This window comes from Phyllostomus discolor, chromosome 14 (genome assembly GCF_004126475.2).
Source record: "Phyllostomus discolor isolate MPI-MPIP mPhyDis1 chromosome 14, mPhyDis1.pri.v3, whole genome shotgun sequence".
Taxonomy (NCBI): domain Eukaryota; kingdom Metazoa; phylum Chordata; class Mammalia; order Chiroptera; family Phyllostomidae; genus Phyllostomus; species Phyllostomus discolor.
The window spans coordinates 16,016,902-16,303,672 of record NC_040916.2 but is presented as its reverse complement, the minus strand read 5'-3'; the positions used below and the strand labels follow the sequence as shown (position 1 = coordinate 16,303,672).

The 286,771-nt window shown below is 45.6% G+C and overlaps 4 protein-coding genes and 1 long non-coding RNA gene across 10 annotated transcripts; 3 read left to right on the top strand and 2 right to left on the bottom strand.

Annotated features, from left to right (window-relative positions):
• Positions 1–29,001: 29,001 nt before the first annotated feature.
• NPL (N-acetylneuraminate pyruvate lyase) lies at positions 29,002–59,711 on the top strand. Of its 4 annotated transcripts, none has more exons than XM_028530881.2 (12): positions 29,002–29,135; positions 32,241–32,326; positions 41,075–41,148; positions 42,738–42,825; positions 45,714–45,771; positions 47,157–47,232; positions 49,211–49,303; positions 50,072–50,220; positions 50,348–50,394; positions 51,829–51,913; positions 54,782–54,821; positions 58,465–59,711. In XM_028530881.2, the coding sequence occupies exons 2-12, from the start codon at positions 32,259–32,261 to the stop codon at positions 58,644–58,646; spliced, it is 960 nt and encodes a 319-aa protein (XP_028386682.1). In that variant the 5' UTR covers positions 29,002–29,135; positions 32,241–32,258; the 3' UTR covers positions 58,647–59,711. The 4 variants fall into 4 exon arrangements, with proteins under 4 accessions (XP_028386682.1, XP_035870915.1, XP_035870914.1 ...); XM_036015020.1 differs by lacking the exon at positions 29,002–29,135 and adding an exon at positions 30,179–30,726; XM_036015022.1 differs by lacking the exon at positions 51,829–51,913.
• A 7,435-nt stretch (positions 59,712–67,146) lies between these two features.
• Positions 67,147–109,878, top strand: DHX9 (DExH-box helicase 9). 3 transcript variants are annotated; one of them, XM_028530616.2, is made up of 28 exons: positions 67,147–67,311; positions 70,397–70,529; positions 71,150–71,290; positions 78,882–78,999; positions 80,192–80,304; positions 80,913–81,061; positions 83,237–83,283; positions 85,252–85,388; positions 85,713–85,802; positions 85,897–86,058; positions 86,181–86,258; positions 86,791–86,982; positions 90,849–90,990; positions 91,433–91,515; positions 92,657–92,813; positions 95,179–95,279; positions 96,760–96,973; positions 97,152–97,246; positions 97,547–97,620; positions 98,727–98,879; positions 100,928–101,088; positions 101,828–101,939; positions 102,535–102,696; positions 102,804–102,931; positions 104,305–104,534; positions 104,691–104,806; positions 105,428–105,628; positions 108,631–109,878. In XM_028530616.2, exons 2-28 carry the CDS (start codon positions 70,419–70,421, stop codon positions 109,004–109,006), a joined length of 3,843 nt encoding a protein of 1,280 aa, XP_028386417.1. In that variant the 5' UTR covers positions 67,147–67,311; positions 70,397–70,418; the 3' UTR covers positions 109,007–109,878. The 3 variants fall into 3 exon arrangements, with proteins under 3 accessions (XP_028386417.1, XP_035871413.1, XP_028386420.1); XM_036015520.1 differs by having other exon boundaries at positions 67,183–67,223; XM_028530619.2 differs by lacking the exon at positions 67,147–67,311 and adding an exon at positions 82,264–82,393.
• A 2,551-nt stretch (positions 109,879–112,429) lies between these two features.
• Positions 112,430–126,276, bottom strand: SHCBP1L (SHC binding and spindle associated 1 like). Its single transcript, XM_028531017.2, has 10 exons — positions 125,699–126,276; positions 124,088–124,237; positions 122,269–122,483; positions 121,206–121,292; positions 120,916–121,134; positions 117,297–117,402; positions 116,098–116,251; positions 114,689–114,939; positions 113,742–113,864; positions 112,430–112,720 (listed from the first exon to the last, which is right to left on the bottom strand). Exons 1-10 carry the CDS (start codon positions 126,098–126,100, stop codon positions 112,472–112,474), a joined length of 1,956 nt encoding a protein of 651 aa, XP_028386818.1. The 5' UTR covers positions 126,101–126,276; the 3' UTR covers positions 112,430–112,471.
• Positions 126,277–173,557: 47,281 nt separating this feature from the next.
• On the top strand, positions 173,558–285,454 carry LAMC1 (laminin subunit gamma 1). The gene is made up of 28 exons (XM_028530657.2): positions 173,558–174,401; positions 242,482–242,786; positions 247,377–247,507; positions 249,502–249,668; positions 252,391–252,579; positions 253,379–253,496; positions 253,879–253,977; positions 254,074–254,210; positions 254,817–254,939; positions 255,026–255,215; positions 255,527–255,639; positions 258,058–258,279; positions 258,389–258,577; positions 263,189–263,434; positions 263,982–264,135; positions 264,922–265,064; positions 266,039–266,217; positions 267,113–267,269; positions 270,755–270,960; positions 271,423–271,502; positions 273,056–273,193; positions 273,746–273,890; positions 275,125–275,274; positions 275,531–275,645; positions 276,988–277,187; positions 278,078–278,236; positions 280,529–280,628; positions 282,404–285,454. Exons 1-28 carry the CDS (start codon positions 173,990–173,992, stop codon positions 282,658–282,660), a joined length of 4,824 nt encoding a protein of 1,607 aa, XP_028386458.1. The 5' UTR covers positions 173,558–173,989; the 3' UTR covers positions 282,661–285,454.
• On the bottom strand, positions 188,189–209,939 carry LOC118498178. Its single transcript, XR_004900696.1, has 3 exons — positions 209,929–209,939; positions 196,028–196,031; positions 188,189–189,076 (listed from the first exon to the last, which is right to left on the bottom strand). It is a non-coding gene; the product is annotated as an uncharacterized LOC118498178 (long non-coding RNA).
• Positions 285,455–286,771: the final 1,317 nt, after the last annotated feature.

The window sequence follows — 286,771 nt, the reverse complement described above, 5'->3', positions numbered from 1 at the left end:
TCCTTAATATAAAATATGGAATCAAGAAATAAAGGGATAGATAAAGAAATCAAGACTCAATTGGATTAGCCGGAGTCAGTGAAACATTTATTGATGGAGACAGATGATGCAATCACTTAATAAGAGTAAACTAATAAAGGACCTTGAAACCCAGTGTGAGTCTGGGATTCAGGTCAGAGACGGATGGCGGGTCCAGGTAGGGGGCTGGGGCCGAAGGAAGAGGCTGTCACCTCACCTGGAGGGCCAAGGAGACCATTTCAGAAGCGCTTTGTGGGGCGAGAGGCTGAAGGTTAATGGTAAGGACACTGACAGATGTGGAAGCCAGAGAATTAAGGGGACATTCTCTCTCTTCCATGGAAGGGGCCATCTGCAGTTCCATCCTTGAACTTGATACGCATTTAACCTCTGGTCCTTCCTTGTCCCTGGTACACAGAACCACCCCGGATCATCTCCTGGATTCCCTTCGAGCTGACAGGGCTGCTGCCCGTGTGAAGATGGATTATGCCCCCGCACGGACGCTGGGAGAGGCTCAGCGTTCAGATGCACAGTGAAATCCGCTGGCTACAGTCAGCTGCCATTTTACTTCGCTTTCTGTTCTTTCTTTAGTGTCAGCCTGCTACTCCCCGCCTAAGGAAGAGAATCGGTGCTTCACAGGTGAGAGGAAAAGAGCCAGAAAGACGGCTTTGCAAGGACTTCTGCAGCCCAGCGAGACAGTTTCTCTTCTCCCTGATGCTGACGATGGCAGGCAAGCATGACCGGGCCACCCGACCTTGGGATGAAGCTGCTTGGGATGGCATAGTAGGCGTCGCAGTCACATCCGTACTCACGCACTTTCAGGAATTTGTAAGGAATTAACGTTTCTTTTTAAAGGAGAGAAAAGAACAAGTCAAATGGTTTCTTTCTTCTCCAAGGGATTTTATGTTTATAGGCTTTTTATTTGTGTCCGAGATTCTTCTGCCTGGGAGAAGGAGGCACTAAGGCTTTCTTTGTCATGTCCTTGTTTTCAGGAGAAAAACAAAAGCCTCCTTCCATCGGCCCAGAGGGAATCTCAGCGGCCCTGGTGCAGGTGCCTAGGCACTGAGGCTTCCTGTCCTTTTGGCCTTGACCTCTGCCTCCTAGGGCCTCCCTCCCAGGTACCCCGTCAGGGGGTAGCCAAGCACAGGCCACTCCCCCAGGAGCCCTGGCAGGCACCAGCAGTTACCTGACAACAGTGACAGCCGTGCTGACAGGAGACAAAACAGCTGTGGGGCCCAGAGATAGCAGCCCTTTCCAGAATCTACAAACAGCAAAGGGCAGGAAGGCAAACGGCCCTTTTTATCAATGGCTTTTCATCCCCATTCATACCGCTCTCCTGAATCCCCAACTCCCAATTTCTATCATCGCCTGGTAAAAATAGCCTCCCATCGGAGAGTTTAATAACAGACACAGACAGTTATATGGAGTAGCGTACTTGGGGAGACCCATTAAGCAGCCCCCTCCCCTCCAGGGCAGAATGCTCGGGAGTTAACCGACCCCAGCCTCCATCGGCGCACATGCTGTGTTCCAATCCCAGGGTGTTATTTTGACCACCTAATGATCCTTATATTTTGTGCACGGAGAAGAACTGACAAGCAATTATCTTATTTCACGTCGCTCTAGCCACAATTCCACAGTAAGTGCCCCTGGAGAGCCGGGTATAAGCATCCTAGCTAACAATGCCCAGCATTTACTGAACCCTTACTCTGTTCTAGGTGCTGCTCTGGTCACTGTACAGACACATGTAACTTCCAAAACAATTTTATGAGAGCAATAATATTATCATCTCCACTCCACTGATGAGAAAACTGAGGCTCAGATGGGCTAACTGTCAAAGGTCATACATCTGTTAAGAGCAGGGCCGGGATCTGAACTCCCTTCAGGAGGTGAACTCATGTTCTTAACCACCTGGTTACATGAAGATAAAAGGTGAGAGACCTTAGCAAATCCTAAGAGGGAGCCTGGGTGATAAGGCAGAAATGAAAATTATCCAACGGTAAGAGTCAGTGGATGAAAATTAATTATACCGAAGCCACCGACTAGAATATGCTAAGAAAAACTTAACTCCCGTTAAGGTGGGATTGTGTCATAATAGGGAGGCGGATCAGTCCCTTCCAGCAGAGTCCTGGAAATCCATGTAACTACCCACAGACCTGGGGGCATGTCAACGTCAACCTACCGGGCAGATGACCCTTGGACACCCTGTCATCCTCACCATTCTGATTCGAAAGGAAAAGCAGCATGGTCCTGTGAGTCCGCACAAACAGAACGACATGTGGAGTGAGATGACCGGGACTTAAGTCCTGGCTCGGCCGTCCGCTTTCTTTGTGACCTCAAAGAAGTCAGCTCCATAAACATCTATTGTCTCGATCTTGCACCAAGTACTGATTCAGGAGCTGAGGAAGTAAGAATCACCAGAATCGACCATGTTCTGACATGAGCTCGTGGGCCCATGGGACTGGGAAAATGGTGGACGGCTTCCCGCCTTCTCCTTACCTGGACAGGGAGGACTGACAGCAGCTCCTGTTGGGAGCATCACACTAGACGGTGACCGTGCAAAGCACTTATAGGCTCCGTAATGCATCGTGCAGAGTTAAAGGTGACTACTAGTGCTAAAAATGAGCTCTCAAAATAAGTCACAGATATTACCGTGCTTATTGCCCACGTGAACTGATCCCTGCCAACCTCACCAACTTTATCGTCTTCTAGCTCCCTGTCCCTCTTCGTAGGCAGACAGGCTAAAAATATTCCTGCCTTAGGGGCTTGCACTGCCTGCAATGTACTTACCCCAGTTACCTGGGTGGTTCATGCTTTCGTTTCATTCAGAGAAGTCTGCTGGGAAGATCCAGGGCGGGCCTCCCTATTCACCTGATCTAAAATAGAGAGCATGTGTGTGTGCGCAGGGCACATGCATGTACACACATGCACATAATACACATGTGGACAGACACACTCAGACACATACATACATACACACAAGTGCATGCATGCACACGCACACACACACACACACACACACACACATAAATCACTCTCTATTTCCTTATCCTGCTTAATTCTTCTTCAGGGTCCTACTCTTCCTAAAATTACATTTTTACATGCTTGCTCACATGTGTGACGCCACCCCCCGACCCAATGCAAGCCCAGTGAAGACAGGAACTTAGTCCTGTACAATGGTCTATTGTCAGTGCCCAGGACAATTCCTGACCCATAACACAGCCCCATACATATTGGAACATAACTCACATGCTATACAACTCACTTGCCTGAAGTGTAAAATTCAATGGTTTTTAGTGTATTCCTAGTTTGATGCGACCATCACCGCCATCCATGGTAGAGCATTTTCACGGCCTCACAAAGAAAACCCCTTTGCCATGAGCAGTCAACACTTCATTTCTCCACAAAGGTCCTCCCCGCCCCCAAGTCCTGCTAATCTACTTTCTGTTTCTGTAGCTTTGCCTGTTCCAGACGTTTCAAAGAAATAGAATCCTACAATGTGTGTTCTTTCGAATATTAAATTTTGATAAATGAGTGGAAAATGTTAAATCCAATTATTTTCCATACCTTCTGGACATGAGTAGCCCCACAGAGTTTCCTTGCACGAGCTCTGAGCAATCAAATATGTAATCTAGAAAATGAAGGGTTAGTCTGGCAAAAAATCTTACTTACTTATGGTACGCTGTTGTTTGGTTGGTTTTCAATAGTGACATTTTGACAGGAGTTGGATGAAAGCTTCTCTTTGCATTATCAACAGAAAAAAAAGAGAGAGAGTTGACAGCAAGTAAATACTTCAAATGAAATTCTGAGGGGCCTGCTTATTTACTTAGAAGACCAACTGTTTGCAAACACTCTGAGTTACAAATAATTTAATTCTAATCTAGGCAGAGGCCAGCGAGCCTGGTGTTCTGATATGCTGATTACAAATCATTCTCTATTCATTAAAGCATGACCCTGACCAGCCGAGTCTGGTAGACATAATTCCATGCATCCGTGGACTGGAATGTCATAAAATGGCCTTTTATTACTTATGAGCATTTCCTAATTGACTTCACCGACCCCAATGGCTTTCACCTTCAGTTGTTTCAAATCAGCAAGGTTTTAGTGCATCAGTAGGCTCTTCTCTAGCACGTATCAAGCGTTAAACTACTTCTCATATTTGATTCACAAAGAGCAGTGAACATGAGTATTTAAGTCAAACCATGAACGAGGCTCTTAGAATTGGAATTGCACTATTGGGTGTAACCTCTTGCCCAGTGCTGGAACCCCTGTGATGACTTCCCCAGCATGAACGCATCCCAGAGTTCAGGGCACATCGTTACTTAAAGCAGCCTCCACCATTCCAGGCAACTTTAATGCTAGCATATTGTTCTTTAGAGTAAACTCCCCAGGTATCCTAATTCAAAGAATTTTTCCCCATGTAAATGTCTCCCTGCATCTGCTCTCTTTTCGTCTGAGTTCTGGCCCCTAGGATAAAAAAAGGAAGCCTAGTTTTTCCTGCCCAGGGCAAATAAGTCCCTCAGCTATCTGGAGACAGCTCCCCCTGCCTCCCCCCACCCCCCGCCCAGGAATTCTTCTGTGAGCTGAACCACCACCCGCAAGCCATCCTACAAACTGGTCTGCAAACCCTGTCCCTACTGCACACCCACACTATTGCCACCCCCCCCACCCCTACCTTTCTGACTACCCACCATCAAAGCAGTTCACTGCCATCTCTCGGCACCAATCTGAAACACGGGCATTTAATTGTGAGCCTTCCCAATAAAAAAAGGAGGCTGTCCGAGCCTTCTGTCAATTGCTAAAATAACCTCTTAAATGCAAACACACGTATATGAATCGTTGAGAGTATACAGATGAATTCATCCATAGTTAGTGACTTCTGTGGGCTTTTCTCTTTCATTTGTGGGTCAAGGACAGCTTTGAGCTAAAAGGAGCAGATCCCATTTGAACAAAGGATGATATCCATTCAGGAGCTCTGACCTGCACGTCCTATCTTTAGACACATGTAATTTCAACTGGAGTTATCATGGACTGAGCCAAGAGAGCCAGAGCTATTTCAGCAGCTGTGAAAACAAAAGCAATAATACCAAGTTTCTTGTATCCATTTAATTTGGAGCTTTCCCAAGGAGCAAAAGTAAATTTCAGTGTGCTTCCCATTTAAAGATGCCACACGGAGCATGTCTTGTGATTTCACAAGCCCCTTCCCATGGCTGATCAGAGCTGTAAGATAAGGGGAAGAACTGACAGCCTATTTCTATCAGAGACACCATCTTAATGAGAATATTACAGTTCTGGGTCTAATCTGTCTATCCTACACATCCAAGGACAGTAACAAGTTCACTCAGGACTGAGCCAGTGTGGACGCCTGAGTCCCACCGACTGTGCCTACTCCTTCATTTTCAACCAGGGAAACATCCCTGGCACACGCGTGAAACAAGCAAGAAGCATCAAGCACTTCCCTCCCAAGAGACAGCAGCAGGCAGAACAGAAAGAAGGCAAGGAAGGTTAGTGCAAGCAGTATCCAGATCACGGCTCCACCATTTCTGATGAGTGACTTTGAGGACATTGCTTCCCCACCCTTAGTCTATTTCTTCATCTAAAAATGGGGCTCTGGCTGTCTACTTCCTGTTGTGAGCAGTCCTGTATGACAGTAGACATGAAGTGTAGTCAGCAGGCACATAGTAGGTGCTCATTAGCAGTGACTCATAAACAAATGACACATCAGAAATCTGCTTGGTGAATGCAGAACGACAACACGGGGCATAGGGTGTGTTGAAGGACTTTCTCTCGGGCTCTGAGGGGCGAGTGAATTGCCCACTTTCTGCTCTGTCTAGAGACAGGGGGCAGCCAGCTAGAACAGCCTGCATCCCTTCCTGAGCAACAATGAAGTCACAGCGACACTTCCCAAATGTTCTATTTTCAGGCTTTGTGGGGACAACACCCTTCCCTGACACCTGCCATCGCGGCACGGCCCTTTTGACATCAATGCTAGTTTCAGATCCCTGCTTTCACAGAAGGTTTTTCTTTCTTTATGATCCATAGGAAGGCACTTGAGCCCACAGGCAGACTATGCCTTCTGTCTAAGGCTGGATTGCTTCTGAAGGTTTTCCTTTCTTTCTTAAAATTCAGTCACAAAAGGTGACACTTTTTCCTTGGAGTATCTTATTCTTTCACCAGACTCATCTGTTTGAGGAGTCCTCTCCCCCTGTGGACTGATTCCTGTCCCCCAGCCCCAAATCCACCGTCATTAAATGAAAGTTCTCCGTTTTCGCATTCAACACAAATGCATTGAATGCCTTTTTGCTTATGAAACAGGCAAAGAAGAACACTATATAATCCATTTTTTAAATAATATATGGTCTTTGGCCCTGTTTTTTTTTAAGATTTTATTTATTTATTTTTAGAGAGGGAAGGGAGGGGGAAAGAGAGAGAGAGAGAAACGTCAATGTGCGGTTGCTGGGGGCCGTGGCCTGCAACCCAGACATGTGCCTTGACTGGGAATCGAACCTGCGACACCTTGGTTTGCAGCCCGCGCTTATAATCCATTTTGTTTAAGTCTAAGTTTATCCTCTCTAATTCTGGCCCAACTCTTCTACATCATTAACCCTACAGATGAGAAAACTGAGACCCAGAGAAATCCAACCCAACTAACGTCCCACAGAGACAAGTCCTCCAAGCCAGTACTCCCTCCGCTCCGTCCCCTCCTGCCATGACCTCGGGTCTGGGCTGAGCCACCTGCTCAGACATTCTTGAGGGATTACCTTGCTTCCTTGGCAAGCACAGGAGTTGGCACATCCATCAGGCGTTTTCTGGGATGGCCAGCGGTTCAAGGGCCTGGCGTGGAATATCAGCAGGTGGTTCCTCCCAGGACCGGCCTTTCCTGGCATGAGTAGATGCTCTTTCAGGAGCTGTTTGGTCTCAGGGGACAGTGACAGCTTTGTCTCCTCCCTCTTCTTTCCTCCTATTGTGCATTTACAGAAGGGGAACTGACTGTGACTAAATAAAGATGCTAAAGCTGGAACTGTGGGCCATCCAAGTTGGTGGCCGCTGAGTCACGAGGAGATTCTAAGCTGCCACTTGTCCTTCCATCAGGCTTGAGTGACTCAGTTGTTTAAATCTTGTGGCAAGACACCTGGAAGCTATTTACTCGCTCACGAAGGACCCAGTCACAGGGCAGAAATGTTATAATGATTTGCCACCACCCCATTACCCTGAGGGCCCGATTTCTGCAAACTCTGTGTGGGGCTGACTCAGTCACCCGTCACTGAGGCAACGTTCTTCTGCAACGGCTATTTATGTCGCAGCGCCGTCTGAAACACCTCTCAGATCCTCTTTGAAACGTTCAAGTCCCCAGGAGGCAGCCTGACCTGATGAGGACGTCACTGGCTGTGGGTCCGAGGACAGTGCATCTGAAGGTCAGCCAGCCTCCTCGGGGCCTTGGCTTCCAGCTCAGGTGATACCTCTCTCTTATCCTCAAACTTATGTCAGGACAAACTTCCTCGGAGTAAGACAGTCACAGGCCACGTCAGCTCTGGGACAGTCCACGGCCCACGGCAGCAGGAAGGAGGCAGAGAGACATCGGTAGCTGAACATTTGATAACGTTTCAGACTTGCCAATGGCCTGATGTGAACACTCGGTCAGGCCTACATGGCTTCTCTGTGCCTCAGTTTCCCCCACCAAAAATGAGGATATTTACCCCATGGGGAATGAGGTGGATGCATGATGAAATGAAGCTAACCCCATAACGGTGTGTAGTTGGACTAGCTGGACATCCAGGATGAAGCCAGCAGAGGGGCAAACCTGCGAGCCTGCCTACACCGGGAGGGAGTCCTCTGGCTGGCTCTCCCCGACCGTCTCCTTCAGAGGGTCTGAGGCCTCACCTGAAAGAGTGCCCACCAGCCCTGACTGGTGTGGCTCAGTTGGTTGCGCGTCATCTCACAAAGTGAAAGGTTGTCGGTTCAATTCCCGGTCTGGGCAGATGCCTAGGTTGCGGATTTAGTCCCCGAATGGGGTGCCTCGTAGCAGAAGCAACCAGTCGATGTTTCTCTCCTTCTTTTTCTCCCTCCATTCCCTCCTCTCTAAAAATAATAATAATAAATAAATATTTTTTTTAAATAAAAGAATGATCACCAAGAAGAAAACAAGCTGTCCTTGTGTCCTCCCTTCTCCCAGGCACACCAGGTGACAGTGGCTGATAAAACGCTTGTGGAGGCCTCCAAGCTGTATGAATAGAAAGTTTTCTTATATCGCAAAATGCTGGCAAATGGCTTGCCCGGAGGTCATTACACATCAGGCAGACAATAGAGGAAATCATTTCCTTTTCTTTCTTCCGATCTCTGGCTAAAAGTTCCTCAGTCATTTAGGGAGGATTGAATCCACTAGTGGACTGTCCCCATTCGAGGACTGCAGGGCTAAAGTTAGTACTGACCTGAACGCGACAACCACAAGGGGAAACAGACCACAGTTGCTAGCCGCCTGCCAGTTGCCACAGCCTTCCTTCCCCAGAGTTTGGGGGACACAGTTTTCCGCAAGGTCGCTCCTTGGAAATGCCTTCAAGCCAGAGAAGGCTCAGGAAAACCCCCCGCTGGCCCTCCTCCCACCTCTGATTTTCCCTGTCTTTCAAGGGACCTACCCCTCTTCACTGGTAGAGCACCTTGCTCTCAAAGGTTAGCCGTCATTGCCCCAGTTACGTGGTCGCCCCCAAGGACCTTTTTTTTAAACAACCCATTTTAAGGCTCTGAGGAAGACTGTTGCCAGGGGCTAAGGAAGAGATTTTCCCTTCAAACAGCTCTATAAAAGTAGCTTCCAATGGCAGCCTTCACATTAGTCCATTTGGAAGGCGACAACTGTATGGCCCAGAGAGGAAGGACCAAGAGAGCCAGCAGACACGTGGCGTGCGGATTAAGTGATAAGACAGAATTTTCACTCAAAGAAGGGGTCTCTCCAGGAGATGCACTGGTGCTTTCAATTATGTGAGTGTGTGTGATTGTAGTTTGGTGGTCGTGGTAACAAACCATAGAAACCCGTTCAAGCTACCTCAAGTAAACTGGGACTGTTAGCGGCTTCTAAGGGGCCCCGGGAAGTCCAGGGGACGGAGCCGCAGCAGGCCTGGGTCTCCTGCAGCAATGGGTGGGGCAGCAGGTTTGAATTTAAGGTGGTCTAGAGGCTGCAGGAGCAGAAGCTCAAGTGCCTTTTTATGTAGAAAATCACCTCGAACATGACTCATCTGTAGGCCACCCATCTGCTTCCTCCTCTGACAACAAGCAAATTCCTTCCAAGCTGCTTCATTAAAATTCTATTGAGGATCTTGGTGGCTTGGCTTACTTTATTTTAATGACTTTATTTTCTCACAGCAGTTTAAAGTTCACAGCGAAATGGAGAGGAAGGTACAGGGACTCCCCAGATGCCCTGAGCCCCCACATGTACATAGGCTCCCCCATTATCCACATCCCAGACCAGAGTGGGGTGTTTGTAACAAGTGATGAACCCATACCGACACGTCATTACTCAGAGCCCACAGTTTACAGTAGGGCTCCCTTGTGGTGTTGGACGATGGACAATGACATGCACTCGTCATACAGTATCCCACAGGGTATTTTCACTGCCCTGAAAAGTCTCCGCGCTCTGCCCAGTCATCTCTCCTCCCCAACCCCTGACCCCTGGTGATCACTGATCTCTTTATTATTTCCACGGTTTTTGCCCTTTCCAGAATGTCATACAGCAGGAATCATACACTATGTTACCTTTTCAGATTGAAATAATATGCAACTAAGTCTCCTCCATGTGTTTTCATGGCTCGATAGTTCAATTAGTTTTAGTACCAAAATAATACTCCATTTTCTGGATATACCACAGTTTATTTATCCACTCATCTACTGAAGGACATCTTACTTGCTTCCACGTCTTGGCAGTCATGAATGAAGCTGCTATAAATATCCATATGCAGGTTTTTGTGTGGACATAAGTTTTCAACTCCTTTGGATAAACACCAAGAAGCGAGATTGTGGGATCATATGGTAGGAGTATATTTAATTTTGTAAGAAATCACCAAAACGTTTTCCAGAGTGGCTGTGCCATTTTGCATTCCCACCAGCCGTGAGTTAGATTTCCTGTTGCGTCACCCCCACCAGCGCTTGGTCTTGTCAGTGCGTGGATTTGGGCTCTTTGAATAAGAATTTCATTGTTTTAATTTGCATTTCCCTAAGGACATATGATGTGGAGCATTTTTTTCATCGCTCTAGCATATGGGTTTAAAAGCACAAGATTCAGAGCCTGATTTTGAGAGGTGGATTGGAGACCCCTGGCTCTGCCTTTCCTCATTTGTGTGACCTTGGACAAGGAACTTGACCTCCTCAGGACTAAATTTCCTTGTCGATAAAGTAGAAATCACTCTACCTCCTCAGGCTGTGAAAGGATTGCATGAGACCATGAATGCAAAGGCAGTTCGCATATTGCCAGATAAAGTCATTATCATTACTATCATCCCCCACATCCTCATTTTTATTAGCATAACTCAGTCTTGAGAGGTTTAATGGCAGAACCTGGCTTCCGAGTCAGGCGGACTCCCTACCCAGTGATTTTCAAACCACCACTTAGTGAATCTATGTCGGGCTGTGTTTTCAATTTAGCTCAAGAAACATTCACCACTTATTTAATATTCCTGCCAAAATTACACATTCTGACTCTAATCATGAGGGAACAGCAGACAGAACCCAATTTGAGGGACATTCTAAAAAATAACTGGCCTAAATTCCTCAAAACTGTCAATGTCATGAAAATTCGAAGGAAGGCCAGAAAACCATTCCAGATGTATGAGTCTGAATTGGGTCCTGGACCGGGATGAAAGCGTTGCTGCAAAACACGCACACACACACACACACTCATGCTGGGAACTGTTGGCAAAATGTAAGATCTGTAATTAACAGCATGTCATTGTTAAATATTCTGAATGAATATTCTTCTTAGAAAATATACACTGAAGTATTTAGGGACAAAGGAGCATGATTTCTGAAATTTGTCCATGATTCAGAAAAAACATTATATAATATATATAAATCTATAACATATAAAAACATAAATATGTCAAATATGTGTTTGGCATAATTTCCAGGTAGTTCTCTACTTGGGACTCTCTTCTATGAAAGATCTATGATTTCTCATTGCCCTTTGTTGAGTAAGACCTAGCACAAAAACTGGAAATGTTTTGATATTCTCCTCCTCACACACCAGCGAGAACACAATAATTATTATATGTGCTACAAATGAACTTCCACAGGTTATGTGGAAGGCTTTACCATGGTTCCTATTAAGTTTTGTGTTTTAGTATATATGGAGAGAGAAGAAGGTAAAAAGAGAGGCAGAGATAAAGAGAAAACAACTCTGGCAAAATGCTAAAAGTACCCGTTACAAGTAAGGCACTATGTACGACAATGACACCTGGTATTTTATAGGACTTTCCAGTTTACGACACTTTCACACGACTTCCCATCTGACTTGATTCCACTGAATTCCCAGTGCAGTGCAGTGAAACCATATCTCACGGGGGTAGGGTGCAGAGCAGGGGTCTAAACTTTCTGCCAGGAAGGCAAAAATCATGAAGTTTTTTAAATGACCTTCCTGGCATACTCTTTCTCTTTATCGTGTTATCTTGTCATCATGAAGCACCCATAAACCAATACAGTCTCTATCTTACTTCCGAAAAGACAAAAAGGGAAGAGATAAGTCGATAATGGAGAGAGTTAACATTTATCCAACATACAGGGCTCTTCCCCAGTTGTCACAACAGATTTAAGAGGCAAGTACTATTATCATCACCCCGTCCTGGGTGAGGGGACTAAGACTCAGGGGCAGTGAAGCCACCTCTCAAAGCCGCAGCAAAGACAGGTCCAAACCCAGGGGGAGGAACACGTGTCCTCACCCCGGCTTCTCTGGTGCCCAGGCCTGTCCCTTTGGCCACTTGCAACGTAATGCAGCTCTCCTCGAGGTGAGTGGCTGCCAACGTTTTCTCCAGCCCCCAAAATAGTGTTTTCTAAGCTGGAAGAGACAACCACTGATTAAACCCAGCAGCCCTCATTAATCAGTTTCTTGAATGAAAACTAAAACAGCAGGTTTCAGCTCTTTTATTCTTAACTACCTTACTAGGAAAAAGAAGAGGGCAAGGGAAAGAAAGGAAATTAGCACCAGAACCCAAGATGCCACATTCAAATCCATCTTTCCTGCCCCCATGGCCAGCTATTCCTGGACTCCCCAGAGCCCTTCACCAGTCCCAGGACAGCAGAACTCCGCACCGCACTCCCGAACCCACGCAGGATCTCCAGGCCCTATAACTATTTATTCCTCCGCAGGGAGAGAATGCCACTGAATCGTGTCTCCCTAATGTGAACAATGAGTTTTCCCTCAACAGCAACTGGCTAAAATTCTCAGGTTAGAGTAACAGTGGATCTGCCACTGGAGCCCTTTCACCCGCTTACCTGCCCCCTTTGCACCTTTGGTCCAGGTGCTCCCGCTGCTCTTGGTTACAGCGCTAAGTTTCCGGCACTCCCCACCGCTACACAACTGCCCAGGGATTCATTCATCACTGACACCCAAGCCATCACTACTTAGCGTTGTAAAAAGAATTTTTGAATCTCTGGGAGTTATAACCTTTCCCCATCTTTATTTGCTGCTGACAAGTTCTGGAGAGCTGTAGGGATAGCAGGAAGATATCTGTCTTATGGGTTGACAAGCAGCTGGTGTGACCTTCTCAGCCAATATAACTGCGGGCTGACTTTAATCACAGTCTGTTGGTGTGGCTTCCAGGAAGACTACCTCGATGCAGCCTCCTATTCCTTGGCTGTGCTGGAGGCTCTAAGAAAAGCTTCCTGCATCTCACCATCTAAACCCTGGGAAGGAGGGAATTTATAACTAAATCCCGGCTACAACTGTATATTCTGGGGGCAGGGGAATACAGAGAACTCTTATTTCATTTGCGAAGGTCACTAGATAACACTTGGATCTTGTAAGTCCATGCATCTTAAAAAAAGAATTTTAAGCTAAAATCTGAGGACATGAAGATATCTGCAAATGTTAGCAAAATCTGTGCCAAATAAATGTTCCGTCTTGCTGAGTGTTGCTGATTCCTTCCAATAATGTTCATTGAGCATTTCCCCGTGTTCTAAGATGACCCTTGGATTACCAATGAGGTTAGTCATACCTTTGTATCCTGAGACTTATATCCACTATTTTCTTATACGAAAACATGCAAAAAGTTTATCACCTTCATGATTAGCTCTGACTCATTGCCATTACTATAATAATGTCACCCTCATTCACATGCATTCCTAATATGCTTTCCTGGGGCAGAAGGGTGGAGCATGTACAATATGCTGGTGTGGTCCCCAAGAACGCACCCCACCAGTGCGTACCAGCTGACATATGCTTCTGTGAGCAGAAGGCTGAGAACCAGCATCCCGCGCCTGCCTCATTCTGACTTGGTTACACTTTACGGTCTGCACCCCTAGCCATGCCCACTACAGCGCCTGGAACAGAAGGAGGTGACAGAACGCAGCAGATTCTGGACTAAGATGAAAATCTTAGCCTGGGATGAAAATCGGATGGCCCAGCTCTGTCAGCTACGTGATGTGCAGCACGTTTCCAAGTCCCTCCATTTTCTCATCTGGGATAATAATATTATTGCTTCATGAGATTATTATGAGGGTTGAATTCGATAATAATTTTAAGGTGCTTAGCACATTGCCCATCACTGGGCAAGCTCTGCTGACGTCACCTGTTACTACTCGCCCTTGTTACGGCAGGCACGTGGAAGGTGCTGGATGAGCAAATGAAAGACTTATCCTTGAGTGTTCTAAGAGCAGAAAATTACCCGAGAAATATGGAATTGGCCAGGTTATCTTCGTGTAGGTGCTTTTCTGGGCCAAATACTGCCACGCTTTGTCTTTGCTTCTAAAGCACATGCATTCAAATACTTGTCGCACACCCTGTGGTGGCGGTCAGGTTCTACATGGCGTACATTGTCCCACTTGGCCAGCAGTAGCCAGCATTGGCAAGAACTCCAGCCATGGTCAGGAATGTACTTTGTGGTTGTGCCAAAGGATTTTCTTCCAGGAATACTAACTGCCTTCTGTGGGAATCAGTCTTGCAAGTTTGGCCTCCAGTAGCATTAAAATAAATCAATTTCAAGAATAAGGGGAAATCAAGAAATCTGTATCCTTCTACCAGGGGTGTATTTAAAGTCACCTTCAGCCAACAACTCAGCAGGGTGACTAGCTGGACAATAGCCATGTAGAACAATCACAGTTTAAGAAAGGGTGCTGATAAATTCCTTTCCAAACATTCTCTAGAAAAACATCTGTGATAAAAGAGAATGAGGCATGTGTGATCAATGGCTGAATGTCACTTACCCACCCAAATTCAAGGCAAAACTCACAGGCATGTCATATTTTCCCACATCTTTGGGCCTTCGCCTATGCTGTTTGCTCAGCCTGGAATGTCCCCACCCGCCCTCTTAATCACAGCAGATCATAGTGGTATAGTGCAAAAGTTAGTGGCACGGGTTCAAATCCCAATTCTTCCTGTCCCCAGATAGATTACATTAGGCAAGTCATCTAACGACTCTGTGACTCAGGTTCCTAAGAAGATGATACCTTCACCAATTTGGTAAGGTTTGGGAAAAATTACAGAGGCTCATATTAGAATAGGGTAGGCAGTTCATGAAACAGGATGAGCCCTACATAATGAGCGTCATTATTGTCTTAAATCCCGGCTCCAGCTTTAGACCCTTGGGAAGGTTCTTTCATCCCCCTGGGCAGAGTTACAAACCTCCTCCTCCTCCCTGCCTGTAAGTCCCACATTCAGTTACAACCATCCCTGAGAATGTCAGCCATGCCCCAGTGCAGAAACATAAGGAATGCAAACACCATCGTTTTACCCCGAGAGCCTTTGGCCCTTACCACAGAGCCTCGAACATGATAGATGCCCCATAAATATTTGGTTAGCGTATGAATACATTAATTAAATGCTATTTAAGCTTTTCAAACTCCCCATCAGTCAGTATGTTTTCTTCCTTGCTTGAAAACACAGAGAGACTGCTGTTGCTATGGCTGCTTCTAAAGTCAAACGAGGTAAGCTTCTGAACCATCTCCGAGTTCGTGCAACAATCATTGGTATCATAAGAATTCGTTATTAGCACCATTCACAGCATGAATTAATGCCGTCCCCGGGCCGGCAGAATGACTCGGCCCAGCACATGTTATCTCTGGAGATGAGCTTCCAATTGTCCTCGGGCGGATTCTCAAGCACTGCACCGCTCCAGCATTGCGGGGACAGGGGACAAGTCACAGCTCCGAGTGGTTAGTCACAGGCCATCTGCAAGTGGAGAAGGGCCCTGGCAGGAATGCGATCTAAGGAGACACTAAAAATAAACAGCCCGTTGAGAGCCAAGAGAACTTCCCCTTATGAAAGTGAGAAGGGGGTGATGAGGCAAGCCGCTTCCTGGCAGTGAAGGGACAACATCCTGAGACGGGCTGTGGGAGGAGCCAGGGTCCAGGGGGGGTCTCTGGCTGCCTTGGGACTGCGTGGAGCAGCGGCGAAAGCATGAGCTTTGCAATCGAATGAATCAAATCTTAATTCTTCCATTTGATGAGTTAACTTTCTCCTCTTGAAAACGCAGAGACAAATAATGAAAACTAGAGTACCCTACACATGTAGGACGTGATTCAATATGCAGCTGGGAGAGGCCCCTCCTGGACTCACAGAAAGGGTCCCACCCTGAACAGAGGCCCCTCCATCCCCTTCACTCTAGGTTTCGAAGAGATGTCTCTGCCTCCTTCTCATTTACATGAGCAAGTTTTAAAGAAGTTCCCAGGACAATAGCCATGAAAGCTCTCTCGGGATAAAACTTTTATTAGAAATCTGCTTTCGTTTGGCCACCGTAGCTTGGAAATATATGAAACCCTACAGTGTGGTTCCTGGCCTGTGTGGACTTGTCTTACCTCAGAAGCAGACATTGAAGACACAAACTGACTGGTGAGCTTCGGGAGCTGGCTGCCTCCAGCTGGCGACAGCTGACGCTGCACATCACCTCCCGCCTCCATGTTCAGTAACCCTGGCAAACGACACATGCTATAAATTGGGATTTTTTCCCTCTCGCTCCAAAAGCTGGCTTACCAGAACACCACCGACTGAAAGCCACAGGGCGCAAGAGTCCCCCAACCATCACTCTCCATTCCAAATACTACCAAAAAGAAACCACACACATAAATACTGGATGAGGAACATTATGGAGATACTACACGATGAGGATAGAACAAAAGGAAACAGAACAACCCTGGTGTATCCACTGCACATTCCCACCACATGAGGTTCTGGCAATGAGGTGCCTTGGGGTTTTTTTAAACTGAGAGTCACTGTAATATGCCAGGGAATTTTGAATCAGCCTTATTTGGAGCCTCAAATGAATATATCCAAATGTCACATTACAGCTAGAATGGAAATGTCTCCATTGCACATCGAGGGTAACATAATAATGGAATAACCAACTCGTCAAAATAGGTGATGTGTCATTTATCCCAGTGAGCAAAGGTAGCGTTGCCTCTGTAGCCTTTTAATACGTAACGGTCAAATTAATGAACAGGCACTGTTTCCTCTTGCATGTTCCATCTATTCTCTTCACCTTTAAATGGATTGTTCTTTTTCTTCTGGAGCTCCAAACATGATGCTGTTCCCCCAGGCTGGTGCTTGTGATAGGACAGGAAGGTAATGCCTCGCCTGTAGAGGGCGCCCGGTAGCTCTCAGAGGCCTTTCTCACACACAGACTCAGTGAATACTTAGGCACACCCTCTGAAGTAAGGTGCACCCATTGTCAGACCAGGAAGAAGACGTCCACCATGATAATAAGAGCTGTGGACTCTGCACCCTATTGTCATTATGGCTACTGGATGTTGAACACTGACTGTCATAGCCATCAACACTGTTGCCACTAGAATAACTATTAAGCTGCCCTTGCTTCTTTGCATCACTCTTTATAGTCAGAAAGCTCAGGATAAGAGTTTAAATATTATGGCCATATATTAAGTCCTATGTCCAAATTCCCAGCAAACCAGTATCTAGTGTTTTCTCTGTGTCTGCTGTGGGATGAATATCCTCTACCTAGCAGGGCTTACAAAATGGTGGATGCCCCAAATATGAGGAAGTTCAAATTCTGTATAGTAGATATTATTATTATTACATTACTATTACTACTACTATTATTGTTGTTTTTATTGGCATCTATCCTATTCGTGGTAGCCTATCATTTGAATCTCCTTCCTGTTATAAGTCATCACGACTCCAACACAGGAGTCGGTATGCAAATTTCCAGCCTCCCTTGCAGCTAGGATTCGGGTACATGAATTAGTTCCTGCCAATCAGGGATGCCATCATAAGATTTGATTCAGAAATAAACAACAAGAGAAAAGAGACTGTGCATGGACCTTCCATCTTTGCATCTTTGATAACGAGGGGAGGCAAAGGTTTCTTGTTTTTTTGTGGTGGCACCAGCAGTGGTGGCTATTTTCCAGGGACTGCAATGGTTGTATTTCCGATGCAGAAGCAGCAGCCTTGGACAGCAGCAGTTTTCCATTAGATCCATCACTTGGTTTGGGGCAACATTCCCGTAAGCTTATTCCTCAACCCCAGTTTTCCAGTCCACTCAACAGCTCTGTGATTCACCCAGTATTTTTTATTAAATAAAACATTTTTCCATTTATTAAGAATCAGCTTCTGTTGCTCAGAAAACTCTGACTAATGTAAGAACTCTGACTGATACAATTATGTTTCCTGTTTCCCAGATGTGAAAACAGAGGTTTTAAGAGGCTAAGCTACGCAAGGTCACAAAGGTAGCGAATGACAGAGCAATGATTTGAACCCTCATAATCCAAAGTCCACACTGTAAACCAGAAATATCAAACCACAAAAACCACACAACTGATGAATCAAAGTGGTCCTTGTTTTTTTAAGTTAGAGTAAATTACTGAAATATTCAGTCTAACCCACAGTTCTGAGAAATTAAGTGTTCAAGCAGAAGCCATAACGCTAATCTTCTGATCTAATGGGCTTTCTGTGGTACTGGGCATCTTCATAATCCCATCACATTTTTCTTTACATATTTTGAGATGGATTTTTAAGTGCAATTGAGTTCAAGAATATTATACAAGAAGGAGATTACAATTGTTTTTGGCACCCCACGTTTCCTCCTGTATTCAATGTCCATCTTACAGAAATCAATTCTTTTGTAGTTCTTTCAGCTAGTCTATTTTTTAAATTGTTTACCAGCAAATGCCTTTATTTTTCCCTCATTCTTGAATGATATTGATTTCTAGGTTGAACATTATTTTTCATCAACACTTTCCCAGTATCTTTGTGGTGGATAAGAAGTTTGCTATTGATCTGCTTGTCCTTCTTTTGTGACTAAACCCTTTTTCCCCCTAGCAGTTTTTAATATTTTACCCAATATATCAGCCTGATGTGAGATTTGTTCTTTTTGATCTTGCTGGGGACATGCTCTGACTTTGATTCTTAGGACCCTCATCTTCCATCAGTGCCGGAAAACTCCCGTTCACAACCTCCTCTCACATGGCCTCACTTCAGTGGGATAAACCACTACTTGCCCTCCCATATCCATTTTTCTCTATTTCCTCGGAGAATAGAACTATCAATTTTTTTCAGGAACATAGCTAGAATCTCTCCCTGCCTCCCTAGTGGCTTTGTGGTATGACAAATGATACGTGTATCTCCTGGAAAGTGCTTTTAAAGAAAACAGGCACGCACACCCCTTTTCCCTTCCCTGCACATTCCTCACACCGCCACCTGGGCCTAAGACTCAGACCTGGGGGCCAGAGATAAGAGGCCAGTCGGGATCCTACAATAGAAGCCACAGACTGAAAATAACGGAGCCGCTCTGCCGGCTCTTGACACCTGGACTGTTGTAGGGGAGAGAAATAAATCTCTCTGTTGTTTAGACAAAATATGTGGGGGTCTTATCTTTTCAGCAACTTCTATTACATCGTAACAATTGGACCTCTGTCTCTCTACTCTCCCCCTGCCTGACACCTTCCTCAATGTGTGTGTGTGCATGTGTGTGCACGCACATGACCTTCTCGTTATCACCTTCATTTCTCCTCTTCGTGTGCATCGTTTTCTACCTCATTATTCTCTGTGCTGCACTTGAGGTGACCGTCTTCCACCTTTCTTCAAGGTCTCTTTGTCCTCCTCCCATCTAATGTACTATTTGGTACGTGCCCTTACAATTCTAATGTCAACAAGCCTACTTTTAATTGCTATTTGGTTTCTTCTTAAATAAAGCTGCTTTTTTTTAAGAATAAAATATTCTTTCATTGTATGCTTTCTTTTAGGTCTCAGACTTTTGAAAGTTACTTATTTCATGACATCTTCCAGATTTTTTTAAGTTAACTTAGTTCTCAGATTGCTAATTTTCCTGTTTATCTCCAGTTTCCCCTTCAGGATGACTCATTTCCTCATTTGGTTGGTAATTTTTCAGTAAGATTCCAGCAGAGCTGGTTATCCCAAGGGATACCTGTGTGCTTGAATTGTAGGCATACCCCCACTGGGCAGTTGGTTTGTTTCTGGTGAATTTCTGAGGGTTCAAAGGTCCCGGGCCAGGTTTTATGGCAGTTTCTCAGGTTGAGCTTTCTATATCCCATAGGCTGTATACATTCGAATCCTACGTGGACTCATGGCAGGTCGTGGGGGACACGTCTTTGCACCCACAGCCCCAGACCAGCTCCAAGCCTCCTTCCTGCTTCCTCACGACAGTTGTCCATGTTTTCTCCTGTCCCTGCTCATGGGTGAGGCACCCCTCCGGGGTTCCAAGGCTGATTGACAGAACTGGGTCGCAGTTAGGGCTAGATAAGATACAGGACACCCAGTTAAATTTGAGTTTTAGATATATTATTCACCGACATGACGCTTATCCATTCTTTATCTGTAGTTCCAATTTAACTGGGCCTCCTGGGTTTGTATGGGCCGATCTGACAGCCCTAGTCGCAGTGGCCTGAGGCCGCCTGTCCTACCTGGGCCTCAACGCCACGGCCCCCAGGTTCCAGCGCCTACGTGCAGGGTCAGCAGCAGCATCTAGTTATCACCCGGGCTCCCAGCTCCTTTTTCATGCTGCGCACTGGCCCATGTCCTATACTTTTTTCAATACCAGTTGTATATAAATAGTTCTAATTGCTGCCACATTTTGTCTAGGCTTTCTGTGTGACAGCAGTGGGAGGGAAGGCCTGTCCGTGACAGCTGCCTGCCAACTGTCAGAACTACTTCCACTGCTTTCCGTGTGCCCCCATCCTCCAGTGGAACGCGGCCCTGTGCTGAAGTCCGGGGGAGCGCGGGCAGCAAGGCTCCACCCCCCAGGTTACCTGGGAGACGAGAGAGCGCGTGGGGACAAGTCCGCAGCACTTGTGTTTCAGGGATGCTGCCCATCTCCGTGAAAGGAGGTTTTCTTTTTGGGGTTAGAAGGGTTGGCATTTCCAGAGAGGCAAACCTGCCCCGGTTTTAGCTAAGGTTTGACTCCCAAGGAACCTGATTATCCAAAGATTTTCTCTATATTTTGGGGGAGCATAGAAAAGGGAAAAAAAATCTGACTTTGCTGCACTTTATTTTCACTAGCCTGACTGAAAGATAAGAAGTTAGAGGGTGAGGTAAAAATAGAAAATTATTAACTAAAAAAAGTTCAGACACGTATATTGTAAGAGCTCTGATTAGTCAAAACGTAGAAAATGGAAGACATCTAGTCATAGGAGAACAATAATGTGCCTTTGTATTGGGATGTTTCCGTTTCAAAATAGATCTAAATAAAGTTCTCGGAATAGAAGAAGAGTATTTTGTTTTCGCTTTCGACATGGAAAATTCCGTGGGCCAAAAATTCCAAAACCATTTCCAGATATTTTCTGATTTTTTTTCCAATAATTCCATATCCTCCACATGGTTTCCAGGCAGGGCTGTTATTATTATTATTATTCATTATTCAGGCATGGATTTTCACATAATCTCCAAATGAAGTTTTACTTTCTGTTCTTGTATTCTCTGTGTTAAAGCTATTAATTTGTTCAGGACAGCATTTAAAATACAACACATTTTTTTAAACATTCTGTTTTGGTACATCTGTATATATATTTAAACATTCCAGAAGTCTTCAAAATTGATCCATGCCCTGGGTTTTTTTCTGCACCCTCTGATAGGTTCTGCCGCTAAAAAAAATTGATGATTTGTAAGCCTCAATGTGTGCACCCCTCCCAAACATCCCCTACCTTGATGTGAGTTCACAAAAATAAGGTGTGCATCCTGCTAAACAGGAATTATTCCCAATTCAAAGGAAATGGAGTAATGCTCCTGGTTCTTGCCCCTTGTCCCAGAACTTCTTTGTTGTGTGAAATCTCTGGCTCCAACCCACCTCCGCCTCCACCTCCACCTCCCAGGCCTGTAGGAACCTCTCTGAAATAGGTCTTCCCATTTATAGAAAGCTTACTGGATGACAAAGTATGACTACCAAACTTTGGAAACATATTAAATCAGAGAACCACACGGTTTTAACACATGTCTTATGAGACTTACTCACGGAGCCTGGAAAACATTTAGAAATTACACAAAAACATAAGTAAGTGGAAATGACATGTCTCTTCACCACTCAGATATATTTCTCTGCATAAAACATATTTTTTTTAAAAAATGGAACCATGTTCTTCAAGTTTTGGAATTGGCTTTCTTCATTTATCTCTGTACAGGGATCATTTCCTACCATGTCAAATATTTTTCTATGGTAGCATTTTAGTGATGCTTGATTCTATTTTATAAATATGTCTTATTTTGGCCCTGGCTGGTGTGGGTCAGTGGATTGAGCGGCAGCCTGTGAACTGAAAGGTCACCAGTTCAATTCCCAGTTAGGGCACATACCTGGGTTGGGGGCCTGGTCCTGGGTTGGGGGCATGCGAGAGGCAACCAACTGATGTTTTCCTCACACACAGATATTTCTCTCCCTCTCTTTCTCTCTTCCTCCCCCTCTCTCTGAAAATAAGCAAATAAAAGTTTAAAAATATGTGTTCATTTATTTCATCAGTCCTGTTTTGGGGGTTCTGTGATAATTATCCTTGTAGAAAAGCTATTCTTGCAGTCAGCCATGAGTACATCCTTGGGGTAAAGTCCCAGAAGCGACACTATGGTAGAATAATACATGCATATTCAAGATTCGGGGTACACATTACCTAACTACCTCGCCAAGCGTTTATCAGTCTCGTCAGTAGCATTTAACAGTACCTATCCCCTTGCTTCAAGAGATCTTGCATAAAGATAAGCTCTAGGTTTTCTGTCATACACAAGTACCCTTCCTCAGTGAAAAGGGCTTACAACGTGATTTCTGTAAACACTGAACTCTCCCAGCACGTGCACAACATCATTCCATTTCAAGGATGACTCTCAGGGTCTGTGGACACTTTCTGTACCACCATTCACAAAGAAAATCAGGTCCTTTCTCTATCCGGTTTTCGTGTTAAAGGAAGAATGCCACCTCTCAAAGAGTTCCTTCTGTTCTGCCCTCATGTCGACAGAGAAGAGGCACCGCAGTGCAGCACAGTGCCTTCTGCGGTCTGTTCCATATTCGGCTTCCCAGCAGGCACCGCGTCGCCACGGCAGCCTGACATGCTGAGAAGCCTTCCCCGAAGGCTGCAGCCCACACTCGCCCATCCCTGCGCTGAACTCCTATTATACTTATTGTCTGCACCACACAATTAGCACTTTATTATATACTGTCTTGTTCTCTAATTGTCTGTACCACACAATTTAGCACGTTATCACATTCTGTCAGATTCTGTAACTGTGTCATGTATTTTTGTCTTGTCTCTCCACCTAGATTACAGGATCTGGGGTGGCAGGGCCCCTGCCTGGTCCTGCTCCGGCATTCCCCACAGCACCAGACATGGCTCCAAGGAACAACAAAGTGCGTGTTCGACAAGCGCTGGCTGGTGTATTGGTTGGTGGGTGGGCTGGGAGACGGGTTGGTGGGTGGGCTGGGAGACGGGTTGGTGGATATTCTGCTGGGCTTCAAGGAGACTGCGCCATCTAGAACCTGGAGCAGAGAATAGATAAGGGGCTGGGAAATAGGAGAGTCGGCACCACGTCCCCCCAGCCTCTGTCCTTCCGCCCAGCCTGCCTCTGGCACGTCATCTCCGCCTGCATCACTCTGTGTGTGTCGCACCACTGAGCCAAAACATTTAGCCAGACAACACTGTTTTTTAGAATAGCATGGAAATCATGGTTTTCGCCTAAAGATTTTACATTATAACATCATCCACCTGGGCAGGCCCTGCCATCTAGAGTGAGGAGGCCACGCTTTGGATTTAAAGAGACTTCTTATGATCTCTGTGATCTTCAACACATTGTTTAACCAACGTCTGTCTGTCTGTCTGTCTGTCTGGCTCTGACATGAAACTCTCATTCCTCATCTCTGAAATTATTCCAATGACCATAATTCCTTGTGATAATGCCGCTGAGTGCCCATAAGCCTGCAGGAATATTCTTATTTTTTTCCAATTCTTATTTTCCCAATTCGGCAAATATCATGTCTTAAAGCAAGTGTTGAGCACTATTATTATCATAATACACATAATTAGTACCTCTGTTTGTCTCGCACTAGCTGCAGCGGCTCTGCCTCGGCTGTGATTCATGGGGTTACTTCTCAGAGAACAGAGTCAGGTAATGACACAATTTATCTTTCTTGGTTGAAGAGTTGTTTACTTCTAGTGGTCTATCCCATGATATCAGACTTACTTCTAGTAAATAAGAAGAGAAGAGATACCAGTTTCCTGCCTTAACATTTCCACACCCCGTCGTCACTTGGATCTCTGCTAGAAATACTTAGGTGAATCGAGCGTTGAGTTAGTTAACCATATTTCCCTGAATTTGGGATGGTACAAATAAAATGTTCTGTCCCTTGTCATCTGCTTGTTCCCCTTCTGATCAATATGTTTGGCCATACTGTCTTTGTTTTCGTGTTTCTGACCTTGTTTTTCCCATTGGCAGGTACACAACAAAATGTAGCTAGTTAATGAGTTGTTCAACACGTTATTCTCTCAAAACAAGACCAGTGCAAGCCTCTCCCAGAAGTTCCGCTCGGTCCCTGCATGTGGTCTACCCCTAAGGACCCGAGGGGCCTACATGGCTTTGAATGCCTACTTTGTAGGGCGGAGGTCACCCTTTAAGGATAGCTTCCCTCCCTGTGTGTGTGTGTGTGTGTGTGTGTGTGTTGCCTGAGTATCCCTTTAGCGAAGATGAGCGGTTTCCTTTTGTGCATCTAGGCTGAATGGCTGTTCAATGATTCTTTCAAAAGGTCTTACCAGGGTCTGCCAGGTAATAGGCAGGGATGGGGTGCTAGGGATACAAAGATGAAAAGCACAGTTAGGAGCTCAACTCTGGAGGAACCCACCGTCTAACGGGAAGCAGATGTGTCAACAGATCACTGCCACGTGGGACAGGTGTGAATGCAGTTGTGTGGCCAGGGTGCCAGCCTGAGCCAGCTGTGCCCACCACTAAGAGTGTGATCAAGCTAAGGGAGTGGATGAAGCAGGGAGAGCTGATGAGACTGGAGAAGAGTGACCCCGTGAAGCCAGTTTCACGGCAGCCTTGGTGTGGAAAGGATGATAGGCAAAGATAGCTCTGGGGCTGGGGGAGAGGAGGTGGAGAAAAAATGTCGGGTCCCTGCCTTAGCTCCCTAGACCCACACCTGAGCTTATAGAAGGAGAACCTGCAGGGAGGGAGGGAGGGGTCTCAGGGAGACACTGGACAGAGGTCACACTGCTTTGGCACCTGGATGGGGAAAAATATGGCAAAGTAGAAGAGAAGGGGCTTCTCTCCACGACTTGAGGCCCCAGAGAAAAACAACCTTGGCTGAGTGTGGGACAGCGGCTGAGATGAAACACTGCCCCCTAGTGGCTTCGTGAAAGGGAACACCAACAAGGAGCTCAAACTCGAACAGGAACGGATAGCAGGGGGGAAACATGGGTGGTACAACCATGCCTCCCTGAAAAAAAAAAAAAAAACCAGGGAGACTTGGAGAACAGGGCGGCTGTCTGCCAGGCGGGTGGAGGCACAAGCAGCGCAAGGTGAGTTAGCGCCGCTAACATAATGGCCATTCCCATAGTGCTGAGGCACAGACAAAACTCAGGGCAAGCCGCTTGCACAAACCCGAAGTTGTGTGAACACCCGAAAGCCCGCATTGTCTGGCCATAGATTAAGCACGCTCATGTCTATACCAGTTAGCAAAGGGAGTGAGGTCTGGTAGGTGGAGAGACCAGAGGCCCAAGGTGACAAAAGGAGATTCTGAGAGCAAGGTTGGGATTGGGGGCAGACACAAGAGGGATGGCGAGAGGGAGGGCAGCCAGGCTTTCCCCTCCCGGGGAGAAAAGCAGCTGAAAGCAGCTGACGCACAGCCCTGGTGGAAGCGTTTCCAGCGAGATGGAACTATAGAACATGGCCCCGAGGTTTCAAACAGACTGGAGTCAGATGACTAGGCAGAAATGCCCAGAACCGAATTCTAAAAATTCTAAAAATAAGGCTTGCCTCCAGAGCTGGACAAAATGAAATTCTATCTACCAGCACATGGTTACATAGAATTCAAATAGTCAAACACACAAACAAAAAAACCATTTCACACAGTACTAATGGGCACACTGAAAAACAAGTCCTTCCTGCCTTTAACCCCCTTTCCGGGGAAAAATGATTGAGAACTGCTGGCACAGTAGCCTGAATGTGTAAGTTGTTAGAACATTGAAGTAGCTCCCTGTAGGCTGGTAAACTGCCATTGCTTTGAGCTCTTGGAGTGCTGCCCCTCCCCCTGGAAGCTTCAGTGGATCATTAAAGAGTTAAAGCTTGTATTTCAGAGGATTTCCAGCATCCCTGCTTGCCAGCGCTAAACCAGCTGTTCACTATTCGGTTTTTCTTCTAGGAACTATCTATGCATATCAAGATACACCTCTACACAGGCCTCTTTTTTTTCCTTTTAATGCAAATGGAAGAATTGAATACTGTTATGTACTTAGCTTTTTTTTTTAACCTACTTGGTTCAGCTTTAAACGCATGGCCAAATATAGATCACACATTTTTTCTTTCAGGGCTCACAATCTGGCTACAGCTAAAACACCTAACCTGAGAAAGTGCTGGAATAATTTATGGGAGCTCTCCAATAGGCCCAGGAGAGCGTAGTCAATGGGATGGTGGAAATGACGCCGAAAGCTGGAATCTGAGTGAACGACTCCAGGACAGCAAGGACCGGATGGTTTGGGTGGAAGGAATAAGGAGAAACCAGACCAGCAAGTTCTCCCCAGGTGGCCCCCACAGAGTCAATCTGGGCTCCTGCCCCAGCTAACCTAAGGGGTAGGGAGGGGGAGGGGGACTCAACCTCCAGAAGCCCAGACTATTGGCACCCAGATTCAGCTGTAATCAAGAATCTAACCAGCCTTGGGTGGAAGAGAATTAAATTTCAAATTGCACTTACCTCATCAAATTCTTTCCAGGGAGTTTTCCCTTCACTCAGAAAAAGGAACATAACTAAAAATTCTTCATAGAAGAGAGAAATTATATTTCTCCCAATTGCCCCATTTTTACCTCAAATGCTAAAAGGAGGCAGAGTTATATTCATTGGGGAGAAAATGCTAAGTTAAATTTGAGCAAGATTTTTAAGTATTCTTTATACATCAAAAAGTTAAGACCACTGAGTATACTGTTTTACAAGCACATTTATCTTCAAAATCCAAAGAACCAATATTTGGGGAGGGGGACTTAATTTTCTACTTCTAATTTCTGTGTCTCTAAACATCACTTTTCCATTATTTTAATATTAAGAGACAGATTTTAAACGAATGTTAAAATCGAGGATGTCAACTGCACATATTTTGCAGGGAAGGAGAATAAGGAAATGGAATCAGGAAAATGTTATCTAGGTTTGGTTTGTTTTTTTCCTCTCATATTTCCAGAAACTTAACAGTTTGAAAAGTCATTGAAAGAGAAAGCAGTTTGTGCTGATAGACTGCCACCCAGTGGTGAGTTTTTTGCCATATTTGGAACACGAGCAGCACTGAGTTTGGATGCTTTTGGAGGACATGCTCCCTTCTCCTTGCCATCATCCCTGGGGAACCCTTGGTGCATCCTCACAGAAGAACAGGCTCGCTTATGCGCTTCCCCAGGACATAACGCTCCCGCAGGCACAGCCTCTACCCAGTGAGCCTCCTTCAAAAGGAAGTCTTGCCTCCGTAATGATTCTGATATCGTCACTGAGGCCCTGCCTAGCAAAATTAATGTTAACCTTCTCTTCTGTTTTCAGCCTAGGACACCTTCATAATTCTCCCTTTCTAGTAGTCACACGAGGCCTGAATTTTCCAATTAGTAGGAGATGACCAGTTAGGGTGTTTAACCCTAGTTGTTTAACCTAGTGTGTTGGCGCATGAGTCCAGGGGTACAATTCAGGAAGAGGGTCTCAAAGTCAGCCACGAGGCAACAATCTGCAGACTGCTCTCTAAGTCGCACTAGAGTCCTCTTCCCCCAGCACCTGTGTCCCCTGTGCTGACCCCGGTCCTCTTGGCCGCAAGGCTCCCTGCTACGGCATCGTCACCATCCGCTCTAGAGTCTACGTTCAGGCCACAGAGCCAGCACTGTGCTCTCCGTCATCAACAGATGTTGTGCACTGCGTGCTCGTTGGACCATCGGCGGAGTGCCTACCATGGAGCAGGCACTCTGTGTGTCCCTGGGAACCGAACAGACCCGTTACTGTCCTCGAGAAACTGGCAAACCAGTGGGCAGAACTGCCTCTGCGTCGCTGGGTTTCAAACTTGAGTTGTAGTGAAAACAAAAGACATGATGTGGAATATATATATATATATTTTTTTTAAAACCAAAAAAGACGGTAGTGTAGTGATTCCTGGGGGGAGAGGGTATGAAGGGACTAAATGGCAATGGAAAAATATAATAAAGAGAAAATAATTATTAATAGAGAGAGCTGAAGAGAGTACGTGTCTCCCACCTCCCCCTCTGGCCTTCAGGTGGGCCTGCAGGTGGGCCTACACTGTATTCTGCACTCAGGCAGACAAAGTCAGAGGTCAGGGTGCCAGCCTTGAGCACCTCCCCGTGGAGTCTGAGGTCAAGAAATAAGGCTGTTTCTGATCTGTAGAGTGGGATGATGCTTCTTCATCTATGAAATCTGAATTTAAAGTATACCCACCACATAGGATTGTTTCGTGAATTAATAAATTAATTACTGGTGCTTTGTGCAATGAAGGAACGCTTATTATGGATTTAATAGCACTTTGCAAACCAGAAAACCCTTTGGGGAATGTATTTTCTCTAAATGAAATAATAAGCCTCAGCCATTGCTTCATTTGGAAGACGGAGGTTACTGCATATCACTAGAGAAAGCAGAGGACCCGTTTATGGAGGGGGTTCTGATTTATTAGCACAGGACAATGACTTTAGAAAATAAACTTTTACTATTCCTGCAAGTGGAGGTGTTTGGGTTGAAAATACTTTTCCCTTTCAAAACTCTTTCAACTGTTCTCAAGAATAAGCCAGAAAATCTGTTGCACTTAGTACCTAATCTGCTTTCAATATCGGTTCCCCTCTCTTTTTAACAGGAGAGCGTAAGGGGTTGGGGCAGAAGCAGCCAGAAGTTCACAGCCCACGACCACGAAATACCTGCTGTTGCAGGGCCCGGGATGGAGGAGAGTCGAGACCCAGACCTAAAGATGCCCTGGAGAGGTCAGCCGGGAGCCTGTGGGCCCTCGCTGTAGACACCTGGTGGCCGCGCGCAGCTCTCGAGGAGCCGGCCCCGCGCGGGTGACCCCTCAGCCCACCTGAGTCAAGTCAGACCCAGGCAAGGGCCAGCTCCGCTCCTGGGGTGAGGGACGCGCCGCCCTGCGCGCTCGGCGGGAAGAGGCGCGGAACCACAGCGCCCAGGGTCGCTGGGCGTGGCGGCGCGTGGAGCGGGGCAGGGCGGCCCCTGCGGAGATACGGGGCGCGGCGGAGCCGACCCGCGGCACTGCGCGGAGCGGCGGCGACGGCCACGGCGAGGGAGGCCACCCCGGCGTCTCGGGTGAGCGTGGAGGGACGCGCGGGGACGCAAGGGTCACCGGGGGTTCGGGCAGAGGGGCGCAGGGGACGTAGGGGAGAAAGCGAGGAAAGGGGGAAGGCAGACAAACTGGGAACCTGGGAAACGGAGCCAGAGGAAGTGTGAAGGCGACACCCTCGGGCCTGGAGCAAGTGTCTGAGGGACAGACGGGGACAAAGGGAACCCTGGTTTCCTTCCTCGTCACGCGGCTGGGCTCTAAGAATCCTTTTGTCAAAATGACCAGAGAATTTAGCGATTAAATTTGATACAGTCTCTTCATTTTACGGGAAGCTGGTCGTATTTCTGCATTTGTTTTGTTTCGTGTCTCGCTTTCTGCTTCTTCCTTTCCAAGTATTTCTCTGTCAATTATTCTCCTTATCCAGTTGCATCCTTTTCCTCCCCCAGAGATTTTTTTTTTTAAACTTTGCCCTTCTCAGCGAATTTGAGTAAGGCCACCTGAATCCTTTGCACTAAGTGTTCTTGGCTGTGGGTTCAGGCATAAGACTTCAAGAGCAACACCCCCTCCCCAGTGTTTTCAGTCATATTCTAAATTCACCTTCAACCTTAGGCTGGAGAACATTCTAACCATTTGCTCTTGACACAAGCTCTAAAGACCTTCAAAGCAGAACATTACCAAGTGTATTTAAAACTCAAGTTGACAAAATATAGGTGTTTCCCCAGTTACAGCTGCTGTGATCTTTCACCCCATCTCTTCCTGTGAGAGTTTCACATTTCACGGAGTCAGCAAACGTTGCTCATTTATTTAGGGTGTTGACCTGTGCAAAGATACATTTTTTAATGCTTTTCCTGCCCCCCCCCAGATGGCTTACAGCCCAAACAAGTCGCCCAAACTACCCTGCTGTAAGGTTTTTAAATAAAAAGCCAGTGTTTGGCGAGGCTCTAAGGGGTACAAAATTATTTGCATCTTGGAGGATCGGGGGATATTCCCTAGCCTTTTAAAAGTTGGCTGGACTGAAGGAGCTGAAGTGAGAGACAATGGCATTCGGGGTTGGACACGCACAGGAGAAGGCGAGCAGGCCAGACGCGACAGGGTTGGCTGCTGCAGAGGTCTCTACAGAGACCAGACCAGGGAGTTTGGCATTTTCAGCTCATGGGAGCCAGGATGAGAAGTTATTGGCAAAGGAGAGGGCAGCAAGCCTGTGTCCCTGGACGATTAATCTCCAGACTGTGTAGACTGAAAGAAGATAAGAGAGGGGGAGTCAGGACAGTGATTCCCAACTCTCCTCCCACTCCCCCATGCTTCGGAAGTTGTAACTAATCAAACTATACTAAGTCGCTGGGCTTGATTTCTTTCAATCAAATAGATATATATCTGCCAGTCTGAGCTTCTGACCATCACAAGAATATCAGTGTCACTGACCTAGGCATGAAATAAATGCAGCTAAAAGCCCAAGAATATGGAAGTCTAGTGTGAACAGCCTAGTACTGTTTGATTGAGGAGCCTTTTCCTGCTGAACTCAGCTCTCGGGACTCTTATCACTTGAACCCTCTTCAGCCCCCAGAGGCCCCTTGGACCTGGGTCGTGCCCATTGGTGTAGATAAGAGGTAACAAAGGGTGAGTTAGGAGAGGGGCAGTCAGGGGAGAGGGAAGGAATGCAGGAAAGAAGATAACAGAATTGAAAGGACTTAGTCCCTGAACGGGAAGAGTAGCTGGGCTTGGGGAGGAGGTACCAGAGGAGCCGAGATGACAGGGAAGAGGGTGCTGGTCAGGGACTGAGGACAGCACTTGCTAATGCCCTACAGCCATCAGACACGACTTCAGGGAGGGGCTGGACTTGTGTTTACTCTGTGTCTGGCACTAGTGTTAATCACTTTTCCAGAATTAATTCATGTAATTCTCTCAACAACCCTAGGTAGTATGACTACTATTACCCTCATTTATAGAAAGGAAAATTAAAATATAGAGGGGTTAAATAACAGTCATCGTGAATTTTTAAATGTGCTAGTGTCCTCAAAAATATAATATACCCCTCTTGTTGATTACCAATAGACATCACTGTATTTGTTCTGAGCCAACCATCTTCTATATATATATAATCGTCATCAAATCCTATCTGATTATATTGTATGTTCTTCAGTTGTTAAACTTTGCATTTGTGGCTTAGGATTTTTATGTCTTGCAACTCAAAAAATAATAACATTTTCTATAACCAGGAAGTGGCAGAGCTGGGAGTTGAACCAGGCAGTCTGCCTGCAGAACCCAGGCGATTACCCAGGATGCCGTGTTGCTTTCTTTCCCTGTGTTGGGCAACTTTTTGGCTTTTCTATCCTGGTTATGGACAAGGAAACTGTCTAACAGATGGCGAGGCATCCTTTTCCCCAAATGAGTTATGTCAGATTGACTTCCCCCTTCTTTGGAAGTCATCATCCAGCTATGATCTGAACACTTCATTCAATCAACCAAAAATCCATCCATTTTTAATTGGACACAGGTGTCTGCAGAGAAATCGGTGAAGGAAAAGCAAAGGCAAATAAAATGCATTCCCTGTCCTGGGGAGCTTGATCTAGTTCAGGAGAAATGAATAAATAATTACAATATCGTTTATGTGGCATATTAGAACTAGGAAAACAGGACACAACCAGTCAGAATTAGCATCTGAGAGGATATTTAGTTAAATCTGAAGACAGCTGCAAAGATTACACGGAATCCTTAAAATGCTGGTTTTAAGTACATTTCTTGCCTAACAGACTGAAGGTACAGGAAGAGATAAGAAGGTCCCTTTTCTCCAGACCCTATTTCCGTGTAAGTAATGGTAATTCCCCATCTGAGTCCCCCGAGCTAGGTTCGTGTTCTTCCTTTGGTCTGCTGTTTTTTCACCTCTGCTCTTTGAGGCCTGGCGTTGCCCTCTCAGTGGTGTGTTGCCAGAACGCTGCTCTCCTGACTTGGAAAAATAGTCTCTCCTCCTTTAGCATTAGGCCCTAAAATTCAACGTGCTCGCTTGCTCTCCGTCTTTGCCTACTTGAAAGCATGTTTCACAGTTCAAAACGGTGAGCGGACTTCGCCCGGTAAGTTTTATCATTAATTGACCTTCCTTGAAGAAGAGAGGAATTCTGTTGTGTGTTTTCCAGACTTTTTTCAGCAGCACAATGGCCTCCCCGAAGAAGAAACTCCAAGGTCTGGTTGCAGCAACCATCACGCCGATGACTGAGCATGGGTAACTACCATTTGGGAATCTCAGAGGGGTCTGGTCTCACTCCACTGAAATGGGCTGACGTTCTCCGTATCCCAGTCACTTAAACTCCGCACTTCTGTGATGCGGGTGTCAAGTGGCCGCTTCCATCAGTCATCTGTTTGCACTGTCCCTGACCCCAGTCAGAGACAGGGAATCTCAAGTTCAAAAACAGTGCAGAGAGAGAAGAGCTCTAGCGGCTGGCCTTTTCCTAGGGTCTGCAGCTCCACAGTGCAGATTCTTCTGGGATTTTATCCCAGCCCTGGCTTTCCCAAAGAAGGCCAGTGGAGTCGGATGAGACTTTCATTTTTGCAGGGTTTGGTCTCAAGCCCTGGCCTGGCCACTCTAGATCCTGGCTCTAGGCCTCTGGGTGACTCCACCCTAGGCTGTTCAGAGACGGGATGAAAGGGGGGAAGCTACAAAAGAGACCCCGTTAGGCATGTTTACAGTCTCATTGCCACACTGGTTGAACGTTGGGGGACCTGCAGGAGTGGGAGGTGACAGCAGATGATGGCCAAGAAATCGTTGGCCAGACAAGTATTTCGCTTCCAAGTGAAAGTGTGGCAGTCCGTTCGCTTACACTGTCGGGTAATGGCCCTGTGCTACGTGCCCATGGATGACATATAGCTGTTTCCAGGATGCTGCCCTTTAGAAAGGAGACTCAGCCACCTCCTGGATCTACATGGTTTTGACCTTTTAGAGGAGTCAGTCTACCCAAACCACCAGAATTCTGGCTTCCTTATGCTTCTCTCCTCCTCCGTCAGATATGATGGCCACACCTACACCACAGATCGTGTGAGACTCTCCACAGAACAGTGCTTAGCACAGGGTCAGTGTGCGCTTAGGGACAAAAGTCGGAGCTGCTTTTGTGGCGTCAGATCGGGGTGAAAGGAAGAGGAGGAATTTAAGATATCTTTAAATAAGGCTTTTTTAAATTTTTGGTTTTCTGTTGCTGAATTGGTAAATATTAACCCTCCCCCTTTAAAATAGAAGAAATTTCTTATAGTGTTTACTGTTCTCATTCAAAGTTGTCCACATCACTGTTTTCCCATAGATCATTAGAGTTCAAGACTTCCAGGTTCTAAGATGCATGAAAAATACATCTTTGCTCGGTCTAAACGAAATTCTGACTGAGATGGCATTTAGATTCCTCACTGGTCAGTAGCAGTTTTTGTTGTTGTTTTTTTCTTCCTGTTGCTTCTCCTTTTCCACAAGTTCTAAGAAAGACTGAAGTCAGCTTTTTCCTCCTTGTGTCAGCCACTTGCTGGGCAGATAACAGAGGACATGTGATTGCGTGAGCAGGCAGAATTTACTTCCTGTTATGGAGTAAGATCCTGTTTGCGAACTCAAAACACTCCTTGTGGGTGATGCTGCGTAATCTTTTCAACCAGACCGCTCTTAGCCTAGAAGGGGCTATTTTTTTAAAGATTTATTTATTTATTTATTTTTAGAGAGAGAAAGAAAAACATCAATGTGCGGTTGCTGGGGGCCATGGCCTGCAACCCAGGTGTGCACCCTGACTGGGAATCGAACCTGCAACACTTTGGTTTGCAGGCTGGCACTCAGTCCACTGAGCTACACCAGCCAGGGCTAGAAGGGGCTTCTTAAAACAGTCTTAACTGGTTCATCTGGGACTCTCTGAGAGTTGCAGCGTGCCCTTCCTCTCTTTTCTGCTGTGTTCCTGGGACGCGAGGCCCCGTGTGTTCGAGATTATTAACCTCACTGCTTTGCTGGTTCCTTCTCTATTTCCCAAGGACCCCTGGCCCTCCTGCTTCCATTTCACTGTTTTCTCTTTTTTCATCAATTCAAATCAAAATAAGAATACATTTTCTGTAAGGGGCTTGTAAGCATTAAACTAGTACATTAGAAATGCATATAGCCCATGGTGGGCACATAAGATGTGCTGGGTCCCTTCTGTCCCACCGCCTGCTGCATCCAGACCATCCTGTATGGGTCGGAGCAGGCCTGGGGCACCCACCAGGAGCGGGTCAGCATTAACGTACTTGCCCACAAGGGGATCCGCACTTCGGACATGTTTGCAATAAACAGGACACAAAAAAAGGTCCCATGAAATGTCACACCTGGACATTCTGCCCGGTGGCCTGCCATCATGGGAGTTTTCCCAACCTGGCTCGGCCAGTGTTACCACGGACTCCGTGCTTTGGGATGGCTGAGCAAGAACTACTACCGTGCATCCTTTTTAGCTCATGATCCTAAGGAATCCTCATGAAGGAATCAACTCTCTCAATATAAGCTGATGTCCTCGAGTGGGGGATTGGCAGAGAGAAGCCCTGCGCAGCCTCCCCTCCTGCTACCACTCAGTTCCCCAAACCCGCATACCCCACCTTCCTCCGTGCCTTTCCACATTCTGTTCCTCTGCCTGTTTCCACCACCATCCTCTCCTGTCTCCACTGCACTTGAACACTTTTCTTCCGTCAAAAGCATCCATGGGGATTCTTCCTCATTTTCCCTGAGAAGAACGAGAGGATCAGCCCCCCTGTGGTCCTGCAGCACCCTGCACATACCTTTTCACGTCTATCAGAATTATTTGTGTCCAGTAAGTCTGACAATGACTGTTTGTCACATGCCAGTCTCTCCCAGCAGGCCTGAATGGCCTAACCTTATTCAATAGCTATCTCTCAAGTACCAGGACACACGCAAGGACTGAGCGTGTAACTTATTTATCTTTGTGTCTTCAGCATCTAGCACAGTGTGTGGTAAATTTTGTTATTTCATGAGCAAATATACTACAGGGATGAATAATGCTGATGGTCAAAAAGAAAAAAAAAGGAAGAAAGGAAGCTAACACTGATTGGCTAAGCAACGTGTCAGTCATCATGCTGGGTACACTCATGTATGTGTTCCAGTTTAGTCTTCACGAGAACTCTGTGACAGAGCTGTCACCCCTATTTTTGCAATGAATGAAACCAAGATTCCAAAGATCTTGCCCCTTCCCACATGGCTGCACAGGGAAGTCTTTCTCTATCCAGCCCAACCCTTTTCTGTGTCTGCACTGGAGTAAAAGACTTTTGCTTTCTCTCCTTAGTTGTTTCAAGAAGTGACTTTTTGCTTCAGGCAAGTACAGTCGTTAGAAGAGAAGTCTCTTTCAGATCGGCCACAATATCAAGAAAAAGCGTTGTGTTTTGTCCCTCAAATGCCCTCGACCTTACCGTGGGAATCTGCACCACGGTCTCCAGTAAAACAAAACCCGTTACCCCAGCTAGCAAAGGCCTGACCTGCTGGAGTTGGAGTTGGGCAGAGCGTTGTCGTTTTTGCTGAGTTTGGGAGACTTCACGACCCACATGCGCGGAACATGCTCTGGCTAGTTGGGGCAGACGTAATCACTGCTCACTCCTCTGCCGAAGGAGCCTCAAACTAACCAGGCATTGTGGGTGTTTTGCCAAAAGCACACATAATTTCCTTTTGATTTCAAATGCTGAAAGAGACAGGTGAAAGGCAAAAGAATTGGAATGCCAGGTTTCCTGATACGCATGCCAGATCATGCCAGTTATGCAAGCAGCCGTCCTATGGATTCTGTGCTCACAGAGAGAAAGTCTTTCCTGTGGACTGTGGGCCAGGAGAGGAAATAAACAGTAACAGAGATTTTTCTCTGAAAAGAGACTTCAGAAAAATTCTGTTATCCTTATACTCTATGGGGAGAGATACAGTCCATGTGCGGTTTCATAGTTCACCCACTCAGGGCCTCAGTTTGTGGTTAAAAATAATTTGATTGAAGGTCTCTCCTTTTACAGAGTTTGGAGGCAAACTAAACATCTAAGAATAGAGCACTAGCTACATTAATTATGGGCATTTATACACTGACATGCTGTGTCGCCAGTATAGTCACAGAATATCTGAGGAAGTGGGATAATAGTCAGTTTGGAATGATGTGAAAAACTATGGCAATAATGCATAACATGCCGATATTTATGGAGGAAAATACTTCACTGTGTAGTTGTGAATAGAAAAATGTCAAACTTACAAGAGTAATCATCTACAGGGAGACCTTGACAGGTTTTTTCCCCTTTCTTATTGTGTGTACTTTCCAAAATAAATTATATCGCTTCTGCAATATGACAAAAAGTTAAATGCTTTTATTTTTTTAAAGATTTTATTTACTTATTTTTAGAGAAGGGAAGTGTGGGAGAAAGAGAGGGAGAGAAACATCAGTGTGTGGCTGCCTCTTGTCGCCCCCTACTGGGGACCTGGCCCACAACCCAGGCATGTGCCCTAGACTGGGAATAGAACCAGCGACCCTTTGGTTTGCAGCCCATGCTCAATCCACTAAGCCACACCAGCCAGGGCTAAACGATCTTATTTAAAATATAATCATGGACCTAAGGCAAGACTCTGAACCCGGGGGAACTGGAATGAGGTGTTAAATTTGAGTTAAGAATGAAAATGACTATAGCGAGCATGGGGCTGGTTCTTAGCCTGCCTCCCCCAAGGCGGCCAATGGTGAGATGTACTCTTAGGGCTCTTGGAGGAAGAGAAGATACAGTAAAAAGGCAGTTCAGCTTTTTCAAGTGAACTGATTTTTTCAAGTGCTATCTCTCACTTCCATGAGGACCAACTCCCAAACAGCTGGTCAGAAGAAGAATAATTCAATTCCCATTGTTCCATTCTCACCAGTAACTTCCTGGTAACCGACACAGTGCCTGCAGCAATGAACGCAGAACCCAGATGCCCTGGGGAGGCAGAGTAGGTGGGAAAACAGGGAGGGGAGCAGAGACCCCAGGGAGACGGATCATCCCGTTACCACCCTGGCCTTGCTCTTTGGGTGCCTTTGTTGTGGAGGATACTGGCCAGCATATCCATCCCTCCTGCGGATGCTCGTCAAAACACGAGGAAAACATACACAGAGACAACCAGGTCCTGTGGGGAAATAGGGACAGAGCGGCCACTCTCTCTAGTGGAGACCGCCCCATTTCCATTCCCAAGCAGATTTTTATTGAGAATACAGACTTAGTTTGTGGATTCACAGTCTGGCAGAAAAGATCAAAAGAAGTAAGTGATTTTCAAAGGTGCAGACAGAACCCCCGCTGTGATCCTGAGCAGAGATTGGAGTTTTAATATTTGAAAGGATTAACAGGGCTCAAAGGGCTAGTTTTGGTTTCCTGTCTATGCCTTCAAATTCTAATCTAATAACATCCTCCAGCCAACAGATCTCACAGGATCTTGCATATTCTATGTCCCAGGCCTGATTACCCCAGGGGTCTGCCAACTCTGGTCTGGGCTGCACTGCCCCTGTTATTTCTGCAGACCTGAGTCAACAGAGGAGACAATGGCAGCCAGGAGACTTGGATTTCTCACATCTAAGAATAAGGACTCAGGCTTTGACAAAGCTGAGGGGGCAGGGGTTGATGTCCATCACCCCTTCATTTCCATAGCCCCGAGTCTCTTCCCAAAGGCCTCCTCGTGATCATGCCTGTCTTAGGCGATTCCCTCCGTGGGAAATCCTGCCCGTCATTGGCTAACTGATCAAGCTTAGGAGGTCAGGCACAGGACAGGCAGCGTTCATGCCAGGGAAATAAATTTTGTCTCCTTAGTGGCTCCTGGTCCGGAGGTCTTTCACTCAGCCTAAGTCACAGGGGGTTACAGCTTCCTGAGACCAGGCAGGGCAGTCCCCAACATTTGTCACAAATATGGTAACAGCCCCAGGTGATTTCACTCGGCTCACTTGTGACAGGGGCCACTGAACGCCTCTGCGAAGGGCTGAGACTTGTACCCGAGCTCAGGCGGGGATCCGACATCCCTGAGGTGACCCGGGGCTTCTGTGCCTCCGTGGGGGCAGCCACTGCACCTCGCGGCCAGCTGGTGCTGTGTGGAAGTGTAGGCCTGGCCTTGGTACATCTTCTGACTTTTCAAAGTAACTCATTTATTTTTAACATGAAAAGAAATTTTCACCTGGTGAAAAATCAACAGAATACATTTGGGGCCATCCTTTGTCAACCTCTGACCTTGCCAAGGGGATTTGGTAGTTCCAGAAGGCCAGGAAATCCCACCAGTAGCAGCACCCCTGCAGGCTAGACATGTTTTATAAAAAGCGGCAGAAGCAGCAAAGTTCTTGGAGGGACAGATAATGTATCACTCACGAACAACCCTAACCTGAGTGAAACTGTTGTAGCTTGTCAGTCATGAAGGCCTGGAGGAGTTGGGGTGGGGGGGGGATGGCGGGGACAAGTGTGGATGGAAACACTGCCCACTGAAGCCATAAAACAGTGTGGAGTCACCGAGGAAGAAGGGGGACCCCGGTTTCCCGTACTTGCCTGGCAGTGCAGCCCATTGCCTGGGAAGAGGAGGGCCCCAGGGCAGGGCAGAAAAGCAGCGGCCCCCAAAAATCCAGGAAGGAAGCGGGATCGAGGGGTTTCATCCTGTTTGTTACTCCAGGTCCACCTCCTCCCTGACGCCTCCTTCATCAGAATGATCAGTCCCTCTTCTGACCTCTACACACGACGTCATTTTCAACTCAGAGCCTTCACCATGTTTTCCTCAATACTTTAGTTATTTATATACAGGATCTCCTTCACTTGCTGAATGTAAGTGAAATTTAAAAGCATGGTGCAAGTGTGAGGATACGTTGCTTTTCGGGCAGATCATGGGTGTTTCGTTACTGTTGTACTTTCCCACATCACAGTGCCTGGTTTCCGTTGCTGAGGAGTAGACACCACAGTGATGGTTGAACATGTCACTGGAGCCAGGGACAGTGCCGAGCCCTTGTGTGGGCCTGGCCATTCGAGGCCCACCTGGCGGTGGGGGTCTCTGCTGAGTTCAGGAGTCCACTTCAGGGACATACACCGGCACCCGCACAGCCCAAGTCAGTTTCTCTCTTTAAGGATTTCTGAGAATGTAAACAAGCTCTCCAGCTTCCTTTCCCAAATGAGAAAGCGTTAGATTAAACTAAACCGAAAGAATGCACCGTGCCTACCAGGCCAGTACCAGCCAGAGCTCTACAAGCCTCTCCTTGGTGAAAATGACAGAGCCGCTGGCAGCATCTTTGAGTAAGTGGGCGGGGCTGGGGAGGGCTCCAGACCTCAGTGAAAGTGTACGGGAGCCACCTCCTTTGAATCTGTAACTCCAGCGCAGGCTCTTTCCGGGGGGGTTCTTTCCAGGTTTCGATCAGTGCTTCAGTGTGTGATTCAGAAGTCCCCTGGGTCGGCTGGAGCTGTTTCTTGGTTGTTTGCATGAGTAGGTGGACGTTGGTGGTCAAAGCCGACATTAGTGTCACACAAACAAAGCCCCTGCTGGTGGTTCCTGCATCTCAGAGCTTGTCCCAAGTGGGGATGGGGCTGAAGCAGCGAGGAGCAGGCGTACTATAAACATACGGCCCTAAGTGGTCAGAAATGTCTGAGCTTGTCAAGCCACCTCAGTGGGGGTCCTGAGGTGGATTGTTAGGCAGCGAATTGCCCCACCTTATCTCTAAGTTAGCGCAGCCTTCCTTCGCTCCTGTCATGCATTCAGGGAACCTCCCTCCTCAGCAAATCTGAGAGGCGAGGATTTGGCATTTAAGCTGGTAGAGGGAGGTGTCTGCTCCCCTGGAGGCCTTCCAACTGCACTGAAACACACCTGTTCCCTGTGGCAAGCTGTGGCTGGTTGTCATTGTCATGCTGTGGGCGGTGATTGCTTGTGTGTTCCTTGCTTTGGTCTCTATGGTTCCCATTCTTTTTGACAAATACCCTTTTATGTCTTTGTTTCCCGAAGGCATCGGATTTTTTGTGTTGTTTTTGTTTTTTAAGGAAGACAATAAGTAAATAAGAAAAGAGTGTTGATACGGTTAAAATTAAGTTAGGGTTCTCTGGCCCCACTGACAAAATGCAAATGGCAGCCAATGACTATTCTGTTCTGGTCAATGTAGCCACGGGTTCCGCAGCGTTTAGCACAGACTCGTGCCCTAGCTCCCCTTCGCGTTTTCACTCTCCGCCCCCCTCCTCTCCACCCATATTTTGATGGAGAATGGGTGATGTTTATACGGTTTATGTTTGAGTCAGTTTCTAGATTTTAAAATCGACATGATTTTCAGGAAAAGAGCCCTTCTTGCCTTGAGCATCGGGTCCTCACAAGGTCAGCGATCTGCAAAGTGCGTGCAGATGACATGGGGGTCCTGTCACAATGCAGATTCTGGCTGGGTGGGAACGTGTGGTGCCTGGGACTCTGCATTTCTAACAGGTTCCCCCCAGATACTGCAGTTCAGCAGACCGCGCTTCGAGAGGCCAAGTGACAGCAAAGTTTCTTCCGACTCTTAATCCTCTTTGATTTAAAACTAGCAAATGCAGGCGGATTGAGCCTTCATTCGTTGTCATAAATATGAAGTGCTAAAGTTCTTAAATTATTAAGGTTGAATTTTCCTATTTTTCAAAGCCGACATGGTTGCTCCTCACCAAGTGGTAGAGTTCTCATGTAAGCATCACTCTTCCCCAAAAGGACAAAAGAGGATTCAGTAACTTCTTTTTCTCTATTACTTGATTTTTAATAAGTAAATGCAAACCCTTTGTTGATGAATAGTGTTTTGCTCACATAAGTAAGGAACACATGGCTGAGCAGGGAAACCACCAGACCCAGAAGGGAAAAAAAAAACAATAATGAAAGGCTAAGAATTTCACTGACCAGGTGGATTTCAAAAAAAAATATTAACAACAGAGAACAGATTATAGACTTGGGGACTGATTGAATAATGTTCTTAAAAGAAGACTAAGTATACCTTTTTTTTTTCTATTTTTTTCCTGTGCCTTTTAGAGAAATCAACTTCTCAGTCATTGGTCAGTATGTGGATTATCTTGTGGAAAAGCAGGGAGTGAAGAATGTCTTTGGTAAGTCATCTGTATACATTTCTCTGCATAACTCCAGCTCAGTCTTTAGCCACTCTCACCTGGTGAATAGCCAGGACATCACCATGTCATCGTGTCAAAGGTTATGACTGAGTCTGGCGAAGCTATGTCACATTTGTGAATGTGCAGGCTCATCAGCTTCAGACCTGAAAAGCACCTCCAGAGACTATCTAATTTGGTGGGGTGACTTCAAGGCAGATAAGGTATTATTTTCACCCCCCTTTGAAGAAGAAAATTTATGGTTCAGATATGTTATTTGGGTTGCTCAAGGCTCTTCAGCCAAGAAGTGGTAGGGGAGCAGCAAAACCGAGGCTTCTCTCTTACACCAATGGGCTTTATTCTCTCTTCCCCCAGATTCTCATATTTTAAATGTAAAAAAGACTTTAAGGCAATCAGAGAACTGGCAGTCACCCTCGTTTACTCATAGACGGTGGGAACTTAGAAAATCAGACCATGGGCACTCTAAGCCTGACAGCCGTACTCCCCTGCAGCCAGGACACCCCTTGCATTGGGTCCTGGGCCCCAGCCCCTTGGACTGGTCAGCATTCTAAGCACACTGCACCTTGGCCCCGAGCTACCGCTCTACCAACAGGGTCCCCTTTGGAACTGGAGGCACCACTGGGTCATAATGAAAGCAGGTTAAAACATCTGTGAAGAGGTGGCCACGAGTCACAACCAAAACCCGTTAACAAAACCTCTCAGTGCCCGCCTACAGCTCCAAGCCATAGTGAGGAAGGTGGGCTCTTCCTCCGCCAAGGGCTCCAGGGAGCGCCTGAGGTGGCTCAAGTCCCCAGAAGAGTGATCAAGACACTCTTTCCCACTCCCCCTCGCCTCCCCGACCCCCCACCCTTCCCCCTGTGTCCCCACTGAGTGCCCAGGGTTTGGAGATAGGAAGTGCTGCCAAACGATTCAGGCCCAGGGATGTGTCCTGGGGCCATCTGCATCCTTTCTGAGACCCATTCGGGGAAGAGAAAGTCTTGGAATCACAGCGGTGTGGATTCAAGCTTGGATTAGTTAGTGATTCAGAAACTCCCACTTTCCTCTGTAAATAAGGAGAATTAGGTGTACTTTGCAGGGCTGTTGTGAGAAGTGAATATATGAGTGCTTGCTCCAAAAAGGACTAACATCCTGGTGCTTTCTTATAAGTTAATATTAAAAAAATAGGAGCAGTCCTAGAGTGCTCCCATGGCAAACCACAGGCAGAGGCCACAACCGCCTGGACAAGCCAGGACTGGATCATGTTGATTTTCCTGCCATTTGGGCCCAAATATCGAACTGGGTGGTATGTTGGAGATTTGCCTAAAACATGGGCAGTTATCTTTGTCTTTGCTCTCCATCCCTGATCACAGTGACCAGTCTGTAATTATAAGTCAAAATTAACCTGCCTGCTACTTTTGACAAGGTAAAGGTGGAAAACAGAAACACGACATTTTCCCTTCCCCCTCCCTGATTCTGTCCTCCGACTTGTCTGTCACTTCCCCTTGAGCAGGGATTTCTGACCCCACCTTCCCAGTGTTGGATGAGCGAAAGGTATTGGTTGGCCCCACTGACTGACCCTTTGTTTGGAACAGTGAATGGCACGACGGGAGAAGGACTGTCTCTGAGCATCTCAGAGCGCCGCCAGGTCGCAGAGGAGTGGGTGACAAAAGGAAGGAACAAGTGAGTGACTCCACCCGGATAAAAACACTCATCTGCAAGAGCTGTGTCTACAGAAGAGCGCCCTTCCTCTCCGTGCGGAAGGACAGCTGGGCTGCAAGACACGCCCGACTCTCAGAGATCCCGTCCGGACCTGGAGCCTGCCTCCCATCCATCCACCAATCAGTTCCCTTGGGTTACCTGGCCTTGGGCTGGAGGGATAAGAGGGAAGGTGCTGGTGACTGATCCGCTGGGCTCCTGGCTCTTCTGCTGAGAGATTCATGCTCCTTGCCTTCGCGGGACGGGTTCCTGATGCTTCTGTGAGCCCCGCTTCCTTACAAGTCTTCTGCATGCATGTGATCAGCACGCTATACGTGGGGCTTCCTCTTGTCTTGGTGAACTTCCTGCATCCTCTACACTTCAATGCGATTATATATTTTTGTTATAACTCTCAATTCATGTCATGGTAAAACAAATAGGAGAGTGTCAGCTCAATAAGCACATTCAGCTCACCAGGTTTTACTGTCTATTATGTCCTTGTGTGTTATGCACTGTGCCAGCCTTGGGAATATCAAACAGGATCTCAGCCCACAGGTTGCTTACCATGCAGTGGAGATGTCATACCATGAAAACTAACACTCTGATCTTTCTGATAAGCAGTATAAACAGGGATCAGAGAAGGGAGTGATTGGTGCTGGTGTAGGTGGAAGGAAGCAAAGATCAGAGGTAAATCCCGACTGAGCCTGGAGCAGAGGTTGGCAATGTGAAGCCCATGATCCTTAAATGGTCTCAGAGCCCCCTGAGCACTCTGAAATTACACGCCAGCTTTGAGTACAGGTTCATGTAAGTCTTTTCTGGTGACCCATCAGCTGCCAGCTAATTTGCAGGCAGATCCGGGGCCCAAAAACACTGAAGACCATAGGCAGAGTAAAAAAAGAGGAAGGCTAAGGATACATATTTTAAAAAGCACCAGAAACAAGGATACTGTTGTGGACAGAGACAGACAGGCCTCAGAAGCAAGGGTGGAGGTAGAGAGTGCGTCTTGTCACTGAATCCATTCAGTTTCTGAATCCGTTCATGGGTGGTCACATTGTCATTAAAAGTGGGACTAGAGAGACAGGCTGCTCGAATGGGGGGCCTCTGACCAGCTCTGTGAACTCACACAAGTCTTAACCACCCCGTGCTTCATCTGTAAAATGAGAATAATAACAGTCCCTGTCTCATAAGGTGGTGGCAAGGACTCGAACAGTGCCTGACACATGGTGCCAAGTATCACACAAGAATTTACTGGCATTATTTACAGTAGATGCTGTGTCCATTATGATGTTTATTTATCATAATGGTTAGATGCTGTAGAAGTCAGAAGGTGGAGGGCGGAGAAGGCCACTTGGACTGACACGGAGGAAGTGACCAATGACCTTGGAGAGAATGGAGCCAGAGGGGATTGTAGCAGAGGGAGGCTGCAGTGGCTGAGGAATGCAGGGGCCCATGGCTGTGGGGCAGGAGTGTAGCTTATTCTCAGAAAAAAAATTCTGGTGAAGGGAAGGAGAGATGGATCAGTAGATTAGAGAGGAGGGAAGACAGCTCTTTTTCTTTTCTTCAAGTGGGGAAGTCTTGAGCATGTTTCTGTGCTGTGAGGACTTCACTAAGGGAGGAGAGATTAAGGAGAATGGAGAACTGATGCCTTGGATGGAAGCTCTCAGCGGGGAAGGGAGGGGTCAAGTAAAACCAGTAGATGGGGTAGCTTTAGGAGACAGCCGAGAAGCTGCATGGAAAGCATAGGCGGCGACTCGGCTAAGTGCGGAGCAGGAACAGTGAGGGGGGCTGTGCATGAAAGCCACTTCACCTTTGGTGTCCAGGGAGTGAAGACATCTGCCCAGAACAAGGAGCTGGGGTGGAATTTAGATCTTAAGGAGAATAGTGAAGAGTTGGAGTAGCCACTGCAGGGAATTGGAAAAGCAAGTCAGTCAGGTTGACCAGAAGGCTTTTTGGAGCCTCCTTCTCCTGAAGCAGGAAGTTTGTGATAAAGCCATAGGGTAGTTTTCTCTAGCAGCAGCTCGCAGCCTGGTGGACGGGAGCAGGACATGGGTGGCTGTTTTAACTGGAGCCAAGAGAAAGGGATGAGGAGGTCCCACAACAAAGCTGCCGGTAAGAGCGAAGCACGTCGGTCAGCTTCTTCATGTCCTCTCCCAGCTAGGTTCCGTTTTATCTAAGACAGACAACTCAAGAATCAGTGCAGGACGCAACTGGGCCTCAATGGAAACCATCTCATGAGACGAGGTCTGTGTCATTCAGAGTCCCTCAACCTCGCTGGGACACCTGGATCCACAGCTGAGTCTGAGCAGTCCTACCCTGAGAAGACCAGTCTCACTGGGGCCTCTTCCATGGGGGCCACACAGAGCACCTCCAGCGATGAACACTGGGGTCTCGGAGAAAACCTCTGGTGGCCAAATTCTAGGGACTGACGAGATGGGGGAAAGCGTTTTCCAGTGAATTTGCTTCTCACGTGGCTAGTTCCTGGTTGTTCTCTTTGAGGAACCTCTTTATTCTTATCTCCTACATAAACACACACAAAAAATCTCATTTTTACACCTACCTTTATGCATGTTATCACCATCAAATACAGCACCTAAAACAATACTGTGTCCAAAAAAAGTACTCAAGCACTGATTAATCAGCCACTGGTTTCAAAAATTCTACTCCTCGACTGAACCTTAAGTGTTATTCTCTGGACATTTTTTTTAATCCCAAGTTAGGTTAATTATAAATAGACCACTGCAGAATTTGACAGTCATGAGACTGAGATTAGTCAGATATTACTTAACTGCTAAACCCAGCACACACCAAGACGCCACAGCCCCTCTGTGTTGTCATAAACTTCCAGTGATGCAGCGGTGCTTTCTCGTTTGCAGGTTGGATCAGGTGGTAATTCACGTAGGAGCCCTGAGCCTGAAGGAGTCACAGGAACTGGTATGTACGTAGGTCCGTCTGGGAGAGACCACTCGGGGACCTCCGTTTTTATGCCGAAGTTACGATCAATACAATTTTTGCTGCATATTGGATGCTGTGCTGGAGAATATTAGGTGTGGGAACTCACAGAGCTCCCCATCCAGAAACAGGCCCAGAGCCCCAAAGAGAATAGCCCAGGTGATAACCGTTGTAGCAGAGTTTTGAATAGAAAATGGAGGCACCCCTTTTCTCTGAGCAAAGTGAGGATGGGAATAGAGGTAGCGGAGTTTGCCGGGAAGCAGCACACTTTCAGCCACACGGTTTTCTCTGGGAAGTAAAAGGTCAGGCCACCTGCTGGGCCTAAAGGGGGTGGAAGGTGGGGTTCAGCCACGATGAGTGGTAAAAGTGGAGACTGGCTGAAACACAGAAGATTGCCCTCACTGAGGTTCATGGCAGCACTATGCACAATAGCCAAGAGGTGGAAGCAGCCCGCATGCGCATCTGAGGATGTGCATGTGCAAACGGGGCACATCCCTACAGTGGGGTATTATTCCATCTTCAAAAGGAAGGAAATCCATCCTGTCATGTGCCACGATATGGATGAGTCTCTTTGAAGGCAGTATGTTAAGGGAAACAAACCAGCTACATGAATAAGGACGGGCTGCTGTATTTGGTCTTTGTCCCTCTTTTGGCAAAGAGCCCCTAAAGCCCTTGGAATTTCCTGTGACAAGAGCAATAAAGGTGTCTCTTGTTAGATAAAGAGGTAACTTTTGTAAAGAACCTGAGGATGGGGGCGGTTGCCAGGACAACCGACCAGTGAATAGTGGATTACAGGGGCAGGGGCTGGGAGTTGAATTACCAATGGCCAGTTTTTTAATCAATCATGCCTATGAAATGATGCCTTCATAAAAATTCAAAAGAGGGGATGCCAGAGGGCTTCCAGGGTGGCAAACAGGTAGAGATTTGGGGAGAGTGGCCCACTTGCATTCCCCAGGGCATGGGAGCTCCACTCCCTTGCCCCATGCCTTGCCCTGTGCGCCTCCTCCTGGGTTATGTCCTTTTTGTAATAAACCGGTGTTCTAGTAAGTAAAATGTTTCTCTGAGTTCTGCAAGTCACTCTAGCAGGTTAATCAACCCACGAGGGGGTTGTTGGAACCTCTAATCTATAGCTGCTGAGTCAGAAACACAGGTAATAACCTTGGTTATTACCTGAACCGGGAGAGAAGGTTAGGGGATGGAGCCCTTAACCCGTGGGATCTGACCCTATGTCCAGGTAGATAGTGTCAGAGTTGATTTGAATTGTAGGACACCCAGCTAGTGTCAGGGAATTGCTTGTTGGCGTGAGAAAACCCACACACATCAGCACTGTGACCGGACCCCCAACAGTCCTCTTTCTTCTTTCAAAGGCCAAACACGCAGCAGAAATAGGAGCTGACGGCATCGCTGTCATTGCACCTTTCTTTCTCAAGCCGCGGAACAAAGGTAATTAGGCGGGTCTAGATGCTCCACTTCTCCTTGCCTTCATTCGCCATGGTTAGTTTAACCCATGGAAGTAGAGTTTGATGGACCGGAGGCGTGCCATTGCAGCGGTGCAGCAGTTCTCCACAATATTTGGCCTCCCCGGATCCGTAAAAGAAAAGACTTCATTAAAAGATTTCAACTCTTCTGTCAAGCAATCTGATGGGGTCATCCACCAAGCCCCGGGTCAAGCCGTAGGTGCCTGTGTTTGGGTCAGGTGTCCGGGCCTTGGTGTGCCATCTGTGCAGAGAGTTCAGAGTCACATGGAAGCATGGGACCATTTTTCTCAAAAAAGGAGGAATGTAAGTGCTGAGCATTTTTGAGACTACATGTACTGTGCGAGGTTGAGTGAGTGATGAATTTGAAAGGAGATTTCACAGAAACATCTATTGTCTTCCAAAATACCAAGGTATTGTTTTCTCCTCCTCTACCCTCTCTACAAAAACTATTTGTGGTTTCCAAGTACATGGAGTCTTTTTAATTCTTTTGATTAGCAAAAAAAAAAAAGAAACACAAATTTTCAAAGGATTAGAAACAGACAAGTGTTATTTTCATGCACGATTAAATAAATCCATAACTAAATGGATAATGGGTTGAAGGTATCAGGAAATAGCATCTATTATTGGTTGAGAGAAAATACTTGTTAAGACAGATGAGTAATTTAAGTACTGCTATTTGGGGACTTTAAAATGAACATTTGAATTTTTTTTCACATGGCTTTTTAAAATTCTACATGAATACTTTCTCCAAAAGACAGGGAAAAAGAACAAATTATACATAATAATTTTATCAGAAATATTTATCACAGACAGAATACATCATCACAGTGTTCAGGTGAAGAACGTAAGATTCTCTCTCCCACTCTCCAGCGGCATCAGAAAGCCTGCTGGATTTGTTATTCTCCACAGTAATGTTGCAATTAGAGCTCGCACTGGATGATGATGTAGAAAGTCCCCAGACCTCTGTAAACTAGAGTGAGCTCTCTTCTGATACACCTGGATTTCTCCCCAAAAGGAAAAAGTGCCAAACCCTGTTTGAATTATTGTGGGATGTTGACTCCTCTTGAGAGAGGCGTCTGTGTGAGAGAGAAACATCCATTGGTTGCCTTCTCCACACCCTAACCACAGACCAAACACACAGCCTAGGTATGCGTCCTGACTGGGAAATGAACCCACAGTCCTTTGGTGTATGGGACGATGCTCCAACCAGCTGAGCCACTTGGCCAGGGATATGTGACTGTCCTTGTAACTTCCCTCTTTGAGCAGATGTTGCTTATCCTTTTGTTGCAGAATTTTCTGTTACAGCTTTCTCTTTCTGGTCCTGATGCAAAGTCTGTGTTGTTCACTTTGCATTACTTAGCACTTAGCCCTTCTGGGGTAAGAAGACAGGAGTCCTACCTATGGGCTTCTTGGTTTTGTGAGAGTGTTTCATGAGCTTCTCTTAACAGGTGGGAAGGTTTATCCCAGTGTTTTAATAGTACTTTAAAATGGTAGGAAAAGTCCTGGCTGGTATAGCTCAGTGGATTGAGTGATGGCCTGCGAACCAAAGGGTCACTGGTTCGATTCCCAGTCAGGGCACATGCCTAGGTTGCAGGCCAGGTCCCCAGGAGGGGGTGTGCAAGAGGCAACCACACGTTGATGTTTCCCTCCTTCTCTTTCTCCCTCCATTTCCTTCTCCCTAAAAATAAATAAATGTTTCTTTAAATAAAATAAAATGGTAGGAAAGTGATAGTGTCTTTTGGCCTTTCTACAGAAAGGAAAATAAAACTTTGAATGAAGTGAGTTGCAAAGATATTGCAGCAAGCAGTCTCAGGGATGGCAAGAGGGGCCAAGAATTTTGGCTTCCACAAAGGATGGCTGTGTCTCATTAGACGGTTCGTCCACCAGGGAAAGCCAGTGTGTCACACGTGTTCACATCACGGCTTTGCCGGCTGTTCTTTCAGATGACCTCACTGAGTTCCTGAAGGAGGTGGCCGCCACTGCCCCAGGACTGCCCCTTTATTACTATCACATCCCCTCCTTGACGGGGGTAAAGAGTGAGTACTGCTTCTCTCCAGGTTCCTTTCTCCACCCCCTCCCACCTTACCCTATTGCACAAAGAAACCCCACTCACTCCTTCCTGCCCACCCCATGTCGTAAGAGTGTAGCATCATTGGCTAGATGGTTCCGACTGCTCCAAAGTAAGCCACTCTCATTGGCAATAAGTCAGCCCTTACAGTCATTGACACCAGCTGACAATGGAAGTGGAGCACGAAGGAGAGGTTGACACCAAGTCCCTTCTAGCAGACACCTTGCGTCTGTCACACACCCCACTCCCTCTCATGCAAGAAGACACAGCCGGAAAGCCCCCCTGGGACAGAACTGTGTCTCTCCACCTTGTACCCGACTGTAGTGTAAGTGCCTGGCACACAGCAAGGGTGTCTGATCTTTTCTTGCTTTTCTTCTAGCTCTTCTGTTACTACCATTCTACTTTTCCAGTAAGAAGATTCTCACAATAAAACGAAATATTTTAGATTACTTTTAAAACTCCATTCCTGTCTACCTTTCTTAAAAATAAAAATAGAAGTTGTCCTCTATAAATATTCATCAATAGTCTTCAGGGAGCGGGAGACTTGGGCTATCATTTGACAAGCATAACAGATAGGACCTGCCAGGTGAGGGCAAGCAGCCATGTCCAGCCTGCAGTCAATTCGGGCTGAGAACAGCTCCTGGGACCTCAGGGCAGAGGTGTGCGGCCATGTGGGATGCTGTTTGATGTTTCCTGGAGGTGGGCAGGTTAACGAGGCGCCCGTTGTTTTGAGCAGTTCGTGCCGAGGAGTTGTTGGATGGGATTCAGGAGAAGGTCCCCACCTTCCGAGGGCTGAAATTCAGTGACACGGATCTCTTAGACTTCGGGCAGTGCGTCGATCAGCACCGCCAGCGGCACTTTGCTCTCCTCTTTGGGGTGGATGAGGTAAGTCACCGCTGGGCACGTCCCGCGGGCCAGTTTGCCCCCAAAACCATTCCTGGAGCTGCTTATAGAGTCGCGTCTTCTCTCTCTTTTTCTCGAAAGTAAATATGCTTTGTCTGTTTCCAACCAGCAACTGCTGAGTGCTCTGGTGATGGGAGCAACGGGAGCGGTGGGCAGGTAAGCAGGACTCGCGTTTCCCGGTGGTCAGCAATGTGTGAATGTATAAAAGCCCCCCGCCCCCCCGACAAGCTGGGAGGGCCTGCATCATCCGTCATCACGGTGGGGCCATTTCTACCAAGGAAACCTGCATCAACTGGCCGTGGAAACTTTTTCCCCCTGGAAAGTGTGACTTTTCTGACTCTCGGGTTTTGGCCTTGATACTAGACATTTTAATTCTGTCGACATGATTTATAAGCAGGGTACATTTGGTTAGACTTCACGTCTTCTACATTTATAACCCTGTTCCTTTCCATCTAACTGAGGACATGGCTAAGACCTCTGGGATCTGGATGTGGTTTTCTGGAAGCCTTCAGACACCTGTGCACACACTGGGACTTCGGAGTGTTTCACACCTACAAGTGACTTTTCTCAGCTGCTATATTTCCATTTCCTTACTTTATTACCAGACAATAATACACACGTCACGTTCTTGGAACCCACTCCCAGGTCTATGTACGTGAAGAACATTCTATTATTGGTACAAGATAAGCCTATGTTTTCATACTAACTTACTTTACAAGAAGTTGTTAACAAAGGGGGAAACATCCTAGCTATAAATTTTTATAACCTATCTTTCTAGTTTCTCTGAGATTTTAGTGAGTAGTTTGAAGTATTTGTTTTTATCGCTAAAGGCAGAGCTTTTTTTTTAATGCACAAGAACATTTTATGAGATCAGATAACTTCCCTTTGTGTTGTTGACTTGTCACGAAGCACTACACAAAGTGATGGAAACTTTGAGATAACACCGTAGCCCTTCTTGAGCCCCACCTTCCTCGCAGTGCAATGGAGACGAGGCCTGCTTTGCAGGGCCTGGGGAGAATGAGGCACAATTTGTGTGAAGCACATCGAATATAATAGACGCTTAGTAAATGGCCTCTTATTTTATTATCATTATTATTTTCTGGAAACTGGTCTCTAGGTAATACCTAAATTCTGAATTTAGGTAATCCATTGGGATTTGCCCCTTGTACTGTGGGGCGCCCTCCACCCACTTCCTCAGCCTGAGGACTCCGGGACTCCCCTCAGACACTGCCTCTTCCCCACAGTTCTTATCTAGCACGGGTCTCTGTGCCCTGGGGCAGGGGTTGGCTGGTGGTTCCTTACTGAACACACCTCCTTCTTTCCTTTCTTCTTCTTTTTTCTCATTTGATCCTTCTCGCACTTTCCTTCACTTTCTTCATCACGTGAGTGTTCTCTGCCTCCTCTGGGCACTGCTCAGTGATGCTGGAAACCTCAGACCTGGAGACACCTGACCCTGCTGGTAGGTCAGAGCCAGAAAAGCAAGTTCTGGAGGATCGGTTATTTGCCCCTTGTGGGCCGCAGAGGGGTGTGGTGGTCCGGACCTTTCCCACCAGGTTGCTGACCCCTCAGCACGTGCTGTTTTCTTTCCAGCACCTACAACTACCTGGGGGAAAAGACAAACCAGATGTTGGAGGCTTTTGAACGGAAGGACCTCTCTTCGGCCCTGAATCACCAGGTTAACTTTTTTCCCCTCCACGTGCATCCCAGCCTTTGTGCTTTCCCGCCGGTGAATTCTCAGGCTCTCTCATCCTGCCATGCCCACCTTGTTAAGATTGCCCAGCTGTCTCTTTCTTTACTCGCCTCCTGTCTCTTGCTTTTTTCTTGTTTAAAATCAAACCTGTGCCTGTTGGCCGTGCCCCCTACACGTGTAACCAGGGCAGGCCCCATACGGGAATAACTCCTCTGTTCCTCCTGGAAATGATCTTCTTTTTACTCCGTGTTCAAAGTACTTTTGCAACTGTAAAATAGTAACAGTAGATTTCTGGAGGGATGACCACATGCCACCCCCTTGAGGATGTCACACCTGAGTCACCAGGAGCTGTGACGCTGGTGACCTACAGTAGGGAGACGTCATTCAGAGTCAGAGCAGGTTGGTCCTCTTCCCCATGAAAATGTGCTGAGAACAGAAGACATCCAGTAGGCAGGAAGCAGGAGCCGCTGGCTTTGAAGCCGGGAAGGAAAACCAGCAGGAACTCACTTGTGGCCCGGAGGAGCCTGGGGAAGCAGCGGCTGCTATGGCAGTTACAGGGAGGACGGCCTGGCTGTCCAGAGAGCAAAGGGCCTCACTGGACAGAGCTGGTCTCAGCCCCTGGGCAGGGTGTGTGCTTCAGGGAAGTGGATGGGGTGGAAAGAAGCAGAGTAGGCACAAGAGAAAGACTTCTGGAGGCCGTGGGGCACACGGAGTTTCAGGACAATGGAAGTGACCGCGAGGAGTATCCCAAGAAACTAAGTGGGAAGGAAAGACAGGAGCAAGACCAGAGCAGGTGACCTGCCCTGCACTCTGAGCCAGCTGAAATCTGCTTCCTACTTGGAGGTGAAACAGCTTATTTAAACATTTACCTTTGTTCAGCCCCAGACCAGGTAAAGCTGAGAGCAGGAACAGGATAGGGACTTAGGAAACTGTGCCAACTAAATTAAAAATTGGCATGGATTTGATTTCAATTATGACAAGAGGCGTGAATTGTGTGGACGCTGCCATCTCTTTGCATTCATGGTTTTCCTCTTCCTTAGTTTCCCAGAAAAAGTTATTTCTGAACGTTGCACCCTGTCCCAAGCGGAAAGACAGGGAGTGCGCAGGATGGAGGGAGCTGAGAAACAGCTGTGAGGTGGACCCTTAGTGGTTCCGTTCTTGGCTGATCCCACTGCCATCTGTTTTTTCCCCTTTGGTTGTGCTCAAATAAATCATCTCCTCAACGCAGTATTCATGAGGAAGTTAGTGTACCGCGTGCTCTGTTTCTGCTTGAAGAAGGCAAGGCAAGTAGGTCCCATTTACTCATGTACACACGTGCCAGGGGCTGGGCCGAGCGCAGCATTTCAGTAAAGCTGGTCTCTGCCCTACAGGAGTTTGCAGTCCAGCGAAGAGGCAGTCAGGTAACTAATTGGGGCGGACCTTCGTCATTCTCACAGGCTTGAATACCATTTGCTGTACTTACGTACGTGAAAAGACACATGTACAAAGATGTTCCTTATAGTATTATTTAGAGTTGCAAAAGATAGAAGCTGCCCAGATATCCATCTATAAGGAAATGGTTAAATGCATCATCTTTGAATCATACAATCAAATGATAGACAGCGCTTTGAAAGGATGAGCTAGGTTTATATGCACAGATCTGAAAAGATCTCTATGATATATCAAGTGGAAAAAAGCAGGAGAGTGCAGGCTTGTGAATGTGATGCACTATAGTTTGGGAGTGAGGGGGGAAAGATACATAAGTTTGTAAGCCTCTGGATATTAAAATTTTGTTCTGCTTTAAATTGTTATGACTACTATACATTTGACTAAAATGGCATAAAATTAAAATGTTATTGAAAATACATCTCTTAATGAGATGGATGGGAGTCCTTTTTTATGAATTAGTGCATGAAATCTAGGACGAGTACTACTTAACGCTAAGATGAGTTCAAGTTCAGCACCAACATTATTTCTGGTTTTTGTTGTAGAGAAAGAAGTGCTGTGAACCCCTGTCCATATAAATGACTAGATAAGAATGGAGGGGATTTTGCTCGAGCCGTGTCACTCAGTTCCTTTTGAGTCACATGCCAAACATCAGAAGGCCCGATCATTTCATGATTTTCAGCTGACAACCCAAGTAGCCAGGTTGAAAGCAAGAAACTGAAAACCTCTGATTTTTTTTTTTAAAGAAAACTCATTCTCCATCCATTGGAGCAATTTACTCTGTCACTTTCTTTGTCAATGCCAATGCCAGCATTTTGATTTTCCCCTTTATTTGACTCCCAGGGGTGTCCCAGGGCAGTGTTGTGGGAGGTATGTCCTTATTTTTTCAAAAAGGGAAGAAAGAGAAGGACTGTGGAAGGAGAGAGATACAAGGACAACCCACCACTCCCTTCTGTGTGAATTCTTATTCTGATCAGTTTTGGAAGTTAGCACTTGTAGAAGTTGAGTGATTAAAAGCTGATTCCCATAAATCTTCACCTTGGCCGTTTGCCCCGTAGGTATCTTGGAAAGTACCCCAGAGGCTAGGAAACAGCTGCACTGTCCGATGCGTTTACCCGCCTGAGCTTGATGGGCTAAAGGCTGTCTTCCCTCTCTTGCGTCTCTACTGCCTGCACAATCCTGTCATCGGAGCTTCTTTTCTGTGTGGGTCCACTTTGTAAAGCGTAACTGTATGACAAGACCCTGCTGTGCCCTGGATGGGTCTCCAGCCATCCTCACTGGGCTGATTTTCTTCACTCTGACAGGCTTTCCGAAAATTAAGGTGTGTGGACTTTTGGGTTTGGGACTCCTCTGACTTGACTTCTAAGTTCTTTAAATTGTTGTCATAGTCCAAGAATACTGACTATAGATTTGTTTGTTCCTTTCCAGTTCTGTATTCAGAGATTCATCAACTTTGTGGTCAAACTGGGTAAGTTTCCTGCCTGGTCTGCTGCTGGAGAATGTAAAGGAAATGGCCTTTCCCTGAGGGTTCAACGGGAACACCTTTTCACGCTCTGTTGCAAACAGAGTTATTTCCAATGCTAACCTTCAGGACTGACCTGATAAAATGGTTAAGTAAACCTAGTTGAAGGCACCCTTTCTCAAACCTCTCTCTGCCACTTTAGCACCCTGTTCGCCTCCGCAGCCCAGGCACGCACCGTTTTTTATTCCTTCTCTCCTGAGCCGTCAGCACTCCCCCCCTCCACTTGCCTCTTCTCATTAAAATTCTCCTACCACACTGCAGCTCATCTCCGCCTAAGTGCTGGGAGGAAGGCAGCCTGAATATAGATTTTACTAAATTGTGAATGACTGACAGCTCTCCCAAGAGTATTTGCAACTTCAAAAGAGTTTGTCAACACAACTAAGTTTAAATGGATTGAGGATTGGATAATAGGACAAATGTAAAATTTGAGGGAAATGTGGTGAAATTGAGGAGAGAAATATCTCCAGAGTCTCCTGTCTTATACTATGACACATAGCAAATGCTATCATTCACTCTACTTCGGCAAGTGATTGACCCTTCCTAAGAACTTGGGTTAAGTCCAGGAAATGTTTTGGGTTTATTCTTGGCAAACCTCCTACCTCCTATTCAGAGCCTTTTCTGGCTTATCCTGGCCACTGCTCCTGGGCCCAAAAGCACCTCGTATGTACTATGTCCCTGGTTCTCACAGGCTTCTCAGCTCACTCAGTCCTTCAAAGACAGTGTTTCCCATTTGCTTTTTTTTAAAAATCCTCACCCGACAATATGTTTTGATTGACGAGAGAGAGAGAGAGAGAGAGAGAGAGAAGGGGGGGAGAGAGAGAGAGAGAAACATGGATCAGTTGCCTCCCGTACATGCCCGTACATGCCCTGACTAGGGATCGAACCCGTAACCTGGTATGTGCCCTGACCGGGAATTGAAACCGCAACCTTTTGGTGTACTGGATGATACTCCAACCATCTGAGCCACCAGCCAGAGTCCATTTGCTTTTCTGCTTTCTTGATTTTTGTTGTATCTGTGTGCCACTAATACTATTATGACCTGTCATTATTCCCTTTCCCTAAGCAATAGTTTTTTTTTTTAGAGAGGGAAGGGAGGGAGAGAGACAGACAGACAGACAGACACAGACAGACATCAATGTGCGGTTGCTGGGGGTTATGGCCTGCAACCCAGGAATGTACCCTGGCTGGGAATTGAACCTGGGACACTTTGGTTCCCAGCCCGCGCTCAATCCACTGAGCTACGCCAGCCAGGGCTTCCTAAGCAATACTTTTTTCAGAACTATGGGTTTCGTAAGATAGTAACATGGTCCTAAAGTGCATTGAAGTAGATGTTGAACTATTTAATTTTTAAAAGAACTAAAAGTTTACCTGTATATATAATACTGTTTTGCATATCAACAATGATCTACAAAATATAGCTCTAAGGCATTAGCTGAAATGATTAACTTTTTCTGAAATATTTGCATTTTAAAAGAGGAATCTTGAAGATAGTTTTCATGCTGTAGAAGAACATATCTTAAAAAGCTCATTTCAGACTTTCTTGGGACTTGGAGCTGTCGTGGTTTAGTCAAAGAGAAACTTACCTCGAGAGACCCGCAGCCCTAGCATGAAGGCAGCTCCCTATCCCACCACTCACAGTGAGCCTGGGAGGGCCATTTTGCTCTCATCAAACCATATTCTCTATATTTAGTCATTCTAGTATTTTCCTTCCCAGTGCTAAATTGTTACTGTAACTAAGTTATCTTAGCAAAAGAAAGTTACTTCTTATACCATGGATCCAAAAGCAATAGACAGTTAAGAAAACATGTATCTTTTTCTCTATTCTGGATTATTTTTTGAGATCTACCTTCAAAATCACGGATTCTATCTTAAGCTATGTTTACTTTCACCGATTATTTTTTATTTCCAGTATTTCTCGCTGGCTGTTTTTTTCCCCCAAGTCTTCCTGTTCTTTCCTTATATGCCCTTCTCTTAGCCTATGGATTCTATTTCTTTTAGCTCTGTGAAGTCTCTTGCAGAATTCTGTATCCTCAGTTCGCAGGCTGTGCAATTTGCTAGTTGTGCGTTTGCTGACTTTTGTACAGCTTCTTTTTCCTTCTGTGCTCTGTAACTTTTAACTCTGAACTCATCTTCAGAGACTGTTGTTTCTTGGGGAGCCCATTGCCCTCCAGGTTGTGAGGGGTCCTGTCCAGTGGTTTTGTGTTTGACTGCCCTGGGGCACGTGGTGTCACCAGTTCTAACCAATCTATGTTATTTTCTCCCTCCCTTCCTCCCTCCTTCCTTCTCCCACCCTCCTTTCCTTCCTTCCTTCACTTTTTGTTGTTTACACCATTACAGATGCCCCATTCACCTTCCCTTTGCCCACAAATGCCCACCTCTCCCCCTCCGTCACACCCTCTCCCCTCTGGCCATCACCACACTGTTGCATGTCTCTGTGGGCTATGCATATACGTTCTTGAGCTAATCCTTTCACCTTCTTTCATCCAGTCCCTGTCAGTTTGTTCCATGTATCTGTCCCTCAGTTTCTTTTCTTTTTTTTCTTAAAGGCTAGGTTGAGTTTTTGTGTTTTTTTAATAAATAACTTTTTTAAGACTTTATTTATTTTTTTTTAGAGAGGGAAGGGAGGGAGGGGGGAGAGAGAGAGAGAGAGAGAGAGAGAGAAACATCAATGTGCGGTTGCTGGGGGTTATGGCCTGCAACCCAGGCATGTACCCTGGCTGGGAATCGAACCTGGGACACTTTGGTTCCCAGCTCACGCTCAACCCACTGAGCTACGCTAGCCAGGGCCTCGTCCCTCAGTTTCTATTTCATTCTTTCCTTAGTCTCGTTCTTACGCCAAGTGCATCATGCAAATACGGATCTGTCATTCATACATGGCACAGGCTTGGGATTTCTTTCACATGATCTTTTATCTTCCACAGCCCTGGCACAGGTCGAGGGCTATATGCCCCTATTCTTAAGCCAGTGGGCCAGATTTTATTTTCTTGCTTTTCATGGAAGGCTGGCTACCAGTTTGACACAAGGAGTCTGAGTCCAGCTCCTTGCTATGCACAGCCCCCAGGCTTGCTTTGCATTCCTGCCCCAGCTTTAGGACACAGGCCCTAGAACAGCCGCTTTGACTCATAAACTACCTTAAATAGCGCGTTCCTCAGGGACTTCGTAGGTACGCTTGAACGAAATTCTGTTCTAGTGATGAAGCCCTGTATCGTTTGATCCACAGCAGTGTACCCCTGGATCAGACTATTTTCATGGATCTTTTGGCTTCAGCTCCTCACTGCTCTGACCTCTTTATCCCTGATAACTTCCGTCCCTCCTTCTTGCTTTTGCAGTTGACTTTGAGGCTTACTTTGTTTTGCTGTGCAGCTTGTCAATTCGCTAAAAACATTTCTCCCAGCATTTCTATGTATTTGAAGCAGGAGGAAGGATTCCCTATGTCTTCTAAGTCTGCCACATGGACTAGATATATTCCCACTTTTCAGTCCACCTTATGCTGTCGTAATAGTCACTGTATGAATGTGATCTCTTCTTTGGGATGTGCGTGGTGGAGTGGACAGTCCCAGTCACATTGTCCTCACTTTTTTCTGTACAGGTTTTGGAGTGCCGCAGACCAAAGCCGTCATGACACTGGTGTCCGGGATTCCCATGGGCCCACCCCGGCTTCCGCTGCAGAGAGCCTCCAGGGAGTTTATAGAGAAGGCAGAAGCTAAACTGAAGAGTCTGGATTTTCTCTGTTTTCCTGGTTTAAAGAATGCAAACTTGGAAGCCAGCTAATGCCTGCCTATCCAGTCGGGGTGTGTACACTGCGATGTAATCCACCTTGAAGAGTGCATCCATTTCTCAAGGACTTTATAGATGAGTTTGAACTAAAGTCTTTCCTGCCAAATGAGATCGCACATCAGTCAACAAGTATTGAAGCACCTACTGTGATCTTTAAAAAGCTTTGTTTCCTGAAGGGGTGAAAACTGTAAACGGAGATGTGGGCCCTCAGTCATTCAACGTTACGCAAACTTTGTAAGGAGAAATGTCCACCCACGTGGATGAAAGGGAATCCAGAGGAAAATTGTGGTTAATTCCATTTGCCTTTGGTAGCTCCCATTCTGTTGATTTCTGGTTGTTCACCCTATTTTAAAGTTTTCTCATTTTAAACCACTGGAATGTACTTTCATTTTAATGAATATTCATTTGGAACCTAGGAAAACTCTGAGCTGTGGCATCTCCTCAGGCGTGCTAACTTTAATGCCAAATGACAACATGACTTAACGACACACAACTATTGTGTTAACACACCAGCTTACTGGGCTGCTCAGTCTAACTGTAGAACACCTGCTTTCAGATTAAAACCTGTGATGTCACAGGTCTCCCCCCAAACCCTGGGTTAGGTGAGGACTTGCTTCAGTTCCTCTACCTAAGGGGCCCATGAGAGTGGTTTTCACATAACAAAGGAGAGGCCTTCCAAAAAGATTCACGTCTCCGCTTGTTGCTGTATGAGAACTCCCAAAAGCTCAAAGTTTCAAAGAACCAAGGAGTTCTGCTCGGGCACCACAAACTTCCCCTCCCCTCACTGATAAGGAAGTGTCACCCCCCACGTCACCCTGAATTATTGGAAGTGAAGGCCATTGTCCCTTCTGCAGTGGGCCCAGGGGCTCCTGTTACTTCCCAGGCACACTTGCAGGGAGTCACTCTTCTTCAGCGATAGGAGATTTATCAATTTTATATTATGCATTAATTATATATTAATTTTCTGAAATCAGTTCTTGGAGAATTTTTAAGAGGGTTAGTGAGATCCTTTGAACACAAAGAGCAATACAATGATTACAATGACAAAAGTGATGAAACTGTAACCAGAAAAGACACCAGCATTGGGGCTGCCTATCACTACCAAATCCAATAAGTAGTGACAGCGATTGAATCTTTTATGGGCGCTTTACTCAGATGGCCGGAGATCTGAGAAGATGGCGAGTTCATACCCTAAAAAACCATCTTCCCCCTTCTTTCCTGGCCAGATCTTTTTATGAGGGGGGTGGGGAAGGGCAAACAATGTGTGGTGAGGGCTTTGAGATTCAGCAGTTGCAACATTCCTGTCCTGGGTCGTTAGCTGTCTCCAAGGGGGAGGGGTGGTCACCTGCTTCTTCTTGGTAAAGGTGTCTCCAAGCGGTAATCTCTAGCTAATGCCCCAGGAGGTCGGCTGCTTTTCCCAGGCACCAGGATGGGCCTTATCTGTAGTTTCTGAAACGAAAGCTTAACATACACATTACCTGCTAGATTTATGGCTATTTACCTTTAGCTAAAATTTCCCAAGTCTTAAGCCCCCTATCAAAATGAGCAGAGCTGAGTTTAGCACTCCAGCTTATCATCCAACTCCCCAGAAATGAATGAGTGTTATACAGCAGTAAGTTACCAGTCATGCCTCTAATCAAAAGTAAAATTTTGGGATATTATAAACTTGCGGTTATCTTTGAACTTAGTTTCCAGTGTCAAAACTAATGACACGGGAAATATTTTATTCAACACAACACTAAAGTCTTCTTTCCCTCTACCCAGCACCGAGTTTGTAACAGACACGTTTCCTTCCTGTGCTCCTCTTGTGAGTTTGTTTTCCTGTGGTTATGTTTGCTTTGAATTTGCTTTTGTTTTATTGTTGCTATTGTTCCCTTTTCACTGGAGCCGTAAGGCATGCATGGGGGTCTCCGCAGCCTCCTCACTCTGGGCACCCCCTAGCTCTGTTTCCTCTCTCCCGGCCCCCTGCAGCTTTCAGTAAGTGGAAGCAGAGACTCTCTTAAGGTAAGTGCTTAAATCAGGGTCCTCTTGCCTCTCTGGATTCATTTCTTCACTTCTTTTTTGTTTACTTTTAAGGCATTTTCTTTCTTGGTAGCACTGCAATTTTTTTATTTTTTGGTACTTTTTAGAGATAGGTTTATTTAGGGCATCTTCATCTTTTTTTCAAGCATTTGGAATTTTTCACTTAAATACCTCTTTTAAATACAGCGAGCTTATGTTTTGCTCTGTGTCTCCATCTGAGAGTCATTGTCCCTGAATAGGTTAGTATACCCCATTTACCTTTTTTGAAAGTTCTGAAATGGTTTGCTGAGGAAAACCATTCTGTTTTGTCCATGCAAATACAGTACATTCTGTACTAATATCTAACAGGAAATTACAAATACTGGCTATAGGAAACTAATTAACACTGAAAAAAGTAACATTCCGTAACCTTATAGAAATGTATTAGAGTCAGTGAAGGCTAATGATACAAAACAGGACACAGAATGCTCAAATATGCAAATGCAGGGGAAATAGAGCCCCACACGTTGATATGGCAACCGTAACAGCCCATGTGAATATGGTGTTTCAATGACCACATAAGTGAGAAGCCAACCAAACTAATATTAAACTAATTTCTATCGAATAAAGGCAGAGAAAACAAATATAATTGTAAAAGTAGAACAGAGCACGTTGCAAAGTCCAGTGAATTTGAGTAAATTTCTGTGCAGGTAGCCATAGGGCTTGTATAAATGTTTCAATAGAAACTAGTACAATGGATATAGAAAAATAATACTTGTAAATGACCTTCAATGTCTGCTCACTCATTTTTAAAAAAATGAACAGAATAATGCCTGGCATATCCTAGGCCCGGGAAGTGTTACTTCTTACTAGTTTTTGTAGCTCTCCAAGCAATTCAGGATGTGTTCTTTATACAACCGAGAAAAACCTTACATCACTGCCAAACCTCTAATAGCATATGCAAAATAACATACGCACAGCAAGCCATAAAAAAAGAATTCTAAAAGAAATTGGCATCAATGAATACCAATAATTTTAAAGGCATCAGATATGCCTTATTCATCCTCAAGATGTAAACAGCCATTTCTGCTGGCCCCATTATACACCGCATCTTGACATTCATTGCTCGAAGGTCATCAATCCTAAATAGGATTTAGGATTAACAGTGCCACTCTTCTTTTTTTAAGATTTTTATTTATTGATTTTTAGAGAGGGAAGGGAGGGAGAAAGAGAGAGAGAGAGAAACATCAATGTGCAGTTGCTGGGGGTCATGGCCTACAACCGAGGCATGTGCCCTGACTGGGAATCGAACCCGTGACACTTTGGTTCGCAGCCTGCGCTCAATCCACTGAGCTACGCCAGCCAGGGCAACAGTGCCACTCTTAATTCCACTTAAAACGTGATTTAACTTTTCTCTTGTTTTAATGAGTTACACTTCTGTGTCTAGCACCTTTCAGGTCCATCCTTATTTTCTCCAGCTGTATTTTTGCTGGGTTAGTGCGCACCCACAGTTCTGCTCAACGGCTTCTTTCTCTGGGCCTGGAGCATTAGGTTTGACCTTCACGGTAGGTCAGAACCTCCCTGGCTTTTGAGCCCTGCCTTCCTGTAGTAACACACATTGAAAACTAAATCTTAAAGGAATAATCCAAACTCTGCCTCTGATCAGCTCTGTGTTTTGTGTGTTATTTTGTTAACAAAATCATGTCTAATGGGTGAAGCATGCCCCCTTCCTGGGGTGTTCTGTGTTGGTACATTTTGTCCCTAAAGGGCAGCACATCACTTTGTGCACCAGGACACACGGATCGCTGGCCCCCTTATCTGTGTACCTGTTGCCATTCTTGCTCCTGATGGGGCCTCAGCCTCTCAATCACATGGGTGCAATGTGACAAGGTAATCTTCAGATGCTGGGGTTAATTAGGAAAAAAAGTTTTTAATACGGTTAATGCCAGGAACTGAAATTTACATATTTATTCTGTATAATTGCTTTATGATATAGGTAATATTTCACCAAATCTCATACGCTGTTTATTGTAAGACATTATTTTATATATACTTATGAGAAAGTAAAAAATACTGATAAAGGATGACATGTCTTCTCATTCCAGTGGATTCAAAGTGTTTTTTCATTTTTTTAAAGATTTTATTTATTTATTTTTTAGAGAGGGAAGGGAGGGAGAAAGAGAGAGAGAAACATCAATGTGCGGTTGCTGGGGGTCATGGCCTGAAACCCAGGCACGTACCCTGACTGGGAATCCAATCTGCGACACTTTGGTTCACAGCCTGCGCTCAATCCAATGAGCTACGCCAGCCAGGGCTACATGTTTTTTCAAACATGTGTTTTAGAAGTGATACAATATAGCATCTTCCCATTTTCAAAATGAAGTAACTATGGCAAAGAGAATGAAATATCTTAGTCAAGGTCACACATGGTTCTGTGTCGGGAACTGCCCTACCTGGTATCAGAAGCTGTAACCCCCACCATGGCTAAGGCTGAGTAAAGAGACCTTGGGACCCTAAGCCATTAAGGAGACAAAGCTTATCTCCCTGGCAGGGGCATTGCCTCTGCCCCCTTTTACTTCACCCTGCCTGGCTCCCAGTGCAGATGACTGGGTAGCCAATGACAGGTAAGATTCCTCAAGGGAGGGACAACCTAAGACAGGCATGGTCATGAAGGTGGCCTCAGGGAAGGACTTGGGGGGCTATAGAAAAAGGGGGTGATGGACTCTCGCCCCTCGGCTTTGACATAGCCTGAGTCCTCATTCTGTCTGCGAGAAGCCTCCTAATCTCTTGGCTGCTTACTTCCCCTGCCTGACTCCAGCCTGAAACAATGCCAGAGGGCGGTGCAGCCCTGGGCAGGAACAGGCAGTTCCCCAGGCGATCAGGCCTAGGAAAGGATGCATAAAATCCTGTGAAACCTGCTTTGCTAAGAATGCCCTCAATTTTCTGATAAGGGTCCAGGCATAAAATAAGTTTGTTTCCCAAAGTTTTATGGCCCTTTAGCTAACTGACCCTGACTTAGAATAAGCCTCATAGTTCTTTGAATGTTATCTATTGTTAGATCGTTACTGCCTGGAGCATAATGAATGAGGACCTTCCTTGATGTTCCCAGAAAGCAATAAAAGCCTGTCCAGGCAAGGATTGGGGTGCTCTCTCACTCAGAAAGTGGCCACGCTGTCCCTTTTTTCCACAGGACTTCTGCAGTCCATGTGATTTTGTTTGTTGCATCCACGGCACTGCGGACGCTGCTGGCTGGAGTCCGCATCAGTTCTGGCAGAACCAGAACATGAATCTTAACATGGTAACGACAGACTATTTCACACCAAAAATCTTAAATTCACATGTCCACTTTTTAAAAAGATTGTCTTTGTTTATTTTTAGAGAGAGGGGAAGGGAGGGAGAAAGAGAGGGAAAGAAACATCAGTGTGTGTCTGCCTCTCATACACCCCCCACCAGGGATCTGGCCAGCAACCCAGGCTGTGGCCCAACTGGGAACTGAACTGGTGATCCTTTGGTTCACAGGGTGGTACTCAGTCCACTAAGCCACAGCAGCCAGGGCCATATGTCCACTTTTAATAACACCTGGAGGCAGGAGACAGCATAGGTAGAACTCTGAGACTGCAATACTGTTGCTGGCCAGCATTTAGCACCCTGGTTGCCAGGAAACGCCTTTTACCAATTAGGTAGAATAAATACTAAACCGAGGCAGGGAGGAGGAAGGAGACAGGTCTCACATGCTAACTCAGCAGTACTGAGCCTGGTCTGATAATATTGTCAGGTGTTCCAACATCTCAAGAAACACTATATTAACAAGAAAGAAGGGAAGTCCTTGAAATTCTATGTAGCATTTCCACCATCTGGGAAAGAAAGCCTTGAAACTGCTTTCATCCCAAGACCTGAATGAGGGAGAGGGTCCCCAGTGCCCAAATAAGGAGCCCATAAAATAGCTTTGGTTAATTGCCTAACTCTGGTCACTATCTGTTTTACAAGGGAGTCCCTGATGCTCCCAGAAAGAGCCCATAAATAACTTTGGAAAGTCCCCCAATTGTAATTAACTGCCTCCTGTCATGAATTTGTTTTACAACAAGATGAACAAATGGGGTCTGGAGCAAGATAAGGATTCAGGCTAACAGACCCCCACACATACCTAAGTTTGGGTAGTCACATTTCCCCAGGAAAGCTGGCACCGCATTCACCCGTTCATCAGTATGTAACTTTTTTCCTCCTACCCCACCAACTAAATAAGTCCTCAGAACAAAGGGTAAATCCTCAAAACAAGTTAGGCTCTCTCTTAGGGGCTCGGGGTGCTCTTGGCTGTCGGCCATTGGGCCTCTGGCCCCCGGGCCTCAGGCTGCCCAGGGGCTCTCCACCCTGGTCTTCAGCCGCTCTTGCTTTTGTCGCCCTGCTTTGCCTTGAAACTTTGCCTTTCACCCCCTACCCTACCAGTCCTGTTCTCTTCCATTGGAACAGGCCACTAATAAACTGACTACATGCTACTAGATTTGCTGATATGTAATTCTTTACATGCATCAGCAGGAAGAGCCGGGTCTCTCCCGTCAACAACCTCTTAGCACTCCCATGTTATCCCTAAGATTCAATGACTAGGGACCTACTGATGTAGTGGAGAGTTGAGTTCAGTTCAGTGTGAAACGGCAAACAGTGTAACAAGGTTGTGTGGGAGCCAAGGCTGTCCTGTTGGTGGTTATTCGTATGACCTCAGGTCCAGGCCATGTGGGTTCAAGTCTCAGCTCCATCACTTCCTTACTAGCTACGTGACCTACACATTACTTAACTTTTTAGTCCTTCAGTTATTATCTCATCTATAACTTGAAAATTATAATGTCTGCCTTCTGGGATTATTGTGAGGATTACATGATGTAATACATATAAAAACAGCATCTTAAAACAACACCTGGCACATCATAAGCATAGTAAAGTGTTGGCTCTTATTAGTTCTTGTAGTTATCCACGCAATTCTATATATGTTCCTTACACAACAGAGAGAAACATTACATCAATGCTAAATATTTTAACTAATAGCTGGCAAAATAAAGTTGAAAATGATAGTAAACCTAAGGCAAGACCTGAAACAAAAATCTGCATTTATTATTACCAGAGCCAGACTATAGTGCCACCCTCATAGTTTTTTCTCAGGTTGGGAATTTTTGTCCCATTCTCTACCAGTAGAGGATAGGGAATGAAAAATATTCACATGCTCGTGAATGGCTCGTGTGTGACTATTCGAGATAGTGAATAACACAATCAGAGAGCCTTTTGCTAAGTGATTTCAAAGGAACAGTAGGTCAAAGAGGTATAGATGGAAAAGGGAGCATGTCTTGAAGCTTCATCTGCAAATGTTAAGGAATATCCTAGAAGGTGCTAAAATAATGCCAGTCACTGACACCCAATCCCCTGGAGATTGCAGGTCTCAGGTGCAAGGGCTAAATTAAGAACCAACTCAATAATAAAATTCTCCATAATCCTTGGAAGCTCAAGCTCCGCCTCTGAAAATTTTGTTTATACTTAATATGTTGCTGTGTTCATTATCTATCAAAATACTTGCAATCCATTTATGCTAGTTGGGTTTCTCTTATTGTAAATATCAGGCACTTGAAGGTGTAAACACCCTGAAAGGTTCAAAGAAACAAAAATTAATATCTTGCCTTTAATGATGCTACTCTTAATTGAAGAGAGCAAATACATGGAGAAAATAAAAGAATGAATACATGCTAAACTACTATTCCAATTGTAAGAGCAACCGAGTTTTAAAGGGAATGATCACTAAGAGTTAGAAGAGTTAAGAAAAATGTAATCAAAGAGGTGAAAAATAAGGATATATAGGTATGATGGGCCCAGATAAATGGATTAGTCTGGATTCTCTGGAACAACCCCAACTTGATATATTTTGTATTTCTGCCTTCATGGGAAAAACTAGAGTTAAAAATTTAACAGTGACTACTACAGTAGTTCAGAATACAAAATATTCCACAGAGTCTGAAGACAAAAGGATCTCCAGTGTAAACCAAAACAATCTTACAGGATATATGCATTCACTAATCTAGTTTTTGCTGGGCTCTTAGCAATGTGTCAGGCACTGCGGTGAGTTGCCTGAGCTAGCCAGGCCGGGTTATTGCCTTCACTGAGCTTATTCTTTTTACAGTGTCTGAATCTCTACAATTAATAACACTTACTGAACCCCTATTACCTGCCAAAAACTGGGCTAAGCGCCTTTCATAGGCCATCTCATTTGATCAAAACAAGCCTACAGAGTTAGCACCTAAGACTTCCAGTTCTGTCTTGGAAGGCCACCTCATCTACCAGAGGTCCCTACGACAACATCTCGCTGCATCAAAATGGTACAGGACCCCACCTCTCCCAGTACTGTAAGGCACTGGTGAGCTTGGGCCCGCCATGCGCGGCGGATCTCCATGACGACGGGAAGCTCCGGCCCCGCCCCTCCCTCTGGGCGCCCTCGGACCCAAACTCACTTTCTGCGCAGGCGTACGCTCACCGACCCCGCCCCCCTGCCGCCGCCGCAGGAGCCATTTCTCTGTCCCCTCCATGCAGGTTGTGGTGCGGGTGCCGTTTGTCTCGGAGAAAGGGAGGAACCGCGCACGGTCCTAAGAGGGCTGTGCTCCCGGGAACCAGGCAGCGGAAGCCGGTAGGGGAAAGACGTCCTCGCCACCCGTTGCGGCGGCGTGCGGCCCCGCCGCTCTGCAGCCGGCCTTTGTTGCGAAGCGCGGGCGGCCGGGGCGGGTGGGGGATGGGACGCGCCGCGGCGCCGGTTGCTGGGATTGCGGGCTGCGGGATGCTCGCCACGCCTGTGCAGTCCCGGGCCCGTGGGGCCCCCATCCTTTCGTCCCGCAGTTCCCAGTCCTGTTTCCAAAGCAGCCAAACCCCACTTCGTCCTCCGGCCTGCCCGGCGGGGCGTTGTCCCGCTCGGCGAAAGGGGATCCAGCCAGACGCCACACTTGCCTAGGGTCTCTCTTTCGTTGGTGCCGCAAATCCTGGGCGCAGAACTGCAGGCAGTGTGAATGGGGCTGTAAACAAGTTAGGCGCAGGCCTGCCCCTCACTCACCGAGGTGGCGGTCGGGGGCAGTAGGAAAACAAACGGCTGCTGATTTCGATAAAAATGAGAAATTGGAGAGTGTGAAGGGAGAGCTACATAAGGCGGGCAGGGAAGGCCTTTTGGAGCTGACAGAGTGGCTCATTACTCTGAAGACCGAGGAAAAGCAAGAGGTAGCAGGGAGTAGTTGGCGTTTAAGGGCAGAGATCGGAAAGGCCATGTGACTGCAGTGTGGTGAGAAGGATTTAAGAGAATGGATTTCGGGGCGGCCCGAGTGGAAACGGAATTGTTCAGGACGACATTGCAGTCTGGCAGGTGTGCAGTAGTGGTGGGAGAGGAGACGGACAGAAATGTGCAGACCTGTAAAGAATCTTTATGAGATTATTTGAGCCAAACTGGTGACAACGGCCAGGAAGCAAAATCTCAACGGACTGAGAAAATACTCTGGAGAGTGGCAGCTTTACAGCTTATTTTATGCTTTAGAGTCAGAGGAGGGGGTGTTGCATGAGATCCACTGCTGGTAGATGAAGGGGGCGGGAGAAAGCGAAGTGGAGAAATCTCTGGGCTTGGATAAAAAGTAAAACAGGGAAGCACAGATTTCGTGTACATGGGTGGGTACAGGGTAGTTGATCCTTAACATTTACGGCGTGTGGGGATGGGGGGTTCTGCAGTGGGTTGGGCCCTGAGGGGTCAGGAAAAGATTACTCTGGCATTCCAAAGGTATGTCATCTAGATGCAAAAAGGCATTCGACAGGCTCATTTAAGGTAAAGATGACTTTTGTCAAGGAAGCCACAGGCCTAGGACCTGACTACCTGCATGACTGCGTTAAGAATTTTTACATTCAGATCATCGTGCGAGGTTACTTCCTCTCTGAGTCTGTGGGGTCTGCCTTGCTGGCCTCCCCTGAGCTTGTCGGGTTTAGTGCGTGGCCACTTTTTCATCCAACAGAGATAACGTTTGGGAGGCAGAACTGTTTAGTAGATTAAGAGTCAGACTATCTGCCTTTCCCACTTAGGGCCTCTGTCTTCCAGGGTAAGTTATTGTCTCAGTTTATTGGCCAGTGAAAAGGGAGTGATGATCTTCAATATAGTGGTTTAAGGGTTAAGAACAATAATTCATGTAGGTGGTCTTCCAAGGATGCGGTCTGCCATGGAGTAAAGGCTCTGCAAGGGTAGCTGTGGAAGATCTCGAGGGAGTCAGTGACTCCCACTTAGTCGATCATATGAGTAACTTGGTGCATGATGGTGCCGTGTAGGGAAATGGGAACTCTGGAATTAGGGGTGGGGAGGGGGAACAAATCTGGAAAGGAAATTTAAAATTCTGTTTGAGCTGTCATGTTAGCATTCAAATGAGTACTTGAGTGCTGTAGTTTGATGAACTTTTTTGATTTTGTAGCTTAAAGATTTTGAAGTTTAGAAAGGACTAAATTTTGAATATATTTTTGGGCATCATTAATCTTGAATATTATGGAGTTAGATGAGACTGCATATGTAGGGAGGGAGAAAATTGATGGTGTAGTTCTACCTATTTTATGTTACTCATTCACCCTGAAGGCTTGTTTTTAAGTTAATTATTCAGAGGTGGAATAAATAGACATCCGCAGCTTTTCCATTAACAGGATGTCCTTGGGATTGTCTGTGGGTACAGAATGAACAGGTTTATACAAACAGGGCCCAGTTTGATGACATTAGATTTAGGTGTTAACAAAAGGCACCTAAACATTAACAGAAGACAAAGATTTGATGTTAGTTATGGGGTTTCTTCTCACAGCAAACTAAACTCATAGCATTAGGGGGTTCTAAATTTGGCCTCAGATACCTTGTTTACAGTTTAGACCCATGTCTTAGGCTTGTGAGTCTCTTGGTGTCCTATGACCCGGGGAGTAAAGGGGGAGTGGCAAGTATGTGTGGTATGTTCTACTTCGAGGAGACGAGTGTCCTCAGGCTGATAAATAGCAAGGCCTAGAGGAGCGATCTCAGGTGACAGATGACTGTTTTTAGTTCAGGTTCTGCATATTTAATGTATTTGGGCTTACAGTGTACAGCCCGCAACTCTGAGAAGGGTCTGCCGGAGACATAATAAGAATGAGAATAAACCTCTGGATACATACCCAAAATGACGGATGACCATTTCTTAGTATAGTAAGTAGTTTGAGTTTGAATATAAGCCCCACGGCAGGTGACTGGGGAAAGTTACTTAAGCTTTATATGTCCTAGTTTCTTCCACTGTGAAAAGATGGTGATGATGCCTACCGTATAATGTTATCTACCATTGTTGTGAGGATTGAATGAGTTAAAATACATGAGATGCCCATTGTACAAAAATAGGTCAGTGCATAGCCTCTTTTAAGGAAACAATAAAAGTCCCTTGTCACCCAAAGATAACAGTTGTGGGGGATATTTCTTTTCCAGTCTTGATTTATGCATGTAGACTTTTTTATTTTATATAGGCCAAATTATACATTTTTGTATCCCTCTTTTATTTATGTCATAGACTCTGATTATGTCATTAAAATTTCTTTATAAGCAATTTTAATTGCAATGTGATAAAATATCCTGTATTTAACCTAGATTTTCAGTAAATTCCAGTTTTGACATTTCCAGTGTTTGCTTGGTCATTTCCAGTGTTTGCTCTTATAAATAATGAAGTTTTTAACCTTTTTTTTTTTTTTTTTTTAAGGTCTGAAGAAGACGCCTGAATCATGGGGGACGTTAAAAATTTTCTGTATGCCTGGTGTGGCAAAAGGAAGATGACCCCAACCTACGAAATTAGAGCAGTGGGGAACAAAAACAGGCAGAAGTTCATGTGTGAGGTACTGAAGAACACAGTCTACACGATATGATCTTTGAGGTTTATTTTGGTGTTAAAAGAACATTATTTGCTATTTGGAAATGTTTGTGTGTTGCATGTTAGATAATGTTCTTTATTATGACTTGTTTGCAGTTTCATAGCTTTATAAATCATTTTCAAGTAAGCATTACTTTGAAAACAATTCGATAGGTAAATTCTTCTACTTCGAACATGCATCTTCAGCTTTCACGGACTAGCAGAAAGAATAGAAAAGTTAGATCACTGTTTGCAGTTTTGCTAACTCCTATAGAAAGTACAGTGATTCTCGATTGCTTGAGGTCTAAGTGTTTAAAATAAATATAAATAGGGAGCTTGTTCTTGGGTCTTATAAAATAATGTGGACCCTTATGTTACATGAGTAGAGGATATCTGAGCCACATAAGTTCATGTTCTTGTTTTGGATTAGCTTATTACTAGACAAAATGATTGCAGCCTTTTCATAAGGCAGACAGTCCTTGAATTCTCTTGGGTGTGTTATTTTCACAGTGTTTATGGAGTAATGCATCGTTGAATTATGATTTTTTTTTTAAGTCCCAGAATTACCCAGGCCCGTCTCTTAAATTGTTTTCTTGACTGTTGAAGGTTCGGGTGGAAGGATACAATTACATTGGCATGGGCAATTCCACCAATAAAAAAGATGCCCAGAGCAACGCTGCCAGAGACTTTGTTAACTATTTGGTTCGAATAAATGAAGTGAAGAGCGAAGAAGTCCCAGCTGTGGGGGTAAGTACTTATAGCCAAATACTTGAGGAAGTGAGTTCTGAGGTTATGCTAACCCAGTATATATGGAGACTTTGACAATTTTTCAGTGTTGTTTTCAAATATATGAATGTGTTCCTTGGTGTATACCTTGGCGTTGGGTTTCCTCAGAACACAGATGAGTTCCCAGGGATTGGATTTCGTTCTTATTATGCACCTGACTCGTGGGCTCAGGAAACTCGTTTACTCTGTATGTCTTACGGATTTATGTATTTCACTCATTCGTTAACTGACTTTTCAGAGCCTGTTGTGTTCTGCGTACTTCCAAAGATGACATGTTAAACAATATAAAAGTTGGTAACATTTTAAGACACAATATTGGGTCCCATTAACACTTTCTTATATAGCAGAGAGAAAATAGTATTTTATGCATTGAAATATCACTCCAGTGTTTTGGGTACCACAGTTATTTTAATCATATGTGTGAATATGCAACAAAGATCCTTTCTAGTACTGTTTTTAAGAAATAAACTTTATTTCTCATTTAATTAAAAAGAAAATCTGTATTTTTATAAAAACAGAAGAATGGTTGACATTAAAAAAGGTTCACATTACAATTTAAGTGGATCCCTTAGGTAACTTAAATGAAGGATTCCATTTATAAAACCTCTACAAAATTTTAGCAATTTATTTTCACTGATTTTTTTATATTCTGGCTTATAAAAATACATACTCTGTTTACTTCCATTGCCTTTGACTCAAGTTAAGAGACTTTCTAGTATATCATACCACTAGATACTTAGAGGATTCTTAATTACATTGGTTTGCCCATCTGTAAAATGAAGGGACTGGACAAAGTGATCCTGACATTGCTCCTGGCCCTGAAAAGAGTGTTGCACCTCTTTCAAACACCTGAAAATATTGGCCGTTGCTCCACATGTTATGACTTGTTCTGTATTTCTTACCCTCTTGCTCTCCTTCATCTTAGCAGTATAGGCCAGTGGCAGATTCTCTGAAATTTTCTTTTATATGAAAACATTTTTATTATCCCTTCTTTTTTGAATAATATATTCACTGTAGTAGGATTTTGGGGTGCCTGTTTTCATCTTTCAGCCCTTGAAAGATAATTTTTCATTGTCTTTTTACCTCCACTGTTTTCTGATGGGAAGTCAGCTATAGTCCGATTACTTCCCTCTCTATGTAATGTGTTGTTTTCTTTGGTCGCTTTCATTTTTTTCTTGGTTTCCATGGTTTGACTATACTGTGACTAGATACAGTTTTTTAATCACATCCTGGTCAAACTGTGGGGCTTGCTGAGATTCATGAATCTATACATTTGTGTCTTGCACCACAGCTAGGCAGCTGGCTATCATTTCTTCTGCCTCATTTTTTCTCTTTCCTGGGGCTTCTGTGTTCATATGTATGTTTAACCCAAGGGTCCCGAAGGCTGTCGTTGTCGTCGTCTCCCCCCCCCCCCCCCACTTCCTCTGTTTCTCAGATTGGATGATTTCAAATGATTATCTTTCAAAATGATCCACTGATTATTTTCTTTTGCCACCTCCAATTTGCTGTTAAGTCTGTCCAGGGAATTTTCTTTCAGATACTTTTTCATTTCTAGAATTTTTAGCTTTCTTGCGCCCCCTCCCCCCCCCATAACAATTCTTACCTTTTTCATTCATTGTAAGCATATGTTCGTAATATGAGTGCATTTCCTTTGTGTTATTGAGCACAGTGATGATAGCTGCCTTTAAATCCTTGGCTACTAATTCTGACATCTGAATCATCTCAGGTTTGGCTTTGTTCATTGCACTTTTTTCTCTTATGTCAAGTAACACCGTATTATATTCTGAGCATTGTGAATAATATGTTGTGGAGACTCTAAATAATGTTCCTCCAGAGTGCTGCTTTTGTTGTGTTGTCAAGCAGTGAAGTTGGTTGGACTCAGCCTGCAAACACCGCTGTTGAGTGACAGCTCCAGTCCTCGGCGTTCCGATCCTTCGCCGGGCAGCTTGGGGCCTGTCCTGTGTATGTGTAGTTGGAGAGTGAGCGAGTGCTTTGGGCAGGGTTCGTACACAGAACCTCTTCACTTCCACGCTTTCCTCCTCACTTACTAGCAGCCCTAGTTTCCCTGAACTCTTAACCATCTGATACTTCGGGCCGGAGAGACTGGGTGTTCTGTTGGAGTTGTAGCTGCTTCCCATGGTCTTCCCTCACACTAAAAGCCATAATAAACAGGTGTTATACTTTTGCTACACTTTTTTCTTGGTTTCTCTCATTTGAAGCCTCCTCTGGAGTCTGGTAGCTTTTATTCCCTTTTTAGTGCCTGCATATAGCTGCGGAGGTCCTTGGTAGTTTTTTCCATTGAGTTCCTGTTAATCTGCAGGATTACCAGGATCTGCAATCTACTACCGTCTTGTGTAGGAGCTTGCTCGGCCATACCCGAAACAAGACCCTATTGTCTTTTCCTTATTGACATCTAACAGGCTCAGATCTTTTCCATTGAATGCTCTGACTGTGCATTTCCTGTTTTCTTCCTCACCGGGGTATTCCAGCTGCACTGGCCTTCTTGCAGCTCCAGCACATATCTGTGTAAAATACAGAAATGTTTCCATCAGAAAGATTGAAAATAAAGACATGAATAAAGCTTTATCAGGCAAATGAAATACAAAAAGGAATGGCAATATTAATATCAGAGTAAACATCAGGGACGAAAGCAGAAAAGACAAACATCAGTTCATGGTGTATCAGCGCACCCAGCATTAGAAAGGCTAATGTTCATTGCTGGAGGAAAGTCCCAGAGGTCTAAATTCAAGATCCATTCGGAAGAACTCACTCATGGCCTTATTCACATTCATGGGAGCCTTCATAGGAGAAACCACATATGGGGAGAAAGCCGCTGCTCCCAGTTGTGGCGGGTGAGGAAGAGTCCCCACCCCTCCTAGGACAGGGTCTCTTTTTTTATAGGGTTAATGGTAGACCCATCCGGTGGGTAGTCGTGTGGACCATGAGAAAGACCACTGCATTCCCAAGTTACAGGCGACATTTCGGCATTTATTGTACTCCGAGCATTCGCACCCTCCTCCCTGTGGGCATGATGTTTATCTTTGGGCGTCGCGTGCTTTCTACATAGTCGGCCAAGCCTGAGGCTGCAGAGTTGTCTAACATTCTCAGATGCCTTCGCTGCTGAAGCCATGTTGCATCTCAGTGAGTTCCCCTACATGTATAATATATGTTGTTATGGCGGCTGGTGACACAGGCTGTGAAAGAATTTCCAAAGAGAAGAAAATACAGCAAGGAGAGTTTTATTTTTACTTTCCCAAGAGAGGGAAAGGGCAGGATGTGGAGAGATGTATCAGCCCTGAGGGGTAGGGGCTGTTAGTTTTTATTGTATCAAAAAAGAGGGGTTGTAGCTGGGTAGTCATGGCAAGTGGTTATGAATCAGGAGGTACAGGCTGATAGAACAGGCTTCAGTTTGTTTTGCTGTTGTCATTGGGTTCAGGGTCTGGGTGCTCCGGTCTGGTATGTCTGTTTGTGTAAGTTTTAAAACGCCTGCACGGCGGGGGATGCTTTTAGTAATCTTCCCAGTCCTGGGAACAACAAAACAGCTAATTCTGCCCGACAGACCTAAGGGAAGAGAGATGGCTAGCTAGCTTGGTGAAGAGGGCCTGGAAGGGGCCTTTGTGTCCTTTTATGGGTTGGGAAAACGGAAACGGTACCCTGAGGAAGTAGCAAACAGACCCCCCCAAACCCTACTAAACAGCTGGAAATGTTAACACTTGATTCTAAATGAAAATTTAAAATTATAATTACAGACTGTTTAGATAATAGCGTCTGTCAAAACTCCGGAGGTTAGAGAAGTAGTCATTTATTCAAAGAAACATTGAATGCTTTTATTATTGTACAGTACATAGGTTTTAAAATAAAGTAGTAAGTATTAGCTCAGAAAAATAGAACAGCTAAAATTGGAAGGAATTAATAAAGATGAAATCAAATTACTGAATTAAAAAGCAAAAAATAAAACATTTCAAAGTGCTCTTGGTAAAAGATAAATAAAAATAGCCCATCCTAGGTCAGATTTTTAAAAATTAAGTAAATACTGTTGATTCACAGTCCTTTATTAAAAAATCCACCTGGTTTAAGAATGCAGAATTTTTCATATTTTAGAAAAACGATACAGTGCACAATACCATATCTGATACGCCATCTCTAGTGTGTTTCTTACTACGTCATGTTAATGAGTTTATAAGAGAAAATACCCAGTGTTCAGTTTAATAGAAGTCTTTAAAAAAAAGCATTCCATAAAATTAAATGCACATACTAGAATACTTAGGAAACGGAGTAGAAAAATGCTTCCTGGACATGCCGAAAGGTACCATGTGAAACTGGTGGTGGCACCGCACTCAGACCGAGCCCTGGGGACTCGGACCGAGCCCTGGGGCAGCGCGGCTCCGGGCTCGTGAGGGCATGACAGCCGTGAGGAGGAGGGTGCAGAGACGCAGGGGAGCTTCGTGGCAGCAGTTTGCCTTTGTTGACTATAGGAAACTTGGGCTTGTATTTTATGTCTATTTTATATTCCTAGCAACTCATTTCTGGGGATATTTTACAAAAATATCGTTCCCAATGGAAAGGGGGAAATGCCGAAAGCTGCTTGCGTCATCTCAGACAGTTGGAGGTGCGCTGTCGCGGGGGTTTCTGTCGAGCGGAGACCTAAGGGTCTGTCGTCACCTCCACTGGTGTAACGCAGGGAAGAAAAAGAAAGAAAAGGGGTGTAATAGAGGAGAAAGAGAGTATAAACACTATAAATAATTTAATTGGAAAAATTTCCTACTCACTGTACGAGTAAAAATTAAGAGGACTTAAGGATATGTAGTTTGTAGGGTCTGTAAGAACAACGCAGCAGATTTTTATTGAAGGATAGTGTGAAGAACTCTTAAGAGCCTGGGATTTTGCCATACTTGTAAGCTAATAATTTAGCCTGCCACAATGTTGTAGATGCTGGCCAAAGACAAAAGACTTGTTAATCAGAGGCAGAAGTTGTCAGTACAGGCACATGGGTTCTCCCTCGTCCCCAAATCTCTTGGGAAACAAATCTGCCCGCCCTGGAGGAGGAGGTTATTCTATTTCCCACGATTGTTTGCTGTTGAGATGTCAAGGTGTCCGCAGAGAATGTCAGCAGACAGAAGACTTGAGTTGTAGAGCCCCATACCGTGTTTCTGGGTGGGAGTTTGCCTTATTTCGTAACATGTCAGTTCATAATAAGAAAGTCAGTTCTCCCTGAGTAAGTTGTATAAGTTTAACATATTTGATATATTAGGAAAGTTAATTAGGAAAAATAACTACTTAAGAATAGCCAAAAGAATTGGGAAAAAAAGTACTAGTCAATTCCATCACATGTGAGTAAAGATTATTTTAAGATTACAGTAACTAAGTTGACATACTAGCTCCAAATGTACATGATATATACGTTTATATATCGATATATATTTATAATATAAGCGTATAGTATCATATATAATATGTGATGATGTGTAATAATTGTAATGTGGAACAAGTCTGAGGGTAGGAAAGGCCATCTGGGGGAGAATGTAAAAGGCAGAAACGAGACTTGACTACTGAAAGAAGACAAGCAGAATACTCTTTTGGAAAGTAAGCAGTGTTAGTAAAGTTTCAGGGGAACTTGTAGGATAAAGAGTGAATATCACTGGAATGTTGAGTTCTTTGAAATTAATGTTAACATGAATATCCAGATAGAATGCTAGACAAGGCAAATGTAAATTAAAGTAATAGGTTGCTAGAACAAAACCCAAAATATTGGTAAAACTAACACTGGTAAAAGAAATGACGTGAATTCTGTAATTCTCAGAATTGGAGAGGATGTGGGGAAATAGATTCTCATATGTAGTACTGGGTAAGTATGGTATTCAGCAACCTTTTTGTAGAGCTCTGTGGTGATTTGTAAAAAGTTGATGCCTTTTAATGCAGGAATTTTACTTTTTTGAATTTTTCCTGAAAGAAATAAACCTAAGTACGAAGAGATTATGGCAGTGTTTTACGATTTCTTTAAGATGGGCAGTAGCTGAGTACCCATCAGCACGGTGTTGATCGAGTTATGTACGTGGTGTGCGTCGAGTCAGCTCTGGCTCAGGGCGACCCCGTGAGTGAGGGAGGTCCACAGTGTCCTGTCCTTAACGGCCCGTCCAGCTCCGGTGGATGCCTGCCTGTGGCTTCTCGTGCACAGGCAGTCTGTCTCATACTTCGTCTGCCTCTTTCCTGCTGCCCTCTGTCGTTCCCAGCGTCACTGTGTCACTGTCTTCCCCAGAGACCCTGCCTTCTCATGACGTGCGTGGAGTAAGACAGCTGCGGTTCTGTCCTTTGTGCTCCTAGCGATGTTTGAGGCTTAATTGCTCCAGGACCCACCTGCTCATATTCCTGGCAGTCCAGGGTTTCCATGGAGCTGTCCCTCTAACACCATATTTGAAATGAAGCAGGTCCATCATCATCTTCCGTCATTGTATTGTCGTCCCGTCCTGTCCCCGGCCCCCCCCCCCCCCCCCCCCCCGCCCCGCCATCACTCTCCAACTTCCCACATCCATACATAGTAACTGAGAATACGAGGGTGTGAGTGATCTTAGCCTTGGTCTCTAATGACGCAGCTTTGCTCTTGGTGACCTGTCCTCATTCTTCTGTTGCCCTCCCGGGTCTCAGCCTTCTCTTGATAGCTTGGCTGCGCTCTGCATTTGAACTGATGACTGAACTGAGGTGAGCCAAGTCTTGAGCAATAGCAGTGTCTTCATGGTCTGTGTCAATGATGTGTATTTCTTCTGTGGCCGTGAGCTTTGACTCCTTGATGCTCAGGTGCAGTCCTGCTTTGGCACTTCCATCAGAAGGCATTTCTAATCATTGCTACTTCTCTTCTGTAGAACACCTCCATAGAATGGAGTAGTAAGGCCTTAACATTCATGTAGATCAGTATTTAAAGAAGTAGAAAATTTATGTTAAATGTTTTGCCTTTGTCTTGAAACTTGATGTTTCTTCTCTGGAAATCTCTTCTCTCAGATCCTTTTTTGGTTGCCTCTTCACTTGGTTCGTATATCTTCTCAAAAGTTACCTATGAGTATGGCTTTCCCTCTTCACATTATTTAAATAGTGATCTCTCACAGTCCCCGTTTCTCTTTTCTGCTTTATGTTGCTCTGTAGTATTGTATCACCCTTGACGTCCTGGGTACGTGCTTACTGTGTAGCTCTGTAAGACTTGCTGTACACAGTTAGAATATAGCTCTTTGAATATAGCTCTGTAAGTACAGAACTTGCGTCTCTGCGTAGTTTTATCCTCAGTCCCTGGAACAATGTCTACCGTGTAGAAGGCTCTTAACAGATACTTACTGAATATTGAATGTATTTATAAAGACAGTGAGTGGAGAAAGTAAATTACTCATCCCACTTTTCATAGGAAAATTATGTTTGTATATACCCTATCTGTATATATAAAATTTCCAAATGGAGAATTACAAGTAATTTTTACTATTCTTCCCCTTTTCTCCTTGAAGTGAGACCATCATAGTTTTACAGTCATTGAAAACAATTGCTGGTACTGCATTGACTTTTTCATTTGCAGGTGGCACCCCCTCTGCCCCCACTCACCGACACACCTGACAGTGCAGCCAATACTGATGGAGGAGGTTTGCCAACCCCCATGGGAGGACCTCTTCCTCCACACCTGGCTCTCCAGGCAGGTAAGGGACTTGAATGTGTGCGCATGACTGAGAGTAAGTTATACACGATCTAGGTCATCATCTCTTTCTCACCTAGATAAAAAGAAGTAACTGTAGTAAACTCTTAATGTTGAGAGAGATCCCAACGGCTTCATAAGTTTGCAAATAACGCCGGCTCATTTATTTTCTCTTACAAGGTGTGATACAGCTTCATTCCTTGCTATCATTGGTATCTAATTTCTGATCTGTGGATAGATTTTGCACCAACTAGAACATTTGAGTAAAGGGTCTTATTTATTGCCCTTTCTTGTTTGTAACTCTTACCAAATACCAGTATATTATAGACTTGTTTGTTTACCCATGGATCCAGGCCATTGCTGGATTCTGTATACTACCCAAACTTGTATTGCCACGTTCACTGTTGGGTGGATGGACTAGGGTGTTCGGTCAAATTACTTAAGTCTCATATCTAGTATTTATGAAATGAGAGTAATGGTATTTACTTCTTAAGATTGTTATGAGGAGAAAAAAAATTTTTTTTAGGATTTTATTTATTTATTTTTAGAGAGGGAAGGGAGAGAGAAACATCAATGTGCAGTTGCTGGGGGTTATGGCCTGCAACCCAGGAATGTACCCTGGCTGGGAATTGAACCTGGGACACTTTGGTTCCCAGCCCACGCTCAATCCACTGAGCTACACCAGCCAGGGCTCTGGAGAAAAATTTTTAAAAAGCGTGTAATAAACTCAGTTAATGATCAGTATTAACTCTTTTTAGTTACTCTGCTTTTTCATCAGTATCCATCACTTTCTTATACCTTTTCAGCTTCTCATTTTCATTACCAGCACTAGCAGATAGCTTCCTTCCAGGGTCGTATTTAGCAAAGAGACAGTTTTATTATTTAACCAGTTTTTTTGTATGTAACAACTTAAAAAACAAAGCTACATTGATAATGTACGCTAGGTTATCAGTCACTTCCGATCATTACCGATATCTTTCCACTGCATACCTGCCTTGGAATCAGCATTTAGCCCGTGCTTCAGTAATGTAACACTTTTCAAGCAAGTCATGGAGATTTCAGGCCCATTTCCAAATGATTGAAACCTAGGATTTCTAATTATGGAGTGCCGAGATGTGAATTATGAATATTCTTTAAAATATTTAGGATCTTCCTGCAGTTTAATTCATCAAGAGAACATTTTTTTTCCTTAATAGAAAATAATTCTGGAGTTGGGGCCTCTGGCTATGGTGCTCCTGGGCCCACCTGGGATCGAGGAGCCAACTTGAAGGATTATTATATTAAAAAGGAAGAACAGGAAGTGCAAGCGGTAAGGCTGTCGTCATCCTGTGTTCCATCTCCAGGAGTGGGGTCTAGGGTTTAGTTCCCGGCGAGGTTCAACACACTCGCAATGTGAAATCAGATGTCTCTTTACAGTGGTTATTTGAGACGGCTTGATCACACGTGACACACACGTGAATCTAAGCTCCCTGTTAAATTGATCCCTAGAATTGCCTGTGAAATGAAAGTATTTTTCCTTAGTTGTAATGAAAGTTCTCATCTGCTTTGTAGGAAGTATAGGTACCTCAGTAAACCTCATTTTATGAGCCCATATTGTGAAAATGCCTTAATAAACAGCTCATTTTACCTACTTAATTTATTTAAAGTGGTAAACCAGCACAGAAAAGTTGTCAAAGTTTTCTTAGGAACAATTTAAATAACATGTTAACTGATAGGTAATGTATTTTTTAGCTAATAGGCCATCATATGCAAAGTTCTGGCACAATTTTGACTAGAAATAGAAGCTATTGAAAGTATCTTTTTAAAAAGAAGCTTTTACATTATAAAGGATGGCACAAAGATGTTTACGTTTCTGTACCTCAAATATTTATAACTAAAAAGTAGTGCAGCCAAATGTAATTTTCATTGATTCAACAGACTCTCGAATCAGAAGAAGTGGATTTAAATGCAGGGCTTCATGGAAACTGGACCTTGGAAAATGCTAAGGCTCGGCTGAACCAGTATTTCCAAAAAGAAAAGATCCAGGGAGAATATAAGTACACCCAAGTGGGCCCCGATCACAACAGGTTTGCTTGTTCACTCTTTCCCTTCCATAGTAAGGCAGGGTGGTTTGGGATGTGTATTGTTCTGTATTTGTACAGCTGTGTAAGAAAGTCTGCAAATTCTGCCGCCTGTATTGCTAGATTTTTTAAGGTTTTCTTTGAATCGGACAGGCAAAAATGATAGCCACAGGTGATGGTATCGGCCAGAGGTGGTGAGTTTCTTCACTGTGGTATTGTCAGGGGCAGTTGTAATGATTACTTCTCTGATGGGTCAAGTTAGACACTTAAGTTTTAGAGTCTTGGAGGTAGATTGCATTGCACTTGATCCAAATGTTCCTTCAGCTTTGAAGCTTGCCAGCCCTTAAGAGTTCTGTTGAAGTTTTAAGGGCTTCGTGTAAGGTGGAACAGCCTCGGTGTTTGTATGTGACTTAGCCTACTTCTAGTTTGTTAAACTTACAAAACTGAACGTTGAGGGAGGTTGTTGTAACAGTGACAGCATGTTTCTCAGCCTGCTTGCTGTTCTTCCTGAGAGCATTCCAGGGTGTAGTAGTTATTACTCCCAGGAAGGCTCATGGATTAGACTCTTGGGGGGCACTGTTCCTTTCTTTTATGAAATAAATTGTGCAAAATAAATTAAAAGTATTTTTCTTACAAATCAAAGCATTCTTTCTCCCTTGGATGCATCTGGCAACCCTAAATTATTACTAAAATAACACTTTGACGCTGTGGTCAAAGTGATGTTTAATGAGCAATGTTACCCCGCATCCCACTGTTTTGTTCAATCCTGAATTCTCAGATACTTAAGTCTAACGTCAGACTTGAAAACCCTCAGGGGTTGTAAAGGAAAGATGCATTTGTTACTGATTTTTCTTGAATATTTTGTCTTTATGAACTGATTTGGCTTAGCAGCACATGGGGACTTTCAGAATAGTTAAGATAACTTAAGTGTACCCTCTGCTGCTTGCAGTAAACATTTTATGATGTCACTGTCTTACTGACTTCTGATCCAAGGAATTGAAGAATTCAGGATATGAAGAGGAGGGAGGCAAAGACAGTCGGGGGAGCCGGGACAGCATTGCTCCTTGTATGCCCTTTGTTTAAAGGCATAGCAGACAGCAACACCAGAGGTCTGTGTTCATACACACATGTGCTGCTGCTTAGGCTGAACTAAGCAATCACATGGGAAACGATTGTAAACTGATTTCTGGTGTCGCTGTTCCCCCTAGGTGGAGGAGAATGAGATTGACTTTAAGCCTGGCTGAGAAACATACTGGCATCGGTGTCATTAATGAAAGGGTGGATGTTGTTCCCCTGAAAGTCAGTGGCCTTTGACCCCTGAAGCAACTGTGCCTGAAGGTCAGTTCACAAGACATATAGGAAGGAGTCTAACATTAATTTTTTTTCTTAACCCTCACTTAACCTTTTATTCACAGCACAATGTCAGGGTTAGAATGTGCCTGAGCAGTGGAAGGATCAGAAAGCATAAGTTTTCAAAGGGCAGTTTTTCCCTTGCTTAAATCCTAAGCCCCATTGCCTAGAATCTGCTAGCAATTTTAGCTATAATTTTCAAAGATACTGAGTTCTCCGTGACCTGATTTAGGTCAATGTAATACAAACAAGGTAAATTTTTTGTTGTCAAGGGCTGCTTCCAATGGCAGGCAGATACCAGGCCCCTGCGTCAGGAGCCACTGGTAGATGCAGTGTCCGTGTGTCCCTGCGTCGGGTGCCTGCGTGCGTGTGTTAGTTAGCTCAGTGTGACAGGCTGCAGTCACTAGTGGGGGGCCCGTGCAAAGGAGCCTTAAAGGAATCACAACTATGATTTATAGAGCTTTGGTCTTGTTTTATTTCTTGGCCCCAAACTAAGTGGAAAATTCCTTCTCATTGAATGTGTTCTAGCTCTTCAGAGTACAACCTTTGGAATAAGAGTAAGAGTAAGTAAATACAGAATCTAAAACCCTAACATTTTCTTTCCATGAAAAATTGGCTCATCATCTTTGATTATAGCAGTCTTGTGGCATGTTGTACATTATTTGAAGTTTACACACTTCATTTGTTCTAGGATTGAACAGAAGCAAATGTGTTACAGTGCTTTTTGCTGTGATTTGCTTAAGCAGTTGGAAAAAGCCTGCCTGATTTGGGAGTCTGGATTTAGTAATTTCTAACTGAAATTCCTAACCTTGTTTGTATATGTTGTTACAGGAGTTTTATTGCAGAAATGACCATTTATATCAAGCAGCTGGGCAGAAGTAAGTGTTGCTGATACGCTGAGTCTTGTGTACTGAAGTAATAATTAGAGTCTGGGGTTACGTATACATGGGTTTTATTAATTGAAAGAGTACATGGTATAAGGTGGCATCTAGGGTATTTTAGAATTTAGTAATTATGAGAATTAGAGGGCACAGTTTTCCAATTTGCAGGTGAAAAGAAAATGATCAGGCTGGTGCTATATTTCAAAGGGTAAAAGATGGTAAGTTACCTAGGAGTCTACCAGTGTTGAAGAACTTTAAAATAATTTTTTCTTTGTGTATACAAGTATTCTTCCAGTTTGCTTAGGTAAAACTAGCTAGGTGAAATTCAGAAAAGGAGTAAACCGGATGAGAGGATTGGGAGGCAGAGGTGTAGCGTACGTTAGTCACGGAGCCCAGAGGAAAAGGTGAGACGGTTACCCCGAGAGACGAAGACTGGGTTGGGGTTGTTCATAAAGGAAGTAAAAAGACAGATACAGTGCGTGTGTTCTTTTGTGCAGGGACAGTGAGTTTAAACAGGCAACGTGTGGTGCTTCGAGGGTAGGCCCCGTGTGCCTTGTTTGGTCATAACAGATTTTGTGATTTTGAATATCCCACCTCACATCGCTGGAATTCAATTTAACTTACCCACGAATTGAGAGAAATGGCCTAAGATTTTTTCCAGCTTAAGAATTCTGCAACTGACATTCATGTTTCCAATTTCATATATGAGAGACTCTCCTGATAGATTAAAACCTTTGAATAAGTCCTCAAGAGATGGTGTTGAAATTTTTACCCTAGACTTTAAAAATAAGTCCTTTGAGTGGATGGGACGTTAAGGGAGGAGGACAGAGGCCGTCTGGCGCCTGTCGGCCCATCCATCGGACCATCAGAATGAATTCTACTAAACTGGCTAATTAGGCAGGAAGGACCTGTTCCCCTTCTTTGCCATCACTCCTAAAGCTGAATGATACCGGAGAGGAAACCTTTCTGTTAGCGTTTTCTTTTTTGTTTGTTTGTTTTTTAAGATTTTATTTGTTTACCTTTAGAGAGGGAAGGGAGGGAGAGAGAGAGAAACATCAATGTGTGGTTGCTGGGGGTTATGGCCTGCAACCCAGGCATGTACCCTGTCTGGGAATCGAACCTGGGACACTTTGGTTCCCAGCCCGCGCTCAGTCCACTGAGCTACACCAGCCAGGAGTGTTTTCTTTAAGAATATGATTAATACTAGCTTCAGCCTGGTGTCAGGATCAGCAAACTGCAGCCCCGTGGCCAGAGACAGCCCACGCCCTGTTTCATTTGAGTTGTGTTGGGATGCAGTTCTACTCGTTTGTTTGCATCAGCGGATAGCGAGCTTCTGTAAAGGGCCAGATTGCAAGTGTTGTAAGCTTTCCAGGTTACATATATCACATACTTCGTCATATTTGTACAACTGTAAAAACATAAAAAGTATTCCTAGTTCTTGGGCCTGTGGTTTGTCACACCCTAATTGAGACTGAGTGTGGATGGTTCCATGCTTGAAAGGCAGGGTTGGGTGGTTGTGACGGAGATCACGTGGCCTGCCAAGCCTGGAGTACTTACTACCCAGCTCTTTACAGAAGGAGACTGCAAACCCCTGGTGTCCGTTTTTATTTTTATTTTTTGCTTTTTGACCCTTTGCTTTTACAAAGTAAACTGTTTTCTTCTCCCCTTTTAATGTCATGATATTAATAATGACAACTTTTATTGAAGTAGATTATTTGTTTTCATAGTGATTATTTGTATGTGTCTTAGTATCAGCCAGTAATCAAGATGATTGGTTATTTAATTGATGTTATGGAAATTGCTTTTGGTTAGCAGTTAGGATGAAAAAGAACTTAGAACCCATTATGTACTCTGTATTATAGGGTGGCTTTTGTGCCTAAGCCCCTACTTGCTTATGAGATAAGATGTTTGTTTACTTAGATGAGTTAGTCTTCTGTCTTAGGTAATCTTGACCTTAAATTACAGGGATTTTTGCACGGGAACATGGATCAAATAAGAAACTGGCAGCACAGTCCTGTGCCCTGTCACTTGTCAGACAGCTCTACCACCTTGGAGTGATTGAAGCTTCCTCCGGACTTACTAAGAAGAAAGAAGGGGAGACGGTGAGTCTTTGGACTTGGTAGCTCAGAGAGATACTGTAATACTCAGTTTAGCTGTTGTGTAGGATTTGGCTGAAGAAGTTTATTTTGTAGGAGCAGGAGTCTTACCTTAAGAGATGGGAATGGTCTAGTCATCTGTGCCTGGCGGGTGGCTGTGGTCACAGTGGGCAGTGATCATGAAGCAATTCTTCCACAGAAGCGAACTGACTCATTGTTGGCTCCGGGAATATTGTAGACCTGGTGCTCACTGCAGACTCTTACCCCTGCTCTGGCAGATGTAAATAGTGTGCGTGTGGCATGATTTTCATGGTCGTTCTTTTTCTGTAGGTGGAGCCCTACAAAGTTAACATCTCACAAGATTTGGAGCATCAGCTGCAAAACATCGTTCAAGAGCTTAATCTTGAGATCCTACCCGCAGTAAGCATGCAGTTACTTAGTTCACCTTTGTATAGAAACTCTCAGTCAGACAAGCAGCTGGTATTGGTTTTTTTGTTTTCTTATTTTTTAATAGCCTGATGATCCTGCCGTGCCCGTCTTACTTAGCGTCCGCAAATTGGCCCACTTCGAGCCATCTCAGAGGCAGAACCAAATGGGAGTGGTTCCCTGGTCACCTCCGCAGTCCAACTGGAACCCTTGGACTAGCAGCAACATTGACGAGGGGCCCCTGGCTTATGTGAGTGCACCGTCGTTCCTGAGACTAGACTCTCGCACTTACTTTTGTGTCTGTTTCATTAGGGGTTCAGGTTGAAGATGGCTTACCTGCTTTTGTTTGACTGCTGCCTTCCCGTATTACAGGCTACTCCAGAACAAATAAGCATGGACCTCAAGAATGAATTGATGTACCAGTTGGACCAGGATCATGATTTGCAGGCTGTAAGTCTATGTGCTGTAATAGGCAGACGGTGCTCAGAGCATCAGAACTGTGTAGGTGTGGGTGGAAGGGCAGGGAAGAATACATTTGCCCTTTGTAGGAAAGTAGACAAAGGTAGTTACCACACAGCTCATCTGAGTTAGCATCAAAGGGCAGCAGTGCGAGTTAAGGGTGTGGGATTCCTGGTTAATGTAAGTGGAGAGATTTGGGGTAATAATTCTGTTTGATGTTTTTCAAATAAAACAGCATTAAAATGTTAGGAGAAGCAGAATGTGGATGGAATGTTCGGGGAGAAAGCAGGAAAGTAAGGATGTGGACGAGGCCATTAGGTAGATTCCTCAGAAATTCAGTGAGAAGGGACAATTCTATTAGATAAATAAATACCCTCATTTGTGAAAAAGTGTATTTTGAGTACTAAGCCAGAGGAGAGGAGTTTTTATAGAGATGGCAATTTATTTATTTGTTTAGGCAACAGGACACTTGCTTCTAATGTACATGTCGGTAGAAACTTGAGGTGTAACTTTCCTAATACAGATCTTGCAGGAGAGAGAGTTGCTGCCTGTGAAGAAATTTGAAAATGAAATCCTGGAAGCAATCAGTCAAAATTCAGTTGTCATTATCCGAGGAGCTACTGGGTGTGGTAAAACCACACAGGTTCCCCAGTTTATTCTCGATGACTATATCCAGAATGACCGGGCAGCCGAGTGTAATATTGTCGTGACCCAGGTAAGTCGTCGGCCTGCTAACTGTGTGTCTCATGTGGTTAGTGTGGAGGTGGCGATACCTAGAGGCCAGACTGTTCCTAATTTTTTGACCAACTCCCCTTTGTAGCCGCCTAAGGTTCTGAAAGTGGTAGAGCATCAGGATTTTTAAACTTAAACAAAATGTAAAAAGAACTTAAGTCCTTTTGTGTATCCTTCAGTGATAAACTAAACCAAACCACGTAGGAGATTCTTTTGTCTGGGCTGAAGGGTGTCTTTGGGCCCAGAATCAAACAGAGTAATTTCTCAAGTTCATATCCAAGTCTTGGTCCTTTCTATCTTATCACTTAGTAATTTTCAGTGGAAACAGATAATGGTTGACTTTTACAGAGTGCTTCCTATCACATTTCTGTCATTTCAGGACCTAGTTGTCCCTCATGTAAAAATAAACCCAAAATGGAGCCAGACATGTTTTGTGATGTCTGGTGCCTTAGAAATCATTTTATTGCTGCTCTGTTCTGTTACCGTGTATTTAAATACCCAGATAAGCAACAGAGGTAGAGTTCTGGGACCTGCACCCCTTCAGTTAGACAACTCCAAGAGAAGAGAAGTTGTTGCAGTTCTGGACAAATGTCAAGAGGGGTCACCAGAGAGGTGGGCCCTCGAATACTGCAAAAGAACAGTTCGAGACAGGCCTTCAGTTGCCTGTGGTGTGGAGAGCCACCCAGGGTCTGACACGCAGGGAACTCGATGAGTCCTCAGTGAGTACTAGCTATTTCATTTAACGTGCACACAGATGAAGAGGTGTGGAGAGACTGAGGCTGGGCCCCAGGCATGAGGAGTCAGATTGTGCAGAGAAGGTGAATCAGCGGGTGTGTGCAGTGAGAATGGGAAGGAAAGCTCATGTCCTGGGGAGGGCAATTGAAGTGTTCTGTTGGAATGACTTCACGTTGTTTCTTGCTTTCATCACCGGTACTTTCTAACTAGTTTCACTTAAATCAGTGATTGTTATTTTTACTACATTGTCCAATTACAACATAAAGCTACAACAATAAGGGGTAGTATGATTGGGAGTAAAGAAAATTTATATTACATCTAAAGTCATTTGGATGAATTTAGAAAAATAATTTAACTTCTCTGCGCTTTTTTTATCAGAATAAAAAATATCTGTTCTGAGGCACAAATAAAATAGTATATGCAACCATGGTATTTATTGTTGCATTACACAGCTATTAATTGCGATTATTCCAGAGGTCTCCATGGCCTTGGCCCTTTATGTTTATTTGTAGAATATAGAATATTTCCGTACACTATATAGTAGTTAAGAGAGAAATAGGTAAGCTGTATGTAGAAAGGTAGTTCTGCAGATATAGATGATGTTTTACTGGTGAGCCTGGCCTTGGGTTTATGCGCTGTGGGACCGTGTGTCGACTTGTTGGAAGCGCCGAAGGTCAAGGGAAAGGGGTGATGTATTCAAGGAATGCGCAGACAGTCTGAGCTGTCATCCGGTACACAGTCTGGGAAGGGATGGAACACTCACTGGTAGCCATTTACACTAAGCAGTATGCTCCACAAAATGCTTATCTTGTGAATATTTGTAATGAGAATTAGAAGGTCATTTTTAGTTGCCTTTTTCTATAAAAGGAATATGTAGTCATTGGGGAAAACATTTAGAAGTAGAGTAGATTTTAAAGAAAGCAGAGTCCACTCAGAATCCCACCATCCAGAAGTAATCACTTTTCCTGTGTGCCCTAACCGTTTGAGACTGCGGTGTAGGTACACTCTGTGTCCTCATCTTAACCCGCCCCCCTGTGTGGGCCGACACGGTGCGTGCGGTATTAGAGGAGCCGCATAATTTTTAGCAATTCGTAATCTATTTTATGCATATGCTCTTATTTTATTCTTAAGTGATAGGGATTTTTTAAGCATGTTTTTAATATTTTGGTATTGTCTATGCTAGGGTGAATACTTGTATATGCATCTTTATACATTCGTTTGTTTCATTGGAATAAATTCCTAGACATTGAGTTGTCTCAGATGGTGGGCATGCTTTAATTCCATGTACTTAGCTGTATTCCCCTCAGGAAAAAGCACAGATTTCTAGTCGACTCAATTATGAGTGAAAAAAACACTTGTCTCTTTGGTATGCATTTAAACATTTTTTTTGTTTTAAAGTCAGGTCTGTGGAAACTAGAAGTTGGTAAGTCAGAGAAATATACACAACATGGGTAGGAGATGGCAGGGTCGTTGTTTCCTTGCTGTTTGAATAGTCACCTTGATGTTGGTGGATTCTCTCCATACTCCAGGGGATTTAACTGATGTGGCTCCTGAAGGTGGGTGTTTAAAAAGCACCTCTAATGTTAATTTGTAACACCCTCTGTCGTGGATGACTCTCTTGAGTCTTTTAAGGCAGCCGTGCTTGGGGTCACAGTGAAGAACTGAGATAGATAGTGCTCGGGGACGATGCCATCTCCTGCCCATATTCACCTAGAAGGCTGAACTCTGCCCCAAGGTGATAAAAGCAACCCTGAGTACCCAAGAGTATCAAATACCCTACTGGGTTTTAAGTTCTAGAGCCAGGTATTTAGTAGAAATGTTGAGTACTGTAGGAAAGACAGAAGTAGAAGAAGGGGATAATAGTAGTATTGAGCATTTATACCTGTTGTTTATAGAATGCAAAGGACTTCTTGAAAGGCTCAGAAGACTTTTTTATAACTTTCAGTGGAATATCTTCCACATTTCCTGACATGTGAACTCTTCCTGACAGCAGAACTCTTCTTGATGGACAAATACAGAGCTCAGTTTTTCATGTAATGCTTTTTATTCAGGGTCACTGAGGTACAGTAGTGGTCAGTAAAAGCTAGCGTAGTTTAGTAAGTCAAGGCACATGAATCAGACAGAATGTTGCTTAGAATATAAGCTCAGGAAAATTCAACACTCTGTTGAAAAAGGCATCTTTTAATCCTTTATCTTTGCCTAGGATAAATGTGGGCTGAGTGATTGTACACTTGAACCTGTATTTGTTACTAGCCCCATACCCTAATGGACTCTTGTATTAGGGATATAGAAGATAATCATGTTTTGTAATTAATTCAAAGTTCTAGTGAAGTTACTATGTGGGTTTTGGTTTTTTTTTTTTTTTTTTTTTTTTAGATTCTGTCAGCCTCTGATTTCCTAAGTAGTTACATCATAATCTGGGACATCTTCATATAGATACTTAACTAGATACAAAACTCAGGAAAAGTTTTCTTAAGCAAGAAACTCAAATATAAACTGTCATCAGGAACTCGGACAAAGTCAGATTCAAAGCAGCTTAGAAGCATTCAGTCTTTATAATCTGCATGCACCTCCATGCCCTTAGGGCATAGTACCCAGCAAGTGAATATTGCTTTGCATACTTAGAAGTTATGGAACACCTAGAAAAGTTTTCAGAAAAATCAGGGCCCAACACTTCAAACATTAACCCGTAGCAGCCCCCTTAGGATTCAGCGTGTGTAAATGTGTCTTTGCCGTGGTAGGCACTTACAAGGAAAGCCCCCCAAGAGCGCTCTCTCCCCTCCCTACTGGGAAACCACTCTGGATATCATAACAGTTGAGGCCAGTGGGGAAGTTGTTTTTTGTTTTTTAATCTTGGGATCACTTTATATGCAAAATGAAAAACAGCATTTTTAAATGTCTGCCATAGAATTATGTAGTCTTTTTTTTTTTTGTCCTGAAGTTTTTTAAAGACTTTAGAGCGTCCTAAAGATATCATTGCTGTTACTGTTGATTACTGAGCTTGCAGTGGGACACACTTACTCTAATAACTCAGTAACCCTGTAAGCAAGTATACTTGTAATTTCGTAGCTTTTAAGTCACTTTCTCTCTTTTTTTTTTTTTTTTTGGCCTCAGCCCAGGAGAATCAGTGCCGTGTCGGTGGCAGAGCGCGTGGCCTACGAGAGAGGAGAGGAGCCCGGGAAGAGCTGCGGCTACAGTGTGCGGTTTGAGTCTATACTGCCCCGCCCTCACGCCAGCATCATGTTTTGTACTGTAGGTCAGTGCTGTGTTTCATTTTGGTCTTCATTGGGGGGTTATATTGTGCTATTTTTTTTTTTTATGAAAACTCGGTAGTATCACAGAATGGCTGGAAATAATAAATCAAGGAGCCAGTCTCAGAATTCTTGTTTACGCAGAACTTCGGGAGCATGACACACCTGCTGGGCACAGTAGCTTAGAAAAAGTGAAATCAGCTTAGGCACTGCATTGCATCTCTGAATTCTCTTTTCGTTAAACACGTATCTCTCAGAGTACACCGTTACCTCTTAAGTAATTTTAAGTATGCAGATGATTATTTCTTTCTTAAAATGCTGTCGAGGTTATACTAGTTGATTGTTGTATTAGCAGAGTTGGTTGTCTAGAAGTTTGTCTCCACTTGTCTCCCTCCTTAATCAGTATGGAAACTCACCTTCAGTCGTGGCTCTGGTTTTCTTTCCAAGGTGTGCTCCTGAGAAAACTGGAGGCAGGCATCCGCGGGATCAGTCACGTGATTGTGGATGAGATACACGAACGAGATATCAATGTAAGTAACTGAGCCCCTGGCAAGGGCCCAGCACGGATATTCTGAATGAAAATAAGTCCAAATGGAACGTCTGCTTTCACTTTCTTTCTGAGCTGCTTGCATCTTCTATCAAAGCCACGGACTTAATAGTCACTAAGATGTTGGGCGTCTTTTTTGGTGAAGCCATTAAACCCTTTTATCTTTGTTAAACTCACAGCATCCTGGAAGTAAAGACCTCTTACTGCAAAGTAAATATAATTGCAGTGATCAGTGAGAGCTAGCATGCGCACACTTACCCATTGAAATGGGTGTGTGTGCAGCAGGAGACACGAATGTGAATGCTCACAATAGCAGATGCTCACAATAGTGGAATCCTGGAAACAACCTAGAAACCTGCAGTAGGTACCGCCACATACCTGCTGGTGAATCAGCGGGTGTGTTCACACATGGGGATGTCACACAGTCATTAGAGTAGCTGTAGAAGCGTGGATGAATCTCAGCAGTGCTGTAGTATGAGAGAAGGGGAATCCCCAAAGATCATGTAAAATATATACTCCCATAAAGTTCAGGAAAAGTAAACTTAAAAACGTATATAAGTATCTGTATAGATGAGATGAAAGCTGTGTGTACTAAAAGGAACACAAACAAAAGGTGTAGCGTGGTGGTTTTCTGCAGCTGGGGAGGTGGGGTGATGGGCTCAAGGTCTGCACAGCTAGAGAGGAGTTTTATCAGAGTTCGAGCTGATTTTTTATTAAATAATGAATGTCTTGGCCAATATGGTGTTTGAATGAACCAGCTAGGACCTTTTCATCGGTTTTAAGATTTGCTTTATATGTGATTAGTTAACTGATTTTTGGCTCATCGTTGGTTTTTCCGTTTTTCTAGTTGAAGTTTGTGTGCCTACAAATGTAAATTTTACTGAAAATTTTGAGATAAAGTCTTTGCTGGCATTTATGTCTTTTTCCTTTTCCTTATCCAAATAGCACTCATCTTTAATTCCCACAGGTATTAGCCTAGGACTATTATTTAAAATACCGTTACCACATTGCACTGTAACCCTGTATATTAGGCTTCTAAAAGTCACCTGAGAAACTGAAATCTTCTGGGTGCATCTTACTAGCAAGGACTTCCTAATGCAATTTTTTTGTTTGTGTTTGAACAGACAGACTTCCTTCTAGTAGTGCTGCGCGACGTGGTTCAGGCTTATCCTGAAGTTCGCATTGTTCTCATGTCTGCTACTATCGACACCACCATGTTCTGTGATTATTTCTTTAGTTGCCCCATCATTGAAGTTTATGGGAGGACTTTCCCAGTTCAAGGTAAATCATGTGGGGGTGGGTTGGGAGGGTATCTCTTGTGCTCTTCAGGAGCATAATTCATTAGTTTCTTAATTTTGGAGATGAAGAAAATGTCCTTTGTAGGTTAAAGGATGTTAAAATACAGGCCAAATTAGTATCAGATGTATCACAGCATCGTTGCGGTCTTTAGTCAAGCAGGGGTGGGGACAGTGTAAGGAGAGAACAAGTTTCATTCACTACATGCAGAGTTTGCGTAGCTAGTAAATGTCCTGCCCTTTGTAGCCAAACTTTTAAAGTTATTACAGTCGAGGGTAAATCAATATGATCTGTAAGTGGTTGTGGTAAATTCTGTTAAAAGTTGAAGCAACCAGGATCAAATTAAGACAATTTTTCTTAGAGCCAGAGCAGGCAGACTTTTGAAATGAGAGGAAGGTATTTCAAGGTCAAGTATTTCAATAGTTATATTCTGATGGTTATAATCAAATCTTTACTTTTAAAAGATTTTTGTTACCACTATTTTCTAGTAGCTTGGGTTAAAACAGTAAATTATGGCACGGTCTAATTGAGGGCATATAAGTAAGTTATAGAGTATGCCATATTGGTATGAAATGAATGAATATTTCAGGATGCTGATACAGGTAGCTCTGAAATAAATACCAGTGTAGGAACTTTCAGTCAAGATGGAGGCATAGGTAAACGTGGCTCACCTCCTCACACAACCACATCAGAATTGCAACTAAACTCTAGAACAGCCATCGCTCAGAACTGTCAGAAGTGGAGTTGAATGGAAGTCTGACAGCTACAGAATCAGATAAACCATGTCAATCCAGACTGGTGGGAGGGGCGGAGATGTGGAGTTGGCTGGTCCCACATACATATGTGGATAAAAATTCGGGAGGAATGTCTTGGGAGCGAGGAGTCCCAGCTCCCCACCAAGGCCCCCAGGCCAGGGGTCCAGTGCCAGGAAGACAAGTCTCCACAACTTCTGGTTGCAAAAACCAGCAGGGACTGAGTCAGTGGAACAAACTGCTAGATAAAAATGTGTGTGTTCCCAGCGCTTTCTGCTGAGCAGTCCTAGACATAACTACACCCCAGTAGCAAGGAACATGCCAACACCCAGATCTTATTTTCAATACCATCTTCCAGTTAAAGCATCAGACATCCATGGAGAAATTGCTGATTCTAAGATTAAGGCAGGGGCTATTCAGGATGAGCCTGGAGTGTTTTGTAGTGCCAGAAAGTAAGGAAGTGCTTGAAAAGAAAACACACAGCGATGGAGAAGAGGGACTTAGGAGCCAACGGGGGAGAGAGCTCCATGGCCAAGGCTGCAATAGTTTGAGCAAAAGAAAAGTAACAACATTAGCTTATAACTCTGTAAAATAACAGTCTTGAATCTATATGATAGCTAAATAAGTAAATGGATAATATAGACAAATCTCTCATACAGAATAATTCCAAAATACGTATGTAGATAGATACTCTCCCCTAAAAAAGTGGGCTTGCCTAGCTGGGCGGCTCAGCTGTAGCAGCATCCGGAAGACCGAAGGGTCTCTGTTCTGTTCCCAGTCCGGGCATGTGTGAGAGGCAACAGACAGATGTTTCTCTCATGGAGATGTTTCCCTCTCTCTCCCTCCTTTCCCTTCTCCAGTGTGCCCTCTGGTGGGTGTTTAAAAAAAAAAGTGAGGCTTAACTCCTTGTCCCTAGCGTGTGCTGTACTTCGTGACTTGTTTCCAAAGAGCAAAGTATGGAAAGGGGGAAGCAAGTGTAACTTGACAGTGGAGTAACTTGGCAAATGCTGTCTCGGGTGATCAAGTTTTTAACAACATCCGTAACAAGTCATGGTGACCATGTGCACCTCGGATATGTGACGGGACTGGCAGCTTGGGCTCTGGGGGCTTAGAGGGCAAGCAAATGTTTAGATGATGGGACACCTCTGGGCCTATCAGAGGACCTCAGGAACATGATTGGTCAGCAGATGTTCCAGCAGATTACCTGAGTGGAACTCATTTTACGTGCACACCCTTCTAGGGGAAGGATGGGCCGTGGCATATATTGTATTGTTATTCCTTTTTATGTGTAACTGCCACGCCGTGGGGAGTGTATAACCCGTGCATGTGCACAGCAGGCGTTCTCTGAGTGTTTGATTGGACTTTGTATGTAGAGGGTGCCCCGACTTGGCTTTGCACAACTCCCCTTTTGGTTGTTAGAGATGGGAACACTGAGTTAGATCAGGAAAGAGAGGCATTGACACTGGAATGTCTTGGTAGTTGGGAAGAACCCGGTTGGTGGGTATTAGGTAATTGTGAATTATGAATTAGAAAGTGAGTTTCAAGACTGCTCCATTCTGAAAGGTGGTAGTACTTACTGGACTGGGTTGTCCTTGCAGAGTACTTTCTGGAAGACTGCATTCAGATGACCCACTTTGTCCCTCCGCCGAAGGACAAGAAGAAGAAGGATAAGGATGATGACTGTGGTGAGGAGGACGATGTAAGTGAACCTCATGGAGGATTTTTTTTTTTTTTTTAAGATTTTTCATTTCTTTTTAGACGGGAAAGGAGGAAAAAAAACATCAAGGTGTGGTTGCCTCTCACACGCCCCCTACTGGGGACCTCTCCTGCAACCCAGATATGTGCCCTGACTGGGAATTGAACCAGCAACCCTTTGGTTCACAGGCCAGTGCTCAATCCACTGAGCCACACCAGCCAGGGTTCATGAAGAATTTTTAATGCGGGCACATTGTTGTTACATAGAAGAGAATGGATTTTAGTAAAAACATGCAGTAAGTTAGCATTATAGAAAACTTCTTAAAAAACTGACTATAATACCTATCTTTGAGTGGATAGTGTCACTCCAGAGAATTTCGTGTTCAGTGACAGGCTCTTTGCATAGCATGAGTTAAATAATCTCTGGCAAAAAGGTCAGAAGAAAAAGAAGAGAAACAGTAAGATGTTTAAGGGGCGTAGCACCTGGGTCACTGACCGGTGGAAAGGCAGAACTCGATGCCCCGCCCAGATTTGCTAAATCAGAACCTGGTTGTCACCAGCTGTCCCGGCCGTCTGTGCACGCAGTGCAGCCTAAGGAGCAGCAGCGTTAGCCTAGACAGGTGACAGCATTATCACATGGAGGAAGTCACGAACTAGGGAGTGATGAGGGACTTTCTTCATAGGAAGAAAATCGTATTGTTATAGCACTTATTTTATAGTGCTGTAGAGTTGGGTCAACAGTAAGATAAAAATTCATCTTGGAGCTCGTATTTGAACAGAATGAATAATGTAGGACAACCAGCAATGCAGAATTTAATAGCAAATAAACCTGGGATTGGATATTGTTAATCGAAGACCCAAGGATGTAAATGAATAGTAAATTAGAATGTTTATCAGGGGAAAAAAAGCCCAGTTGTAACAACTTTGTCATTACTGAATGCTTCGTTTCTCGTTGATTCTAAGGCAGACTTTTCACATTATTTCAGAAATAGATGAAAGTGATCAAGTCTCTGCCTGCAGTTCACTCATTTAAGAATTAAAGGACTTCCTGTGTGGTATGCAGTGAGCCTGGGAATCACACAGGAATGCATTTTGTGTGGGTAAACTTTATGATAAGTGATGCACACAGGATCATACTGATCAGCAAGGAAATTATTTTTGAAGAAAGAGGAGTTTACAGTCAGCCATAAGAGAAAAATACTCAGTAGAAGGAGCCATTAGAAGTTGAAGAATCAAATGTAAGAGTTTGTGCTTGAAATTTAGTCATGTCCTATGGGAAATACTGGTCAGTTAGATATATTCAGTATATCAACATGCAACGGTTCTCCATTTCTGGACATTAAATCTCTTCTGTATACCAGAAAGGACTAGTCAGCCGGAACGGAGGACACTAGGTGTCATTTGAATATTAGGACAAACGTAGGAAGGAGACTAACCTCATGAGCTGCAGCGCGCAGTCCCAGACCTTCCTCCCTCGTTTGCAGGCGAACTGCAACCTGATCTGTGGCGACGATTACGGCCCAGAAACGCGAATGAGCATGGCTCAGCTGAATGAGAAGGAAACGTCTTTCGAGCTCATCGAGGCCCTGCTGAAGTACATCGAGACCCTCAACGTCCCTGGAGCCGTGCTGGTCTTTCTGCCGGGCTGGAATTTGATTTACACTATGCAGAAGTACTTGGAAATGAATCCACACTTCGGTACGAGCCTTTGAATTCTCACATGTTTGAGAGAGAAAAGGAACATTTTTGCTTGTGTCTTAGCCAGTATGTGAAAACAAAATTTAGCATGTCCATTTTTAAATAACTATGCATAATGGAGAGCAGTTTTTGAACTCGGCTTCTGTTCTTAGGCCTTGACCTGTCCGTCTTGTTACAGGAAGCCAGAGGTATCAGATCCTGCCTCTGCATTCTCAGATCCCTCGGGAGGAGCAGCGCAAAGTGTTCGACCCGGTGCCGGTGGGGGTGACCAAGGTAAAGAACGGACGTTCTGGTTACGGCGTGTGTGTGGCGTGGGCACTGAACAGATGTCATTGGCCTGCAAAGGGCCATTAAAAAATTGCAGTCTGCCTAAACTGAGGGAAGAAAAAGATCTTCTCTCTGAGTTTAGTCAGTGGCTGAGTGATATTTTTTTGTTACCTACTCAGTGGCTGAGTGATATTTTTAAGACTTCTGTAATTCTCTTGTCATTTGTCACAAAAGTAAATAAGTCTTTTCAAGTACATAATGGGAAAATCCTGAAGTGTAATTTTTCTTACTGTTGTTGCTTCACAGGTGATTTTGTCCACGAATATCGCTGAGACAAGCATCACCATAAACGATGTTGTCTACGTCATTGACTCCTGCAAGTGAGCTCCCTAGGGACCTACCTGCCTGGGATCAATCTTAGAATGTTCCGTGTGGCATCTCCTGTCAGTTAACAGACACAGAAACACCTTATTTTTAAATTCCCGTGTTCTTACACCATCAAAGTTACTGTGTATTTGTAAATACTGGGTTATAGGCTAATTAATTCCTCTTGATACTGGTCATCACAAATCAGGGAAGTGACATAGCTTAATACTCTTAACTTCCGGCTGATTCCCACTGCTCTCATCTGTAGGTGTTTTTGCTCATTGCCGTTTCCAGGTGTTTCTTGACAACTTCCATACAGTAGGATGCTGTTTGGTGTGGCACATGACAGATGTCCTACCTATACTGTAGGACTCTCACTTCAGAGCTAACAGATTTCATATTTGGTGTGAGATGAGCCTGGGAAATACTCAGAGTGTCACTGTGTATAGATAAAGTGCTTATGTGGTAATCGATGCACAGGACAAAAAAGTCAAAGTTGGTTATCTGGCCAGCTGTGGCCCCTCTTCTCTGTATGGTCCTCAGCCAGCCTGGCAAGATTCGCCAATGCCCAGTTTTGGGAATGGCGATAGTGTGCAGCCCTTTCCTGCCCGTCCCAGTCAGCTCGCCCCAGCCACCTGCGTGTGACGGCGAAGGGCTCAGGGTTGCGGAGTGCTCCGGAAGATCGAGGGGGCCCCGCTTGCTGAGAAGGCCACATGAGAAGTGCCACGTATTCCATTCAGCATGTGCGCTTTAGGTCATAGTGACGATCATCTAATTGTCCACTTAATTTATGTGCCAGATCCTGTGTAACTGATTTACCTTTATTAATTTGCTTATTTATAAATAAAAAAACATACGAGGTAATAGCATTATACTCATTCAGATGAAGAAAAGGAGGCACAGAGCAAGTCACTTAGCCAGCTGTAGTACATGGGTGTTACATCGCCTCCTTACATTAGTGAGTTGACAGGAGAGTGCGGAGTCTAATTCTCGTTGGTGCTGTTCACAGACAGATAAGTAGGTGTGGCTTTCTGGAAGCCATCCCCCTGCTTAGTGGAATTACAATAGTTATATATCAGTAGTTCACGAGCCTTCGGATTAACCACTCTTTGTTCTGTAGGCAGAAGGTGAAGCTGTTCACTGCCCACAACAATATGACCAACTACGCTACAGTGTGGGCGTCCAAGACAAACCTGGAGCAGCGCAAAGGGCGGGCTGGCCGCGTGCGGCCGGGGTTCTGCTTTCACCTCTGTAGCCGAGCCCGTTTCGAGAGGTGAGGCCAGTTCTGGAATACTGATTGAGGTTCCTTTTAACCCTGTATACACCTCTCTTCTTTGCATGCCTGCTCCCCCTGCCCCATGACTTGGTGAACTCAGTGCCTAGATACCCCCGGTTAAGTATACTGGAGGAAACAGCTTGGGTAACAAGGTTGCAGTAAGAATGAAAACAAATCAGAATGTTGATGGTGGCATGTTTGATAGCCAGTTTACTGTTTACTAATAAGCTTTTAAATGGAGAATATATGGACATTATTGTGGCCTCCCTCACATCATGGGTTTATCACTTTGGGATTACTAATATTTATGGAATAGTCAACTTTCTGAAAAATGTTAATGTTTTGTATTTATAGAATTTTTTTTCACTGTTAGCACATCACCTGTCGCATGATCTTCCTCGTGTGCCTAGGAAATAGAGGCCATTATTTAGGTCAGGGAACTAAAGCTTTAGGAGGGTTAGCTGACTTCTCCAGGGCCGAAGTTCAATTCTGTTAATATCTTGTCCATCTCCATTTATACTGTGCAGCCCCTTGGGAAATGTTTGTGGATGGGGCCTCTTGGTTAAAAAAAAACTTGTATTTCTTATTATAGATTTAAGATATGTATTTAGTTGTATGTTTTTGGAGATCCATGGTATATATAAGCTGGTATATATTAGCTTTAACCAGTTGCCAGCAAAGGTGGAGTTTAGGGGTTTTGTGGGTGTATTATGGGACAGAAAAATTTAGTTGACCAGACGTACATGACACAGTGAAGAAAAACCAAGGAAGCTTTGACTTGTCTTGGTACTGGTATCATATGGCTCTCTGGTGATTGTCAGTGTGGGTTTATTTTAGCATCAGAATGCCTGCGACATTTGGAAGATACCTGGTTCTTTTGAAAGGTTAGATTTCCCTCAAACAAGTACATCTAACGTCTTAGAGCAAAGCAGCTATTAATTAGCAATGCATGAATAGCCTGCAACAAAGGATTTTGTCCTATGCTCTGTGGGGTGAGGAGTAAATGAGCCCTACGCATTGTGTTTGAAGCGGATCTAAGTCTTGCCAGTAGGGCCGGAATCACCTGTATTGGTTCCGTGGGCCTTCATCATGAGTAGTTCATAGGGAGTGCGCCTGGGTTAGAACTGTCCAGACCTGGTTTTCAGTTCTGTTTGTGCCTAGTGCATTGCATGAACTTAAACATTTACACTCTCTAGGCCTCTCATTTTATAAAATGAAATCAAGCTACTTAGCCATTCTGTATCCACTGTGGTTGTAAAAGAAAGGTGGTGTACTACCTAGCCCATAGGATTTATTTGAGAATTAAATGAGTTAAATGCTGAGAACAGTGCTTGGCACATAGTAAGCCCTAAGTGAATGTTAGCTGTTATTGTTGGCATTAATTTGTAATAATAACTTGTTGAAATGTAAAGGGTAAAATGACCTCTAAGATCCTTTCTGGTGGCACTGGCATTAACATGGAGTAGGGTCGGGAGGAAGCTGTGGGGAAATGGATTATCCCGCATCCCCACAAAAGGCCCATTTTGCCCCATGTTTGTTAGCAGGTGGGAGCTGAAGAAGCCATAGGTGGGGGTAGTAACATTAGGGGTTTGGCATACTCTCCTCCTCCAGCTGAAAATGCTCTCGACTTGTAAGTGGACATAATCCCCTGCTCTACCGGAGGAGAGGGCCTTGTCCAGAGAGAGTTTTTGCAGTAAATACAACACGTTCTCTGAGCTCTGGTCATGTGGCTCAGTTGGAGCGTCGTTCTGATTCAGTTCCCAGTCGGGGCACATTGCTAGGTTGTGGGTTCTGTCGCTGGTGCAGGAGGCAGCCAGCCGGTCAGTGTTTCTCTCTGACATCGATGTTTCTCTCTCCCTTCCTATTTCCTTAAAATCAATCAGTAAAAGATGAATGAGTGAGTGAGTGAATTATTCTTTGACATTTTCAAAAGCACAAGGGAAGGACAGCACCATATTCCTGGTTATCTCTCTGCAAAGAATTTATTAAACACCTACGTGTATATTTGAGGAAGAATGGTTATTTTATGCTTGGTTTTCTCTTAGACTTGAAACTCACATGACACCAGAGATGTTCCGAACACCATTACATGAAATTGCTTTGAGCATAAAACTTCTGCGTCTGGGAGGAATTGGCCAGTTCTTGGCCAAGGCAATTGAACCTCCGCCTCTGGATGCTGTGATTGAAGCAGAGCACACTCTGAGAGGTACCCACAAACCCAGGCCTACCTCGCACAGGGTGATTATGCCACCTGTCTTGTCCTGGCAAGTAACACTTAGCAAGGAGCCTAGAAGAAGTTATAGTCCATAGGGCTCTGATGCTAATGCTTCCGTGTTGTCTTATGAGCTTAGTGTGATCAGAATTATAAAACGAGCAACACAAGGTAAGAAAGAGCTAACGTCATTTTGGGAGGAATGGAGAAAAGGCAGGATGTCATCCCTTAGGCAGTATTTAACAGTGAGAACGTGAAGCACTCACGGCATAGCAGTTCATGCACATTTCCAAGGACGCTTGTTCTTCCTCTCCGCACTTGGGATGGGAGTGTAGTGTGGGGAAACGAGGGCGCTGGAGGCCGGGGATCTGAATTGGAGTTGCGAGTCCAGTACTCATCCTCTCTGTGAGCCTTAGACTTCGATGCCAGACTTGTGGCACATAGGTACTTATGCTGCTCCTAATGTTTATTACTGTGTTTATAGACTTCTCATGGGCTGTGTTCAGCTTTACAGACTGCAAGGCCAAATTCTGGTGTGTGTTCAGGAAGTTGGTTTTGTTCTATGTTTGAGTGAAGAAAATTGTTGGCTGTGGGCATGTGCTGACAGTCGGCTTGACAGATGAAGAAGACTTAAGTGCACCATCCTAACCTTAATCTGTAAAGAAACATTTCGTCTTTGCCTAGGTTCAAGGGGTGTTTGTTACCATTTCTGCTCACAAATATCTTCCCACAGAGCTTGACGCGTTGGATGCCAATGATGAGTTGACTCCTCTGGGAAGAATCCTGGCTAAACTACCCATCGAGCCTCGTTTTGGAAAAATGATGATAATGGGGTGTATTTTCTAGTAAGTGCTTTGCTTTATTGCTGACAGTTAAATGATGGGAGAGTTTCAGAGTCTTACTCCCCTCTTCATAAAAACATGGGCTCGGAAGAAAAAAGCCACACATTTGTAAGTGTGGAGGTGGCGCACTTCGGACACTGAACCACGTGTGCAGTGAGGAGGAGGACAGTCGCAGCAGGCGGACCCCGGACCCAGCCTGTGGTGGGAACGAGCCCGGGTTTCTCGGAGTTCGTCTCCTCTCAGGTGGTTGGTTGAGTAGTTGTCCTTGAGAGGGAAGTGTAGCATCAGGGAAACAAGTGTGTTTTATCAGAAAGGTTTGAAGATTAAGAGATTTTGTGAGTGGGGAAGAGAAAATAGGAAAGGAAAAATGTACACTACTTCGTCATAATTTATGGTAACTATGCACCCATTCATATCAGCGCTCACTACTTCTTCCCTTTCTGCCTCAGAGAGCAGTTGTCAAGTTCTTTGTCAAGCCAGTTTCAGTGCTAAAAAGCAGTGTCCTAGCCGGTAACGTGGCTGGCCCATGTTTGACGGTACTGCCTGAGCTGCTGGAGCCGGAACGCGAGTGAGACTGAATTTCCCTCCTCTGTTTCAGCGTGGGAGATGCCGTCTGCACCATCTCCGCCGCCACCTGCTTCCCGGAGCCTTTCATCAACGAAGGAAAGCGACTGGGCTACATCCATCGGAACTTCGCGGGAAGCAGGTTTTCTGATCACGTGGCCCTTTTATCAGTGTTCCAAGCTTGGGATGATGCTAGGTATGGGCTCGAAAGAGGGCGGTTGTGAGATTAGGTGAACCGTCTCAGTTTCTAATCTGTGTCTAGTGCTCCGGGCTTTGAAAATGACTTCATTCTGTTTACTGCAGAATGGGTGGCGAAGAAGCAGAGATACGCTTTTGTGAGCACAAAAGACTCAATATGGCTACGCTGAGAATGACCTGGGAAGCCAAAGTTCAGCTCAAAGAGATTCTAATCAATTCTGGATTTCCAGAAGGTAAGCCTCTTTTAGTCCGAAGGCGTTTCCGGAGGGACACTTATGCAGGACGCGGCTGACGGTGACAGTGCATTTATCTCGGCCTCGGACCTCGAACCTCGAACCTATGCTTTTTCCCTGTTCCCAGCTCTTTGTTCTCTGCACTGTGGTGGTAATCAGTTTTTCCCATTAGTTCATTCGTTTTAAAAAGGAAGCAAGAGGGTATGATGCTCAAATTTAATGTAGCTGATAGATGAGGATAGATGATTTAAAAATTGTGCTACTTTGGGAGGGTTTTTTCCATCTTTTATTTCATGAAGGGTACTGATCTAGCTTTCAGTACTCTGAGAATGAGTAGTTGGTTTAATAATCTCAAATAGTGGTTTATGAAGTGATGTATCATTCTGCCCATGTGTTTATTTTTAGATGTGAAGTAAACTTTACCAGGTTGCTTTTCAAGTGGCTTTAATTAGGGTTTTTAGTGTGTGGACAGGTAACAGAGGACTTTATGATACGTGATGTAAACACAGTAGTAGTCCCGTCGCTCACCTGTTGATAGGAGGTTGAACTGTTGTTCTATGTACTTTCTTGTCCAGCTAGAGTAATAGACAAGGTCGTTCCCTGAAACATTGAGAACTAGAACACATAACCAAATTAGAGCCCATTAGAAAGAAAGTAGGTGGGCACAATATAAAAGGATTATGATCTAAACTAAACAAAGTAGTTCCTCTCTGTTGTGTTTATTGAAATCAAAGGGAAGGGGAAGAGCTTTTGGTATAGGTTAGAATCTTCACAACAGCCCTGGAATGCAGCTATTATTACCCCATTTTATCAATAAGGAAAGTGACACAAGTTTCAATTACGTGTCCAAACTCACTCAATTAGGAGGTTTTAAGACTGGAGTTCAGATTTGTCTGGAGCAGACTGTCTCCACGCTGCGGACACCTCACCGTCAGAATTCCCAGGTAGTGACGAGGTGCTCGCAGCGCGGTCTGCGGGAAGTCCACCCCGTCCAGTGGGTTCCCCTTGGAGCTCGGCCTCCCCCACCCCCCCTTGTCTTCTCCAGAAGGAGCAGCCGTTTAAGAACATCGGAAGGAATACTTTGGCCTGGTCAGCCTAACTCTTCTTTTTTTAAAATAGTCACTCCAAGCTGATGTGATAGATGGCTTTACAAGGATATATTAGGCATTTTAATTTTCTTCTTGTGGAACTCGGCAGAATTTCTTCTTGAACTTAATCTGGGTGTAAGAGTTCTAGAAGAAAGGAAGTTAGGTTGTTTGAAAAAAGAGGGTGGAGGAGGAGCCGATTCTAATTCTCTTTAGTTTACATGCAACGTGGAGATCAGTCACGTATCTGACCCCCCCCCCCCCCCCCCCCCCCGTTCCGCCTCACAGAGTGCTTGCTGACGCAGGTGTTCAATAACACCGGGCCGGACAACAACCTGGACGTCGTCATCTCCCTGCTGGCCTTCGGCGTGTACCCCAACGTGTGCTACCACAAGGAGAAGCGGAAGATCCTCACCACGGAAGGGCGCAACGCCCTCATCCACAAGTCGTCGGTGAACTGTCCTTTCAGCAGCCAGGACATGAAGTACCCGTCTCCCTTCTTTGTTTTTGGTGAAAAGGTTCGTTTAGAAAAGCTTAGGTTGAAAGTGAAAGTTGTCTTTACTTATTAACGTGCAGTGAGAACATGAGCGCTAATCTTCAAAGCCGTTCGTTATTATATAGAGTTGATTGGCAGTTGGAATGTCAGTTCTTACCTCCTGACTCTCCACCTGCAGATTCGAACCCGGGCCATCTCTGCTAAAGGCATGACCCTAGTCACCCCCCTGCAGCTGCTTCTCTTCGCCTCCAAGAAAATCCAGTCCGATGGGCAGATCATGCTGGTGGATGACTGGTACGGACTTGCAGATGTGAACTCCAAAGTGAATTCTGAGAATTGGGATGTGATAAAATTTAGCTGCTGATCTAACTTAATTTGTAAATCAAACATGGCAAAATTTGGTGGCACAAATGAGGTGCCTTACCACTTTGTCATTCTCTTCATTCCTTTTTATTTCAGTAGTGTGGTTTCTACTCAGTAGTCAGTCTTATGTACTGCTTTCGTGTACTCTGTGTTTTGACTAGAGATTAGAGGTGAGTGTACAGATGCGCGTGGCAGAAATGGAGGAGAGCCTAATGAACAGCCAGCAGGCTCAGTCGTATTCTTGGGAACTTAGAAAACTCCCAGCAGTCTGAATGCCGAGTGCTAGGTATTGCTAACAGAATTTTGCTCGATAGACTGTGATTTACAACTTCAGCTGGCAGTGAATTTTGAGACGTTAGTGTAGATTATTCTTATTTATACCTGTGTTTGCCTGTCTCGGTGGGGGAGGGGGGCATTGTAGTAGTTGAAAGTATTGGTACTTGATAAGTAAGTAAAATGAATTCTGTCACTTTCTGTGTGTGAATTGAGAGATAACAGTCTTTTTCTATGTCTCTCCCCCAAAACCCCCTTTTTCATTTTTCTCCATTTTAGGATCAGGCTGCAAATATCTCATGAAGTTGCTGCCTGCATCACTGCCCTCCGCTCGGCCATGGAGGCCCTGGTTGTGGAGGTCACCAAAGAGCCCAGCATCATCAGCCAGCTGGACCCTGTGAACGAACGCATGTTGAACATGATCCGCCAGATCTCCAGGCCCTCGGCCGCTGGGATCAACCTCATGATCGGCAGTACACGGTGAGTATCACAGGCACTTGTCTTGGAACTAAGCGGAGGACAGTTTCTTAAACTGGCCTGAAGTTCCCACTGTTTGTTGATAGAGGCCTTGTACTTGATGATAAAATTCTAGGCATGCACTGAATATGGAATTTAGCTCTGATTAACACACTTAGAAAAGGGGTATTTACTTTTGTCTCTGTGTTAATAATCTCTGAGTCAGTGCATGTTGGAGATTGTAAGGGACCTTGAAGTGTGTACGGCACACTGGTCGGTTCCAGACCACTGTAGTGCAGCAAACCACGTGAATTTGGGGTTTCACAGTGCACGTAAACGTTATGCTTTCTCTATACTGTCATCTGTTCAGTGTGCGATAAATAGCGTCATGTCTAAACAAGCAATGTATGTACCTTAACTAAAAAGTGTATTGCTAAAAAGTGCTGTCATCTAGTCCTCCAGCGAGTCCTGGTCTTTATGCCGGCAGGGGTCTTCCTTGGATGTGGAACTCGCGGGATCTGCGAGCACCGTGAAACGGGGTGTGTGTGCCTCCTGCGTGAGGCCCCGGGTGGGCCCCTCGGCCAGAGAGCGGCAGGGCCCGAGCAGTGCTCTTTCCGCAGTGTGTTTGCCATCTGCAGAGAAAAGGTGGTGTGGACAGGTTAAATTGCTGCTTTTTCTGATGAAAAGCATCCAGATTTATTTTAGGGAAATAGAAGAATATGTATACCTTAAAGCAAAGACATATGAAATATTTTTTAATTCTTAAATGTTTCATTTGCTTTTTTTTTTCACCTTTTAAAGTTTTCTTTGCCCACAACTTTTTATTTGACAACAGCTGGTATTTTACATCAAAGAATAGTGTAGTGGACATTCATATAGTCTCTTAACTTAGATTCTCTGTCAGAATTTTGTGCCACTTGCTATTGTGTGTGTGTGTTACATACACACCTGCTGCTTCTTAATCATTCGTGATTAAGGTGTAGACGCTGTGGTGTTTTACATCCGTATGCTCCATACATGTACCTTTTAAGAACAAAGCTACAACACTGTAGTCACATCCCCTTTATGGATTCTGGTTTCCCATTTTGGCTATAACTGAGTTCATTTTTAAAATTTATTAAATCTGCCCAGCAGTGTGCTCAGTGCTTTCCTGATGTACCCGTGGAGTACAGAGACCACTGTTCTCCTTCACGTGAATAAGGAAACCAGGCGCAGGGAAGTAAAGGCCCGAGGTTCAAGGTCAGGCAGTGTGGCTCCCGGAACAGTGCGCTCATTTACGATGCCACACAGTTGACTCTGGACCGACATGGGCTGGAACCGAGTGGGTCCACTTACATGCGGACTCTTCAAAACAAATACATAGTTCTCCGTATCCCCGGGCTTCGTGTCCAAGGAAGGGTTCAGCCCAGCTGCGGGTGGGAAACAGTATTTCAGGTTTATGGTTGGGGATTGGCAGACGCAGGGGGCTGACGGTGTGCATTGTTCTGTGACATTCTATGTAAGGGGCTTAAGCATCTGTGGATTTGTGTATCTGGGGGAGAGGGGTCCTAAGACATATGCCCCCCCGATCCTGAGGGACAGCTCAGGTTTGTGGGGGTCAGCACCCCTCACTCCCACGTTGTTCAAGGGTCCAGTGGGCTGCCCAGCAGATCACATGAATAGAAGAATTATCAAGGAGACTCTTCAAAAACAAAACTGGAAAAGGGTGTCACGAGCAGACACCCTTAGGACAGGAGAGATTACTTTTGGCAGGAGGGGGATTGGCCAGGGGCCTCGCATAGAACCTGCCCTGTTGAGGACAGCAAATGGCAGAGCACAGGGAGGATGGGATACATGGAAGAACAAACTCAGGAAGTACGAATGTGATGCGCCCTGAGTTACCATTCGGAGGAGTGAAGTAGGAGACGTGAGTAGACCAGACAGCAGTGCAGGAGAATGAGTAGAGTCAGAAAGGGGGAGGGGGTGGCGGATGGAAGGCAGGGAGAGCGCAGTGAGGGAGCGATGACGGTCCCAGCCACGTCCTTGACTTGACCGGCCGCTGACTGGTCGTGCTGGTCTCTGAGCGGCGCGGGAGGAATGGCTGCTTAGGGTGGGGCCTGTTGATGGGGGTTGTTGGCAGAACATCTTGATTTCTGTAGTTTCCCATTACCCCTCGTTTTTTTTCTTTGCCACATCAAATAGATTTAAGCATAAACAGATTACCCAAAGACATTTTTAAAAAATAATTTCAGTAGCCCCTGGCTGGCGTAGCTCAGTGGATTGAGCGAGCGCAGGCTGCGAACCAAAGTGTCGCAGGTTCGATTCCCAGCCAGGGCACATGCCTGGGTTGCAGGCCATGACTCCCAGCAACCACACATTGATGTTTCTCTCTCCCTCCCCCTCTCTCTTCCCCCTTCTGTCTCTAAATAAATAATAAAATAAATAATTTCAGTTAATGTAGGAAAACATCTGGTGATAAAGATCAAATAATTTATTGTCAGCTCTAAGATATATTATTTCTCTCTTACAATGCTATATAATTGAGCTCTGGCTGGTGTGGCTCAGGGAATTGCATGCCAGCCTGCAAACCAGAAGGTCGCTGGGTTAATTCCCAGCTTGGGCTGTGGGCCAGGTTCCCAGTAGGGGGCGTAAGGGAGGCAACCACACGTTGATGTTTCTCTCCCTCTTTGTCCCTTCTTTCCCTTCTCTAAAAATAAATAACATCTCTTTATTTTAAAAGAGAATGCTATATATAGTTGAGCTGAGTGGAAGCGAACTATCTTAAAGTTGTAAGAATATACTGCCAGAATTGAAGGTCTTTGAGAATGAACCAGAAAGAACTTTAGAAAAACAGATGATTACAGTTGGTGCCTTCTCCTGTGTCTGTTTCCGAGTAGCAGATTTATTTCACTGCAGTTTATGTTTGTGCAGTTGGCTTTATTCCTTCATGTGTTACATTTCAAATGTGACTAAATGTTTTTATTTTGTGACTAGTTGAGGAGTGTTAAGGACACTTTGCTAAAGTAGCGGCTTTGTGCTCTTCTTAGGTACGGAGATGGCCCGCGTCCTCCCAAGATGGCCCGATACGACAATGGAGGCGGATATAGAAGGGGAGGCTCCAGTTACGGCGGTGGAGGCTACGGCACTGGCGGCTATGGCAGTGGGGGCTACGGCGGCGGCGGCGGCGGCTATGGTGGCGGAGGCTACAGAGGTGGCGGAGGCTACGGTGGTGGAGGCTACGGGGGCAGCGGCTATGGTGGCGGCTCCAACTTTCGGGGAGGCTATAGAGGAGGTTCCCGAGGTGGCTACAGAGGGGGTGCAGGAGGAGACTACAGAGGGTCCGGAGGGTTCCAGCAAGGAGGGGGCAGGGGGGGGTATGGGAGTGGCTACTTCGGGCAAGGAAGAGGCGGGGGTGGCTATTAAGCTTGGTTACATTGGTGCCCATGCGTAGGCAGTAGACGACAAATGCATGTGACCTGTTTTCCCAAGTTGTTTATTTGCTGTTAATAAGTAAACCCACTTCCCCCGTTCTGTGCTTCATTGTAGCTTAAGGAAACCAAGCATATAGATACATTAGTGATTTTGTTTATATTATGTAAAATATACTCTATTACTAAAGTACCACAGTTTGTATTTTTTTTTCTTTAAGGATTAAAGATTTGCCTTTGAAATTAACTTGATATTTTCTTGACTTTAGTTGAATACAATAGAAAATAAAGTATTAGCTGAACACTGGCAGTGTAATTATTGATCTTACACAGAATAATTTTACAGTGCCAGTGACACCTGTTAGTTTTTAAATGTCAGAGGAATAACGGTGCTGTTTGAAAAATGTCTTGCAAAAAATACTGGCCAGTAAGTATACCATTCATGTGGACCACTGCGTCTGAATGATAAGACTCTTGACCTGGGGCTGAACATTTTGGCTTTTCCCCAAACTTTGTCTTTGAAAAATGTAAGGCCAGCGTCAGCATTCTCTAAGTTTCCAATGCAAAAGTTAATTACAATTCGAATTAAAAATTAACCTACAAAACTCTTTAAGTTTATATTGAGGCAGAGAATGAAGGTAAGCTTCACCAGTGCATGAAGTTTATGTATTTGACATTTAACTCCACCTACATTAACGTGCATGTGTTTCAGCAGATACTTGTTAAGGCAGTTTATCTTAACAGGGATGTTTATATACTTATAACACTTGACAGTTTCCAATGGATTTTTACATATTTTTAGTAGAGATTACACAGGCTTTAGATCAAACAGAACCTGGGCTCATACAATAAAGCTGCTTTCTGACACTTGGGTGGCCTCGGGCAAGTTATTTTGCTTTCATGTCCTTTTCAAAGTCCTCTTCTCGGTCTGCATTTTCACGAGCTGACCTTCAGCAGTTGCCGTCAGTAAGCCGATGGGTCCAGATCTGTATTCCTGTGACTGAGATTTCCTTTCTGAGCATCGGACTGCTACTTACAGCAGTATAAACAGTACTTACTGAACATACATTTCTGCTTAAATGTCCACTGAAATTAAAAAAAAAACCCTCAGTACAGTTGACCCTTGAACAACACAGGTCAGGGGTGCTGACCCCTCAACGCAGTCAAAAATTCACAACTTTTCGTGTCCATCCATGGGGAATCGGTCATATGGACACCCCTCCCCTGCTGATACCACAAATCTGAAGGTGCCCAAGTCCCCTATACAAGATGGCCATAGGACACTGCATACACTCAGCCCTCTGCACCTGGAAATAACTGGTTTTGAGCCGCGGCTGGTTGAATCCGTGAACATGAAACCTAGGGGTACAGAGGGCTGACTGTTGGGGGGAAATCTACATGGAACTGTGCAGACGGGGTGCTCAAGGGTCCACCACCACCAAGCTGAAGGAAGCCCTCTCCATGCCCTCAACTCTGCTCCCTATTCAACTGTTCTGGTTTGGTTTTTTTTATTACGAGGGTTCCAGTTACTTAATGAACAAAGCCACGTACGTGTCACTTCATCTAGTTCTACTTCCAAAACACCTTTCAGTTGTGCTTTGATGAAGCATCTGCCTATATTCTGTTCTAGAAACCATTAGTTTGGGTGTACGATGATGCAACAGCAGCCTCCTAGCTGACCTCTGCCGCCTGCAGTCCTGTCTGCAGTGCATCCTCCACACTCGGCTGGAGGATACATTCCCACGCCAATCTAATATCCCCGCCTCGCCCTCCTGGCCTAAACCAGTGGCCCCTGTTGCCTCCGGGTGAGGGCTGAACACCTTCGCCTCCACTTCCTGCTGTCCGCTGCCACACTCACAGCCACGCTGAACCTAGGCCTCATCAGTGGAGTTCGCCTTCTCGGGCTCCTCGCACATGTTGTGAAAACATGTCTTAAGCTTTTGGGAATTGAGAGGCTTTTCTGAAAACGTGGAAGCTATGGACTCTGCCAAAAGGCATGTAACAACATTTTTTCATTAAAATTGCGGGTAGTATAGACTCATGGGACTTGAAACACCTAATCACTAAAAGTGTAATACCGAGTTTTCTCATTTACCACGTTAATACTCTGGAAAAATTAAGACACCTATCCTCAAGTTGACTGCTTTCTGGTCCTAAGATAACGTGCCTGCACACTGACTGGGGGGTGTCGGGGTGTCTCTTGCTCCTCTAATCACAGCAACAGAGAGGCAGATGGCCAGTGAGTGAGAAGTTTGCTAGCACAGGCTGCTGCTTTCTGCTCTCAAAGGTCCTGTCACCTGCCCCTGAAGCCAAGACGGGGGGGGGGGGGGGGGGGGGGGGGGGGGGGGGTGCGGAGGGAGAGGCCTGGAGAGGAAAGTCCCCGCTCCTACAGCTCCTACAGCTCATTAAATCACTATTGATGGTTCTTGTTAAGGCCTCCAGGGACAACCCCTGGAATGACTGTGTCACTCAAACTCAACACCGAAGGACAACTAGGCCTTTCTCAACTTGGCCTCAGGAGACAGTGGCAACACAGGGTCTCTTTTGCTGGGTTATGAAGTAAAAGGCAAGTTGAGGAAGGAAAAGTTGTGTTTATTTCCTTTTATATTCAAAGGTCAATATAAGTTGTGCTTTGTGGAAAAGACCTTCTTAGAAACACACTCCCTCTTTCAGAGGACACATGGCCATCCAATTTCAAGATTTTATTTCCTGCCTTATTTGCAGTCGGGTGTAGCCAGGTGATTGGACCCTAGCTGTGGAGAGGCGGGACGGTTGAAACAGTGTGTGTGTGACTTTAAGGGAAGGCTCTGTCCCTCCTGCCTCGCTGGAACTTAGACAATGACTTGAGCAACCAATGCCACGTCGGACCATGTGATTTTGAATGGAAACCACGCAATGGTAACAATAGAAGGAATTTGAATGTCTAGCGTGGAACACCTCCTCCTGCCAGCCCTAGACCAAGTAGCCACATGGAACATGCGCCAGCCCTATACTGACGCCTCTGGACTTCTTGAACACGAAGGAGAAATGCATCTTTATATTGCTCCCCTTTTTTGAATTTCCCTGTTTCCTGCCTTTGAACCTGAGCCTACGTTACACATCGTGCTCTCTTACCGTCTTCTTTCCATTCTCTGCATAGAACACCTAACGACTAAGAGTATTTGAAATGAGCGTCTAAAAGCACATTTGTTTTTGGAGTTAGTTATGATGGTGGTACATTGACTAAAAATACACTAATGACCACTGAGTTATATATTACACTTAAAAGGATGAGTTTTATTGAGTTACATTTCAAAACTTACTTAGAAAATCTTAAGGATCATTCAATGAGAAAGCCTTAAAATGTTTAAATATCTTTAATAAGTTTGCGATTTAATTGAAACTACCCTTTCCGTGAGGGGTGAGATTTAACAGGTGGCCGTCCCCCTGAAGTGTGAGCCTCTGACGCAAGCCCGGCGCTCTAACCCGTGACTACTCGGATGTCCCCCTTCGAGTTGGCCTCTATCTTGTTGTCGCTCATCTCCAGGTTCAGGCTGTGCATGACCCTGGACAGCACTGTCTCATCTTTTTTGTCTCCGGAGGCAGCGCCTTTGTTGAGGGCTTCTTCCACGACGAAGAACTGTTCCGCGGGCTGATTGATGCTCACGCCGTAGCCGCTGTTGCTGTGAATGTGGTTATTGGTCATCTTCAGTTTGGGCGCAGGAAGGACCTGTTGAAGCAAATGAGTTTTTCAGTTTCTACAAAAATATGAACTAATGAACATGTCATAAACTAGAACTTACTCTTGGGTTTACACATTTCCTTAAGACAAGAGAATCTCAGTTTTGAACAAGTTCTTTTCCTCACACTGGATTACTGTAATAGTAACTGCAAAAATGCTTAATGAGGAAACAGTAAATGAGGTTTTCAATGTATCAGTTATTGATAAACAATCTAGATGGGGTTATAGCAGTATCCCATGAAGCTAATTTTAATGTAACATGAGAAATAGTAAGATATTCAATGATTTCAGATAAAATGATAAACGTAATTTCAATTAATGATATGTAAACTAGATTTCTGTGGAGAAGCCTCATTCCATGAGTCTAGGGAGGGGCCTAGGAAGGTAGGAATTACAGCAGTGGACAGGAGTGGGAAGGAATTTCACTTACAAGTCATGCTGTCAGTGTTTTAATTGGCTCGTTATTTTACAAAGTTTGAAAGTAAGAAAATACTTCTTAGTATATTTATTCTCTTAATTTGCTTTATTTCACAAAATGTATTATATATCTGCTCAATGAAGAATCTAAAACATTTTTGTAAGAGCTAACTTACCCACTTTCTCATATTCAAATTTATCTGCTAAGGATTCAAGTTGAAATCATTAATTGTAAAACTAAACTTGTTTCCTATCAGCCATCATTTAAACCATATGATAATTATTTGTGCTATTTTCCAAAGCAATGATAACACTTAGACTACATTTTTTAAAAGATTTTATTTATTTACTTTTAAAGAGGGAATGGAGGGAGAAAGAGAGAGAGAGAAACATCAATGTGCAATTGCTGGGGGTGTGGCCTGCAACCCAGGCATGTGCCCTGGCTGGGAATCGAACCTGTGACACTTTGGTTCGCAGCCCGCGCTCAATCCACTGAGCTACGCCAGCCAGGCTGGCACTTAGACTAAATTTTTAAGACTAAAACTAATTATTTTAGTATGTAATAATTCCCTACGAAGAAACATGGGAATACCTTCATACTAACTCCACCTAAGGTGCTTTTTGAACCGTCACTGGTTCCGAGGGTGTTACAGTGGTGAATTTCATTCCTTTCCAGAACGGCCATACTCCCAGGATACAGTTCAACACCAGCACCCTGTCGATATAAAGCAGTAAAACTATCTGTAAAACACACCTCTAAAATTTTCTCTAGATTTCAAAGCAGTAATTCTATGTTAACAATGTAAACACACTTAAGTTACGTGAAAATACACAGTAGTGCAAGTGTATTGTACAGATGTTCTAAAAATGTGGAAAACTATTGTCTCTGTTAGGAAACTCTTGGGCCTAGAAAGGAGGCTGAAGTCATATGGTCCATTACATTGCTGTTGCACCCAAATGAAGTCTCCAGAAAGAGAGTCAAAAACTTCTTTAAGCAATTCTCAGTTATAAAAATTTGCTTATATGTACTCTAAATCCCTCACAATGCTGCTATAAAGTCTATTTACTCATTTTAGTGGAAAGGAAGAAAAGAATTATTCTATTACAGGTCCTCTCATTTTTCTGCTTTTAATCTTGTTTCTCATTCAATTTTCCAGCCCTTTAATAACCTCTGTGACTGTTACCCAAAGACTAGAACTGTTAGGGGCTGTCACAGCACCTGACAGTGGCGTCTGACAGCCTGCAAGTCCTGTTTCTTTACCATCAGGAAACTGATTCATGATCTGCCTTATAGCCTCTGATTCCTACACTCTTTTTTTAAAAAAAATCACAACACAAAGCTAATAATTCCTTACTTTGAACTTAGGCAATTCACTTAAGTGTACTGTGACATTGTTGTCCTCATTTTATTTTCATTAGTTTCTAAGCTTGATTATAATTGAATTCAAAGATGGAGTAATTGCCACCCTTTGTTTGCATGTTAAGGTCACGCAAAGTTATCTACAGTCATAGAAAGCCGTAGTCGTTAAAATGCAGTACCTGGGCACCAGTTATTTCACTGTCTGTGAGTGTCAAAGCAGCCCCTGTCAGAACACACACTCCTGTTCCTTCACATTTTAACACACAGTTCTCTAGAGTCATGTGACCAGACTCCACCACCACAATACCATCAACTGTCCCTTGTTGTATCAAAGACAGATGCATTAGTTTCACATTATCAGCTTTGGACACCACAAAACTGTCATGAGAAGGCTCAGAAGTAATTCTAATCTCCTCTCTCTTCCCAACTCCTGAATCATAGGAACAAAGATACATATAATTAAGTCAGTAATCCCAAAGTTTGAAGCCTTTGGTTATTCAATAATACTGTTTTTCTTTGCATATAGTTTTAAAAAGTAACATGTATAATTATTCCATTGCTAACTAATTAGATACTTACCTATCCTGTAATCTTTTGTCCTTATTTTGATGTCAGATTTTTTATTTATACTTAATCTAAATCTACTTATGGTATTTATTTAACATACTCTTTCCACTATGTATTTCCCTAAATTATATAATCAGCAGTCATGTACAAAATGTTAAGACACAAAAAGTACCTTACCATAACCTAGTTTTAAAATCTTTGTAAATTCCCGTACTAAAAAAGACTGGCAGAGAATCTTTGAATTAGGTTACAAGATTAATGTAATCACACCCATAGTTTTGCTCTAGAGTAGTCAAAGCAATCATGTAAATGTAACATCAATCCGAAAATAAAGGGCTCAGTCTTCGAGAAGGTACAAAACTTTTGAATTACACATATGATCTTATTATCCACACAGTAACATACTGATTACAGTCATCCAAACCTAGTGAAAAGTTTGCTCAGTTTTTATGTAGACAGGCAAAGTTGAAGTTACTTGTTCTTTTCTTTTGGCCAGACAGGGCTGAAGTAAAGTTACTAAGTATGTTCAGAACCTTAAGAAAAAGTAAACTATGCTTTTCTACTTCTGTTTTAGTAAGTTTTCATATGAATTAACTCGAGAAAATGCTGAGTATATTTTAATACAGCCTTACATTGGGGGTCCCGCTAAAGTGATAGGAAGGGCAGTGGGGACAGATGGGAAGGAAGCTGTTCAGTAAAAATGCAGATGACGCTAATAGAAAATATCGTGAACAGGTTCTTATTTTGGGGGTTCGGATCCTGTTCTAAGACTCGGTTGTACTGTCGGGGGAACAGGGTCTCATGGATCCGCTCTGGTCCAGCAGGTCCAAACAGGGTCTCCAGCACGGACACCAGACCATGATCACATGAGAAAATCCTCGTTTGTGAAAGGCACGTAAGGGATTTTTGTGAAAAATAAACTGTTCTAATGTCTAGTAATTTGATAAACCATGTTTATAATAATACAATCTGTCGGTACACGTTGCCATGAAAAGACGGCACAGGAGAATGCCCTGCTAACCCTTTATGATGATGTCATCCGTCAACAAAGCAAGATTTACAGCTTGATATTCTCCTGGAAAAATAACCACAGTGTCTCCACTGTAGCAGCTATCCAGAGCCAAATCCAAGTCGTCGTGCTGCTGGAGAAACGTGTCTGAGGATAAGTCCTTTACCTGCGGAGGAGAAATGAAGCAGCGTACCTTCAACAACAGGTCAGACTGAGGTCATTTTAATCAGTAGCTTACTGATAACCTGCTTTCCCCAAGACTTACCTTGTACTGGTTATAACAAATACACTGTAATTATTACATGTATTTATGTTAAATGTTCCCAGTATCGGCCATCATTTCAGGGAGTGATGGAAAGAGACTTTCTTTACGATCACTAATAATTTCATAGCCATCAAACACTGTGCGCCAGAAGCCCCGTTTTGAACTTGACCTGTCATCTCCTAAGCGTCACTACAGTTCTGTGAAGTAAAGTGTTGTTACCTCTTTAACAGGTTACGAAATTGAGACCAAGTGAGATTACATGGTTTGGGGTTTTATTTGAGATGACAAAAATGTCTGGGGACTAGAGAGATGGCGGTGGCATGTGAATACACTACATTTCACTGAACTGTCCGCTTTAAAATGGTAGTTTTATGTGAATTTCAGCTCAGGAAAGCGGGGGAAGATACAAGAAAGAACACACTGTCTTTGAGAAGTCAGGAAGCAACAGAATCAAAGTACAGACGAAAGGGAAGTCAATTCACCTTTGTACCTGGCACACTGCCAGACAGGTACCCCATTCTGGAGCATTACAGGGGAAATCTGAGCAACGATAACACTTTATTGGGATATGAACTACAAAACAGTAATAATAATAGCAGTTGGTATTTCTGTGGTAGGCATTTGCTAAAGGATTTATATAAAATCACTTAAGCCTAACAACCATGCTGGATAAGCTTCATTACTCCCTTTCACAAATGAGGAAGTGAGAGAAACTTTGTAACTTAGCTAATCTCTCACACACACACACTGAGAAGCAAAATTGTGAATCAAACCCAGGTTTCTATTATTCCAAAGTCTGTGTTACTGCTAATCACTGAGCTGGATGTAATGGGGGACAGAAGGCATCCATCCAAGGGTCGCACAAGAACCCTACCTTTCAAGAGCTGCTTTTCTGATCACGCGCAGCTAAACTGAAATGAGCAAGTAAGAGCAGTGAGTTTCTCACCATGTTCGTCGTCATCACTTTCGCCACAATGTGCGTTATAGTCTTTCCAAAATCTCTTCTTCCTTTCCGACGCCTCAGAATTCTCGGGAAAAATGGTCCATGGACTCTGGAGTTGAACACATTCAGGATTAAAAATGAGAACAGATCCGGCCTGAACTGAGGAAGTAAAAACTTGGTACTGAGCATCTTGGACAAGTAGGTGGTTTCACTAATTTTAAGCTCTTTGAGAGCAGTGAGCAATCTGAGAACACTGAGTGATTATAATACTTTAGGTAACTGAGTGTCTACACCCTTGAACTCTAAAATCTCTGCGTTTTCATGGCATGTACCTGGAGTCTGCGTGCAGTGAATACCTCAACCCCCTCAACTTTTCCATACAGTTGAAAGTTTGCCCGACTGTACTTTCATGACCCACTGAACTGCGGAATCACACAAAGCCAAGGTGGGCTGTGCCTGTGATATTGAGTCCTAAGAATGTTTTGGGACATGTCTAATTTTAGATGCTGTGTTCAGTGTTAGACACAACATTAAAAACAATTCATTAACATAGATACATAGATACTATGTTAACGAACTATTTCAAAGCCTAGGGTCTCCTTGAAATAGTTAGCTGTGGGCTCCAGAACAATTCTAGTTTCTCTCTTGGTTGTTTTATGTTTGCTATTCAGAACTTCTAAATAATTCCATTCTTTCTCTTCTTTCTCCTTCTCTTTCCAGTTCCTGTTTTCTAGCTCGTAATCATTGCAGTGTTCTCAAAAGAAAGAACATAAAAATTGAGTGTAACCTTTACCATTACTGTCAGTTGAAGGGGCACCCCTTTTCCGATAGAGGCAGATTTACCATTACTCTCCTTGGGTGCGAACCTCTGGGGTCTCTGTAGCACTTTGATTCTGCTGGGTGCTGACTGGGGTGCAGCTTTAGTACTGATACGTTTCATGCTATATTTCAAATATTTTCATGAAGCTTACATTTTCAGGAAACTAGTTCTAAGAATTTATTATGCAAGTTATTAAAATTTGAATTCCAACATATTAGCAACGCCCTCCAAAGCAAAAATTTCATTTAACATTCCAAAACCAAACCCACTTAGCACTTTTATATGTATTTAAACAAGTGGCTTTGATATTGAGAAAGGGAGCTACTCGTACATTACTTTTTCACCACATACCCGATTACTGTCACTCAAAGAACAACGCAGCATCCTGCATTCAGGAAGTAGCAGCAATCATGCAATCCTAGTTTTAAAATCAGTGTTTTTTGATCAAATTTATTAGGGTGTAATTTACATAACAGTCACTAGTTTTAAGTGAATCATTTAGGAGGTCTCACAAATATATACACCCACTTAACTCAATCACAATAATCAAGAGAGAGAACACTCCCATCACACTGAGTGTTGTGTCTAAACACTCACTGCCAAACCCAAGGTTACCCAGGCTTCTGCCTGCGCTTTATTCTAGAAGTCTTATAGTATTTTTACATTCAGGCCTGTGGAGCATTTTGAGTTAATTTTGTGGAATCTTTTTTCTTGTTGTAAGCATGGTTAATGATAACTCACAGACCCTTTACGTGCCCGAGATGAATCTGGAAATCTTTGGTTCTTTTCGCTAGTTTCCATTCTCTGTTGAGATTTTCCACGGACTGATTAATACCGTGTTTTCCTTTTATCCTTTAAACACACCTACGATAGCTGCTTTGAAGTCTTTGATCAATCCACCACTGGGGACCCCTCACAATCAGTTTATACTTCTTTCCTGGGTATGGATCTAATGAGCATTCTGGTTCCTTCGTGTGTCCAGTCATTTTCGGTCAAACAGTGGAAGTTTTGGGTAATATATTTTCGTAACTTTGGATTGTGTTACGTTCTTCTGAGGACTGTTACCTTGTTTTCTACCAGACAGTTGGAATGCCGACCCCTCCCCCTCGAGGTACACGGCAGCTGACATTTCCGCTCAGTTTGCTCGACCTGCAGCCTCCCTCCGAGCGTGGCCCCCAGCTCCCTCCGCCCCGCCGTGCCCAGGCAGGGACTTGAAATGGCAGTGCGCACGCTCAGTTCGCGGATCCTGCCCTCTGCATCTCTTTATTTTCATTATATCCCACCTAAATTTCCCCGGGATCTGGCAGCCCTGAACGCTGTCTTTTCTTTCTCACCTAGAAACTGACTGCTTGTTTTGCTGCTGGAGCTATGAGAATTGGTGATTACCCTTAGATCAAAAAGCCACAAATTCCCTTTTCTTACCCATTCCAAGGATAAATCCATTTCAGGGATAAACTTTCCTTGTTGCTGCCTGCTTTTGGTCATTTCATAGTGCCTTAAAATAGTTGAATACTTCTAATAAATTCTGTCCAGATTTTATAATTGTTATCGATGGAAGAGTTTGGCCAAGTAGCTCACTCCACTGCTCCCAGAACCAGATTCACTGTGACTCTAACTTTTAAGATGAGGGAACTCTGGGTTGCCCTATGCCATGGAATCTAAAGTCCAGTGACGAAAAGTTATATTCAAATTCCACTTTTGTTGAAGTTGCATGTCTAGATAAGTGGATTTCAAAAATCGTATCTATATTGACTCCCCAGAGTAACCCCAAGGCTTTGTTACACAGGAATCCCAATAACAAGGAAACATGCTATAGTCACTAGAATGGGATTCTTAGTGACTGAAAACGAGGTCAAATTTGGAAGAAAACACACAAAAAAATTTAGGCTCACAGCCAACAGATAAGTAAAATGTGGCTCGGAATTCCTAAGGCAAAGGATGAGCAAAGGGAGAGAACACAAAAGAAGGGGTACCACAATTTGGTATGAGCCAATCAGAAGGTATCTGGCTCCATTCAAGATCTTCCCCTGATGTGGAGACCATGAGAAAGAATTCTTGTTTCCCCTCTATTTAAAACGAAGACAGAAATCTACATTTTACTGGAAGAGAGTGACGTGGATTAAATCTAGATTGTCTTATCATCAAAAACAACGTATCAACTTATGTTGGTCAGAAAAGCAGAAATTACGAGGCAGCCGAATTAGCCAGCTCTCTTTACCATGCATACCATGTGTGGAGGAAGTCCCCCTCCTTCCTTATGTTTTGGCCATAATCAAGAAAGTAAAGAGGAAAGATAAGAAAAGGACCAGATTTACGAGATTGTTTTTATATTAAAAAAAAAAAAAAGAGTTCTGGCTGGTGTGGCTCAGTGGATTGAGTACCAGCCTGAGAATCAAAAGGTCGTCAGTTCAATTCCCAGTCAGGGCACAAGCCTGGGTTGCGGGTCAGGCCTCCAGTGGGGGCATGTGAGAGGCCACCAATGCATCTCTCACAAATCAGTGTTTCTCTCCCTCTCATTTTCCCTCTCTTCCCCTCTCTCTAAATAAATAATTAGACTTTAAAAAAAAAACACCTAGAAACTTCAAAGAAAAAACATCGACAAATTAATAAAAAAAAGATTGCAGTTAATTCAGCTAATATAAAAATGATTTTCCAATGCTGGTAGTTGCACCTTGTGCTTAACTCCTAAACTGGACATTTAATTTCATAATCATATCAATTGGGGTAACAAATATAAGTGATGTAATTAAAGAATAACCATGTAGTCTTTTTTGTTTCCTTTTAAAATAGAGCAATTATTACCGGAGGCGTAAATCTTCCCACATTTTCAGTAGTCCACAGAGCATCACTATCTCATAGTATTTTTTCCAGCACTCAACGGCCTCCGCTGCAGAGGGGTCTTCTTTAATGTTGCTCTGATACTCAATGAGCTCGACACGCTTGTTTTTATATTTCTCCAAGGTTTTTTTGAAACGCTGTGCTATAGGGCCAGGTATTGTTCCGTCCTGTATATCGCACCACCTGAAAAGTATCGATATCATTACAATGCTTATCTTATATAATGTGCCGAACAAGTTTTAGTGTATACTTACAAATTAATTCTTTCTTCAATCAAAGCAGTATAATTCTCAGAACTTTCTTCATCATCCCAGTCTCTCCAGAGAAAGTCATAAAAAAACCTATGATCCAATTAAGATGAAAACAGTCAAAAGCAGTGAGTACCACATTTAAAATTAAAAGGACATTCTGATGTCAGGATTGTTTATATGAATTTTAACTCTTAAGAAAACATTTTTAATCATTAACATTTCAGAGCTAATATTAAAGGTGAAGTTTAAAAACTCGATTACCTGGATTCTACTTTGGTTACTACAGATAAGATAATGTTCCTTAGAGTGGAATTGTAAATTGCAGGTTTCAGATTTCACAAATTTGGGTTATTATTTTGTATACAAAAAAACCCCTTAAGATATCATCAAATTTGCATATTGAGGGGAAGAAAGCATTAGAAAAACAAAAACATGCCCCTAAATGTTCTGTATCAAGTTTATGGGTAGCTTCTCTCAAATTGTTCCCCATTATAAAAAGCAATCATACTGTGAATGACATCTAGTATTTGTAATAAATACCCTTCAGTGTGAAAAATGAAATCTGACATATTTAAGATTCTTAACTATGAGCAGAATTTAGTATTACTTATCACTAAAATTCTTAATTCAATCTTTGTGAAATGTAATACTGAAAAATAGCAAACTTTTATTGCCTGTGTATACTACTTCACAAGAGAATGTTTTAACTAGGAGTTACAAATGTGTTCACTAAAAATGGACAAACTAGCCCTGGCTGGCGTAGCTCAGTGGATTGAGCGCGGACTGGGAACCAAAGTGTCCCAGGTTCGATTCCCAGACAGGGTACATGCCTGGGTTGCAGGCCATAACCCCCAGCAACCGCACATTGATGTTTCTCTCTCTCTGTCTATCTCCCTCCCTTCCCCTCTAAAAATAAACAAATAAAATCTTAAAAAAAAGGACAAACTGAATTCAGCAGTAAGTAAAAATTAATATTCACGAAGTACTTGCATAAATAAAACTTACACATTAAATCAAAATTTTGAATATGATCATTGTAGCTTTCAGAAGGAAGAAGCTCTAGTACCTGACAACTTCCAAGGCCAAAGCAATGTCACGTATTTCAGAATCTTGTCCTTCAACAGGGTGCACTTCCAAGAGAGGCACACAGTGCTCTAGCTCCTCTAAAATCTCATCAACCAGACCCCTTGGAATATTCGCAATATTAGAAGAAAAAGGCTCAGCAACAGAAACAGTCACTTTGAAACAAGATGTTGAGGTTTGGTGTGGTGTACAAGTTACCTACAGTAAATATTATAAAATTTGTAACTACAAATGAACATAAACCACAAAGTCTTTTTTTCTCATATGTTAGCTATTTATAACATTAAACATTTTTTTTTATGACTGCCCTGGTTGGTGTGGCTCAGTGGGTTGAGTGTTGCCCTGAGAACCAAAGGTTTGCCAGTTCGATTCCCAGTCAGGGCACATGCCTGGGTTGCAGGCCAGGTCCCCAGTAGGGGGTGTGTAAGAGGTAACCACACATTAATGTTTCTCTCCCTCTCTTTCTTCTTCCCTTCCCCTCTGTCTAAAAATAAATTAAAATCTTAAAAAAATGTTATGACTTCTCTAACAATCAATATATAGGATAATTATAGCTTAATATTAAGTAAAATATCAACATGATTTTTGAAACCCTATTTCTTAAAGACATTAGTTTTCAAGGTTCATGGGAGGAACTGCATATCTCCTACATTATTTATTTCTAAGTTTGAGTTGCCAGACATTCGGATTTTATAGAACAGTAATATTTAAAGTTTTGGGGGGACTAATTTTGCCATGAAAGAATGTTTTAAAAAATCCTATTTGTATTACATCATTTGTATTCAAATACAAAGTAGGTAAAAGGACATAATCAAAGAGTAACTCTTCAAGTTGGAAAAATTTAGCTTTATAAACAATACACTATGTTGTTTTACTTGGCTCATTTCACCGCAACATAATGATAACCCCCAGCGCTTGCCTGACAAATCAGTGCTTGAGAACCACGGAACTGACAGTATTACTTTCAAAATATATAAGTATCAACACAAAATTTTAAAATTAACAAGTTAGCAAAAGGATACACGCTTTTTCTTTCTTTTTTTTAATTTTAATCGTTGTTCAAGTACAGTTTTCTGTCCTTTACAAAAGGGTACAGACTTTCCATTGTAAGATGAATAATGTTTGAGAGTCTAATGTATAACATAGTGCCTATGGTTGATAACATTATATTGTATAATTGAAATTTGTTAAGAGAACTTAAATATTCTACCCCCACACACACAAAAAGTAAATATGTGTAGTGATGAATAAGGGAATCAAACTTACGACATCAGATATGCCACAATATGTAACCTACAGACATAGAAAAGCAAAACCTTATCAGATGAAGGCTTGGAAGTTGATATGTTAAAAAGCGTACTTTTCATTTAAAAAATTTCAAATTATACTTATAGTTTCCTGATCCATTTTTTTTCTTTCCTTATTTAACTGAACATCATAATTGAACTAAATGAAGAAGGGAAATGATGGAAAAAAGCCACAAATTTGTTAGGACTAAAAATGATTAATTTTTAAGAAATAAATATACATTTGTTATTTTTATGTTATTTGAGAATTAAAACTAGGCTAATAAATACTATCTGATACTAGTGGATTACATTTTAATGATATTACAGGTAAATGCGTGCTAATGTACCCTCTTACCTTTTTACACTAATTAACTTACAAACTTAAAATATAAGTAAGCTTTTGTCAACTTCTGTCTAAGTATCAAAGCCCCAAATTAATAAGGTCATATTTTGGTCTTAAAAAGGACTGATAGTTTCACTCAAAAGAACCAAGATCGGGTAAAAACTCTTTACCTCAACCAGTATACCAACAAAAGGGATGGACGCTTCTTCATACGTCACAAAGAATAACTCAGGATTTGTCTTCCAGACCCCAAGCCATCTGTCTTTCAACTTTAATTTCTCTGAGAGGTATTTACTCATGGCCTCATCAGCATCTTCTGCCTAGCAAAAACACAGAAATGCAAAATCCATATGTAAAATTCTAGGAACTTTCAGATGTGCATGTAAGTTGATTGATCTTTATTTTAAACATGGCACCAATGTACATTTAAATAATGAAAAGCCTGGAAAAGAACAGATTTGAAATGAACCTATATTTAATGGAAAATAGGAACATAGTAATTATCAAATTTAAAAAGTTATTTCCTCTGAACCTTAAAGATGTAATGACTTAACTATTCAAAACATATGCAGTGCATGGAAATTTAAAATAGCACTCCATTCTCTATAACAATTGCATGTGTTAAACGTTTAATAAATATTTCCCCATTTGATTTTTTAAAATTTAAATCCAGCTGTCTCAAGGATGATAGTGTAAGAAGTTATTAGGAAACTCAGTCATTAGACCCTGTTTGATTAATGACACAATCTATGTAAATGTTTTCAATGTCTTTGAGACCTAGCCTTCTCCAACCCTCAATATTAAAGTTGGTTATTAATACTGTCTCAGTTTTGTGATATTGATGTTTTTAAAAATATTCTTTTGGATTATAAAATATGATTAAACTATGGAAAAATCTGAAAAATACAAAAATACAGGGAAAACAAAATCACACCTAGTCTTTGCAGCCAGAATACAACCACTGTTGATAGTATTTCTTTCCAGTCTTTTTTCTATCCATGTACTCATCATACATATGAATCAATGTTTTGTCTGCTCATTTTCCTACTTAACATTATAGCATAAGCATAGCTATAGTTATTGAAAACATAATTTTTCCAGGTGCCTGGTGTTCCATTACATGAAGCTACAAGTTCTTCACTGCTCCAGTAGCTGGAAATGAGTTTCTAATTTTTAATTCTTATAAATATCAGTGCAGTGAATATCCTGGTACATAAATCCTTCTGCTATGACTTTTTAAACAACAAAACAGGTCAGAAACATACAATATTTGGTCTATTCAGTATTACCAGGTACAGTGTATGTCTTCTCTTCAAAACATCATTTCACACCCTCGACTGATAGGTGGGAACATTCTTAGGGTGTAAAAATTTTTCGTATTGCAGCGTAAAACTCGGGGCTACGGACTCTTACCCCTAGGTTTGGGCACAAATTACTAAATGAAAACTGCGATAGACACGCGGGCACTGATGAGGCCTATCTACGTTTTTCGGAAGCTCTAGGAAAACCGGAAGAAGCACGATGAGCGCTGTCCCCTTAACTGACAAATTTTCGGTTTGACGCAAATCGAATGGTCACTCCTTTGGGACAGGGCCTGGGTAAGCCTGATAAGGTGTGAACCGCATCAATGTTGAGTAATTTGGTTTTCCTGGAATGCACGTTTCCTTTGTGTCCTCTGCACCCCCATCTCCCTGGGAGGTGTGCCCGAATTCCCCCGCTCACCCCCCACCTTCCCCTCTGCAAGGGTCCCGTGCTGGATTCCGGTCCCTTCTCATGCTCACCTTACAATCCTGCAGCACCTGGTCGCAATACAGCGCCACCTTTTCGTCCCGCCACATGCCCCTCATGGGGGACACGCAGATGGGGGGCAGTGGCCGCGCCTCCGCCTGCGCCTCCTCGGGCACAGAGGGAAGGGGCTCCCCTTCCTCCCCCGCCGCCCCCTCGCCGGGGCCCTGGGCCTGGGTCACCGGCAGGAGCTGCAGCCGCCGCCGGGCCGCCTCCCGGCCCGCCTTCGCCTTCACCGGTCGAGGGGAGGCCACCACCGACCGCGCCGGGGACGCCCTGCTCTTCAGCATCCCCGCCGCCGCCCCGTCTCCGCCCGGCGCGGAGACGGCCTTCTCGCCTCGCCTGCCGGGGCTCCCGGTTCGGTCCTCGGGCCCCGCAGCCCGGGCCCCCGACGCCATCTCCGCACCCCGCGGGCCAGCTGCAGCCGTTGGCACCTTTCCCGCGCGGCGCCGCGCCGGCCAATGGGCGAGCTGTGTCCTGGGAGCCGGGAACGAGCGCGGAGGCTCGAGGGGGTCCCGCCGGAGGCGAGATGGGGATGGGGTGCTGGGGCTGGGTGTAGGGGATTGATAGGGATGTTGTGGGGGCGCGGCGGGGAGGGGTGGAGGGGCGGTTCGAACGAGGTGTCGGGGGCGTGGCCCTTGGGTGGGGCGTGGCTGCGAGGGGCGGGGCATGGTGGCGGGAGCAGGGCGGGGTGTGGTGAGGGGGCGGGGCTCCTGGGTGGGGCGTGGTGGCAGGGCGTGGCTTGGGCCTGAAATATTGAGGGGTGCGGTTCTGGGCAGGTGGGAGGAGTGGGATTAAGGAGTGTTGAGCTCAGTGCGGTGTCCCCAACCCTCTCTCCTTGAAATCACTCAGTGAGACAATTCTCACCCCACAGGAGAATTTCTTAGGGCACCTCTACTTTTTGTGGGTGATTGTGAGTCCCCCTACAGCTCGTCGTGACCTAACAAATGGGCCACCTACAACTACACACGCCTCTCTGCACAGCACAGCCTGAAAGAAAATTTACGTTTATACTGAACGGCGATTGTACTTGGAACCCTCCGGTTATTCCTAGCGGAAGCCCTAGTGACAAACGGAGCGACCTGGAGTTTCCCCAGCCTATTACACGGTTCCCAATATGAAATGTCCCCTACATTTTAAACAAGACAGCCACTTCCTGCCAAGGACAGGTTAGTCTGTCTTGTGTTGCTCGAAGTTCTCACCAAAAAAGAGACTATATTATGTAACTTTAACTAGACACACATTTCCAGCTAAGGAGTAATGGATGTGTGCAAACTGCACACTTTCACAATAAAAGTCTGCTCAAGATAATACACTTGGGAGAAGAACAGACACCACTCGTTTCTGCTTTTTCACTCTCAACACACACGGAGCCAATTGGAGTGACTCTTGTTTACTGTCTAGCTGGGAAGTGCTGCCCACCCCCGCCCCCCCAGCTCCCACCAGAACCGCCTTGGGAAAACACCTGCCTCCCTCCCCGATCATTTGGAAGGACACCATGTTAAATTTGGAGTTTATTTTGAGGAAAATATTAGTATTAACATTGTGTTACTCTAGGTCAGGGAATAATGAACAACATTCATCATGTTTTGACTCCAACGGTTTTTCCTTTTGTCAGGAGTCCTGAATGTCCTTTTAAAATGATATCCTAACTCGAGAACTTCATTCACCAAAAGTAAAATCTATTATTCTAGCTTTTCTTCAGAAGTGTTTGTTTTTCAGTAAACTGTGGGGGTTTTATTCTTAGGTTCAGGATAATAAAGACCACTTGTCCCAGTCAAAAGTTCAAAAACAACTCCTCCCACCCCAAAGCGAACAATTATTTGTTAGGAACCTGCTATGTGCCAGACATTCATAGATGCCAAAGTTATGGTAATAAAAGACAAAAATTCCTATTTTCATAATCCCAGGGAAGGGTGCAGATGGATCAACAGATTATTGCATTTAGTAAGGACCATGATAACAAATTAAGGACATAGTTTAATCCTCATGCGGGGGGGGGGGGGGGAACGGTGCAGGAGGAGGACTGGACCTTTCTTCCCCGAAGAAGGGACACTTCAGCAGAGACCTGCAGGATCCACCTTGCTTTCTTCCCTTTGAGGACTAACCAGACTTCAGGTGAAAAGATGGGATCGGAATCAAGAGGAACTGGGGGATCCCGTGAGGCAAACGATTCGAGCTTCCAAAGTACAGGACAGTTTGTTCATTCTCCAGACGTGTATCGAACACCTGCTCGGTGTTGACATGGTATTAGGGGCTGGGGATAGAGCGAAATACACAAAAACCTCTGAGACTGCATTCTGAGTGGGGAGACGGACAGTCCACATGTTTTTAAAAGTAAAATTGCCAAGAGAAACAACATCTTATAAATGAATGTTTATAACAGCATTATTTATAACAGCCAAGAAGTGGAAAGAACCCAGATGTTCAGCAGCCGATAAACAGAAAAAGGAAATGTGGTCTATTCATATGACAGAATATTAAATGGCCATTAAGAGAAACGCAGCACTGATCCGTGACCAGTGTGGCGCGGTTGGTTGGGCATCGTCCCGCAAAGCAAAAGATCACCGGTTGGATTCCGGGTCAGGGCAGATGCCTGGGTTGCAGACCTGGTCCCTGGTTGGGGCGTGCGTGAGAGACAACCAGTTGATGTTTCTCTCCTTCTCTTTCTCCCTACCTTCCCTCTGTCTAAAAGAAATAAAGTCTTTTTAAAAAAGAAAGACAGAAAGAAATGAAGTATGGATACATGCTACAACAAGGAAGAAGCTTGAAAACATGCTAAATAAATGAAGTCACCGAAGTCCACATAACATATGATTCCATTTCTATGAAATGTCTAGAACTAGCAGATCTAGAGAGACAGGAAGTAAGTTAGTGGCTGCCCGGGACAAAGGGGAATGGATTGTTTTGAGAGGGCATGGGGGCTGAGCGCTAACAGGTCCAGGAGGTCTTTCTGGGGTGATGAGAATGCACTACAGTTGATCGTAGTGATGGCTGTACCAAAAACCGTTGAATTGTACACGTGAAATGGGTGAATTGTATGATATATGAACTATACCTCGATTTGAAAAGGTAAAAGTTATAGTACATTCAATGGTGGCAAGTGCTCCAGAGAATGATAAGAGTATGGGGAAGGGTGAGCAAGGGTGGGGGAGTTTGGGAGAGTGGGCTGGGATACAATTTTTTTAACTATTTTTTTTAAGTTTTTATTTATTTTTAGAGAGAGAAGGGAGGGAGATAGAGAGAGAAACATCAATGTGTGGTTGCTGGGGGTTATGGCCTGCAACCCAGGAATGTACCCTGGCTGGGAATCAAACCTGGGACACTTCGGTTCCCAGCCCATGCTCAATCCACTGAGCTATGCCAACCAGGGCGGGATACAATTTTTATACAGGGTTGGGGAGGGCAGGTGGCATGTGAGTAAAGATCTAAAGGAGGTCAAGGGGAAAATCTTAGACTTTGACAGTTGCAAGGGAAGGGAAGTTTTTTCCATGAACCAGTCATTCCCAGAGGGAAGTTCAGGTATAAGGAACACAGGTAAATACAGAGCAAGTACGGTTTTAGGGAGTCCTTACTACTACTTACAAATTACTTTTGTGTTTCCCTACATGGAAAATGTGAGCATTTAAATAAGGCTCACATCGGTCAGAAAACACGAAAGGAGAGCATCTGGGGATTCGGGAATTTTAGAAGTTTCATGCAGTAGACATTGGGTTTTTATTATTTTGGGGGCGCACACACAGTGTGCTGTGAAATGTAGTCGTGTTTGTTTTCCCTTTTGGTTTTCTCAGTTGAACAAATAAAACTTAATAAACACACCAGTCTGCCATTTATTCCCGAGTATTTTAGAATACTAATCCCTTCCCTCTTCCTTACCACTTTGGTTTAACTTTGTAAACAGATGCTCTGAATGGTGGGTGCATGCATGCAGTTCTCTAGAAAGCACGGATCTCTTCATTTGACCAGAAGAGGGCACTGGAGAGCTTTTGGGATGCTTAAGGGCCGAGTCCCAGAGGGCTGGGTGGAGCCTGAAGCATTCCTTTCCTCCCTCCAGCCCCAGTTTCTGACTCAGAAGCAGACTGTAGACCGCTCCGCGAAAGGGCAAGTTCAGACACATTTTTCTAATGTCTAACACCTTTTTAACCTCAAACATGATGTTCTGCTAAATCTTCAAACGTTGGCTACGTGTGGCAACTCCCTGACACTTGTTTTGTGTTTTTGTCTTCAGCAGTTTTCAAAGGATATGCAAGATTTTAATTTCATTTTACAAAATCCACACGAAAAGAATCACCAGACGTGTTTCAGGGCACACGAATTCTACCAACGAGAGGCAATACAGGGCATGAACATGGCACAGCCTAACACCGCTGACTGGTGTTAAAACGCGGTAAAAAGTTAATAGCCAAACTTGCCTGAGTAACTCAGAAGTCACACGCTTCAGTCTTGGCAGTAAAGGACGCTGGGAATGACCATAGTTAATTAGCCTGCCTTTGGAAGAGTATGTAGATATCTATTGGTACAGCAAACATTAATTTTTAAAAATTTTTTAAATTTTATTTTTCAATTACAGTTTACATTCAATATTATCTTGTTTCAGTTTCAGGTGTGCAGCATAGTGATTAGACAATGACGGGCTTTCTGAAATGATCCCCTCGATATTTCCAGTATCCACCTGGAACTACACACAGGTATTGCAGTATTAGTGACCATATTCCCCATGCTGTCCTTCACGTCCCCGTGACTGTTTGTGGCTACTCATGTGTGCTTCTTCACCCCTGCGCCTCTTTCACCCAGTCCCCCGACTCCCCTCCCTACGTCAACCACCAACCTGTTCTCTCTATCTATGAGCCTGTTTCTGTTTTGTTTGTTTCTCTCTCTCTTTTTTTTAAGATTTTATTCATCCGTTTTTAGAGAGGGAAGGGCCGGAGAGAGAGAGAGAGAGAAACATCAATGTGCAGTTGGTGGGGGCCGTGGCCTGCAACCCAGGCATGTGCCCTGACTGGGAATTGAACCTGCGACACTCTGGTTTGCAGCCCGTGCTCAATCCACTGAGCTACGCCAGCCAGGTCTTATTTTGTTTGTTTCTTTACTTTGTTCTTTAGATTCTACATAAGTGAAATCATGTGGTATTTGTCTTTCTCTGTCTGACTTATTTCACTTACATATTATCCTCTAGGTCCATCGCTGCTGTGGCAAATGGTAAGATTTCATTCTTTTTTATGGCTGAGTAATATTCCATTGTGTATATAGACCAGCACTTTTTTATCCACTTGTCTATTGACGGGCACTCGAGCTGCTTCCATGTCTCGGCTGTTGTAAATAACACTGCAATAAACACAGGGGTGCATGTATTATTTTGAGTTAGTGTTTTGGGTTTTTTCAGGTATATACCCAGAAGTGGAATCCTTGGGTCATAAGGCAGTTCCATTTTTAATTATTTGAGGACCCTTCATAGTGTTTGGGTTGTCGTGTGTTTATTTTTGTTTGACTCATTTTTTGTGTGTGTATTTATTATTTGTCTCAAGGTATCTTTTTTTTAAGATTTTATTTATTTATTTTTAGAGAGAGGGGAAGGGAAGGAGAAAGAGAGGGAGAGAAACATCAGTGCATGGTAGCCTCTCCACTGGGAACCTGGCCTGCAACCCAGGCATTTGCCCTGACTGGGAATCGATCCAGCAGCCTTTGATTCCCAGGCCTGTACTTAATCTGCTGACCTGCACCAACCAGGGCTCAAGACATCTTTTGATTTCTTCCATAATCTCAGTGTTAACCCATTCATTGTTTAGTAACATGTTATTTAGCCTCCATGTGTTTTTCATTTTTTTTCTTGTAATTGACTTCCAGTTTCATACCATTGTGGTCAGAGGAGATGCTTGATATGATTTCAGTCTTCTTAAATTTACTGAGACTTGTTCTGTGGCCTAACATGTGGTCTATCCTGGAAAAAGTTCTGAGTGCCCTTGAAAAGAATGCGTATCTTGCTGCTTGGGGTGAAAAGCTCTGAAAATGTAAATGAAATCCATCTGGTTTAATGTGTCATTTAAGGCCGTTTCTCCTTGTTGCTTTTTTGTCTGGAAGGTCTACCCATTGATGTCAATGGGGGTGCGGAAGTCGCCCCTATGTCTGTATTTAGGTGCTCCTATGTTGGGTGTATAAATGCTTGCAAGGGTTATATCCTCTTGCAGGATGGATCACTCTATCATTACGTAATGTCCTTTGTCTCTTACTGTATAGCCTTTGCTTTAAAGTCTATTTGCCTGATATAAGTATTGTTACCCCAGCTTTTTAAAAAATTTCCATTTGTGTGAAATATCTTTTTCATCCCTTTACTTTCTCTCTGTGTGTTTCTTGATCTGAAGTGGATGTCCCGAGTTTGTTTCTGTGTCTGAGGTAGCCCTGCTGTGCCCCCCGGGCTTGGCGGGGCGGCCTTATGTGGGTAGTAAACAGCCCGTGGGTACCAGCCGCACAGTCTCCCTGACCCTGACCTCCCGAGCTGGGCGCTCCAGGGCGCCCCTTGTGAGTGTTGTGCGAGCCCTCCTGTTGTAGTTGAAATTGGTGGCTGTTGGGCTGTCTGTGGGTGGGGCTGCCCCTCTAGCTGGCTGACTGTGAGGACTGACCCTGACCGCAGTGCACGAGCTGCTGGATGGGTGCTGAGCCGTGCGTGGAAGCGGGATTCGCCCCAGCAGGGTCTGGCGCATGTGGAAACCTCCCTTTGGGTGTGCTGCTAGTGGAGTCGCGCTCTGACGGGGTCTGAAGCCAGCCACCAGGTGTGTTGGTTCTGGAGCATCTTGGAGGGACTCCAGTGCAGGCCAATGCCTGTGGGGTACACTGTTCTGGGGTGCAAAGTGATCCACGTAACGCCTGCGTTGGGCCTGGGGGTGGATGGGAGGAGTCACGCTGCATACCGTGGCCAGCTGCCACCAGCACCGAGCCTGGGGCCAGTCCACAAAAGGCCCAGGGTACTCCGAGACCTGCTACCACCTGCCTTCTGTGCCTTTGGCTCAGCCACTGAAAGAGTCTCAGGTGGGGAAGGGTCTCAGGCAGTCATCAGGGTCGAGCCAGTCGAGTTCATTGGGCTAAAACAGATTAAGACTTGGCCTCGTGGAGGGAGGGCTCTGCATAGGAACTGTGGCACTTGTGGGTGCATGGGAAAATGCCCCTCGCCTTAAAACCACACCACTCAGTCTCCGGCGCCCACCCCCAAGGCAGCCAGGAATTCCGGGAGTGTTTCCAGGAAGACTGCGCCATGGCCCCAGGCTGGTGGCTGCCTGCAGAGCCCGCAGCTGTAGGCAGGCTGGGCAGGGTGGGGCCGCAGGCAGCTGGAAGGGTGGGGCTAGAGTAGCTCCCCAGGCTACTGCTGTGTGGATGGGAGTGTCTGATCCAGGAAAAATGGTATCTGTGGGTGGTGTGGGGGAGGGACTCAAGAGGGACTTGGCAGCTGTTCCTCCAGCCTCGCCCCCAAGCCACATGACTCAGCCTTTTCCTGTAGGACCCCCGGCCCCTCCCCTCTGAGCCGCCGTCCCCCGACCAGAGCCTAGTATGATTGCCTGCAAGTGAGATCTTGCATGCTGATCCTTTTAGAGGGAAACCCCTGGGTTTCTAGCAGTCCTCTAGCAGGGAGGACGGAATTCCTGCTGATTTTCATGGCCAGGTGTGGTGTGAGCTCCTCTTCCCAGCTCTGGTGTTCTGGGATGGGGGGCCCAGCATGGTTTGAGGCCCCCTTGCTCCTCAGGAGAGAACTTTGCCCCTGAGAGGTCCCTCTGGATTCTCGACTGCTGCATGTGGGTGCCAGGCCAGCGCCCCCCCCCCCCCCCCGCGTCCCCACCCTTCCTACCATTCTCAATATAGCTTCTTCTGTGAATCCTTAGTTATAAGACTTCCATACAGCTAGTCTTCCGAAGGTTCTCCAGGCTGATCGTTCTGTAATTTCATTGTAATTCTGACGTGGTCCTCGGAGGAGGTGAGCGTAACCTCCACCTACTCTGCCATCTTGGATCCCTCCTCACAGCAAAGATATTTAAAATTGATAATGACCAGTGTAAACAGGCGCTTTCAGCCAGTGTTGATGGAAGTGGAAATTGTTAAAGACTTTTAGGTAGGCAACTTAGCAAAAACTTGCAAAATTTTAAATGTGTTGAACCCATAATTCCATCTTTAGAAATCAGTCCCCCAGAAATGTTTGTATGTGCTCATGAAGACAGCACATACACTAATTATAATAATTATGATAATAGACAGCATTCAGCACTTACTGTGTGGCAGACATGGTTGAAGAACTCTGCATATGTTGACTAAATTCTGAAACGAGTCCAGCGACCCCACTTTATTGATGAGGAAACCGAGCCACAGAGAGGTTAAGTCACAGCTATGCAGGGGTGGGGCCAGACTTTAAACGCAGCCTGTCTGATTCCAGAGTTCATGCTTCCATCCCTGTGCTCTGCAGTAACGGGCCGTCGGCCTTGACATTGTTTGTAGAGTGTGCGAGTGGACACAACCTACCGCTCTCACTGGTCCATCCACTTTATCAGCATGAAGCTGATCTAGCTGCCCTGCCTCAGAAAGAGCCCCAAAGACATACTGTAGAGAAACCAGAGGAAGGGGGAAAAATAATTCTCAGAATAATACACGCAATGTGATCCCATTTGTGGTTTTTAAAATGACGCAGTTGCAAGTGGACATGCACACAAGCATAGAACCCCCAGGCTTCGAACTGCAGTGGCTGCAGCCTCTGGGGAGGAGGGTGGTGTGGGGGTGGGGTGGCCGCCAGAGGGGAATGTCGTGTTTCACCCTACGTAATTCTGTGTTGCTTCAACGTTTCAAAACATAGTATATGTATGTACTATGGTCAACCTTGCAAAGAAAGAATACGAAATAGTACAAAGATAGAAGGAATCTTAGCAAGCCATACATGAGGACACCGAGGTGTGAGGAGTGGCGTGTGCGCTGCTGTTCCAGGAACAATGGCTGAGCCTGGGGAGACCTCACGCTCGCCCCGGGGTTCTTGGTGTGACACCAGTGTGCCTTCACCCCGGTGAGACTCCTGGAGACGAAGTATGCGCTGTCCTCCTGTGCTTTCACAGTTACATTTCACTTCAGGGAATTCAATTACGTGGCCTTTAGAAAGCTCTGGAGGCATGTCTAGTGTCAGTCATTCAACCATCCTGACTCTGAGCAGCACGTCTCTGGGGCCCTCGGAGGGAAGGCGTCTTGGAGGGCACTGAGTGGAGGTGGGCGGCCTTTGTCCCCTTCCTGGGGAGCACCACTCGGTGCGGACGTCAGGGGGAAGGACGTCGGCAGCCAGGAAAGGCCAGTGGACTAGCCACCTGGGTTCGGACACTGCAGCTCAGCCCCCTTCTAGCCATGCAACCTTCGGAAAGGTGTTTGCCATTCCAAACTTCAGTTTTTCCATCTGTAAATGGGGCTGTGTCTGGGAGTCACATTCCTGGGTGGTTACGAGAACTAAAGGAGATAAAAGATGTAAAAAGCTTAAAACTGTGGTTGGCATATACTCGTTCTTAGTTTATGTTCCCCGCTGCTCAGCTCAGCAGCAGAACGTAATTCTCACCTCCCTGACCACCCCCAGCCCACCCGTGCCCACAGTCCACACACACACAGGCAGCCTCACACTGAGAAAACACCGGCTGTGTGTACTGGAGAGAAAACGTCCTTAGAGCTCTTTCAGGCAGTCATACAAATCGGCTCAGTCACCTAACAATTGGACTAGAACTAGAAGAGCCCTATATATTAAAATATAGTAATAAATAGAGAATGATACACTAGAAAAAATTTTCGCATTATCGTTTAGGGGTCCTCTTTGTCCGTAGAAATAGGTCTTACTATTTTACTATATCCATTGCTTCACATTTCAAATCCCTTAAAAATAACCAATAATGGAAGGACTCTGAACAAAAATGACCATACGAGAATGCAGGAGGTCTTAGCCCTTGAGTGGCAGGTTCCCTAGGAAGTGAAGACTTGGGTGCTCCAGTGACACGTGACCAGCAAAGAAGGGACCCCCTAGGCTTGGACGGTGAGGCTATCCACAGCACCTGGGGTGACCTCACCCTTACTCGTTGTCCGGCAGCAGAGGTTTGGTGCCTCAGCGCTTTGTCAAGGACTCTGCCTTTGTGTAACAACACAGCAGCCGCTAGATTTAAAGGCAAGTAAAACAATTCATTAAACCTGCATTGAAATCATAAGATCATCTCTGACAAGTAGACCCAGTGCTGAGAGCCCTCTTGGAACCACACACACACACACACACACACAAGCCAGCGTGGGTGCAAAGCCAGCACAAATGAGGACAGAAAGAAAGGCAGAGCCCTGATCCAGCCATACCTGAAGCTTAGAACCACCTCTGGGCTCTTCAATTATATGGGCCAATAAATCCCTATGTTTTTTAAAAAATTCAATAATGGATAGTTTATATTGTATATATTAGTGAAGCCAGGAGGTGTTCAATAGACCAAGTGAGTTTCCTATTCCGGTTGTGAGTCTTAGAAACGAAATTTATGGAGCGTGGAGAGCCGCGCCAGAATTCTAACAGTGGTGTGTTTGTTCCCTATCACCAGGAACTCCAAACTCTGTTTCTTCTGGAATACTTCTCAACTCAGATTCATTTCATACCTATTAAAAGTCTGAGCCATAGTACGTTTCACTGGTGAGCTCATTTCACGAGTCAGCTTATTGGCTGCAGGCTTGGAAGGCTCCCCTACTGAAGGGATCTCTTCTGGCCGAGGGGTGCTGGGGCCCCAGGCACCCCGGCACGGCTGCTGGGCCTGGCTGGCCGAGGGACTCAGGGCCCCAGGGGACTGTGTGGACAGCGCTGTCCCCGGGAGTCAGTCCCCCCAACGCCCATTCTTCTGTGGGTTTGTCACTGGAGGGGACCTGCCTGACATTAGGGGAAAAGGAAATGAGCTACATTTTAAAGAAGCAACTGCTTGACTTAAAAGAATTTCTCCAATACTTCCCTTTGATCTCGGAGAGTGAGTTAGAGGGCAGAAGCATGCAAGTCGTGTCCACGCCTCCTAAATGTTGAAAAACTTGAATTACCAAATACTTTGAGCTGCCTTTCACCTGTTTAGACGATAAAAACCACCTCCAGGCAGCCCCGGGGAAGAGTAGTAACCGGGGATTGGAAAACCCCAGGGAAGGCCAGCTCCAAGAGACTCGAAAATGTAGTTCCTTTTATAGCCTCGGAGAGTTAGTATCTCTCTAAAGAACTCACAGCCAGAGGGTAACTAATGGACGGGGGAAAAAAGAATGGCACGGCTTGGGGTGGAATGATTGGGAAGGGCGAGGACACCCTGGCACAGAACAGTTGAAGGTTTCGTTGTGCTCATTGTCAAGGGCAGTTCCCATCCGAGAGCGGAAAGCGCTGCACAAACTGGGCCCTGCTTCCCTGTCCAGCCTGGTGTCCTGCTCGCGTTTCTTCATCCCACACGACCCTTGGGACCCTTTTATATCTTTTCTCCCCTTTGGGCTTTTGTTCGGGCTGCTCCATTCCAGCTTGACGTGCCCTGTCCTTCCTCCCAGTATCTGCCCATCAAATGTATACTCTTTGTTTAAGGCGTAGCTCACACCTGGCGTACGCGACCCCAGTGACTCACAAGTTCTGGCAGGACAGAGTGCCGCTGTCTAGCACACTTTCACAGTATTTCGTGTATACCGATGTTGTGCACGTGCTGTCATCTGCCTTGTGTCTGTTCTGCTTGTGTTTACCTCCCACACTTGGTTTCCAGCTCCAAAGGCCAGGGCCGCGTCTCCCTCACCTTTGGGCCTCTTACCTGTGACCTGGGCCCATCCTGTTACGGCTTACAGACTCAGAGTGTTCACATTTCCTTCGACGGACGGTATTCCCGTGCTTCTCATAGTAGCTCACCTTTATTCATTCAGGCACTGTTTTAAGAGCTCTACAGATATCTCCTTTGAAAGATACAACACAACACTGCTGTGAGGTGGGTCAGCGTTACTGTCCACGGTTTACAGGTCAGGGGCTGAGACGTCACAGTAAACTGCCCCAGGTCCCACAGCTGAGGAGCCGCAGAGCTGGGATCTGAATCCAGAAATTCTGGTTTCCCAGTCATGCCCTCAACACAAAGAGATGTATATAGAGTTGTCATTCATCTTTTTTAAAAAAATATTTTTTTCTATAATATCAGAATCTCTGATATTCTTTTTAAAAAGATTTTTAAGAACTTATTTTCAGAATGAGGGGAAGAAAGGGAGAAAGGCAGGGAGAGAAACATTGATGTGTGAGAGAAATATCGATTGATTATCTCTTGAACGTCCCCAACTGGGGCCCTGGCCTGCAACCCAGGCGTGTGCCCCGACTGGGAATCGAACCGGCAACCTTTAAGTTCGCAGGCCAGTGCTCAGTCCACTGAGCCACACCAGCTGGGGTAGACTCACCATTCATCTTAATTATTGTATTCTTTTGGGGGAAATCAGAGACTTTGATAAGCCACACACTGTATGTGGAATTTGAGAGGTCTGATATGCTCAGTGCTAGATTAGGAGAACTTGACTGAACACTGGGGAAATCCACTGAAAATTAAAAGTTGTTGAAATAGACATTGCTCACATTTTCAGGCTGCCCCGCATCTTCTGATCACTCCTGCTATGTCTTGGAAGACTCTGGTTTAGGGGTCCTGCTTCCCCAAGATAGAAATCTAGAAAACTCAGTCCCCCAAGATGCTTTGCAGCTGGTGCATAGGCGGGTGAGATTTAATTTCAGAAGCTGCACGAGGGGATCAGACTCTGCAGAGATCATCTGTTTTTGCAGACAAGGGCAGGGGCCGAGGGGATGGCTCTGGTAGGCTGAGTTCTCACCCAGGAGTTGCCTTTGGTGCTGGCCAGCAGTACGGGCACTGTGAAACCAGTCCCTGGCACCGGGGCCCTGGTGCGCCCTGCATGGTAGGGACAGGGGGCCCAGCAGCAGCAGGCTCCTCATCAGACCAGTTCCGCACTGTGGTTTTCAGCTTCGTCCCTGGAAGTGCAGCCTCACACCTGTTCTCTCCAGTCCTCCCACCGATTCTGTGAGCTGCCCTGTCATACTGTCATTTATAATAAGGAATATATATTTGGTCTTTGTTCTAATGATGATGATGGCATTAAAGATGAGGCGACTGTTAATGAGGTGACTTTTGGAAAACCCCTAGGTAACCTAAGGGTGGGGGCTGGTTGCTGGAGGAACCGACCATGTGATTAAAGGGGTGGAGCTTTTGGTGTCCCCCAACCCCCAGACCCCCCTCCACCTCTGGGGAGGGGCGAGGGGTAGAGACTGAGTTCAGTCACCAATGGCCAATGATGTAATCAATCCTGCCAATGTAATGGGGCCCCATAAGAGCCCAGGAAGGATGGGGCTCAGGGAGCTCCCGGGTTGGCGAATACCTGGAGATGTGGGGAGAAATGCCCTCTCCAAGAGCATGGGGGCCCTGCACCCCTTCCCACACACCTTGCTCTGTGCACCTCCTCCATGTGCTGGTTCCTGAGGTATACCCTCTCCTAGTGAACTGGTGATCTAGTAAGCAAAGCGTTCCCCCTCGTTCTGCGAGCCACTCTAGCGAATTACTCAAACTCAAGGCGGGTGTCTCGGGGGCCTCTGATCTACCGCACAGGTGACAACACGGACTTGTGACTGGTGTCTGGGGACATCTTGTACTTGTAGGACTGAACTCTTAGCCTGTGGGGTCCGACCCTCTGTCCAGGTGAACTGCTTGGTGGTGTTGAAAAAACACACCGTGGACACCCAGGGTCTGCTTTTTTTTTTCCTTTTACAACTTTGCAGAGCCATACATACCATAATATTCACTCAATATCCTTTGAAAACTTCTTTTAATAAACTGCTTAAATATCTAGAGTCAGGTTCTGTTGTTTGTAATGAAAAACTTTGAGTTGTTCATCATCATAAAGCGACAGGGCGTCGTTCCCTTTGGGAGGTTTTGTTCCCGCTTCTGTTATCAGCATCGTTAAGTCATTCATGGGCCTCTCTCAGTTTGTTTGTTGAGCTGCATTTCTCTGGGACAGTGCATCACACCCACGATATAGCTTCAAAGTAAGGAGTATGATAAACATGGCTACGCGAACGTGAAAGCAGACGCTCCTTTAAGGCCCTCCACCTGAGTGACCCACCCGATGCCCCCAGCACCAGCTCTGGGGCAAAGCTGGCCGCTCTGCTCTGCCCGCCGGGTCTGTCCTCAGGCCTTTTCAGGCCGGTCACACTTCCCGCTTCACCCATGCCGACTTCGCCAACTCAGCAATTTGACGTTATCCGGTTTCACCAAGTGTTTCTGAGGCATTCAACTTAGTTTTTACAGAACTAGTTTTTATATTTAAAATTTAAAGTTAAAAGATGTAGCCCTGGCCGGGTGGCACAGTAGATTGGAGCATCGTCCCATACACCGAAATGTTTCTGGTTCGATTCCAGGTCAGGGTGCATCCCTAGGTTTCGGGTTTGATCCTTGGTCCAGGCGCTCACAGGACGCACCAGATCAGTGTTTCTGTCTCCACATCAATGTCTTTCTCTCCTCCCTCCCTCTCTCTCTCAGATCAGTAAACAAATTCTTGGGTGAAGATTAAAAAATAATAAAAATTAAAATATGTAGTTAAATAAATACAGATGGAAATGTCACAGTGAGATGTTACCAACCAGGAACCCCCCTCTTGGCGGCTGCTCCTGCCCAACGCATCATGATACCAGGTGAGGCACTGTACCCCTCAGTGTCGCACGCCAGGGTCACTCAGCAGGTGCCCCTTGCTTATCACCAGCAGTGAAACCGAAGACCAGCTGAGGAGCCTGAAGCAGTTCGATTAAAGAATTAAAAATTAACAGACACAGCAAAGGGATGACGAGACTGCTCTCTAAACAATAGCAGGATTGAGTCAGAAACGAAGGAGCTTCTGGGTTTTTCTTTTTTCTTTCTTGTTTTCTTATTTTAAAAACCTGAGGTGTTGGGACATCTTAAACATTAAATTGGTTTGATTAGACGTCTTATGTAGAAGTGGACTGGAATGAATTCAAAACACAGTAAGACATGGATAGCATCTTCAAATGGCATTTTAAAGGTGAATTTAATTGTGCCTTTTCAGCGTTCCAAACTGAGCCTAAGTCGCTCAGAGAGTCCGAGAGAGGACGAAGGCTCCCTGCAAGTGCTGTCCAGGCGGAGAGTCCAACCCTCACACAACGGAGCCTGGCAGTGGTGTTTCCTGGATGTGAGCTGAACACAGCGAGGTGTGTGACCACACGCAATTGCTCCCAGTTCCTGAGGAGGTGTGGGGAGGAGCCCCAGCTCACTTTTCCCGCAAGAGCACATGTTGGAGGAAGATCGGCTTCAAAGTTTATTCTTCTCATTGCAAAGTTCAGCGGAGGTCTTTAAGGACACCATGGTTTCTTTAAGGACACTGTGGAGGCGAAGCACATGAGCCCTTTCCACTTGAGTCTCAGGCACGAACTCCGGCGGTGCTTAGAAATGCGTGGAATAGGATTGCCTCTGTTGGCAAGCTATTAGGAATGGACTGGTGATTGACCCCCGGTCGAGGTCTGACGTGTAACTTCCTGAAGTGAACACCGGCAGGTTACGGAAGGTCACGGCGGCGACTCTGTGGAGGCCTTCACACCAGGTGCACAGTGAAGGCGTTGGTGGCACTCTGCACATCTCACCCTGTGTCAGTCCCTGATGCAGGCACCAACCTGCAGTGTCCGCGTCACTATGGATGAAATGAGACATTCATATGGACTATCGAGTCCAGTGGAGGAAAAGAGATGGCATGGCTTTTCTCTCAAGGGGAGCAAAAGCCTTGGCCCTTGCTGTCACCGGCCTTTATTGTTTTTTTTTTTTAGCACATTGCATGATGGTCCTCATTTACTATGCACAGGTTCGCTTTAGGTGGTTACCTTTTACAGAAAACAAAGGAGCCAGTGCTGCTAATCACATTACAGAAGAGGGATATTTGCAAATGAAAAGGCAAAAATGGTTGAACCTGTTACACTCATCCTTGGAAGGTTTAGCATGGATTTTAGGAAGTTACTTTGCAGTAAATGTCATCAATTCAGGGTGAGGGAGTTTTTTAGCAAGAGCAAGACTCAAAGCGGCCTAGGCACATTGCAGGCCTGATTCCCCACGGGAGAACCTATCTGTGGGCGTGGGTCCTGTGCATCTCCCAGTGGGAGCTGGGCCCACGCCATGTAGAACGGTCTCCTCCAAGTCCCCGTGTGGAAGAGTTGAAAGTGAGCTAAACTTTCCATGTCATCAGCCTCTCAGATTCTACACTGTACATTCATAATGATTTCAAGAAAAATACTGACAACTTCACAATTTCAACAGGAAGCCATGACTTTCGAGATGGCAACGTTTGCAGCAGAAAAGTACAAAATCTGTAAAAACACTTCAAGTTTGTGAAATTGCCAGCACACAGTAGGAACTGAATCATTGTGGTAGTTGCTGGATTTCTGGAAATAATCACCTGCAGGGAGATGAACGCTCCTCCACTCCTTAGCAGCCCGGCTCTGTGCTATTGTTCGTTGGTAAAGGGGCTATTCATTCATAAAGTCAGATCCACTCAGCCAAACAAAGAGACTCTTGGTGACCGCTCAGGTGAACCCCGAGCCAAGAAAAAGCGATTGCCTCATTTCCTCGAGACACACTTTTGATCACTGCTGCGTGGCCAGGCTAAAAAGTTAGAAGGGATTTTAAACAAGGATTAATGGCGTGTTGGAAGTCACTGCCAAACACCCTCTGCTAAGGAAGCAAAGTAACAAGATGGATGGAGTCAGGCAGGAATTTATTAAGGAAATTCACCTCTATTTTTTTTAAGATTTTTATTTATTTATTTTTTAGAGAGAAGGGAAGGGAGGAAGATAGAGAGGGAGAGAAACATCAATCGGTTGTCTCTTGCACTCCCCCAACCAGAGCCCTGGCCCGCCACCCAGGCATGTGCCCTGAGCAGGAATCCAACCCGTGATCTTTTGCTTTGCGGGTCGGCATGCAGTCCACTGAGCCACACCAGCCAGGGCATCACCTCTATTATTCCAACATGCAGAGTCCTCATTTGGCATACGTCAAGGCTGGTGAATGTTTTACAAATCATTATAAATTATTCACTTTGGCAAATCTGAGGGTGTGATAACGTATCTTATTCACAACTATCAAGACTTTAGTAACTAAAATGGGGTGGAGTTTACGGGACGCTGGGGTACAACCAAGACTGAAGCTGCCTGCTGCCACGGATGCCAATACTTGAGAAGCTGGTGCTGACGTAAAGGAAAGTGGTTTTATTTGCAGCTGCCAGCCGCCTGCAAGATGGGGGACTCAGGTCTCGAGCCCATATCAGAGGCCGAGGCTTTCAGAAGGAGGCAGAGGGGAACAGAACCAGGAGATCAAGGGGGACCAGCACAGTCCATGCCGATGAGGCAAGGGACGCCCCGGTGTGCATCCTCCTGGTTTAGTCGTCCTGGCTTCATGTCACCCTGGTTCACCCATGGTTGAAGGTCAGCAAATCTTCCCGAGCCGGGACGCCTGAAGGCCGAAGCCTATGTCTTTTGACATTAGTTCCCAGGATTCTTATTCAAACATGCTGTTCATCTCCAAGCTGCATGTTAGTCAGAGTCAGCGCTGACAGAAACCATGTCAAAAGAATGGTGGGGTGGGTTACACTTTCCCACCAATACGATTTCCCACTGTCACAGAGACAGACCTTAACCATCTTTGAAAAATATCGTGTCGAGCATTGTGATTAGTGTTTTGAAGGAATCAGGACACTGAGAAGAAATGAATGGTAGGGAACTATTTCAATAAGATGGTTGGGGAAGGCCTCGCTGAGTTGGGGACTGTTAACCTTGAGCCTGGAAACACAAGAAGAGGCCACCTGTGGAAACCTGGCAGAAGGAGCAGTGCAGCCGGGGCCCCTGCACCCAGAAAGGCCCCGCAAGGCCAAGGGCTGGCAGTTGTAGAAGAAGCGACGGAAGGCCGGGGTGACGGAGGCATCAGGACCAGGGAGAGTGGCATGAGACGAGGCTGGAGAGACGGGTGGGCACAGGTTCTGGAGGAAGCTTTTCTAGAACAATCTGACCGTAACTCACAGTTAGAAATTTATCTGATATCTCACGCAGCGCTATTAACAAAACGTTGACACAGAACAAAACCTACCCTTATATGCGTTCATGCCTACGGTATTTTCTATTCTGTTCACATCATTTCATTGTAAAATGCTCATCGTTACCCACTAAATGGATGTCCTGGCCAGCTAATGGATTTCTGTAAACACACAGATAAAGTTCCTCGTAGGCCAGGGTAAAGAGTCTGAAAAATTGTTAGAAGTCTTTAAGGAAGCGAGAGCATGATTTATAAATGAAATCATTTTAGCTGCTGTAGAAGCACGAAGGGTTCCACAGCCGGAAGTGGGGGGCTCGGTTAGGGTTCTGCTGTAGATAGAAGTCCAGGGGACAGATGGTGGTAGCCTAGGCTGAGCTGGTGGCCATCTGGGGGAAGAGAGTGTGCAGATTCAGGGTATGTTTAGAAGTAGGACCAACAGGACAGTGGGGGCTTGAATGGGTGGGGTGAAGGGGAGGGCAGCACCGAGAGCCTGTCTCAAGCTTCTGGTTTTGTAACAGAGCGCCTGGTAGTGCAATTTCTCAGGGTACAGACAACCGGAGTAGGGCAGGATGTGCAGAGGGAGACACAGAATTCCACTTGAAACACACCGCGTTGGAGATGACTCGGAGCGATCTAAGCAGTTAATGATAAACCTGAGATTGGAAGAGGAAAGCCGAGGATCAATAAAATTAGGGTGTAAAATAAGTAAGTGGTATTAAAGTTGGGGTGGTGGTCAGTGAGTTTACCTAGAGAACGTATGGATAGAGAGGGAAAAAGAGGGGGCTCAGGAAGGACTTCCAAGGAACCCCAGCGATGAGAGGTGGGATCGAGGAGGAGCCAGCAAGATAGACGGGAAGGTGCGGTCGCTGGGATGCAAGTGACGCCGGCAGAGCATGCGCCACCCTGAGAGGCCCCCGGCAGAGCGTTTGAAGGAGGGGAGGCTGGGTTGAGGAACAAGCGTAATGAGAACGGAAAGCTACCCGCCTGCCACCGTGGACGCCTTTAGTAACTTTGGCAAGGACTTTCAGTGCCGTTGAAGGGCCAAAAACTGGATTGGACCTATAACCCAAAATTCTACCCCTCAGTGATTGGAAACAAGACGCATTCGCGCACGTACACTGAGAGTCACAGGTGACCATAACTGCTTTGTTCACTGCAGTAAATACCTGGAAATGACCCACATTCTCATCCTCAGGAGACTAGATACATAAATTGTGGTAGAGTCATAGAATGGAATAGTATACAGTAATGAAAGTGAGTTGTGATATGGGTAAATCCCACAAACTTACTGTCGACCAAAAAAAAATAAAAGCCAAAGAAGAACACCTGCAGTATGATTCTATTTGTATAAAATTTTAAAAAATGAAGCACATAAACAATACATTGTTTAAGGATAGATACATAAAGAAGGGAATGCAAAACACAAAATTCAGAAGCACTATTTGTTACCTGAAACACGTGGGAATGCTCACAGATTAAACTGTATATATGTGCTATATATACATTTTTAGCGTGTATGAAATATTTCACTAAAAACGGCTGCCTAGCCATGGCTCAGTTGGGTGGAGAGTCACCCCACGCATCACAGGGTTTCGGGTTCAATTCCTGGGCAGGGCACATACCTAGACTGTGGGTGTGATCCCCCGTCAGCTGATTGATGTTTCTCTCTCACATCAGTGTTTCTCTCCTTCTCTCTCTCCCCTCCCTCCTCTCCCTCTAAAATCAATAAACGTATCCTCAGGTGAGAATTAAAAAACGAACCTCCCTAGCTCTGCCCTCTGAAGAGGCCGAAGTGAATTAAGCAACCCAGCGGCAGTGAGCACAGCAGCCTCTCAGCGTCTGGTTTCTAAGCACTGTGTCCTACTGAAAGGAACTCGGATGCTTTGGAAAAGAGGCTGATTTGGGTTTCAGGACAGAGAAAACGCAGGACAAACCTTGAAAATCTCGTCTGAGACTGCAAGGAAGGTTTGGGGCTGGCTGCAAGGGTCATGTCAAGAAAACTCAAGCCAACCAGAAGAAAATCGCACTAGCGAAGATGGGAAAGTTTGAGCATACGTGAGGATAAATATTGTGGTGGATTAAAAACATGTCAGATGAACTTACCCTACTTATATAAACTATTACTATTGTTTATCTAAATGGTAAACAAGGAAAGTTCCTCTGAATTGTGTTCCGGAAAGTAAACGAAGTAAAAATGAGGAAGCATAACCATTTTGCAACTTGTAATAAATTAATAGATTGCTCAGCCACTGCCGCTGACAGCACAAAAAGAGAGAGAATGAGACATTCTGTGTCTCCCGATGGAAGAGCACAGATGTCTGGCCAAAAGCAACTGAGCCGGAATCCGTTCGGCCTCCAGACCCAGCTACCCCGATGAGCAGGAAATGCAGAGGATGGTGGAGGAAGGGCCCAGACTACACCCCGTGGATGCCATCTGCAACACCCACACTGTGCAAAATTCTAAAAGACAAACAACTTGTTTTTTTTTTTCCCCAACAACAACGATAAAACTGTATTGAAAAAAGCAAAGAAGAAAAGAGAGAGAGAAGGGGGTGGGGCTTATTGATTCAAAGAGATTTAGAAGATATCGCAACCAGTCTTAATATGTGGGCCTTACCTGCATTCAGACTCAAACTATTAAAAATTTCTAAGACGTGTACGAGATGATGGGAAATTTGAATGCTGACCAGACACGTAGGATAATGAGAAATTATTGACTATTGTCTACCCTATAAAGGTATTATGGTTATGTTTAAACTTAACTTTACATTAACATGAGTTTGGTTTTGAGATAAAATTAATTATAAAAAAAGAGCTAAGTGGGGCTAAAGAAAAGAAACATTTAGTTTAAATAGCTGATTGAATGCACTTTTACAGCTGCTCATTCCTAAACAAAGTGATAGAAAACACTCTTTCACTATATATAGTTTATAAGTATATAAAGTTTATGTAAAGTTTACACACTATATATAAAGTTTATATGTATACACTGTATATAAAGTTTATATGTGTATATAAACTTTAAAGTCATAAATCCACAAGTATAAAAGATAGAGGAAGAGGAACAACAGAATTTTGGACTCGGGAACCCGGGCTGGTGGTGTGAGGGTGGGGATACCGTAACAGGGAATTGAGTGAAAGTTTCCCTGGTCCATCCAGCTTGGAGAATGTTGGTTTGAGCACTTTAATTTTGCCTCTTTTTAATTAACAATGAGGTTAATTGTCTTTATTACTGACCACTTCTTTTCTTTTCTTTTTGTGATTTGGCTGTTTATGTATTTAGCGTAACTTTTTATTGGGCGGTTTGCTTCCAAATATTTTGAATACTATCCCCTTCTTGGTCACATATGTCACAAATGTCTTCTCTGGAGCCGTCACTCGAATGTTTACTTTGTGTATGCCATCTTTTCTCACACAGACATTTTAATTTTTAAGTAGTTCACTTTACTGATATTCTCCTCCATAACTTACGGTTTTTCTGTCTTGCTTAAGAAAGCTTTCCCCTTCTAAGGTTATAAAGGTTTTTCTTACACTTTCTTCTAAAAGTTTCGCCTTCCATGTGTAAATCATCAGATTTGGAGTAGAGATCTGAAAGCTTTTTTAAAAAGTGTGAATTACCCAGTTGTCCCAAGATCATTTACTGAATAGTTGATCATCTCTCCAAACTTCAAATAGCTTTTTTCATCCCATACCAAATTCCCAAATATTCACGAATCTGTTGTTGGCTCTTCTGTTCTGTTTCATGAGTCTCCTTGCCCCCTCACCTGTGCTTCCTTGTTTGTGTTACGATAGCATCAAACTACTTCCTGCTACAGGATTGGCCACGCAAAATAAGGCTTTTTTTTTTTTTAAGTGAAATCAAGACACATTATTAGAAGAGAAAGGAATTGGATTGCGAAAGAGGGGAAAGGCCATAAAATGCTACACTTTAAATCATCTATAATGGCTCATTGTCATGTTCGGTCTTTGGAGGAGACCTAACCACATGCTTTTTTTACAAGTAGGATTTGTTCTCGAACAAACTGAACATTTGTGTTGCAACTAAATACGAACAGATAATTTATACTAGACAGGACAGGAAATGGACTCTTTGTAACTAATGTGTTTATGCCCGACTTAATTTTCATCTACATACTGATCAGATACTGGTTTAGCTTTCATAGGAAATGAACATATTCTGAGTAACTCATCTAAAATGCTTTAAGTATAACTTGCTATAATGAAGCATATACCAAACCGTGTTTACAAGAAACAGAGATAATGTTTTGAAAGATTTCTAAAGTAATAGAATTTATTACTTCCATGAGTGGTTCTTTTAAAAACATCTCACAGGCCCTTGCTGATGTAATTCAGTGGATTGAGTGTGGGCTATGAACCAAAGGGTTGCTGGTTCGATTCCCAGTCAGGGCACATGCCTGGGGTGCAGACCAGGTCCCCAGTAGGGGGGCATGCAACAGGCAACCACACATTGATGTTTCTCTCCCTTTCTTTCTCCTTCCCTTCCCCTCTCTCTAAAAATAAATAAATAAAATATTTTTTAAAAATTGTCTCACAGAGATCTGAGATCTCAGATATGATCTCTGTTTGAAAAAGTAAATCACATTTATAAGCATATTTTTTAAATGATACAGGTAGTTTAATGACAAACTAATATGTTATAAACTAATAACCATAGTAAAGAAAATTTGGAAAAGTGAAGCCAAAAATAATCACCTACAATTTCAATGCCTTAACACAACCTTTATTATATTTTAGTGAACAATTTTCAGTATATTTTCACCTGTATATATTTTACTATTAACTTTTTATTGCATTATACATAGGCACATAAATGATTATTACGAAGCTAACATATCCTATAACACCACCCAGGGGAAGAACATTAACAGGCCCTGGAATTCCTGTGTTTGTCCACCTTCCCCTCCCCCACTTGCTGATATCTTCTCCTAAAAGGAATTAGCCTTCTAAAGCCATCGATGTTTTTTTGTCTATTTTTAACTGTGATGTTCCCCTGCTCTGCTCTGCATCACTGGGGATTACATTTCCCAGGCTCCCTCGCTAGCAGCTCCTGTTAGCTTTATCCCGATGGGAGGCACTGGCAAAAGACTGGAAGGTGGGAGGAAGGAGAAGCCATAGCATCACGCTCATTCTCCTTCCGCTTCGGGTGACACCCGGTGACATGTCCAGCAGTCACTGCGCCTTCTCTGCAGCTGCAGCTCCTACTGGGTGCCTCTCTCCTCTGGGGTCCCGGCACACACTGAGCACTCCCTGTTGGGGTTCTTCCCCTGCTAAATGGTCTTGACCTCTAGGCTCTGATAAGAGGCCCCCATCCCATTGGCCTTGCTAATACCTGTGCACTGTGAGTCTTCTCAGGGCTTTCGTCACCTACATACCAATTCTTCATATCAAAGGATCCCTTTGTTTATAGGTCTAAGAGTCCCTTTTCCAGAATGAACCCTGTTATTATACTCTGCAAAATACATTTTCTCACCAAGGTACAGTGTTAAGAAGATAATGCATAGTTATTCTGAAACAAGATCCAAAAAGAGGAAGGCAGTAAGGCCTGTGTTAATTTTAATTCTTAAGAATAGAGTGGGTTGATTTTTGTCCTATTATAAACCTAGGAAACCCCAAATCAGCGTTTGCCAAATAGGAAAAAATAAATACATTGCTATTTAGGGGAAGGAAATGTTATTTTCAAGAGTCTAAGCTACATATTAAAAACAATAGAATGCTGGAAAAAGAAACCCTTAAGAACATATGAAAAAAAGCCAGTTTCCTCTGAAACACAGTCAATAACTATTTCTAAAATAAAAATATTCCGTTGTGTCTTTAAATCAAATTTAAATTTATTAAGTTTTTAAATTTAAATTAAATAATAAAAAGTATATGGGAGCACCTGCTATGTGCTCGGTAATTATTACGGAGCCTGCAAACATGAATAAGAAAAAAATACTTCAAAAGGCAGAACAGGAAAATTATACAGGTCTGAAGATGAAGTCCATTATAAGATTACCCTTCACTTAAGTGTAACTCACAGGTATATAACACATATTACGTTTTATCACAAAATCAGGACAAAGGCTTCATATTAGGTTGGTAGAGACACAAACACTGATTCTGTCTTCTACCACGTTCCCTTTTGCTTCCCCCGATGCCTGCTGTGCCGCACTTACCGCTGTTCCTCGAATAAGTTAAGCATGCAGCAGAGGCAATGGGAGATAATATGTAAACATAAATAATAATACAAAACAACACCTATATTAACAATAATGGGTACCAGCTTCCTCATTTTTTGGAGAAGGTAGTTGCTGATATGGAAAAGAAGAAAACTACAAGGAACATTTTTGTATTGGATTAGAATCAGAAGTATCGGTATGAACTCCTGGATTTCAGAGTTATAGAGACATACGGAAATGTGGATATGAGATGCATACATCACCTCATTCTAGTCTAGAGCAGCAACCCCCTCAATAGCAATGAGCACACCGACTGGCCAGAAGCTGGCTTCTGAATACCGTTCACCACTGCAAGGAATCAGGACTCCTTAGAAAAATGGCTGATTCCAGAGTTGGTGCAAGGACGTGAAAAGATGAGCCTTGGATATCTTATTGTGCCAGACCAAAAGGAAGTACTCAAAGAGTGATGGGGGCATGTCAAAAGGACACAGAAGTCAATTTGAAGAGAGTTCCCATGGGTCAAAATGGGGACTCTTTGAACAACAAGATAATGCTTGTAACAGGATATGAACTCGTGGGTTCACAGTAAAATAAATGTAGAACTTGAAGGTCCGACGAAACTTTATATAGTTTCAAAGTACTGCTTTACAAGATACTCATTAGTGACAAAGAGAAAAAGAGTATTATAAAGTGGATAAGGTGGGCAGATCTTAGCTTAATCAAAGGATCAGAGTTAAATGGAACAAATACAAATCCTTTGTGCCCGCACAGGGTGGAGGAAGAACAGAGCATTACTGGCACGAAGTTCCTGACAAAGCCGCAACCCCTGAGCTCGTCAGGAAATTTCAGCCAAATCCAAGTTGAAGGACATTCTACAGAATAACTTGCCAGTAATTCTTAAAAAAAATATCAAAGTCGTGAACGTTAAGGAAAGACGAAGGAACTGTTTGGCACCGAAGGAATCTGAGGAGACGCCACAAGTAGATGAAATAGGTGATTCTAGATGAAACCTGTTTCCTGGGATGGAGGTCCTAAGTGTTAATTTCCTGATTTTGATGACTGTATTATGATTATGAATTCACAAGTGTGTATGAAATGTTGGAAACAAATATCTTTCAACAGGATATACAAGTTATTTTTTTTTTTTTGAGGAATGAACACCACAGTATTTATGATGCAGGTGTTCTAGGGGGGTCCAGAGGCCCAAGGGTCCGTGACCTACTGTGGGTTCTTGGCTTTGTGCCGGAAAAAAACTTACAAAGGAGCCAGAATTGAGTTTAACGTGCAAGTGAGTTTCTTAGTGAAGCGGCGAGACAGAGAGAGGCTACTTCACAGACAGAGCAACTCCCCGTTGGCAAATTTGCTTCCTTTATTGAGGTTTATTTCATTGGCGGGGTGGGAATATTTAATATGGGGGAGAAGTAGTCAAGATCTTGCTGGGGGAAAGCAGTGGAGATTTCTCAGAGGACCTCCGTATGCCATTTTGTGTCCTTACATGGTCTTTCTTTTTCCAGCCACAGTGACCTGGGATGTTTAGCACGCTAACATATTACAAAGAGCCTGTAATGAGGCTGGGGTTACCATTAGGTGAAATTAGTCAGCATGTTAGATTGAGGTGGTCTTTGCTAGTTTTAAGCCATAAATTCGGTGGGGGGTGGGGTAGGGGAGAGTGGATTTTCTTCTTGACTGTTTCTGTAGTTTTTATCAACTGCAGCTGCTTCACCACATACCCTATCTCATGTCTTTGAGCAAACTTCTATAATTTTCTTCTTTTGGGTTGTGCTCATGTCTTAATAGATTTAATCTTTGGCATTATATAGATTTGGGGGTGCTTATTTGGTTTTCCGCTGTTTATTTTTTTCATTAATTTTGTATGTGATTATTACTGGTACATATTGCTACAAATGAGGACCATTTGTCTATCCCATTTTCAAGTTTACGCTTCACTTTTTTAGCTTATTGCAATGATTAGCACCTCCAGGGCACTGTCAATATTATCGAACTTTGCTTTTCCTGATCTGAATGGGATAGCATTTAACGTTTCACCGTTAAACATGATGTTTGCCATAGAGTCTCACAGATCACTTTTATTAAGATGTAGTCCTAGTGTTGCAGGTTTGGTTCCCAGTCAGGGTACATGCCTGGGTTGCAGGCCATGACCCCCAGCAACTGCACACTGATGTTTCTCTCTCTCTCTCTCTCCCTCCCTCCCTTCCCTCTCTAAAAGTAAATAAAATCTTAAAAAAAAAAAGATGTAGTCCTAGCTTCTAAGGGTATTAGATGTGGAATTTTTATGGAATTCTTTTTTTACCTTTTGAGATGATCGCTTTTATTTAACTTCAACCTGTTAACGTAGTGAATTATATGCTCAGATTCTGTCAAGTTGATGCATCTTTATATTCCTGTGATAAACCGATAAGATAAATAAGCATTAATTATCTAAATTAGATAAAAAGTATTAATCTGTTCATACAGTGCAGGATCTAATTTGACAGTATTTATTTAGCATTTTTGCATCATTTTCCTTAAGTGAGACTGCCTATAATTTTCTTTCTGGTATGCTCTAATCATATTTTAGGACTAAAACCATGGTTATGTCAGATTTATAGAATGGGTTGGAAAAGGTTTTCTGAACACATATTCCTGAACAGTTTCTACAACATAAAACTTTTTGAAACTGCATGAAGAAATTATATAAAACTGATTAATTTTTTTTAGAGTGGTTTTTTTGACAGATTGCATTTCTACTAAGGTTTTAATATAGTCATTGTTTTTACCCCTTCTCTAGTCAAAAGTAATATTTATATTATATTTCCTAGAAAGCCATCCTTTGCAAATAGTTTGTCAAATAAGTTTTGTATAATCCTTGACAATTTTATCTAAGAATGTCTAATATTGTGTCCTTGTTTTTGATGATGTTTAATCATCTTTACTCATTTTTTTCTTGATTAGTCTTACAAAAGTTTTTCTATTTTATTGGAACATATTATCAATGAAGCAGCTTTGGGTTTTCTCAGTTAAGATGACATTTTTAGTTTGGGTTTGGTCCTTATGTATTAGCTCAAGTCTTTGTTCTTATTCATTATTTCTTCCTATTTATTTGGGTATAGTTGGTTACATTGTCCTCTAACTTTCTGTACTTTATGTTAAAAAATTTAAATTCTTATAAAAATAAATCTACAAATAGATAAATTGTCAAGTAATACGAGAGGCTCACATCAAGCAGGAGTCTCTCCTCCTTCTGCCCCCGAAGGTAGCTCCCGGGGGCAGCCATTTCCAACTCTTTCATCTGTACCTCTTCTATTCATCTTTCTAGAATCATCCTTCTGTTGGTATTTCTCAGTTCATCAGTTTTAGATGGAACCTAGAGATCACCTCTTGTGGTGGTTGAGGATCTGCCTCTTTACTGTCTTCCAGTCCTCCCCCATTTTTTTTATTGCAATAGCTAATTGATATTTGTTCTGACTGTGTGAATATTGTTCTCTATGGAACCAAAGAGTATACTCTGATGATGTGTCCTTTCTGGAAACTTTCTTGTTCTCCTGCAAGTAATAATTGCCTCCTTTTTTATTTGCTTAGGTTTTTTGTTTCCCACACCCGGCTCTAAGTTTTTTCCAAATGCTCCTACCATTAATTTTTTCCCAATACACTCAGCAATAATTTTTCCAAATGCTGCACCACTTTAGGTAACCTATGAATCCTGTTTTTATTTTGCTGGGTACCTTTGTCCCAAAGTCCACCGTCCTCCAACTCTAATATGACCTGACTGGCCTCTAGGCTTGGTGTGTAGTCGTGAAGATGGGACATTTCTTTATCATTCTCCTGTGACAGATCTGTTTCCTAACTCCCCTACGTGTTGTTGTAGGTTCTCATCCTGTCTAGAGAAGATACAGCAGCAAGTGTAAGCCCAAGGAAATTTATTTGACTTACAGGACCATCGAAAGAGCCAAAGTCACATCACAGAGCCAGGCAGTGGCTGACTCTATCGCAATCCACAAGCGGCCGAGTCAGGAAGCCCCTTCCACAATGGCTGGCCCCAGAACCAGGCCACCTCTGCCACAGCAGAACCCGAGATGGGCACAGGAGGTGAACGGGTGTGCCTCCATTGTCCCCTCAGAGTGAGTGAGGGTGTGTGTGTGAGTGCCCCTGCAGTGGAAGGGTGTCCTGTCCAGGGTGGGGTCTGCCTTGTGTCCTGCGCTGCCGGGGTAGGCTCTGGCCACCTGTGGTCCTGAGCTGGGAGAAGAATGTTGGAAAGTCTGTACTTAACTTATTTTTATTAACCTTTCTGAAATAGCTCACATTTATTTCAGTGTTTCATATTAGGAGTGTTTTGGATGTTTGTTTTAGAAGTTTGGTGATGTTTTTGTAGCTCTCGTTTATGTCAATCAGCTTATGGTAAATGGGTTTTGTCATATATCGTTTGGCTTAAAGTCACACTTTCTAAGAACCTAGAGGCGATGGTGAGTGAGGACTTACTGTTCTTCCACAACTCATTCCGCATTCCTTTGAGTCTCAGGCCCTCTCTCCGCTGGTACAGGTGGTCACCTGGCAGGGGGACTTGAACCCGGATTCTTGAGGTGTCTGTGCCTTTGGCAGCCCTTCCTGTATTGAGTGGCTTGGTTTCCCATGGAGTTTTGGCACGAGACATATCAGTACAAGGAGGTGTTCCAGAGGGGTCTCTGAGCTCTAAACATAGTCTTCCCTGGCCTAACAGGTAATAATCACAATCAATCACCATAGCCAAGAGAGTAAATCCCCCACTGGCTTACAGCTCAGTGGCATGAAGAGGCCCAAGTGGCCAGGTGGGAACCTCAAGGTCCCATGCACTGAAACCGCTGGTGGAGACACTTCCCTTTAGGGCCCTGAGACGTCTAAACCAGCAGGGCCCCGAGTTGTGGGGGTAAGAAGCAAAACTTCTACAAGTGAGTTATTCAGTGTCATACTCAGGGGTTATCCTTCCCATTTCTTTGGCTCCTGGGGCCGTGTATTCTGGCTATGGGAGGAGCCACAGCACACGTTAACCACTTTTTGGAAGCACGAGCCAGGTGCTTACAAGGCCTTGTCTCCCAGCAGGGAAGTAACTGCATCTTAACCAGTCCTTTCCGCTGTTCTGTCCGGTCAGCTGCATTGGAGACACAAATACACGGGAGATACGCCTTTGTCTACCTTATCAGTTCCTTGTCTGCTCCTTTTGCTGTAGAATGAATGATTTGGACAGAGGAGATGTCGTAATGAGATACCTTGATGGGATTAAGATATTCAGTAAACCCACAGATAGTATTGCCGGGGAAATCCAAATCCGGAACAAATGTTTACTTTCACCTTCACTGCAGAGGAAAGCGTTCCCTGTCGGACCCCTGAGCACGTGCCATTTCCGGGCCCAGTGCTGAGTTCTGCAGCACTGAGCATGGGCGGGCGCACTGGTCCCTGTGTGCTCTGCCTTTGTTTTATGCAACAATAGAGGGTATTTGAGCTGGTCACATGACTACCCAGAATAAAGACCACCTTTCCCAGCCCCTCTTGCGATTTGACTATGAAGTCAAGTTCTACATTGTTTGGTCCAGCACTTTACCAATACTTGTGTCATCATTTTGAAAAGATCCTGCCAGCGACTGCAGCACCACCTCTGAACTTTCATCCTCCAAACGACACATCTGCATGGGCCTGCCTTGGGGGCTGCTGCAGTTAAGGGGATCCCACATACAGCTCCAGACATGGCTGCTGTGCTGTGTCCTCCAGTGGAATTGTGCCTGAGCATTCACACACTGAAGTCATACTTTCCTTTTACTTCTTTATGTTACAGTTAGAACATTATGTTCATTAAAATAATATGTGTAAGTAGGGTATATTAACTATGAATCTCACTTGGGAATAAAGGGTATGTCACCAAAAATTATAATAAAAAAGGGGGCCTGGGGTCTAACAAGGTTGAGAATCTAGTACCAAGGAATTTCTGTTATCTCGACTTAACTAAGAATAGAACACTGTTAAGGCTAACAGAACTATTCTCAGCGGTTTGGATTAGCTCACTGAATTCAGAATCTCTCATGGATACAGGCCAGTTGATAAATTGAGCCCAATCTAAAGTCATGTTCCTGCCTCCTGATCTAACATCCTTAGAATTCACTGCCACATGTATTCGCTCTCCACAGTATGGACAATGTACATCAGCACTGGGAAGCAGCCAGCCGCCTCGCAGTCCGACAGCCTTCACTGCTTGCAAACCCACCCCGACCTCCCACTTAAGATGTATTGCGGCAGGCATGACATCAGCTAAGACCTTGCCTTCACTAGACCTTCCTTCAAGGTCATCACGGGTGGGAATTTAAGTGTTTCATCACTTACCCATGTCCCATCCTTTTCTCATTATGATTTTCTGATACGGTCTCATGGAGGATATGTCTTGTACTTTGTGGAACAGTTCAAAAAGTGGAAATTTTCTTCTGATTAATGCTCTGGATGATTTTTCAGAATGTCATTTTACCTACTCCCAGCCCCCCCCCCCCCCCCTTGCATTATCAGTGGACACATATGTATGGCGAGTCTGCCACACGGGAGGCATTAGGTAGGTGTCAGGGCTAGAAGACCGGCATTGTCCCTGCTCCCATGACATGTTAAAGATACTGCTCCCTTTCTCTCGTTATGCAAAACACTTCCATGGTCCACACTTAACTTTGAACTCTTAGTAATTGTTCATGTATTCCTTTTTTCTCTATGAGGTGAAATCTTTATGGACATTATATTTGTCTTTGTTAATAATGATGACAGATGAATGGCTCTTTTTGTCTGATTCTGGATTATGACTCAGTGTCTTCTAATTTGATTCAAAGAGCAAGCATCTACTACACGCAAAACACTGTGCTAAGAAGTGTGGCCAACAAGGAAGCACACACCAAGGCGCATCATAATTACATTACCCAAGATTAAAGATAAGGAGAGAATCTTAAAAGCAGCAAGAGAAAAGGTGGCAGTTACCTACAAAGGAGTTCCCATAGGCCATCAGCTGATTTCTCAAAAGAAACCTTACAGGCAAGAAGGGGTTGGACAGAAGTATTCAAAGTTATGAAAGGCAAGGACCTATATCCAAGATTGCTCTATCCAGCAAAGCTTTCATTTAGAATGGAAGGGCAGATAAAGCGCTTCCAAGATAAGGTCAAATTAAAGGAGTTCATCATCACCAAACCCTTATTATATGAAATGTTAAAGGGACTTACCTAAGAAGAAGAAGATGATAAAAAATACAAATAGTAGAATGAGAACAAACTCTCAACTATCAACAACTCAACCTAGAAAACAAAAACAAAAACAAAAACAGAAACAAAAACAAACCAAGCAAACAACTAGAACAGGAATAGAATCACAGAAATGGAGATCACATGGAGGGTTCTCAGCAGGGAGGGGGCGGGGGAAGAATGGGGGAAAAGGCAGGGAATAAGAAGCATAAATGGTAGGTACAAAATAGACAGAGGGAGGTTAAAAATAGTATAGAAAATGGAGAAGCCAAAGAACTTACATATTCGACTCACGGACATGAACTAAGGTGGGGGGATGGTGGTGGAAGGGAGGGTACAGGGAGGAGGGGAATAAAGGGGACAAAAACATGGGAAAACTTTAATAGTGTAATCAATAAAACATATTTTACAAATTAAAAAAAAAGGAAAAACAGAAAAAAAAATTGTGCCCCCCCCAAAAAGAAGCATGGCCAGTAATAACAAGAATGATAGCTAGCACTTACTGAATGCTTCATAAGTGGTGATCACTTTTAAGTACTTCGTATGTATAACTTGTTTAGTTCTCAACCACTCTGTGTGATGTTGCTATTATTACTCCTGCTTTACAGAGGAAGAAACTGAGGCATTAAGTGGCTTAGAAGCTTGTTCCAGGTCACAGGTCAGTAATTAAATAGAGGTGGTCCCCACCCAGGGCCAACTATTTTAACCACTTCCTTGTGATCAATAAGATACTAAGTGGAAAAATAGGACTTGCTTCAAACAACTTGATGACATCAAGGGGAAGCTTTGAAAATTACTACAACTTATTAGTAGCAGAAAAAAGAATCACCCGATAAGGTTCTTGAAATTTTTTTTTGGAACAGCTCTCCCAGGTAACTTCTGTTTTTCAGTCTAGTGATTCGCCTGGCCATTTATGAAATTGTACTTCTTTATGTTGACTTTTTGATATCTTACTATTTATCTTCTCTAGTAAAATAAAGAATTCCTTGAAAGTGGGAGCCATATATTATTTATCTTTTTATCTTCAACACCTAACATGTAATAAAGAATCACTGAATATAAGGACTAAATAGGCGATCCTATTCAGAATAAATAATAGTAAGTATTCATACACAGTATTTATAAATACATTTCATCCATGGGAACAGCAGTGTTTTAAAGCCTTTGATTGAATACATCCCAATAATATCCTCATAGGAAAGTTAAATGTTGTTATCCTGCTTCCCAATCAAAGGCCTAATTGTCAAAATGTCACGTGCTTTACCACAAATTATTAAGCCAGTCAGTAGAGGAAAAAACAGAATCTAAGAATGATCACAAAAAATCATTCCCCCGAAGTTAAATGAATGCACACAAGAATACAAAAAAAATAACAAAGATAATTTATCAAAACCAAACAATATTTAAACACAAATGTTACCTTATGTTAACTTTGAGTAAGTTATTTTGAAAAGCAATTCTAAAGATCATGTGAAGAAACTTCTTTCCACGCTATTTTTGTTTTCTACGCATTATTTTAGAAGTAAGGGCTATATCCTCCCATGAGATCCCAGGGCGGATATGAGATAAGCCACGGATGAGTGAACTTGTTTTGGCAGCACTGAGGAAACGTGGTGCTCCAGATGCTTCCACGCTCCGAGCACATTGGGTCCAAGAGGCCACAGAAACTGGACGGAGACGCAAAGAAGGGGCCAGTGTGACCCCATAACAAAATCAACCCCCTCCCATGTTTCCATAGACAAGCCCTTGTTTGAAAAGGAAAATACGATACAACGTGCGCACAGCTTAGTCCTCAGTGGACAAACTCCTACGAAGGATGACTCTAGAGTCTTGCATTTCTAACTGTAGAAACGGTTTTACTCTTATGTCTGTTCTGATGGCTGTGTTTCGCCTGCCTCTGTTCGTGGCTTTGCCCTCTACCAAACTGACCCAGCTAGAGACCGCAGGTTAGTCCTCCACAGCCCCTCCTCCCTCCCCGTCCCCTGCCAATGGTTGTCCAAGTCCCGCCCACTGTACCTTCTGAGTAGACATCTCTCCATTGCCTCTCCCATGGCTGAGCCTCCTCTCTCCTGCCTGCCTCCCTACCTCCAGTCTCTCCTCCCGGTCACTGTTCCTCGCCACGCTGATAAAGTTATTTACTTGTCTAAAAACAATGGCTCACCCTGGACTGCAGATCAGGCTGCAACCTCCTGAGAATGATATTTATGCCCTCCCCAATTTTTTAAAAAGATTTTATTTATTTATTTTTAGAGAGGGAAGGGAGGGGAAGAGAGAGAGAGAGAAACATCAATGTGCAGTTGCTGAGGGTCATGGCCTGCAACCCAGGCATGTGCCCTGACTGGGAATCGAACCTGCAATGCTTTGGTTTGCAGCCTGTGCTCAATCCACTGAGCTATGCAGCCAGGGCACTATCCCCAATTTTTATAATCAGCTATTTTTTTCTACTTCCCCTGAAGCCCTCGATTTTAATGATGAGCTGCTTCTTGCTGTTCCCCGGACACCGGCAAATCTCGAGCTCCTTTATGCTTGGGAAAGGCGTTCGCTCCGGCCACAGAGTCCCTCCTCTGCATTCATCTCAAGGCCCCTCCGAGACTCCCTGCAGGTCCCAGCATGGAGGCGGCCTCCCTGTGAACGGTTTCCTGACTCTCCCACATAACCCATCACTCTCATTTCGTGTGCATGGCAGAAACTCTTGCTCCTCACTGAACAGTCTTTTGATGCCCACATTTTCCAACTTTCTTCTAATGAGGTAAGGCCATGTGGCTTCTTCTGGTCTAAGAGCTGGGAGTGGAAGTGAGATGTGTCACGTCCGGTCCAAACACTTAGAGTTGGTGCGTGACCTCCCAACTCTTCCTTCTGCTGTCGGCAGCTGCGGAGGTCTAGTGAGAAGACGGAGGGACCACAGGACAGCACCGCCTGGACACACCACACGGAGGGGGCTGCTCTGGAAGGTCCTTTGAGCCGCAGTAGAGTTCATGTAAGCACCGTATCACCTTTGGTTGGCTAAGTCACCGAGCTTTGGTGTTTATTCATTACCACGGTGTAATTTCACCTCTCCTTATGAATTCATATCCTGTATATCTCTGTTTAGCCTTTTATCATGCTGAATTATAATAATGTGTTCATTATTTTTCTCCCACAGTGTGAGCCCTCGGGTTAGACACGGTGCTGTATTTTTCATCTAATAGAGTGTTATAACCTCAACCGAACTTGTTGGAAATGGAACAGCATCTTTATACATTATCCCCAAACCTTTTCTGCTTCTGATGGTTCCCATCTCAGGAAATGACAGCACCATTAACTAACTCAGCCACTCAATTCAGAGTCTGGGAGTGTTTTTCTTACTGTCTTCTTCCCCCTAGGAGGAGGCACCTACTCCGCCTCCTAAGTGTGTCCCAGTCTGCCACGTTCCTCCACCCTTGTCCATTGTTGTCTGTCTCTTGTTGGGACGGGAGGCTCCGGCTTTCCAAATGGCCCTCTCCCACTGCTCCCTTGCGATTCCTCTTTTCATCTGCAATAAGAGAAGTATGTTTTAAAATTTGCAAATATAATCACATTGCTTCCATGCTTAAGTAACTTCCAGTTATTTTTAAATTTTTCTGTCAATAACTTCTGATATTTTGTATATCATATGCCATCTTACTTTATTGTGATTATTATTTTTTAATTTTTGCCTTCCTCTCTTGGGTGTTGTGAGACACCATTTGCAACATCATGGGGGTTCCCCACACCAATAAACAATTCTCAGGCACCAGAATTCAACTCAGTTCTGACACCGTCTACCCAGATACAGCAGCAGATTCCACAGGTTAAGGGCTCAGTCCTACAAGACTGCCCCCTACCTCAGATGCCAGTGGCAAGGCCAGGCTGTTACCTGTGCTTCTGACCGACCAATTACAGACTGGAGGTCCCCACCCCCCTCCTTGGACTTTACATGTCAGTCCCAGGTAGAAAACCAGGTGGTTTTCTGTACTTCTGACCAACTGGCTCTACATCAGAGGTTCCCATCACTCCTTCTTCAGTTTCGGTTAATTTGCTAGAGCCGCCCACGCGCCCACACCTTCCCCAAGCGCACCCCTGCCCCCACACCTCCACGTGTTCAGCATCCCAGAAGCTCTCCAACCCCGGTCCTTTCAGGTTCTTACGGAGGCTTCCTTATATGGGCGGGACTGATTAAAGGGTTGATCACCGGTGCTTGCGCATTATCATCTCCAGCCCCTCTTTCCTCTCCAGAGGCGGGGATGAAGGAAGTGGAAGGTCCAACCCTCTGGTCACATGGTTGGTTCCACTAGCAACCAGCCTCTACCCTGAGGTGCGTTCCAAAAGCCCCTTCATTCACATAATGAAAGACAACTTTATCCTTCTCAACACTTCGGAAATTCCAAGGGCGTCGGGATCTGTGAGCCAGGGACTGTGGAGGAAGACCAAATGTATATGAGAAATATATTTTTGTCCTATGAATTTGACAAAGCTATATTTCTTACAAGTCACAATATTGCACCTCTCCTTGGATGTCAAGTTTATTCACCTTGAAAGTGTGTTTCGCCTTGTCTTTCACTGCTGTATTTCTAGCCTCTGACACACAGCAGGCAGTAAAAGATATTTGTTGAATAAGTGAATGAATGAGTGAATGAATGAATACTTGGTAAATAGTGGAAGCACAATAGACATTTCTTGGATAGATTAAAAGTCAACTACTCATGTATACTCAAGCAAATATGAATTTCAATGCATTCTAAAATGTTTTATCAGTCCATATTTTAACTTCCAGTACCTTCTCTTCTTAATGCCAGCCCACAGCCCTGCAACCTTTAAAGTTCTAATCCATGGCTCATTTATTCACTCTTTTATATGGGAAGGAGGTTCTTCGAATATTAATTCTTATGTACCTATGTATTTGAGCTACCTAACATTTAAACATTTGTGTTTTTTGTAAATGTGCTCAAATAATGTTTGCATTTATATACTCTATCTTCTTGACTGAATTAGAAACAAACTTAGAATCAAAACGTGAGCACTGTTTGTTTGAAACCCTTGCCTCCCGCACCCTCCCGGCACCTTAGCGTAATGTTCTGCATAGGAGGATCACTTAGTGAGTAACAGTGTCTGGAGGGTGGGCAAGGGCTAGCCTACATGGGCGAAAAGTGGGCACGAGAAGGGCTCTGCAGGCAGCTCATCGGAACAGGTTCCTGGCTGTGCATCAGGGTGAGGCCGATTCTAGGTCTTGGGTCAGAGATACAAGGTACCTGGTATTTATTGTCTTAATGTCATTAGGCTCCGTTCCAAGATGCATTTTCCCCAACTCAGTCAGTTATGTTTAATGGCCCCATGTGAAGTGTAATACATTTTCAAATCAGTAAGTAGAGAAGAAAATTAGGGTTCCCAAAGGTCCTTTTAAATTTATTGAAAACTTTCTGCCCTGACCAGTGTGGCTCAGTTGGTTGGAGCATTGTCCTGTAAACCAAAATTTTGCAGGCTTGATTCCTGGTCAAGGGCAGGTGCCTGGGTTGTGGGTTCAGTCCCCAGGTGGAGTACATATGAGAGGCAACCGATCAATGTTTCTCACACTGATGTTTCTCTCCCTCTCTCTCTTCCTCCCTTCCCCTCATAAGCATGTCCTTGGTGAGGACCAAAAAAATATAAATAAATAAATAAATAGCAAACTTGCAGTTCCTAAGGTAAACTGCATTTATTCAGTAGAAATCAGTTAATGTTTAGATATAATTTATCTTTACTTTTTTTTCTTACAACCTCCCTTCTATCTCTCATTGGTATCAATCAATATTTACAACAAAACCCAACAAAAACAAAGACCTTGGTTTTTAATTTCAGGTGATCAGAACTCTAAAAGACACGTTGGCATGAATGAAAGCAGGTCCACACGTGAATTTATTCTGAGCGTGTCACTGGCCACTGTGTGACAGGCAGTGTGCACACAGGGACTCTTCCCTGGCTGCTCTGTGGCTCCGGTGTGCTGTGTAATTAGTACCTCAGGTGAGGGGACACAGCCGGTCGGGGGCGCAGCCTGATGACAGTGATTCTTTCATGCACTTGACCGACATTCATGTGACGTTTTTATAGTGAGCTGTCTTAAGGAGGCAGTTCCAGGAGAAGAAACACTCCAGTAATTCAGAATAATGCAAAGCTATCCCATTGCTTGAAACAATACAATGCATGAAATGAGGCATGATCCCATAATACACAAAATGAGGGGAAAGTACTCGAATTCTCAGTTCTTACACCTCACCTCCATAAAAATGTTAGGATATTACACATAGTAGTAAGTGAAGGAAAATTCACTCCTAAGATCACTGAAATTAAATTTTAAATACTAGAATCATGACAACCGTCACAGACCTTAGAGCTCCAAGCAGACCGGATTTGGGTTTCTTTGACTATGTGAGCTTTGCTGAGGAACTAAGGAGTGAGTACTTTTGTTGGAATACTTTAGAGGTCACTGGATTTAGCTTGTGACGCACTTGGGCATGTTAAGATATACTGTGCTCCTATTTTGGGGTTCCACGGCTGACTAAGAAAAAAGGCACCTTTAGTGCACACATGGAGTCACAATTTCTGAGCGACAGCAGGCTCACTTTGGGTCTGCGGTGTGACGGCTGACACAGAGTGAGGGCGGTTTCTGAAGGTCTGCCCGGGCTGGCTGCACAGACGCCGCAGTGGACCGGGAGGCTCAGACAACAGACATTTATGTTCTTACTGCTTTGGAGGTTTGAAAGTCTAAGATCAGGGTGTTGAGCGATTTGGCTTCTGGTGAGAGCTCTCTTCTTGTCCTTGCAGACAACCACCTTCTTGCTGTGTCCTCATGTGGCAGGGAGACAAAAAGAGGGAGGTGGGGTTGGGGAGGGGAAGAGAGAGAGAGAGACGGAGAGAAAGGGAGGGAGGGGGAGAAAGAGAGAGAGAGAGAGAGAGACAGAGCGCGCGTGCAATCGCACATGCTTGCTCTCTGGTGTCTCATCAGAGCACTGACCCCATCAGACCGGGGCCCACCGTCACGCGACCTCACATAACCCTGATAATCTCCCCACGGTCCCATCTCCGGCCCCGTCACACTGGGACTTAAGGCTTCAACACATGGATTTTGGAGGGGGGGGGGCACAAACATTCAGTCCATGACAATAATTTAAAGTTTGCCTTTTTTCTTAAAGCACTTCTGGCTCTTGGGAGCCCATTTCTAGAGTGTGTTCCTTTTATATATATATATATATATATATATATATATATATATATATATATATATATATATATTCTGCTAGTTTTTCTTTCGCAAATTTTAGCCATTTGCTTTGACCTTCGTGTTGTGATATACTGAGGAGAATTCTTAGGAAGTGGTTGTTTTTCTGCTTAGGGAGCTGGATGGAATATTTTCCCTGACTTGCCTTGTGCAGTGATTACATTGTATTCCCGCTTTAGAGCCTGAAGTTTTTTCTTTGTCCAAAGTCAGTGATGTCACAGAGGCCCCTGGCATGCAGACCGTCCTTTCCACAACTCATTCCAGAACGAGCGATCAATGCTTCCAGTAGCACAACTGCGCGGATGCTATGAGAAGCAAAACAAGGGTGCCTTATGCCTGGAAAGTTCTGGCGTGCCCGTACACTGGACAACCAAGAGCCCATCCAGCTCTGTGCGAGAAAATGGTGTTCTTGTATTCAGTGAACGCTCTGATGTCAGATGGCTTCCCGGAGTGGCTTTTTCATCAAACCCGCTTGAGTCGCTATTAATTCTCGCTTTGGAAAAGCATATCCTGTGTGGGTGACCGATGGATAGAGTGAACACGCACCAAAGGTCAGAGGTGAAAGTTTAGTAGAAACCAATTATGACTTCAATCAAATATCATTGGGTGAAGATTTGAAAGCCCTAGCCCTAACACTGTGGCATGCTGACACTTAAAAGGGAATTAGGGACTTTAATTGCTGTATAGTTTACTGGACAGTTTAGGAATTATCACGTGTGGTGAGAGGGCTGTTCAGCTCTGCCGTCATTAAGCTTGGCGGGCTATTAGGGGTCCGTGTCTCTGGACTTGAAGGGAAATCAGACCCCTTTCCCCTTCACGTGGCACTAACGCCACATAAGCCTTGTCACTACAGCATGTTTGCAGAGTCCTCGAGGGGTTTAACGTTAAAGTTTAACTTTTAAACTTTAATAATTCAGGTCACAGCCATGGGAAAAATAACGCGTGTGCATAACTGAAGGCAAATTGAAGTTCTCTTTCCTTCGGCCGATCTTATCTGTAACAGCCATTTCTACTTGTCACAGAACTCAAACTAAAAATATAATCCGTATTTCTGTGCCGTGATGCTTGTCCCAAACTTTATTGCTTGCTAGTTATTTCTGTGATGGCAATGAATTATGGTTTTAAATGGTAAACATTAGGAAGAACTTTATGAAGACCTTATTTGTGAGCAAAACATTCATTCAGAAATAAATGTGCCATCATGTATGACGTAATTACCATGTGTTCGGTGATCGGTGTGGTTCGAGAGGCAGTGCTGCCCGGCGGTGAGGACGGAGAGTCTGCAGCTATGCTGCCCACGTCCGAGTCTCAGCTCTGCTGCTTTCCAGCTGTGGGGTCTGGGGCAGGTCACTGAGCCTCCTTGTGCCTCCGTTTGCTCGTCTATAAAATGGGATGATAGTTACAAAGTACCTGCCTCACAGAGGCATTGCACAGATTACATGAGCTGATCACTCAAAATGTAATTGCTACCTAGAAAATTCCAAACTAATATTTGCTCTTAGGAGTAGCAGATAGGAGTGTGGGCTCTAGGATAGACCTCCTGAGTTTAAATCCAGCTGCTGAATGACCCTGGACAAGTTTCTTAATATCACCGTGCCTTCATCTCTTCATCTGAAAATGGAGATAATGACAGAAATGAGCACCAATTGAAGCAAGAGAGGCAAAATGCTTAGAAGAATGCCTGGCACATGGTAAGTGCGGAGTAAATACTAGCAATGGATATTCTAACCACATTAGAGACACTAAATTATATTCATGTCTCTTAAATAGCAAATGAAATATGAATGGAAAATGTTATATCCTGTTTCACAAGCTTTAAGAACCACTTATGGTCATGTATTTTTCGTAGTACCATAGCTCCAAACACCTATCCTGCATATTATGAGACTATCTTTCCTTCTCTGGGTCCACCCCCATGTCATGGTAAGTCAGGACCCCAGGGGCTGTCACTCCATCTCAGGGGGTCCGTTCTGATGCCTGTGCTCTGCTTTGTAAAGGCCATTGCCATTTCTGCAGTTCACCCTCAAGGGACCAGGTCAGGGAGGTGCCAGCCCTCCCTTTCCAATTTGCTCAAATGACAGAGTCCTCTTTGTCACCTCCCGAAAGCACAGCTCGGGGCAGACTCCAGGGTCCACGCGAGACAGTCGCAGTAATGCACATCACAGTCCCTAAGGTCCTAGTTATTTGATTTTAAATAACAACATAATAGCAAACAGTATAATAACAACAATAACTAAAACTCCCCCAATGTTTGGAAGTTAGGCAACCCACTTGTAAATAACCCATAGGCCAAAGTAGAAATGGCAACAGAAATTACCAAATATTTTGAATTGAATAGTAAAAATGATATGGCATATCAAAACTCATGGGATGTAACTAAAGTGGCATTTAGATGGTAATTTAAATACATATTTTAGGGGGAAATGGCTGAAATTCATCATCTAATATTTCATCTCATGAAGTCAGAACAGAGTATCAAACTCAAAGTTGAAAGAAGAAAATAATAAAAACCCGAAATGAATAACATAGCAAATAAAAAATAGAGAAAATTACAAGGCTCAAAGCTGGTAATTTGTAACAATTAGTTAAACCAATAAAACCTAGTAAGAAAAGAAAGAGAGAAAATACCAGTTTCAGGAATGAATGAAGTTCCTGCCATCATTAAAAAGAGAATAAGGGTTAATTATAAATTATCTCTATGCAAATAAATTTGAAATTTAGATGAAGTTGACAAATTTCTTGTAAAACACGTTATTAAAACTGATTGTAGAATAGAAAATTTAAATGGTTCTGTATTTATCTTAAAATTGAATCTCCTATTAAAAAGTTTTCTCTTCTTCCACCCGCAAAGGGAAAACAGGCCCAGATGGCTTCCCCGGTGAATTATCTTGATATTTACAGATGATATAACACTTAAAATAATTATTTCAGAGCATAGTAAAAGAGGGATAGTTCCCAACTTGATTTGGAAAGCCAGCTTAATATTTTTTAAAGGCTTTATTTTTAGAGAGAGGGTGGAGGGAGGAAGAGAGAGAGAGAGAGAAACATTGATCCATTGCTTCCCCCATGCGCCCTACTGGGGACCTGGCCTGTAACCCGGGTGGGTGCCCTGACCGGGATTCAAACCAGAATCTTTCCTTTGGCAGGCTGGCACTCAGTCCACTGAGCTACACCAGCCAGGGCCAGCCAGCTTGGCCAAATCCTAACAGGCATTTTTTTTTAACGATTTTATTTATTTATTTTTAGAGAGGGAAGGGAAGGAGATAGAGTGAGAGAGAAACATCAATGTGTGGTTGCTGGGGGTCATGGCCTGCAACCCAGGCATGTGCCCTGACTGGGAATCAAACCTGCAATGCTTTGGTTCCCAGTCCACGCTCAATCCACTGAGCTACGCCAGCCAGGGCAGTAACAGGCATTTTTTAAAAAAGGAATGTAAGAAGGCAATTTTGCTCATTTACATAGATGAAAAGAATCCTAAATACTAATACAGTATTAGAAACCAAATTTAGTGATAGATAAAAAGCAAATAGCAGAATCAGGTTGTGTTTATTCCAGGAATGCAAGGTTGGTTTAGAATTTAATAAGTAATCAATGTAATTCAGCACATGAACACAATAGTAACGTATGGTATGTACAGTAGAAAAGTCACATAAACCTTTCAATGGATGCTTAAAAATCAGGACCAATTACAACATTCATTCATAATTTAAAAAAATCTCTTATCAAATTAGGAGTACAGGAGTGGGCAAAAGTAGGTTTACATTTGTTCATATGAAAAATAGGATACAAGAATAAATAATAATACAAGAATAAACTCTGTGTTGCACGTACTCACAATTGTAAACTTACTTTTGCCTATCCCCTGTGTAAAGGAATTCCCTAATTTGATATAAAGTAAATATACAAAATGTACAACAAATGTTATATTCAATGGCGAAGTGTTGAGATGCTTTCCTCTGAGATCAAAAACAAGCTGAAACATCTACAGTGGAGCTGGCCGGGTAGCGCAGTTGGTTACAGCATCGTCCCAATGTGCCAAGGTTGAGGGTCTGATCCCTCGTCAGGGCACATACAAGGAGCAACCAATGAATGCATAAATAAGCGGAACAACACATCGATGTTCTCTCTTTCTCTCTCTCCTTCCCTTCCTCTCCCTCTCTCTAAAAAGAAAAAAAATCAATAAATTTTTTAAAAGATGTCTATTATCATCATTTCTATTCAATATCATATTAGCTGTCTTAATCAGTGCCAGTTGAGAAGAAAAAGAGCTAACACGTATTAAAAGGGGAAAGAAGAAATAAAGCTGTGCACAGATATCTTGATTTTTGTAGATGGAAAATCAAAGAGAATTTACAAACTATTGGAAATAAGGGAATTTGGCAAGGTTGTTAGAAGTAAGGAGAGATGTTACATTTAGGGAGAAGGAAGGGGTCCTGATTGCCGAGGGACAGGGTGGGGCTTTTGGGTCTGGGCAACATTCTATTTCTGGACCTGGTTAGTGATTACACAAGTGTGTGCGCTTTGTGATGCAAACTATCAAACCATATGACCTTGGAACTTGGGCATTTTTTCCTGTATGCAAACTGTACTTCAGTAAAGGATGTCTATTAAAACAAAAGCATCTTATGGGACAGGAGAGGGAATTCTGCTAAATAAAAAAGTCATGTTAGTATAGTAGAATGATGGAAGAAATTTTTAAAGTCTTGCTTTAATTTGGGTGTTAGAGTAAACAGAATTTGGGTGGGAGGATAAAGCAATCCAGCATTAACTGAAATGCATAGATATAAACAGGAGATGGAGGCCCTTGAGACCTGTGCTGGGACCATACCAATTTCAGCCAGAAAAACTTTTTAAAGCTGGTATAGGAATAGCCTCCTGAAGAGTCTTGCTCAAGAGCTGTGAACTTCTAACTCTGAACAATATAATTCCCAGGCACATCCTCAAAAAAAAAAAAAAAGAAAGAAAAGAAAAAAATACAATAAAAACACAAAACCTGTTGCAATATATATCTAACCAATTCTTGAGCTAATGAACCTATTAGGCAATTACTTGTTAGGAGAAAACTACCAATAGTAATAACTTTCATTTTGTTTTGAAAGAATTACGCCTTTCCTCCCTTGTTTTAGAGTTCATATTTTTTAAAAAAACTGAAGTGTAACTGATCCATACCATTAGTTTCAGGTAGACAGCATAATGATTTGATATTCGTATCTGTCACCACACATAGTTAAAAACCTTTCTTCTTGTGATGAGAACTTCCTACCAACTTCCAAATATGCAATACAGTGTTATTAACTATAGTCACTGTGCTGTTCCCTGCACCCTTCCTAACAATATTTAAGCATTCAGGGTCAAAACTCAGGGGCATTCTGAGTTCCCACGATAAAACCCTGCCACCCATCTGTACCCCTCCCCCTGTTCTCTGCAACGGGGTGCAGCCCACATCTGCCGAGTAGAATAATACAATTCTTGAGATGTGCAGCTCTCTGTCCCTTCCGTGAGACTATTTTCGGTCAGGGAGGGATTGAGCTCTACTCCTTGCTTTGGGACATATTTTCTTTTTTATTGTCTTTGTAATAAAGTTCTAGTTTAAATTGTGTGAATTACTGTACGTGTCTTTTCCTCTCCCTTTTAAAACCAGTACACAATGGTCAGGGAGGCTGAAGTTGGCTGTGTGGGGCTGGGCGGGAAGGAAGGACTTGACCTCATACAAGAGGAACCCTGTCTTCACCTGAGCAAGGCCACTAGAGATATCTTATCTTGTTATGCTTGGCCATGTACCAAGGACCTAGGCGGGATCTATAAACCTCACACAAAGAATCATGTGTAGTTAGTGTCCCTTGGAAGACGGACATTGTAATTCTCTCCCAGTATCACATTAATTTTCGCCCAATTAAAAACTCCCATTTGATAACCTAAAAACCTGGGAAGCTGGAGGTAGCTCTTCCTTTACCCTCTTCACCACTACGGCCTTTATACAACAGAAAAGGAAAGAGCAGTGGACAGGGGACCGGGGAGGTAGGCTCTCACCTTGACCTTGCTGCTTACAAGGTTATGTGGATATTACTTCATCTCTTTGAGTCTTAGTTTTCTCAACACTACATAGTTAATATCCCCTGCTTCAGAGTTATGACACTCTGAAAAGCGTGAAACGGAATTAAGTAAGGCTGACATCATTGTATCTTTAGCAGTCCTGGCTATCTTTAGTTTGCATTCTAAATATAAAAGATACAGGACATAATACAGTGGTGCTTAGGCTCGGGAAGAATACAGGGAAATGAGGTCAGAGAGACTAAGAACTAGAAAAATAAACACATTGCTATTTCTTGAAGGATTAAAAAATAGGTAAAGTTGCAACCTTGAAAGCCCAATGCAACCTTTTAAATTATTTTTTCTAACTATATCACACATCTCACTCTTGATATAATAGACATCTGTTTTTTTTTTCTTTCTGCCTCATAACCTGCCCTCCTTGGAGCACTGCTTTCCCCCAATTCCATATTTTTCTGGTGGGCTGCTTCATCACGTGATGAACGGTGTGGTCAGAAGTGGGATGCCCAGGCTTTGAGAACGACCCAAACCGGGGAAATCAGCATCCTTCCTTGAAACTGTTCCTCTGTTTCCTGATGGGGGAAATCTCTTTGGAGTTCTAAGGGAGATTTTTTTTTTAAATGTGGGAGCCCTTCTGTCTGCACAATGCACAGCTACCTCCCTTCACTCCACCTTTCTGGCTGCACAGGTGCAGTCGTGGCTGGGCACTAAGACCCCCTTTCGAGGCATTGAATCCCTCTCTCCCACACCTTCACACTTTTCTTCCCAGCACCACGTCTGTTTGCTAGAGGATGGGGTTTCCCTGCAGTTAAGAACAAGCATGAAAGAGCTCTGGATTTTTTTTTTAATTTTTTTGGAAAAAATAGAGTAATCTGATGCAAAAGAAAATCCCACACACTTTCACGCAAAAGAAAAACAGCACATCAAGTCTATTGAGTCAGCAGTGGCATTGCCAGGTAATTAAAATACTTTGTTATCGCCAAATATCTAATTAATGTTCAAATTCCCCTAATTGTCTTAAGATTCTTGTTTTAACCTTTGGCTTGTTTAAATTCTGAAACAATGGAGCAAAGTTGCTTTTTTATTTGTCATCATTAAGCACACTGGCTGATTACATTTTCCTTCTCTTCAAAATAGGTATTTCCTTGTCACTGTAACTCATCCCCACCAGCCACAGAATCCAGAAATTAATGTAAAACCTTTTTATGTACTTTCCAAATACCAGATGAGGTTCTGGCAGTGAAATGATGGTGCAGGGGAGCACGAGCAATGTTTGAAGGTGCCCTTGGACATAACCCAAAAAGGGCGGGGACAGGCAAACACCCGTTGGTTTCGCAGCCTGTGGGGTCTCCTTGCCTTTTTGGTGGCAAAAGACCCTACTATTTGCCAATATCTAATAAAATACTGAAAATTGATAAAACAATGCAGTCATATATTTACTTAAAATGTCTGTAGCTTCATTTTCAACTAACACTCGTATCTTTATCTTATAGGCCCTCGTTCATTTTCTAGGACAACCAAGGACCAAATATCATCCCCTCGAGGTATAAATGCATATACTTATTTTGCTTCCACTCTAGCATGAAAGGATGAAAACATTGCTGCCGACAACCCTATAACTCTTCTCCCAAAGAGGAGGTGCCAAGGGGTGAAGAGTTAGAGACTTCGAGCCACGCACAATCTCCACCCATCTCATTAAATAAATGAACAATGTAAGTGATCCACGCACTTGCTGAGCAAGCTCAGCATTTTGACAAAACCTCCGGATCCCTCTCCTCCCCAGTCGGACCATTCTCCTTCAAGTCTTCCTGGAGTTAACTTTGACCCCAACCGCAGAAACCAAACATTACAGATTTCAGTATTTTAGATCTGCACTACCCCTCTCTAAACGGGGACTTACTGGGGCCCAAACCATGTATGGTTCCCCGCCGCCCCACCCTAGTCCAGCCCGGTGCGAGTATTATTCCCACTTTACTGTTAAGATCTTGAAAAGTTGTGTGTTTGTTTTTAAATCTGTTCCAGAATCCACTAGGTGCATCCATTGAGCTCCGGGGCTGAGAAGGTTTAAAACCGCCGCCCCGGGCTGTCGGCAGCGCCCGGCCTTCGCTGCCTTTGCTGAAGGTATCAGCACCGGCCAAGTGCCCAGGTTCTGATCCTGGACAAACTCATGATCTTCTGGCTCAGGTTCTGTGAACTGAGTCATTCTGGCACGGAAAATATTCCGTGACTCAGCAGGCCCAAAAAGGAGGATGTCAGATCCAGATAATTTCGAGTCTTTTAAAGGCAAGCTGGAGAACATAAACAACACAGTGGAAGAATTTCGCAGTGGGTGCGTACCCAGGGGAGAAATGTCATTCCATTCCCAGCCTTTCCACTTCCTTCCCTGCTCCTGCTGGACGGCTGGTTACACTTTAATTTAGGTGCAGGAAATCGCTCCACAAAACTCATTTTGATGCTGCTACCAGGGCCTGTATTCCCCGGTGACCGGGCCAGCCCCCTGGACACCCCGGGCCCTCTCCCGGGAAAGGGCTGGAGCGGACCCCGCGCAGCAGGGGGCGTCCGCGCGGCGGCCGGCCCGAGCCAGGAGCCTGCGGGCCGCCCCCAGTATCGGGTCCCTCCCGTGCGGGCCTCCCGGCGCGGCCCCGCCGGACCCGAGGACGCACACCTGGCGGGCGGAGATCCGCGCTTCTGCGGGTTGCAGCGGGCCGGAAGGCCGACCCTGAGCGACCTCGCTGACGCGGCGCCGCCCTTTTAAGGCCACCTCCGCCGCCCCTCCCCCAACCCGGAGTCCTCCGGGGACGCGGGGCGCGGGGACCCCGGTGTCCGGCCAGCCTGCGGAGCAAGCTCCCCGCAGCCACCCGGCCCTCCCGGCATGCACCGCCCCGCCGCCCCTCCCTCCACCCTACCTCCCCACCCCTCCCCCTCCCCGGCCCCGCCCCCCGCTCCCCCCACCCCTCGCGCCCCCCGGCCCCGCCCCTCCGACCGCGCGCCGCGGGCTCGAGCGCGAGGCTACCGCCCCCGCCGCCGCAAGTCGCCGGGGCGGGCGCGCAGCCCAAGGCGCGCGGAGGGCGGGGGAGCAGCGACCGGGCCCGCGGGCGCTGCGGAAAGGACGCCGGGGTTGGGCTTGCTCCTCCGCCAGACCCCACCCCACCCCGCCGACCCCACCCCCTGCTCCTTCCTCCCGGGGGCGCGCGCGCGCGGGCTCGCGCTCGGAAGTCAGGGGTCGGCGCGGAGTGCGAACTGTGTCCCGGGTGGGTGAGGGCGGTGCGGAGGTGGAGCGCCGGGCAGCGGTCAGCGAGCCGCACGGTCCTCCTCAGCGGCGCCCACTGGCCCGTCTCTTCCGTGCGATCCGCCGCCACCGCCCGCCCCGCGAGCCCGGCCCCTGGGCCCCGGAGCTCAGCCCGCAGAGCGGCCTCCGGGGGACGCCGCTGGGCGAGAGGAACGCGCCCTTGCCTTAGCCGTGGCCCAGCGCACGGGCGGCGGGATGAGGGGCAGCGAGCGCGCCGCGCGGACGCTGCGGCCCCGGGGGCGGCTCTGGCCGGTGCTGGCTGTGCTGGCCGCGGCGGCCAGCTGCGCCCGGGCAGCCATGGACGAGTGCACGGACGAGGGCGGGCGACCGCAGCGCTGCATGCCCGAGTTCGTCAACGCCGCCTTCAACGTGACCGTGGTGGCCACCAACACGTGCGGAACTCCGCCCGAGGAGTACTGTGTGCAGACCGGGGTGACCGGAGTCACCAAGTCCTGTCACCTGTGCGACGCCGGGCAGCCCCACCTGCAGCACGGGGCAGCCTTCCTGACCGACTACAACAACCAGGCCGACACCACCTGGTGGCAAAGCCAGACCATGCTGGCCGGGGTGCAGTACCCCAACTCCATCAACCTCACGCTGCACCTGGGTAAGCGGTGACAGCCCCGTCCCCTGTACTGCTCGCCGACAGCCCAGCGCCCGGGCCACCTTCAGACTTGGCCTAGCCTGTGGGGCCCGCACAGCCGCGTGTTGGCTCTGCTCCCCGGGGTGGGCCACACTGAGACTCCCTCCTCCAACTTCTAGTCTAGATCTAGCAGTTAATACCCCGCCACCGCCAAGATGCTTCCCGCCAGCATCTCTGTGTTCGTTTTTTTCTGTTTTTTTCTAACTCAACCGGATTCTCGTTCCTTTGATTATTCATTATTTCGGCTGGTTTGGTCCCTCTTTTTTTTTGAAACATGAATCAGAAACCGCCACTCGTGCTTTTCTTTCCTTGGATCAAACAGGAAGGTCCACCTTAGGCACTTTTGCCTCGTTGGAGTGTCTCTCCAGGCTTGCGGGTGATCGCTGCTTGCTGTGCTGAATAAGCTAGAACGGAGAGGGTCTGAGATTAGGGAATGGGAGGGCAGCACATGTCTCTACAGCCGACACTGCTCTGTGCAATTAGAACACATACTCACTTTTAAAGTCATTGTTCTTTACAGTTCTTCAGCTGTGAAGCCCTTTAAGATCACAGAGCCGTTTCACTGCTAATCCTAGTCCAGGGGGACAAAAGGAAGTGTCTGCCCTCGCTGGAATAGCTGGGCCCGGTTTTGTCCCCGGGTAGAAAGGCGCTCCTTACTGTCTAACCTTTTGCTTTGATGCAAAGCAAGTGTCGGAACATGTATACGCGACCTTTTAGAAGTCAGGAAAAGGATGTATAGAAAACTCATTGCTGGGCGAGGTGTATGAGGATGGACATGTTTTTCTTAAAAGTATCAAACGTCATGTTTGATCTTGGTAAGTTTTCTTCTTCATTGAGATGGGTAAACAAGCAGAATGATTTGTTATTTGGTGTAACAGAGTCACACATGTGTGAGAAACTGGAATTTGATTTGTAGAAACTCTAATCCCCGTTGCACTGGATGTCTTGATTTTTATGGGTAGCTGGTAGTGATGGACTTCCAGAGAGGATGGAGTACCAGGCCATTCTTCTGTCAAAGCAGGATAATTCTGTAAAGCAAATGACATTATTTGGGGGCCTTTGAAAGGAGCTTTTTGTGGGCAATTGGTTCTTTTGGTCCCGGTTATTTTTCTTTCCACTGCTCTCTGGCACACCGAACTTAATGCCAGTGTCAAGATGCCAGGGAAGGACTGCGGTTTACAGAAAGTGCTTTGAAAAGTGCAGTGAAATCGCTGTGCATGGAGTTTTAGAAAGGCAGTCTTTAGCCCCTTGGGAGTAATAAATACCATTTTATTTGTAGCGAAGGCGGTAGGAAGATGAGACTTTTTGAGAGTAAGTTCATAAAGTGAAATTCGGAGGTACCTGGTTTTCAGAGATGGAAGGAGTGAACTGTCCCGAGCTCCAGTTTTCAAAGGCTCCGGACACGCGGAAAGCCAGCAGTGCCTTGGAACCGAGGTCTTTCTGGAGACACCTAGGACTCCTGAGGCTATGAGACGGCTTGCTCTTCAGCTGCTGTCTCCTCAGTGTTGTATCTTTACACGTGGCCAGGATCCCTTGGGAAATTTATATCCGACTGTTTTTTGTTTAAATTTTGACTTGTTAAAGTTTCTGTGTTGAATTTTTGAGGGCCCACAAAATCTTGTTACATCTATTGAAATGGCAAGAATTTTGAAGTAAAGATTATTGCCTTGATGTCTCAGAGTGCCTGAGAGTCAACTGGAACTTTCTGAACAAGAATCTCGTATTTAGGTAAAGGTGGGACTACCCGTCTGGGCCTGAGTTTTCTGCTGTGGGTGCTCTGTAGCAAGGGGTCATTTCAGGTGACTGTAGGAGTGGGCAGATTACTCAGTGATTACTTCTCTCTTACAAAGACAATGTGGGGGGTAAGGCAGTATCAGTCCAGTCACTCTTACCGGGAGGTAGGTATATGAACTCCGGGTCTTACTGATTAAAAGGTCAAAAGAGATTTTAGAGTTCATCTTAATTAGGAGTCTAACATGATTTTTCACTCTAAAAATAGTATACGTTTGGACTTGTTTTTACTGCAGTTTTTTTTTTTTTAGTTCTTGATAATCTTGGTAAATGCAATTCATAAACTGTGGGTTTAAAACTCCCAAGTTAAAAAAAAAACAACAAAAACAACAGTTACTCAAAATAGTTTCCATATGAGTATTGTGATTAACTGTAAAGACATTTACTTTCAACTTTTCAGATAGACAGTTTCTCAAAACTTGACTAGAACTTACTGTACTTGTTCTTGGGTCAGAAATGATGTCCCGGAAAAAATTGTGAATGGTGGGGAAGGGGAGGGAGATGTGTACGTAGTAAGGCTGACATCTCAATCAGTATCTCCCCCCTCCCCACTCCCCCTCTTTCTCTTCCTCTTCCCCCTCCCCCTGCTCATTGTAAATGACAGGATATATGTATGCATGCGTGTGATGATCTGTAATTTATGGCAAATAGGCAAGGCCTTATGATGTTCAGCATACTCACTCCCTCACTCCAGTTGCTCCATGGGCTCCAGCTAACTAATTATTCCCACGAATTCGAGTACCGTGACTGTTTGTGCATCTGTTAACCCTCCCCTCCAGTTCAAGTTTCACATACCCTTAAACAAGTGATGCATATTGCGCTCTGCCCTTCCAGAGCCTGTGAAACGCCAGGCGAGCCGCGTGAAAAGCGCCAGTTCTGGCCACCGCTTTTCTAGGCTTCCTTCTAATGTTCAACTTTAAACGCAGTGAACTTTAAAATGAGCAGAGGCAGGCTGCACTTAAGTTGTCAGAAAAAACATACGTGCTTTGGCACGGACCCTCAGTCATTTTTTAATGTAAAAGCAGGACGTGGGTGAATGAAAATGGCGAGTATGATGGCGAGTGGGTGTCTTCATCTCCAGTTGCTCAGTTGCTGTAGAGACCACCCTGTGTTGTTTCTCATGTAGCCTTCCAGAAACTTCATGCACACCCATGTGTGTATGTAAAATCACACGACCATTTTAGCTGGTAACTTTTCCGGGGGGAGGCGCGTTTTAACAGATGCGAGTACAAATTAGATCATTGTACAATTATCATCACTTGTACAAAAGCCAGGAAAATCGGCGTGGACTGCGAACGCAGCTGTGTCTTGAGCAGAATGTGCAGTGTTCCAGGCTGCAGGGGAGGGGACTCGGGTAAAATGAGTTAAAGTTGCTGCGGGAACCAGAGCTGCATTTTCTGCTTGTCGTGGAGAGAAATCCCAACCAGCACCCTTTTCTAAAAAGAAGTCTTTTTTAAATTTTTTAAAAAGATTTTATTTATTTATTTTTAGAGAGGGAAGGGAGGGAGGGAGAGAGAGAGAGAGAGAGAGAAAGAGAAACATCAATGTGTGGTTGCTGGGGGTTTATGGCCTGCAACCCAGGAATGTACCCTGGCTGGGAATCGAACCTGGGACACTTTGGTTCCCAGCCCGCGCTCAATCCACTGAGCTATGCCAGCCAGGGCTAAAAGAAGTCTTTTTTTAAAAAAAATATATTTTGCCTTCAACTTCTGGATCTTCTCTTCTTCTGTATGGATTATCCTGTTGTGGTTTGTGTGGCTTTTATGTCTTATAATAAGTCATAATAGGTTTCATCAGTGTCAGGGGTAGTTGACAGTAAGACTGTAGCTGAGGGTTTGCCTTTATTAAACAGCCTTTTTAATTAACTTGATAGTCCCTGCAGAGGGAAACTTGGCAGGCTGGGTCTTTATCTTGGGGGAAGGTAGCTTTCTCTCTTTCTAAAAACAATTAGATTAAGGGAGTGCTTATAAAACCAACTCAATCAGAGTTTATGGAACTCCTAAAATTTACACCAAGACCAGATTTATTCCCAGGCTCCTCATAAGCTTTAGGAGGAAATAGTGATTAGATGATGCTCTTTTAGCTCTATCTAAATATCTTTTTTGTGTGTGTAACTTAGAACAATTGAGACATAAGGATATTAAAAGTTTATTCTGTTTGGTCCTCTGAGTGGATATTTAGCATGAAACAAACAGCAATTTTCTTTCCCCAGGAAAATCTTTGCAAGGTAGGCTCTGACTGTGTCAGGGAAAACAGTTCACTCTGGTGACTTCACTGTGGTATTTGTGCACCCCGGGGGGACACTGTTTTAGTTTGTCTCACAAAGGCCTGATTTACACTTGGCAGGTTTCAACTTGAGAGGCTGAGGAGCTCTTCTTAATGGCCAGGGGTTGTTGAACACAGTTTTATAAAGCTCTTGTTTTCCGGTTCTGCCATTCACTGCTTTTTCTGCAAATGCCTTCTCCATGTTTCTAAAACACTCAGCAACACAATGTACACGTTAGGAGAGACGTTGGAACGACAGCGTAAGGCCCCCCCCTCCCTCCCAGTAATTTTGTCATTGGCCACATTTGTGGGAGGGATAGGGTTTGACTATTTCAGTTCTAAATCCTTTTAGGAAGTAGGATGTGCCTTCTGCTGTGTGCCCCTGCGCGCTGTGCACACATTCTCATGTTACTGCCAAAGACTCTGCAAACATTTTTTAAATGCCCACTAAGTACACAGCACAGCACCTCACGGAAAGGTGTAGAGGATCGAAGGCCTCTCCTTCGGAAGTTTATACTCTGTTAGGTGGAATCTTTATACTCAGTTGTAATGCCATTACAATAATAAATCAGGAGTGCCTCTGCAATATTTCAGTTTATAGAAACCTCCAGGGTCTCGCTGATTAGATTTTCACAACTCAGTGCAAGCACAGATGAGGCCCCTGAAGTAGTTAGAGGTTTGCCAAAAGCCACCTTAGGGGTGGATTTTTACTCCCTGCAGGGGTGTCCAACCCATGGCTCCCAGGCCACCTGTGGCCCAGGATGGCTGTGCATGCGGCTCAACACAGAATCGGAAATTAACTTAAAACCTTTTTTTCCCCCTTGCTCATCAGTTTTTGTTAGTGTTAGTGTTTGTGTATTTAATGTGTGGCCCAAGACAGCTCTTCTTCCAATGTGGCCCAGAGATGCCAGAGGGTTGGACACTGCTGGAAAAGGCTCTAGCCCCTGAAACTCTTAGCTTCTGTAACGCATCTCTCAAAAGAATGAATTTATTCGAGGGCAACTTGAAAGTACAAGTTTATGTGCACACTGATTTAGAGATACCAGGCTCCCTTGGTTTTTCTCCTAGTACCTCTCTGGTCCTTTTCACTTGTTTCTGGAAGCCTCCCCCCGCCCCCCGCCCCCCGCCCCCATGCTGCTCACTGCCCCTGTTCATCCCAAGGCTTCTTGTACTGTTTGCAAATCAGTAAATTCTAAATTTGTGTCTCCAGGCCAGCCAGCTCTTTCTCTAGACAGACCTAAGAACGTGCTGGACACAGTCAATTTGGGATGTGCAGACACCATGTCCACAGCTATATTCATCCTTCATCCTCGTCTTAGCCAACTCAAAGCCATATCTTTTTTGTTTTAGAAGAACAGAGTTGTTTTTTTTAAGATTTTATTTATTTATTTTTAGAGAGAGAAGGGAGGGAGAGAGAGAGAGAGAGAGAGAGAGGGAGAGAAACATCAATGTGCGGTTGCTGGGGGCCGTGGCCTGCAACCCAGGCATGTGCCCTGACTGGGAATCGAACCTGCGATGCTTTGGTTTGTAGCCTGTGCTCAATCCACTGAGCTACGCCAGCCAGGGCTCAAAGCCATATCTTAATGAAGAAGCACTAATGTTTATCTGTGAGGTTCATGATGAATCTTTTGCCAAGTCTATGCAAGATAACCATGCTTGTCAGGCTCTCACTGGTAAATACTACTCTGTTTGGTGACCGGATAGGCTCCTCTGTTGGGAGGTGGGTCCGTTCTGGCCCACTGTATCTCCACCCCACCTTTCCCACCCATCCTTACTCCCATCTGCCCAAGACTGCACTCTGGCCTCCCATATCCGGCCACGGTAGCTCTTGAGACCTTTCTTTGTCTCCGCCTGACGGTAGCTCCCCATTGAATTTCACCCGGATTGCTGCCACAGCTCCCTGCCTCCAGGTTTGTCCCCGACAGCAGCCACCCTTCAGGCTGAGCGATAGTTCTGAAATGCAAATCTGAGGGTACCATTTCCCAGCTAAAAATTGTGTAATGGTTCCTCAAGCCTTGAGGATAAAGTTTAGACTCCTTGGAGTGGCATGCAAGGTCCTTTGGGACCTTCTTAATCACTAGGCTTAAGTTTTGAACTTTTAATGCTCCAAAGGCTGCTTCTTTGGTTTGCAACACTTCTTCCTGGTGCCGCCTCCATAGGAATCCTTCCCCGGTTTCTCTCTTCCGCCCCTTTCCGTTCCTCTCTGTGTCTCTGTCTCCGCTCCTAGGCCACGAGGGGTTTGAAGGCAGGATCAGAGACTAGTCCTCTTTCCCTTCAGTGCAGCATAATGAACATTAATTAATTAATTGCTTGCTAGAAATAAGGGATTAACCTGCTCCTTATCTCAAGTTTCAAAGGGTAAAGTTTCAAGATGCCTGCGTGCTGGCTCTGGTACCCGGCCCAAGCTGCATGAGCTAAGATCTGTAAAGGGACCCGCTGGGGTTTGCAGGCATCTCCTTTCCTGTGAGTTGATCAAGTTAGATGTTTGCTCATCTGGGCTTTCATGGACAGCCCGCTAAACGGGGTTACCAGAAGACTCATTTATAGAAACGTCCCTGAGGCTTTAGAGAGCATCGTGCCAGACTGTGGTGACACGAATTAAGTGTGTCTGCTTTTCTTTCCATGGGTCCTTCCCGGGGCCCAGCCTAAAATAACTGGGCCCAGTCAGCCTGGTGCCCTGGGCAGCTCCATATTCATGAAATAAAATAAAGCAGACTTATCTCCTCCCGAGACAATGGCCCTCTCAGATCTCTGGTGGGAGGAGAACCTTGTGGCAAGGCTGGGAGATGAATTAGGGGATTTACATGGCTCCTTGAAAACTCCTGGAGTTATATTCCCTCAGCTTCCTTCTTTTCCTCTTTGTTTCCAGCTGTGTGGCCACTTCCTGTTGGAATGAAGGCTCCATTGGATTTTTGTTACATCCTCTTCCTCGGATTAAATCTTCTTTGGATTATGTAACTGTTCTTTTCATCTGCCTTATGTTTTAATTAATTAATTTTTTTATTATAGGATAAAAGTTGTCTGCCTTTACCCCCTACCTCTTCCCCCCTCCCCCACCCTAGCCCTCCCCGCTGCCCTCCCCTGCTTCTCCCCTCCTTGGTTTCGTCCATGTGCATCTTCTTTATGTTTTGGAAGTTCCTGGAAATAGTAATCTAGAATCAGCCTCTTTTACTTTAAAAAAAATTGTTGAACTCAAAAGTACCAATGGTCTTCTTGCACGGAGTGTGGGTGGGACTCAGGGACTTTCGCTGCAGGAGGATCAGCCACCGTGTGTGTGGAGGTGTCGCCCACCAGCGGAACGATCGCCCGTGGCAGCGCCCAGGGAGGCACCTGCTGGTGTTTCCAGAGTCACCACCGTTCATGGCCCGTGTTTCCTTCCCTCCGTTCTGGGTCCAACTTTCTCGACTTGGGCGGGGGCATATGTTCTCTTTCTCGACTTGGGCGGGGGCTTCGTGGGCATATGCATGTGTGCAGATTCAGGACTGTGCATTTCATATCCGTGCACTTCATCGCATGCAAATGAATCTGCAAAATACAAAATGAAGAAAGCAATTGTAATACAAAGTAGGTGATGTCATTTTTTTTTTTTTTTTTTTTGGTATGGTTTTGGCTTAAAATGAAGGCATGGAACCTGAGGTTTAATCTTCTAGGATGTATTTCTTTTACTGTCTTTCTGCTTGCTATCAGCAGCGGCTGGCATTCGTAGGTGTCAACTTAATATTTGTTGAGTGAATGGACAAATAAGTGAACCAGCTGTTCTCAGCTGAGATACCGGCTGGTTTAAGGGGAGTACTTGCAGAGCGCTCTCAGAAGAGCGTGCAGGCAGAGTCAGGGAGCGGAGTGTGGGAAGGGTTCTTTTCGCACCTACCTTTAAGCAGGTAATGGTTTTGTTTGATGCTTTGTGGTTTGCAATGATAAGATGGTAAGTCTGTGTTTTTTTTTTTTTTTTTTTTCCTGCAGGGAGAGAATTCTCTGAGAATGTCTCTGGGTGGTGTGTGCTTGGTTACAATGCCCGCTTGTTGTATGACTTGTTTAATTTCTCTGGTGAAAACTAAATTACTTGTAACTAATGTGAAGACCTCATTTTCTTTCCTTTGACATGGTCTATGTACATAGTGGCTCCTTCCCATGGAGCCAGTAAGTCTGAAGCTTGCATTGTGTGGCTTTCTTAGAGAAGTTTTGTGAAATTTTGTGCAGTATTTACAACAAAGTGAAAAGACCTGCCCACTTAAAATGAGATGAGCTCAATGGATGAGTGGGATTCTGACTGGTTAGTGGACAGGGATCTTATGTAAATAAGGCAGCTGGTGAGAAAAATTTTCATTGATGCCCATTGTGATGTGGAATGCGGGGTAACAACAGATGTTGAAACATTATATCCTCCAGTAATTTGTAATGTGTTTGAGGAGATGAGACAAACACATTCATGTACAGGAAACCAATGGGACAAGATAAGCGCAGTAAAAATAATTCAGTTGAAAGTTTTTGAAGTGCAGAGGGAATGCAAGGCACTTTGAATGAAGCGTGTGGATTGAAGTTAGCCAGGGAAAGCTTCTTGGGTCTTGAAGAAAAGACCCAAGTGGACATGAACAGAGGACTTCCCAGGAAGGGCGAGGTGTTTGAATAAAGATGTCAGAGTAACCAGATAACGGGGAAAGCGTTGTTTGCTCTCCTCGGAGTGGTGGAGAGGCGTGGGATGGGTTCTGGGGAGGTGGGGGATCTTAAACCAGGTGACAAAAGAAAGTAAATTACCTGTCATTGAGGGCGTCCTGGTGACCTCTTTGAACCCTTTCAGCAATCTTGAGAACTGCTGCTATGTCCCCTGTGGAATAATAATATAAGCTGATCGTGACTTCTCTGAGGTCAGGCAGGCTGAGTTTAGGTTGGAATCCAGACCCGTCGTGGATAGATTCTGCTCTTGCTCCTCCGCGTGTTGGAACAGACCTCGTAAGTGACAGGGAACTATGGGAAGACCTTTAACTGGGGACTGAAATGAACCTAAAACCAAGGAACGGAACCTGGTTTCTCTGGCAGAGCTCTGCTTTTCTGGGTTGGGGCCGCTTCCTTTAAAAAGGGTTTGCACTTTGTTGGCAATGGAAGAATTTTAGGTTCGGGGGACTAATACTAGTATTATACTATCTAACCGTTAACACCTCTAGGATTTTCTAAGGAATTTTATTGAATTTCAGAAGGAGATCCTGGGTTTGTCAGTGTCTCCTGACAGGGAAAGTGAATTGCTGACCCCCATTTCCTGAAGGGTGGTCCGGGGGAAGGCCTCCTTATCTCCCTCCTCCCTGGACCGGCGACCCCTTCCCCTGTCCGCTTGTTGAGAATTGCTGAGTTTCACGCAGTTGCTTATGGTACCTGACACCCGTGAAGATAAAGCAGCCAGGTCCATCTCCCGGTTCTGTTTCGTTTCCCCTGTGCTCCAAGATAATTCTAACTCTTAACGGGGCTGCTTTTTTTCTTGTTTAAGTTTGCTGACTGAATAGGCCTAATGAGCTTTTGTTTATGATTGGTCAGTAACTACTGTTGTCCCAGTACGTTTCTTTTGTCACTGTGGAAGTGACACCCTGCACTTTGATTACTGTGTAAGTTACTTTGTAAATTTCTAACTCTATCTAATCTATTTATCTATGTATCTATTTGTTGTTTAATGTAGGCCTCCTTGGGTCTCCCCAGAGCCTCACTGAGAAGAAGGTTCAATCAGAGGACTCTTAGATACATTTTTTAAAAGTGTTGTATGTGTATGTATGTATGTATGTATGTTTCTTTGTATCTGAAGAGCAGGCTCACAGTTCCCACTTAGATTTTGTATTTTGGGCTGCCTGCCTACTATAGACCATCTGCACTTTACAAGTGGGAGTTGGCCGATTAAATTTGAGGTGTGACTGAATCACAGTTCTGCTTTCTTCATAGTCTTGCTTAATACACATTGCATTTCTGTGATGTCATCACGTCCTAGTGACCAGTGATCTTCACAGGTGCATGCTTAGTTTCTGATGGGGAGGTCGGCTGGGCTGGCACCGAATGCTACATTTGAAGGATGAGTGTTGGGCTTAAAAGTGCCTCCCCCTTTTTTACTGCCAGTGGTAAAATACAGAAGCATAAGTATTTTCTTGGGGCTTTCCCATCAGCTCTCTTCAAAGAGAATATACAAGTCCTAACTGTAGAGCCTTAAACCACATGGGTTTGAATTGTGTGGGTCCACTTACATGCGGATTTTTTGTCAACATGCAGTCCACCCTCCATATCTGCAGTTTACATCCTTGGACTCAACTAACCGCAGATCAAAATGGTATTTTGATTCATGGTAGGGAATCCAGGGATGGGAACCTATAGACGCTGAGGGCCAGCTGTATACATTGTTGCGGGCCACTGCATACGAGGGACTTGAACATACAAGCATTCTGGTATCTGTGGGGGGATCCTGGAACAGTCCCCCCACCCCCACCAGATACTGAGGGACGGCTGTCGTTCGGTTCTGGGGGAGGAAAAAGTTATACACGGATTTTCAACCATGCAGGGATTTGCACCCCTAATCCCCCCCATTGTTCAAGGGCCAACTGTATTTCCAAGAGAGAAGCTCCACGGTTTTTGAAAAGGGGGTTGGTGACAGCTTGATGGAAATGAATCGAGTGGTTTTTCTTTGAGCTTCCTGTTCACGGGCAGGGACTGGGAAGTTAGGGGGTGGCTGCCTTGGCTCCCACCTTTCCGGACACCTCTGAGCCAGGTAGCACCCCCAGGGCTGTCCTCCCCCAGTGGTTTCTGCTGGTCGTCAGCCCTGTTCTGATAGGGCTGAAGACCTCTCCTATAGTTCTGGTGTCACTGAGTTTTCTGGTAGAGATGAACATCCTGGGATTTTCATTGGCGTTGGTTGTGTTGTTTTTGGAGGCGGGGAGAAACGAGGGCCAAGGATGAGATTATGAGGGGCGGGGGCAGTTGGGGGCCAACAGAGCAGTTGTTACTTGAATTGCTTTGGCCACGTGACCGCCTGCCTCTTCGTGGGGAAAAGAGTCCTGTTTCTATGGGGTTGAGTGTCTAGGATTAACTTTTAGAGTGGCCCTGTATATTGTTTTGGATTTGTAATATTTTAGATAAATGCGTGGAATAGAAAGTCTGCTGAAGACCAGAATTTTTAGAACGCACTGCAGATTATGAAAGTTTGTGGGAACATCTGTAGTGCAGCTGTAGTAGAATTTGTTTACTCGATCGGGATTGCTTCAGAGGCTCAAACTGGTTTCTTTGCTGTAATTTTCAGACATTTGCCGCATGCCAAGAAGTGAGTCCGCATCGACGCCTGGTGTTGTTAGACTCACTCAGTTGTGGTGGTCATTCTAAGAGTTTGGTTTTAAACTTATGCCCACTTGAAAGCTTTCGCATCCTGGCACCAGTCACGGATGCTGCAACCAGGATATCAAAAGATGGGCTCGTTCTGGAAAGTAACGTATTTTCCAGATGTTCGGGGCTTGTTTTCTGTGCTACTTTTGTGTGTGTTTTTATGTGCGGTATCTCTGTGTTTTTTATAGAAAGCCCTTTGGGGAAGGGAGGATCTGCTTTTTGGGTTGGGAAATAAAATAGGTGTTATTTATTTATTTATTTATTTTTGCAGAAACTTTTGAGTTGGTGTTGCCATTCTGTGACAGATCCATGGGGGAACTGGTGGAAGGGTGGTGGTGTTGGGGGGAAAAAAACTCTGTGGCAGTAACTAAAAAACAGACGTGTTCACCTCTCCAGTGGTTTTCAGTCATGAGCTGGGCCACTCATGCTCTGAACCAGCAGCCCTTTAGCCATGGCTGACTGAGTAGACCTTGTTTTTTGAAAACTCACAGCAGTGGCCTCCATCCCTGCTGTCTTTTGTCTGTCCTGCTAACACACAGCTGTTTTGTTCATACATCACTTTGTGTCCAGCTTGCCGGCTGCTTCCTCGGGTCCCTTTTATGGTGAATAATAGGACACACGGGAGCTTGAACACCCAAGTGTGTGGTCATTCAAACAGGAAAGTCTCAAGGAAACACAGTAACCTCATGCGAGGAACAAAAAGATGGCACCGGAAAAAGCCGTGAGTGATTCTGGGGCCCGGTCCGTCTGCAGGGAGGCAGCTGACAGTTTCCCGAGATATGGACATCCTGGTTTCAAAGTGGGAGAGCTCTTTGGGATGGTTCCATTTTTTTTAAAAAGCCTCTGGAGTCCTCCATCCTAATCATGCAGTAGGAATACAGGAAAAAGTCAATGTGGTGGGAGCTCTACCTGTGGGGTGTGCGTGGATCGTGGGAAAGACAGGTGCAGATTCCTCTTTACTCAGGTAACAGTGAGGCTGAGCCCCGGAGCAAGAAAGGGGCGGGGCTTCGCAGAGAGCTGGTGGGGTGGGGTTCGAAAGGTGGTCCAGCACTGGAGGAAGAGGAGATAGGGGAGAAAGTGGGTTCCATTGGACAGAAAGGGCATGCATTCTAGTGGGAGAGCAGGAAGGTGTTCACCAACGAAACATGAAGCGCCTAAGAGAAGGATGAAAGCCCCAGTGCCTGCAAAGCAGATCTGATTGTGGCTGATCAAGATAAATGGCTTCTCAGAAAGCTTTATCTGGTGACTTTTCAGATTCCTACCAACTTTGAGATTCTTTGATTCTGTGATAGAGGACTTGTTAGAACGAGTCACACAAGCCCTGATTTTATGTTTAAAAGTGAAAACTTGAACCTGTAGGTAGAAGGGAGAGCTCGGGGGTGCACCGCAAACAGTTCGCATTAGCAGGTGGGGCCAGTGATTTTCAGCCTTTCCCTCTCATGGCACACAGAACCGATTTCTTAAATTCTGTGACACACCCAAAAATATTGCATTATATTTTTTGCCAATCTGACAAAAAAGGTATAATTTTCATTCATTCATATGCAACAGCTATTGTGTTGGCTTTTTGTCATTTTTAAATGAAGTTTCTGTTTTTGTGCAAGTCACTTGACTAATACAAATCTTTTTTAAGATTTTATTTATTTTTAGAGAGGGAAGGGAGGGGAGGGGAGGGGAGAGGAGAGAGAGAGAAAGAGAGAGAAACATCAATGTGTGGTTGGCTAGGGGGTCATGGCCTACAACCTAGGCATGTTCCCTGACTGGGAATCAAACCTGCAATGCCTGGTTTGCAGCCCACACTGAGCTATGCCAGCCAGGGCAGCTTTTTGTCATTTTTAATTGGACAGTCTAAGGGAAGAGAGGCCAGTGCCCTGACTAAAGAGTCAGGTATTGGTTGCATGGTTTGAATATTCTCGTGGCACACAGTTGAATGCACTGAACCCAGGTGTTGCAGACACTAAAGAAAAGAGTTCATCTGGGGCTTAGCGAATGGGAGCAACAGTGTTCAAATGGAAGGAGAATGGCCTAACATTCACTGTGCCTTCACTGCATGAATGGAGCTCCGCCCCCAGTCCCAGCGCCAGGAAACATGTTCCAACCCACACGGGGGCTGCACGATTTTCGTGATTCCTTTCCTTTTCTCCTTTGTTTCATGTGGCGACCTCCTCCTCGTCCCTTCAGAGCCCATGGCCGACTTCAGCTCCGGGAAGATTTTGGTGGTTCTGATTCCTCCTGGCCCCCCGCAGTACTTGCCATTGATGTTGCCTGATACTCATCGCCACTCATTCATTTCCGAAAGTCCCACACAGTAACACAGAGCGTGCCTGTTGGTTAAGCCAGGGCTACATTGTGTTGTTTCCTCTGTTTCTGCTGTTAGACTGAGGTTCATTGAGAACAAATTGAATGTATTGATTCAACTAACAAATACTTGAGTACCTGTTACGTAAAAAGGTATCCACAAAGTGCTAAGCGGACCAGGCTAGAAGACCCAAAGCTTAACTTCTGAGTGGAAGGCATGCAGTTCCGAGGGCCCACCCCCAGGAGGGGTTTCTCTTTGGCTTTCTTATTTCTGTTGGCTTTAGCTATCCCTAGTGTATGGCATGATGCCTTTTACCGTGGGTGCTCAGAAGTTTTGCCCGAATGAATGAACCCCTATTTCCTGTGGGGCTGTGGCCACAGAACGCAGATGGAGGGAGAAAGGGCCCTTGGGTTTAGATTTCCCCCAATAGGTGGGGTTTGCCTTTACAGGGTCATCGAAATCAGGCAGGCGGGGTGGGGGTGGCTGGTGCATGGTTGGGGCGTCCTTACTGTCACTGTTAGGTAGAGATCTGCCACAGCAGCGAAGAGCCCCAACTGTAAAGCAGTTGGAAAAGCAGTGACGTTTGTTTTGCTCTTTCATGGGGTGGTGCGGAGGTGGGTGGGCAGGTGGGTAGCTCCACCCACCCAGATGTTCCGGGACCCAGGCTCCTCGTTCTTCTCTCTGCCACCCCTGAGGCTGTGGTCCTGCTGTGTGTGGCGGAAGCTGGGCCCGGCACCTCCGAGTTCCAAATAGGAAGACACTGACAAGGCGTGTGCGCTCCATTCCTAGACTGAGACCTGAAAGTGGCGCATCATCGCATCATTGGCCACCGGGGAGCACTTAGTCACCGGGCCACTTCGTGCATGCAGTGGGGGCTGTGTCCAGCCACAAGTTCGTTGTGGGGGCAGAGAGGGAGAACTGGTTCCGGCAGGTGGCCCTGGCACTGCTGTCCACTCCTGCTCTTGGTGACCGAACTTGCCAGTGCCGTGCGTGCTGCAGAACCCTGCCTCTCCTAGGGGTGGTCTTCCTGGAGCCCCTGCTCCCAGAGGCCCCCTTCCGAGGCTCACAGTTTTAGCGATTGGATCTACAAAAAAACTAGCAACTGTGGACGCTCCACCCGAGTCTCCAGGAGAGGATGGCTGTGGAAAGAAGGGGCGCGTGCTCACCCTGCTCCTCTCGGCGCTGTCTCGGATATATTTGTTTCGAGACTTGACCAGGTTTCATTCCCTGGGTCCCCCCCTTGGCACCGAGACCGTGTCCTTCACACTTGCCACTCTGTGTCAGGTCCATTTCAGAGGAGCACCTCCCAGACGGGGTCTCCATGGAGCTGACAGTCCCGACCCTGCTTGCCCTCAGCTGGGACGGATGAATCGAAGCTGGTGTGAAGGCCGATGTGTTATAGACGGAGAAACTCGGAAAGTGCCCTGTTGCTTGAGGCACTTAACTGGCCACTTGAACGTTCAGTCTTGTTCTGGAATCGTTTTTTAATGTGTGTTTTTCTTCCTTGAATTGTGAGTTCACGGAGGGCAGGAAACTGTGTTTAAACGAGGTGGGTCAGCCGCTGAGAGCTAGTACTTGGCCTGGGGAACCGTGGTCGACTTGGGGAAAACAGGTGGGCTGTGCAGAGTGCCTCCTTGGTAAGCAGCGGTGACCCCGCGGGGCCACGATCCACCTGTCCTTGCAGTGAGGCGCGTTCCCCACTCGGACGGTAAGGCCACCCAGCGCCCTCACTCCAGGTCAAGTCGTGCTTTGTCGTCCAGTGTCCGGAAGAACCCTCTGCTGCTGAGCACTTTCTGCATTTTATACACAGAATGGAGGGGCGCGGGCTGGTCGTTACCTCCGGAAGTTTACCAGCGATTCTCCAGACAGTGATGCTGGACCGACCGAAGGCCGTTTCTCAGCGTTGGGCTCCCAGTGGGCATTGGATAAATAGATTATTATCTAACGAGATGAACAAAGCCCAATGAATAGGAACTTTTATTCCGTCAAGAGGATGCATTGTAGTAGATACAGTTTAGGAATCTGAGTGGATGGGCTTTTAAATTACAGTAAGGATATTCAGAAGTACAAAGAGAGCACTATGTAAATGTTTAAGAGGAGCAGTAGTAGTGGCTAAATTCTAACAAAAATACCTATGCCAAGAAAAAAGTATTTCTTTTCCTCATTTTTTTGTTTCTGTTTGGTTGTTTCTTGTGAAAATGCGATTTCGTCTCCAACACCTATGCGTGCTTTTGTTAGGAACCCGGCGGTGCTAAAGCCGTTCCGTCCGAGATGACCTGAATGGGAGGTAACTTGGATGCTCTCGCTCTGGGAAGCAGGCCGTGTCGGTGGGGTCTGGGTCCCGGCTCCATCCTCACTGTCCTCGTCTCCCCGCCCACCTGCCTGCTCCTCACGGCTTTGTTTCCCTTTCTGTCCACTTGTGTCGCATCAGTGACCAGTGTCTCTAGGAACCTTTTTTAAAAGATCACTCGGGTTGACGATGAATGTGTAAATGGCTAAGTGTCAGTATTAATAGGTGATTGCTTTTGCCTATAGAGTTCTCTCAGCTCGATTTTTGCTTTCTGAAAGATGGTAGTCTCCTTGGATTATTATTATTTTTTCTTAGTCAAACTCATTGTCTTTATTTGCTCAGAGTCCTTTGCCATCACTCTTTGCCTAACATATGTCATATGCTCTGGGCCTTACCGCTCCAGGTTTCTTTTTTGGGGGGGTGGGGGCGGTGTGGGGAGAAGGAATTTGCCTTCTCTGTAAATCCTTTTCAACGTTCTGGGAGTGACTACAACGGGCTCATTGTACCGCTCATGGGGCACTTGAGCATGCTGTCTTGTTCTGGAATCTCTTCCATGTGCATTCCCTCATCCGAGTTCACTGGGGACAGGAAGTAGGATTTAAACCACTGGGTCAGCAACTTGCACCTCGGTGCCTGACTTGTGAAACTCTGGCATTAGAATGTTCTTGGGTTGCCTGGGTGAATGAGAAAACTCAATTCTAAACTGATAGGGAAGCTCAGGGCTGAATTTAAGAATGAAATGTGTCCCGACAGTGGCTTTGGGAGAGCGTTGGAAAGAGAGAGGTGTGTTTGCCAACCTCTGGAGAAAGGCCCACACAGTGCTGCTTTCTCGAAATTTAAGCCGTCACCCGCACTGTGGACAACAATACCGCAAGACCTGCCTGTTCGTTCTGATGAATTTTCTTCCAAGAACAGGAAAAGAGCTGAAACCAACTATAACATTGTTTCTTTTTAAGAAGCCTCCTCTTCCTTTCCAGGATCCACAATGCCAAGTTGAATACCTTTCTTTTTTTAGGAGAGCAGAGTTTCTCAGACTGGGAGACATTGAAAGTTTCTGTTTCGCTAAGTACAAAGCCCTGTAAAGTAGGTGTTTAAATTCCTTCTTCATGTCATTTGCAAGTGTCACACTTTCCTTATAAATCCTTAACACCGATGGCCTGCAAACCCAGCGATTATTCCTGTGGAAGGGAATCTGTTGTCGGGCTAATGGGTCCCAAGTGCTTACCAATAACACACAACTCATTTCTGGAGGTTTTGTTGGTGTGTGTTTTTTATGTGGATTACTGTGAAGTGTTGCTCTGTGTTTACGGGTAAATACAAGATAAAAGAGATAATTATATTGTTTGTGCAACAGACTGTCAGTCTGGGTGCATAGAAATCAGAGTAGAAGTGGAAACTTCTCTCTGAAGTGGGTGAGTGACTGTAGGAGCGCTCCCTCCACCCTCATATCCACCGCCCTAGATTTTGTGTCTTACTCCCTTGCTTTGAGGAGAAGATAGTGTTATCATCCCTAGACGGTATATTGCTTGTCTTTGAGTTTATAAAGATGGTTTACTATGTGTCATCGTGTCTCTGCAACTTGCTCTTGTCACTCAGTACATTTCTAACGTGTAGTTGTAATTCACTCGTTTACATCCCTGTGTAGGATTCCGTTAAGTGATTGTCGTACAGGTAATTTATTGGTTATCATGCTGATAGACTTTATGTTGTTGTTAGTATGAATAATGTTTGTTAGCATTCTCACATATGTCCCCTGATGCTTATGTGTGAGAGTCTCTTTAACTGGGCAGCTGGGTCATAATAAGTATTTTCAGCTTTATGAGATTATGCAAATAGTTTCCAGAGGTGGCTGTGCCTGTTGAATGCTCACCAGCAGTGTTTACAGCCATTGATCCCCATGTGGGATTGTTAGAACTCTTAAATTTTGCCCACTTGATGGTGTGAAATGATATCCCAATGGTTTAAGTTTCTTTTCATGTGTTTATTGGTCTTTCATGTTTTCTCTCCTGTAAATTAGCTCATGTTTTTCCCTAGTAATTTTTAGTATTCTTTATGTATTTTGTCTACTAATCCTCTATCGGTGACATATTGTCTGTATCTTCTACCAGTGTGTGATTTATCCTTTTTATATTCTTTATGGTATTTTGGGGGGCAGAATATCTTAATTTTAACATGGTCAAATGTGTCAGTATTTTCTCTGGCAGTTAGCCTTTTTGTGTGTCTTCATCTATTTTCCTTCAGGGGTCTTCTAAAGTTTTAAGGTTTGCATTTTACAGTTGATTGTGCGTTGTCTTTTACCTCCTTGGGCAAATTCCTTTCTCACTTACCCTTCTGGTTGGGTGATTTCCTCGCCGTCTCTGTGTCTCGGCTCTCGCATGTGGGTTTGGAATCGGGTCATCAAACGGTTCAATAACATCCGTTTACCTGGCTGGCTCAGTGGATTGAGCGCGGTCTGGGAACCAAAGTGTCCCAGGTTCGATTCCCAGCCAGGGTACATTCCTGGGTTGCAAGCCATAACCCCCAGCAACCGCACATTAATGTCTCTCTCTCTCTCTCTCTCTCTCTTTCTCTCTCTCTCTCTCTCTCCCCCCTTCCCTCCCTAAAAAATAAATGAAAAATAAATAAAATCTTAAAAAAAAAAATAACATCCGTTTGGATCTTGGTGGAAGTTGCAGGGACACTAAATGTCCGTTTGGGTTGAGTCAGTATCTTGACAATACTGAGTTTTTCTATCCATGAATATAGTGTAATTTGAGGCTTTCCTTAATGAATTCCAGGAATGTTTATAATTCCCTCCTTGTGAGCCTTGGCCTTTTTCTGTTAGATTTATTCTTGGGCACATTTAATTTTTTCTTGCTATTACAGTTTTTTTTTCTAAAATTACATCATTCTATCTCTTGGTTGCTGGCATATAAAAGTGTAACTGGTTTTTGGGTTTTGATTTTATAATCACTTGCTTAATTCTCTTATTAATTCCCATTATTTGTGTTTAGAATCTCTTGGGTTTTAGACAGTCATCTGTAAATAATTATGGTTTTGTTTCTTCTTACCAATCCTTAGCTCCTTTTATTTATTTTTTCTTTTCTTTGTTGATTAGAATAATATACAGAATTTCTGTTTAAACGTTCTCCTTAAATACTGTGAATTCACAAAGCTTTGCTAATTTGAAAGGGGAGAGGTGTTTTTATTTTAGGTTGCATTTCTTTTGTAATTGTTGAGGCTGTTTTTTTATCCTGTGGCATAATATTTATTTCTGTAAGCTACCTCACTTCCTTTTTTTTGTAGAGATGTGATAGCAATACAAAAAATATTTTTTAGCTTAGCTCCCAACTCTTTTGCTATTAAACCACCTTAAGGAATGTTTTGGGCACAGGTTTCAGTGGATTAAAGTAGCTCTAAAATAGTAACCTTAGTAATACACACAATTATTCACCTCCCTGGTAAAATTAGTTTCCAGATTAGGTTGCTGTCCATATTGTTTGACATGGTAAGTGGTAATCTAGAAAATGAAAACACTGCTGTATATAAAATTCACTGACGACTCGATTAATACATTTGTTTCCCTAAAACACGAAGCACACTGCCCCAGCGGCAAGTCCAGCAGTCTCCGATACAGGGGCCTGGGCTTTATTTTGGTCTCCGTAACCGAACCACTCTTGGCTGCACAGTTTGATGGATTTCTCAAGCTTCTGAGGTATTTTAGGGCCGCCTTCTTGGTTTCCGATCATGAACGTGGGTCATAGACTTTAAGCTCTTTCTTCCTCTTCTCTTTAAAACTTAGTACACGCTGAAGCCTTACTCATATCTGAGAAGTGGGTTGAACTTAAAAAGGTCTCAGGACAAAGAATGATGAATCTATGTGACTTTTTGGAAAGATTGTCTCATACAACATAAAGTTTGATAAATGTGAAGAATTTTAAGTTCTTGGGATAGATAAACCCCACGGAAGTGGTTCTTGAAGGAGGGTGGTAACGTCCCCTGAGGGACATTGAGTGGTGGGGGGGTTGTTACGGGGGAGGGGAGAGGACGCAGTCCCGCACAACAGATTGCCCGGATCCTGCCCATCTCTGGGATTTCTCAGGGGCTGCTTGTGCTATTACAAGCCCAATTATAAATATCTGAGCCTAGAATATAACAATGAGCCTAGAATATAACTTTGTCTTCCTACATAAACAGAGGTTTTGTAACATAATTCCATTATAGTTAACTTCTCGTGCATACAAGTACCATGCACATAAATATTTCTGAGCTGAGCAGGACTTCACAGACTGGGAAGGTCACCAGGCCGCCAGCGTCGCCTCTCGTGGTGCTCAGGTGGCTCATCCAGCTCATGTGCAGCGCTCTCTGCCTCTCTGGCGCTCATGGTCAGAGGGACTCTGCATGTGCATTGCATACGCTCAGCCTCTCTTCTAAAACACCGCATGTAAAAGGAAAGTGTGGATAACATTCCATCAAAATTTTGAAATTTGCCTTCACAGTCTTTCCTACATGTGAATAATAGTAGCATGTCTATCCTGCCAACATTTACTTTTTCTTACGGAGCAATGAAATAATTAAAAGTAAGTAAATGTTTCATAAGGAAACAAGCTGATGGAGTTGGCAGGGAGAGCGCATTCTTCCTCACGTTCTCCGCTTTGACGGCCTGGGATCTGTCCTGACTTGTTATGGCTCCTCGGGTACAGCAGCGCTGCTTTCTACCTGCAAACACGTGGGCGGGCTGCTCTGTTACGCTCACTGCGGTGCTCACCTGTGTGTCTGCCCCTTCGTGTTCTGCGTGTCTCGTACAGAACGGCATCCAGTCCTTTTCTCAAAATTCAAACCTACTCGTAAGTAAGTAGGTACAGGTTTCTATGGGTTACCTGTCTTCTACTGTAGTGACCCCCAAGCCTTTATCTGTTGAAATCCGTATGTTTTCTTTGAATTCTGCTTTATATCGTAGTTAGGGCTACACACACACACACCCACACTTGGAAGTTATATGTGTTTTAGATTACATAACTTGGGGGTTTTGTTTTGGGACAGTAAAGTGGAGGGATTACAAAATATTTATTAGGGAAAGGGGCAGGAGTCTGGTGAGCTTGAGCCTCACCCTGCAGCAACTCACCCTCCCATAGGTGGTCTGCTGCCTCCTGCCACGGGTCCCCCCCCCATCCGTTGTCATGGAAGCCAAGGCCGTCTTTCTAAAATGCCAGGTGTCACTTCCCCGAGTGCTACCTTGTATTAACTTCCTGGTTTACATGTGTTCATGTGGAAAGCAATCCAATAATTAATTAATAACGGAAGAATAAACTCTGTGTCGGTCAATTGTGAACCTGCTTCTGCCCCACCCGGCGCAGTGTCTCGCCAGCCGGACGCCTGGCACGCCGGGGCCGTGTCTTAAATGTCTTTGTGTCTCCACCATTAACATCGTTCTTTGCAACTCGCGTCTGCTCCAGAAGGAGTTGCTGGTACTGTGAGCCTACTTTTCTCCCATTATGGTGGAAAGTTGGAGAAGGTTCTCCACATTTCCTTGCAGCTCTCCCTAGTCGTGGAGCACAGCTGCTTTTCGAGTGCGTGTCAGTGGGGAGCAGCACCTCCGCATTTCCATAGTGGCAGGCGGCCCACCGCCCTCGATGGAGGGAAGATGCGCAGGAACAGAAGGGGCTCAACTGGGTGGAGGGAAGATGTGCAGGAACGGAAGGGCTCAACACCGGGCTGGTTGTAATTACGGTGTTAGGGTAAGATGTGGCAAAAGCATTTAAAAATTTTTTACTTCTCAAAAATGTGTTTAATTGTAAAGAAGTCTTGGTTTTAAGTTGATATATAAAGGTCATGTCACCATTACATTGTTGACGGTTTGTTTTGATAGCTGTTTTCTCCAATGTGGAGTTTGATTCATGCATGAGTTTTTGTTTTAATTCCCTGGCATGCTTTTGGTTTTGTTTCCTGGTGAGGGAAATTGTTTCTTTTGTCCCTGAACGTGCTCTTCCATTCTTCCCAAGTTATAAAAAAAATCATCCTGGACCCTCTCTCTTCTGTGCGTATGTTTTAGCCCCGGTACGGCGAGACGAGGTGGGGCAGTATCTCTGGTAAATCGGATCTGTCGTGGGCGGCTTCTTACACGAGTTTCTGCATGTCTTCCGAATTCAGTGTCCCTGCCTGGTGTACTTAGCATCCTGTGTGCTGGAAATACAGTTCCCAGCCAAGACGGCGTTACCTACGAACTGATCGTTACCCATCAAATTTCAGAGTTGCTATTGATCAGACCAGAGTGTAGGGTTTTGTTTTATTACCTGCTTACTCTCCTGGTGGACTTCAGTACGTTGTTTAATAGGTTTTCCCCACCCCTCATTGGAAATGCTGAGTACGTCTGCTTTGTGAGTATCGTGAATAGGGCTGTGATGTAGCTGCCTAACTCTGCGTGTCTCTCTGCCGTTGAGTGCAAGCGCACTAGTGTTTGTAAGGCCTTAGGTGCTTCAGCCTTGAACTCTGAGGAGCAGAATCACAGTGTACCTGTCGCTCTGGAATTTCACCTCTTCTCCTGTCCTTCTAATGCAAGGTCGTCAAGTGAATTTTTCTTCACCAGAGTGTTTAAATTTCCAGTATTCAGGAATTAGCAAGTCATGGCTGCCTGGGGTGCAGCACTGGTCAGTGGCTGCAGATGACCACCAGTGCTTTGACACTCCTCCCTTGGCCCGAGGGCTGGCCTGGGACCGCTGTGACTCACATTGGATAGCAGATGGGATTCCAGGCTTCTGCCTTGGTCTCCCGGAGCATCACGTAGAAGTCCGACTGCCCTGCAGCCACCAGGCCTGAGAGGACATGGGCAGGCTCCCTGGCGGGTATTCCCGCTGTGTCCAGCCTCCCACCCATCCCCACCAGGGCACCATGCATGACCACCCAGCTGCCACATAACTACCACCGAGTGTGGAGTACAAGAGTCACCCAGCCGAGCTGTTCCCAAATTCCTGACTCTCAAAATCATGAGACATAAAAATGGTTGTTGCCGAAAGCCACCAGGCTCTGGAGTTGCTCGCTGTGCAGCAGCGGAAGACAAGCCGGCGGGGGGGGGGGGGGGGGGGGGGGGGCGGTTGCCGAGTCTCTGGGGCGTTGCCGAGTCGGAGAGCCTAAGCTTCCCTTCCCCAGGGGAAGGCAGCCTTGCTTCCTTCTGGGAATGGAGGCTTGAAAGGAACCCGGGGACGCCCTCACAGCAGAGATCGAACTTCGTGGCTTCCGCTGCAGAGCAGCAGGTTGGGACCCAGCACTGTCCCGGGGCCGTGCATTTTTGTGTGAGAGCTGGGGCTTAGCTGAAGCTTCAGGCCAGGGGGTTTGCTGCCACCGGGGTCTTCCGTTGGAGAGAACAGGCTCTTCCCTGGTCAGCATCTTTTAGTGTCCACCGCATGGGAAGCTAGCACAGGGACCCACCTTTGAGATGGTCTCCAGGACAGCATCTGTGTGGGTGATGGCCACAAAGCAAGCTGCATTGGGAATCTTGGTATCCGTAGCTTCCTACCATTCCCCTGACCCGTAAGCATCCCGTTTATGGCCTGCTGAAGAAGACGTATCGCCCCTGGTGGCCGTTCGGGGCGCTCCGCTTTGTGGGCCCACCGGGGAACCCTTCGCCCTGTCTCCCACCATTCCCCACAGGAGTGCCCCCTGGCCACCTGCCCAGTTTTGTGTGGCGCTCATGTCCTTTTCTGGCTCTACTCCTGCTCCAGAGGCACCCCACTGTCCACCCTCACCCCGCCTCTCCGAGACGCTGCCGGCTGATCAAGGCAGATTCCAGAGGCTTTCTGTTTTCTTGGAGTCTTCCACCTCTTTATTCTTCCTGCTCCTGTCCCGCCCTCTCCCTCAGCTTGAGCACAGTCCTTGTGGCTTTTGTGGGTGTTTGCCATCTGCCCCTTAGTAGGTTGTAAGCAGTGCGAGGACAGAGAAGACCTCGTTTATAATACAATGTAGTGTACATTGAGTTATTTGCATTAGGTGAGAAACCTTTTCTCTATTTGCATTTTCTTTTCTCTTACTCCAGGAAACCATCTGAGAGTTCTCTAGAGGTCATGACTAGAACTTTCGGAATTGTCGTCTTGAGAGCCCGTGGGTTTCCTTATGGAAACACGAGTGAGTGAGGCAGGGGCCTTGCACAGGGCTCGTCCCCTCCTTCCTAGCGTTGGCTGCAGTGTCTGTAACTCTTTCCTGCCCAGGGAGGGACACTTGGGAATGTGTGTTTGGGTTTATGGTACAGGAATGCTGCAAGTCGGATTGCTTGTTAGGCTTTAGAGTGCGTTAAATGTAAAAGCTTGACACAGTTGCTTTAAAAATGGACTTCATTGTCCCTTTTTGATGGTCAGTTGAGTTTTCCGAGATATCTTTGACGGTAGCCTGTTAACAGAAATACATTTTATATTTCTGCCTAATCGGCCCATATAACTGAAACAGGTTTCTCAAAACCCGTCGCACCATCATTTCATCTATTGTACTGGGGTATTTTCTATTCTCGTCTAAGGGTATTGTTTTTAATGCTGGTCTTGACCTAACTTTTGTTTTTTCATTTCAAACTAATGTATTGCTTTAAAAATGCTGAGATGATAAATGCTTGAATAATAAGGGTCTGATACTGAGGCTCATCAGCTTCCCTAAGGAGATGAATGTTTTGAAAGATCACGCCGGTGATGGATCCGATCATAAAGATCTCAAGTAATTCAAAACCTACCTCCCATGAGCACCCACCCTTACTGAGACTAGTGTATTTGGGGTTCAGTGGACAAGCATCCCATCTGTCAAGCTTGATTTGTGCTGTCTTTATTCTTAAGGTGTCTTCACTGCCCATTGCCACCCCCCTGCCCTGAAGGCTCATTGGTCTTGCCTTCCCTCCTGAACCCATTTGTACCACTTGTTACAGGTGCCACACAGACCTCAGAAGTCGTGGCACGACCACACCCACTTTACAGAAGAAGAAACTGAGGTCTGGGAAACGTAGTGATTGCCTAAGATCAGGTTTCCTGCTTCTAGGCTGCGCTCTCCCGCTACTCTGTGCGCCATCTCGGTTTTTGAGCTTCTTCTAAAAACAACCAGAAAGCCAGGAGTGGAAGGGCGTGTGCGTGGGCCTGTGCCTCCTGGGACAGAGGGCCGCTTCCCAGTGTGCGTCCTGCTCCCAGGCTGCGCACCTGTTTTATTTCGATGGTGGGTATAAGATTTGAGTCATTCTGTCCTACTTAACATTGCACCATAAGCACGAATAAGGCTACATTATGAAGCACCTACTGTGTGCAAAGCTTTGAGGACTGGGAGCTTTGTAAGAGATTCGGTACCTCTGGAGAGCTCACAGCCTGCTGGGCTGTTAGGAAGCGTGGGGATGAGGAGGATTCCGGGGCAGGACTGAATATTCTTGAACTCGTTAAGATGTTTTTTCACAAGACAGATGCAGAGAGACACAGAGCGGTGCTCACCTGGCTCTCTCTGCTCCCCCAGGAGAAGGTGTTTGGTGCTGGCAGGTGCGTTTCAAAGCCACAGTGGCGCCCACTTCATAGCTGCCAGGCACTCGATGTGGTCAGTGCTCATTTCTTACCCCTCCTTAGCCACCTGCGATGGGTGAGCATGTTTCAGGATACAGGCTGATACCCAATTTGACTAGGTTGCCTGTCTCCCTGGAAACTTCCTAGACCATCCCAAACCATATAGAAATTTATTTAAATATTTTAGCAGCTTTTAAACTGTTCCCTAAGCTGGTGGGGTTGAAAAGTTGAAAACATACATATATATCACCCTTGTTTAGTCTCTGTTAAAGTTTTTCTTTGTTTCTCCTCCTGCATAGAGACTGTGTGTCCTATCTAAATATTACACAGTGATATTTTTATGTGCACTTGAACACCTAAACAGTAACTAGCTCATAATTGAAAGTCACCTTTAGGATTTGCTCTTGTTTAGCAAATATTAGCAGACCTCATCTCTTTCCAAATATAAATCGTCAGTTTATGTCACTGAGTATATTTGACCGTCCCAAAAAGAGGCGTTCTCTCATTCTGACATGGGAGGGCATTTATTTATTTTTGTCCCCGATGTAGCGTTCCAAAACTTCGTCACTGTTGGCAGCTTCATCCATCCTAAATTTAGTCGGTTCTTGGAAATATACTTAAACACGCAGTTTAAAGGTGTTATCTCGAGCTTGCTGATTGTGTGGTTGAGTGAATGCGAGTTTATGTCTTGTATTTTATCCCGATATCATAGGGATACTGGGGGTGACTGAATTTTATAATGCTTTGCAATTTTTTTTTATATCTTTTATGTCTATCTGCTTCTTGAAATGCGAACAGTGCTTTTTTGTATGGTGAAGACTCCTCTGGTTATTTTAATTTGCTTGGCTGGTGTAAATTTAAGTCTGGTCTTGTTTTGTCTCTGTGTTTATGATAATAGATATAATAGATAATAGTGAGCTATATATTTTTTTTTGTTTCCAGAAAACACTCATTGAAAAGAAGAAGGGTGGATTTGGTGATTTGAAAGTCCGGTGTGTACATGAATCATTGGAAAACACATCTTTAAAGCATTTTGGGTGAAATTTTGTAGTTCTTAAATATCTTTTCCATTTTCCTGTAACATTTTCTTATGTCTCAATACGTCACTATTTTATTTTTTATTTATACTAAGATTTCTTGTTAACCAAGTTATCACCGAAGACTGTTTATATAGACCTGAAGTATTTTTTGTATGTCTGGGGTGTGGGTGTTCTCAGTACCTCCCAGAAAACCTTCAGGAATTCTTGCCCACCTACTTGGTTTCCCTGGAGGGTGAAAGAAGGTGATTAATGAAAGAGAAGGAAAAAAAAACACCTCACAAAAAGCTACTGACAAAAAAAGCGACTTACATGTTTATTAAAGATAAAACCCATTGGCTCCAAGCCCGGCAGCCAAGGGCTTGTCAAGTAAGGCAATAGCTATAAATGGTTCTGTTTTTATAACACATAACATTTTCTTTCCTTGGAATAAAGTCTCAGAGGATTTTCTCGAGAGCTAGGTGCAGCAGGACAGGATCTGTGTTGCTCCGTGTCTCCGCTCAGGGGAGGTGGAACGTAGGTAATTGCCCCATTGTGCTCCCTACAGCTTGTTGCTTATCGGTGACGTTTCTCGGCATCACCCGACAATGAAGTGATCTCTGAGTCCTTCACAAGCAAAGCATCTGTGCTTGGAGGAGCGGTTTAAGAATAAGAAACTTGTCCACAGGTGAGGGGGGGATGATTTTGTTAACTTGGGCTTGGCTCTCTGGTTTGAGAGATGTTCTGCATGAAGGTTGATGGCTGGACTGCCCATACGACCTATCACGGTGGACCGTGGCATCCCAGTCTCTCAGCCCAGTGGCCCTGTTACACGCCAGCATTTGGGGTGCATCCACCCCACGTGTGTGGTAGGAGATAATGAAGTGATCCAAGGGGCCACCTGGTCTGATCCTTCATTTTAGCCAAGGAAAGGAGCCAGGGTGAGTGACCCGCCCAGGGTCAGTCAGCCAAAAGTGTGTGGTGGCCTTGGGCACAGAACCCAGGTCCTGCAGCAGGCTGTGGGACAGTGAAAAGAGGACACGTAGGTGTGAAACGGGGAGGGGACAAGCGAGTGCATGCGGTTCAGGGTTGTGTTGCGTGTGGCAGAGTGGGTGCAGACCACAGACTCCGGGGTTAGGTTTGAACGGCATCTACCACTGATAGGCTGTGTGGTACTTGCGCAGGAAACTTGAGTGTTCTGGTTCTGAATTCCTTGATCTTAGGTGTTGTGGTGAGTCAATAGGATGATGGTGCGAGGAGCCCAGGCAGTGCATGGGACCTAGCAGTGTCCCAGGATGGCTGCTAGTGTTGTTCTGGGAGTTCATGGGGTCGGGGGCGCAAGGAGGAAGCGTGAGCATTGCGGTAGTGGGGGGCAGTGCCAGGGCTCTCCAGAGTGGGGGGAGTACATACGTGAACGAAGAGGTTTGTTAGGAGAAATGGGCTTGCACGAGTATGGAGGCTAAGCAATCCCGAGACCTGCTGCCTGCTGGGATTCCGGTCTGACTCCAGAGGCCCCAGAGCCCGGGAGGGAGCCAGTGCTGTTAACCCCAGTCCAGGGGCAGGAGAAGATGTGCTCACGCAGCTCACGCAGGCAGACAGGAAGGAGCACGTGGTAAGTCCTCCTTCCTCTGCCTTGTTCTCTGCAGGCCTCGGTGGATCGGACGATGCCCACCCATCCTGGGGAGGGCTTCTGTCAGCACGTTAGCGCGTCCACCAGTTCAAGGGCTGTCGTCATCGTCTGGAAACACCCTCACAGACACTCCCAGGAGTGATGCTTAATCTGAGCACCCCCACCCCCCCGCCTTGGTCCAGACAGCACATAAATTTTATGGCCAGCACATAAAGTTATCCATCCCGAGGAGGCTCTGTTGATGTGGAAGGGAGAGTCTTTTCGGAGCAAACCCTTAAAAACCTCACATCTGATCATCGCACTGTGTAAAACCCATCCTTGGCTCCTCATCACGTATCTAGAAGTTGGAGCCTCCGTGAATGCACTTTCCCGCTTTACTTCTTGTACTTAGTCATGCTGAGTCTCTGGCAGTCCCTGAAACGTGGTATGCACTTTCATTGTTTTTCGTGAGTAGCCGTTGTCCCTTTACCCTGGCCCACCACTCCCTGTTCGTCATCCTTCCAGACTTCATTCACATTCCATTTCTCGGACCCTGGTTTCCTCATCTCCTGCCTTCCTTTATGGTGAGTCACTACTTCCATTGCGTTTCCATAGTGCCCTGTACACAGTGTTACAGCAGTTACTAAACTGTGTCCTAATGATATGCGTACGTGTCTGACTCACTAAATAATCATTAACGTTCCCTGAGGTCAAGGACCGGACTTAGTCATCTCTGTACCCAGAGCAGCAGATCAGTGCCGGACCCGTAGTAGATTCTCATTAGAGGCTTGTGTGAATGAATGAATGAATGAATGAACGAATGAATGAAAACATAAATGACCACAATTAGAGGCTATCCTAAGTTGCTAGACTAGCATGAGCAAAAACAAGGATGGAGAACTAGCATTATTTTGATGGGAGGAAGGAGACAGTTTGGTTGGAAAGAAGGGTTTGTGTTGGGAAGAGGGCCTGTGGAGATGAGAAGATGGGATCACTCCATCTGGAAGGTTGTACCACGAGGCAGAGGAATCGAGATGTCTTATGGAAGGGGCCGTTTCAGGGTTTTGGTCGGAGGAGTGTGGCTGCGCAGCAGAGTTACGGGAAACTTCGTCTAGGGGCGGGATGGTCTGGAACAAGGAGAAGTTCGGGCCCTGGAATACTGGTTACATTATTGTAGCAACCCAGATGTGAGTTAATGAGGGCCCAGAAAGGCAAGAGGAGAGACTTTTGAAACAACAAACCTCAAAACCCTGGCAAACTAGTTCACTTTTAGATTTCTCACATTTTGGTTTGCCAAGGTGTTATTTTTTCTTTTCCTCTTCCCTTCAAAAGTAAAGTCCTTTCTATTTAAGTCTTTGGCATTGGTGACTACAAATTCCACCTAAATCTGAAACTCTACACTTGGAGTTTTCAGAGGAACAAATGTTTTTTTGTGTAATAACTCTTGTCTTTAGGGTTTAAATTTTTTTTAAATTTATATTTATTTCAGTCTAGGCTCATCTCTGCTGGGCCGTAGGCCCAGAAGGAAGCTTGGGAAATAATTTGTCAGTCCCTTTGTCATTTACAAGATGTTCCTATAGCCTCCTTGTTATGGCATGGCTTCCTGGCATTTTGTCATCGCTGTCATTGACAGTGGCAGCTGGAAAACAGCACCTAAACCTTCCTTTCTTTCTTTTTCTAAGTTTCTGTGTCTTTTAAGTTTTATGTTTGTTTGAAGTATTTCTGTAAGGTCTTTTTTTAGTGGATCATGAACAATGTCAACAGGAATTCTAACCAGAAGTCAGTTTTGTTCTGTGAACTTGTACATTGAAAAGTAAGTGACCTGACGGATAAACTTCTCTCTCCCAACTTCACTTACTGTTGAGGCAGACACAGCCAGGCCTGACAGAAGGGCAGGGGAGCACATACAGCGCCTACCCCGTCCCGGCCGGGAGCGAGGTGCTTCGCAGACTTGGTGCTGAATGCTCGCAAGAGCTGGTAAAGTCAGCGTTGCTAGTTTAGTTTACTAAGGAAATTAGGCTTTGGGCAGTTACATGGGGTCGCTGTGCATAATTGGGAAGTGGTGGAGAAGGAAGACCCATCCTTTTGAATGTGCCCTGTTGACCCTGAACGTTGGCAAACTCTCTTAGTAATAGGACCCTTTATCCAATGAAATCGAACTCCTGATACCAGAGAATGGATGAGAAAAGTGTTGTCATTTATGCCGATTTAAATTAGGTTACTAAACTTCATGTTGAGAGTTATGTTTCAGTCTTTAGCCTGTTTCATCTTTAACTTATTCCCATATGTATTTTGTTTGCAAAGTAAGCATTCAAAGTCACATGGATAATTAATTCTAATAGCCTTTTTTTTGCTGCATCAATATTATTATTGTTTTTCATGTCAGAAAGTGTTAAAAATTACTATGTGGGTCCTTATTTTTAAAGATTTTACTTTTTATTTATTTATTTTTAGAGGAGAAAGGAGAGAGAAAGAGAGGGAGAGAAACTTCAGTGTGCGTGCTGCTGCTTCTCATGCACCTTGCAACCCAGGCATGGGCCCCAGCCGGGAATCGAACCGGCAACCCCTGGGTGCACAGGCCAGTGCTCAAGCCACTGAGCCACACCAGCCAGGGCACTCTGTGGATCTTTAAACTAATAGCTTCTTCAGTAGCGTGCCTGGCAGTGTCAGGGCAGTGTCTAATTACTCTTGACTCAGAAAACTTGAAGGAGAAATAGTGGGCCATCTTGTTTTCGAGTTGCATCAGCAGTGGTATCTGGTGATGGTCACACTACTTACCAGTTCAGTTCACTGTGGCGGGGAGTGGCCGGGGAGTTGGTGAACACCCCCACATCCCGTTGCACTGCTCATCGTCGGGTGGAAAGTGGTTTTCGAAGAGACCTTCTAACACCGTGAGATGTTCATGGGTGCTTCAAAAACATGGAAGCCTGCCAGCTTTTCGCTCAGAGTTCCAGGGTAGTCGCATTTGTCCTGTTGTGCACGTGGAGTGCACACTCACTCCCACCAGCGGTCCTCAGTGCAGTGAGAGCGGCGCTTGTTCGGCGGGGCGGGCAGGTTGTTTCACGCAGACGTGTTTCGTTTCAGAGAGAGTGAATTCATGGAATTATCAGCCAAAAAGGGATTTTCACCGATCTCATTAGAAATGTCCAGATCAGCACAGTGCCCCAGAGCGAATGGCAAACTGAAGTATGAAGAAGCGTGGAGATTGTTGGGTGTGGGTTTAGACGCCCGGAAAAGGAGCGTTTCCGCGGTGGCATAGGGAGACTGGCAGCTCCGGCGGCGTCGGCGGTGGCCGTTTGGAGGGTGCTGGCGCCTGGCGCTCATTGGTGACCACTCGGACACGGCTGGGCGTTCGCTCTCCTGGGGGCCCTGCCCCCTGAGGTCTCTTCTGTCGCCACTTTAAACAGGGCAGCGTGATGACCCATACGTCTTCCTTATATTTTTTCTGCAGAAACGTGTTAACAAAACCAAGCAAGACAGAGAGACACGTCTGTCTCATAAAATTCAGTTGTTACAAAGAGTTTAGCCAACTTCAGCCATGGAGTAAACTTGTCATATGCAAAGAAAGGATGTTCTCGCTTGGAATCTTCCCTGGGTGGTATTCTAAAATAATGCGACTGATTTTATTTCCATAATAGCATGGTCATCCATCAAACTCGATGCTGAATTTTCTTCTTCCTCCTCCTCCACGTCTTCTTCTATTTTTAGATAATGTTTGCCTCTTGCATAGCTCATTTCTGTCAGACGGTAACGCACTTGGAATGATAAAGTCCTTAAGTTTCTATTGTCAGGTAATGACTATAAAAGACAGATTTAAACAATAAAGTAAAAAGAGAGTAAGAACCTGAAGCTTTATATCTGTTTTGAAGTATCATGAAACAGAGTGGGTAACGTCTTTATTATTGTAGAGCCGACTCTCGCGCTGTGGCAGGTGCAGGCCCCAGGTGAGCAGGCGACTGCAGGCTTCCCTGGGTTCTGAGTGTGGCACCCAGGGCAGTGACCGTGTGCGTGCTGTAAAAATCCTACAGAAGCAGACAAGCCCGAAAAGGAATTCCCGAGAAGACAGAGCAGAGCTACAACCAACCTAATTAAGGACACACACGTAAAACTTCAAATGCACCTCGGAGATGGAGGAGAGTTTTTCCAGTGTTTGCACAAAAACAAATCGACTTGTCTGCACGAGTGAGTGCATTTGGTGGTTAAAGTTATGTGTGTAATATGTCTAAGTATATATAATACATCTAAGTGTACGTGTAAGGCAGAGTTCTCCGGGGAGACAGACCCAGCTGGAGATAGATGTACATACACACACACACACAAACATGTCAATCACATGTGTGTGCATAAATTCATCTATAGTAAGCACATATATACATAAATCTCTACATATGTGTGTGTGTGTGTGTGTAAATTTATTTTAAGGAGTTGACTTACGTGTTTGTGGGGACTGGCAAGCTTGAAGTCTGTAGGGCAGGCCAGCAGGCTGGAAATCCAGTTAAGAGTTTATATTACAGTCTTGGATTCAAAAGCTGGGAATTCAGCCAGAATGTCTATGATGCAGTTTGGAGGCAAAATCCCTTCTTTAGGGAGCTTGAGTCTGTGTTGTTGAGGCCTTCAACTGATTAGATGAGGCCCTTCCTTGCCATGGAGGGTAATCTGCTTTACTCAGAGTCTACTGATATAAATTTAATTGCATCTAAAAATTACCTACATCGCAACATCTGGAGTGGTGTTCGAACCAGCCAGCTGGGTACCATAGACTAGCCAAGATGACACATGAATTTAACCACCCCGGTATGTATCTTCTTCATAGAGAGGCAGGTGGGAGGGAGAAATGGAGGGAGAGAAGCATTGATGTGCGAGACAAACGTTGGTCATTGCTTCTCATCTGTGCCCTGACTGGGGACAGACCTGCAACCCAGGCGTGTACCCTGACTGAGAACCAAACGTGTGACACTTCGCTTTACAGGATGACACCCAACCCACTGAGCCACACCAGTCAGGGCCACAGTCTGCATCTTTAATAATAAGCTTTAAAACATTATAAATATGTTAAAATTTAAATTTCATTCAGTGTGAGCACTTCTTTGGAAGCCAGCGCTCTGACGAGGTTTAGAAGTACTTGACTCTGAGAGGCAGCAGGGTAAGAGCCAAGGATTGGAGCTGAGTGGCCTGGGTTCAAATCCCAGCTCTGCCACTTATTATTTGTGTGACGTGGTCAAGGTTCTTAAACTTAAGTTTCGGTTTTCTCATGTATAAAATAAGGTGTTACTTCACCAGACAACTTTGATAATTAGAGGAGAGAATGCTTGTAAAACTCCCAGTATGGCGATGGGCATACAGTGGCATTCAGTCCGTGACAACTGATCCTTATTATTGTGATTATTATCAGAGACTCAGATTTACACTGCATTTTAAGGTTTTAAATTTCCCTTTATATCCTGCACACTGGAGCCTTATACACAAGTGTCCTGTTGAGTGTACTGTTGGTATCGCTTTTGAGGAAAATGGAATAAAAATCTGGCATTCTTAATTTTATCATTCTCCTTTTTAAAATAAAGAATATTATAATTGAACAAACAAAAAGAGACAGTAACCTACAAAGGTGTTCCCATACCTACATCTGCTGATTCTCGAAAGAAACCTTGCAGGCAAGAAGGGGCTGGACAGAAGTATTCAAAGTCATGAAAGGCAAGGATCTACATCCAAGATGACTCCATCTAGCAAAGCTTTCATTTAGAATGGAAGGGCAGATAAAGTGCTCCCAAGATAAGGTCAAGTTAAAGGAGTTCATCATCACCAAGCCCTTACTATATGAAATGTTAAAGGGAGTTACCTAAGAAAAAGAAGAAGATCAAAGAAGTTTACTCAAAACTATCAACAACTGAACCTACAAAAACAAAAACAAAGCAAACAACTAGAACAGGAACAGAATCACAGAAATGGAGATCACGTGGAAGGTTATCAGTGGGGAGCAGGAGGGGAGAGAATGGGGGAAAAGGCAGGGAATAAGTATCATAATTGGTGGGTACAAAACAGACAGGGGGAGGTTAAGAATGGTATAGGAAATGGGGAAGCCAAAGAACTTACATGTACAAGCCATGGACATGAACTAAGGGGGGAGGGAATGGTGGTGGGAGGAGGCTACAGGGTGGGAGGGGATAAAGGGGGAGAATAAGCATGGGACAATGTAATAGCATAATCAGTAAAGTATACTTAAAAAAGAGATAAATGACTGTGATCTTACAGTATCGTATGATGATTGTATGGGGCACTCTTAGAAGGATATGCTACAGAGCTTGGGACAGTAAGCTTTGTTTATTGCGTCTTTTAGTCATTGATACATAATTTTTCTGCAGTCATAGGTTACATTTACATAAATTCTAGGAGTGCATCTGAAACTTAATTTTTCGTTTTGATACCAGTGTTCATTGTCTAGGAAATCTTTAAAGCAGGTCCTCCTCTTACAGATTTCACACCGAGACCTTGTTTAACTGTTGCTGACTTACTGATCAGCTCTGGCATTTTGCTCAGAATTCAAAATTAATCTCTGATCTACAAAACTTTTAATTTTGTTTGGAATACTTTTTTGGTAAGTGCATTTTTTAAATCGTGAAAGCACTCTTATTCCGATTTTGACAGAACGATCGGGGTGCTTCCCCCTGAAGGTGGCCGCACGGCCGCCCAGTGCATTCTGTCCACTTCCTGTCGCTGGCGTTCCGTTCCGTGCTGAGTGCGCTGTAGCTCGTCCACGCTGACCCTGATGTTGATGGTGTTGGGAGTATCATGATAGCAGAGAGGACTTTGGAAAGATCTCTTACTGGGGTTTCTTATTGGGGCGATAAAATGAATGGGGAAAAGAAACTTAACTGTTTATCGTGACTAATAGAACTTGAGACTAAATGAATCTATACCACCGTGTTGTGTAGGTATCATCATTATCATCTTCTTTTTCTTCTTCTCTAAAGTTCAGAGCAGTGGAATGTCACGTCCAAGGTCAGACAGCCTTTAAATGGGAAACGCTGGGGGTGAAGCCCAGGTTCTCCAACGCTGGTGTGTGCACTCCCCCTGGACAAGCCATTTCCCAGCCTCAGACAAGCCCTCACTGTTTGCAGATGCAAAGGCAGGAGGGAGCTGTTGGAACGACAGTTGTTCAGAAACCTTCAGTCTTGGGTAGGGCGCAGTGAGAGGACGAGAGTCTAGAGTGTGAGATCCTCAAGGGCGGACTTAACAGCCGTCTTCCCTTTTGGGAACACTGTGTGATAATTCAGAACTGTGGCAGGTAGTATAGTTGTGACAGGTAGTGATGGACCCCCCATCTGATGCGGCTGAGGTGCTTCTGAGGGTCTGAACATTTGTGCCAGGGGTCACGCCGGAGCGTTAAGAAACTGCATCCCCGCAGGACCCACCCACAGGACTGCCTTGGGTCACACCACCAGCCAGATGAGCAGGCCATGGCTGAAACTTTTTAGAAAGTGGGAAGCGGTGGTAAGTTCAGTGGTACAGCCAGCACCAGAATGCACCCAAACAGATGTGCCGCTCTGTACATACTAAAACCAAGACGGACTTAATCATTTGAATACACATTTGTGCCAGACAAACAACATCTTTGAAAAGCGAGCACTCTAGACAGACGGACCATTCCAAACCCACTGAAGTCTGGATACAAATTATTACAGACGTACTGGCAAGCTCAGCATAAGGGCAATTTGATGCACAGTGATGGCTCCAAAATACACCACACTATTGGGCATCTTGATTTTCTTGCCCAGATAACCCAACCAAGCATATACTAGGAATCACGTGCCCATTTCAACTTAGATACGGGGAAGGGGGTCAGACTGGAATTTCTTTGAAGCCATATCAGACCAATTTATCATTTTTTTATTTTTTAAGGGATATAGCAGACATTTATTTGTTTCAGGAAATGAAAGAATTGACCCACTTGAGAAGAGTTAAGCTTCCCCAGCTTGAAGCAGATGGGCGGGTCAGGACACTGGAGACCCACTCTAGTCCACGCCCACAGTTCCTGGACGGCTGGTGTGCCCTCCTAGACCCTAGAGAGCCACAGAACGGCAGAGGGACCAGGGAAAGATTCTCTCAGTTACACACCCCCGACCCAAGCTGGTTCCGCATCAGCTCCTCCTCTGGTTCTGAGATCCTCTCCAGCCCTGTTGGCTGACGCTGAGGATACTGTATTCCGGGGGGGAGGGGCCACATCCTTGGCCCCTGGGCTGCTCTCTCTGGTCCTCCTCCTCCCGCTGTCCCAGAGCGGTTCCACTCGATCTTAGGATCGACTTGTCCTCCCCCTTCCTGCAGGCTGGGAGGGCCTCTGGTGGGAGTTTTCTCCTCCTCCTTTCCCTTCCTATGGGCCTCAGCCTGGCGATGGGAGACTGTCGGGCCCCCACTCTGTTCACTCACATTGTCTTCACTCTGCCAGGCTGAGACGAAGGGGCCAGCCCCTGGGCCTTCCAAGGTCTCTGTACCAGGGCTGCTGGCCGTCTCCCCTCCTGCATCCACACGCACACCGCCCTTGCGTGTCACTGCTGCTGGTCCTGGTCCCGCCCGCCAGTCAGGCCCTGCTGGTGCTGGGTTAGGAAAGACAGTGTGTCCCTGAGCACAGAGCATTTGCATGAAGCACATGCTGTTGGACACCTTCCCCTCCAGCATAAGCAAGAGAGGCAGCCCTAGACACCTCAGCGACCAGAGGGAGGCTCCTGATGCTGACCTGGTCTTGCTCCCCTTCTCCATGGAGCTCGGCCTGTGCTGAGAACAGAAACGGGGGAGTAGAGAAGAAACTGCGTAAGACCAGAAAGGGCTGTCACCTGTGTTCAAGAGCTTATGATTAGGAGGACCCTTGAAGTCACCACGTGCAGTCTCCCAGTGGGTGCAGACACTCCCCTGCGGCACGCCCACAAGGGTCGCTGCAGCTTTGCTCGGACAGTTCCAGGGCCGGGGAAAGCGTGAGTGTGACTCACCAGGGAGCACCCCCACACTTTTACCTTGTACTCTTGTCTCGGCACATCTACAAAATGGATTCCCAAAGGGAGGCCGTGGTCAAAAGCGATGTCCGTTTTACCGTCTGACTGCTACTACCAATCGTGCACCTGTGGGCAAAGCACGTCACAGCGCCGCAGGCTTATGCAAAAATCAGTGTGTGGCTCAAATATGGGAACGGCTTTCTCGTAGTTAAAAATGTTTCAGAACAGATCAGACTGCCCGAGTCTGTAGGCGCATGTAAGTGTTCCAGAACAGCCTGGACGGTCAGGATGCTATTGGGTTGGGGTCAGAGGACCTGGTGTCTGAGGGACCTCCCCAGTGTCAGGGTCTCCGTACAGGGGCTCGTCTGGCCTGAGCCCCTCCACAGGCAGTGTATCCCCCTCAGCCTAGGGGAGCAGCCTGGGAGCCTCGGGCCCCCACCTCCGAGGGTCTCTGCAAAAACGTATCGCTGGGCTCTGCCTGTCCTCGGCCTCCAGCACAGCTGTGCCCATCCCGTCACAAGCTGGTACGGCGAGGGTACCGCTGTGAGCGTCCACTGGCCGTCTCAGGAAGGACACCAGGTCTTCCCAGGGTGCAAACAGTTCTTCTTTTACATCAGAAAGGGGGCATAACTAGGTAAAAAGAGGGGCCCGTGGCCAGCTTCAAGGGGAGCTGTTTTTTCTGAAGACCGTAGATGGACTTTACAAACTTCAAAGGGAGCAGCCTGGTCAGCTCAAGCTCCTCTCTGACTTGAGTCCCCTTCCCAGGACATGGCCGTCAGGTTTGGCACTGACCACACAGCTGACAGCCAGTCGTGCCAGCTGCAGGACATCAGGTGTTGTGAGGTCAGGGCTGGTGTACGCGACCCCCACCGGGACCATGTGTGACATCAGTCACTTGTGCTGATCTGGATGACGTCGCTCTCAAACGCAGGAGTGCTCCTGAACAGGGCGAACTCGCCCTCGCACAGCTGCCGCGTGGCTGCTCTGTGCGCTGCCCTGCCACAGCGTCTGGCTACCCGCGTCTCTCTTTCGTTAAGACCACCGCACACACGTCCTCCCCGAACCTCTGCCTCAGGCTGAACCACGGCCCCCAAGGGCCGCCTTTAGGCATTTGCTGTCCATCGTGACCTGTGGTCAGCTGTCACATAGAGCACTGTGCCCTCAGCCCCACAGCTGCCCCTGCAGGAAGGGACAGTGTCCTGCTGCAAACAGCCACCCCACGGGGGTGCGGAGGGGACCAGACTCTTCTGTGTGCCGTGTGAAACACGCATGCGCTTCCTCAGGGCCCTTGTTTTCAGGCGGCTCCACAGGCAGCGACTAGCAGCCACGGGAAAACTCACTTTTATCAATCTAGGAAGGTGATACTAACAGGTGGCAAATCCTTAAGGCTTTATAAGAACTGAATGTATTTTTGAGCTTTTGCTTGTTTTCTTTCATCGTTATCACAGGGTATCTGAGAAACGTGACTTTCAATCACCGAGCTGGAAGTTAAGGATGTGCGTGAAGGTTTGACAGGGAAAGCTTTTCTGAGAATCTCCTTATCCTCCTCAAACCTGCCGAGTTCTAGGTGTCTGTCTGTAAACTGAGCTTTCAGATGTTTGCTTACTGGGCTGCTTCGTTTTTCACCCCCTGGAAATACTGAATTTGCTGCTTGTTGCCTGCCAGAGAACAAATAACTAAACTGCATTGAGTGTGTTGAGTGAAACTGGAATTAATACGTTATGCAAGGTCAACTCTGCTTTTACTTTTCAATAAAATGCTTTTATCTCAGAAAAAGAAGTCTTAGTGAATATGTTTGCTGAGTTTCTTGTTGGGATGTTTTCAAAACTATTTCAGTATTTCTGGTATTGACCTATGGTGAGACAGGCACCCAAGTGCACAGAGACTGAGGGTAGATTCACGTAGTCAGGGGGTGGGGAGAGGGGGGTGGGGAGTGACTGCCCGTGGGTTTGGGTTTCTTTTTGGGGCGATGAAGGTTTTTGGAATTGGATGCTGGTGATGGTTGTACAGCCTTGTGAATGTGCTAAAACCCACTGAATTACATACTGAAAATGGGTGAATTTCGCAGTGTGTAAATTATGTGTCAGTGAAAAGAAGACCAGCGTTCTCAGAGAGCACACCAGATATGTTTTACTTGGCACACTCACCTAAATCTCTTGGTCCTTGTACGCTTCTCAGTTTTTATAGTGAGTGGTGAGTTCATTCAGTTACGGTGTCCAGGGAGTGGAGAGGTAGGAGGCGGAGAGCGCGTGCCAGGTGGACAGAGGAGCACGGGCAGAGGCACCGCGTCCATGAAGAGAGTGACCCACTGGAGTAGGTCTGAGTAGTTCAGGATGGCCCCGGGCCCGGCACAGAGTAGATTCCTTGTAGTAGTTACTCGAAGAACGATCGGGTGTGTGGATGGATGAGTGACCCTGCAGGCCTGTGGGGCATATGCAGAAGTAGGTAAGGGATACGTGGACTTGGCCATGAAAATCTTGATGCCCTGTGTTCGGGACCTTCTTGAAGTCCAGAGTGCATTGGGAGATGATCGGAAGATCTGAACAAGGGGATGAAATGACCCAATTTGTATTTTATGAAACGTGGGTGATTTTATTGCCTAATAAATCATCCTTCCATAGCCTTTCCACGAGGTAAATGCAAAGTCATGCTGTCCAATCCATGATTCAGTGCTCGTATTAGCAAATCGTTTGATCTCTGGGCCCATGTCGTCACCTGTGAATGAGGCAGGTAGACTTGGGGACGCTCCCGTTCCTTCCACCTGAGGCCGTGTGTGGTTTTAAGTAAAGGGACTGGGGCCAGGGCTTCCGTGGGGCTGCAGAGTGGAGCTCCTCCCGTTGGGCTCTGGGTCCTGGCTCTCAGCATCACTTGGGCCATCACTTACAGAGTTTAGGTGACCAAGATGCTTTGTGGATGCTCAGGTGTTCTGGGGTGCTTTCCAGTTTGGGGGTGACGGTACCATCCCTGTGTTCTTCCTCTGCTGTCTGGGTCATTGTCTCGTGTGTGTACCATGGTTTGTACTCATTTGGATACTTTGATCTCTGGGGTAGTGAGATGAAAGCTCCTGTTAGATTTTTCTAAGTAGAATAGATGCTCTAATTGGTAATTAGTAATTAGGGAACCCTTACTCTTTAGAGGTGGTTAGAGGACAGGAGTTTAACAATCACTGTAGATATTAGTATTACATTTTTTAATTTGGACGTAAGGAGAAGATAGGCTTTTTGTTAGAGAATTTGGAATTACTATTATTATTTAGGAATTGGAAGTTCTTCCTCTACTTATTTAGTGGAGTCTTTCTGATTGTGATGTCCCCCTTGGCGAGTTTCTTCTGTTAACGCGGACAGAACCACGTGGAAGGGTCGCCGGCCAAGTAAGAGGGCAGCTGAGAGGTGGGCCGGGTGGGTGAAGGAGGAGCGGTCCTCCAGATGGCGGCAGGTTGGGTGATGACGATGTGACCTTGTGTGCGGATGAATTCCCCGCGGTGGTCTGCGAGTGTGCGTGGGTGGCATTTGTTCTCATTTCCTGTCTCATCACACCCTGCCACCTGCTGTGTCGCTATACAAAGTAACAGTACTGTTGGAGGTCCCTCTTTAGGAAATCGTGTTTTACATGTCAGGAAGCCGGGGTTTTTGTTGTCGTTCCACAAAAGGCTGACCCAGGAAGTGTCCCTCAAGGCTCTAAATTTGAAAGTTGACGCGTGTGTGCACATACACGTTGTCACATTGAGGAGCTGGTGATGGATGGCAGAGGGGACGTGAGTAACTGGGACGCATGCGGGTGTGGATGTTTGGTCTACCCGTGGGTGGAGGAGCGAGCTTTACCTGGTGTTCTGTAGCTGTTGCCTGTGGGGCTTCTCTCTTGAAAGTTGAAACTGGATCCAGATACAGCTATAATTGAAATAATAATAGGGACAGCACAGTCGGCATTTTTTTTTCCAGACGCTGGAAAGACAGAGACTGCAGCTGTGCTGCTGGTCTGGTACATGTGTAGACTCTGTATGGTCCATCCTCACTACTCACAGGTTTGGCATTTGCAGAATCGCCTACTCACTATTTTGTAACCCAAAATCGATGTCCATGGCACCTTTGCCGTTGTTCGGGGACATCTGCAGAGTGGTGAAAAACTTGAGTGCCCTGATACCCAGGTTCTCAGCTGAAGTTGCCGGTGACTGTCTGCCTTCTTTGTTCAGTTCCCGTGCTGCACACGAGTCCTTTCCGTGGTCCACGGAGTGTCGTGGTTTGCACATCTTGGGGCTTTTCGTTGATTTTGCTACCTAACACAGCCCTCGAGTATCTAGTGTCCTTAAGCATAAGAAGGCTTTGATGTAGGAGAAAATACATGTGTTAGATTAGCTTTGTTCAGGCATGAGTTTATAGCAATGTTGGACATGAGTTCAATGTTAATCAATAATACATATTAAATGAGGTATCCTAGAACAGAAACACACATAAGACAAGGTTATGTATTGATCTGTTGACAAAATGTGACCAGAGGCTTGCAAGAATCTAATCCTGTATTCTCCCTAGGAGTAATGCTTCTGTATTTGTTAATTCAGTGTTTGTAGCAACTTGAGAGAACGTAACCACCAAGAATAGTGAGAATTGACTATATTTAGAGTATAAGCTTATTGTTCCTGCTTACTCATGGTTCAGATAGCTGAGTGAACATGGGGTATGTTTATGCTTTTTAAAAGATAAAAAAAACTATCTTGAAAATTAAGGGAACTGTTTAATTTGGAGCTAAGTACAAATAATAACACAGGTAAAGTTCGACTTCCTGAAGTCTGTTACTTGGGGGGACAGCCTGTGATAATGTGAGCGTGGTGAGCTTCTGAGTGTAGATAAAATCTTGCTACAATGCATTCCAGAGACTATGTATGCATGGAGTCTTGGGACAGTTAATTCGTGGGGTCCGTGGAAGGGTCCCCAGGCAGCTCTGTGCCTGCTTTGGACTCCCAAACGAACTGTGTTTTATCTCTGCTTCACCAGAGGTCCTGAGTGGATAGCCAGGGAGCCCCTCCATCCACTGGTTTTCAAATACTGTATTCCTTTTACAGAGACCACGGATAGGCCCACCTTGGACATAATGCAGTGTCTTTTTTACAGGTTACCAGAGAGGAGCTACTTTTGCCTCTGATAGTTCTCAGCTAGGTTTTTTTTTTTCCAGCACTATTTTTCTGAAGGGCAAAAACATCTCAGTGCTAATAAAATGGGTAAGAATTTCTGAGTATGAATTTAAGAAAAAGCAGGAATCACAGCAATAACCCTGGGGGGCATTTTCCTGTCTGGAAGAACTAGCTCAAAACCAAGGTTTTGGCAGTCTCACAAGGAAAAGGGGAGCAGTAGTAAAAGTTTAGGGCCTGTCAAAGGTAGGCAGTCAGATGACCCTCCCACACTTTGCAGCTGGTTCCCTGAAAGACTTTCATCTTCTGGGCAAAGGGACACAGAAATATACCATTCTGTGAAAAGACTGAGAGCCAGCCTTGAATCGCCTGGGCAATCCACAGGCATTCAAGCCGTGAACTTGGGGCCAGTTTGGTGTCACTCCCAGGTGTCTGGCACAAGCAATCGAATATCCTTTTGTAGGAAGATACTAGGTCTCAAATGTTCATGTGTGTGTCTATACATACAGATTTGTGTGTATATGTGTATTTTTAAATACGATGTCTAACACATAGTCAGAGATAACTAGGCATGTAAGAAAATAAGATTTAATGAAAGGAAACTGGCAAAATAACAGGCAAGAGAAGCAGACTCATACATTTCCACTACTGAAATGACTGGACCCAGTCTATAAAATACGATGTCTATAGCACAAGCTTGAAGGTTTCTTCTGGGCGTGGGAAACAACAAAGAAGATGACATAGATTAGAAACCACCACACAATTTTAGAACTGAACGAATGCATTGTTGGCTTGAATTTGCTGTGTGTTCTGCATCTGTTCACAAGTGATAGCGGCCTGTCATTTTTCTTGCTCATCCTGTCCCCATATGAGTTAGTATCAAGATTATACTAGTTTTGTAAGGTGAGTTGAGAAGTATTCTTTCCTATTTTGGGGAAGTTTTCTAAAGAAAATTTAATTAAACTAGTTATGAAATTATTTAAATCAGATGCATAGTAATATTAGGCATGTGTCTTTTACAGACTTACAGGTTATTGCCATTGAGAATGCTTAAATCTCTATCATTTACGTAGTATTTTAATAAGGGAAAATGATTAGTTTCATTGTACTTCTTATGCTCTTACTCTCTTAAGCTCTGTGAATCTACAAGTCAGAAAAGGCTGAGTATTCAGAGTCCAGAAATGACATTTGCATGTAGTCGAAACACTTGCTGCTGTCGAACAAGTGCATTCCTCCAAGTTCACTATCCAGCGTGTGGCTCATGCTTGGTCGTGCTTAAAGGGCAAACGTGTGTGAAGCCACGGGAGCAGGGCGTATGGCATTCCTGCAGCCTTCCCAGGGTCCGGGTTCAAAGCTGGCACTGTTAGGTTGGGAGAGGCTCCAGTCCCCAGGGACCTGGAGAAGAGAGGGAGTTTTCCGTGAGGACGTGGTTCTGCAATGATGGGCACCCTGAGAAACGGTATTCACCCTGAGCCACATGTGTTATCAATGAAGAGGAGGCGCAGCAGCTACCTACGGAAGAGCTGAACATTGAACTTCTCTTCCACCTTATCCATTGTGCAGGATTTGGACACTTTATATATCAGAAAAGGTTATCTTTTACATTCTGATCTCATTTCATATTTTAATTCATAATCATATTGGAGTCTATAAGCAAAAGAATCTTGGAATTTATTCAGTGCTGCAAGAGTGAAAGATGAAACTTAAATATCAGGTAGCTGAATAGAAGTAATGAAAACCTCTTTCCTTAATCTACCTTGGGATATTCAGATTGGACTTTATCTCATTTAGTCTCTAGAAAAATGTATTTCCTCTAAAATTCCAACACAGTATTTATTAGTCCTGCTTAAGTCTAAAAGAATTGTACTGAAATAAGTTTTGTCTACTGCTTCTGTTTTTCTTGTCTCATGGAAAGTATTCTCCAAAACACGTTGTTAAAATTATAAGTGCATTTGAGCAAGAGTGAAAGGAACTTAAAATTAGGACGTGAACTCTCAGATCATCTCAAAGTCCCTTCACAAGCGTGGGCTCTAGGGACTGTCTGGCCTGTGGTCTCTAAGCTTTCTGGATCCAGCACACTAGTAGTAACATATCTCTTGGCATAGACCCATAATATATGTATATTAATTTACTTATATACAATACACATACATACTATTGTCATATATGCATTACAGGTATAACAAATGGCCAATTTAGGAGGCTAAGACTAAACTGAGTATAAACAGAGTTTCTGATGTTTTTTTCCCCACATGTCCCAGTGGGCCATCTTGGTTGCTTGTTTTGGGTAGCAGTGATTGGGCCGCCCCGTCCTTCCCCAGAAACAGGGAATTTACAGCCTCTAGAGTTAGCCCATCTCAGGTATGGTGGTGATTTGTGGCGTACAGTGATTGGAATGAGTAGCTGCAAGTACTTGGCAGAGAGAATTCTCCTGTCCTCGGAGAGCTTTAAATTTTTTTAAAAGACTTTATTTATTTTTAGGCAGAGGGGAAGGGAGGGAGAAAGGGGAGGAGAGAAACATCAGCGTGTGGTTGTCTCTCATGGGCCCCCACCTGAAGGTCTGGCCCACAACCCAGGCATGTGCCCTGACTGGGAATCGAACCGGCAACCCCAGTGACCCTTTGGTTCACAGGCTAGCAGTCAGTCCACTGAGCCAAACCAGCCAGGGCTCCTCAGAGAGTTTTTAATACTACATTTCGTTTACAACAAACCCTCAGATTCTGAAATGTTTGGCTCGTGACTCCCAGCTAGCTGCCTGCCGTGGGAGAGGAGAGGGGGTACGCGGGACGGTAACAGTTTCTTAATCGCCCGGCGCCCCCGCACATGTGAAACCCGTGCGTTGAACATGGTGTTGTCTGGCCAACTTCTACAAATGTTTCTGCAGCTGTCATAGGCAATGTATCACAAAACCTCTTTCTGTCGTTTTACCAAGTCTTGTAGCTATTATAAAGAGAGAACTCGCTTTCCGTGGCCAGTGCTTTCCAACAGCGAGTCTATAAATAGGTCCCTGCGGTGGTGACAAGGATGGAAATGAAGACGCCACTCGCCGGGTAAAAGGCTCTGTGCTTTCCAAGCTTTTCTGTGCTTGTCAGGCACACTTCCCGGTAATGCCTTCAGCGCCCTCTCATTCGCCTTTATCCCGAGTGAGAAAGAAGGACATCTTGTCCAACTGAGCTTTGCTGTTTTTCTTTTTTAGTAGTCAAGAACAAAAGAATGCCATCGTGGGATTTTTGATGAAAAATGAGAAACGGGAGAAAAAACACCTCAGTGGTTGTATTGTATTCCACTCCCACGCCCCACGACTCCATTCGTGTGTTCATCGTGCTTTGCCGCCTTGTCCATCACACTAGGGACAGTGGAGCCCAGCTGGGGGTTGGGGCGGGAAGGCAGAGGGGTTGACCTCCCTTCTCTCCTCCCTTGACCTGGGACGGCTGAGTGATACCCACCTTCACATGTCAGCCTGTCCTTTGCTGACCCCTAGGATGAGACAGGGCACCTGGGCCAGGCGTCCTCTGTCCCACATTGGAGCGAGATCCATCTCCGCTTATTTCCCTTTGTTTTCCGCCATCTCAGTTGTCAACTGATCATGTGAATGCACACTAATTAATGTTGTAAGTGTGATCACTGGCTATTACAGCTTTGATAGAAATTTTCCCAGAAAATCATCTGGCATTCACAACATGTGTGTACATATGAGAAATCACAAAACTTTCCTGTTAGAGACCCCAATATGTCCCTCCCCGATGCCTGTGGTAAATACTTAAATAAAGAAAAATATTTTAACCTCATACCCAACGAGTTAACGAAGGGCCTGCTGATTTCCGTTGTTACCTAGGGACTGGCTTTTTCACTGTAGCCTCTTGAAGTAGCCTGAAAGGCTGAGACTGGGCTTTTCATGAGCTCCTTTTAGTAACTGGTGTAATTAAGAGACATTTCGGGGAACATTGTGGGTTGCTTTTTTCCTAATTTAAAGAGGAGAACAGAGGAAAAGACCTAACAATGCAAACAGTCTTAAACCCAATTTGCCCCAACATTCTTTTCTTCCTTCCTTCTCTCCACCACCCCCTCTTCTTTCTTTTGAAAAGCTGGTACCATTGCTGAAGTTTGGGGGAAGTGGGAATTCCTTTGAAGTACCTGGCCGAATAAATCTATAGTTTGTTTTTTTTTTTCTTACATAGTGATCCCAGAGATAATCCTGTTGGGTCACTTTGAACCGGTCTCCCCGGTGCTTGCGGACCGGCTGACTCTGGGCAGGAATGCTGTTTCCTGGGTCGGCTCCCCTTCCTGTCGCCTCTGCTCAGGGTGCTGGTGCTGGTGCTTGTGCGGACTAGCTCCGACCAGTCTTCTCTCTGAGCCCTTTGCAGCTTGACTTGTTTGGGCCATAAAATTCTGTCTTAGGTTCAACTCCAGTGTTATTTTTTTTCTTCACCTATAAAAGTTGTTTTGCTTTTTGTTCATTTGCTTATGTGTTTTTACGTACATTTTCCTTGATATTTTCGACATAGATTAAAATTATGAAAGATACTGGTTCAGAAAGATGGTTCTTAACAGGACCTTGATCACACTTTTTTCACTAGTGGTGGATTCTATGAATTTTTGCATATGGAGACAAGGTGGGACAATAGGTATCACATTGGAATGTAAATTGTGTTTTTAAGTGCGCTTTAGTCTAAAAGCTCCAGTAATGAGGTAAGATCCTCAAAGGCTCAAATCTGGAGTCAGGGTGAGAGAACTAAACCTTTAATAGATGGAGTCATTTTAGCTCATTTTAGCTCATTTTTATGACTCAGGTAAAGGCAACATTGTGAGATTAAGGGGATCACGACTTGTAATTAATGTAAGACATCGTCATCACAGAAGCTTTGGTGACGTGTGAGGGATATTGTAAAAGGGAAAGGAGGAGCAAACATTTTAACCAGCATCCTATTCTGTGGAAGAGAGCGCGCTCTGATTTTCGGGCAGCTAGTCTGATTGCCTGTACCGAGAACCACCTCTGGACCGGAGAGGATGGTCCACCATAACCGACAGAACTGCTGCCCAGGAGTGTTCAGCTCCCGTGTGCCCCAGGTCCCTGCTGACCCAGCAGCCTCTGCTGTCTGATCTGGTCTTCTGCAAGGACATGCCCCGTGCAAGAGATCTGCTCCTGCTGTTTTGACCAAATGGCTTTCATCAAAAATGAGCATGTGGTTGTTTATGGAATGTAAGTCCCTTTGGCTGAACTCAGTTAGCACGTCAGTTCCCAGGAGTCTAATCAGCATTTGATGGACTGATAAATATTATATTTCTGTGTTTGAAAAGCTGCAGATCTGATGATTTTTCTTGAAAAGCTGCAGATCAGAAAAACTAACCAGTGTTACCCATCTTTAGAATAGACTCCATGGAGTTCTACTGAATAGAAACATAACTATTTTTATTACTGTGGTCATCTTATAATGAAGGAATATCTTACTGAGTAATGGCAGCGCCATGAACATGCAAAAAACAAAAAAATTTTTTCATTATATTGGGTGTTTTTTTCCACAGGTGATATTTAAGGTACCAAGATTTTTTCTATAGTTTCTAGGCCATAGCCTTCATCTTTGCTTATCCACCTCCAGAGAGCACTGCAGTGAATCGTGATAAAAAATGTACACGGGCAAAGCTCGGAGTTTTTAAAGGATCAGCCCCACCTTCCGCCACCCCAGTGCCTCGCGCTGGCCCTCCCTGTGAAAGCTAAGGTCTCCCTGTCCCCTCCTTCCTTAGACTGTATACAGCCTTGGGACCGAGGGGCCTTTAAGAAGACTCCTGGCTATACTGGGGTCATGGGTTAAGTCACACCTTCTGGGGATCAGAGATTTTATTTCTCCCTGTCTTGTTTTTTTCCAAATTCAGTTGCTAGGATGTTAAATTTCAGCCATTAAAGTTTGATGCTGGTGTTTTTAATACGGCAATTTAAATAGAGAAATCTGTGTTGCTCGGTGGTGTCATTTTATTAGTATTATTTATGTTGTTAGATGGGCAGAATTTTATTTTTTAACACAATTTTTTGCCTTGGCTTGCTTGGTCTTAAACTGGCCTCAGGACAACTTTTTGACAGGATTAATGGTCTATGATTTTAATACTTTTGGATGAAAACTGCTTTTGAAAGGCTGTGATGAAGTTTATTTGGCTTCTAAAACAAGACTTTTAAATGCAATTTAGTAATGCTCTTTTTTTAAAATTAGTGGACTTTATTTTTAGAGCCATTTTAGGTTAGCAGCAAAGTTGAGCTGAAAGTAAAATACAGAGATTTTCCATGTACTCCACCCCCCCCCCCCCCCCCCCCCCCGCCAGTCCCCACACACAACCTCTCCCGCTGTCGACGTCCCATGCCGGAGTGGTGCACTTGTTGTGATCAATGAAACAACATTGGCATGTCAGTGTCCATCAAGTTTCCACATAGTCTGCACTAGGGTCCACTATTGGTGGTGTGTATTCTGTGGGTTTGCTCAAAGTTTAGTGACATGTAAGCCCCATTACACTATCATACAGGACACTTTTCCGGCTCTAAACATTCTCTGTGCCCTATTTATTCACCCCTCTCTCCTTCCAGATTCTTGGCAACCACTAACCTTTCTACTGTCATCATTGTTGCTTCCAGAATGTCATATAGTTGGAATCGTACAGTCTGTAGCTTTTTCAAATGGGCTCATCTCATTTAGTAATAAGCATGTGAAAGTAATAAGCATGGTTCCTCCATGTCCTTCTGTGGTTTGATAGCTCATTTCTTTTTATTGCTGAATGGTATTTCATTGTCTGGATGTACCACAGTTTACTTATTAATTCACCTGTAGGAGGACATGTTAGGTGCTTCCAAGTTTTGACAGTTATGAATAGAGCATTTACAAATATCCATGTGCAGGTGTTTGTGTGGACATGAGTTTCACCGCATTTAGTGTTAAACACCAAGGAGTGTGGTTACTGGATCGCGTGGTAAGAGAGTGTTTAATTTTGTAAGAAACTACCAAACTGTCTTGCAAAGTGACTGTACTCTCACCGACAATAAATGAGCGTAGTAATGCTTTTTAGTCCTAAAGAGGTTGGTATGCTAAATGTAGTTGTGATGACTTCCTTGTGAGGATGTCATTTGGCAAACGACTGTGCGGTGTGAAGGGTCAGGATGTGCCCACGTGCACGCAGGTGCCTGAGAAAGGGAGGTGAAGGATGAGGACTTCAAGTCATCTTCCGTTTGACAAATTACCTACCGCTGGTCACCCAGAGACCGCGGGTTACATTTTGGAATCGTTGTTGGAAGTACAGTCATGTGCCAATGTGATTACAGCACTGATGCCTCCATTCCGTTAGGGTGGATGAACGCATCTGTGGCATTTTCGGCGTGTGCCCGGGCCTCCAAAGATGGCATCTTTCGGGGTCTGTTAGGGTGAGGGCCGACTGAATCCTAGTGCTGGGAGTCGGAGCGAGAACTGTGACCTTGGACAGTGCTCTTTAGAGTCGGGGTAGTTTCCTGGTGAGGTCTCCCAGCTGGTGTCTTGATGGTGGGCAGTGTCATCCTTTGTCCGGTTAGGGACATCGTGGAGCAAGGGCTCTCCGGCCTCGGATAGCACGGCTCGTGCACAGGTAGTCAGATGCTCAAGTGCCTGCATGCTGGCTGTCTGGGCTCTCGGTCCTTCCAACGTTTTCGGCTTTCACAGTGACCTGTGTGGGTGGGAGGACTTCAGGGGAGGCCAAGAATGGTGATCATTTTTAAATTGGTGCAAGGCAAGCAAGAGCAAGAGAAGATTTTTTTTCCCCTCTCTGTGTTACTCTGTTACCATTACGGGTGCCTTCCATACTACCGTTTTCTGCTGATCTCTGTGCTGGTGTTCTTTCATCGTGTTAGTGTCGGTGATGATTGACCTGCCTTTAAAGTTGACTTTTCTTTTAAAGTGGGGATAAACTGGGAGGGGATGGGAGAGTCTCCAGCAGGGCATCCTTCCACTTGGGAGACTTGTGGTTGCTGTGTGGGAACTCACAGGGATCGTACCAGGACAAGTGGCCCACCTGCCTCTCACGTGCTGCCAGACCTGTGTCGGGGTGTTCGGGGCGCACAGTGGTGTAGGTGCTGCCGTGTCCCATATTGAAGCGTTCTCGGACAGGATCCCCCCGGGGGCTCCCACCTTGTTTCTTTTGCGTAATAGCATGAGTTTACTGCATGTGTTAAAGACAACCGCGGAGATTACCCTATTTTTTATTTTCCCTTTTAGATTTTTAAAAACAGGTTTTTGCCAACTTGATGATGTAAAAACTTTAGGGATATAGGCAAAATAATCAGAGGTCTATTTAAACTATATATATATATATTTTTTTTTTTTTTTTTTTTAAGATTTTATTTATTTTTTAGAGAGGGAAGGGAGACAGAAAGAGAGAGAGAAACATCAATGTGTGGTTGTTGGGGGCCGTGGCCTGCAACCCAGGCATGTACCCTGACTGGGAATCAAACCTGCAACACTTTGGTTCGCAGCCCTCACTCCATCCACTGAGCTACGCCAGCCAGGGCTATTTATAATATTTAATTAACTTATGTGTTTCAATAATAAAACATCAGGGTTGTTTTCCACATTCTCACATCTTATGGCGCCATCTTATTCCAATTCTTGACCTGCGTCTCTGACATTGGTCATGGTTCCAGCCACTTTTAAGCCATCGGCGGTTTTCCAGATCATATTACGTACACTCATTTCCATGAATAAATTGTTTACTTTTAAAATGTGTATGAGATTACTATCAGGGAGACTTGAACTTAAGCCATGTATTCCGATTCATATAACATCAGTTCGTACCTTTTCCATTGTTTCCTATTGGGGATCGTCACAATATAGCCACTTACTCTGCTGCCCAATAAAGCATCCTTTAAAAGGCTTCTTATTTACACCACTCAGCACTTTTCGTTTTAAAGCCATATGGTTAGTTTCTTTGCCTCTTAAAAAACAAACAAAAAACCTTCTATCCTGCATTCTTTATGAACTTCCAAAACTTGCATTGTTGGAGGTCATGTCAAACTAATTTGATTTCCCCACAGTAACTTGTAGCCTAAAATAAGGTAATGGGGAAATGTAGAGAGAACGGGAATACAAAGTGTCCTCCCTTTTCTGAAAGGAGAATTTAGGGGAGGAATTCTTTTATTTTCCTCCAGGCCTGTGTGGTATTAGAATCCGTGCCTGCCCAGTGCATTCATTCATTTAAGTTCTCTCTGGGTTCCTTACAACACTTCCTTTTTAAAGTCCCGTCGTTAAGAGTGACAAGCCAGGATGCATTTTACCGAATGTGATATTCTTAAAATTCATACACTGAATCTCTGAAGGAGCACTGCAAGAAAATGCAGGTGAGGGTGTACGTTATATCGATTGGTCTACTGTGCCCAAAACACCCATTGTATTTTATCAGCTGCTCGGAAGGAGAAATCTCAATATATGCACAACTGTTTTGTAAAAGTTCAGGAAACCATCTATGTGGGATCCGCCTGCCCTGTGTGTGCCTTTGCGAACCCAGGCCCATCCTGCTCTGTGTGGCGCTTTGATTTAGGGTTCCCCAGGACTGGGGACTTCCCGAAGACAGAGAACACATCCTTCCATGCGTGTTCTGTTCTTGTGGGCATTCAGAACATGCTCGGAGAGTAGTTCAGACTGTTGATGCCACTAAAAAATGTTTATAAACAGATTTTCCCAATTCTAAAGGTACAGAAAACTGGCGAAAATCTATTTACGCTCGTACTCGCCTTTTGTTCTTGTTTTTTCCCACTTTTCCCCATTCTCACACGCCTTTCAGTTTTTATACTAATGTTTTTCTTTCTCGGTTCTGACTGGACACTTAAGAACTTGAAATGTTCTGACCCTTAGCATGTGCCCACTTAGCCTGGCCTTTTAGAAGAGTTCTAAAAAGATTTGCAAACAGTGCTCTAAGCATAAGCAGGCAGTTTAAAAAATGTAATGCCCATATCTATTTTAAAATACACAGACAGGCCCTGGCCGGTGGCTCAGTTGATTGGAGCATCGTCCTGTACGCCAAAATGGGTTGCAGGTTCAATCCCAGGTCCGCCAGGATGCATATTGGAGGCAAGTGATCGGTGGGTGTTTCCCTCTTGCATCAATGTTTCGCTTTCTCCCCCTTCCTCTCTCTTTGAAATCAATAAAAACATATCCTTAGGTGAGGATTAAAATTTCTTAAATAAGTTGCAGAGACAGGCCTGTTCTGTGCAGTAGGACACATTCTTATGATGCGGTGGTCTTGCCGTTTTGTTGCTGTGGAAAGGAGGAAAGCGGGAGAAACCTAGGGAAGGCCCCCCTGACGGAGCCGGGGGACCGCTGTGAGCAGGGTGCTCCAGCGCTGCTGCGTGGCAATTCTAATCCGCCTACGAGCGGAAGTCAATGGGGCCTTTGTTCCAGGCTTGAGGAAGAATGCCGGAGCCAAGCAGCGGTGGCAGTTCAGCTCAGCTCCACGGTTGTGTGGACTGGGCTGGTTTTCAATGGGCCCCAGACATTTACTTTTACTGGTGAGAGAGACAAAAGAGCAGAAAACTCATTTTTTTTTCTTGCTACCGAAGAACTTACCGGAACACATCGCGTGCCGTCGGTTCCCCGTGGCTGCATGCGGACAGAGATGTTCGGTTATTTGTTTGGAGCTGGAGATGGAACAGCTTCATCTTTGGTGCAGATAGAAACCGAAAGGCATCTTTGTCTCATCCAGAGATGAAGCAGCCATTTGAGAGCCTTGAGCTCAGTCACTAGAAAAGTTTTACCCTTAAAAATGGAACTTTTAATTTCTGCTGTACTTTGTAGATTATTCGGTGTAAGCTCACCGGCAGCTGGCAGTGGAGGACTTGACTGCGCACAGAATATTGGCAGAGCGTTGCATGGGTTCAGAAAATCGCTTAAGTCCTTAAAGAACTGAAGTTCATTGGAAACCAGCTAATATCTAGTGTCTCTGATGTCACGTGTCTTTGTGAAATCAGGTCCTATGGCATCTCTCTGAAATGTACTTGCAAGAAAGAGGATTTCGGCTCTAGTGAGGGAGGCATCCTTACAGATGTCACTGACACGTCAGACTGCAGAATCGAGCTTCTTGGAACTGGATTCTAAAGTTCATTTTGTCCGAACTGCTTTATGGATGAGAACATCAGTACATGGTCGCTGCTTACTCCCTGGTATAGTTCTGCTCTCACTTTGTGTTTTAATCAGTTGCGTCTTCCATTACAGATCAGACGGAATGCTTTTAGGATGAGGGTTGAGTCTGATTTTATCCGTGTATCTTCACTGCCTAACCTGATGGACATGCGGTACATTTTAGCCTATTGTTGAAAAACGAATCAGTCAGTGAATGAACGCACCAGACCTACCTTGGTCCCTCTCTTTGTCCTATAGGGTTGCTGCTCATTTTGTAAGTCAAATACTTTTCTTCCTTTAAAAGGCACCAACAAAAATGTACCTTACAGTGAAGGGACAGCAGGAGACAAGTCCTGGTCCCCATTACTTTCGCGTGTGTGTGGGGTTGGGGTGGGAGGGTGTAAACCAAAGATGCAAACAACGAGTGAGAGAACTCCAGGTACCAATAATTCAGTTAAAAAGGTGCCCTGAGCATGAGGCATGGAGCGTTGAGTTTCTCAGTACATACCCAAATGTCTTCTCTTTAGTGGAAATCTACCCCCGCCCCTCGCCCCAGCCCTAGGCATCAGTGCAACCGCACCACAGAAGGGAGATCCGTGCCGCTGCCCTGGAGGCTAATAATGCACAGCAGGCTCCTGGGTGAAGGACTTGGGAACCAGAACTGCTAAACAGAACTTCTTTGGAAGGATGAGGTCAGGCAGGGTTGGTGGCTTCTGGCCCTCTGAGGGATGCCATCCTGATGAATGGGATTTTTGCCTTGTTGCTTTTGGAAAGGTTTCTCTCCCCCCCCACCCCCCCACTTTGATCTTGTTGAAGGTTGCCACTTACAAAGGCTCCTTTTTCAATTGCTCTGTTTTTAAAATAATGGGAAGAAGGTCTTAAAAGCCATCATCTTAAACTTCGTCAGTTTCCAGAAAACATTGTTTTGTCGTAGAATTCTAACCTGTTGTATGTAGCAGGTTCACCCACAGTCAGCAAACGTTTACCTGATCCATCCCCTGTTTGGTGCCCAGGGCAGTGCTTTCTGACGGTGGGTCAACAACTTCCTAGTCACAAAAGCCCCGTAGCGAGCTCTGACTAATACTTTCTAACAAATGAAAGGGGCACTAGGATAGAATATCAGATTGGATCATGCTGTTGCATTGTTTTATCAAACCTGAGCTCCAGTTTGTGTGTGTGTGTGTGTGTGTGTGTGTGCGCGCGCACGCACGTGTGTGTTTGGGGTTACCAGGTAAAGTTTCTTTTTTTACTGTGTGGCATGGTCAGAAAAGCTTGAAAAGTTCTATTTTAGAAAATACCCAAAAAGTGTAGCTAGGTTTCTTGCTTTTGGATAAGTTAAACTCTTGTAGGGGAAAAGAAACTTCCACAAAGCAGTAAATACTCAAACACTGAACTGGGGCAGTAAGTGCTAGGCATGAAGAGTTTAGAGGACGATGCAGGTTGGGGGTGTCGTGGGGACATTGGCACCTGAACTAAACCTGGGAGGCTGGGTGGGGCTTGGAAGGAGTGAAGGCTAGAGAATGAATGGCTTAGAAGTGAGGCAGGGGGTGTGGATGAAAAGACGGCAAGACTGGAGTAGAGGTTCAGGTCGTGTTGGATCCGGTCTGGAGGTAGGATGTGGAGCACGGTGTTTCAGAGTGTGGGCACCCCGCAGTCCTGCGCCTGGGGGGTTTGCACGGGTCGGGTAGCCTGCACAGGTTTGTACACTGGGGCGTGATAGGATGTAGGCCGGGCTCAGAGAATATTTTCCAGCTCCTTCCTGACTCCTCTTCAGTCGGAGAGCTGCTGCGGGAATTTCTCCGAGGTGGGTGTCGGATCCCGAGTCTCTGGCACCAGATCAGAGAGAACTGGGAAGGACGTTGGCTGTGGTCCAGAATGTAAATAGAAAGGTAGGGCCAGTCCCATTGTGGTGCCTTGGAAGCCCTCCCCCCGTGGGTGGGTGAGAGCTGCCGCACTGTCTGTTTGAAATACGGAGAAGGATGGCCTCGAAGAACGTTCCTTCTGATATCGCCGCTGAATGTTTGCTCTCAGTGGAGAAGGAAAAGGCAGATAAGAGAGGCCCCTGTTTTTGAAGTGCTGGGAATCCGACCGACGTACCTGAGAGATGCCGTACCAATGATTTGTCATGATCTTCTCCCCGCCCTCGGTATCCCCTCACTGGATGTGGTGTGTACATAAGTCATAAAACAGTTTCGGGGGTGATCACAAAGATTTTCTCCTCTCGGAAAAGGGACATCGAAACTCTTTTTGCTATTTTCCTTTTTTTTTTTTAAATAAAAACCATCTTTAATACTTTACTAATTTAAAACAAACAAGTTTCTGAAGCTCAATGTACATTAAAGGGAAAGCAACTTAAGTAAAAAAAAAAAAAGGTGGCTTTAAACATGACGGTTTAATAAGAAAAAGTGTATCTAAACACAGCTATTTCATCCGTAACAATACATATGCTGATCATTTCAGTTGACTTCTGGTTGGAAGTTTTGATTGTTTGTTGTACTGGATTATCAGACGTTCTAAACTGAGGCTGTACTAGAGGGTGCTCGGTGTTTAATTCGAGTCCTTAGGAAGCATATGCAGCCCCCTTCCTCTGGGTGTGCAGGACGGCTTACAGACCATGGGGAGCTTGCAGACCTCCCGGCGCTCTGGCGGGGGCGTGATGTAATCGGCAGTGCGCCCGCAAGTCCAGGCGCAGCCCACGGGAGGCGAGGGGATGCGAAGGACACAGACCCCGGTCTCTAAAACGTACTGTGTAGCGTGTGCACTTCCATTCCTCCGCACAGAGGGCGGATGAATGAAAAATGCCGAAGGGGCTGTGTCCGTTTATACTTATCTTATGACATAAGGCATCTGCTCACAATCGGTCGCTTGTGGACAGAGCGACAGTTGGCAGCGTATTTTTGATGTGAAACGTCTGTCCGCTGAGAAGAGCAGAGGCACAAGGAGGCCTGTGTGAGGGACCGAATTCCTTCCTGCCCGGAGGACAAGGGAGGGAGGTCCTCTCTCGCAGAGATCTGAGTGCCATCTTTCATTTTCCACTTTGTGGGTGGTGGGCAGCATGTCATTTTTCCTGCTACCCCAGTTTCCGAGGGCTGTTTGAGTTGATTCATCGGGTTCCTTGCTGTCACTGCTGTTACTGCTCATTGGGCGGGGCGAGAGGGGCACCCCTGGAAAAACAGTGGGACTTCATTCAAGTGTCGTTTTCCTTGTCTTTTCTGCCTGATGGCTTCATTTTGGTGGGCCCTATAAGAGCTAACGGTTACTATGACAGATTTGATTTTGGAAATGAATCGAATCTCCATCCACTCACCTTTTAACTGCTAATCTTTTGCCTCTTCACTTACCAGTCCTCTGCAGGGCATACAATTTTAAAATTTGGGCCTAGGAAATAAAATTTTTTCCTCTATTGTCACAAAAAATATAGACGAAGGAGGAAGCACGCTCAGGAATTTTACAAGGTTTATAACAATTCAAATACACTTGGTACCTAGAATTACTTATTATTTCGTAGGTGCAGTTCGCCAGCCTTAGATTCAGAACCACGAACGGTGTGTCCAAAGGTTCGAGTCTGGGAGGGAATGCACCCAGGGGGGTGCACGTCAGAGTGTTTCTAACATGAAAAGTAAAAGGCCGCCCTGTCTGTTCAGTGTGGAAGCTGTGAGAGACTTTAAGACCTAGAATATCAAGCCTGAACTGTTCGAGTATTCTTCTGCTTCTTTAATCAGTCTCAGTCTTCCCTCCTCCTCCCCTCCCCTGGTTCTTACCCTCAGCTTCCGCCTCACCCTCTCTCTAATATCAGTATGAATGTCTGAGACTTGGCTCTTCAGCCTGTATGTATATATTTTTAAAATACATACCTGAAATTTCTTTTCTAAAAAGTAAATATTTCTACATTGGTCTGTAACCGGCAGCATGTAACACCCTCCCCGAAAATGCCAACACTGCCCGACACAGGCTAGGATTAAACAAGTCTAGGCTTCTAGACAAAGGAGAAAAAGTGCTTCTTATCTTTTGGAGAGTGCCGGAGCAGAAGTTAACTCTTTGCTCCCAGATTAGTCCCTTGCCATTGAGAATTGCTGTTTGCCTGGTGTCGTTTTATTAACTATCAGTGATCATTGGGAAGGAGTTAGGAAGGACAGGAGCCAGAAGGGACCGAGAAATTTGGTTTATGGAGAATCGTGACCATTGTCAGCTTGAAGAGAGTAGCACTGTGAAAACCTCCAGCCGCAGGTGGGTTTTCTCAAGATCGAGCATATATTTCTAGTTGCCCGGGAAATAGAGCCTTGAGGAGACAAGTTGAATGACAGATGAAACTGGCATGGAGAAAAATGGCGGAGAGTTTGGGTTCAGTCGGCGCAGTCACCCCGAGCCCCCTTGGATGTGGGGTGAGCAGCCGCGGTGGAGCTGAACATCTGTGTGTGTCTTAAAGAAGATGAACTGCTATTATTCTGGGTCACTGCTCTGGCCCGCACAGTTCACACTTGCAATAAATTTTACCCTGAGCTCCGTGGCATGTGAAAGTCAAGGCACCATTCATGAGTGCCTCGGTCCATTCTGCAATGAAAGTAGCACCAGCCTCAGAAGCCCTTTCCTACTCGAGTCTTCAGAGGGTGAGGAGCAGTGTGAAGAGTTCACAGCAGGGCAGTATTTCTCAAATGCACATAAAAATCACCTGGAGTGCTTTTTAAAACCCGCATTTGGGGACCTCCTCCAGAACCTTCTTCGGGATCAGGCGCACCCGTTTGCATTTCTTTCAGAGGCTGTGCCCAGGTGGTCCTAACAGCCAGGCTGTAACCTTACCTGGGGCCGGATTGTGGGAACCAGGGTAGCAGGAGAGCCTGGACCTGGGCTGGCCTGCTGGAGAGGCGCCCTGCAGCTCCTGTGCAGTTTGAGCTGTTTTGGTACCAGATAACTTTTTAATCCAGATACTTAAGTAATCCTGCTAATTCCTTTATTTTTGTTCATTCTGTTACTACTTTTTTCCCTGAAAGGAAGTCTTTGGGAAGGCTCTCTTGAAGAACTTCATTGTGGACCAGAGAGGGCCGCTTTTACCCGCTGTAACCCATGCACACTGCCAGAGAAGGCGCCCACCGTTCGGCGCTGCGCTGGGTCTCCCGGCCAATGAAACACACGCCGTCTTCCCCCACTTAGACGCCGTTCCTTCTTGGGCTCCCTCTTCTCCCCTCCACCCACCATCTCATTTCTTTATAGCAAAGTTACTTGGAAAGATGTCTTTGTTAGCAGTCTCCAGTCTCTGCCCTCCTCCCCCCACCCGTCCCAAACATTCTCTGGCTTTCAGCCCTCTCGTTCTGCCCAGCTGGTTGTCAGGCGACCTCCAGGCTGTTAGATCCAGCGGCCGGTGCTCAGTCTTCGTCTTTCTCAGCCTTTCGGGAGAATTGGACTCAGTCGATCATTCTGTCCTGGAAAAAAAATTGTAACACTTGGCTTCTAGAATTCAACTCTGTTGACTCTCTTTCTGCTTTAGTGGCTATTCCTGTTGAGGCTTCTTTGCTGAGTATCTCTATCTTGCCCCGCCCCCAATCTCTAGAAGTTGGCATGCCACAAGACCCAGCTCGGGACCCCTCATCTGTGTCCCTCCCCTGGGTGTTTTCCTCTGGTCCCGTGGCCATAGGTTCTGTCTGAATGCTGACGGCTTCCAGAGTTCCTCCTCCTCCTTGGACCTCTCCCAAAATCAGACTTCATTGCCTGCTCGACATCCCCACTCAGAAGTTTCATGAGCATCTCAAACCGAAAATGTCCAGAGTTGAATTCCCAGTTTGCTTGCGCTCCATCCCCACTCCCGTTCCTCCTGTGTTCTTCACTATCTCAGTAAATGGCAGCTGCTGCTTTCTAGTTGCTTATGGAACAGCTTACATCTTACATCAGTCCATCAGTAAAGTTGATTTTCTTTACCCTCAAAACATGGCTAGAATCTGAGCATTGCCCTCGGCTTCTGCCCTGGACCAAACTACCATTATCTCGTGTCTGGATGATTGTGAAAGACCCCTGACCAGCCTTCTCATCTCTGGTCTCCTGTGTCGTCTTTTGTCAGCAAAGCAGCCAGAGCGATCCTGTTAACATACTAGTCAGATCATGTTACTGCCTCGTGCAGAATCCTCTGCTTGGTGTTCCTCTCATCCAGAGTAGAAGCCAGTCTTACAAGTGCCCACAAGGCCGATGGGATGGGCGGGCCCTGCTCCCTCAGCTTCTCTGACCTTATCCCATATACACTCTGCCCCACTGGCCCGTCACCTTCCCTGGAACGTGCCTGCAGGCTCCTGCATCGTGGTGTTTGCATCTGTCCTTCCTGGAATGCTCTTCTCCCAGACGTGTTTCACTTCTTTCTGGTTCTTCTCAGATGCCCTTACCCACCTCGGGCCACCCCTGGAGACCCTGCATTAAATGGCATTCCTGCCCCACGGTTTCCACCCCCACTTTGCTCTTCACCAGCTCATTTATCATGTGACACACAACATTTTCGGTTTCAGTTTTGCTTTCTATCCATCCCTTCCCCACCTCCATTTCCTGCTGTACCCTAAGCCCCGTGAAGTTGGGACCTTGTCTGTGTAATTCTCTTCTGTAGCCCCAGTGCCTAGAATGGCGCCATAGTAGGTGCTCAATAAACATTTGTTGAATGAATGGAAAAAATCGGACTTGGAATCATCAAGACTAGTTATGGCTGTTAACCTTGCTTGACCTAATGAGTGGCTGTGGTTAGAAATTAAGCAATTGTGAAAGTTGAGAAGGACATTTTGGTATTTAATATATTTTATGGTATTTGTAGTGATATGATCTAGGGAAATAAGGAGCCAGGTTTATTAGGAATTAAAGAAACTGGAGAATAAAAGGCATCCTAAGCAAAATGAAGAGCGAGCTATTCTAAATAGCATGTCATGGTGGACTCTGGCTTAAATTTACTTAACAAACAGTTTTTGAATAAATAAAAGCACACTATCATTCAACTCTCTGGGGCTTTGCATGTGTGTGTGCATGAGAAGGGTTTATTAGAATTCACCTTAGTCTATTATTGCACCATTATATGTAAGAATCTGTTTTCCCCAGTAAGACTTTCTCACTATTTTACATTGTTTACTCTTCATGGATTATGGATGATAATCCATGTATAGCCCGTCCCTGATAGTACATGGATGTCACAGAAGACATAATTTCCTATAAAGTTGTGGTGTCTCTTTTCTTCTTATAGCTAAACAGTTTCACATTTCTAAAAATACAGGTTTTAATTTTGCAGCTTATATTTCATTGCCTCTTTTTTCCTATATTTTATTGCCTTAGTGTTGTGATTAATTTCTTTGCTTCCTTTAGAGGACTCCATTGTATCCCACGTGTCTGTCAATTCCCTGTTCTGCAGAGTGGATTTTTTGCTCAGCTCAGATGAGTGGGAGTGAATGCTGGCTCCATTCCTTTAGCTCAGCTCAAGGATCTCAGGCATGCTCGTGACCTACTGGCCTGAATCGGGGCTGGTAGTGAGTCTTGTAGGCATGAGGTCTGGGCTGAGAAGGTGTGTGCCCTGTTCTCGGCTTGGCATTTCACTTGGGAATCTTGTCTCTTCTGGTGAAGGTTTCGAATAGAATGACAGAGGTCTACAAACAAGAATACATTTATTTTATGTTTTGATAGTGAAAAATATCTGTAGCCTGTAACAGTAATATCCACCTATTTGAAGTCACTCTTCAAGAGTGTTTGATGTTCTGGCATTCAGTTAAGAATCCACTCTGTTCACATAAGCTGTCTGATGGCCTTATATTGAAGTGGTGTGCTAACCCAAATCAATTTTGACCCTCCAGTTTGCTGAACAGTATGTGGCATTTCTGGATGCTGCAGTTGGGCGATGTAAGCGGAAGGATTTTATGTTTTTTAGGTTTGTATCATGCTACACTAGGTTACTGCCCTGTCCTTCCCCAGCGATAGCACCAGCTGGGGGTTTTGAGAGAGGAGGGTCGGAGTGTCTTCCTGGGCTTCACTTTGAATTTGGTGTTTCATGTCTGGTTTCCCTAAGAGGTTACGGGTTTATCTTCCCCAAATCATGCCAATGGATTTCAAGGCTTTTGTTTTCCCCTTACCTCCTTTGGCATCCCCATACCATTATCCTCATAGTCTGTGGTGTAAACAGCATTCAAATGGTTCTCTTTACTGCTCCTTCTCTATCTGCTCTGCTATGTCTCAGGTGGCTCATCTCAGCGCGTCTTTCTGTCACCACCGTGGCAGGTGTGACAGGAAGTGCTTATTACTGCAGGGGCTCAGGAAATGCGAACTGTGGAGGCCTTTTGTTTACCCGTTGGATGCTTTCTCAAATCGTAAATGCCATTGCATTTGTTTTAATACATTTAATTAAAAATGACTGTTTTGTACCGAACCATAAAGGCTACTTATCCTCGTTCGTAAGTTGTGCTGATTCAGACAGATTTCCCATGGGACCGTGCCCTCGTACTGCCGGCCCTTGGCTGATGGGCAGAGAGGCCGTGATAAAGGGGCACGGAGATGCACAGGGGAAAGGACCGGGAGAGGAACTTTTCAAAAACAAGCGATTCTGAAGATGAGTTTTAGGCAGTCGTCACCAGCCTTGTAACGGGCAAGCAGGACTGAGTTTTCTGGCCGTTGGGATGACTCCCCGTGCCCAGATCTCTGTGTGCGCTCGGCCATTCTCTCCCTGCCCACCCATCCGCGTCTACTTAAGGATCCCACACTCGGCATTAACTTGGCCCTTGGTCATCTTGATTGGCGGGGCTGCGTTTGGACAGGCTGTCCGCCGAGGTGAAGCGACAACAGCTGGAATGCAGCTGTGCGCGTCGTCCTGGGAACTCTTAATCAGCCCGCAGTTCCACTCACAGAGTGGAAAACATTTTCAAGTGGTTGCTGTTGGTGACTACTGTGTGTGTTAATTGTTTGGGGGATCCCATTTAGCAGGCTAGACATCTGTCATCTCCAGTGGACTCCGTGTACTACAACCGTATTCAAGTTTTTATATTCCGAAGATCACAGCGGACTGCAAGGAAAGCGGTCACTTTATGATTCTAAGGGGTTTGCCCTGAGGAGCAATCGTGAATCAGTGACTCGTTTGAGACTTCAGAATGAAGCCATTCTTTATCTAATTCAGGCCCCCGTAGGGCATTTTGAAGTTTTGTTAAATTCTGGATGGCCGCCGTCGTTCATTACTTCATTGTGAAGAAGGCTCTTTTACAAGAAACTCATGGAATTCTCCTGAGCTGCACACAACAGAGGACCATTTATGTTCCCCAGAAGTCAGTGCTTGAGTCCCGCTCTGAGACAGGAAGGGTTTCTCCCCTACTCAGCAATTAGAAATACTTCACCACGTGGGAGGCTTAAGCAGAATTCTTTGGCTTGGCCCCGCGTGAACAAAGGCTGATTCTCGTTGTTCTGGCGGCCCCCTGCCCTGCTCTCGCTCCCTCACCAGCATGGATTCAGAGCAGGAAGTATTAGCTAATTTTGTGTGCTTCCTTCTAAACATCTGCGCTTGAGGCTTTTTGTTTATGGGAGGAATGTGGCAGGGGGAGGGGGAAGGCAGTGGAACATTCGGAAGCTAAATATTTTCTCGGGAGTGTGTGTGTCCGCGGTTAGTCTCCGTGCACGTGCATGTGAGGGGAGGGGTGCAAGGGGTCCTAGTTGTGCCGTTGCTGGAGTTCTTTCCAGACGTGTACTTACCGATTTTCTTCATTGTTCGCGTGGCCTCTCTACCTGTCTGCTTTGACGATCTGTCTCTGTGCAGGTAGTATGGTAGCTGTCAGTGACAGGAAATCATGAGACCTGGTCCTGTTTCCCACTCATCTGCCATGTTTAACCAGATCTTCATGCTTTGTCCAGTGTGAAATGAGGAGGATGGACAAAGAGCCAGGAAGGGCGGTGTGGTGGGGCACAGGCTAGCTCTGTTTAATGGGATACAAAGGAGCCCCTAGCTTTCCAGCTCTTTGTTATCCGCGGTTGCAGGTAATTCTGGGTAGCACAGAGAACTAAGCCTTGACTCTTCCGCTTTGTTTTCTCTGTTTGCTTCCATATTTATCCAGAATCGATTCCAAGTTTCCTGAAGGAACTATAGTCCCCTTATTTTGTCCCTCCATTGAACCCATAAAGGGGGTACCATGGATGATCTGTGGACAATCACACCTGCCCAAAGGTGTCCATGTGAAGTCATGAAGATCTCCTGTCCTCTTCTGCTGTCTCGTCTCTGCCCGACGAGCCTTCTTTGTCTCTAGTCGGCTTCCTTTGCTGGTCTGTCCAGTGGCTTCCAGGAACTTTCTATACTCTCTTCAAATATCCCCTGCCCAGCATGCCCAGCCCCTGAGCAGACGCCCTTGATTTTCACCGCATAGAAATAAAAGATCATCAGGTAGGATCCTTTCAACTCCCACCCCTTAAAACCTGCAGGGTCGCTGGCATTGGCGCCTGGCTGAGAAATGACAGGAGAGCTTCCTCTTGCCTGGAGGCGGCCCGTGCAGGGCTCTCAGGCCCAGTCCTGTGTCCCGGCCCCGGCCCCACAGGCCGTCTGTCCCTCCCTGCAGACTCGGCTCAGCAGCAGGCAGGGCGGTCTCTCATCTCCCATCTGAAAGTCCCCGAAAGAAAAAGAAACATTTTCTCTTGAGCCTACACTTCCGTCTACTGCCCTGCTCTCCTCGCTCTCCTTCCCCTTCCCTCTGGCCGGATGTCATCGCAGGTTGACCACACTCACTGTGTCCCCTTTCCCCCTGTGTTCTACCGTTCGTGCTCCATTTCACCCATCTCGTCCTTGCCCGTGGGACTGCTCCCACCAAGTGCAGCAGTGACCTTCATGGCTTGAAGACAGTGAGCGCTTGTTAGTCGCCTTACTTGACTCTCTCAGCAGGTTGTAGCACCATTATGTCCTCTTCAAAAGTGTCCTCTTGGCTTCTGTGATATTTATCCCCTTTCACTTGCTCTTCTCCCTCTAGTGTCCACAGTCTCCTCTGTGTCTCCCCTTCCGTCTGCGCTTCCGATGGTGATGCTCCTCCACGTAATCTCAAAAGTCTTCTCACAACACACTTGCCTCAGTGGTCCTGACCAGCCCAAGTCTTCATTATGTATCTACATACTAGTGAATTCCACACCTATTCATCTCGCTCAGACGTCTCTCTCGAACCTCCAGACCCCTCACATCCAACTCCCTGCTAGATGTCTCCTCTTGTCTGGGTGACCCACAGACCCCTCGAAACCAGGGTATCCAAAATCGAGCTCATCTCCCCATCCTGCCCTCCGCCCCTGCCTCCAGTCCTGCTTAACCTCCTCTGTGCTCTGTTTCCGTGGGTGTTGTTACTACTCTCCATTTAGTTGTTTGTAAATTAGGAAACTAAGTGCTATTTTTAATCCTCCCACTGTATGGAATGAGTAAGAGGGGATTTGACCATGCAATGCAATGTCAATGGGGTCAAAGCAGAGGAGGCTTTCAGACGCAGCCCCTGCTCCCCATCACCCTCCATCAGTTACCAGGTTACTGTTGATGTCGGCTGCTTGCATCTCACTCATACCCATTCATTTCTTCCTTTCTCGCTGTCCCTACTCCCAGTTCAGTCACTGCCATCTCTCCAGGATCACTGCCACATCTTAGTGACGGTTCAGCTGACCCCAAGTCCTGTCCCTTCCATCTTAGGCCCCACACAGTGGCCAGAGTGATCTTTCTAAAAATCAAACCAGATCATGTAGTTCCTGACATAAATCCCACAGTGGCTTGCCATTGTTCTTAAATTGAGGTTGCTCTTTAGCACAGGTTCTGGCCTGGCCGGTTCTACCTCCTGCTTAGCTCACCTCCAGCTGCTCTCTTGAGTTCTAGCCATACCCCCATCCCCGCCACAAACTGATTCCTGCAGTGACCACTCCTGTGCCCTCTGGGCTTTCACACATGCCCTTGCGTCTGCCTGGACAACTGATTTCCAGCTGGCTCCTCTGCATTCCTCACGTCTTGGATTTAGATGTCACATCCTCCAAAAAAACGCTGCTTAACCTAGCAAATCTGGATTACGACTTTCCTCCATGCTCCCAGAACATGATGCACTTCCACTTCCCCGTCATAGCACCCGTCACATGGGATCGCAGTGGTCTGTGGCCACCGCCCGCCTGCCTGCAACTCAGCGGGCAGCGCACGTGGCTGCCTCGTGGTGTGTGTGGCGAGTGCACAGATTGCCACAGTGGCTTTTCCTCCTCCAACTGTGGCTACAGGTTAGGATGAGAAAGGCAGCTCTGAAAAGCAGGCTTGGGGAGGGAAGGCCAGCACCAGCAAGCTGGGCTGCTTCAGTGCTTCCAAGTTCAGTGCTAGCCAAGTTGCTTCGCCAGAGGTGCCAGCAGTGAGAGTGACCACTGCTGTCCATTTCTTTCAGGGCGTGGCTTTGTGCTACAGATGTTGGTGTGGAACCCAAGACACCTTGATCCATTTTACCTTCTCTCCTTTGACCTAGGCTCCTGCAGCTTGGGTTGCTAAACAGATGTCGGAAATGTAGACGGAGAGAGTAGAAAAGTGAGAATAATCTAATCTAGAGATGAGTGAATACGCCTTTGGACATCCCAAAGCATTTCTGCTCCTGAGAAATGCTAAGTAGTTTTGCCCTTCTGGAATGCCTTAGATAAGTCTCTGGAATGTCCTAGATACTGTATTATAACCTCACTCGCCTTCAAAGGTGACTTGACATTTTTTGCATAGTAAAGAGACAGGTAAAATTTGTGTTCTTTTAACAGGAGGGTTGTAAACTCTATTTCCATGGCCTGTGTCTGGGCAAAATGTCATACTGCCTCCCAGGTAGAAGACCTAGGTTGGACTGACACCTCTGGCACTGCACCCGGTCGTCCCCGGGACCGCCAGGCCCTTACACATGCCATATCCAGGATCCCAGGTCAGGGGTTTTCTTCTAACCTCTATTATCATAACACTTCGTATTTGTGTAGAGTTTTTCAGTTAATCAAATATATACAAGATCTTGGTTTGACCTTGTAACTACTGATTGAAGTAGGTGGCTCAGGGAATAGCATCCTCATTTCTACAGAAGGGAAATAGGAGAGCAGAAATCACACAGCTGGTCACTGAGGGTGGCAGGACCTGAACTCAGGTCTTACAATGCCCAGTGCTGTGTTCCTCCCATCATGCCACATGCCTTTGTGTGTTTCATGTATGTGAGGGACAGTTCATTAAGGCTCTCTTTTAAGATCAGGACCAGTTGACAACCAGTCAGATACGGCTCATCACAGCAGTTTTATTGTAAATCGGCTGGATTGAAGAACAGATCCTAGACACCCAGCTTATGTGGACTTCCAGCTCCTTACTCTGTGCCTCCCTCCCCGCGCCAGCTCCCCACCCCCACCGAACTGACACACTGAGTCCCACATCTGCACTGGGACAGCAGCAGGCCCTCCCTGCACGGAGGCAGAGGTGCCGTCTCACACTGAGGAGTGCAGGAGGGAAGACGGACTCAGACAGGCGGCTGGAGAGAGAGCTGAGCCGTTTCCAGGCCATCCGTGAGCATCTCCCTCCTGGGGATGAGTGGGCGCAAGGAAGCAAGCGCAGGGCGGAAGTCTGTCCTTACCACTTCAGGGTACAGGAGCTCCTCTTCTGTGGGCTGTGTAGGGGAGGGTTCGGATGGGTCTTCTCGTGCAGCTCATTCACTGGGAGAGCACAAGGACCCTGATGTCTAACACACCCGTCCCCGAAACTGTGTAGCAGGGGACTGAGCTTGTTGTCGTGCCCAGCAGATACTTGCTGGCCAACTCGTGAGCTTCACTCTGGCACAGAAGTAGCAAAGACAAGACAGTGTCCGAGATAGAAAGACCCAGCGTATGGATGAATGCGGATGGAAGATGGTTGCGCGTTACCCCTTTTACCCACCTGAAGGCACAGTGGCTGGCAGGCAGCCCCGGTGCCCTGGCTGTCAGACCGCGCTCTGGCAGCTGCCGCGACCTGCCAACCTGGTGTCTGGTGACTCTGCTCCTGGAGGGTCCACAGGCCACGGCCTCTTCCCTCTGCCGCCCTTCCCGACCAGAGCTCACTGCTCACGTGTCCTCTTTGGAACGTGTCAAAACAGCTTCTGGAGGCCACTGTTCCCCTTTTTTCCTTCTGTTTCCCTGCCTTCATTCCGCCACTGGGAGAACCTTTTCCTTCCTTGCTACTCTACTCCTCACCCCATGTCCCAGGCGGTGTCCTGCCCCGTCTCGGATCGCTTCGTCTCATCCTGGCGGGACCGGGGCATCACAGTGCCCCTGACGCTCTTCCTGCATCAAGAAGCCATATCGCAGTGAATAAGGAATACGTTCTAAAGTTTTTTTGAAAGTACCCAGAATACCCATTTAGAATGTCGAAAAAATGTTTTCTCTTTTAATAAGCTTTTGCCGAGGCACCAGCATTAAGAATAAATGCGCTTTTTTAATTCAGTTTTATTTTTAGTGTAAATATAGTATTAATGCATGCTACAATTTTCACGGCAAACGACCTATGTCAAAAGTAGGCGTTTATGAGCTAACTTAGAACTGAACTGTAACTTGTCATTTCTGTGGGGAGGCATGCACTCCTCCCGGTTTAGAATAGCCAGTGAGGCACAGCCAGTGTGTTGTGTGTTCTGGAACCTTCTCAGCCTGGTGTGCACAGGGTGGTTTGTACACTCTTTTTCTGTCAAGAACCAGACCACACTAGGAGGGCAGAAGAAAGGGAATTTCTTGGCATCACACCTGACGTGAGAACTTTGCTGTGCTTGCCCCACAGGAAAAGCTTTTGATATCACATACGTGCGCCTCAAGTTCCACACCAGCCGGCCGGAGAGCTTCGCCATTTACAAGCGCACGCGGGAAGACGGGCCCTGGGTCCCCTACCAGTACTACAGCGGCTCCTGCCAGAACACCTACTTCAAGGCCAACCGCGGCTTCATCAGGACCGGGGAGGACGAGCAGCAGGCCTTGTGCACAGACGAGTTCAGTGACATTTCCCCTCTCACCGGGGGCAACGTGGCCTTCTCCACGCTGGAAGGGAGACCCAGCGCCTACAACTTTGACAACAGCCCGGTGCTGCAGGTAGGCAGGCGTCCAGGGGTTGGCTTTGGAGCCGGCTGGCTCTTGCATGTACAGGATGGGCAAGACTGGGATAATGGGGACCTGTGGCCCCACCTCTAAGATCCGGGGTACAAGTAGAATCTACCCCAGTAAGACCGACAGCTGGACTTTATTTTGCCTTCCTGTGCACTCTCACTAAGTGAAGGAAAGCAGTTTTGTTCCCGCTGCGAAGTCCGTGTTTGTTCTTATGTTCGCATGCACTTGCAAGTATGTCCTGGGCTGTATAAACTTTACAGTTTTTTTTTTTAAAGTTGGACAGTTTTAGCTTTCATGTTTGTACTTGAAGTGGAAACAGTTTGCTTCTGACCTTTTGAAAAGGGTATTTGAACTAATCTGCCCAGTTTTCTTGCATCCTTTCTTACCTCTTCTTTGATCGGACAAACTGAAAAAATACTAGCTTGCCCAAAAAGTGCGTATGATTTTTCTTCTATAAAATAAAAGACACATTTTTCATTTTCACCGATAACTTTATTAATTTGGATATTTTGAGTATGTTAGCCATCTCCACACAGTATAATATCGATTGGTCTCAATGAATGTCTCGATTTGATCGCTACCAACTTCAGCTGGTCTCCCATCTGTGGAGCATCGTCCAGCGAGAAATCCCCAGCAAACTGCTTTTGACACGTTTGATCAGTCGCAGCACCTTCTCCATACACGGCACAAACCCTTTTCTTGCATTTCAGTTGTGTTTTTCTCTTTCTTGAAATAAGCATAATATGCCAAAAATGTTGCGTATTTTCTTCCACCTTCACTATTAAAATGGCTGTACAACAATTCACCAATTTTGGTCAGTTCTTTTTAAATGCACACTGATATGACAGCTGTCACAACACAATCTGACAAAATTGTTTCGAATGAAGTTAAAGACAGCTGAGCACTACTAGAGCCATCTTATGGAAGTAACCAAATGAACTTTTTGACCACCCCAATATTTTATTAGCAAGAGGAAATAGTGGGAGCAGGATGGTTAAGAACGCCACCTCCCTTGTTATTGTGCAAGAGAATTCCGACTGCATTTTTCTGGCACCGTTATCAGTCCTGAAAACTCATGTCCTGAAGGCACTGGGGGTTGTGACAAGATAAAAATTCAGGTACCCCGGTGCAGTGCGCAAGCCCCGTCATAGAAACTGTTCCCTGTTTAGCAACAGATAGAATGAAGATTTCTTTTTCCTCAAGTTCTGTGTGCATATGTGGAGTCTTTCTGTATTGCTTAGATTTCTGTGAATTTTTTTCTGTTCTGGCTGTTTGGTCATGGAGGGACTGGCGAGCCTCATACTGTACTCAGCACATTAAGCCAGAATTGGAGACACTCCTGTCGTGTGGCCGAAACTAACCCTTAAAGTGGGGGGAGGCATCCTGGATTCATTGACTGAGGAATACTGGCTGTGGGTTTGCAAACGCCATGTATGTTTTGTGAAAAGCTGTTGTGATTTCGCAGTAGGGAACCCCCCATTTGGGGGAGGAGCTTCACGCTTTTGTGTCTTCTCATTCTTTCTCTCTGGGACTTAGGATGCTCAAGACTCTCTTTCTGATTTGGTTGTATGGTCTTGGACAGTGGCCAAAGATGAGAATGTATTTCTCTGTGAGTCCAGCTCTTCTCTTCCATTGTATTTCTGTAAGCTGCTGCGTGGGAGATTATAAATCTTGATTTTGGTGAGCTCTGAGGTTATAGCGAGCAATGAATATGTTTGCAGTGGTCTTTCAGGAAATAAGAGGTGTTTATTTCCTGACTCTTTAAGTTGATCCCGCAAACGCTGGCTAGCTTCGCGTCTTCCCACAGAGCCCACTGTGTCGTGCTCTCCTGGGGAGGCAGCAGCATGGGCAGTGGGAAGAAGCAGTGGCGTAATGCCGTGACTGGTTTTCCGGCAGCGTTGCGAACTCTGTGCCTTGTCAGCCTGTCTTGAAGCTGTTTCCCAGCGGTGGGAATTCTGGTGTCTGCTGCTCTTATTCCGCAGGAGCTCCAGAAGCTTACTTAAGGTGGTAGAAATGCTGTGTGTGCCTGCAGTGGGTTTGGTCTGTGGGTGTCTTTAGGCGGAAACATTAATGATGTGGCTCTGGATGGCAGAGCTCTGGCTCCAAGACCCAGTTGCCAGTGGGGTTACCTGCTGTGCCTGTCAGCTGGTCTGACAGTGAGGAGAGAGGCCAAGTGTCCTCTCCTGCTCAGCCCCTGTGCTGCCCTCTGGAAGCTGTGGTCTCCCGTCCGGGGAGGAGACCTCTCCTGGTTTCACTCCGTATATTACTGAGCATGCATTGATTTAGAACAATACTGTAATTAGCATTTACTACAGCACTTAACCATAATGTGTCATAGTGCTACAAGCATTGTTCTAAGCCCCTTAGATGTATTAGGTATTTTTTATAAAGATTTTATTTATTTTTAGAGAGAAGGGAAGGGAGGGAAAAGGAGAGAGAAACATCGATGTGAGAGGGAAACATCAGTTGGTTGCTTCTCAAATGCACCCTGACTGGGGACTGAACCCACAACCTAGGCATGAACCCTGATCGGGAATCAAACTGATGCACTTTTGCTATGTAGGATGAAGCCCCACGCACTGAACCACACCAGTCTGGGCAATATACTAGATACATTAACTCAATGAACTCTCACGACATCTCTGTAAGGTAGACACTTTTATCATCTCTATGTCACAGATGAGCCGTCAGAGAACCCAGAAAGGATAAGATAACCTGCCCCAAACCAGGCAGCTGTGAGTGGCCAAGCTGGGATTCAGAACCCAGAGAGTCTTACTCAGAGCCTGCTCTGGGGAAGGGTCCCACTGAGAAAGACAGGAGAGAAGGCCTAGACTCAGCCCTGAGAAGCTCTTGTTCGGGAGCGCTGGGATAGAGGTGAAGGCTGCAGAAGACACAATAAATATGAAACGCCGAGATACCCTTAGCTCTTTACATCACAGACGGCTCAAAGGTTCCTAACCTTGTGGCCATGAGTCGGGGTTGGTGTTGGAGTTCCAAGTTTGGGTGCAGTGAAGTCATCCTGTCTTCTCCTTTCTGATTATACTTGGAGGCCTCGTGGGGAAGAGCCTCTCTGAGCTCCCCACGTTGTCCTGTCTGCCGGCGTTTGGCGCCGGTTGAGCGGTGGCTCCTAGTCGGGGGCCTGCCTCCTGTCACACGTGGAGCCTCTGCAGAGTGCAGACGCCCACAGCTCTGCGCTAGCTTGTTACGCCTTGAGAGGTGATGCTCAGATCCGTTCCCAGGAGGGGCTGGAAGTGGAAGTGGTATCTTTGGGTGGTTGTACGTCACACACCACTCCGAACTTAAGGGCTTCAACAGCCACACGTTATTGTTTCTCACTCACTCTGTGCAGCCTAGGGCTCGCTCCCTGGCAGATGAGCTCGGAGCTGGGCTTCTCAATCCCTGTCCCTTACCTGCTCTAGAAGGCTGGACCAGGCTTCTGCGTGGGACGGTGGGATTATTCCAAGAGGACAGGTCCCAGTGCACAAGTGCTTATCAAGCCTCTGCCGGTGTCACATGTGCTGATGTCCCCTCAGCTAAAGCAGTCACACGCCCAGGCCCAGCATCGGCGTGGAACGGGGCCACACAGGGTGTGGGCCCTGGCAGTCACGATTGCTTGGCATCGTTATCATAACAGCTTACCACAGATGTAAATATCTGACTAACATTGGCTCAGTGAATGGGTGTTTATTATAAGGGCTTCGCTCTCCTAAAACCTCGGGGAAAACTACAGCCCCCGTTCTCACCCTTGGCCATTGTGGTCCATCTAACAAGTCGCTCAGTTGTGGTTTCTTCAGATTCGTTCATTTGCTCAGCAAATGTTATTTGGGCACTTCCTAGGCTAAAGAAGCCGCAGTGAACAGAACAAAAACTTCCTGCTTGTGTGGGGCTTACAGTTTGCCGGTGATGGTGGCAGAAGCGGACGATAGGAATAAAATAGGGAAGGGAAATAGGGAGCTTGGGGGTGTTAGCGATTTTAGATAGGGTGGCCAGGGACGGCCTCACAGAGAAGTGGCGTTGTGGGAGGACCAAGACAAGACCGACCCCGATTGGTCTGGGCCACCGTGATGTCTCTCCCAGATCTGTCCTAGTGGATTGGGTTTGGAGGGGGAGAGGGATGGTACCAAATGGGCAGGAGGAGACAACGACCAGCGTGTCTTGTACGAGTGCGGCATCACCCGAGCTCTGTGCTCGCGTCTCTGACTGGGTCTGGGGTGTGGGTACAGGCTGGGGAGAAGGGGCACGTGTATCAAGCACCTGGTGTATGCCAGGCATTTAGAAGTACATTTCGTTTAAGCCTCACAACAGCCTGTGAAGAGTCTGGTTGTATTCCTGCTTTGGGGGGCCTGGGGGGCTCGGAGTGGTAAGGTAACAACAAAGATCAAAAAAAGGAAGAGTCAAGAAAGAAAAAAATACTGAGAAATTAAAGGAACCGTTGAGGATTACAGTAGACGTGATGTCAGAAGAGGACGTGAGTTAAATGCCACATTAACTGTTTCGAAAACATTGTCCCATTCATGCCTCTTGTCTTCAGCCCCATCACCTGTTTTTTCTGTTTTTGTTTTTGTTTCCTCCCAGGAATGGGTAACAGCCACTGACATCAGGGTGACTCTCAATCGCCTGAACACCTTTGGAGATGAAGTGTTTAACGACCCCAAAGTTCTCAAGTCTTACTATTACGCAATCTCCGATTTTGCCGTAGGTGGTAGGTAAGTGATCTGTTAACAACTTTGAAAGTGTTTGGGGCTTTGGTTGAGAAGTAAATATAGCAACTGTTTACAGTTATATTAATGATGTTGTTAGAACTCATTATCATGGAAACAGAGTACATAATTAGGTTTTCTAAAACCTTTCTCAAATCAGCACACTTAGTGAATTCTCATCGACAGTTTAAGTACAAAGTTCTGTAATAGGTATTATGAAGCTGCCAAGGAAGTGTAAGACTGACATGCACCTAATGGAGAAGAACTTGACCTTCCAGGATCCTACAAATGACTGGGCAGGCAATGCATGAACTTGCGAAGAATCAAACATTAGTGTAGTCCCGTGTTTTAGATGACAAGATGCCATATGCCCGAGAACCCCACAGCACTGGCAGGCTAGAGGAGCAGGTGGGCTGTCAGCTGGGTCTTGAGGGACAGGTAGGATTTGGGTGAGTGGGGAGGATGTCTGGGTCGGGTACAGGAGGGTGGGCACGTCGGGAACAAAAGTTCAGAGTTTGGGAGAGTGTGAACCTACATGACTTAAGGAAGAGCCCTTACATGAACTTGTAGAGTTGTGAACCAGAGAGGGAGTTTGGTAGCCGGAGACCTTCCACAGCAGGAGAGATCTTGAACTTGCATCTCCTGCGTTAAACTGTGAGGCCTCAAGCGTGGAAACATCATTTTTGTGCTCAGTGTTCCCTGGTGTGGACTGATGCTCAGAGTTATTGGAAGCTGCCAATACGTGAGAAGTGACGTAGTTTCTTGCAGTTGGGCTGTGATGTCGAAACAGAGGATTAGAAAGGTTAGTGCGGGCATGTATGTAAGAGTACAGTACGTGTGAGAGAATTCCCATTCTCGCTCTGATGCCGAGCGAGCGAGGAGGTAGGTGACCTCAGGGCGGTAACAGTAGGATGGACAGGGACATTTAGATGCATTGTATGTGAAGGAGGAATCACCAGGATGTGGTCAAAGGTGATGCAAGGGTTAGTGAGCAGGAGAACGGTGGTTCTGTCACCAGAGGAGATGAAGAAGATGAGCCGATTCGGGGAGGTCATGAGCTTGGCTGTAAACATGTGAAGTTTGGACGCAGACATCTAAATCCGTGCAGCAGCCCAGGAGCGTGGAAGAAGCGCAGAGCGGGAGATGTAAACCTGTGACTCATCCCGGTCGTGCTATAGACGTCTCGGAAGTGTCCGGGTGTGTTTCTAAGTGGTAGCTGGAGCTCTGGAACCAACTGCCGTCTTCAAGGAAGCAAGGGAGGGAAACGCCAGCGTGCCAGAGCGCACGCTAGTCACTCATGGGGATTTGCACGAGTCCTTCGTTTACGGTTTCGCCTGCAACGAGGGGATCCTTCTGGGATCCCTGCCCCAGACAACCCGTGGGACTAGCAGGCTGCCAGAGATCCACCCGGCAGTGAGGAATCCAGCGGCTCTTGGCTGCCTTCAGAGCGTAATACTTTAAAATCATCGTGGCAGATAATTGCTGACCTAATTATTTACCTGTTATGTGCCCACGCAACCCTGGGCACATAAATAAAGCACATTCTTGATCCTCCGGTAACCTTATGAAATACACATCATCATCATCATCCATACTTTACAGGTAAGTCGCAGGGCGGGGCTCGAAAACCGGGCCGCCTGGCTTCTGCATCCAGGTTCTTCTTCACCAGTACGCTTGGCTGCTGCTTGACACACACGTCTGACCTCAGGAAGCGGTTCTGCGGATGTCCTCAGACATCGTTAGGGGCTGTCTGCTCATGTCTGGTTTATGCCCTGTCCCCCGTTAAATAGAGCTGCTTTTTTGTTTCCCTGTTTAATTTGTCCTCACACCCGGAAGCTCAGGCAGCCCTTACTTAATCGTGCTCAGTTCCTCGGTTCCCAGTTTCGAGTCTCAAGCACACACAGAGGGGGTTGTGAGCTCCCCGGGTGCATCCTTTTCCTGCGTCCATTTCTGGGGCTTCGGAGCGGCTTCCTATTTCTGAGCGTGCCCTCCCTCCGCAGGTGCAAATGTAACGGGCACGCCAGCGAGTGTGTGAAGAACGAGTTTGACAAGCTGGTGTGCAGTTGCAAACACAACACGTACGGGGTGGACTGTGAGAAGTGCCTGCCTTTCTTCAACGACCGGCCGTGGAGGCGGGCAACCGCCGAGAGCGCCAGCGAGTGCCTGCGTGAGTGCCCGTGGCGTCCGTCCGCTCGGTCACCTTGCGAACTTCCCAGGGTCGGGGTGGAAGAGGGGATGGGTGCCTTCCACCTCTCTCCCCTTGAAGGGAACACTCTGAAAGGCAATGCTTCCTCCGTGATCTGAGGACGTAGGACAGTCAACCGCGTGCATGCCAGGGGCACGTCAGAGATGAGGCAGTTGGCCATAAACATAAACTGTGCTGGTCGCGTATTTCCTTCCTGAACGCACACCAGGGTGGGCGCTCAGCTGCAAGGCCTGGCACTTCGCTTAGATCCAAATACTGGGCCATTGCAGCCTGCTCTCACGTAACGGTTTTTCTAGTTTTTTTCTTTGTTGCCCTTTTAAAAATATTCGTCTTCCTGTAATGCTCACGCATGGACTCCAGAGCCAAGGTCGTTGATGAACGCATGCCAGCTGCAGTGAGTTCTAGCCTGAGACTACCATTCAGAAGCTTGTTTGTCAAAATAATTATTTTTCCCGAATCTCACTGAAGAGCACGATGGGGAGAATTTTCTTACTCCTCTCATGCAGAGGTGGGTGGCTTTGGGCAGAAAAGGAGAGACTAGTATTCCCAGGAAAGGGTGAGCTGGAAAAGATAACACATTGTTTATTCCTTCCGTGTCTTTGTTTATTCCGAACAGATAGAGAAAGGAATCTCAGGAGAAAGAAACTATGAAAACATGCGATTATGACTTGCCAAGGTCTTAAGAAATTTTAAAACAGCTGTAATTTTCTTACGTCCTTACACATACCCCTTATCACATTCTCTTGGGAATGAAGGGAATTAGCAAGAAGGCACTCTAAACTTGCAGGAGTTGTTGGCAGAAACCTTGAGAAAGAATTGATATCTTGACTTAGGACTATTTCCATGAGCTTCCCAGAGCAGATTTTCTTATTCATCTTTTCTTTCCTTTAACTAATCCCAGATTTGCAGATTAATGTTATAGCCTCCTCCAGCATTCCTAAGCAGTTGCTTGAGCTGCTTTAATTCTTTTACTGACCCGTAATATCCAGTGTTGGAAGCTGCAAGGCAGAGGCTGGCAAAAGAAAGAAGGAAATATTCCTAAGACGTGCCATCTAAATAAATGTACACATGTGCTTGGAGAGTTTTCTCTTTAACGACGTGGCCCTATGTAGAGGCTGTCCAGGAACGTTGTGGGAACACCAGACGCGCTGTCACCAGCTTACCACTAGCAAATGAGCTGAATGTGGCAGCTAACGGACTTGGATGAGGAGTGCAGTCGGTCTGCTTTCCTCTCGGTCCCTTCGGCACGGGGACCCCTCAGAGAGGGAAGTTCCTGGAGGCTGTGACAGGACTCCAGTGTTGTCCAGGGTCTCGAGCTATGGAAGAGAAAAGGACAGCTGCCTTCTCTCCTCCCAGCTGCTGCTGAGGGAGCCGCAGCCTGGGCTGTCGCTGCGGGTTAGAACAGTGGGGACCGGGCATTTTCTGGCTCGTGATCTCCGAGCACCAGACTCTTTCGGTGGGGGTGGCTGGGCGATGGCAGGAGAATCTGGGGAGAATCGAGGGCAAAGAAGTAGCAACTGAAGGAGGGAAAGGGAGCTATCGAAGTTACTTAACACAGCTCTAAGTTTGGCACCAGTGATTCGGGTTTGCACAACATTTTAAGGGCCATACCATAAAAGAAGTGATTGTAAATGATGGAAAAAAAGAAAAAGAAAACATGTATATTCAGATATTCTAAAACAACAACTTCCTGATCTCTCTGAAATCAAGTAAAGCTTTATTTTTAATTAGTGCTCAAGATACCACCTGCACTTGGGGCAGAATCAGTAATTCTGAGAACATCATCTGAATATAAATATAATAGAGAATTTCTGTGCAGCTACTTGGGCTTCAAATACGACCGTGCCCTGTAGGGGGCGCCGTTAGTTACGTCACAGACGACTGGGTCGGCACTGTGGCTGGCTCCCCCGTGGGTGCACGTACCTGCTGGACCCCCTTGAATCTGCCCACGTCTGCACAGGCACTGATGTTAACGCACGTGTCTCGGGTTAGCCCAGTCTGGAGGTGCAAGTCATCTCTCGTTTGAAAGTTACTGTCTTACTGTATTTGAATCATCTGAGGCCTGAAACGTTAAGGTAAATTGAAGCCTGCCTACACACTGGCACCTTGTTCTCGGAGTTGAGATAAGGATGAAGGATAAAGATTCAGAAAAACGGTGATTTGACTTGGCTTTTACTTGCGTGTGAACAATAGCCGGGAGATGCCTTTTACGATAGCGCTGTTTTTGATAAGGATGAACGTTTCCTAGTATGCTAATAACCTGGCTCTATGAATCCCTTATTGACATATTGTTTTTCTTTTCTTGCTTCCTTTTTTTAATGAACAGTGCATCTGGTAGCCAATATAGAGACAGGGGGGAAGGGAGAGGGAAAGAGAGGAAGACAAATATCAGTCAGTTGCTTCTCATAAGTGCCCTGACGGGGCACTGAACCCACAGCCTTACACACGTGTTCCCTGACCAGGAATCGAACCAGCAACCTTTTGCTCTGTGGGATGATGCCCAACCAACCGAGCTACACCAGTCAGGGCTCTGGGCTCTGGTGGTCTTTCTTATTCTAACACCACCTGTCACAGAGATGTGGGAAATGATGGTCTGGGGTTTTTTTGTTTTGTTTTGAGTCTTGTAATTACACTATTTGCATAGGGACCCGGGTCTCACTTAACTCGTGTGTTTGCCTGACAGCCTGTAACTGCAATGGCCGAGCACAGGAATGCTACTTTGACCCTGAACTCTACCGTTCCACCGGCCATGGTGGCCACTGCACCAACTGCCAGGATAACACCGATGGCCCCAACTGTGAAAGGTGCCGGGAGAACTTCTTCCGCCTTGGGAGCACGGACGCCTGCTCTCCGTGCCACTGCAGCCCAGTCGGTGAGTGGCGGGTGGCGGCCGCAGCCTGATGGGGTGGGAGACCTGGGCGCGGGGGAAGCATTCCCTTTACTATCTCCAGATAATAAAGCTACCTCCTAGGCAGTTGTGCAGGTTCAGCGTGGAAATGTGGACATTACTGTAATATGTAAATGATTCAGGATCTGCCTGTTCCCCCACCTCCACTCTCCTGAACCATGTTGTAGCACTTGCAGATGATTTTCTGGTGTGTATAAAACTGGGGTTAGCCTGAGTAGCAGTTTGGAAATAATTAGCAGCCAGATCCTAGAGAACTATTTGAACTTGACTGTAAAATGTTAGCTGCTTCGTGAGTTCTTCCTTGTTAATGACTTTGTTTAGTCTGAAATCCTTAGTGCGCTGAACTTTTTTAGGTTAGTGTATATTCCTAGCTGTCATGTGCTCTTAGTCCATTCTATTCTCTCCGGAGTTTGACCTTTGTATCTGTTGTTCATGCCGGTACAAACTTAAACTCTGGGCATGACCCTCAAAGAGCCCGTGCTTTCTCCCAGAGGAGGGACAGGCCTTGTGTGTCTAGTTTTCCACTGGATGCGGAGTGACCTGTTAGCCTTCTGAGGGTCAGTCAGCAGGGCGTGCGTCTGGGAAGGTAGAATGGGGTGGCTTCAGAAGGTCTGATTTGGAGACAATTCTGATTTAAAATTGGATCTTTGTTCTGGAGATTATACGTTGGTTTTCCGGCATTGTCTTTAGTTACCGATTGCCTTTCTTGGGCAAGGTAATGCTGCTTACCCACCTGGTGGCTGACGTGCCTTTCCAATTGCAGGTTCCCTCAGCACGCAGTGTGACAGCTATGGCCGCTGCAGCTGTAAGCCAGGAGTGATGGGCGACAAGTGTGACCGCTGCCAGCCTGGATTCCATTCTCTCACTGAGGCAGGATGCAGGTGAGACTCTGTCAAAACCAAAACAAGGGGGCAGACTCTAAAGGTGGTTCCGTTCGTCATGATAGGTCTCGTGGAGTATACCTGCAGCAATATGAACGTTTGTTCCCGAAGTAATTGTCAGTAAGATTCAGGGCTCCTGGCCGTAACGATGATCCCGGGTTGTTTGTACAGAGATGAAGCAGAGTTTTACTGTCTAAATGTGATGGGTGTCCTTGACTGAAACCAAGTCTAAACCCAAAAATGACATTAATACTCGTTTTGCCGTGTTACATTTTTCCTTTAAAAAAAAGTCTTAACACATAAAGCCAAAGGTGGACTGTAAGAGTGTCGTTTCTTTCCCCTGTCCCTTGTCGCATCGCTCCGTCCATTCTCCGTCCGTCAGGCCGTGCGCGTGTGACCCTGCTGGCAGCACGGACGAGTGCAACATTGAAACAGGAAGGTGTGTGTGCAAAGACAACGTCGAAGGCTTCAACTGTGAGAGGTAGCTCCTTCTTTCTCACGCTGTATTGTGTCTTCTCCGTTACCGTGTTTCAAGTTCCAAAACAATAACTCCTGATGGTGTCTTAATCTTTTTCAGATGCAAACCTGGATTTTTTAATCTGGAATCATCGAATCCCAGGGGGTGCACACCCTGCTTTTGCTTCGGGCATTCTTCTGTCTGCACGAACGCCGTCGGCTACAGTGTCCACTCCATAAGCTCCACCTTTCAGATTGGTAATGGAGACCTTGCGTCCCCTAGACGTGTGTGACTAGACTTAGGGTATTCAAGAAAAAAGTCAGTAACTCTTCGAGGATTTTCTGAGGGTGGCAACACTTCATGTTTTCTAATGAGCATGATTTTTCTTATTTGGCTTTTTTGCTTCTTTGTTTTTTTGGCTTGTTTTTATCATCCTACGTAATTCTTTTTGTGGTTAGTAATTATTTTTTAACTTCTTAATGTTTCAACTACAGTTGGCAGACAATATCATACTCATTTCAGGTGTGCAGCACAGTGGTTGGACCTCAATAAATCTGGTGCCCCTCTGTCACCGCATGTAGTTACTACAGTATTATAGTATTATTGACCATATGACCTATGCTGTACTTTATGAAGACGTACATATGGTTTTTAATTCACCATAGTTAAATGTTACCTGAAGTAAAGCAAAAGGTAGACTGGAAGGTATAGTGTGTATAGGTGCTATTGCAGGATTCATTTATTCAGGAGCTCTCATTGATGTCCTGCTCTGTACTCTCTCTGTATTTTTGCGGAGCACAGAGGAGGCGCATCCAGGGTGTTTCCCCTGTAACGGTGCTTATGTTTCCTTCCTCTGCTTGCAGATGAGGACGGGTGGCGTGTACAGGAAAGGGACGGCTCTGAAGCGTCCCTGGACTGGTCCTCCGAGAGGCAAGACATCGCCGTCATCTCAGACAGCTACTTCCCTAGGTACTTCATCGCTCCTGGTAAGTGAGGCTGGCAAGCAGGGTGGCGGGGGTGCGCTCCTCTGGAGTCTCATTCTCACATTCCTGCCCGTGTGTCTGCGTTCCAGCCAAGTTCTTGGGCAAGCAGGTGTTCAGTTACGGGCAGAACCTCTCCTTCTCCTTTCGAGTGGACAGGCGAGACACTCGCCTCTCTGCGGAAGACCTGGTGCTCGAGGGGGCTGGCCTGAGAGTGTCCGTGCCCTTGATCGCGCAGGGCAACTCCTACCCCAGCGAGACCACTGTGAAATACGTCTTCCGGTAAGACCTCGTCACCGTACAGTCTGACTTGGCCAGAATTATAGCAGTGGTTTCTTTATCTGAGCTTATCAGGCCTCAAGGTGAATGTTGAAGAAGAACTTCAGGGTTCTGAGGGGGTCTTTGGAAAAGGGAGCCTTCCCCTTGCTCACCTGTACCCCTGCCGACTGCACCGTCAAACTGGTAGACTGGTGTCTGACTCGCCCAGATTGTGGGAGCATTGCGTGGTTGGTGGCCTAAATGAATAAGAAGTGCTTTCTCGGACCCCAGAGTTGTCCTTACAGAAGTTAATGTGGCCTCCTCTTTCTTTCCAGGCTCCACGAAGCTGCAGATTACCCTTGGAGGCCTACTCTTACTCCTTTCGAATTTCAGAAGCTCCTTAACAACTTGACCTCCATCAAGATCCGTGGGACGTACAGTGAAAGAAGTAAGTCATGACATGACTGAGGAGAGCAGTTTCACAAGATGATTGGGTAGAAGGAGTCATAATACGCAAAAGGGAATCTCTAAAGTCCTACTACTATAATACTGATCCTGAAGAGTGGTATAAACCACCTCCTTGTACATGAATTATGTATAAAAAATGTATTTTTTTAACAACTTCTAAGAACCTGGAGAAAACTTGTTAAGATTAGGAAATACTATTATTTTATAATGGATAAGGATATTGCAATTGATTATATTATATGTGAATAGATTGTTCTAAAATTTCTGAATATAATTTTACCGACTCTCATTGTCTTCACCTTTATTTATTTTTATTTATTGCTCTGTAATTATCAAGCCTCTTCATCACCAGCTAAATTATGAAAAATAATAAATTACTGGATAAACATTTATTATAATTTTAGGTAAACAAAGCTGTTTTAAGTATGCCTTTAACACTTTTTTCCTGTAAATTTTTGATTGTAATGAAGAAGGGCAGGACTGGGGAAGTGGGGTCACAGGGCATTGGGAGTGGCCTCAGCGGCTGGATGCGTTGGTTCCTTTTTAATCAAGGTGTAATTGACAAAAAACATTATATGAGTTTCAGGTGTACGACATAATGATTCGATATTTGTATATATTTTGAAATAACGGCCGCAGTAAGTATAGCTAAACTCCATCACCATACAGTTACAGAATTTTCCCCTCGTGATGAGAACTTTCAACAGTTACTCTCTCAGCAGCTTCCAAATACGCGGTATTGACCGTAGTTGCCGCGTTGTGCCCCATATGCCCACGACGGATTTATTTTATATCTGGAAGTTTGTAAACCACCAATCTCTGTTCTCTGTAGCTATGACTTAAGTGTTTTTATGTTTTTTTCTTCTTTTTAAAGACTCCATGTATAAGTGAGATCTTACGGTTTCTGCTTGCTCTGTCTGACTTATTTCACTTAGCATCTTGCCCTCAAGGCCTCGGATGCACCGATTTTTAAGATGCCTACATGACCCCCCAGATGAAAATGTCTCATAAGCACAGTAGTTGGAAATACGGATCTGGGGCTTAGGACTGGAGATCTAGAATGAAAAGATTGTCAGTATATGGGCAGTAGTTTTTAAACTTGGAAACTTGGAAGAGAGAAGAGAACATGCAATTCTGGAAACAGTTATTTAAGGACCGTGCCCTGAGCCTCAAGAGAGAAAAAGAATTTTGAGGAGGAGAAACAATTAACAAGTTTAAGGAGATAACCCCATTGGGTTTTGGACTGGGTGACCAAGGAGCCGCTGGTTAGGGTTTTTTGTTTGTTTAAGAAGCATTGAAACTGCAGTGCTTCGATAAGTGATTTGAAGGTCAAGAAGTAAAGACTATTCCTTTAAGAAGTTTGGCTACAAGGGTAGGAAGGAGATGGATTACTTAGGGACAAGATGGAAAGAGGAATGCTTTTAGGATGGGGGCACTTAAATATGTGCAGCATTGGAAGAACATCAGCCGATGGAAGTGTATCTCATGATCTAATTGTTGGAAAAAACCATGAACATATTAAAAGTTACATGAGTTCAAGGCAGTAATAGGAGAGATGTCTTTCAGCCTCAGGTTATCGAGTTCTAAGAGTTATGTAAGCAGCAAATGGTACGGGATAACACAGGGAAGTACACCTGAAAGATGGGCCGCCAGAGACAGGCATGGGACGGAAATGAGAGGGAAGTGCGATGACGTGGTCCAGGCCGGCCTCCTCCGTGGTGCGCTCCCGCTGTGGGGTTGGTGGGACCGTTGGTCTAAGGCAGCATGAGGCTGCTTCTGTTTTTATTTTTTTCTGGAGATGGGAAAGCATTGTGATACACGACGACCGTAATTGCTTTGGAAGAATTGCATACTCTCTGAAGTAGCCCTGAGTATTAGAACTTGTTTGCTTGTTTTTGCTGTTTAATGCAGGGTGAAAAAATATAATTGAGTGGTACTTGTTGACAGGTGCTTTGCCTGCTTTCTTGTCCTTGAACTCGACAGTCAGTGTCGGCTTCTGTCACAAAAGAACAAAAACACAACTTCGTGACTACAGACCTAAACGCTTCTTGTCCTCTGTGTTCTTGCTTGTGTATCTCCTCTTGCCCCAGATTATGGTCCAGTTGATGCTTTTCATGGTTAATATTGGTGATTGGGAGAAGGGCAAAATCCACCAACCTTGGGGGAGTGTGTGTGTGTGGAAACCTAAGTTTGCTATACTGTTATTCCAGATACAGCACCATCTACCGCGTGATTGTTCTAAATGGTATTTTCTGCTTATCTTCTCCAGTAAATGCACGTACTAAAGGCTGATTGTCTCTGGAATTTTGGGTCTGGTTGCTCTTTAATGGCACTAACTTTTCATGAGCCTTTGGAAAACAAGCCAGTTCAGGGATTCTCTTTCCCACCCGACACGCAGGTGCTGGGTATTTGGACGATGTCACCCTGGCAAGTGCTCGCCCCGGACCTGGGGTCCCCGCCACCTGGGTGGAGACCTGCACCTGTCCTGTGGGGTACGGAGGGCAGTTTTGTGAGTCATGCCTCCCGGGCTACAGAAGAGAAACTCCGAGCCTCGGGCCATACAGCCCGTGTGTGCTTTGCACCTGCAACGGGCACAGCAAGACCTGCGACCCTGAGACCGGTAAGCGGATGCTCTCCGAGGGCTGCTAGGCCCGAGCGCTCATTAGCAGGAGGGTGGGGAATGCTCATTGCCTTACTGGCCCATTGTCTCACGCCCGCTGTCCACACAGGGGTTTGTCACTGCAGAGACAACACAGCCGGCCCCCACTGTGAAAAGTGCAGCGACGGGTACTACGGAGACTCAACCACAGGCACCTCCGCCGACTGCCAGCCCTGTCCGTGCCCTGGGGGCTCCAGCTGTGCTGTGGTCCCTAAGACTCAGGAGGTGGTGTGCACCAACTGCCCCACGGGCACCACCGGTGAGTCTGCTCCTGCCATCGGCCTGCAGGGTTCCATTCCCTAAAAACACCTTGGGGAGAAGGACTTTGGGGTATCTGCATTTTTGTTTGTTTGGCTTAATGATTGTGATTTTCCTAGTAGTAGGCCAAGTATTACAGAACACAGATTTATTATAGATTTGCTAAATGCCTATCAGGTACTGTTAACAGCTAACATATTTAGGGCCAGGTACTTCCTGCTTCCTGAATCCTCACGACCCTGTGGGGTGGGTTCTGCTCCCACCCCCACTTTCCACCTGAGAACACTGAGGCCCAGAGACCTGAAGTTACGTGGCCAAGCCAGCAGGCCCGTTGTGGGAGCAGCGAGCATTTCAGCCCAGGCATCACCCCTGGGTCAAGGCAGTGTGCGCCCCCTCATGAGACGAGAGCCCAAACGTGGCTTTTAGTTTCGTGGGGCTGTCATCCTGGGTGTCCTGATGTAAGGTGGTAATGAAAACATCTGTTTGCATTCTTTCTCAAAATAGTTCTTCCAGCGTATCAGAGCCTGTCACATATAGTTGGGAAAATGTGTTCTTTTTTTTTTTTTTTTTTTTTTGTAGCTTTGGATAGGCCAGTGTTTTCATTCTCTGGGTTTCTTTCTTCTTGATAAGAACGCAGAACTCGATCTTCCCCAGCTACTCCCGCCTGCGCCCCCGGGCGGGCTGACCTGGGAGAGGGAGAGGGAGGCTCGCTGGTGCCGTTTCACTTCTTCCGTCGCTCCAGCCTCTACTGCTGGGTGGCTTCTGGCCACACTTCTGATACAGCCTTTGACTCCGTCACAAACCTTTTGTTCCAGAGATGTTGCTACAGAGCATAAAAATCAGTGAAAACAAAACAAAACAAAACAAAACACTGAGCGAGTAATCTGTGTCTCTTGTGTTCCATCAAAACATTCTCTGTTCACTGGGCAGCATCCAAACACGCCATCATCCTCACACCGACCCCTCCCGAGCACGGGGCCCCTGCAACACAGAGACTCGACCATTTGCTTAAGATCATTGAGAAAGTAAGGGGAGGACATTCGTCTAGAATTGCATATTTTTTTACTCTTTCCGGCCCTTTTTTTGTTTTAAATGGGGCCCCGACAGAGTCTTGTACAGACAGACTTCTCCGGCCTCATTCCCCACCACCCGCTCACGTGTGCAGCTCCAGCTGTCCGGGGCTTCCCGTCCTCCCGCAGACGGCTGGACCCTGTGGCCTGCTGTGTGCTGTTCTCCTTCAGAGCGCCTGCCCCCCTCTCTCCATCCCAGCCTCCCTTTCCTCGGCCAACTCCTGCTGCTTCTGTGGGGCTGGTTTGAGACATCACTCTCCCAGGAAGGCTTTCCCCTGGACGCCCCCTGCGCGCCCACCCCACGTTCTTGGGGCCCTCTAAATGGCTGCCACGGCAGCTGGCGAGCACCCGCTGGCAGCAGCTCCTCTTCGAAGGGCTTCGTACCACGTTGGATGGTAGATCCCCTCACTCACGTTGTTATTTCGCTCGACAGATGGCAGTTGCAGAATGAAACGGTTAAGCATAGTGGGGTCATTCTCACGTCTGTACAAAGTAATACCAGTGGTGAATCGAGACTGTTTGGGATGCTTACTGGAGAGATGGAGTATAATGTAGGAGACCGTGGGAAATGTTGTCAACCCACTGGTCACTAATCAGATGTTTCTCACACAAAGCCTGTGAAATGTCTTTGTTTTATTAGTTACCTCCTGGCTTGAAGGGAATGACCGATAGCAGTTCTTGAGGCTGTTAGGGAGTAAATGTCCATAAAAACAGCATACTGCAAAAAATACTCTCATTATTCCCCTACCGTGCTTTATATTTTTCATAGCAATCTTTAACCATTTGGTATTTTTATATTTATTTGCTTATTGTCTGTCTGCCCCTTCTTCTCTTCCACTCCCCACTTATGCTCCCTGAGAGCAGAGACCTTTAACTGTTTTACACACTTGTGATTCCCTAACACTCAGAATAGTGTTCCGCGTACGTGTTTGTCCAATGAATACAAATATTTATTGACTAAATGAATAGAGATTGCAGAGACAAGGTAAGATTTCTTCATTTAGAAGACTTAAAGAATGTAAACAACTTGATAATCACTGGGATCTTAAAACATTGTTTGCATTGACATTTAATCTTTAAAACCTTTGAGGTAAATGAATGACAACAATTTTTCTTCAACTGGTTTTTGAGCGCATGGTGTTGGGAATATAGAAACGAGGAAGGGATGGTCCCGACTCCTCAGGGGCTGCGAGAGTGCGGAGGGAAGCAGGGATCACTGAGTACAGTGCGGTGAGTTCAGATGGAGGGAGGCACGCAGCGTGCAGAAGGGGCAGGAAGACGCACACCCCTCCCACCGAGGGGTGAGAGGGCACGGAAAACCAAGGCCCAGAGGCATATAACCTGTGCAAGGTCATTCGAGTCGTACAGCCGGGACCCAAACCCGCACCCCAGATGGGAAGGCGAGAGGGTGAACCAGCTGTAGCTGCCAGGGGGCGTTTTGGAGCGAGCGCTTTTCACGCGCTACCATGTAGCTGTGTTGTAGGTTTTCGACCAGATTTTTTAAATTAAGTGTTATTCAGAACAGGTTTAAGTGTGGGACATTTTAAGTGTGGATCCTGTCTAGAATAGCTGAATTATCTGATGAAAAGCAGAACTGAAATGCTGTCTTCACGCTGATCTGGACAGGGGTCTCGGGTGGGGGTCTGGTAACTGTTGACAGTAGAGATGAGCAGGCCCCCAGCTTCCTCTCCCCTCTTGGCATCTTATTTCCACGCCGCCACCCCCGCGCCGCCCCAGCCATGTTTTCTGGTCGCCGCTGGCCGACTGCAGCGGTCAGTGCCAGTGCTTGTCTGACCCGGTCTCCGCAGCACTGGACACTGTGGACGGCTTGCCTTGCTCCACACCTTTCCTCCTCTTGCCTTTTTTTGACACTTCCCTCCCCTGGGTTTCCTCCTACCTCTCTCCTCTCGGCTCTCCTTCTGTCACATCTGATTCTCAGCCCAGGGCTTTCATGTCATCTTGATGATGCTTCCCCGCAGCTGAGCAGACCCCATCCCCAGGCCTCAGAGCCTCTCTGTGCTGCAGCTGCCAAACCTGTCCCTCCGCCCTGACCTCCCGCTCCCGAGCGCCGGCTGCCCACTTGCCAGCTCCACGTGGGTGGTGGGCTGGAAGCCTTCTGCACGCCCCTCCTTGTCCATTCTCCATCTGTGTCCAGCCTGATGAGACCTGCACACACCGCATCAGCCGGCAGCCTCCCTGGCGAGGGCAGAGAGTTCATCCCGAGGGTCCCTCTCTGTAGGATCCTCGCGGTTTGGTGTCCTTAACCCAGGCTCTCGGCTCCTGGCAGATGGCCTTCTCCAAGCGGTTCTTTCCAGTCAAGTTAGACACTGTTAGGTGCCGGGAGTGGCGCCCTCCACCCAGCCCCTGTGGCCCCGATTACAGAGCCCACAGACCCTGTGGCTACTGTCGCAAATGCTACACCCTTCTGTGGTCTCCTGCGCTCTGCACACACTTCTGCAGACGGTATCTCTACTAAATGCTCCTCAAGTTCCTTAGGTCTTGCTAATTTGAATGTGCCAATTCTTTTCTGCCACAATCTTGATGTAGGTGGTAGAGGAATCTCAAATTTCAGCAAATCCAAGCTTAAATCTTGGATGTGCTCTTTTTCTTCTCTCAGCGCTGTTCCATCCCCAGTCTCGTGCATCTCAGGAAAAACACTCGCTCCCACCTGGTTGCTCAGGCTCAAACCCTAGGCATCGCCTTGTTCTTCTTTCATTTCCCAGAAGCAGTCAGCCAGCCACTGTGACTGGTGCTACCTCAAGTCTGACCACTTTTCACTCCTTCCGCTGCCACCCGCTACCACCCGCCTGGTCCGCAGCGCTCCACCGTCTCCCTGCTTCACCGAGTACTGGGCTTAGTGCGATGGGAAGGGTCCTGGACTCTGTCCCTGTCTCCCTCCCTGTCTGTCCGCCTTTTGGTTGTGGGCAAGTTCCTTAACCTCCCTCTCTGTCCCCTTAGGTGTGACAGAGTGGGTGGTAAATGACCGTGTCCAGTTCCCTTCTGGAATGCCCAGAGTCTGTGCTAGCTGATGCTGCTTAACAAGAGTAGCATAAGCCCTTTGTTTTTTAAAAGAACGATCCTCTGCACCCTGCCGTGTGAGACAGCCGTGGTACCAGGAGTCACTTTCCATCTTTCTTAATATTAACAAAAACGAACCTGTGTGAACGTGCCGTCCCTTGGGACCGGAGAGGTTAATGACCCTGAGCCCGGCTCACTCACACGGCACTTCCAGCGTGTGTTTGACTTCAGGTGATCCTCACAACAGTTGGTGTAAAGTGGGCCAACCAGGTGCCACTTTCCCATAAGGAAGCGGAGACATGCCCCAGGTCACTCCGCTGGTTTGGCACAGTGCCGAGACTGCGGCCTGGGCCCTCTGCTCCCCTGGGCTGGTGCCCGGTGCGCTGCGCCACATGGCTTCCCAGCCAGTGGCCACACTGGACTGCCTGTGACCAGTGGTCGCTTGTGAGCAGACTCCCCAGAACCAGCAGCGCCAGAAGCACCCAGGGCCTCTCTTTCCCAACGTCGGGTTGTCCCGTTCCCAGGTAAGAGGTGCGAGCTCTGCGACGACGGCTACTTCGGAGACCCGCTGGGGACACAGGGCCCCGTGAGGCTCTGCCGCCTGTGCCAGTGCAACGACAACATCGACCCCAACGCGGTCGGGAACTGCAACCGCCTGACGGGAGAGTGCCTGAAGTGCATCTACAACACGGCCGGCTTCTACTGCGACCGCTGCAAGGACGGCTTCTTCGGGAATCCGCGGGCTCCCAACCCGGCAGACAAGTGCAAAGGTGATCTGCTGGCCGCCTGCCGGGCTCTGTCACAGCCGTTCTCTCTCTCCGTCTCTCTCTCTCTGTCTCTCTCTCCGTCTCTCTCTCTCTCTCTCTCTGAGAACACGTCGTGTGGTCCCTTTAAATACTTAGTCGTTTGGTCTGTAACAACACTGCCCAGTGAAATAGATGCACACCACTCACGTCACTTTAATTTTTCTAGCAGAGACTTTGAAATGAAGAGAACCAGGTGAAATTAATTTTAATAATCTATTTTATCTCACCTACTACGCTAACATATTGTCATTTCAACAAGTAGCCAGGAATACGTTATTGAGGTGTATTCCCCCCGTCCCCCCGCACCAGGTCTTCAAGACCCAGCGTGTGTTCCACCTCCCCAGCACACCTCCGTTCAGAGCAGCTGCGTTTCGCGGGCTCAGGAGCGACAGGCAACCGATGGCTACTGTATTGGACAACACGAGTCCAAAGAGCCTATTTGAATTGTTTGCATTTTAGTATTTCTCCCAGGTGATTCGCCTCTTTCACTGTCTCTGTCTCCCCGCCTTAGCCTGCAACTGCAACCCCTACGGGACCACGCGGCAGCAGGGCTCCTGCAGCCCTGTGACCGGGCAGTGTGAGTGCCTGCCTCACGTCACCGGCCGGGACTGCGGAGCGTGCGACCCCGGGTTCTACCACCTGCACAGCGGGAAAGGCTGTGAGAGGTGAGACGTTGGGGGCCTTGGGTAGACCAGTCTTTGCTTGCTTTACTGTGAGAGATGCGTTTTTATGAGTTACCATCAGCTTCACTTTGTTCCGAAATTACTTGAGCGCCTTGGGGAGGCTAGGCACCTGGGGAGGCCATGCCTGGCAGTTGGGATTAAGCTAATGGGAGGAAAGAGTGGAATGCAGCAGCCCTGGCTGTGTCAGCATCACCTGAGCAACATTTAAAAAAAATACACAGCTCTGGCTGGTGTGGCTCAGTGGATTGAGCGCTGGCCTGTGAACCAAGGGGTTGCTGGTTCGATTCCCAGTCAGGGCACACGCCTGTGTTGCAGGCCAGGTCCCCAGTTGGGGGCGCATGAGAGGCAACCACGCATTGGTGTTTCTCTCCATCTCTTTCTCCCTCCCTTTCTCTAAAAAATAAAAAAAATAAATAAAAAAATACACAAATTACAAGATCCTTTCATGGATGTTTAGACTGAGACCTTCCAGAGTGGCAGGTGGGGAATTCTTGTTTTCAGAGTGCCTGGCCGGTGCCTCTGCAGTGCCAGCATGGAGAGCCACAGGCAGCGGGTTACACAAACACTGCTGTTGAAACACTGTAAAAAGTGTCTGTGTGTCAAGTTAGAGAAAGAGGTTGCAAGTAGAACTCCTGAAGATTACTCGAACCTCAGGGGCCCAGTAGCCCTTAATGTTGTTTTCTATTACAAATTAAATCGGTCCTGTGCTGGGAGGCGGGGGAAAGTTTGCTTGAAGTCTGTTTTTCTTCCCTGTCATGTTCATTCCAGGTGTGACTGCCATGCTCTGGGTTCCACCAACGGACAGTGTGACATCCGCACTGGCCAGTGTGAGTGCCAGCCCGGCATCACCGGCCAGCACTGCGAGCGCTGCGAGGTCAACCACTTCGGGTTCGGCCCCGAGGGCTGCAAACGTAAGGGCCGTTGCTGGTACAGAACCCCTGTCTCCCCCGATTCCCCGAGGAGCCACAGAGAGGTCCAGAACGGACGGGGACGGCCTCAGTCCACAGCCTTGCCACCGGGCTGGCCTTAAATCGTTGTCAATGCTTGACTCGATGAATATTACCCTTCTCTAGAATTCTGGGAGTTGACAGCTTCCCCAGTTTCTTCGCAACCTCCTTATTTATGTCTTCTTTTATAGTGTTTCTGGTTCTTCCTTCTGTCAGTCTTTATTTTCCCAAAGAAAAGTTTCCCTTTGATTACCTAACTTTTCTGCTGTGCTTAGTAAAACTTTTTATTGATCACGTTCCTAGTGCACACAGTGAAAGAAGGAGAGATTCTGCTCAGAACATGTTTGTTGACCTGCTGGCTGCAGTTGCTGGTTGCTTCCCGCCCTTGGGGCACTTTCGGTGCGGCTGCGTGTCAACAGCTGCTTCTCCTTGGCCCAGACACTTGCCTGGAATTAGGCCTCAGAACAGCTCGGGGTTTTGCTTTCTGAATTCCTGCACTTCTCCCTTGGAACATAGCATAAGTCGTTGACTCAGTTCAGAGACAAAGTGGGGAAACAGACTATAAAGTAATATAAAATAAGCATTAGCGTTTGGGTTTTCTAGTTCCTTAGTAAGAGAAATAAACAGCAGAGAGGTGAATTCTTGAGGGCACCAAAGGGCACTGACTTGTTTAATAGACTAATATGTATAATTACTAGTAACATGAAATGTAACCCCCTCAAAAGGATGCACATTTTACTGTAAAATTTACTTTTGCTGGCAAAATTTCTGTATTCTTAGCTAAACAGACCTAACCACTAAAATTCTTATAAATCAGCCTTTTTTTTTAAGTCTGCTTATAAAGATCATCCAATGAAGCTTACTGTTGGCCTGAGTTAGAAGAAAATGTGCTCTTCCTTCTTTTCCAAATTATGTCATCTTTTCCCTTCCTCCTGCAGCCTGTGACTGTCACCCCGAGGGCTCCCTGTCACTCCAGTGCAAAGACAACGGCCGCTGTGAATGCCGAGAGGGCTTTGTGGGAAGTCGCTGTGACCAGTGTGAGGAGAACTATTTCTACAACCGGTCTTGGCCTGGCTGCCAGGAGTGTCCAGCGTGTTACCGGCTGGTAAAGGACAAGGTGAGCTGTCAGCAGAGCGGACATTCATTCATTTGTAGCGCAGACATCCAGTGGCCCCTCCCTGCACCCCAGGCTCTGGAGAAATCATGGTGGACACGGGAGACCCAGTCCCTGTTCTCACAGATGCGTGTTGAGGCGCCCGTCAGAGAGCCGGGTGGGGATATCAGGATGGTAATCTAAAATGCGAGGGGGAGGTCGGAACTGGAGAGTCATCAGCATGTAGGGTTTAAAGTCAGAGGAATGAAGTGTAGGTAGAGCCCAGGGAATATAGTCAATATGGTAATAACTATGCACGGCGCCTGGTGGGTACAGAAATACCGGGGGGACTACTTTGTAAAGCACACGACTGTCTAACCACTCGGCCGTACACCCGAAATGCATACAAAATAACATCGAATGTAAATCCTAATTGAAAAATAAAACTAAGCCCTGGCTGGCATAGCTCAGTGGATTGAGCTTGGGCTGCAAACCAAAGTGTCGCAGGTTCGATTCCCAGTCAGAGCACATGCCTGAGTTGCAGGCCATGGCCCCCAGCAACCGCATATTGATGTTTCTCTCTCTCTCTTTCTCCCTCCCTTCCCTCTCTAAAAAAATAAATAAATAAAGTCTCTTTATAAAAAAAAAAGAATTAAATTAAAAAGTAGAAATAAAAATGAAGTCAGTGGGATGGGCTCCACATTTTTTTCTTCCGAAGCCAGAGAAGTCAAGACACACTCCCCATGCTGTCTGTGTGCATGCAGACATGTGTGTCTGTGTACATGTAGACGTGCGTGGAGTGTCCAGACCTGCGTGTTACCCAGCGCCTCTGAGCGCCGTGCCTGCAGGAAGTACCACTGAGTTCTTCGGGAATCCTTGTGTGGCCCACCTTTTCCTTTCCTCCCTTTGTTGTGTGTAGGTTGCGGAGCATCGGGTGAAACTGCAGGAGTTAGAGGATCTGGTGGCGAACCTCGGAGCTGGGGGCGAGGTGGTGACGGACAAAGCCTTTGAGGACCGACTGAAGGAAGCAGAGAAAGAGGTGACGGCGCTCCTCCGCGAGGCGCAGGAGGCCAAAGGTACACATGGGGCCCGGCAGTGGGCGGCTTCCTGGAGGCAGGCAGTCTTGAGAGGTGGCTCCGGACTCAGGGTGAATTAGTGTGGGTCTGTAAAGTTCTTTCTCAGTTTTTCAACTACACTTGTGGGTTATGGATTATTTTTTAAACAATATGTGAGGATACAAGAACTTGTCAACTTAATGTTTTAAGAAACAGTAAGCATAAAAATTCTCCCATAAAAATAGTTTTAGATGGTAAAATTCCAACTGTTTTATATAAATTGTGTACGTGTTCCAAGTAGTTTTTAAAAATCATTGAAGGTGTGTATGATTTTAAGGAGAAAATTTCAGTATCAATTTTCTGTCATTCTAGTGAGTAAGAATTCATGTTAGGCACTGCTTTATTTCCTTAGGAAGGACTCTCGTAAGGAAAATTGTGGTCTTCATCTGTTGACGGAACAGCTTCAAACACTTAGTATTTGCAGAAGTAAAGATTAGAAATTAGTGCCTGCTTGTGAATTTCCCATTTAATATGGAGCAAGCCGGTGTGCTAGTATATATAAAAGTGTGTGCTTTTACATGCTGTGTGCATGTGTAATGTCACCTGCAGCTTGGTGCGCTCTCTGTGTCTCTGTGCATCACCTGGTGAGACTGATGACAGCTGGAGAGTGGGTGACTTGAGATTTAGAAAACAGTTTATTTGAAAATACTTTATTGACTCTAAAAGAAACAGTTCTGAAACTTCAAAAGTAAAGAAATGTTCAACAATTTATGCGCTTTTTAAATCCCTTTGGATTTTGATTTTGATTTCTTACTCTCCGAAGTAAGCTTTTCCCTAAATTTGGACAGGTCCTTTTCCACACCGATGGAGTGCCTGTAGTGTGCCAGGCACTGGGCTAAAAAAACAGTGGTACAAAGATGATGAGTGAGACCCTGTTCCTTCTGTCAGGGTGCTCACCACGTGGCTGAGGTCACTGTGACTTGGGGCATTCCATTGCGGAGCCACAGCGTCCCCGGGTACTCAGGGTAAATACGCTAACATTAGCTCACACCTGGACCACGTGGTGGACTTCTCCGCTGAGTGTCCGAATTTGTGTCCACCTGGGATCAGAGAAGTGTTCCTGTTAAAACACAGGTCAACAAAAACTAAACACATTGCTGACTTCTTGTTGTAAACATCTCCAATATCTAGAGTTTCGATTTATAAAGTTATCAACACAGAGAAGGGTCACTGGGGACACCTGCTTTCGACCAGCTTAGTTTTTATGTGAGGATCCAGAATGTGTGCTATGAGGTACACTTGTAAAAATCGAAATATAAAAGAAGAGGACAATAGTTGGTGTCTCCTTTAGGTGTTCGTCTTTTGTTTTGATTGTAACATTTGAAGTATTAGGCATATGCTAAGAGGAATTAAATGTTTCCTGTTCTTTATCAACAAAAGCGGCGTGTCTGATGAAGGAAAGGTTTTCCTATTCCAGCACATGCCGGAGTTCACCACAGAGTTTTTAGGATATCCATTCCCCAGCAACAATGTGTGACACGCGTTTTGCCATTAATGCATTCTTTTGAAACGACAGCTTCCCCTCTGTCCTGCCACGTGCATTGAAGGACTGAATGTGGGGTTATTGTTCTGAAGTGCCGTCAGCCTGCCTGGGCAGTGGGGTGTGCACACAGCTCCAGTGCCGGCAGCACCAGCGCACGCAAGTGGTCGGGGGGCACAAAAGGGGGGCCACCCGGCACTGCCTCTCGTCTAAGGTCCTGTCTCAGTGCAGCCCCAGCTCCACCTAGCTCCCTTTGGCCACAGTGACTCCCTACTTCCTCTGCCAGGCTGGTGACTGTGTTGGACACGGGCTCTGATAGGACATGGCCATGGCATTCCTCTTCAGCTACCTGAAAGGTGGGGGACGAAATGAGCATCTGCCTCCCAGAGCTCCGGGAGTATCATCTCGAGGCTGGGGTTAAGATCCACTCCCACTTAGGCCTTATTCATGGAGTTCCTGGCTGACCTTCCTACTTGGGCCCAAACTAGCCAAAAATAAAAATATCTTTGCAGTGATTTATCTTTCCAGACTGTCCCGGAGCAGTCGTTTGTAGTTCCGACATGTTTATTCTGCAGCTTGAAGAGGTGATTATATGGTGCCACTAGGTCTTGCAGTTAGAGATACGGAATGGGAAGGCCTTTGAAGTGACTCTACCAGTTGGGTTATCTGTTCTCTGGTCAGATTCTTTGTTTCTCTGAAGAACTATGCACAGAGATTGGTATCTGGTACATTCTTGAAGCTCTAGTGGGGGTGTCCAACCTTTTGGCGGCTCTGGGCCACACTGGAAGAAGAAGAGCTGTCACGGGCCACACATCGAATACAATGCAACATGTAGTCACAAAAAAACCCTCACCATGTTTTAAGTAACTTTGTGATTTTGTGTTGGGCCACATGCATAGCCATCCCGAGCACGTGCACCCAAGGGCTGCAGATTGGACACCCCTGGGGGAAGGGGCTTCCAAACCTTCCCTGGCTGCTTACACCTCCTGAAGGAAATGATTTTCTGTGGCTTTGGTTTGTTTTTATCTTTCGTGTTTTCTGTAAAATCCTTAGCTTATCCAAGACTTGTGTAAGCAAGCCTCTCAGCGGGTCCCTGGGTGGAGGTAGGCAAACGGTGTGCAGTGGCCCAACTTTGCACGTGGATTTTGTCAGCCTTGCTTGCACGTCTCTGTCTTCCAAACCTGTGACTTATCTTCATTGAGCTTAACTTTGACCCCTCTTCTTCTGCACATTCCTCAGAACACTTAGATGCCAACACTGAGCCTCATGCTGGAAATAAGAGCTGGTCAGTTTTGAGTGGGACTTACCTATTGGTTCGTGTGTATTAATACAACCTCATGATGTGAGAATTTAAAAAATGATAGAGTTATATTTGTAAGGGATTATACTTTATCTTTTGATTTATGAGGACCCGGGTATGAGGCTTAAGTCTAATGGGCTGAATTAATAAAAAACAATTCGAAGAACTATTTAAAAGCAGAAATCAGTTTTTTGCACAGATACGCCAGGGAGTAGGGAGTGACAGGAAGAGTCTGTTTAGTTTAAAATACAAAATGAATTTAACTTGCCATACTTCAACACCTGAATCTACTTGCTTCCTAGTTTAAAAAAATGTCCGGCTCCCAGGGCCAGGGGTGCTCTTAACAGCGTGTTTCTATGGTGAACTCCGGCACGTGCTGGAGTAGGAAAACCTCTCCTTCATCAGACACACCTCTTGGGAGTCTCCTCTTTGCCAGTCACTGTGTGAAACCGGGGATATTATAGTGATGAGTAAGAAAGACAAGCTCATGGTCAAGTGTGTGTGGGACAGCAGGGCATCGTAATTAGACTGGCTGCCCCGCTGTGCTGACGGGCTTAGGGGAGACTTGTCAGAAAGGTGCTGTGTTTGCTCGGATTCCGTGGGAGGTGACGTGCCCCCCTCACCCTGCAGGTAATTCATGCCCCTTCTTCTGCGTTTCCATTGCAGATGTGGACCAGAACTTGTTGGATCGCCTCCAGCGAGTGAATAACACCTTATCCAGCCAAATTAGCCGTTTGCAGAACATCCGGAATACCATCGAAGAGACTGGAAACTTGGCTGAACAAGCACGTGCCCGGGTGGAAAGCACAGAGCAGTTGATTGAAATTGCGTCCAGGGAACTTGAGAAAGCCAAGGTTGCTGTTGCCAATGTGGTGAGTGATCGTGATGCTCCGAAGTGGGGGTGAGGGTAGGGGCGGGGACATCCCTTGGTAATTGGCAGGAGGTGTGGTGGGGTACACCTTCAGCTAAGTTGACTCCTGATGTCCTTTGGTTTGTCTCTAAACTTGGAGCGAGAAAGCCACACTGCTCATAGCAGTCATGCAGTTGTTATTGGGAACTGGATAAAAACCAAAGGGTCCTTTCTCTAGCTCTGTTCTTTCTATGGCACGAGGCAATTTTAGCTTCTTTACCCCTGAAAATAGAAGTCATAAACCACAGTCAAGAATGCTGAGGTTGAAGATCTCTGAAATCAAGAAGAGGCATTCTTTTTGTTAAATGACACAATAGAAATTTAGTTTGGGGCACTTGCTTGATTGAAGTTAAATAATCCACTTGCTGGATTATTTTACCACACTTGCATGGTAAAACCGGTGCTCTGTTCATTCCCTCTGCAGTCGATCACTCAGCCAGAGTCTACGGGTGACCCCAACAACATGACCCTGTTGGCCGAAGAGGCTCGCAAGCTCGCTGAGCGGTAATCTCCAGACCCCCGCGTAACGGCTTTCCCTGCCACGTGGCCGTGCTCTCCCGTCCCGTGCCCACAAAACAGACCCTTTCCCCGTCACCCGCTCCTGCAGGGCTGCTCTCTCTTTGGAAATGTTTTCAGCTGTGTCTTTGCTTGCCTTTAGTTGGAAATGAGAATATTTACAAATGAGAATATTTGAATATTAGAGTTTGATGACTTGAAGGGAAATTATATTTGTACATCTGGAAAAAACTTTCAACATTTTTAGATGTTTAATTTTAAAACCTTAAATAAGTAATTAAGAAGCTCGATAGAATTTAGTTATTTTAGAATTTTTTAAATGTTTAATAAAAATGTTTGATTTTCAGTAGAAAACTTTTACTAAGCCATAGCACATGTGAAAATCAGCCAAAGAAAACAGACCATTTCATTCTTGATTTATTAAAAAAATTAAGTGCCATGTAATTTCTTAAGAAGACTTTAAATTATACAGGGCATCAAGTCAAAAAAAAATTTTTTTTTAAATGAAATTGCTAGAATGTAAGCTTTGCGAGGGCGGGCATCTCTGTGCTTTATTCCCCGCTGACGCCCTCACTGCCTGGAGCAGCGCCTGGCACACAGTAAGGGCGAAGCCGCAGAGTGGCCCGGCGGCCTCGTGGGTGTGCAGGGCAGGCGTGAAGAGACCTGGTGTGGGAGCTGCAGCCTCCGTGTCGGGAGCAGCTACACCGGCAGCTTGCTCAAACCTGTGCTCTCCTTCTGTGATTCGTGACCGTGTGAGCTATGCAGTTCATTCAGTTCACAGAACATTCGTGGTTTCACGGCTGGGTTTTCTGATGATAAGGAGACAGCCGAATACATGATGGAAGGCTCCCAAGCGAGTTAGGTTCTTGGAGATGAGTGAATTTCAGTGTACTTCATACATGGATCTTGAAGAAGAGTTTGTCATACCAAAATGGTAGATACTTATTGCAGTGTGACAATGTAATACAAAATTTTAGAGGTAAAAAAATTTAGTGGTTACGCAGCTAGAATGCATTATTTGGCTGGAGTGCCTGTTGATACGTTTCTTGCCGTTTGGGGTGGAGTTGCTTTTCTGGGCCAGTAATTGGGTTGCATGTAAGAAATCCGAACAGTCAAAGCTATTTCAAGACTATGTAGTAACTGAACCAGAGTAGTGATGAAACAGGCTCGGTCTGGGACTTGTTTTATGGGTAGATATGGGGTTTGTTGCAGGTGCACATGGTTTCATATGTATGCATTTCTCCTGAATAATTATAAGTAAGTTGCTGGGGAAATGTAAGCATTTGCTCCTGTAAGTTTTATACCATTAATTTTCTCGGAAAATATTATGTTTCTCAAATTACAGAATGCTATTTATACACTCAGGCCCCTTGAAATGATTACAGAATTCCAATTTCATAAGATTTTCTGATACCTGCAGTTGTATATATACACATTAGTATATGTACGTGTAATAATAAGGTTACCATTACCTAAGTTCTGCGGCTTTCTCTATTAGATGGTTCTGTTTCACGGGTCATTTTTCCTTCCATGTTATCCAGCCACAAGCAAGAAGCTGACGACATCGTACGAGTGGCAAACACGGCCAGTGACACGTCAACTGAGGCATATAACCTGCTTCTGAGGACGCTGGCGGGGGAAAACCAGACAGCGCTGGAGATCGAAGAGCTGAATAGAAAGTGAGTGAACTTTAAAAGCGGCTGAGAGGCACTTGGTTGTTCTTGCAAAGCAACACGCATTTGGTGAAAAATTAAATGCCAGCACGTTCAGGGCGTGTGTTCGTGGAGCAAGAGTTCTTTTGTTCATCATGCTTTTCAGATGGTTTTATAATCAGAGCAGGGATGGAGAGCAATGGAGATTTTATTTGATCCAGCTACTTGGACTGCAGAAAATGGTAACAGGACTAGCCATGCTACTCAAAATTCTGCATAAATGGAAACAGAAGAGGAAAAAAAATTGTAACAAGAGAGAAAATGTACTTGAGTGATAAATACTTGAAGTGTGTCCAAAATGAGAAAAGTATAAGTAAACTGTGTTATGTATGCATAGAAGACACGAGATGAAATACAAATTTCAGCTATGTTGGTATTACACAATAGCATTTTAACGTGGCATTTTCTTTGAGGTTTTGGAAGTACTGTCATAGCAATTTCGACTAAAATGAATCCAGTTAATACCAAGATGCCAGAAACAACTGAGTTTTCCACTAAACCCCACCTCTTATTGCTCAGGTACGAGCAGGCGAAGAACATCTCGCAGGATCTGGAGAAGCAAGCCGCCCGGGTGCACGAGGAGGCCAAGCGGGCCGGCGACAAAGCCGTGGAGATCTACGCCAGCGTGTCCCAGCTGACACCCGTGGACTCGGAGGCCCTGGAGGTAGGGGCTTGACACTCTGTCTGTACAGGGCTCTGGTTGTCACTACTGTCACCCACCCCAGTCCCACCCTCCCCCCACCACGCATACAGTCAGGGTTAGAGCTGTTCTGCCCTGCAGCTGTTTTGGGGACCTGCCTCCACGGTCCGCCCACTGACGGTCAAGTCCTGTTTCAGATATGTAATAGAACTGATTGGAGGGAAGAGTCCTGTGAGTATAAGCATTAAAAAGCAAAGACTAGCCCTGGCTGGTGTAGCTCAGTGGATTGAGCACGGGCTGTGAACCAAAGTGTCACAGGTTCGATTCCCAGTCAGGGTACATGCCTGGGTTGCATGCCATGACCCCCAGCAACTGCACATTGATGTTTCTCTCTCTCTCTCTAGAGATCTCTCTATCTCCCTCCCTTCCCTCTCTAAAAATAAATAAATAAAAATCTTAAAAAAAATCAAAATGCATTTAAAAAAAAAAGCAAAGACTATTTTAGTGGTATGAGTAGTCCCCCCTAAATTTTTAATATACATCTAGATTATAATACATTGGCATTAATTAAAGCAGAGTGCACCTGGACCATTAACTTCCAGGCACCATCTGATATGAACAAGAGAGAAATAAAAGAGAATGGTTTAAATGGGGAAAAAAAAGCTATCAGCATTCTCTGGGCCAGGTAAAACGTTTTGGAATTGGTGGTGGTTTTTTATTTCACCTGCACTCGAATCATGAATCCGCTCTCACCAGGCTCTGGATAAATGGTGTATTTCAACACGAACTTGAAACTTAGTATAAGTCTTACCTCTTGCATCCAAGGTGTGGACTTGATTTTCCCCATAAAGGCTGAGGCCTCTTTAGGCATGTCGTACTGTGTGATTCTACACACAATAGGTAGAGCTCATTGGTGAGGGTAATAACCAGACCAGTGAGCTGCATTATTGGAAACGTGGGTGTGGAAATTGGCTGGAAAGAGATACAAGGGAATTTCCTGGGGTGGAAATATTCTGTATCTTGACTGGGGCGTTGGTGACAGGTGAATGTGTTTGTCTAGATTCATCAAACTAAGTGTCGTGCCTGTCACCATGTGCAAAGTGTACATCACTTTTTACAATGAGGCGCATATCGAATCTTGAGCAATGCTGTTCTTCTAAAAATACCTATTGGGTAGTAAGTATTGTAGAGTCACTAAGCCTACCTTTTCATCCGTCGGTTTTATCTTAAATGTCATGATCTGATTTGCTTTTCACAGAACGAGGCAAATAAAATAAAGAAGGAAGCGGAGGACCTGGACCGTCTGATCGACCAGAAGTTGAAAGATTATGAGGACCTCAGAGACGACATGAGAGAGAAGGAATATGAAGTAAAGAAACTTCTGGAGAGTGGAAAGGTCGAACAGCAGGTTGGTTTGATTGGCGGGTTGCTTCATTGCTTGGGGCGAACATGGAAACGGTCCACGTGTTAGCTGCGTCCAGAATGCTGCCAGAGCTGTGGAGGCGGCACAGCACGAGGCATTCAGAGGGGCCTTACTCGGGATGCCCAGGCCTCACCTGCTGGGCGCCAGCCAGTCTCGGGGTGGTGGCCTGGCGGCCTGATCCGTCAGCAGAGAGGCGGTCAGCCTTGGCCGGCCTGTCCTCTGACCCGCCCTGTGTTCGCAGACTGCCGACCAGCTCCTCGCCCGAGCCGATGCCGCCAAGGCTCTCGCGGAAGAAGCTGCCAAGAGGGGAAGAAACACCTTACAGGAAGCCAACGACATCCTCAACAACCTGAAAGGTGCGAAAGGGTCAAATAAAGGACCCCTTTGTATGCTTCCTTCACAGGGGCGAGTTCCTTTTTCCTTTTTCTTTCTCATTACTATATTTTTTCCATTACCATTTAGTCCCCTTATAGTCTCTGATCATACACAGCATGAAAGGTTATATATCATCACCCCTTATCTGCGGGAGAATACATTCTAAGACCCCTAGTGGATGCTTAAAGCCATAGATAGTATACATACCTATGATCAAGTTTAACTTATAAATTAGGCATGGTAGGAGATTAACAATAACTAATAATAAAATATAACAATGTGCCATAATGAAAAGAACTGAATGCAATCTCTCTCAAAATCTTATTGTAGTATATATATATACTGCGTGGACACGGCATGCCACCTTAAAAGTAATGAATTGTTTCCGGAATTTCCTGTTTAACATTTGTGGACTGTGGTTGACCACGGATAACTGAAACAAAACCACAGACAAGGGGGACTGCTGTGGCATACATAATAAATCCCACATACCTGTCATCCACGTTCAACAGTTAGGGTTTTTACTGCACTTGCTTCGTCCCCCAGCACCCAGCTTATATTGTCGGTGACGTATTTCAGAGAAAAACCCCAGAGCACATGTCCTCTCACCCCTGCATACCTCGTAAGAAAAAAAAAAAGGAAGTTTTCTTAGGGTGGGGTAACATGCATAACCCAGCGGTGCCTACTAGCTGACCTGTACTGGTGAATTGACCTTCCGTTTTCTCTGCCAATTACATTTCAGTCTTTGTGTCTTCTTTCATCGCCCCGGTAAAAAGGAAATGTTCTGAAGTCACTGTGTAGCCCTGGACTTGTCTCTGATAAAGTAGCCACAGGCTCCGTGAATGTAGGGTTCTGGGGTCAGTGGGCTCGAGTTGGAACCCCCGTCCCTGTCTTCCTGGGAATCCTTGGGGAAATTATCTGCCTCTTGGATCCTCGGTTTTCTCACATGTGAAAATGATGCAATGCCTGCGTCATAGGCAGGCAGACAGAGCTCCTAACTCAGCACGGAACGCATACGTAGTGAATACAGGTACACTGCAGCTTCTGGTACTGGTTGAGGGGTGGGGATGGCATCCTCAGAACCCTGCATGGAAGTCGACTTTCAGGTAAGAACTTGCTTTCCAGGATCAGGTGTTCATTCCTGTGACTCTGCCACGTAGAACTGTGTGCTTTGTTCTGCTGAGACTTTGGTCCCCGCTCTTTCTCATTTTTCTCCCCTGACTATCATTGTTTATAACGTAAAATCTGGTGGCAGCTCCCCGAAAGGATCCCTTTGGGCTTGTCGAGAGCTTAGTTCAGATGCATGTCTTGAACTTGTTTTAGACTTTGATAGGCGAGTGAATGATAACAAGACCGCTGCGGAGGAAGCACTGAAGAGAATCCCTGCCATCAACCAGACCATAATGGAAGCCAACGAAAAGACCAGGGAGGCACAGCTGGCCCTGGGCAACGCGGCCGCGGACGCCACCGAGGCGAAGGACAAGGCCCACGAGGCGGAGAGGATCGCCAGCGCGGTCCAGAAGGTGTGCACGCGCCTCTCCCCGAAACAGAGGCTTTGCTCATGGGTTTCTCTAGTCGTTTTCTGGTTTCTCTCCGACCCCTAAGAGCCATCTTAACTCTTTTCCTTGGCTTCAGTACAATGATCTTAAACAGACCTTGTTTTTCCCTGCCTAGGCATTAGAGTAGGTAACCACACCGCCCGAGGAGGCAGAATCATCAGGAGGGTCTTTGACGCCAAGATTTCTGCTGTTTCAGGGGCAGCATCCGAGCTGCAAGGATGTGGATGGTTTTTTCAGGGGCCCATAGAACCCCTCCAAAAAAAATTAGACTCGTTTTAAATAAACATAGTTCTTTGACTTGGACGGTTGACATTTTTTCTTCAATCTCGTATGGAGTGCCAAGTCAGTACAGCTTTCAAGCTGCTCATTCAAGCATGGCGCTGTGTCTAAGCCCCGCCTACTTAGAATTTCTGTGGGTTCCTCTCCCTGTTATAAAGAATATTTTCTTCAGGCTGGCTTTTTCCCTGCCTGCAAACCAGTCTGTTTATTTTATTGAAAGGAGAGATTGGTGCTGATTTCAAAAGTACGTATTTCAGAATTATGGTCTTTTGTACATTATGATGAACTGCCAAGTAGAGTAAGACCAGCTTTGAATTTAAAATTCATCCAAGTGAGTCCGATCAATACGATGTGGTGGGAAATGCACCCCATTTAAATGCTGAGCATGTGCCAGCTGTGTGACCACCGCTAGAAATGGAACTCACAGAATGTGAAGTTTTCAGGGTTAAGAAGAGACAAAAGTAGATGATAACATACGTTCACATACAGTGTAGATTACTGCCTTGTTCTATTGAGCCATTTCATAGATTAAGGGAAGGGAAAGCTTTTTAAACCGTTACTTATTTCGTGCCTAGAATGCTACCAGCACCAAGGCAGAGGCGGAGAGGACCTTCGCAGAAGTGACCGACCTGGACAGCGAGGTGAACGGCATGCTGAAGCAGCTGCAGGAAGCGGAGGAGGAGCTGAGGCGGAAACAGGATGAGGCGGACCAGGACATGATGATGGCAGGGATGGTAAGCGGGGCGGCACGTCGGCCCACGGGCGGGAAGTGAAGGGTGTTTCGTAAAAAAGAGTCTCTTTCATGGGGACTTCTGTTTTTCATTGTGTTTTTATGGTCAAGAACTGGGTTAGCAACTTACATAGAAGACTAAGAATTTGGACCTCCTGCCAGGTTCTTGCACAATGGTCCTGTCCCGAAGCTGCCCTCAGTTAAAATTGAAACATTGTTTTGCACGTCTGAGGTTTTGGGATATTGAAGAGCAGGCTTTTATATTTTGTGAATGGGTAATTCACAGAGAGTAGAAAATCAAAAAGGAACTCAGAGGGATGCAGTGAAAAGGTAATTTCCTTCCGGCTCTTGTTCTCCCAGCTCACATGCTCCCTAGATCCAGAGATCAGTTTCTTGTGTAAAAGAACATTTTTGAAGCTGACAGAATATCCCAGATTTGCCCTGACCGGTGTGGCGCAGTTGTTTGGGCGTTGTCCCACAAAGCGAACCATTGCTGGTTCGATCCCTGGTTAGGGCACATGCTAAAAAACAGGCCTTTTGCTGTGGGTCGTTTTCACCTTGGGTTGGGAAGGAGAAATACTAGCCAGTTATTGTTAGGTAAGGAAAACTTTCAGGAAGTGATAACAGGAAGCATCCCTGTGCAAACTCCCTATTTTATTAGTTTTTTTTTTTTTTTCCTGGATTGTCCTTTTTTTTTCTGGATTGTCCTCGTTTCCGTACCAAGGTGTGGCTCCAGTGGAAATTCCCACATAGTAAAAATACATGTTTCTCGTATTTGCTGATGGTCTGTGGATTTCATCTGTAATCTGCTCGTAGAAACATTCGTTTTAGAGCCTATTGAAAGAAGAAAGCTATGTTCTTCGTAAGCTTCAAAAAAAGGTATAGACTGAATTCAAAGGATGGAAAGAAAGATCCATATTTTGTTCCTTTTGGTATATAACCTCTACAGGGCACAAAGCACCATCACACACTCTGTCCCGTCTGTGTTTTCATCCATCCTGAAAGGCCAGCATCGGGCCAGTGGTGGTGGAGTGCGTAACAGGGTCGGTTTTTTAGCAAAAGAGCACAGGCTCGTGGTTGTTGCCGGGCGAGGGGCGGCAGGGCCGGCGCGGTCTTGCTGCACCCGGCTCGTCCTCACTGGGTCCTCGCGTGCCCAGAAAGCCTGAGGGGCTCCGTAGGGGTGCCTGGCTGTGATCTGAACAGAGATTAAGCATCGACCTGGGAAGGACTTTACCCCTTTGCTTTCTTTTTCTGTTTAAACCTTTGACACTGTTCCTATCCCAAAATACTGCATTGCCTTGACCCCAAAACTAGGAAAAACAATTACGCGGCAGGGAGCTCGAAGCCGCCCGTTTGGGTCCCGGCTGGGTTTGTTTGGGAGCGCATCTGCCTTCTGATACTTAGACACTTCCTCTTCCCTGGCCGGCTCCTGTGACTCACGCACAAGTGTGTGTATTCAGGGTTCGTGGAATTTTCCCAAATATATTTACCTTGGGTCTATTCTTAAAACGTAAATTGTTGTGCCCCTGTGTGTGTGTGTGTGTGTGTGTGTGCGCGCTCACGCCTGCACACGCAGGTCAGGGACACAGTTGTGGAAGAGTGTCATGTGATTATATAAAAGTTTTCTTAGAGCAGGATATTCCCCTTTCTTTATTATTACTTTTAATCCTCACCCAAGTATATGTTTACTGATTTTAGAGAGAGAGGAAGGGGGAAGAAGAGAGAGAGAAACATTGATGTGTGAAACATGGACCAGTTGCCTCCCGTACACGCCCCAACTGGGGATCGAACCTGCAACCTTTTGGTGTTCAGGATGATGTGCCAACCAACTGAGCTCCCTGACCAGGGCTCAGAATAGGACATTTTCAATAATCAAGTCCCTAAGAGTGTTCTGAAGGACGTATTTGGGGTCTAAAACATAGTTTTGATGCTCATTCTTTAAAAACAACTTGTCTCTGCTTGATGGATTTTATTACCAATACACCTCCATGTATTCTTGAGTGAGAATGAGGGAAAAAGAGATAATTTTGATCTTTGAAATACAAATACAGTTAATGCATACAGAACGAGTGCCTGTTCGTGAGGGTATATGAATTAAAAGTAGCAACACCCTCAACATAAAGATATGACCCCCCACCCCCTCCCCAAAAAAGAAAACCTAAGTGAGAGATTGTGGTTTTATGAGTTAGGAAAGGGGAAAGCGTCGAAATTTGTTGGCTCCCTGGGGAAAATATTTCAAGAAGATGAAAACATACCACCAGGACCATGTGCATCATCCGTGCTTTCCCCTGTCCAGGCCTCTCAAGCTGCTCAGGAAGCCGAGATCAATGCCAGGAAGGCCAAGAACTCCGTCACCAGCCTCCTCAACCTTGTGAATGACCTCTTGGAGCAGCTGGGTGAGTAGCCATAGAGTCATTTCAGGCCTCCCCCAATTCTTTGTACTGCTCTTGGGATCTGATCCAGTTGACTCCAAACAGATACTATATCTAAGGTGAGTATTGTGTGAATTGAATCCTGATGTTACGCTGCATTGATTCAAGAAGGACTTACGCGGTCCTTCCGTGGAATCTGACCTCAGTGTTGGAGCCTGACTGTGGTCCAGGGACTCACAAATTTTGGAGATGGGCTGCCAGTAAGGATGGCTCATTTCTGGTCGAGGTTTATGATGCATCTGAGCAGTGATTATTCTTAGCTCGTCCTGCCGGCAGAGTGTCTTTAAAGGGTTTCAGCGATGAAATAAAAGAACACTTTCAGCTGGTCATGACTTCACTGCCTGGAATTCTCATCTGCCAGTCGAAGGATGATCTGATGGCTTGATTGATACTTATATGCCACAAGAAAGAAAAGGCTTGATTTTTCCAGGAAACCTTCTTTTAATCTAGTCCTACGGGGAGCAGGCGTCGCTCTAAGACGGAAGCACTTTGCCTCCAGCCTTCATTATAAAGTGGGGTTACTCCGGTCGGTTCAGCTCCGAGGCTGGGCGGCAGCCATTCATTTCCTAGCCTTTAAAGTTTGGTCCTTGTTTCTTCTGGGGGATCAGTCTCACATTTCAAGAATAGTGAATTAGGTGCTAGCTGATGGGTTTTAAATGGCAACAAGCTAAAAGAGGTAGCTTTGGGGGGCAGAAGGGGCTGGATTTAAAGTCCGTTGGACTCGGGTTGGAGTCTTTGCTTTGTTGTGTATAAGCTGTGCGAACTCAGGCGGATGACCGAGCATCCGGGAATCACTGCCACACAGTGGCCGTGGGAGCAACTGTCAGGTGCGGTGTGTGTCAGGTGCTGATTTCTGTGCAGCCGTTTGCTTTCATTTGTTACGGAAGCAATCCCTTTCAAAAGAACCTCTTTTCCTCGCTCATTTTATGGTTGTTGTTTTTTTTAAGATTTTATTTATTTTTAGAGAGGGGAAAGGAGGGAGAAAGAGGTAGAGAAACATCAGTGTGTGGTTTCCTCTTACATGCTCCCAACCCGGATGGCCCACAACCCAGGCAGGCACGTGCCCTGACTGGGAATCGAACTAGTGACCCTTAAGTTCACAGGCTGGTGCTCAGTCCACTGAGCCACACCAGCCAGGGTTTTCTCGCTCATTTTAAAATGAAGCTTTGCCGAAATGATTTCAGTATGATAACCCTGGCCATTTTCCATAGGGGGGCTCCTAATAGTGTCTACTTCTTGAGAGCAGGACCTGACTCCCAGAACCAGCCCAGCTTCCCCAGAGTCTGCGTGCTGCGAGCTTAGGGTTCTAGCACACAAGCCTCTGTGTACATTAGATGGCTCTAAAATGACACACAGATTACCTGTGTAGACATGGAAAAGGCATTGTATGTCACCAGATGACCTTCAAAACCACAAATGAGGCTTAAGGTCTAGACCGCGGTAGCCATGTATTTAGCAAACATTTCACAAAAGCCATGTCTCGAAAGAGAATGGCCAGCCCAATAGTCATTCCATGTTTGTGCCATTCCTGCCTGCGTAGGCTGGCGTAGGCCAGTGTCGGCGCTTGGTTGGCGTTGCGCACGCCCTTGATCGATGAGAACAATCCACGGCTGCAGGCCGCCTCGCCGTAGTGGCAGCTGTGGGCGTTACACAAAGCGGGGGAGCGGGTGCCTGGGGAGCGAAGTTACAATCCTCCCTGAATGCGTCTGTTCTCTCCTGTGTCCTCTCTGACTCTACAGGGCAGCTGGACACAGTGGACTTGAACAAGCTCAATGAGATCGAGGGCAGCCTGAACAAAGCCAAAGACGAGATGAAAGTCAGCGATCTCGACCGGAAAGTGTCTGACCTGGAGAACGAAGCCAGGAAGCAGGAAGCTGCCATCATGGACTACAACAGAGACATCGAGGAGATCTTGAAGGACATCCGCAACCTGGAGGACATCCGGAAGACCTTGCCGTCTGGCTGCTTCAACACCCCGTCCATCGAGAAGCCCTAGTAGTGTCTCCCTCCGGGGCTGGAAGGCAGCACTCCCCGCCGGGGAGCCGTCGTGAGGCCGTACGGTGCCTTAACGCCAAGATTACATTTTCAGACCCCCGCTTCTCTGCTGCTCTCCACCACTGTCCTTTTGAACCAGGAAAAGTCACAAAGTTTAAAGAGAAGCAAATGAAAAACATCGTGAATCGGGAACAAAGGGTTTTATCTAATAAAGTCTCTCTTCCACCTAATGGCGCTCCCTTACCCACACTTCCCCTTCTGAGTCACGTAAGGGCGTGGCCTCCCACCTTGTTGTTCAGTGGCATGAGCACTTCGTGGGAACCGGTGTCTGCCAGGGCCGAGCAAGTCGCCCTCCCTTGCTCCCTGTCGCCAACAGAACCTCCTCAGTCTCAGTACTCTTGTTTCTATGAAGGAAAAGTTTGGCTGCTCATAGTGGCGTTGTGATGGCCAGTATATCGAGTCTATAGCTAAAGAAAAGGCATCTCCTGCCCCTCCTCCTTTTAAGCAAAAATAACTGAAACATCCTGTGCCAAAGGTATCAGTCCTTTAGAATGTCAAGAGCCATCACCAGTTGTTGTAGCTACTTTGAGCGTAGGCCACTGAGCCATGCACGGGTTAGCATGCAATGGTTTATGACAGTCCCCAGGAGAACATGAGACTGCGGAAGCAGGCTGAGCATTGTCTCCTATGGCAGTAATTGACTAGGAAGAGCAGCTTCTTTCAGGTCTATGGGCAGCTGATGATTTAAATCTGGATGGGCAGCTGGTACTCGCCAACAGACATCTTTTGGCATTTCAGTCAGTGGGATTTATGCAGAAGAAACAGGGATATGATAACCACTAAAGTTTTCCTTTCGAAACGTAATTCTTAGAGCTATGTTAGTAGGTCAGGATGGCAACTAGTCTTGTTATCGGGCGGAGAACAGCAGTTGGTCCCTAAGACCTTGACAAACAGAATGAAAGGAAAACAAGCCCTAGTCTTTTCCAGCACATGGATGAAACTTAGGCACAGCTCTTATCGTCGGGATCCCGTGTGTCCATTTCCCTCCCACTGGGAAGAGATGAAACATTTGACCCTTAGCCTCAGTTTTCTTCCAACGTCCCCACCTTCTAGAATCCCCCAAAACACAGGGTTTGCCAAATCCAGGCGGCGGATAACTTGCACTCAGTAGCTCACGCAGCTGCCGACACCATCTAGTTCCTGCACTTTGTGGTTCAAACCCACTCCGACCCTTCCCTCGAACGTGTCGAGGGAAGAGCCTTACGCGGAGTTTCCTAGTGGGCTTCTCAACTTTTGATCCTCAGCTCTGTGGTTTTCTTTTAGGACCACAGTGTGACAATTCCCTGCCACACGACCCCCCTCCTCCTTCCAACCTGCCTTTGAGAGTCATATATAGCCTTTAACACTATGCAACTTTGTACTTTGCGTAGCGGGGGAAAGAAACTATTATCTGACACACTGGTGCTATTAATTATTTCAAATTTATATTTTTGTGTGAATGTGTTTTTTTTGTTTATCATGATTATAGAGTAAGGAATTTATGTAAATATACGGGCTCCTCTTTCTAGAATGGCACTGTCTGCTCACTTCACTCTTCCCCTTCCCCGGCACGACGTGTCTGGTTACCTCCGCCCCTTCCGTTTGCAGTCCTTGGGATGGCGCCTGTCCCCTGCTGCTGTGCCCTTCGCCTTGTGTGTGCAGCGGGCCATTCTCCAGCGTTAACATCAGCCTGCGTTCCTCCACAGTCAGCCCATGTCCAAAGGAACCCAGACCCCTGTTCCACTGTGGTCCCAGCAACCTTAACGACAGCACGGCATTATGCGCCATCCATGCCTGCTCCAGAGCGGGAGTGCCGGGCTGCTGGGGTATATGGGGTATCTCCCACGTCTGAGTGGCTCTGGCCGGGCATGGACTAGAAAGGCCCTTTCTGCAGTGGTCTGGGCCAGAGGGATCAGTCTTGTGAGAGAGCATGATTACTGAGAGCACGTAGCATCAGGGAGAGTGCTACAGATAGAGAGGGAGAGCCATGCAGCTCAGTTCTGCCCCTTCCCATCTGCCCTTGCGCCCCAGAGCTGACTTCGTATGTTTTCTCCTGTCAGACCCTGAGCTTTCGCTTGCTTCTCTCGGGTCACTTCCACTAGCCCAGGAGGCGTGGCTCGCTCTTGCCAAGTTGTCACATCAGTGTTTCCTAGCTAGTTCCTCTTGTCAAGTGGCCGTTTCCTAACAGACACTGTGGCCAAGGTCACGGGAAAAGGACCGAAGAGAGACTGCTAGGGTAGTTTTCCATCTAGCCTATGGGTCAGGTTCACTCCAGTAAGTCTTAGGCCACGGTGAAATTTTTAGAATTTGTTGGCTTTTTGGTTGTGTGTGTGGGGTTTTGTTTTTTTTTTTTTTTTTTTTTTTTGCTTTTCTCCTCCATCTGTGTGGTGTATTTTTAAACAGAATTTTATTTTTAAATAAAAGTTCTTTATAAGATGATACCTTGATTACACTTCTGCAGTATAGCCATTGTTTTATTGTACGGTTCCCCTGATCTGTATTTCACGTTAACACAGTTGACAGGGTGGCCGCCACGGACTGCTGGGTGTCACGGGCACCGACGGACACTCCCTGGGATTGTGGTTTTTAATTCCACCTGTGGCCCTTTGACCTGTGCCTTCACTTGAGCTGTTCGGCTTCATTTCTGCAGTCTTGCTCTCCGGGGTGGTGAATAAAATGCAACACTTGGCATTTTTTTATGTTTAAAAAAACCAGTATTTTATTTATAATAAAATCTGAATATTTGTAACCCTTCATATGTGGTGTGGCTTGAGTACCAGGGGACAGGAGATGTTTGAAAAGGTCTGGTGAAGGTAAACTACGCGTTTTCTTTAGGTCACCTTTTCTCCTGAGCACAGTCCCATGTGTATGTGTGAAATTTGTTTTCTTTGACCCTTCTCAGATTGGGGTGTTTTGGTATAGCCCAGAGGTTGGCAAATATTTATTTGAGAGTTTACAGGCAGTACAGTGTCTGTTACAACACCCTCTATTGTAGGAGAAGCAGCTGTGGACACCCTGTGACCAAAAAAGGCGCGTGGCTGTGTCCCGATGAGACTGTTTACAAACCCAGGCCGTGGGCATGGGCCTGCCGGCCGCAGGTTACCGCCTAGTGTGATCTCAAAGCCTGATTGGTGGCCGCTGTGGACCACTTTTAAATCATTTGGGCTTCCTCAGTTAGCAACCGTATGAAAAAAAGTTGTTTCATTTTCTAAAGACACACGTCATAGCTTAAGGTGGTTTCTTCAGATGATGAGAAACACTCAAACATGAAGGGATAAAAAGAGAAGGTGAGTACGAATGTGCTGGACTAGCCGGCCATCTGGGGGGCGGGGGCCGCAGGCGACACCTGAGCCCAGGTGAGCAGTGAGCCCAGGTGAGCAGTGCTGGAACCACAGAGACAGCAGGTGGGCTCCGCTTCGCTCTTCTGTTCGTAGCCCTGCGTCCCTGTGGGTGACATGTCACCTTCCTGTTGTATAAATCCTGTAACTGACATCTGCAAAGAAAAACCCGAACTTCCATTTGACTTCCTCTGAGAGAGCTTTAGAGGGCACTAGTTACTAGGATCTTACACATCCATTTGTAGGATCTGGTTCAAATGCAAACACATCTTTCTAGTTACCTTGTCAGAGTGGTGGGTGGGATTTTAAGAACCCTGCTCCTACTCCTTTGGTTTCAGGGTCAGCGATATCCCAAAAAATTGGTGCCGGTGTAAGATGACTCAAACAAGTCCCCAAGGATTAATCCTTAAATAAGCACTGTAGCCCCAAATAAATTTGAATTCACCAACTGCACCCCATTAAGCTCAAAGCGGAATGCCTGGAGAAGTCCCCTGGAGCCCAGGAGAGTCATGAGGCAGAAAAGCAGGTGGCACCTTTTTAAGGTGAGGCAAGACCCAGCCCTGGGAACATCAAGTTTTTCCAGGCCCGTAACTGATGGAAACAAATGGTAGAACTGTACATGGTAGGTAACGTTGCCTATTCACCCTACGCAGGTTTGAGTGAAGTGAGTATTAATAGTTGGAGTGGAGAATATGAAGCTTTCTAGTGAGTACTCTGTCCCCGAGGCTCCACTGG

What these genes read in the sequence shown, in the direction of transcription:
- NPL (XM_028530881.2), top strand. Translation starts at nt 32,259, where the DNA reads ATGGCCTCCCCGAAGAAGAAACTCCAAGGTCTGGTTGCAGCAACCATC. An exon ending in TCCTCTTTGGGGTGGATGAG is followed by an intron (nt 50,221 to 50,347) that starts GTAAGTCACCGC and finishes GTTTCCAACCAG; the next exon opens with CAACTGCTGAGTGCTCTGGT. An exon ending in CTTCGGCCCTGAATCACCAG is followed by an intron (nt 51,914 to 54,781) that starts GTTAACTTTTTT and finishes GTTCCTTTCCAG; the next exon opens with TTCTGTATTCAGAGATTCAT.
- DHX9 (XM_028530616.2), top strand. Translation starts at nt 70,419, where the DNA reads ATGGGGGACGTTAAAAATTTTCTGTATGCCTGGTGTGGCAAAAGGAAG. An exon ending in ATAATGGGGTGTATTTTCTA is followed by an intron (nt 101,940 to 102,534) that starts GTAAGTGCTTTG and finishes CCTCTGTTTCAG; the next exon opens with CGTGGGAGATGCCGTCTGCA. An exon ending in CTCATGATCGGCAGTACACG is followed by an intron (nt 105,629 to 108,630) that starts GTGAGTATCACA and finishes TGCTCTTCTTAG; the next exon opens with GTACGGAGATGGCCCGCGTC.
- SHCBP1L (XM_028531017.2), bottom strand. Translation starts at nt 126,100, where the DNA reads ATGGCGTCGGGGGCCCGGGCTGCGGGGCCCGAGGACCGAACCGGGAGC. An exon ending in AGGTGCTGCAGGATTGTAAG is followed by an intron (nt 124,238 to 125,698) that starts GTGAGCATGAGA and finishes TGTTTTTGCTAG; the next exon opens with GCAGAAGATGCTGATGAGGC. An exon ending in TTGTTGGTATACTGGTTGAG is followed by an intron (nt 122,484 to 124,087) that starts GTAAAGAGTTTT and finishes TATTTACTGTAG; the next exon opens with GTAACTTGTACACCACACCA.
- LAMC1 (XM_028530657.2), top strand. Translation starts at nt 173,990, where the DNA reads ATGAGGGGCAGCGAGCGCGCCGCGCGGACGCTGCGGCCCCGGGGGCGG. An exon ending in GATTTTGCCGTAGGTGGTAG is followed by an intron (nt 247,508 to 249,501) that starts GTAAGTGATCTG and finishes CTCCCTCCGCAG; the next exon opens with GTGCAAATGTAACGGGCACG. An exon ending in GAGCGCCAGCGAGTGCCTGC is followed by an intron (nt 249,669 to 252,390) that starts GTGAGTGCCCGT and finishes TTTGCCTGACAG; the next exon opens with CCTGTAACTGCAATGGCCGA.